Genomic DNA, 288,358 nt, shown 5'->3' with positions numbered 1-288,358 from the left:
GCCAGAGAGATTAGACAAGAGAAAAAAAAAGGAATAAAGATAGGAATGAAAGAAGTCAAATTATCATTATTTGCAGATGATGTTATATTCCACACAGAAGACCCAAAAACTCCACCAAAAGATTTGTAGATTTCATATCTGTCATGATTTATGTCAGTGGCCCCCATGCTTCATGCAATTATGCGTTTGGATTGGTTCATTGCCTAGCACTCAGATTGGTGGTGTGAGTGCTAGACCCACCTAGGAATGGAGCCAGGACATGATGCAAAGGTGGGAAGGTGTGTGTGTGTGTGTCTTTCTCTCTCTTTTGCTGGTTTCTGCCTTGCTGTTTGCAACTGCCATAAATGGCTGCCCTGCCATGCCATGTTGCCTTGGAGCCAACTGAATATGGACTGAAACCTCCAAGAACTGTAAGAAAAAATCTTTCCTTCCCCAACTTTGGGCATTAGGTATTTTGTCCCAGTGATGAGAAAAAAGTAATTAAGACAATATCCAAATTCAGTAGACTAGCAGGATACAAAGTCAGCACTCAAAAATCAATAGTACTCCTGTACATGAGCAACAAACTCACAGAGAAATTAGGAAATGCAAAGTCTTTATAATAGCATCTGAAAAAAATGAAATAAATCTAACAAAGAATGTAAAAGTTCTATACAGTGAAAATTACACTACCCTAAAAAAGGAGATTGAAGAGGATAACATAAAATGGGAAGATATCCCTAGTTCCTGGATAAGAAGAACCAACATAACAAAAGTAGTCCAACTCCCAAAACTTCTATGCAGATGTAAAGCAATCCCAATCAAAATACCATTAGCATGCCTCCCAGATCTAGAGAAAATCTTCCTAAAATTCACTTGGAACCAGAAGAGACCTATGATAACAAAGGCAAGCCAGGACAACAAAGACAATACAGGGGAAATCACAATCCCAGACCTAAAATTATACTACAAAGCTACTGTGATAAAGTCAGTATGGTATTGGGGGGGGGGTCCTGAGGATCAGTGGAACAGATTAGAAGATGAAGACACAACTACAAAGAGTCAACCACCTTATCTTTGACAAATGGGCTAAACATGTTCACTGGAAGAAAAATAGTCTCTTTAACAGATGATACTGGAAAAACTGGCTTTCCACATGTCAAAGACTAAAACTAGACCCATGTTTATCACCGTGCACTAAACTAAAGTCAAAATGGATCAAAAATCTAAATATTAAAACAGAAACACTAAATTTACTAGAAGAAAAAGTAGGTAGAAATTTCAAAAACTTAGGTAGGCAAAAATTTCATGAACAAAACCCAGATTACAAGGGAAATACTAAAAAGAATCAACAGATGGGATCTCACCTTATTAAAAAGCTTTTATAAAACAAAAGAAATCACTAGCAGAATGAAAAAGCCAATCCATAAAGTGGGAAAAATTTATAGCCAGTTATACCTCAGACAAAGGACTTCTTATCTTGAATAAAGAATTGAAAAAATTGGGCCCCCCAAATTCAAAGACCAAATCCAAAAATGGGCATCTGAGATGAATACACAAGTCTCAGATAAAGAAATACAAATGGCAAATAAACACATAAAGAAATGTTGAACATCATTGATCATTTGAGAAATGCAAATCATAATAACACTGAGACTGCATTTCACCCCAGAAAAAATGGCTATCATAAAAAGTTTAACAGAAAACAAATGCCTGCAGGGCTGTGGGGAAAAAATAATGCTTCTCCACTGTCAGTGGGAGTGTAGATTGGTGCAACCACTATGGAAATCTGCATGGAGATTCCTTTAAAAACTAGGATTAGAGAGCTGGGGATTTAGCTCAATGGTACAAGCATCTGCCTGGCAAGTGTGAGGTCATGAGTTTGATCCTTGGTATCAAAAAAACAAAACAAAAAAAAGCTAGAATTATAGGCCTCATTTGACCCAACTATATTCCTTCTGGGTATCTTTCCAGAAGAATTAAAAATATCATACCACTGTGATATATGTGCATCCACATTTATAGCAGCACAATAATAACAGCTAAATCTTGTAAGCAACCCAAATTTCTATCAACTGAGGAATGGATTTTTTAAAGATGTGTTTTGCAATATAGTAGGGTACTATTTATCCATAAAGAAGGATAAACTCAAGATTTTTGTAGGTAAATGGGTAAAACTTGAAACAATTTATGAGCACATAAGTGAAATGGATCAGACTCACAAGTGGCAACATCATATTATTTCACTAGTGTGAGAAACTAAACAAGCAAACAAGACTCAAAATGTACAATTAGGAAGAAAACTGTCCAAAAGACAAGACAAACTGTGATTGGGGAAAAGGGGAAAGAAAGGAGAAAAAGAAAAAAATATATTTATACACAAGATAGTTATGGTTTGTATCTATCTGCCTGGCCCCCTAAGCCTCATGCAATCATGGAGGCAGCTGAGCCTAGCATTTCTGATTGGTTTGTTGTCTAGCACTGGGATTGGCAATGTGAGTGGTGCACCCACCCAGGGGCAGGGAGCCGATATACTATGTAGGGGAGGTAGGAGGTATGCTTTCCTCTTTTGCCCTTTTGCTCTTGCTGCTTGTGGCTGCCATGAACAGTTGCCCCTCATGCACACCACCCTGCCTTGGAGCCAACTGAGTGTGGAATGAAACCTCCAAAACCATAAGACAAGTAAACCTGCCCTTCCCTAATTTGGAGCATCAGGAACTTTGTCTCAATAAAAAGAGAAAAGTAACCAAGACAATAGTTAAGATAGTTAATATATTTATACACATTTAAGATATACAGCTAGTTTCTTAGTTCATTGAAAAGAAAGCTTTGTGCTAATATTGTCTGGACAAGATTTCATGCCTTTGTCTTGTAATGTGAATAACTATTACAAAGATAACAATACCCAATGTACTAATTATTGTTACTCTTCTACTAGCCTGTTTTGAAATTCTGTTTTTTTTTTTTCCTCTTTAAAAGAAAAAAAAGAGATTAGATCACAGACACACAGAGGGATGGAACACGGGCACAGAGCAAGGTGCCCATGGCTAGGGGTGGCTGCAGAGGAAGCCAGCCCTGCCCACACTTTGATGTCCACTCTGGCCTCCAGATTATGAGAAGCAGTGCCTGCTCCCCAAACTTAAGTCTGCAGCAGCGTGGCAGGCTAATTCCCTGGGGAATGACGGCTGCGGCCAAGGGCTCCCATGGGAGGACCCCCTGCTCAGTCAGGGCTCTGCCCTGGCCCTGGACCCTGCAGCAGGTTTGTAATAGCCATTCACCCTTTCCAGAATACACAGCATATTTCACAAAAGGGAACCCTGCTGATTTCACTCAGGTCCCCGATACAGATGGTGGTACAAGGTTGAGGGTCTAACGCATGGACTGGTGTATTTGCTACAGTTTGGACACTGAGAAATGAAGAAAAATGATCCAAGAAATGTAAATGGCTTGACTTTGAAGACAAGGACAATGAAGTGAACTTATTTATCCATCTATCTTTTTGAGACAGGGTTTCATGATGCAGTTTAGACCTTGAACTCACTTTGTAGCCCAGGCTGACCTCAAACTCACAGCCATCTTCCTGCCTCTGCCTCCTGAGTGCTAGGATTACATGCATGTGCCACCACACATAGCTTTGAAATGAATTTTAAAGTCATGTTTATTTTCCATTTTATATAAGGTTATCTAAAAAGCAATCACTCTAAATGTTTTTGTTTCCAACTTTTTTTCACATTCACATTAATACTTCTTATGCTTTAATTTCCAGAAATTATCCCCTTTCAAAACTTCCTCTGGTTAAATTTCAACAAGATTTTTTTAACTTAAAAACTTAAGATTCTGGGACTGGGAGGAGCCAACAAGAAACCAACCAGCCAACCGTTCTGGTAAGCCATGCAAGCTGCTTTGAAGTTCTGTACCAGTTTTGTCACTTTGTTTTGATTGGTTTTGTTCTGTTTTATTTTGTTGGATTCTACTATATTTAAAATTATAAAAAAATTTAAATTAAAATGAGTATGATCTATATAATAACAATCCAAATGACATTTAAAAATTCAAAGAGACGCTGCTTCAAATTTTTAAAAATTTTTGAGATATATAGCTTGGTGCAAAAGCGCTGGGGTCAATCCCCAGTACAGCCACCCCACACCATCGAACGAACAGGGCAGAAGGGAAGAAAGTGAACTAACTATACGCTGTTCTTGACGTTACTCTTATAATATGCCTTGTGCTATGAGCGTCCCAGAATGGCCACTAGGTGGCAGGAAGTGACCGAAGATGCTGAGTCAAAACAGCGCCTCTAGTAGCTTTCTGCAGTTCTCTTCCTCCAAAATTAGGGAATTTAGATCCCCGGCGTTGTGACGCACGCCTGTAATCCCAGGCTACGAAGTGAGTTCAAAACCAGCCTGAACTGCATAGTGAAACTATGTCTCAAAAAGATAAAGCGAGAGAGAGTGGGAGAAAAAGAGAGAACGGAATTTAGGAGAAAAAGACCAGATGTTTCCAGCGTCCCTTCCTGATGTGTCCAAGGTCCTATCTTCCAGCGTTTCCTAAACTGCTCTGTGGTTGTGCTCAGTGGAAAGGACAGGACACCTCACCTTCCCTAGAAACCAAAGTCAGGTGTCAGCAGCCAATGTAGACCTGTCCCCTACACACACACACACACACACACACACACACACACACACACGGTGAAGGGGACAGCAGCAGGGGGCTCCTCTCCTCTCCTGCGGGAGAGACGCATGCCCGCCTTCCTACCAGTGCGCAGGTCAGCTGATTCAAGTCACAGCTCCTGCACTTTGATGCCTTGCACGAGCTGGATTTCTAGATGCTGAACAAACACCTGCGGATGAGGAAGGGAGGAGAGGCTTCCGTCCTCTCGCAGTTCACCGCGTGGACACGCGGACCGGTGAACCGGGACTTTCCCTGCACCTCCCTTTAGCACCAACGTTTCATGACTCTCAATGCTGAGAACAAAAACAATCAGACAAGTAAAAGGAACAAATGTTCAAAGAAGAGAAACAAACATCAAGCTCTCTAACCCCAAAATATTTTTATTCCTATTGATTTTTCCCAAGAAAATATTTTAATAGAAGATAATAGCCCTAAAAAGGCAGAGTTCTAAACCTAAATGTACAATGACTGAGTAATAAAGTATATTTAATGTACTTGATAATTATCTATATTGAAAAGCATTTTGGAGATGAAAAACAGAAAGTCATGCAAAATAAATTTACAGCATTTTAAGACGTGAATAATACTTAGAAGGCAAAGAAACTAAGCAAAATCATGTCTCTCATCGCGGGGTGCCCAGCATTGTCAGCCCTCACCAAGCGCTCAGGTCTCAGCAGAGCGCCACTGCAGGCAGCACCAGGATATACAGGCGCGGCGCTCAGACGATCCCAGATATTTTACTCTGTTTTTCAGCCGCAATAGCAGTGAAATTTATTTCCAATTAGTTATTACAGTTTCCTTTACGTGTTTATTTGTTTTGAAGCCATACCAATGTAAGATACCAAAATAACATTTACACTTTGCTGCTTTTTTTCTCTTTCGTTCTTTCTGAAGGCAAAGTCTCACTAAATAAATCGCCTAGGCTGGACTCTCAACTTTTTTCAATCCTCCTGCCTCAGCCTCCAGATGTGCTGGGATTATAGGCCTGTGCCACCAGCCTAGCTCAAATTTTTAGTCTATAAATACATAAATGTCCTTCTTGAGCAATCCAAAGAAGTCATTTACACACAGGAGGGTCCCGGTTCTCCTGCGTCATGGTGCAGAAAGTGCCCCCCTTCTCAGGATAAAATAAACTATTTATGACAATGTTTACATGGGAGAATGAGTGACATGCTGATTCACACTTGGGAAGAAAAAAAAAAGGAAAAGTGGTCCTCTTCTGGTTGTTATTCACATGAGTTTTGGCAAGGAAACTGGATTTCCTTGGGCTGGGTTCTCAGCCTGCAACCCCAGGACCTCTGTGGAGGCCAAGGGCAGCCAAGGTTGATTACACCTGGCAGAGATCCACTTCCGGTCTGATTCTTGCACGCAGCCCTCTGGGCCAACCGTGCAGAGAGGGACTATGGGGTCCTTCACACACAGACCGCAGGCCAGAGAGGACCATAAGGAGCATCATTCAATCAGGGACTGTGTGAAACCAGGGACCCCCCAGCTGCTTATATCGCTCCATTTCCACCAAAAGCCTTATTCTCCAAATAAAGAAATATTATGGGAAAGGTTCAGTGGGTTCTTTTATGTATAAATCCCATGTGTGTGGTATTTTCTTCAAACATATATGTATATTTGTGTATATGTGCATGCATGTTGTACATTTTAATTTTTAACATATTTCTATAAAAGTAAAAGTTTAAAAAGTAGAACTGTACAGCAGAAGTTTTGTAATTATGAGAATTAAGTCAAATTTTGGTCTTCCAAGATCATGAACTACCATCAATAATCTTAAATTATTAACTTTTCACTCCCACCTGTACCAAAGTAGCGTTCTTAAATCTAATGAAAAAGACAAAACTATAGAAAGTGTATGTACATGTGTGTGTTAAGTACATGCAAACTGGGCAGGAAATTAGAAACACATTTTTTATAGAAAATGTATTAATTTGGAGAAAAGCAAGCTCAAAAATGGTACATTTTATCATCATAATGTGTTTCTTTTTGAAAAATCTTAATAATCAGTTTAGTAAAAGAAACTGTATAAATACATACATAGTGCAGTGACTAAGATATTTGGCACAGAGCTTGAAAGTTTCTCAGAGAGGGCGAAGTCTTTGCCACTGGGAATCAAAAGCCAGGTGCCTGTTCCAGGAAAGATATTTCTCCTCTTTTTTTTGTTAACTCAAAATCCTCCTGCCTCCAGGAAAGAGATTTCTGTATTGAAAAAAACAAAGGGCCTATGTGCAAATAAATAATCACCCAAATTAAATGAAGGGGTCAAAGACCAACTTGGCAACTGGAACAAAGAAAAATTTGTCATCAAAACTGTTTGGCCCTTCTTTCCTAAAGTAAATTTGGAGCTAATTAGCTTTCAAGACTTTTCCGGGGTTTTTGTCCAACAGTGACAAGACAAAGAAACACACTTAAGATAAAAACCAGATGTGGAAGTTTTGCTGGCCACTCAGCCGTGTACTTTCCCTATTTTGTATCAATGTTAGAGCCTCGGTTTGCCCATTCATCGTGGGCAAGTGGATGCGGGAGATGCACTCAACTGTGGTGTGACCTTCCAAGCGCAGGCAGGCCCTCCATTCCCTGCAGCACAGCTCCCCTGAGCCAAAATGCGCTGCATGGTGAAGCCAAGCGCGCCTTACTGCCTTACTTTCTGGCTGCTCCAAGGGTGTATCAGAAACCAGTTCTGTGAAAATCTCCAAAACTCACAGCACCCTAGAAACCCCAGCAGACCCTTTGCACTGGTATGGGTCCCATCCCCATTGACCATGCTACCCCTCTCCTGTCCAGCTGCTCGGTGCTTGGCTTTAGGAACACAATACGACATTTTCTCCCATTTAATGTCAGGGGAAACCCAGCAGATTGAATTATGCATGAAAAATGGGTAACATGATATATAAATTATTCCTCAATAAAGCTACTAAGATATAATTCAATATTTAACACCTACAATTCATGACTAATCAAAATGCAATCTGAAAGCCAGGTTTGTGGCACACACCTGTAGCCCCAGTACCTGGGAGCCTAAAACAGAAGGATCACAGTTTAGAGTCCTCCCTGGATTTAATCCACAGTGAAAAAAGTTACTGAATTATTACATAGAATTAAAGGTTTGATTTTGGGTTTTGTTTTTGTTTTTTCAATACTGTTTTTTTCAAGCCAGGGCCTCACTCATGCTAGGCAAGCTGTCTTCCACCGAACTACATCACCAGCCCTTTTTTGAGACTAAACTGCCCATGTTGGCCTGGGACTTGTGACCCATGGTGGCTCAGCCTCCCAGTGAGCGGGGTTGCAGGCACACTACCCAGCTAAAGGCCCAAACTTAGGTCACAGTGACCATTTCCAGCAGTCAGACCCTAGGATTTTTTTCTTTTTGCTTAAATGTATTGTATATCTTTTCTGCATTGAATATATGATTTTCCTGACAATAAGTGGCATTGCTTTTTTAAAAAAAGCACAGGTGAATTGACTTATGATTTTATAAAACAAGATGCTTCAAAATAAGACAAAAAAGCCACACACCTAAAGGCTTTCTGCCAACAGTATATAAAATGTTAAAACTTCTCTGTTCCAAAAACCAAACAAAAAATTAGCCAAACACAAAGCACACAGTGGAGAAAACATTTGTGATACATAAGAAAGAGAAAAGCTAATTTCCTTCATTTATAAAGCCCAGTGAACTTAATTTAAAAAAAATTTTTTTAAAGTTCAGATCCAAGGAAAATATGAGCAAAGGATAGGAGGTAATTAACTGCTATTGTACTAAAAAAGATGCTTGATCATGTTCACCTTGTGGTAAGAACATAAATTTGAAGTTTTTATAAAGGACAATTTGACAAAATCAATTAATACCTTTTTAAAGTACAGTTTTACATTGCATGACTGGGCATGTGCACACTCTCCAATTTATCCTATGAATTACACAGTCAAAATACCCAGATTCATAAGCATATTTCTTTTGCAATGTTACAATAGTGACATAACTGAGCTGGATGTGGTGGCACAGACTAGTAATCCCAGTGCTTAGAAGACTGAGGCAAGAGGATCGCTGTGTTTGAGGCCAGCCTGGACTGCAAAGTGAGTTCAAGGCCAGTCTGAACGACATAAAAAGACCCTATCTCAAAAAACAAAACAAAACAAAGACATAACTGAAATGTAAATGTCCAATAGTAGGAAACTAAGTAAATTATGGTACGGCAGAAATGGAATCCTCTGCACCCCTAAAAAGTCTTAGATCTAGATATACTAATGTGAAAAGAATTTCTAAGAACTATGAAGTGGAAAAAAAAGCAGAGCAGAAAACAGTAAAAATCCATTTTGCATAAATTTTGTTTTTTTTGTTTTTTTTTTAAATTTTTTTTTTAATTTTATTTAAGAGGAAAAAGAGAAAAACACAAAACAAAACAAAGTGGTGTAAGGGTACATGTAATACAGAACTACAAAAAAAAACATAATAGTAAGAAATCACCTGCTAATAGATTACATATTATCATCTTGGAAATAGTTGCTCAAATCACAGTATCAAAGAATACAAAGTGAACATTCAAACAGAGAGACTGCAAACAGCTGTGTTCAATGATCCAAAAACATTAATATAGTCAGCTATTTAACACCCCTAAACACAATTGCTGTTATATCCATAGAGCTCTTTTTTTTTTCCTTCTCTTTTTTACAACAAAATTTACACATTTTGGATTTTATTACTCCTAGTCCTTATTACTTTTTTTGGAGGGAAGAGAATATAGTCAAATATGGAAAACAAAGCTGCCACTCAAAACCAAGGATAGACATAGCACATGATGTAGAACAGAGTACAAGGTTATCAACAATGGTTATCAAAATTGTCTCTTGTTTCCTTAAAAAGAATAGTCTATCTCATTAGATATTATAAAGTTGGACAAAACAGTAGAGAACAAGACCAATAAAACTTAGGCATTGTAAACATTACAGGACTTCCAAAGGAGACAACAGTCAAACCAGAATGGGCATCTTAGTGAATCTTATTGCCTTCAAAGTAGGTGCTTATACCCTCAAACTTGATACTATCATATAGAATGGAACAGAGTCTAATCAGTCAAAACAAGATCGTGGGAGTATTACAGGACTTCAAAACAAGTTAACAGTAAATCAAAAAGAGTTACTATAATATATGCTAATTAAAAAAATTTTTCCCCTTAATTAAAAAACATAAGAAATAACTAAATAATTTTTTTAAAGAATAAGGGAGAGATTGAGATAAGCTCCAACATGGCGTGGATCTCAGGAGACCCTGCTAGATCTCCCCCTGGAAGGGCTGCAGGCTGCCACCCTGCCTCCACTCACAGGGAGGGGAGATGCTGGCTTGGCTTCCCAGAGACCTTAGCTCCAACAGGGCTAGGATCTCAGGAGACACTGCTAGTTCTCCCCCTGGAAGGGCTGCAGTGGGCTAAACTACTGCCGCTTACCAGGGAGGGGAGGTGCTGGCTTGGCTTCCCAGAGTCCTAAGTTCCAGCATGGCGTGGATCTCAGGAGACACTGCTAGTTCTCCCCCTGGAAGGGCTGCAGGCTGCCACCCTGCCTCCGCTTACAGGGAGGGGAGACGCTGGCTTGGCTTCCCAGAGTCCTAAGCTCCAGCATGGTGTGGATCTCAGGAGACACTGCTAGTTCTCCCCCTGGAAGGACTGCAGGCTGCCACCCTGCCTCCGCTTACAGGGAGGGGAGACGCTGGCTTGGCTTCCCAGAGTCCTAAGTTCCAGCATGGTGTGGATCTCAGGAGACACTGCTAGTTCTCCCCCTGGAAGGGCTGCAGTGGGCTAAACTACCGCCGCTTACCAGGGAGGGGAGGTGCTGGCTTGGCTTCCCAGAGTCCTAAGTTCCAGCATGGCGTGGATCTCAGGAGACACTGCTAGTTCTCCCCCTGGAAGGGCTGCAGGCTGCCACCCTGCCTCTGCTTGCAGGGAGGGGAGGTGCTGGCTTGGCTTCCCAGAGTCCTGAGTTCCAGCATGGCGTGGATCTCAGGAGACACTGCTAGTTTTCCCCCTGGAAGGGCTGCAGGCTGCCACCCTGCCTCCACTTACAGGGAGGGGAGACGCTGGCTTGGCTTCCCAGAGTCCTAAGTTCCAGCATGGCGTGGATCTCAGGAGACACTGCTAGTTCTCCCCCTGGAAGGGCTGCAGGCTGCCACCCTGCCTCCACTTACAGGGAGGGGAGGTGCTGGCTTGGCTTCCCAGAGTCCTAAGCTCCAGCATGGTGTGGATCTCAGGAGACACTGCTAGTTCTCCCCCTGGAAGGACTGCAGGCTGCCACCCTGCCTCCGCTTACAGGGAGGGGAGACGCTGGCTTGGCTTCCCAGAGTCCTAAGTTCCAGCATGGCGTGGATCTCAGGAGACACTGCTAGTTCTCCCCCTGGAAGGGCTGCAGGCTGCCACCCTGCCTTTGCTTGCAGGGAGGGGAGGTGCTGGCTTGGCTTCCCAGAGTCCTGAGTTCCAGCATGGCGTGGATCTCAGGAGACACTGCTAGTTCTCCCCGTGGAAGGGCTGCAGGCTGCCACCCTGCCTCCACTTACAGGGAGGGGAGGTGCTGGCTTGGCTTCCCAGAGTCCTAAGTTCCAGCATGGTGTGGATCTCAGGAGACACTGCTAGTTCTCCCCCTGGAAGGGCTGCAGGCTGCCACCCTGCCTCCACTTACAGGGAGGGGAGGTGCTGGCTTGGCTTCCCAGAGTCCTAAGTTCCAGCATGGTGTGGATCTCAGGAGACACTGCTAGTTCTCCCCCTGGAAGGGCTGAAGTGGGCTAAACTACCACCACTTACAGGGAGGGGAGGTGCTGGCTTGGCTTCCCAGAGTCCTAAGTTCCAGCATGGCGTGGATTTCAGGAGACACTGCTAGTTCTCCCCCTGGAAGGGCTGCAGGCATAAATTTTGAAAAATAAAGTCATTCATATTTGCCAGACATAATAAGCAACACTATTAGGCTGTAAAAAGACAGACTTGCTTTCCCCTGTGACTTCTGTGCTGTTTTATGTATTGCACGGATGGGCCTATAGCTTTTTAATGCCCACAGAGTTTAGCTAGGATGTGAGATCACAAACCGTTGTTGTTGTCTTATTTCTTAGTCATCCATTTCCAAAGTAACTTTCTGGGTCTGTTATTGAAAGGGGTGTTTTCTCCGCTTGACCTCTTCCACAGATGGGCAAGTCAAAGAGGACAGCAGATGCGGCTGAGGTGCTGCAGCAGCACGGAGGGCCCAGCCTGTCCAGCCCACGCCCAGCATCAGTGCAGTCCAATCCTTAGAGCTCAGATCCCAAAGCAGCTGCAGGTCCGAGGCCAAGTGAACTGTGTCACTGCACATGGTGACATAAGATACGTGTGTCTCTAGGAGGAAGGAAGGAAGGAAGAAAGGAAGGAAGGAAAGCCTAGGGGCTTACAGGAGCAGCTTTTAGAAGGTGCCTACAGAGAAGATGCAGCAGGTGCTGGCCCTTTACTGAGTTTGTCCTTCTCTCCACTGATCTGTCTCCCATTCTGAACTTGTACCTGAAGCCACTCCTTGAGAGCAGGAACTACTCACATGTAGAGATAAGAAGCCCTTTACACCCTTCTGTGCATTCCACACAAGCATGCATGGCAGGGCAGGGTATTGAGACAGGTAGCTCAGTCTGTTCTTGAACTCACTCTGTAGCCCAAGTTGATCTCCAATTCCCAGCGATCCTCCTGCCTCAGCCTTCTCAGTGCTGGAATTAAAGGAATGAGCCACCACCACATCCAGCTGCGCATGCCTTGTTTTTATCATTATAGAAATTGTTACTAAAAATGACAAATCACAGGTCTAGTTCGGCCCATATGAAGGTAAGATTTCTTCTGGTGACCATAGGGAATTTCAGTCAAATCTTCTCTGTTCCCAAAATATGACCAAGTTCTCCACTGTGAGAGAAGAACAGAACATAAAGAGGTTCTAGTGGTGGAGTTGAAGCCTGAATTCAAGGAAATGCGAGGTGCAAGCCTTTAGTGTTCCTAAGCAGTTTCCCAATTTTCCCTTCATCAGTCTTTGTGGGATTTTCCACTTATTCTCCTATTCAGCTTCAGTCTGTTGACATTACTTTTTCACACTGAACCAATACTCAAGAAATACTGCACCTCCCGGGCCATCTTTTGAGTCAGCCCCTCACTCTGCAATGTGCCCAGAGAGCTGCCATGCCCGGAGTATACTCTGGAAAGAGAAATAAGCCAGACCAAACAGACAGACATTGCACAACCTCACTCACATGAAGAATCTCAAAACAAAGCTGAACTCACAGTGCCAGAGTAGAATATGGTTCCTAGGAGATGTGGTGGGTAAATGAGGAGAGGTTGGGCAAAGGGCACAAACTTTCCTTCATAAAATGAATAAATTCCAGTGGCCTAACATACAACATGAGGGCTTTAGTCAATAATAGTGTGTTGCATATTTGAAATTTGCTAAGAGAGTAGGTACAAATTGTTTTCAACACAAAAGATAAAGGTGATTTCCAGGAAGATGGTGAAGCAGTAAGCAGCAACAAATCAATGTCTCAAAGATTTGGAATCAAGACACTGAAAAATAGCAACCTGGGGAAGAAAAGAAAGAGGGAGGTGAATCTCTGGGAGCCAGGAAGGATCTGAGGGGAAAATTGCAGATCACAGAGAAAGTGAAGAAGCAAACTTCAATGCAGAAAGAGGAGGAAGTGACCTAAACTTTCTCTCTGGTTCCAGGACTCTGGCGTGGGAGGTTCGCATCTACAGAGACACAGTGAAGGTAGGGGACTCCAGAGGCCTCCAGAGAAAAACACTAATGGAACAGAGCAATGGATTCTGGGTGCTACAACATCGAGTGACTCCCGTCCAAGTGACTTGCACGTCCCCTGGAAAGGATGTTTGATCAGAGCAGCCATGGGTTTGGCTTCATCTCAGGGCTCCCAGTGTTGAAACTCCACAGTGACTGGGTGAAGGACAGTCACAGGCAATGTCTAGGGTCAGAGAGTTGTTGGTCAGGCCATCAAGAGACACCCAGAGTGTGGTAGACTGAATGCCTCAGGCCCCAACCCTCAGTCCAGAGGGCCAGGATCAGCCCAAACTGCTGTGGGTCTGTAAGTACCAGAACCAGCATCTTTCCCTAGTCCTACTGCAGGCTTGCTAGGATTATCCAGCACAGATCTGGGTTCTGACTGCCTTCTTTGTCTATCACCAAAAGCAGAGTCACACCAATTGGACACCACCGCAAGACTGTAGACCCTAGAATATAACTACAGGTTTAAATCACAAAGAAATTTCTCTCTCTCCCTCTCTCTCTCTCTCTCTCTCTCTCTCTCTCTCTCTCTTTCTCTCTCTCTTTCTTTTCTTTGATTTTGGGGTTTTCATTTGTTTGTTTAGTTGGTTGGGGCTTTTTCTAATTATTTTTGTTTTTTCATGAATATGAACATTGTTTTTAGTTTGTTGTTTTTGTTTTTTCCCCTTCCTATCTTCTTCACTAGTTTCACAAGTCTTGCATAATCATCCTTTGTCCTTCAGCCGTGATTCTAATCTCTTACTCTTTTTTCTTTATTTTTTTCTTCTTATCCCTTTTAAAATTTCTCCCCTTAGGGTGGTATCACCTATCTACCCTGAGTAGATAGTTACTGGACAACTGTCTGATTTGTTTTAGATCTTGTATAAGTTCTGTTCCTATAGTTAAAGTTGGCAAATTAACAGTTGTCACAGTTTGTCATTTTCTAATCTGTGCTTGACACAAGCGCTGTTACTACTTTAGCCAACGTGACAATTGTTGTGATCAATTGACTCTTTATATGCCAATACCTAGACTTTCTGGGGGTCATAATCAATACTATAGTCCAGTACCAAAGAACTGGGTGCCAGGCCCAGCAGGCAGCAATTGTTCATCTGTAATAAAATGGGACAGACTCAAAAGCCAAAAGTCAGCTAGACTTAGAAGATATTTCTGAAAAGCAGTCATTTTCAAAAGAGGTCTCAGTGCTAGTAACAAAGCTACCTACCATAAGCAATTTACAAGTCTCAATGCGGAAAACAAATGGACAAAATAAGATAGAAAACATGAAACAAGATGCAGTCCAAAACCCACAACTTGCCCAAGGCAAATCAAGAAGGCATTGAGGTCGAAGAGATAAAAAGCCTCCCAGCTGAATTTTATTAAATAGTGTCAGGAAAGTTCCAAAACATCAATAAGTCTCTGGACAAAAAAAGCACAAATAATTAAAAATAAAATGGCCATAGTAAAGGAAATGATTAGTGAATCTAGAGTACAGATTAAAAAAATAGAGGAGCTTAGGAAAGATATGAAAATCATGAATGCCCAACATATAAAAGAAATTGATTCTGTAAAACATACTCAAACAGAAATCCAGGAGATTAAAAATTCTGCCAAAAGTACACCCACCAGAGTCAGCGTGAAGATAGAATACCAGATCTAGAAGAAAGGATTGTTGGTGATCATCAAATAAAAGACCTGTTAAAAATAGCAAGGGCCAATGAAAAATCAATTCAACAGATACTAGATGGTGTAAAGAAGACCAATATAAGATTAACTGGAATCAGCCAAGAACCCAGAAGATAGCACAAAGAGCATACAAAAGCTATTCACACAAGTTAATAGCAGAAAACTTTCCAAGCATGGAAAAACAACAGGAGATACAGATAAATGAGGCATATAGAACTCCAAACAGTTACAGTCTGAAAAAAAACTACATCAAGGCATATAATAGTAAAGATTACAAAAATTCAATACAAAGAACAGAATATCAAAATCTGTTAGAGAAGAGAAATAAATCACATATAAAGGAAAATCCATCAGAATCACAACTCAGAACCTTTAAGGAGGCTTGGAGTGAAATATTTCAAGCCCTAAAGGAAAACAACCTCCAACTCAGATTTATGTACCCCACATAATTATCTTTCAAAACTGATGGAGAAACAAAATACTTCCACGATAAAGAATACCTGAAGAAATTCAGGACTACCAAATCAGCACTCCAAAATGTTCTGAAGAATATCCTAGTAAAGACAACATTTCTATGAATCTGAATAGAATGAATAAATCCACCAGGCAAGGAAAGCAATTAAACAGAATGAAGAGAAAAAGAACCAACTAGAGAAAAATAAAATGACAAGGATAAGTAACTACTTCATACTTCTAACAATCAGTGTGAATGGTTTCAATTCACCAATCAAAAGAAACAGATTGGCAGAACAGATCAAGAAATAAGACCCAACAATATTCTGTATACAAGAAACACATTTAACTCAAAAAGAAATTCATAACTGAAAGTCAAAGGATGGAAAATACTCCATGAAACAAGAACCCAGAAAAAGCAGGGGTAGCTATTCTATTTTCCAACTAAGTTTAGCAAGTCAAAACTTATCAGAAGAGACAAAAGGTCACTACATACTTGTTAAGAAAACAACCCAAGAGGAAGAGAAAGCACTCACAAATATATATGCACCAAATATCAGTATACCCAACTATATAAAACAAATATTAATGAATATGAAAAATCAGATAAGCACTAATACAATTGTAATGGAGACAGCAACACCCCACTGTCACAAATAGATCAATTAGACAAAAATCCACAAAAAAATCAGAACTGAACTAAACCTTTGAACAAAAGAACTTAATAGATATCTGCAGAATATTTCACCCAGAAACAGAATATGCATTCTCAGCTGCACAAGACTTTCTCCAAAATAGTATCACATACTATCCCATAGAATATGCTTAAGTAACCGCAAAGAAATTGAAATTATCTCATGCAAATTGTCAGGCCATAGTGTAATGATACTGGAAATCAATGGCAAAAAGAAACCACAAAAACTACATAAACATATGGAAATTAAATAATATCTCCTGAGCAACCAATGGATCACAGATAAAATTAAAGAAGAAATTGGAGTTTCTATAATTAAATAATAATACCAATCTGACATACCAGAACTTATGGGACACTATGAAAGCTGTCCTATGAAATTTATAGCAGTGAATTTGCATGTCAGAAAAACAGAAAAAGCTCAACCTAATGTTGAACCTCAAACTTCTAGAAAAATAAAAGCAATAAAACACAAAATGAGTATGATTGAGCAAATTCTAAGATTAGAGCAAAAACTAGTGCAATGGAGACTAAGAAAAACAATTCAAAGAATCAATGGATCAAAGAGGTGATTCTTTAAAAAATTAAATAAAAAATTAAATAAAATATACAAACCACTGAACAACCTTATCAAAAAATGAAAAAAAACTTAAATTCATATAACGAGGAATAAAAAGTGTGAAATCACTACAGATCCTGTGGAAATCAGAAGGTCATCAATATCTGCTTTGAAAATCTTTACTCGCATAGGCTGGAAAACACAGAAGAAATGGACAGAGTCCTAGAAACACAGAAATTACCAAAGCTGAATCAAGAAGATATAAAAATTATGAATAACCCATTATCAGTGAATGACATTGAAAGTGTAATTAAAAGCTTACTAACCAAAAAAGCCCAGGTCCTGATGAATTCACTGCTGAGTTCTACCAGAAATTTAGAGAAGATTTAATGCCAATACTCCTCAAACTCTTCGATGAAATTGAAAGAGAAGCAGTTCTCCCTAACATTCTTGGAAGCAAATATTTATCCTGATACCTAAACCAGAAAAAGAGCCAACTAGAAAACTATGGACCAATCTCCCTGATGGACATAGGAGCAAAAATCCTCAATAAAGTACTAGCAAACAGAACACAGCAAGTCATCAAGAAGATTATACACCATACCCAAGTAGCATTCACTCAAAGAATGCAGGAATGGCTCAACATATGCGAATCAATAAATGTACTGTGCAATATTAATAGAACTGAGGACAAAAATCACGCAATCATTTCAATAGATGCAGAAAAAGTATTGGACAAAACGTAACACCAATTCCTGGTTTAAAAAACTGCAGAAAATTGGAATAGATGGCGTTTATCTCAATCTGATAAAAGCCATCAAATGCAACAGCCAATATCAGACTAAATGGTCAAAACCTGAAAGTTTTCATTCTAAAATAAAAAACAAGGCTAGGATGCCCACTATCAAAGCTCCTGTTCAATATAGTTCTGGAAACATTAGCCAAAGATATTAGACAAGAGAAAGAAATAAAAAGTGTGTGGACAGGAAAGAAAGACATTGAACTATAATTATTTGTGGATAACACAATACTTGTTACTGCTTGTATCTAGATGTCCCCACAAAGCCTCATGTGGTCACAGGTGGGGCTTTTCAGGATGGCTGAGTCTACAGTATGTGATTGATTCATGGTGCAATGCTAAGTTTAAGGTTGCAAGGATTAAGGATGGATGATTACTAAAATAAGCGCATTGATTGGTTTGGTACCACCCTAATCCCAGAAGCCTGAATACAATAAAAGAGACAGAAAAAGGCTTGTCTCATCTCTTGTTTGTTTTTGCTGCCTTCTGCCTGCTGTGAACAGTTTCTCCTTTTTAATGCCCCTCTGCCAAGCCACCCTGCCTTCAGTCCAATGTGGACTGAAATTTCTGCAAGCTGTAAGCCCAATAAACATTTCTTCCCTCAGCTTGTGGATGTCAGATATTTTTTCTCAGTAGCAAGAAAAACAACTAATAGTCTACACAGAAGACCCCAAAAACTCCACCAAAGGACTCCTAGAATGAATAGCCAAATTCAGCAACATAGCAGGATACAAAGTCAACACTCAAAAATCAACAGCATCCCTGCACACAAATAGCAAACTCACTGACACGGAAATTAGGGAAGCATCTTTTACAATACCATCAAGAAAAATGAAACACTTATGAATCAGTCTAACAAAAGAAGTGAAACACCTACATGCTACAATACTCTGAATAAATAAATTGAAGTAGATATCAGAAAGTACAAATATATCTTCTGTTTTCGAAACAGGTCCTCTCTCTCTCTCTCTCTCTCTCTCTCTCTCTCTCTCTCTCTCTCGTCTATTAGTCCAAACTGTCCTTGAACTCCCTGTGTACCACAAGCTGGCCTCAAATTCACAGTGATCCTCCTGCCTCAGCCTTCCAAATGCTGGGATTATAAAGTGTGAACTCTGTTCCTGGATAGGCAGAACCAGCATAGTGAAGTAGGCCATATTTCCAAAAGAGTTAAGTAGATTTAATGCAACCCAATCAAATTATCAATAGCATACCTCACAGAACCAGAGAAAATAATCCTAAAACTCATATGGAATCACAAGAGTCCCAGCACAGCTAAAGCAATTCTGGGCAACAAAGGCAAGACAGGGAGCATCACAGTCCCTGAATTGAAACTGTAATATTAAGCTACTGTGATTAAACTAAAATAAATAAATAAACCTACAGCATGGTACTGGAGAGAAAAAAAGACATAAGGATCAATAAAACAGAACAGAAGATTCAGAAACAACTCTAAGCATGCTCACCTACCTTATCTTTGACAAAGGAGCCAAACACCTTCACCGGAAGAAAGATAACCTCTTCAACAAATGGTGCTGGAAACCTGGCTCTGCAAATGCCAAAGATTAAAATTGTACCCATATCTTTCCCCATGCACTAAACTAAAACTTAAATGTATCAAATACCTAAATATTAAAACAAAAATTTAATCTCCTAGAAGATAGAATAGCTAGCCGGGTATGGTGGCAGGCACCTATAATCCCAGCACTCAGGAGGTTGAGGCAGGAGGATTACCATGAGTTTGAGGTCACCCTGGGCTACATAGCAAGACCCTGTCTCAAAATAAAAAATCGGACTCAGAAGATGTAGGTATGGGCAAAGATTTTATGAACAAAACTCCAAACACACAGGAAATATTACAGAGAATCAGCAACTGAGATCACATCAAATTAAAAAGATTCTGCACAGCAAATCACCAACAGAGTAAAGAAATAACTCACAGAATGGGAGAAAAATTTTACCAGCTCCTCCTCATACAAATGACTAATATCTAGAATATATAAAGAACAAACAAACAAAAAAAAGCAGAGCCCCAAATTTAAACACCTGTTCTAAAAATGTACATCTGAAATGAATAGATGCTTCTCAGGTGAAGACATAAACAGCAAATAAATACATTTAAAAATACACAACATTGTTGGTCAGTTGAGAAATGCAAATTGAAACACTGAGATTACATCTCACTCTAGAAAAAATTGCTATCATCAAAAAATCAACCAATAACTAATGCTGGAGAAGCTGTGGGGGAAAACTGGGTCCTTACCCATTGCTGGTGGGAGTGTAGACCGGCACAGCCACTATGGAAATCAGTATGGAGGTTCCTCAGAAAACTATAACTAGAGATTCCATGTGGCCCAGCCCTTTCCCTTTTAGGTATCTTTCTGAAAGAATTTTTTAAAATATCATATCATAGTGATACACGCACACTCATGTTTATAGACATACAATTTATAGTAGCTAAATCTTGGAAACAGCGCATATGGATATATCAACAGACAAATAGATAAAGAAAATATGGTATTTATATACAATGGACCACTACTCTGTCAAAAAGAATGAAAACTGAGTCATTTGTAAGAAAATGATTGCACTTCAAGACCATAATCTTAGGTGAAATAAATCAGACACACAGTTTAAATGTTTCTTTAGTGTGAGAAACCCAAAGAGTAAATAAGGAGCAAAATGGAAAATAGATATCAGTAAGTAGGACGAACATGTTCAAGGGGGAAGGAGAACAAGTGAGGGAGAAGGCAAGGAAAAGGAGAAGAAAAAAGGATGGAAGGGAAAAATGGAAACAAAGCTTGTGCAAATGGGGAGAGGGGCAATGTTGAAGGGAGGGAAGGGGAGTGGGAAAAAATGAATTAAGATATCTTATGTACAGGTAAAATTTCCTGCAATGAATATGATCACTATATATGACAAATATATACTAATAAGAAAATAAAGTTTAAAACAAAGACGGCTATCAGGCGCTATGATGTATGCCTATAACCTCAACACTCAAGGGACTGAAGCAAGAGGATTGTCAAATTCAAGCCCAGTCTGGACACTCTGGACTACACAGTGAGACCTTATTTGTCAAAAAAAAAAAAAGTGTAACAATAAAACAAAAGATTAGGAATATGACATGGGTGTAAAGTGACAATATATTCATTAGCTTATGGAAGTCATTTTATAACATATGTACATTAATTTATCATGTGACTCATTTTAAACACACAATTTTTCGTTGTCGATCATATCTCTATAGAGCTGGGGGGGGCGCTAATTCTTTAAAGATAGCCTCTGAATGCAAAACTTTTTTTTGGCTTTTTGAGACAGGGTTTCGCTATGTACTTCAGGCTGGGCTCACTTTGTAGCCCAGGCTGTTCTCAAACTTGCAAAGGATTCTTCTACCTTAGCCTCCCAAATAGTGTGCCACCCTACCTGGATTTTGAATGCAAAACTTTTAAGAATATCTTAACAATTAATGTACCTTTTCTTTAAGCACAAGAGTGATGCATGATTTTTAAAAATATGAGTCTAAAACAGCTCCTTCAATACATTTACAACAAAATTTCTATGTGATAATAAGGCATTCAGTAATTGTTTTTATTAAAGTACCTGAGGAGGGAAACACTGCCATTTGCATCCACCATGGCTCAGGGTGTCTAACACCACGTCACGAGCTGCTGCTCTTCGGAAGTTCTCTCTTCCATTTGTACCACGTGGCTGAGGTGATGGGAGACGGTGTAGTTATCTTCTCAGGACTGGATTTCCACGTTGTGTCCCAGGACCTCCTCCACTGTGCCCTCTGAGCTGCGCTGCTCTTTACATCTTGCACAATGCATACCATCCACTTCTCTCCAAGAGCAGGAGTCTGCAGAATGGATATGTACACAAGGAGGGCAATCAGGGCACTAGAAGAGGAAGTAGCTCCATTCTGCAGCATCTCCCACCCCAGGCTTCTGTGGGCACAGAGGCAGGAGCGGTGGGGACCTTCCACTTCCTGGTTCCAGGCTGAGCTCCTCAGCCTGATTAGGATTCCCTGAGTAAGCCACCTCCAACACTCGTCCTTGAGCTAATCCGTACTCTTCCTGGTTGTGAGTCCTCACCTGTAACATCCCTTGTCCTGACAGGGACACACTTTCCAGCTGCATCTGGACCCCCATAGGGCACCACTGCTTACCCATAATGCCAGCAGTTTTTATTCTTTAAGAAAAAGTCTTCCTGGGTAGTCTTGAACTCTCTGTAGCTCAAACTACCTTGAATTTGTAATCCTCCCACTTCAGCCTCCCTGGTGCTAAGTGTGTATCACCATGCCTGGTTGCATTTAGCATTTTGTCATCTGCTCAAATTTACAAAAAGGCTATAGCATCAGTTATATTTCTGAAATGTAATAATTACAGGACTCCTTTTGAGTACCAGCACTGCAACTCTGCAACATACGGTACTGTAAAATCCTCAGCTTATGGTAACAGTAAACCCTGACGTTGGAGCACTGACAGCTGGGGATTCAAAACAAGCCCAGTGCAAGACTTGCCTTCAGAAAGACCAGCCTGTACTTAATACAATCAAAGAAGAGCTCAGAATGGATTTTTTTTTTTTGTCTTTTTGAGACAGGGTCTTGCTATGCAGTTGAGGCTAGAATGAAATTTTAGGACAGTAATTTTAAAAGTATTTTTCAAAATGAATTGTCATTCGATGATCACATATGAAAATAAGATGACTGGCATATCTGAGATAAAACCTGCAAAAGACAAAAAGACATGAGGTGGCTGAGTCTTCAGTTCCATGGATGTATGGCTGTAGCAACATGTGTCTCCAGCCTGAGAATCTCAAACACCAGTGCTGCTCAGGCTGCAGGGTGGCTGTGGTCACACTGTCTGTGGATGGAGCTCAGTGACCCCATGAGGTCACCTGCAGAGCATGAAGATGACAAGCCGTAGCTTTCTTGGGGAGTAAGCACAAAGAAAAGTCAGACAAACACCAGCTCCTGGAGATTTTGAGAAAGTACTCTGTGCAGTGGAGTGTTGGGAGGAGTCACACCCATTCCAGAGCTTTCCTGCTCCGTTCACTCACTTTCCACCTCCACAGAGCATTCCCCCAAGGTGGGCTCTGCAGAACTGCCACACCAGCAGCCCCGGGGTGAACCTGGCACCTCTTCGATGCCATTATGCTTATCAGTCACCTCGAGACCTTGCTAGGGGAAAAGTCAGACTCAGAGGAGCAGCCTGACTCTGCATCTCAGCCAAGTCTCAGGTGCGGTCTGCAGACTGTACTTTGAGTAGGCAAAGTATGCAACTTTATTAATAGACATGTGTTTCAAAGACCTGTAAGCTGTGACCTGTGTTCATGAGCGCTGCAAAGCTCCAATAGCTTTCTGAGTGTCTCTGTTCCTGTGATCTTTCCTTTGTGGAGCACCTCTGAGGGGTCCATTAGGGAAATGCTGGTTGTGAGGATGGATCAAGTTCCCAAATGTGTGCATTGCTTGTATGTAGTTCTGTTCTCAGTCCTTCTGACTCCTAGTCCCTGAGAAAAACCTTGAGATTATAAATTCATATCACAATGATCCTCCTTATAGCACTTACTCTGAAGGTGGCCTTTCTCTTCTGCTTCCTGCAGGACCCACCCCACCCTCAGTGTGGTACCCTGAGCTCCCAAGCTGTGAGAATTTCCTGGAGATCATGGAAAATTCAGGTACCTTGGCCATAGCCAAGAGACACTGATGCCACTTAGCCCAGAATCCACTTCCAGGAGCACTGACTTGGAGGTGGTCCTCATCCCCTCCAAAAGATCTCCTTCCCACTTCTTTTGAATTTTCCAGTACTTACAAGAGGTCTGAATCATTGTTAATATTTTTTAAAAACCTATTTATCTCTGAAATCTCAGATGCTGCCACCCAAATTGGACACTTTTGGGTTATTTTGGCGGGGAGCAACTGGGGGAGGTTGTTTTGTGTTCGTTCTATTTTTTTTTTTTTTTTTTTGAGACAGGGTCATGCTCAGCTTGACCTTAAATGTACTGTGTAGCCTACTCTGGCCTTGAACTCACGGTGATCCTCCTGCCTCAACCTCCTGAGTGCTAGGATCTTAGGTGTGTGCTACCACACCCGGTCAAATGGGCATTTTCAACATATGGGTCTTTTGGAGAATCATTTCCCACAGGTTCTCCCTTTACAAATGAGTCTGGCTTGGATATCACCAGTGCTTCACAGATGTTCCTGACAGACCCATGTGCTCTGGCTTGGCATTGACCAAAGGACAGATTTAAAAGTGACCTTTCCAAAGAGAACACTTTTGGGGCTGGGGATTTAGCTCAGCGGCATAAGCGCCTGCCTGGCAAGTGCAAGGTCATGAGTTCGATCCCCAGTACCACACATACACACACACAAAAAAAACAATAATAATAACAATAACCCTTTCCAAAGAGAACACATTTATGGCATATATTCCAGTGCTCCTCTAGGGAAGTGGTGAAGCCTTCTCCCATCGCAGAAGCTTGAGTAGAAGTGCTAAAAGCCTCTCTGCTTATTTAGGTGCCACGCTGGCACTGGATTGGTGGCTCTCTCTTAGGCAGACCATATGATGTCAGGAGATATGTGTTAGCCCAGTTGTGAAAACTACAGACTAGAGGTCCTGGTAAGTGGTAGGTGTTGTACAAACATTTCTGAGCAGGTGTATGAACACCAAATATTTTAGGTGATATATCGGTTAGCTTTCCTATTTCTAGGACCAAATATCAGAGGATGTAAAACAGAAAAGGTCTATTTGGCTTGTGACTTCAGGAGATTCAGTCTGTAGTTCACTGGTTCTAAGGCAGGAACATCAATACAAAAAGCAAGGCGTAGCAAAGCTGATTAGTTCATGGTGGCCAGGAAGCAGAACAGGGGAACAGCGCCGGTTAAGAGGGGACAAGGGAGAAAATATAGTCCCCAAAGTCAGGCCTCCATGACCCACCCAGACACACCCAGAAGGGCACTTTGTTAACCTCTGAGGCAGCTTGCAGGCCAATAGGCTTGACAAATAGGCTTCACTGTCACATCACAGATGGTTACACACCCAGTAACCATTCGTGCAAAGCTCGAATACCCCTTTTCACCACACTGAAGAAAATGTCAGTGAATACTTAAAGGAAAAAAGAAAACAGAAACAAAAGATGTGACATTGTTAAAATATTAGACATAGCAAAAAGGAACAATACTGAGAATTGAGGCCAGCAGAGGCTGTGTTAACTGGTTTCCAAAAGTCACAGGAGCAAGCCAGAGAGAGGCTGCATCTCCAAAAGCCAAAGTGTGACATCAAACCTCGTCTGCACTCTGCCCAGCCTGCCTGCACTTCAGAGATTGCTCTCCTCCGAAGACTGTATCCTGTTTCAGAGAAGCCAAATGCACTACTTCAAATTACATATTAAAAATGGGAAGTGGGGTGTGGTGGTGCACACCTGTAATCCTAGCACTCAGGAGGATGAGGCAGGAGGATCACTGCAAGTTCAAGGCCAGCCTGGACTGTGGAATAAGACCTTGTCTCAAAGAGGTAGGAGTCCTACTTCTTTAACAGCTTTGCATAACTCCCTAACTGGCCAAATGATTCCCCTTAAGAAATGTAACATGTAGTCTATGAAAAAGTTTCTTAAATCCAATGTCCTATGCAGATGACGTTACTTACTACTTTACAGAGTTTCACTTTTTCGTAAATATATTTTATTTTCTCAAGAACCTATAAATATCATGCAAGCAGGGACAATGACTTTTTTTTTTTTTTTTGGCTAGATGTCCAGTTCAGCTCTTTGAACAAAGGGCCATGAATCTGACAGCTGGCATCTATGAGGCGGCAGGACTCCCAAGCCAGGGTCACAGCCAGCTGCTGTCAGAGTTTGGGCTGGCCACCAACCCCGTCTCCAAGGAAATGGTGAATGGTGTCTACCCCTGGTCTTCCCAGTGGGGCAAGGTCCTATGGACAGGCAGTGCAGGTGGGGGGTTCTGACCAATATTATTTTATTCCAGACTCTCTCCTGGACAATGGCTCCTGGTCTTGCTTCCTGGCTTATTCACTCCCTTCAACTCCCTTAGGACCTCTGTCCTCGAAGCACTCGCTTTCAGCTTTGAAACACTTCTGCCACCCTGGAATCAGTTCTTTTGTGACATCTTTCTGATTTCTGGCAGTATTCAACTTTGTCCTTATGTCTCCTGCTCTCTGAGCCTGCCTCTCTGTCCATCTGTCTGTCTCTCTCCTTTTTCTCTGTCCTTCCTCCCAAAGCCACCTATTATTAAATTATGAAAAATGCCAAATGTCCACAAAATGAGAAACGTACAAATGTTCATGAGCCCAACACAGAAATTTAACCAGCTCTGCAACAATCATTCAACTACCCAGCCTTCCTCTCCTCCTCCCCTCCTCCCATCTCAGCTGGATGTTAAAGAAATCCACAGGCTTCCCGGGCAAACCTGTAAATGTAAAATACCACCACAGTGCGTGCCTCTGTGAACCGTACCAAAGTCAGTAATGTTTTGGAATCTTACGTCTCTTTCCAATGCTTTAAAGCAAGGACAATGGCAATATGTAATCTACAAGTGAACAAAAAGAATTCTTGAATAATGCCCCAAGTCCATGTCATAGAGTCTGGGCGTCCTCGCCTAGCGAACAGCTGGAGGGGAGGTGGGCAGCCGTGTTGGACCCGGGAGGCCAGGCCGAGGCATCTTTTCTCACAGATGTACCCTACCTATCTTGCTTCTGTGCCTCATCCTGGAAAGCCCGGAATGACACTGCTCTCTGGAAATATTCTGTGCAGATTAAAGAAATAGCATCTGTGTATCTCATCAAGTTCAGGAGTTAGATCAGGGCTGGGCGCTGGCAGCGGAGCAGAACTACAGGATCCTTTTCCTTCTCAGGCTGGAAAGCAATCACCGCAGCCTTTCTCCAGGGCGCACCTACGGATGCGGCAGGCACGTGCGGCACGTGGGCTCCGTGAAGGGCGCGGGGTGGAGTTGGCTGCAGCAGCTGGGCCCGACGACCCCTCAGTGACCTTAGGAGAAACTGCAGGGCAGCACCTCAGGCGGGGAAGAGACGCGCAGAAACACACGTACCTGCTGTGTCACGTAGCTGGGGAACGCTTTAGAAAAGGGAGTGTGGCTTGTAACCGTTCCAGAAGAAACCAGCTCACTTTGTGAATAACAAAAACAGTAGCGTGCCCTGCTAATGTTCTTTCCGCAGTTTATACTAGGGAAATAAGCACAGATGCAGGCAAAGATGCATTCGCGAGGACGTTTGTGTCAGTATTGTGTATCATCACATTTTTAAAATAACCTGTAAATATTCAATAACAGATCTGGCTGAGTAAACTGCATTACAGCACCAGCTGGGATACTCTGTAGCCATTTAAAAAGCATCTGGTAGCCAGGCATGGTGTCGCATACCTGCAATACCAGTCCTCTAGGAGGCTGAGGCAGGAGGATCATAAGTTTGAGCCCAGCCTTGGCAACTTAGTGACTGAGAGAACCCGATGTCTAAATAAAAAACAGAATGACTGAGATGTAATACAGTGCTGTAGTCCTTAGCAGCAAACAAACAAATCACCTAGTAGGGGTATTTTAACAACTAAAAATAAGTTAGTGAAACAGCAATCGTTATAAAATAGCACAAAAAGCAGAGTTCATCTTTATAATGTGTGTCTACACTTGTGCATGCACACACAAAGATTAGAAAGATACACCATTGCATAAAACTAATTATCTCCACAAGTAGAACCATAAATGATTTTTCTGCAATGAATATATAAAGCAAATGTAAAATATATTTTTCTTTCAAAAGGAAAGATGTTAGTTGAAGGCCATAGAATTACAGTTAGATAAAAGAATTTTTTTTCTAAGAGGAATATTTTTTAAATGCATCCAGAATAGGTATAGAGAGAGCAAGAAAATACATAAGACATTGCTAGGGCCTGGAGGAAGGGTAACCAAAATACAAAACTGTTAAGAACAGAAGAACAAGTAATGTCTAGAAGCAATCCTAATGGAAAAATTTAAATTATAAAGATATTCATGATTAGATTAAAATTAATTACATGGCCAATGTTCAGTAGTTTCTGCTTGTAAGCATGAAATTTCATGTTGGTAAAACTGGTAGCAGGAGGGAGAAAAATTAGAAGTCATACCACTGAAAACCCATCGGCTTGAGCATTAGAATTAGCTAAGTCACAGGGAGACCTGAACTCTTACGTAACTGCAGAAGTGTAGGTTACTAAGCACATTTTGGCAATGTCATAAAGTTGAGCATGTAAACAGCTTAGGACTCAGTCGCTTCACTCCCATGTAATCTTCCTAGGAAACTCACGCATGCTCATAAAGAGATTAGCTGAATATTCTATCAGTGAAGGGACTCCAGAGACCAAGAATTGATGTGGTGTGTGCGTAGGTATGTGTGATTATAATGATGTGGCTCTCAGAATCACAGCAAATAGGAAGTCAGTGCTAGAGCACTTAATTGTATGGTTAGAGCATGAGCTATTTAACTTAGAGAATAAGCTTCAAATATTCTGATATTTGAAAGAGTGCTATAATGAGTTTTTAAATGCACAGTTTAACAAATTATGGATTTGTTGTTGTTGTTTTGAGACAGAGTCTCACTATGTAGTTCAGGCTGGCCTTGAACTTATCATTTTAGACCCAAGATGGCCTAAAACTAATGGCAAGCCTTCTGCCTCAGTTTCTCAAGTGCTAGGATTATAGGAATATGCCACCACACCAGGCAGTATGAATAAAGTTGATGCATACTTCAAGGTTCCTCTGCAGAGCAGAGTCCAGCATCCATCTCTGGTTCACAACAGCAGCACAAGAGCCCATTCTGTGGATTAACATTATGTTGTTGAATCTCAAACATGAGCCCATCTGATCCACAAGAAGTACAACCTGCCATTTTTACTCCTCGGTTAGGAAAGAGAGGGCATCTTTCCCATACTTGAAACCATCTGTATTTCATATCTGAAAACTCTCTCAGCCACAGGCAGCCAGGAAAACAGAAAGCTCTTTCGGTATTCCAATCAGGAAACGATCCTACACCACAGGTGCTTCCAAAACACTGGCAGGGCTGGAGGAAAGAAAGATTGGGAGCACTGCCAGTGAGCACCGGAAATTGAGGAGCTGCAGGAAACCAGAGATGACCTCAGCTGCATACAGCCCTGAAGCAGGTGAATGACAAAGCCCAGAAGCTCCTGCAAAATCTCACGTCCCCTTTCTGTGCAAACTGTGCCCCGGTCTTGGGCTGAGTTATAATGACTGGCTTCTCTCCTGCCTTGCAAGTAGGAAACCAACCCCATCAGCAGAAGGCAAGTCAAGGTCTCCAGGCAAGAGGCATGGAAATGTGATCTGCAGCTTCCAGCACCTACCATATAGAGATTCGGAGGCGAGTCAAAAATCACATCAACAGTAGGGCTGGGGATTTAGTTCAGTGGCATAAGCGCCTGCCTGGCAAGTGCGACGTGAGTTCGATCCCCAGTACTGCCAAAAAAAAAAAAAAAAAAAATCATGTCAACAGGCAAAGCCAGGCATAGCCCATTCCTTGATGACTCCCATCTACACATGTCCACAGGCTGAAACTTCTAAACATCAGGCTTCCACCTAACCTTCTTTCAATCAAACAAAGGTGGCCCAAGAGGAGCTATGAGAGCTACAACCACCCAAAGTGCCATAGGAGTGGAGCCACCTAAGCCCTTTGGAGTTCACATCTTGTCACAGACTACACTTGACGCTGGACATGGAAATACAAGACTTAATGATTAGCCTACTAGATTTTGGCCTAGCTTTGGTTCCATTTCTTTCTATCTCCCTATTTGCACCTTTTGGAATAGCAGTGTTTATCTTATGACAAATGTTTCAATTTCTTTTCACAACTAAGAGTTTGTGAAACACTATGTGCTAAAATTGTTCTGTTCTGACCTGTGCTGTTGTGTTGTTATGTCCTCTTTTATCTCAATCTCCTTTTTTTAAATTTATTTTTTTAATTAAGGGAAAAAATAAATTTAAAAATAGCAGGATATATTATAATAACCATTTTGATTTCCTATTAACTTGATTTGAAGCCCTGTATTGCTCTCACCATCTTGTTTTGAATGATTTTTACTCTATTCTGTTTTGCTTGATAGTACCAAGTTTAAGGGTATAGGCAACTACTTTGAAGACAATAAGATTCACTATGATGCCCATTCTGGTTTGACTATTATCTTCTTTTGAAGTTTTGTAATGTCTCCAATGTTTTGGTTTTACTGGTTTCGTTCTTTACTGTTTTGTTCAATTTTATTATAACTGATGATATAGGCAATTCTTTTTAAGATAGCAAGAGGCATTATGGTAACCATTGTTGATCACCTTGTATTCTGTTTTTACATCATGTACTATGTCCATCCTTTTGATTTGACTGACTCTGCTTTGTTTTGTCACATTTTGTTTTATTCTCTTCAAAAAAAGTAATAAGAACTGTGGGAGTAATAAAACCCAAAATGTTTAATTGTTATTGTAAAAAAGAAAGGAAAAGAAAGCGCTCTAAAGGATATAACTGCATGTATATTTAAGTGTATAAAATAGATAACCATATTACTGAGTTTTGTTGGATCATTGAACAGAACTGTTTGCAGTCTCACTGTTTGAAGGTCCACTTTGTATGCTTTAATTTTGTAACTTGAACAACTATTTCTAAGATGACACTATGTAGTCTATTAACTAGTGACTTCTTACTGGTCTTTTTTGAAATTCTGTATTACTTGTACCCTTTTTCTGTTTTTTTTTTCTCTTTAAATAAAATTTTAAAAAGAGAGTTTGCCATAAATCTCAGAAACTTCAGACTTAAGACTTTTCAGCAATGCTGAAACTGTTAAGACTTGGGCAACTCTTAGAGATGGACTAAATGCCTTTAGGCACCAGGGTGGAATGTCAGCTTGTGTCTAGATGTCCTCCACAGCCTCATGTGGTTATAGATGGGATTTTTCAGAAGTGACTGGATCTAGAGTGTGCAATACTGGGATTAAGTGTATGATGCTATGATTGAAGGTGTGTGATTACTAAATTAGTCCACTGATTGGTTTAACATAGTTCTGGGTATGGATAATGAGAAGGTCCACCCTGGGTGTGAGTGCTACCTGCCTTCAGGACATGTAGCCTGGGTAGACTATAAGGGAGAGAAAGAGGGTTGCTGGTTCACTTGGTGCTTCTTCAATACTTTGCTGCTTTGCTACCATTCACCATGAACTGTTTGTCTTCTATGATGCCTCTCAGCCACGCCCTCCTGCCTTGGAGCCAGCAAACTATGAACTGAAGCCTCTACAAAGTGTGAGCTACAATGAGCCTTCCTCCTTTAACTTTGGGTGTCAGATATTTTTGTCTTAGCAAAACATTATCTTTAATAACTGCCTATTCAAATCATTTTACAATTTAAAAAATTTTAATGCCCACTCGTAAAAGTTCTTTATGTATTCTAGATTCTAGATCCCTACCCAATACACAATATATGATCAAAATACGTGGTGAATGTTTAAATAAAATTTAGGACAATGAAAGACATGTTGTCATTAGTCCCATTGAAAATATTCCCCCTCATTTCCAACACACTCACATCATCCTTTTTGCCACTCTCTGAGGCTGTTCTGCAAGTCCTCTTTCATGAGTGTCTTTACAAGATGTGACCATTAAATATGATGAATGCTGTTGCCAAGTGTCATCCAATGGAGAGGCAGGGTTGTGAAGACATTGTGGTCCGTCCTCAGCTACCTTGTCCAACAATTTGGCACTGTAAGACTTCTGGCTCCTCCTCAAAGTAAGAAAACTGATCTGGAAAGGCAAACATTTTAAATCACTTCAAGACACTGGGGCAGGCATGACAGTTCAAATAAAGACACTTAATAAGGAAGACTTGGGCCGGGGATTTAGCTTAGTGGTGTAAGCGCCTGGATGGCAAGCACAAGGTCATGAGTTCAACCCCTGATACCAAAAAGAAAAAAGAAGAGGAAAACCATGTGATTTTATGGTTCTTATAAAGCTTTTTGTTTTATTGATACATTTCAGATATACATAATGATAACATTCATCATGGGGAATTTGTACCTGTATATGATATGGCTTCTTTTTTTCCCCATTCCCCTCCCTTCCTCTTAATCCCTCTTCTCCTTTTTGTTTACAAACGCTTTGTTTCCAATTTTTCCTTTATTCTTCTTGTCATTCTTTCTCTTCACCCTCCTCTCCCTTGTTCTTCTTCTCATCTGAACATTTTCTTCCAGTTTCTCAATATCCATTATGCATTTTTCTCCTTATTTACACTTGTTTCCCACATCAGAGAAACAATGCAATATTTAAACTCCTCCAGGGATTTAGCTCAGTGGCATAAGCGCCTGCCTGGCAAGGACAAGGCTGTGAGTTTGATTCCTCAGTACCACCACCAAAAAAAAAAAAGTGTGTATGTGATATTTCACTTAAGAGCATTGCCTTAAGTTTCACCTATTTACCTACAGATAACTATGCTTACCCTTCTTTATGGCAGAGTAGTACACCATTGGATAGAAAACCCCACATTCTCTTTATTCATTTGTTGATGGACATCTGCTTCCAAGATGTGATTACAAATTGTGTCATCATAAACACGAGTGTGCATATATCACTCTGCTATGATGCTTTTAATTCTTTCAGAAAGATACCTAGGAGGGAAACAGCTGGCTCAAATAAAACCTCTAGTTTTAGTTTTTCAAGGACTCTCCATGCTGATTTCAGCAGTGATTGTACCAATTTACATTCCAGCAACATTTATTAAGAAGGCTCTCTTTCCTAAATGTATATTTTTGGCTCCTTTGTTAAAGATCAAATAACTATGTGCCTATGGTTCTTTCTGTTTCCTCTGTTCTGTCCCACTGACTCACATGCATGTTTTGTGCCAGTACTGCATTGTTTTAATTACTGAAGCATTATAGCATAACTTTAAGTCTGGAGTCATGATGCCACCTGCTTTGTTTCTGTTACCCAGGATTGCTTTTGTCTTTCTGAGTCTTTTCTGATTCCATATAAATGTTAGGATTGTTTTTTTTTCTAGCTCCATGAAAAATGGCATTGGTACACAGATTAGGATTGCATTAAATCTGTATATCAGTTTTGAAAGTATAGTCATCTTGATTATGTTGGTTCTGTCTATCCAGGAACAGGGAATATTTTTCTATTTTCTGATGTCCTCCTTGATTTCCTTTTTCAGCCTGATATAATTTTTACTGTAGAAGCATTTCACTGCCGTAGGTTAATATCAGAGTATTTGAATCTTTTTGACGGTATTGTGAGTGGCATTGTTTTCCTAATTGCTTTTTCAGTGAGTTCACTTTTTTCTGAAACAAAATACCCAGCACCCCAAGTTGGGTGTATTGGAAGCATATTGATTTTTGTGTGTTTATTTTGTATCCTGCTACACTGCTGATTTTGGTTGTCAATTCCAGGAGTCTTTTGGTGGAATTTTTTAGGTCTTTAAGAACATCATCTCCCAATATGATTCTTTTACTTCATCTTTTCCTATACATACCCCTTTCATTTTTCTCTTTCCTGATTACTCTAGGTGTTATGCCGTATATCTAGATGTCCTCTCAAAGTCTCATAAGTTTACCAGTAAGGTTTGTCAGAGGTTACTGGATCTAGGTGGTGTATGACACTGGAGTCAAGGATGTGTGATTACTAAATTGGCCCACTGACTGGGTGAGCATAGTTTTGGGTATGGATAATAGGACAGCCCACACTGTGTGTAAATGTTGCCCACCCTCAGAGTGTGCAGCTTGGATCAAAAATAAGGGACAGAAAGAGGACTGCTGTCACTGCTTGCTTCCTGGCCACTTCACTGCTTTGTTGCCTTCCTGCCGTGGAATAACCATGAACTGTTCTTCCTCTGTGATGCCCCTCTGCCATGCCACACTACCTTGGAACTTTTGCCAAAGGGTTCTTCTGTATCCACTGAGATGATCGTGTGATTTTTGTCCTCGCTTCTCTGTTTATCTGATGAATTATTTATTGATTTGCATGTATTGAACCACCCTTGCATCTGTGGGATGAAATCTCTTTGATAATGGTGTTGGTCTTTTTGATGATTGGTTGCATTGTTTGCCATGTCTTGTTAAAAGGTTTTTGCATTTGTATACATTAGAGAAATTGATCCACAGTTCTCTTTTTTGGTTGGATCTTTGTCTGGTTCTGAGATCAAGATATTAACTTCCAGTGATTTTGGATATACTCCTTTTCTCTCAATTTCATTAAAAACTTTGGAGTGCTGGTGTTAGATTTTCCCTTAAGTTCTTTCAGAATTTTCTTGTGAATCCAACAGATCCTGTTTTTTTTCCTTAATTGGTAGTTTTTTGTTTATCTGTTTGGTTTTATTACAGCTTCAGATTATAACCCATTCAAGACTAGATTGTTCAAGATTTTTTAGTCTTCTTTGTTCAGTTTTGGCAGTTCATATGTACTGAGGAATCACTCCATTCTGAGATCTCCAATTGTTTGGCATATATATTTGTGAAGTAGTTACTAGTAATTTTCTGGATTAGGGCAGTGCCCCGTGTGATTTCATCTTCTAATTGCATTGATTTGTGTCTGCCTTTTCCTTTAAGAGACAATTAGTTAAAAGTTGTCTATTTTGTGTATTCTTTCAAAAAGCCACTTGTTTGATGCACTGATTCTTTGAATTTTTTGTCCATCATTTATTTCTGTTCTGATCTCTATCATTTCTTCCTTGTACATGCTCTGGGTTTGGATTTTTTAAAGAACCTTAGATGTACCATTAAATTATTTATTTGTCCTCATTCTGCTTTTCTGATGTTGAGCATTCACTGCTACAAACTTTCCTCACAGAACTACTTTCATTGTGTTCCATACGTTCTGGTTTGTTGACTGGCATTATCATTTTGTTATTTCTTGCTTAATTTTCTCTGTGACCCATAGTGTGTTAATTTTCATGTTTGCATAGTTTGTGATTTCTTTCGCTATTGATTTCTACTTTCATTGCACTGTGACCTTATAATATACATGGTAGTTTCAATTCTTTTGCATTTACTTACACAGTTTAATTAGTATGTGGTCTATTTTGCAGATAGTATCATGCACGGCTATAAAGAATGTGTATTATGCTGTTCAGTGGCACACTTTGTATGTATTAAGTCCATTTGCTCAAAGGTTTGGTTCTACTCTACTTCTTTGTTGGTTTTATTTCTTAGTTTCTTACTTTATTTCTTAGCTGGTTTTGTTATTTCTTTGTTGGTATTGCTATCTCCTAGGACAACCTTGTGAATTTTTTGGATGTTGATTTGTTGGTCATAAGTTTCTTCAGGTTTTATCATGTAAATATCATATTTCTCTATTAATTTTGAAAGATAAAGCCTGGCATGGTGGTGTATGCCTGTGATCCCAGCACTTGAGAGGCTGACGTAGGAGGATTGCTGTGAGTTTGAGACCAGCCTGGGGTACGTAGTGAATTCAAGGCCAGCCTTCACTACATAGTAAGACCCTTTCTCAAAAAAAAAAAAAAAAAAAAAAAAAAAAATATATATATATATATATATATGTATGTATGTTTTTTTTTGAAAGAGTTTTTCAGGATATAACAGTCAGGATGCAAGTTGTTTTAACAGGTTGAAACACTTCATTCCATGTTTTGCCTTTAAGGTTTGTATTAAGAAATCTGATAATTTTAAAAGGTTTTCCTTTATAGCAGCCTTCTCTCTAGCAGCCTTCAAGATTCTGTTCTTGTGTTGTATTTTGGTATGTAAATTACCACATGGCATGGAGTGGTGTTTTCCCCAATAATGGCTTTTAGGGTTCTGTATGCTTCACTTATCTGTAGTCTTTGATATCCTGTGAACATGTTTTTTATGCCCTCTGTGCTGTCTTCTGATTACAGATATTCCTTGTTTAATGATTTAATGACTGTTCAGACTTACAACCAATGCATGCTGTTTGGATTTACAACCCATATTTGATTTACAACAGGAACATGAGCAGTAATGCAACCTTAGAGTGGCTCCTTCTACTTCTGTATTGTAATGTACATAGTATATACAATTCCTCACTTACCAACCAATTCATTTAATGACCTAGTCACAGGAATGGAACTCAGTGATTAAATGAGGAATATCTGTATACTTATATTATCCTCTTTGAGTTATCTAGGAGTTGTCGGATCTTTTTGCCAAGTTCTCTTGTTTTTAAGGTGTCTTTTATTGTTTTTGTTTTTGACACAAGGTCTCACTGTGTAGTCCAGATTGGCCTGAAACTCACTATGTAGCCTAACCTAGCCTCAAACTCAGTGATCCTCCTGCTTCAGCCTTCTGAGTGCTAGGATTACAGATGTGTGCTACCATACCTGGCTTAAGGTATCTTTCAATAATTGATTGATCATAGTCCTGTCCTCTAGGCCTGACACTCTGTCTTCACATTGGTCACTTCTGCTATCCATACTTCCAATCGTTCCAGTTTCTTAAGTTTTTGTTTGGAACTTTCTTATGAACTCGCATTCTTTTTTATGCTGAGTATTTATGCCTTTTATCTCTGGTGCCAGTAGCTGTTTATTAGTGTCTTCTCTAGACTCACAGACTGTTTCTTTACAGTCATTGGGTAATTATTTAAATCTTATTTAAATTTCATCAAGCACCTTGGAGAACTGTTTTATGTCCTCTGATACCCTTTCAGACCTCTTTGTTTTGTAGTTTATGATTTCCTCTCTGTATAACGAGTTTAAGGGACTTAGGAGTTTGGGGAAGCATTTTGTTGCCTTGTATTTTCATGCTTCTGTTTCTCTTTAATGGAGTTTGCAAATTCTTTGACCTACTGCCCTGTACTTCATCCAGTACCTTGAAATCACAAGGGGAGTCACTCTGAGGACAGTGCAGTGATAATGACAAGAACAGAAAGGAAGGGTTCTGAGTCTTCTGCAACATCTCTGAGCTCAAGTTACCACCAATGAAAGCTACTCATCTCTAGACTTACTTTAAGAAACAAATCTCTACATAAAGGTAGTCTCTATTAGGTTTCCTATCTCAACCAGAAATTTTCTACATTTTATCCTTTCTCAATATGATCAAAACAATAAGCTTAACATCTGTATTTTAATATTTTATTCGAGTTGTTTTAAACATCTGTAAAACATCAACCCATTATTACTTTTTTATATTATAAAATTTAACTTCAAGTGGTAGAAGAGACAAAAAATATGTAATAGGACTGTTTATAATTCAGCAATATACTTGTAGGAAAACTAGAAAACGCACCATCATCCAAAAAAAAAAAACAATCAACCAATCTATCAGGCATGTCTATGTTTTATTTTCCTTTAGGTGATATTTCTTGAAAATTTCAAAGAGTCAGCCCTTACAAACAGAGATAATCTTTCAAAAAATAAAATTCAGTATCTGGATTCTCAGGACTCATAAAACCAACCAGATATGTCTGACAGCTAGTCACATCACACTCAAAACGTTTCATACCACCAGTGATGATTCAGGACTAACATCGGTAGGCAAATCCCAATTCTAAGGGTCACTGAAGACTACCATTGTCTTATTGCTGAACTGTACGTAACGCATTTTCTTTGGCAACTTTATCAATTAACACTATGGAATAGTTATAAGGGTTTGGATTAGCCTAGTATGTCAAAATTTCATAATTATTTAAATGTATCCTCTGATAGATGCTATAATAGGAAAGCCCCAAACATGCCTAATGATCAAAAAGATCTACCAAAAAAATTACCACTACTAAAAGCTTTTCAGTTGTATGTACAAATATACAATTCAACTCAATTTTACCAAGTGAAAATATTACACTGTTAGCTCCAATTCCCCATCAGATCTTCTGTGATAAAGGACAAAAAATAACTGTTTAAACTAACATACGTCAATTTTTCCAGAAGGTTGTTTCATATAAATTCAAAATGGCCCAAAATTTGCCAGAATTCTTACTATAATATTTCAAAACCTGTACTTTAAAATATTAATTTTAAGTGCTCCATGGAGTAAACCTATTTTAGAGGCTTAGCACAATAACTAAGAAATTTAAATAGGAAAATTCAAACCTGAAAGTTTAAGAAATCTTTTCTATGTATAACAAAATCACCAACTTCAATGGCTTCCACTAAAAATTATCACTCTAAAACTCACACAAAGTAAATTAAAATAGGCATGGCAGACTGTGCAATCTGAAGCATGTTCACACAACATGATAAATGATAAAGGTTAGCCAGCAAAAATTCAAATAAGCATATATGCAAACAGTTGTATGCAAGTTTTCATGAATAAGAAATTATTCATTTGGATCATTTTATGTACAGCTTGTTTACAATTTAAAACAAGTACAACTGAAAACATTCCTATATAAAAGCCACAATAAAACTAAATAAAACACTAAGTAACAGTCTTACAAGCTGGTCTCTCTCAGGACTTAAGAGAATAGCAGGGTACTACTAGTCTAAGAAATGCCCTCTTCTTGCTCAATCATTTCTGTTTTAACGGAAAACACATCTGCCAGCATGTGTTTTGGAATTTCTGAACCCCGCACTTTCAGGGCGTAACAAGCATTCTCCACTTTGGCCAGGCTCTGTTTCAAGGTGTATAGCTTCTTAGAAACCTCATAAGGCCCTGTATTGCCAATGAATGAGAACCCATCATAAACCTGACGTAAAAACTGGCTGACTTCAAAGGGCGTGTCAATGTCCCCGTTCCCCACACTATTAATACACATCCGCATCAATTCTCCAGTTAAGTCAGCCACTCCCAGGAGGTAGTCAACAGGGGTGACTTTCAGGCTCCAGGTGACCAGCTGCTTGTCCTGCGCATCAGAGGAGGGCTGGTATAGAACAAAGCAAAACAGACAAACACACAAAAGAAAACATATGGTGAAAAGCTGAATAGAGCAGGTATCACACTATGATAAAATATGAAATCAACAGTGGGTCAGTCACACTAATATCCTCAAAGTAAGATAATCTATTTTCCTTATAAACCCGCTGTGATGGTATAAGAGGAACTGGCCCATGTCCTAGGTAGACCTGAAGCAGATGACTCAGTATTTTTTTTTTTTTTTTGATCTTTTTTTTCCGGTACCAGGGATCTAACTCACGACTGCCTGCTTGCAAAGGCAGGCGCTTATGCCGTTGAGCTAAATCCCCAGCCCCCAACTCAGTATTTTTGAATACTGCCATCGTAAAGCTGTTTCCAACTTTGCTTGACAAACTAAATCTTAAGCAAGGCCTAATGATTGCTGCATGAAAACTGCTATTTAAATGACAACTATGAAGCCCTCCAAATTTGTGATCCATTCATGTTTTTTTAAGACCTTTAGTCCCTCTCTGGCCTCTCTTTCTTCACTGCTTGGCAATGACCATCACAATTTATTACTCCCTCTACTACATCCTCAATTCCCTTACAGTTTTCTATTCTTTACTGTACCTACCCTCCAAAAATACCATCTTGCCCAGTGTGGTGGCACATATCTGTAATACCAGTACTCAGGAGGCTGAGGCAGGAGGATCATTGCAAGTTCAAGGCCAGCCTGAACTACATGGTGAGTTCAAGACCAGCCTAGAATACACAGCGAGATCCTGTCTCAGGAAATCAAAACCAACCAAACAAAAAACCCCAAATCCAGAATCCTCAATGAATACTAAAATTAACTTTTTAGTCCTTTATTTAGGTGACTGAATATACTGAGTTAAAGAACAATCACAACTATCTGGAGGTTGTACTGATACAAGCTATTCATGAATCCTTTTAGTGAGTGTTTAATGGTTTTCTTTCCAGCCTCTTGAAACACTATTTCTGAAACATCATCATTTTCCTCAGGCTTTCCCTACCTATTCCAAACATGTTCAGTGTCAGTAGACAATCCTGCCTAACTTCCTGGGACCCAGTCATTCTCTAAACTACCTTTAACACTACCAAGAGAACTGCTTTTGTTTTGTTTTTTGTCTTTTTGAGACAGGGATCACTATGCAGGTCAGACTGGCCTTGAGCTCACTTTGTAGCCCAAACTGGTCTTGAACTTACAAAGACACTTTGGCCTTAGCCTCCCCAGTGCTGGGCTTGGCTTTCAGATATGTACCACCACGCCCAGCTAAGAGAACCTTATTTATATCCACATCTGTCTTTACCATCTATTGTCCATTCCTAGATGGTAAGCTGTTGAAAGGGTTTTGGCCCAGACGGGACACTGTAGCCAGGAAGGCCTAAACCGGAACCTCCCCCACCCCTAGAGATTTACCTGTGACTCTATTCCCCCCACCACCACCCTTAGGAATCGGCCCCTGGCGCCAAACCTGTGCCAATGAGATACCTGTGCTTCTCTAATGGCCCTAGGGCACTACCCTAAGCTTAGGCTACTTATATACACACACACACACACACACACACACACACACACACACACACACACACGCCACACGTCCGCCAGAGAGAAAGCCGGACTCCAGTGGTCGGGGGTGTCGGTTATCTCTCTCCGTGTTCTCAGAATAAAGGCCTCTTTTGTTTTATACTTCACATCTTTTGGAAATAATCCTATCAGCTGTCACACCTCTTCTTGTCTGACACTAACTCTTCCATTTGACCCTGACCCATCTCCTCCCACCTTTTTCAAGACCTTGCTTTATCAGGTACACACCTTTGGGCAAATGATTTCATCTCTCTAAACCTGCTCCTCATCTGTAAAATGGGATAACAGTACTTCTCTCAGGGGTTTATTTATGAATTAAATGACAGCATTTACTAAATGGTTGGGTACAATGCCCAACACAAGTAAACAATAAATCTTAGCTATTATCGATATCATGTAACTCTTATCTCTCTGCATCAATTTCTCTTTCTCCTGGGGTTCCTTTTAGTAAAGAGATACCTAAATTGTCATTATAAACTATGGGACTTAGCAAGGTAAAGTTACCATTAGATCTGAGGATAGTTAAGCAATAAAAATTGCAAAGGTGGGCAAGTAAGAATTGCATATTTGAAGATCTAATGAGGTATTTCTTTTTTTTTTGAGGTATTTCTTTTAATTAAAGGTCAAAGTAAGTTTTAAAGGTTGGAACTAGAAAAGCAGATGGGGCAGAATGTCACAATATGGAATCTGAACTTTAGTTGTCGGTAATGAAGAGTTAAGTAAGGAAATAGTTGTATTAAAGTCATGTTGGTTGCTGTGCATCCAATACATGAATCTTGACATGCTCGGACTCTTCAGAACCATCTGGTCTAGTGCCTTCATCAAGAGCATGAGAAACAAGGTTAAAAAAAACAGAGCAACATCAGTTAAGATAGCTGGGAAAGATCAACAATCAGTGGGAATACAAAGCCTGCTTCCCAATCATTCTGATACTTTTAAAATATAATAATATAAAAGTACTTGCTATGTTGTTTCTATTAATTATCAGAAAACTGGCATTTTTAATAAAAGGTAACACAGTGTTTGGGTGTGGGTTAGGAGAGGTGTGTGTCAGGGGCCATTTATGAAAACAAACTTCAATTAAGCAAGTAGTGTTCACTTGAAAAGAGGTCCACTGTTAGAAGTTTTTAAAGAAGGAAGCATGTCAAAATTAATAAATTTCAACTAATAAATTGTCAAAGAAATAAATTATCTACATCATTAGTAAAGAGTCAAACATAGTGGTACATGCCTGTAATCTTACACTGAGGCAGAAGGACCACCTTTGGTTTGAGGGCAGCCTAGGCTCCACAGAGAGTTCAAGGGCAGCTTCAACTACATAGTGAAACCCTGTCTCAAAAAATTTTTAAAAAGTGCCAGGGATAGAGCTCAGAGCATCAGCGCCTGCCTGCTATGCGCAAGATCCTGAGTTTGATTCCTAGTACCAAAAAAAAAAAAAAAAACAATTTGCTTAAACTAGTTTTTCAAACTTCTTAAAAATAACAAAGAAACAAACAGCAATAATACAAAGACAAGAAGATGATAAGAGGAGCCATAACTTAAGGATTAAGAACATAAAAGAAGAAGTAGGGACACAAACAAGTGAACTACAAAAGCTACTCACAGAAATAATCCAGGAGAATTTTCCTAATTTAGCAAAAGGTAAAGATACTCAGATGTATGAGGCATACAGGACCCCAGCTACCTACAACCCTAACAGAGAAACACCCAGGCATATAATAATAAAAATTCCAGAAATTCAATACAAGAACAGAATATTAAAAGCTGTAAGAGACAAGAAACAGATCACTTACAAGGGAATACCCATCAGAATTACAGCAGATTTCTCTTCACAAACCATCAAATCACGAAGAGCATGGGGAGAAATAATTCAAGCTTTGAAAGATAATAATCTACAGCCAAGATTGAGATATCCTGCACAACTGTCCCTGGAAATTGATGGAAAAACGAGGTGCTTCCAGGATAAAGAGGAACTGGGGGAATTTGCAACCACCAATTCAACCCTACAGAAAGTATTGCAGGATATTCTAAAAAAAGAAAAATACAAAGAACCCAGAAATAGTGGCGGGGAGGCCACAACGAATGGAGCAGAGAACAAAATGAAGAAGACAAACTGACAGCTACTGACAGAAAAAGAGCTCAACAGAAATGAGATAGAGAAGATTGGATGATAGGAACAGCTTTTTTTGGAGAAAATGACATCTTAATAGGTAATGCTGATTTAGTACCATCTTGTTTTGAAGTCTCATCTAGCTTTTGTTCTTCTGTCTCCAATGGTCTAAACAGGTTGTATCTTATTGGATTTTGTTATGTACGATAGTATAAGCAAAAACCTTTTAAAGACAAGGAGATTATACAGAGACCATTGTTCATTTTCTGTTAGTCGATTCTAAATACTCTATAATGCTGTCATTCTCTTAAATGGTTTTACATTGTTTTGATATACTTAATGCTACAGTATATGAAGTTGTACTCAAGGACTTCAGGGAGGGAGTCAATATGGTAACTATTTTTGGGTCAGGATTATCTGGTGGTGAAAACACTATTCTGCTTAAATGGTTATGTTTTGATCTGCCCTGTTTCGCTGTTATGTCCTCTTTTTTCTCAATCTCCACTCCATTATTTACTTTTTTATTTTTATCCATTTAATTAAAGGGAAAAATATAGCAGGATATAATATAGTAACCCACTTTGACTCTCTATTATCTCGATTTGAAGCCCTGTATTACTCTCACCATCTTGTTTTTGACTGAGGTTCCTCTATTCTGTTTTGCTGGATAGTATCAGGTTCGAAAGTTTAGGCATCAGCTGAGAAGATAATGAGATTCATTATAACGCCCATTCTCGTTGACTTTTATCTACTTTTGAAGACCTACAATATCTCCAATGTTTTGGTTTTGTCGGCTTTATTCTTTACGGTTTTGTTCAATTGTATTACAACTAATGATATAGGCAATTCTATTAGAAATAGCGGGAGGCATTATGGTAACCATTGTTGATCACCTTGTATTATGTTTTTATATTATCTATTATGTCCACCCTTTTGACTTGACCGATTCTGTTCTGTTATGTCACATTTGGTTTTACTCTCTTCCAAAAAAGCAATACGAACCGTGGGAGCAATGAAACCCAAAATGTGTAATAGTCACTGTACAAAAGAGAGGAAAAGAAAGTGCTCTAAACTATATAACTGCATGTATATTTAAATGTATAAGATAGAAAATGATATCACAGAGTTTTATTGGATCATTGAACAGAACTGTTTGCAGTACCATTGTTGGAATGTCCACTCTACAAGCTTTAATTTTGTGACTGGAACAATTATTTCTAAGATGGCAATATGTAATCCATTAACTAGTGATTTCCTACTGCACATTTTTTTCTTCTGTAAATCTGTATAACTTGTACCCCTTCACTGTTTTTTTTTCTTTCTTTTCTTTTCTCCTTAAATAAAAATAAAAAAAAAATAAACTAGTTTTTCAATATGGACACTGAAGTTTTTAAGGGTGAAGTATCATGACACTTTAAATTCATGGTTTAGCCTCAAGCAAAACCTTTAAAATGATTTAGCCAAAAATACTTAGACAAAGTAAGGACTCCAAAATTTTAACAATTAGTAAATCTCTGTAGTGGATACAAAAGCATTCATTGTGCTTCTATTCTTTGCTTTTCTGTATGTTTGAAATTTTTCATAATAAAAATTTTTAATTAGCACAAGCACTTGCTTGGCAAGTGCAAGGTCATGAGTTTGATCCCCAGTACCAAAAACAAAAACAAAAAAACAAAAAAATTAGTTAACTTTAATGTTTTTGACAATAATCAAAATAGGCAAGTCAGAAAAAGAAAGTACCTTTTTTCCCTTTCAAAATCCCCAAATTTTCAGCACCAAGAATTGTTAGCACTAAGAGGAATAATTATTTGTGAATATGGTCATAACAATCTGAAAAGCTTGTATGAATATCAAAGCACTATAGTCAGGCATAGGAAGCTGAGGCAGGAGGATTGCCATGAGGTCAAGGCCCGTCTGGATTTTACAGTGAAACCCTGTCTCAAAAAAAAAAAAAAAGAGGCATCATAATCTTAAAATTCAGAACCTGAGTCTCAAAGCCAGGGAGTATATACTCTGTCTGATTTTTCCCTTTATTTTTATTTAGATTTAGAGAGCACTACCTAGAAAGGTATGGTGACTTCCCTAATATTCCTAAGCACAGGATCAAACAGGCTTACCTTAATGCACTACAATGTAATCTTTAATAGAGGAATCAAAACTATGAAGGAATTGTACTTCTCAGAATGAATTTCTTCCTTAATAAATTTCATACAACTTGAAAACTTGAGAAAAATACATGATTTTCTTAAAGTAAGTTGTAACTATCAGGTCAAATTGTTCTAATTTCATAATATACTAATATTTTAGTGATATTGAACACATTTTTATTACTGCAGCTTCTTCCATCTTCTGTTTACCTATCCTGACTTTAAGCAGTATTGAAAACATAATAGTAAGTGGTGGTGCATGCCTGTGAACCCTGCCCTTAGAAGGCCCACAAGCTTAAGGCCAGCCTGGACTACACTGGGCTACACACTGAGACTCTGTCTCAATAACCTCTAATAACAATAATAGTAGTAGAAAAAAGAAAGAAAAATATACATTAATTTGATCTTGAAGTATACTGTATCTTAGAAGATATCAAACATTCAGAATGAGCCAGGCATGGTGGCAGATGCCTGTAATCTCAGCACTTGGGAGGCTGAGGTAGGAGGATTGCTGCAAGTTCAAGACCAGATTGGGCCACACAGTGAGCTCAAGGCCAGCCTGCTCAAGGCCAGCCTGAACTGCATAGCAAGACCCTATCTAAAAAAAAAAAAAAATTAGAATGAGACAGTCATGGTAGCATACTCTGTAATCCCGGCACTGTGGGAACCCAAATAAGCAGGAGGACTATTACATTCAAGCCCAGCCTGCACAACTTAGTAAGACCTTGTCTCAAAATAAAAAATACAAAGAAGGATGGAAGGGCTAGGGATGTAGCACAGTACTCTGGGTTCCATCCCCAGTCTTTAAAAAAAAAAGACCCCACTGTTACTTCAGTGTTATTATCTTCAAATCCAAAAGGGGGGAAAAATATTTGTTTAAAAGTGAAACTGAGGGGCTGGGGATTTAGCTCAGCGGCATAAGTGCCTGTCTTGCAAGTGCGAGGTTGTGAGTTCAATCCCCGGTACCGATAAAAAAAATAAATAAAAATAAAAAAATAAAAAGTGAAATTGCAAGCCAGGTGTAGTAGGCAAGCCTATAATTCCAGCATTTGGGAGGCTGAGGCAGGAGGATTGCCCAGAGTTGTCTTGAAAAGACAAGGAAAAAAAAAAAAGAAATGAAACTGCAAAAGCTTCTCTTTCCTTAATTCAGAAGTGCTTTCAGATATAAGCATGATTTACATAAGTGATTAACAGCTTTCACTATGTAAAATATATTCTGTATTATAAGGGCCCCTAGGCGTCAAGTGTGTATACTGCAGAATTATAAACTGCTATGTCAAATCCTTTCAAATACCCTTGTGAGCTAGAAACTCACTGCAAAGGCTCTCTTCTCTGAGAAGCACTGGCAGGGTAGAAGAGGTCACAGGCTTTGACTCAAAATGCTCAGTTTAAAAGTTTGGCTCTGTACACTGAGTCATGTAGCTTTTGGTCAGTTACCCCACTTGTGTTGTTGTTTCTGAAGAAGATCTTGATTTGTAGTTCAGGCTGGCCTTGAACTTACTTTGTAGCCCCGGCTGGCCTCAAACTCACAGCCATCCTCCTGCCTCAGCCTCCCCGAGTGCTGGCATTACACGTATGGCCCACCACACCCAGCCTTACACACTTTTCTTTCTGTAAAGTAGGACAGTGATTCTTATCACACAAGGTTAATAAAATAAATGATAGTGCTTACAATGCTTTAGGTAAAAGAATACTACTTTCCTCAACATACCTCTAGTTGCTATTGTTCTTTTTCTATCCCTAAATTTTTAAAAGACTGTTCCCCTGGTTGAGAATCTAAAAACACATGTGAAAAAGAACACTGCCAACCCAATCTTCTTAATACTGTAAGAGAGTAAGTTTCCTATAATCATTATGCTGTTATATAAATTACATAATAAATGTGAAATATGATTTTAAACTCTCACAGTCTTGTTTTCTTTTCCACTGTCTTCTGTTGTAAATATCAACTGCTTATTAATTTCATCCATACTGATTAATGATCGTGTTTTGATGAAGTGCTGAAAAGAGACAGCTTCCACATATTCTTGCAGCCCTGAAAAACAAAGAAAAATACTAAGATAAGTACTAAATTCACAAGAATATCATAATAAAAACTTCAAATTGACCTTCACTCAGCCACAAGAGGGGCTTAGACACGTCATCACGCCCCTGCTGCCTCTGTTTGATGGTGTGAGCCGCCAGTGTCAGCGCCTGACTGCACCAGGCCACCCGTCTGTTCACTGCTGCAGCCCTGCACCGGCAGGCACAGAAACATGATCACGTGAGCAACATCAATTTTTTTTGTTTTTTGGAACTGGAGATTGAACTCACAACCAACACACTTGCCAAACAGTTGCTTATGCCACTGAGCTAAATCCCCAGCCCAACATCATTTTTAAAAAAATTTATGTAGTAATTAATACGAAGCACAACAAGCACACGGTTTCACTTTGGGAAGCTGAAAAAGTTCTGTAGGTAGCTGAAGGTGATGACTTCACAACATGAAAGCACACAATGCCAAAGTTTACTTAAAAATGGCTAAAATGGTAAACTATATATGTTGCTATATTTTTATATTGTTCAGCAGCACGTATTGTTTGGTTGCTAATTTAATTTCATTTAAATGGATTAAAAAAATATTCCAGTGGGGCATGGTGTCAGATGCCTGTAATTCCAGCACTCAGGAGACTGAGGCAGGAGGATACTTGTGCATTCAAGGCCAGCTTGTTCTATATAAATGAGTTCCAAGCCATCCGGGATTGCACAACAAGACCCTGACTCCAAAAACTACAAAGAAAAAAAAATCCCAGTAGGAAATGTAGTTTGCCATGTTCCAAATAGGAAAAACTCAGAGAAATCATGGTTTGTAACTAAGGTCCAGACTTGGAAGTTGCTTGTAACAGTTGTTTTTACTAACTCAAATTTAAAATGTATTCACTGTTGGGCATGTAAGCACACACCTGAAATCCCAGCACACCTGCGCTGAGGCAGGAGGATTGCCATGAACTTGAGACCAGCCTGGGCTACATAGTGAGCTCAATGCTAGCCTGAATTACACAGCAAGACCCCATCTGAAGAAACCAAAAAACAAAAGAAAAAAGCTATATTCCATGCTTTGATTTGAATGTGTAGACAAAACAACTTTGTTCAAGGAATGAATTTTGAACAATTTTTTTTACAGGTGCTTCATCACCTGTTCTGTAATTATCATCTTTGTTAAATAACGTCCATTTAGAAATTTGGAGTAGTTTTGGAATTTCTAGTTTGTTTTTTGATTGAATCACTGTTTTTTTTTTTAATTCCTCCACATCTCCCACAGCTGAATCTTGACATTTGTACTGAACCACGGTCCTTGGAATGCTATCCTTACATATCAGAGAAGACCTAGTTAAATAGGAGTTTCAGTTGTGCATTGAACAGCATAAAATTTAGATTTTTTTCTATACTTATTTTTGTAAGCAAAACACTGCAATAAGCAAGCAGTATTAAAATCAATCAGCAAGCAATAAAATCAATTATGTCACTGTGCACAGAAAATAGGTGTGGTTAAAATTCTTTTGATTTTTTTTAAAGTTAGCACAAAAGTTATTTTCTGTATTTTCCCAGTTTTTTTATTATGGTAAAATAAACAAAATTTACTCAACTAATCTTTTTTTCTTTTTTGAGACAGGGTCTCACTATGTAGCTCAGGCTGGACCTGAGCTCACTGCACAGCCCATGCTGGCTTTGAATTTGTGGCAATCCTCCTACTTCAGCCTCTTAAATACTAGGATTACAGGTGTGCACCACCATGCCTGATTTAACTATTTTTAATTGTATGGTTCACTGGTTATAAAATATATTCATAATGTGTACTATCCCCATCATCAACCATCTCCGAAAACATTTTTATCTTGCACAACTGAAATTCTGAACCTTAAACAATAACTCCCCATGTTTTTCTCCCCTAGCTGCTGGCAACTACCATTCTGGCTGTCTCTGATTTCAACTCTCTATAAAGGTCATACTGTGGAATCACACGACACTTAATCTTTTGTGGCTACTTATTTAATTTAGCATGCCTTCAAACTTCATCCACGTTACAGTATGTATCAGAATTTCCTTCCGTTTTAAGGCTGATTAAATATTCCATTGTATGTACGGGCCACATTTTGTTTATCAGTTCATCAGCAGATGGGTACTGGGTCACTTCCACCTTTTGGCTCATGTGAATAACGCTGCTGTGAACATCGATATACAAATAACCATTCAAGTCCCTGCCATTAATTCTTTGGGGTATTTATCCAGAAATACCAAATAAAACTTTTAAAAAGTAGTATAACTAAATCTTGGATGGTAATTGTATATAAAATAATACATATCCATCTTTTTCTCATTATAACTATACAGCTGTATTACTATCCTTAATGAGTAAACAAATTGAGGCACAAAAAAATTTAGGAAATTCACCCAGGTCACATAGTAACAGCGAGAAGTTTTTTCTATAATTCAAAAGCATATACTCTTCCCACTATCTTATCTGTTTGTTTACATTCAAGGCCATATAAGGCAGAACTGTACCTATGCTTTCTCACTTTTATGTCTCTAAATTCCCAACACAGCCTTTTCTCCAATGCTTTATCATCATTCTTAGTCTCTCAGTTTCATGATTTCATGCTGCTCTGTACCTAGGAGGCGCTCTCTCAGACATCTAATAAGTTTAAATGTTCTGATATGCCTCAATCAAGGAAGCACTCACTTCTTATTTCTTATTACATAAAATGTGCACTGTAAGTAAATGTTCCAGGTGGCTGTGCATTATAAACAACTGGCTCATCACCAATATTGTACCCTGAACTCTGAGAGCAAGGACCATGCCTCCATGACGTGGCTCCTTGTCCCACCCCAAAGACAGTAGTACCATTATGTAAAAGAGATAAAGAAGTCTAATAGACTCCTAATAATCTGTTTCTACTTATGAGTTTTACAAAACTCTAAGTCCAATAAAAAATATTTTAAAATTTGGTATTCAAATATTCAAAAGTATCTACTTGTACTTAACTTACATTTGAGTCCAGAAAGAAATATTTGTACAAGATTAGAGTTCAAACCAGGCATCATTAGCACAGCCAGGTCTATGAGAGACTGAGGCAGAAAGACCACATGTTCAAACCCAGCCTTGGCCACTCTGCAACTCAGTGAGACCCTGTTTCAAGATTAACAGGCAGAGGATTAAAGGCCCTGGGTTCTATTCCCAGTGCTGCTCCCACCCCCAGCCCCAGAAAGAGAATTAAAGAGTCAAAATAATAAAGATCATGAGTTCCATCCCTGGTGCAAAAAATAAATAAATAAAAAGATACAGATCAGACAGAGTTCCTGGGTGTTTTGTTTTGTTTTTCTTTTTTCCCAGTACCCGGGATTGAACTCATGACTGCTGCTTGCAGGGCAGGTGCTTATGCCGCTGAGCTAAATCCCCAGCCCCAAATAATTTATTTTTGTCTTTTTTTTTTTTTAACTTTTTATCGGTACTGGAGATCGAACTCACGACCGCTTGCTTACAAGGCAGGTGCTTATGCCACTGAGCTAAATCCCCAGCCCTTGTTTTGTTTATTGTAGGAAAACATGTAATAGAGAATAAGAGCCCTCAAATTTATCTGTAATGTCAGTATCTATCAATATGGTAGTTGCCAGATATTAAACTTCCAAGTGTCTCATATGTAGGCTGCCCTCAGGATGTGTCTGATAAAAGCTACTCTGGAGATAAGGTAGCTAATTCTGCTCCACGGAAAGCAAGTTTCACGCTGCATCACTCAGAATGTTCAAGGACTTGTGGTCAAAACACTGAAAAGCACTTGTGGTCCCATGTAGGTAAAAGGGTTTTTAAACAAGCTGTTTCAACTTGATAAAAAGGACATCCGTTATTTTCAACGTATAATTCCCACGGTGAAAATTTTCAACCTACTGCCATATTCCATCAAACAATGCCTTCCTCTCTGCCATCATCCTGGAGGAAATCCAGTTAGAATTATTTACAGAATCAGCTTCCAGTACAAGAGAAGTTCATAGGTTGCCTTTAGGTAATTTGTTATTCTCCTTTTCCCCTATAGAACACATACAGGGAAACCTGTTTACAGGCTTTTATTTTTACTTATTTTCTAATAATTAAGCAGTATCCATCTAGTCCTAGTCTTCAACAAAAAGCCAATTTTTTAAGTTTGTTTTTTGTCTTTTTCATTTTTATCGGTACCAGAGATCGAAGTCATGACCGCCTGCTTGCAAGGCAGGTGCTTATGCCGCTGAGCTAAATCCCCAGCCCCACAAAAAGCAAATTTAAAGGTAAACAGGTAAGAATGAAGTTTCCTTATAAAGTCAAATCTCACATTTCACACTTCTTTGCATGCTTTTAATGCGTTTTTTAGCAAACTGGTTATCATGTAACTCATCAATCCTACTTTTAGATATATACCCAAGAGAAGTGAAAATATGTGCTGGGTAATCAAAAACTACCCTGATATTTTTTCTTGTTGGCATTATCCCCCTTACTCTGAACATACTACATTGTCCTTGCCATTTTCTGAATCAGTTCTAAAAGTCTTCTTTCATGCCATGGCTACCTCAGTGTCCTGAATCAATTCAAAATGTTTATTACTGAGTCATTTTGACTTTGGGAAAGAGCAGAAAATATACAGTGCCAGATCTCATGAATAAGGTGGAAGAAAACATATCATGTTTTTATGAGCCTGCCATTCCATTAAATCTCACTTGCCAGCAGCACTCAGTGTGTTTTTTATTATATCTCATAAATACACAGAAGACTTCCAGAACTGCTTCAGAAAGTGCCAAGAATGATGGGTGGGATACACGTGTTCCAAGCAAGGAGGAGCCAGGCATGGTGGTGTACACCTATAATCCCAGCACTGGGGAGGCTGAGGCAGGAGGACTGCTATGAGTTTGAGACCAGCCTGGGCCATAGTGAGTTCAAGGCCAGGCCAAACTACAGAGCAAGACCCTATCTCAAAAAAGAAAAAAAAAAAAAAAAAAAAGACAAATCAAGGGGGAGTATTTTAAATGTGGTTAATGACAATGTATTTTACTGTAAAAATTTTTTAAATTTAAACTTTCAGCATATATTTTGATCAAAGATGTAACACTAATGTTAACAGCAGTATTATTCACAATAACAAAAAACTGGGAGAACACTCCAATGTTCATCAATAATGAATGATTAAACAAAATGTGGCTTACCCACACAGCAAGTACAATGCAGCCATAAAAAGGAATGAAGGACCTGCCCATGCTACAGTACCAACGAGCCCTGAGAGAGAATACCCTAAGTCAAAGAAGACAGGAATAAATGTCTACACAGTACGTGAGTCTTTTTATGAGATACCTAAAAGAGACATAAAGTGAATTAGTAGCTGCGAAGAGCTTAATACCCTCTGACTTATTTCACTACACTTATTACTGCTTATTCCAGCAAGTCACAATAAATTATGAGTTTGCAAAGCAATGCGGGGCTGTTTGATTTGGCGCACTATGCCAAAATTGAGTAAGAAGTCTCAGCTTAGCAAATGTGGACCTCAGTTCAATAAAGTGACATTCTGAAACAAGGTTTCAGAAAATCAGTAGAAAGCTGGGAGATGAAGAGAGACACTGGACTAAAGTATCATCACAGACTCACACAGTTGAAGTAGTGCATAGCAGATAGTCAGCTAGAAAAAAGTCCACAAATTGGGTCTGGGTAACCCAGAAAATGCAGAAAGACATTTTCATGATCATGGTAGTTACTACAAAAGTTTGTAGTATGAAATATGCTTTTACTAATTTATAATTTGAATGGTCACCAGCAAAGTATGGTGGTGCAGACCTATTGTCCTAACCCTCCAGAAGCTGAGACATGAAGATTGTTACAAGTTTCAGGCCAGCCTAAAACACAGTAAGTTTAAAATCAGTCTGACTAGACCTTGCCCCAAAAACCCAAAGAACAAAATGATCATGAAAAATGCTTACTAAAACTTCTCACACTTAAATGTAATTCTAAACTGTATGGGGGGAGGGGATATGGTAGTTATCACAGCACTCAGGAGGCTGAGGCAGGTAGAGTGCCCCAAATCTGAGGACAGCCTGGGCTACCTAGTGAGTTCAAGGCCAGCCTGGATTACATAGTGAGACCCTGTCTTAATCAATCAATCCATCAATTAAAAATTAAAATAAAATAAATTGTATCTATTTTACTTTCATGTGTAGGTAGAATTAAAAAGTATGAATCTTTAAATAGACATAGGATCTGACCCCTTCAAGAAAAAGCTTTGGAGAAAACAATAGACGATCACTACCGGAGGGGAAGAGTACTCCAACAGAAAGCTGGACTCCACTACTCTGCCTCACAGAATGGTAAGCTTGAGACACTTCTAGGTAATGGATGCACCCTGAGGCCATACTCTTAAGTGGAATAAATTGGACATGTGTAAATATCGTGTTGTTTCTCTGGTGGGAGAAACTGAAAGTGTAACCAAGGACCACAAATAAATAGCAGACACTGTGAAATAGAAAGGAAACGTTCCAATGAGGAGAACTAGAGAGAAGGGGAAGGGGAGGAAAGAAAGGAAAAGAAAAAAATGATGAGAAAAGAAGGAAAAAATGAAAACAAAACTTCTGTAAATAAGGAGGGGAAGAGGGGCTGAGGGAAGAGGAATGGGGAAAAAATCCAGTTATATCATGCACAGGTACAAATTCCCTATAATGCAGATAATTATTATGGAGGCCTAAAATGTACCAATAAACTTAATTTTTAAAAAAAGACTCCAATTCCAATACCATCATGAATCTCATTTCAAAAGGAGGTCGTGAGACTTGAGGTCATCTAATCACTCTTTTATTTTTTAAAATACTTGGGGCTGGGGATTTAGCTCAGTGGCATAAGTGCCTCCCTGGCAAGTGCAAGGTCATGAGTTTGATTCCTGGTACAAAACAAAACAAAACAAAACAAAAACCACCAACAAAAAAATGCTTACTGAATGTTTTTGAAAAAACCAAACATCTTTTCAGAGAAAATTAAAACTTACCAAATACTATATACCCAGATTTTCCATTAGAAATAAAGTTGCAATACTGAGCAGAGAAAAGTTACTCATCGAACATACTTGTTTTCTTTGGCACATACGAAGTCTGTATTTTCCATCCTCACTTGAAGTCAGGTGTGGCAGTGTGACTGGCCAGTAGAATGTGGGTAGATGTGACCTTTGCCACCCCCAGATAACCCCCCACCCCTGCCTCTGTGCACTCCCACAGCCATGGGGCCAGCCTCCACGCCCTGACTAACTCCAGAGACCACGTACAGCAGAGTGCTGGTGACCATGGTCCCAGGTAAATAAATGACGCCTGTTTCAGCAATCCGCTAAGGTGTCATGGTTTACTCATCCATGTCCATGCACAGCTGTACCTTAACTACTGACCTCTCTGGCACTTCTTAATTACATATATTCACTTTACAGCCACATTTTTGTGTTTACTAAATTCCTCTTCCTATATTATTTCAAAGACTTACAAGGGTTTATGTCCTAGTTCATTTTTCTTGTGAGCCTTCTCAATTGTGCTAATGTACTAAACCTATAACAAACTTCAAATTCCTTTATAGTAATATAACAAACTTGAGAACTTCCCTAGAGCAAAATATTTACATGTTAATGAATAATTACTATATTATTAATAAATTATCAATATTAGTATTAATGATTATAATTGACAATAAAATATTAATAATTGGTACATTTATATTGATCCTAATCCTGTTAGTGTACATCAGAAGCCATCCTAGAAACATTTTCCTTAAGGGGATTAAATAAAATAGTAAAATAAAAACTTACAGAAAGGAAGTCATAAATATTAAACAAAAAAGGAATACCTTTTACAAATAATTGCTCATTATATCAATATTTGAGTACACAGCAGGCACCTGGAGCACATAAAGTGAACAACAAAAATAAAACCTCTGTACAGACCTAGATAGTCTTCATTCCAATAAAGGAGACACAATAAAGAAATATATAAGGAGAGCGCACACAATGCTAGAAGTTAGATGCATGAAAAAAAGAACAATTCAAAATGCCTTGACAGAAACTAAAGACAACCTTCTGAAACTTGAAGAGAGATTTAGGGCTTATGAACGTGAAAGAAAAAGCCTCTTAAAAATAACAAGGAACCAGAAAGAAGCAATTCTAAAACTGGAAGATGATAAAAAGATGCATAACCTAAGAATAAAGAATGTGAGTGAGGAAGCAGGAACATCCAAAAATGAAATACAAAAAATATTCACAGAGATATTAAAGCAAAATTTCCCACGTATAGCAAAAAGAAATGATATCCAGATAAAAGAAGCATACAGAACGCCAGCTACCTACAACCAAAACAGATCTACGCCTAGGCATATAATAATCGAGATCCCAGAAATCCACCAAAAAACCAGAATATTAAAAGCAGCCAGAGAAAAGATGTAGGTTACCTATAATGGGAAATCTATCAAAATAACAGCAGACTTATCAACACAAACTCTTAAGTCAAGAAGGGAGTGGGGAGAAATATTCCAAGTCCTGAAGGAAAAAAATATGCAACCTAAGTTCATATATCCGTCAAAACTCTCTCTAAAAATTAATGAAGAAATAAGATACTTTCAAGACAAGGAGGAACTGTGGGAGTTCGTGGCCACCAATCCAACCCTACAGAGAGCGCTGAAGGACATTACAGAGAAAGAGAGGAAGAGATATCAGGATTACAGCTACAGTGGCAGAGAGGCCTCAGTGTACGGGGCAGACCATGGAATGAGGGAATAAGGTGGACAAATTATAGCAGAAAAGTGGAGTAGCAGACATGAGGCAGAGACGGTAAGCTAGTCTTTGGTAGAGACAGCTCTGAAACTATATTTAAAAAAAAAAAAAAAAGCAGAGGTCATTGCTAATGGTGTATAACGATTTGACACAGTAGTCCTAGTGCCATATTTAGATTGAATTAAATTTGTTCTGGTCTGTCCACTCATATCAGATTTGAGGACACAGACCTCTAGAACCAAAAATAGCAGGTTATACCATGGTAACTATCCTTATTTTCCTATTGACTTAAGCTGAAATCCTGTATTACTTACATTGTCTTACTATGACTGATCTTAATTGTATCTGAATCATAAGACTATTGGTTGTCCTTGACTGATCCTATTTGAAATCGGTATGCGTGTTAGAATCAACCCTAAAAGTAGAGGAAACTACTCTGAGCATGACAGGATGTAAAGGATATCCATACTGGTATGAATCAGTAACAGCTCTCAAATACTACAATGCAGTCAAAGATAAGTTTTTATAAAAATAGGTGATAGTATATTTAACTATAATAAGCCAGTGTTGTCGACAAATCTATTGAAAATAACAAGAGAAAACATAGTAGCTATGGAAGATCATTTATATTATAGTTTTATAAGTCTTATCCATCCATTGCATGTTTATCTAGGAAATTGTTTCGCTGTCTTGTTATGACTTGGTTTTCCCTATAATACAGAGAGGATAGGAACAAATACTCTGAGGAAGAGACCTGAAAAACCCGAGGCTTATTTTGTAGCATTATAATATAAATTCTAGCAATCTATTGCTTGCTGATTAAAATGACTCTGGACTGGTTTCTTCAGCTCAACTTCAGCATATGCAGAGATGGGGACGGCTATCACAAAGAGAATGAGAGATGCGATGGTAGTTGGAAATGTCTTCCCTAATCTGGAACTTGAGGACCTAAAAAGACTCCATCATCCTGTAATGATTTGATTTGTTCTATAATATGCAATAAGTATAGAAAGTGGGTGAAGTTAGGGACAACTATTTGTAAGAAGCTAGAGACAGTTAGATAAGGTAGATCTCCAGTGGACTTGCTTTGAAATCTGTATTTCTTTAAATTGTTTTTTATTTTTTTTTTAATGTTCTGTTCTGTTTTGATATGGTTAACCTTATCCTCTTAGAGATGTAAAACAAATAGGTGGGACTGATAATCATATTACGGAGCTTTTGTTCGGCCATAAAGCAGAATGGTTTGTAGGGTCACTATTTTGAATGTCATTCTAAATACTTTAATTCTATAACCTGAACAGCCATTTCGAAGAAGACAATTTGTAACTCATCAACTGGCAATTTCTTACCTTTTGTTTGTCTGTAATTTAGTATTATTTCTACCCTTTTTTTTTAATCTCCATGTATTTTTTTTTCGTTTCCTTTTCTTTAAATAAATAAATAAATAAATAAATTTAAAAAAAAAAAAGAACAATAATATGCAGTGACTTTATAAAGAAACTTAGTGCGTGGGGTAAGCAAGATAAAGCCTTTAACAAAGGTCACGTTCTATGGCCATGAGTATACTGAATCTACGTTAATGGAGAGAAACCACCACCACTTAGTAATTTAAACCTTAGCTATAACTTCTGTGACTCTCTGTGAATCTCAATTCCCTAACTTGTGGAGTGGCAAAATCAACCCAGGATTACTGCAAAATCAAAAGAAGTCATGAAAAGCTGGGCATGGTGGTGCACACCTATAATCCCCGCACCTGGGAAGCTCAGACAAGAAGATCACCTCAAGTTGAAAGCAAGTTTACACTACATAGTAAATGCAAGGCCAGCCTGGACTACGTAACAAGAACCCTGACTCAAAACAAAAACAAAAACAAAAGTATGAATATAAAGAATGGTGGCAGCCAGGGGTTTAGCTCAGCTGCGCAAGTACCTGCTTGGCAAACTCGAGGTTGTGAGTTCAATCTCCGGTACAAAACAAAAAAAAGAATGGTGGCTTTAGCTGAGCATGATCGTGCATGCCTATAATCTCAGCACTTGGGAGGCTGAGGCAGGAGAATCACTGCAAGTTCGAGACCAGCCTGGGTTACAAAGTGAACTCAAAGCCAGCCTGAACAGCACAGTGAGATCCTGTCTCAAAAAGACCAAAAAAAAAAAGAATGGTGGCTTTAAAAATATTGCTAACACAGTAGTTCGGGCCTATAAGCCCAGCAATCAAGAGGCTCAGGCAGGAGGACTCTAAGTTCAAGGTAAACTTGGACTACACAGGGAGACCTTGTCTCAAAAACAAAAACAAAACAAACACCTAACACACTGGGCACACTGGTACATGGCTGTAGTTCCAGCCACTGGGAAAGGGCAGTCAGGAAGACTACTTGAGTCCCAGAAATCAAGACCAGGCTAAGAAACACAGTGAGACTCTGTCTCTTACATTATTTTAAACTGTAACTCATTCATTTAGGAAACTTCCAGTCCTATGTCCCGGGTTTAGCAGAAGGACTGGACTGTGCATCACCAGGACGGTGTGGCTGGAGAGCGAGCAGGCCTGATTGAGCTGGCCAGGTTCTCCCACAAGTACTGGTTATCAGGCAGCGTGTATACCACCCTGAAAACATTACATATTTTTCACGCAGATGATGGCCAAACTAGATCTATCCCAAACAAGGGTTCTGTGGAGGGCTTTGAGCCTCTGGATAACATGTGTCTGTTGAGAGCTACTCATGGGGAAAAGGTCAGCACTGTAGTGAGCTCCAAAGACATGAGTAAGTTTCAGATGGTTTATTCAGACCTATTGAGAGCTAACATGGATAGGCTGAAGAAGAAAGGCAAAAAGAACAATAAAGACCAAATCAGCATAGCGCAGAGCATTGGATTCTCTGTTTTTACTAGTCAGGCAATGAATTGCTATTTTTCCTTTGGTTTTTACTTTTGACCACAAAGTTAGGTTTTTGGTTCTCCTCAGGCAATTATTTTCATGTGAGATGAGGGTCATTATGGAGAGAAAAAAGTTATAGTTTACAAGGTAGCTGTGGTAACAAACTAGTTGAATTTAGATTTGTGTCATATGGCTATATATTACTGGCTTAGTTTTCAAAGAGCTCCATAATCACTTCCCTGATGAGCAAAGTATCATTAAATGTTTGTTTCCCAGCAAAAATAAAAAATTAATCATTTACACCATAATTCACAGTCTTGGATAAAATAATTAAGCATCATTTACGGTCTAAACATTTGTCATTGTGCACCAAAATGTCTAAAAAAATGTGAATTATTGCCTGGGTATGGTGGCATATGCTAGGACTTGGGAGGCTGAGGCAGGAGAATTGCTGTGAGTTTGAGGCCAGCCTGTGCTACAAAGTGAGTTCAAGGCCAGCCTTATACAGAGAGACACTGTCTCCAAAAAACCATTAATTAATTAAAAATAAAACATGGCAATTCTTGGGGATTTAGCTCTGTGGTATAAGCACCTGCCTGGCAAGCATGAAGTTATGAGTTTCATCCCCGGTACAGAGGAAAAAAAAAACAAAAAGGCAATTCTTGTCATTAGTAATAATATAACAAAAACCAAAAAATACATTTTTTTCCTGTTAAGCATCCCCTGCATCACCTGTTAATGTCTCATTTCGTAGAGAAGGAAAAAAATGATGGGGCACAAAGTTTGAAGTTAGGAATTTCAAGTAACTAATTATTCATTCCTTTGTTTATCCGTGGGGATGATCTGTAACCTACTCTGATAGGCAATGTATAAGACACAGAAATAAGGTCCTGTTGTCCTTCAGTACAGGACACTGAAGTTCAGGCCACACGCATCCCTTAGGGAAATGCTCTGCGTGCCATTAGCACTATTCTTAACAAGCACAGAGCTCCTTTAGTTCGATGCCAGAACTGTTTTACCTTCAAGTCCAAAGAATAACTATTTGGAGTAACACCAAAATAAGCACTTAACAATTACAAGCAGCATGCTATTCATAAGCATTCTATTGTTTATGCTACTCTAATTATAAATAGCCTTATTTTATCAAATAAAATATCTATCCACAAATTTTTAAGTCCCAGATACCTCTTCATTTGACTGTTTTACCTATGAACCTTAAGGGAAATAAAAATCTTTATTGCTTCAATTCCAAGAACTTCATTTTAAAAACGTTTTTATAGAAAAAATATAGGCAATTCTTAACTCTGTAAATCTATGAGTGGGTTACCCTCAGTAAAAACTCACAAATCACAACAAGAACCAAAAACAGACTCTGATTCTTCTAATTCTCCTCAAGAACATGCTGAGGCAGGAGTCTGCAGAGATACCACAACCCATGTCACTCATGCCCCATCCAAACTCCTCCCAAGAGGAGTTTCCTTCCTGAGATGAGAAATGCACAGTATCCAAATCATTAGTCATACTGCTCTGAGGCTTCTATTTTTTTTTTATTTTGAATGTAATACAAGTAGATATTAATAAAGGGAATATTAAAAAGCATTCTTCTTTGAAACAAATAAAATCTCATAACAAAATAGAGAATAACAATAGTTAATATGCTGTGTATCCTAATATTAACAGGAGCCACACGTGGTGGTGTACACTTGTAATCCCACCACTGGGGAGGCTGATGCAGGAGAACTGCTGCAAACTCAAGGCCAGCCACAAGCAAGTTTAATGCCAGCTTGTAATGCATAGTGAGACTCTGTCTTTAAAAAAAAACTAAATAAATAAATATCACACAAGAATGACCAATGTTGCTCAGAATACAAGTCATAAGACAAAAAAGAATCCTTATCAAAAAGAAATAGATAAAAGCATAACCTTATCTTCAACAAACTAAGAGAGCTTACTAGTATAAATCAGAAAAATCAGCATAGATATTAAAATATTATTGAAACAACAGAATAGATAATTTAGGGAATTATTTGGACTTCTCCCTACTTCTTATGTATTTCTCTTCTATTCTGATATACATATATATATAATAGTTTCTCATATAAGAGAAACCATGTGATATTTAAGCTTGTGTGTCCTATTTCACCTAACATGTTCTCAAGTTGCATCTATCTGCCTATAAATGCCTCTAGTTCATCTTTTTTTACAGCGAAGTAGTACTTCATTGTATAAATAAAATTTGTATTCCTTACCCTTTCATATATTGATGGACTATGTACTGTTTCCAAGATTTAGATACTATAAATTGTGCTGCTACAAAAATAGGCATGTATGTCCTTGTAATATGAGGGCTTTAACTCCTTTGGTTTTGCTGTTTCTGTTGCTTTTGAAACAGGGTCTCACTTTGTAGTGCACAATTGCCTCACTCTGCAACAAACTCACTCTGCAACTCAGGCTGACCTTGAACTCATGGTGATCCCTTGCCTCAGCCTCCCAAGTGCTGGGATTATAGGCATGTGCTACCATACCCAGCTATTTTAACTCCTCTGGGAAGATTCCTAGCAGAGGGATAGCTGCTCAAATGGAATTTCTATTTTTAGTTTTTTGAGGAATCTCCACACTGATTTTCAAAGTGATTGTGCTAGTTTATATTTCTATCACCAATGTATAAGAGTTCCTTTTTCCCCATTCTTGCCAGCAATGTTATTAATTTTCTGATGACAGCTATTTTTTCTGGGGTAAGATGGTAGCTTTAATTTGCATTTCTCTAATGGCCCGCAATGTTGAAAATTTTTCATGTATTTATTAGTCATTTGTACTTCTGAGAAGTGCCTATTCACTGCAACTGCCCATTTTTTCAACTGGGCCTTTTATTTTGTAGGGTCTAATTTTTTTTTAGTTCTTTACATAGTCTAGATACAAGTCCTCTATCTGAGGATAGATGGTGAAATTTTTGTCCCTTTCTGTAGGTTGTCTTTCACTCTGTTATTTCCTTTGCTGTGGAGAAACTTTTAATGTGGTACAATCTCATTTTTGGTTTTCAGAACTACTTCCTGTGTCATTGGAGTTCTGTTCAGAAAGTTCTTGCATATGCCTATGCCTACGTCCTCAAGCGTCACACTTATTTTATCAAACAGCTACTGAAGTTTCTTTTGGTGTTATTTTGAACTCTTTCCTTATACTTTCCTGATAAAGGACACAATGAAGGCTCCTGTAGTAGATACAGCAAACAGAGAATGTTCCACTAGATATCTGGGGAACCTAAGTCATCAAAACTATTAGAGCACAACCATAAGCCACAAGGAAATGAAATATCTAACGCAAACACGAAAAATATGTCATTCTTCACACATAAAACACCAACATGGAGGAAAATATGCGTATTTTTATAAAAATGAAAAAAGTCCTAAGTACAGATTAAAATCAAGTGAGAACTGTGATCAGCTTTACTATATTGCCATGAATTTTTGCAAGACAAGCTTAATGATGTGATAGGAAAAAATGACAAAGAATATAAAAGATACTCAATCCCTTGCCTTTAGTGATTCAAGTTAACAGGACAGTATGAAGAAGCTGCAAATGGGATTTCTGTTCATGACAATGTAGTAACACTGTAACTGCTTCTTCCAATCAAGGACTTTCTATAGAAACTGAGAGACCCAGCTTCTCCTTCCCTACTAACCCCACTACCTAGGAGCCCCAAGAGCATGCTGAGACCCCTAACTCATATGGAACAGCACTAGGTAAGAGAGAGGTTTTCCTGCAATTGGTCTATCTTCAGTATAGTTACCATGACTGCTCCAGCTACAAAGGAGGCAACTCAGTTTCCTAACGACGGCACCGTGCCTGTATTGGAAAACTGATAAGTACCACTGCTCCTGAGCTGTACCCATAAAAAGACCTGCATATACCCAGTGAAGCCACTCGCACTAACCCTGAGCAGACAGAGTTTCAGCTTTCCTCCTCCAGCGGCCCTCAACAGGAAAGTACTACACAAACCACAGGAGGTCAAAAAGCACGTACAGATCTTGTCTCCAAGAAAAGATTCACAGTAGGGTCCTTCATGTCTCTAGTCAGTAACTCCTGTTCTCAGTTCTACTTCTAGGTTACCACTCTCGTCTGTCTTCCCAGCTCAGGTCTGTCTGTCCTCAGATGTCACATAGATAGAGTGACAGACTGTGTCTTTTGTGTCCATTTTGTCTAAGATGTCAAGTGAGTCTCCTACTCACCGCTACATTTGTGCCATGGAGTATTACACGGTACATCTTCACCACAATTTACCTACCTACTCCCCACTAATGGACAGTTTGGTCACTGCTTCAACTATTACGATTATAGCTGCTATGTGCTTTCTTGAACATGCTTCTGGTGACATAAGCTTTACCTCTTTTGTATATATGCCTAAAGTAGAACTTCCAGGTCACACAGCATGTATACATTCAGCCAAACTTTTTTTTAAATTTTATTTTGAAGAGAATAAAACCAAACAAAATAAAATAGAATAAAGCCAATCAAAACAAAACAGTGACAGTGATACAGAGCTTCAAAACAGGATAACAGGAAATCAACTATGGCTACCATAATGCCTCTTGTTATCTTCCAAATTCCTGCTCATATCATTAGACATAATAAAACTGATCAGAACAGAATACTGAAGAAAACAAAATAATAAAATGGAACAAAACAGTGAGGACAATATTGGATTTCAAAAACAAGGCAGAAGGAAATTCCCCACAGTTGCTATATTACATACTGTTAGCCTCTAAATAGATGCTCAGATTTCTGGCTTTAGGCCTGCAAAGTCAGTCAAATACAAGCATTAAGTTGTTTTTGTACCTTGGTTGCTATCAACTCAGCCTTTGTTCCTCTGAATAAGCCAGTTGTTTGGGGGAGGTGAGGGGTGTCACTTTGTCTCCCAGCCTGCTGGCCATCTGGCCAGCTGGCTCACAGGAAGGGCAAATTGTTAGTCAACTTTTTTTTCTTTTTTTTTGGTACCAGGGATCAAACTCACAACCTTGTTGTGATCAAACTCACAAGGCAGGTGCTTATGCCACTGAGCTAAATCCCTGGCCTTTTAAGAAGTCAAATTTCTTAAAATGGTACTGCTAGTCATATAATTTAGGTGAATGGTATAACGTTAAACACATTTTCATATGAACCATTAAGATACTCTTTTTTTTTAAAGTCCTTGTTCAAATTTTTGTTCATTTTAAAACTTATGTCTTTTTTGATTTATAGAGATTCCTTACCTGATATATATTTTAACTATCTTCTCTCATAATTCAGCTTGCTTTAAGATAGTCTTTTTTCTCATTACATCTTTTTTTTTTTTTTTTTTGTCTTTTTCGTTTTTACCGGTACCGGGGATCGAACTCTCTTTACATCTTTTTAAGACAGGGTCTCGCTATGCAGTTCAGGCTGGCCTTGGGCTCACTGTGCAGCCCAGACTGGTCTCAAATAATACAGTCTTTTGATAAGCAATTTAATTTTAATGATATTTAAATGATCCATTTTTCCTTTGACAATTAATGTGCTATCATTTTAAACAAATTTTTCTACCACAAGAGAGGATATGAAGGTATTTCCATACATCTTCCAAAGCCTGATTTACCTTTCACCTCAACCCTTTTTTCCACTATACATCTGGTCTTCTCCAGACCCTTGCCAAATATGTCTTATTTGAAGCTGTACCATTTGACAGTACATACTGGGATTCATTAAATCATGTTTGTTATTGTGTGCTATTTTTTCTAAAACATATAAACCTGGGTCAAGGATGTATCTCAGCAGCATAGTGCCTGCATGGCAGACTCGAGGCCCTGAGTTTGATTCCTGGTACCAAAAAACAAAACAAAACAAACCAAGAAGAAAAAATATATAAACCTGAAAATAATAAATTATTGCAAATCTGAAAATAATAAATTACTGCAATGACAACAGAACCGCAAGAGTTACCACCTCAGTTTGTAATAACACAACACCCTTTAACACATATGCAGGTATCTCCTATTACCAATACTGAAAGACATTTCAGTATTCCCAAGAAAACAAATGCTGTTATTTTAAGAATTTAGACTAAAATTGAACATACATATTGAGTAGTAAGCATTTCCACTCTTCCTGCAAGTCTTAAGGCATATCTGAATCACGCAATCTCTCTCTTGCTCATGGGCTCAAGAGGCTGAGGCAAGAGGACACCTGTAAGTTTGAAGCCAGCCAGGGCTACATAGTGAGTTCAAGACTAGCCTGAACTACTTAGTGAAACTCTGCCTCAAAAAAAAAAAAATTAAAACAGAAGAACCCAAAAACTACAATAACCCAAGATCCAGTATTCCTTAAACCTTTTTAAACAAATATATACAACCCAGTACTAACAGATATGGAGTTACACTATGAGCTGTTTGAATTTATCTGGCTAGGTGACACTCTCATTCATGAACCTAGCAAAATGGAAACTTAAATCCACCCACTAAATTTACCTATAGTTAGAAAGGAGATATTTCCTGTCTAAATACATACAACAAACTCAGAAAGAAAGTCCAATCTGTTAGGCCTGTGTTCTTGATTACTGTATTAAAATCAAGCAATAACTATATACATTGTTAGAAAAATAAAGCCAAATTAATATTATGGATTGCCTTCACATTATCTAAAAGTCCTATTTTTTTTAAAGCCAATCGTATTTTACCAGATAACAACTAAAACTCATGCCACTCAGATATGTCATGTAGTGCACTGTTTCTTAAAAATACTCAGTAAACCTAGACTTACCTGTCGTAATGGCTCGGTGGAACTGATGCATGTCTTCTCCTGACAGCTCTTGGGCTACCTGTAATATTTTTTGTCTGACGCCATCCAATTTAATTTCTGATTCGGTCAATATTTCTTCCATATCAGGTGCACTATAATCAAGATATTGGGAAATTTTAGAGCATCAGCCAGATGCTTTGACAATGAAAAATTGAAATAATCTAACTATCAATATCAGACTAAGTACTTGTATTTGGGTATTTCTAACTCATCTCTCCAATCATATTTTATTAACAGTATGTAAAAACATGGAAATGTTACAGTATACTGTTAAGTGAAAAAAAGTAGACAAAAATTATATGCATAGAGTGACCACAATTAAAATACAGTATCTCTAGATGTTTATCTCAAGTCAGGATAAAATAGCATGGACTAGATTTGTCCTCCCACTTTAAACAACTAGACAGATAAAACAGACAAAACAAGGGTTTCAGACCCTGAATGAAAGCTGCAAGAACAGTGATGGGGAAGAGGAGCACAGACTCTGTGATTAGTTCATCTTATTGCTTGGCATTCCCAAGTGAAGGTGTGAGAACAGGAAACTTAGGTGGAGCCTGAAGTTTCCCTGAGTTGAAAAGGACTTAGACGTTTTAAGGTTGACAAGACAGCTAAACTTGCAAGGCAAAGTATCAGTAGGGAGAAAACTACACAAAAAACATGTCAGAGTCCTACAAAAAAGACTCCCTAGGAGATGGGGATTTGGCTCAGCAGCATAAGCGCCTGCCTGGCAAGCACAAGGTCCTAAGTTCGATTTTTAGTCCAAAAATACGTAATAAATAAATATCCCCTCTGGTCTTTGACTGAGTATGATCACTGTAGGATGCATATGAGAAAAGAGGCTGAAAAAGATCCTGCCCCAAGCAGAAAGGCAGAGCAATTCCTATCACCTACAGAACCAAAGAGAGCTAACTCATCACCAACAACGATTGTTTTAAGAAAATGGCAGACAAGCCAAACATGGAGGCAGTCACCAGTTTAGACAGAGATGCAAGAGAAGAATACCTTAGCAACCAAAGAGACCACTGGGCAGGAAAAGCAGAGTGAAAGATCCTAGAGTGTGCCCAAACACCCCATCCATAACATGGAGGAAGAGTCATCTAAAAGAGGGACACTAATCACAAACTACATCCTGTACTCAGGCACTCGTCACAGATGCCACCGGCCTATAGAGCTCTGAGAGATCCCCTAATCGGACTGCCAAATTCCCTGATTTTGTCTGTGATATTACGGAAAATTATTTGTATTTCTATGATACATCAAAAATAGGAAAACATCATCAAACATACATAACATACATACATAACATACATCAAAAATAGGAAAAAATAAATCACATATATACCAGTGAAATAAATATACATCTCAAGAAAATTTAAAAAGAATTCAAAGCATAAAATATGTTCTGTGGCCATAATGAAAATAAATTAGAAATCATTATCAGAAAGATATCTGATAGCGCAAGCCTGAAATCCCAGTACTCAAGAGGCTTAGGCTGGAAGAATGCAAGTTTAAGGCCAGCCTGGGCTATACAGAGGGTTAAAGGTTAGTTTAGACATACAGCAAGACCTCATCTCAAAAGAAAAAGGGAAAGGAACAAAGGAGGGAATGAGGAAGGGAGAAAAAGGAAAAGAAAAAAGGAAACAAATCTCATTTTAGAGAGGTTTAAAAACGAAAAGGTTAAACCAAGAGATGGGGCGAGAGGGGAAGGAGTAGAGAAAAAGGGGGAGCAAAAAAAATTATGATGTATTATGTACATGTACCAACTCCCTATGATGAATGTAATCATTATGTACTACAAATACACCATTAAAATTTTTTAAACTAAAGAAGGCTAGATCAAAAAATTCTACAAAAGGGGCTGGGGATTTAGCTCAGCGGCGTAAGCGCCTGCCTTGCAAGCAGGCAGTCGTGAGTTCGATCCCCGGTACCAATTAAAAGGAAAAAGACAAAAAAAATTCTACAAAAAAAGAAAATGTTATCAAGTATCACATTCTGGTTAATCTATGTATGGCAAATTGCTTCCACTTAAAGAAACAAAATTAAAGCATTAGTGAATTATCTAAAATAGTTTAAGTTACATCTAGAGGTATATAGTGGTACGTACTTCGGTTCACAAACTTAATTCGTTCCATGATTCTGGTTGCAACCCAATTGAATGAGAAGTGAATCAAATTTTCCCCTAAGATCAACATTGATCCTAACCACTGAATTTGATTCCATTCTTGTCCAATTCGGTTTATAATCAGAATCACAGAAAGAATTAAATTCATGAACCAAGGTACCACTGTAATTCATGTTAGAATGCTTGCCTAGACATGTGCAACGCCATAGGTTTCTCAGCACCAAAAAACCCAAGTCTTAGGCCAGAAATGGTGGTACACACTAATAACCCCAGCAATTAGGCAGAGGCAGAATGTTCCATGCAAGTTCAAGGCCAGCCTGAGCTATCTACTGAGTTCAAGGTCAGTCTGAGGCACATTTTAACACCCTGACTTAAAAAAACCAAAAACAAAAAGTTTTAAGTTACTGAATGAATACATGGCACAAAGTCAATCATAGTTACATTTCTAAAGGCATCTAGAATTTGTAATTAGAATCTCTTGGGAACAAGACCTAGACACGTAAGTTAGAGAGTTGTAGGGCAGACACCTATCCCACAGTGCACAGAGAAGCAACAGGAGCTAGTCACATGAAATACAAGTACAAAGCAACAAAAGATGTCACAATAAAATAACAAAAATAGCTCCACTCATGAAATATGCCTGAATCTATATAATCTCTGTAATTCAATTCCCTGTTCTGCTTAGGCAGCTTAACGTAGTTTCTTTTACTTGTAGTCAAAACCTAGATGGACAGCCTACCTGCATGGACAGCCTGCCTAGATAGACAGCCCGCCTGCATGGACAGCCTGCCTAGATAGACAGCCTGCCTGCATGGACAGCCTGCCTAGATGGACAGGCTCCCTAGATGGACAGCCTGCCTGGAAAATCAAGACAGTCTAGTGTGAGTGAGAGAAATAAATGGAAAAAAATGTCAGAGATGAAAGAAGAACAACTTCCAAAGAGGAATTAGGTAGTTAATAATATTTTAAAGTGAAAAAATGTAAATTAAGAAAATAGCACAATGTGTATAAGATTTAAGGATGTGAAAAAGTAACACGACCAATTTCAATAGAGGCAAGCCCAGCATGGTGGCGCACGCCTGTCATCCCAGCACTTAGGAGGCTGAGCAAGGTGAATCCTCGTGAGTTCAAGACCAGTCTAGGCTATCTGGTGAGTTCAAGGTCAGCCTAGACTACACAGCAAGACCTTGTTTCAAAAAGCCAAAAAAAAAAAAAAAAAAAAGAACACAATGAGTTAAAAAATAAGTAAGTTAACTAGATTTTAATATTTATGTAATAGGAGCTGGGGATTTAGCTCAGCGGCATAAGCACCTGCCTTCTTGCATGCAGGCGGTCATGAGTTCAATCCCTGGTATCGATTTAAAAAAAAAAAAAAGAAGAAGAAAAAAAATTTATGTAATATTAAAATTTTCATATATATCACCCAAATAAGACTTTAATGTCATGACACTAATAAATAATCCAAATCTTATTTTTTCAAACAACAGCTGAACCATAATAACACAAAATCCCTAGCTACTTCAAAAATAAGAATTTTTTCCACTTATTTTTATTAAAATATTTGACACAGGTTGAAGATGTATACTCACCTTGTAATCCTATGGAGGAGAAAAATTGTCCTTTTACTTTCAACAGTTATATCCCGGCTGAGCTTCACAAGCCTCTCGTATTTGTCATGCCTCGCATCCAGCTCCTGCTGAAACGCTAAACACACACACAGTCTTCACTCCACACTCCCACATAAGATGCAGACTGTTCAGCTCAAGGAGAACGCTGACAATGGCTGCAGTCAGCTGCCTCCATTTAGGGCAGAACATGCTGCTCATGACACTAATTCTCAAAACACAGAAAACTGAACAGTGTCCTCTAGTAGTTTTCTACAAATACCAATGACATACCCAGAAACACGTAATTCCTGACTCTGTGATGGTTTGTAGAATATTTGCAAATTGCATTTATAGTAGTGCTATTGTATTAAAATGAAATATAAAGGTCTTTAAATAAAAGTGCAGATTTTATTCCAGTTTTTTCCCACTTCTTACATATTCAGTAACACTAATCCATCTAGAGATAATATATAAGTACATGATATTTTACCACTTAGAATACAGTATTGAATACAAACTGTTAAATAGTAGACAAACACTGAACTATTTTAAGACAGTAAAGAGGGAAAACAAATTGAAATTCATAACCATTCTGTAAGCTGGTTTTCTTGTAACTAACTAGATGACTAGATCATAGAATACTCTGTAATCAATACAAAGTTGTAGCAATTCGTCTGAAAATGATCAGTAAAAGATTTCAGTAAGGCCCACTACAGTGTCACATGCCTATAATCCCAGTTACTCAGGAGATTGAGGCAGAAAGGTTTCCAGTTTGAACCTAACACAAGTAATTTATGAAGATCCTGTGTCAAAATTTGAAAATGAAAAGGGCTGGGCATGTGACATGTAGGAAAGGTCCAGAGTTAAATTCCCATACAAGACAATAATGCAAAAGCTTTAATAAGGCTTGGAATAGGTCAGTCAAAAACAGAAAAGTCAGAAATCAAAGAGGAGAAGGGGAATAGGTGAAAACTAGAAAGTGTTTCCAAGAAGGAAAAATTAAACGTAGGCTGTGATATCCACTTAGCTTATACATTATCCTTAATGTTCAGCACGAATGCATAGAAATCTCCAAGCATGGTGGTACATATCTGTAATCCAAGTACTTGGGAGGCTGAGGCGACTGTCAAGAGAGCTAGGCCAACCTGGCTACACAGTGAGTTCAAAGCCAGCCTGCACTACATAGTGACAGCCTGTCTCAAAATTTAACTAAAAAAACAAAAACATAGTGAGTTCAAGACCAGCCTGAAAAAATAATAAAAAAATAAAATACATGATGTGACGTTTCAATATATAGGGTCTATCAAAAAAGAAACTGTACTGCTTTGAGCTTAGACACAAGATTATGGTTTTTGCCTGCTAGGGGAAGCCAGATGCCACACACAAGGAAAATCAAGCAGCACTATGGAGAACAGAGATGGCTGTACGCAAGAAGGTCTAGACTGCCAGTGTCTGGGGTACCTCCTCTTCATTCCAACATTCAGATAACTCCAAGTCAGAACTAATCACGCATCTCCCATATTGCTGAACTACAGATACAGGGGAGTAGAGGTGGAAAGAACCTGTTTTTATGTTTTGGTTTGTGTTGTTTTGTTTTGGTGGTGGTGGTTTTAGTTTGTTGGGGTTTATGGTTTGGGTTTTACGAGAGTCTGCTTATGTATTTCAGGCTGACCTTGAACTGACAAGTGATCCTCCTGCCTCCACTCCCAAGAGTTAGGATTACACTCATGCGCCACCTCGCGGTTTTGAAATGGGAAAAAAGTTACCACCTCAATAGGCTATGAAAATGGAGACTACAGAGATACATGTGCACATCTGTAAGATTTATTGAGTTACCAGTCTGCAAAGTGCTATGTCAAAACATCTTCAAGTCTAGTTAACAAAACTAATACACCTTCAATATAAATATGTATAAGAGTAAATGGTAGACACACAATATCGGGCACAGAACAACACGCCATGTCTAATAGTTAACTTATATTCAAATATTACCTATGTGAAACTAATATTTACCTGTCTACTTTAATGTTAATATTTACTTGAAGAGGATATAAAGGTTAAGGCCTTTGGAAGTCAGACTTTCAGGGAAGATCTAGCACATAATATTCACTTAATATGCAAGAAAGTAAGATTTCTTTCTGAATACCCTAAATTCCTAAGGATTGTTTTCTTAGGAACAGCGTATCTACGAAATTGCTGTTACAGCCTTTAGCTCTCCCCTTAGCTAACTGACAACATGGAGAACTTACATTTGAAGGCCAACATCACGGGAGAAGATGAATTAACATCCTTCCCGTCTCTTCTTTGGTTATGGGGGAAGTTGTCATGCTTCCTCTTCCTGAACCCTCCTGACCCTTATGGAGAAAAAAAGAAAAGCTGGGCAGGTATGTTCCATCATCACTGAGTTTGCACAATCTTCCTTTCCTTGAAAACCTGACACACGCACGCGCGCGCACACACCCCGGGCGGGCCGTAGAGGCCTCCGGCACAGAATGACAGCACAAGCGATCCTGTCTACACTGACCAGCCAGGCTTCTAACGCAGCCGTGACCTACACAGAAGCAGCAGTTACCAAACTGGATGAACGTACAGCTCCGACACTTAAGAAATCAGGGATGCAAAGAAAACCAATCGGACGGGGAAGCCCCAGAGCCGCCCTGAGCGTGCAAGGAGAGAGGGCACCTCTCAAGGATGAGGAGGGGACGCTGCACAAAAAGCTGGAGAGCCCCTAATTGCGCGAACACCGCCCCGCGCCGCCGGGGACGCCACCTTCTTTGCTGCTCATGTCGGGTTGGCCTCCGCTGAAACGCTCGGACAATGAAGGCGCCGGAGCGAAGGGAGCGCGGGGACCAGCCCCCGGCCACCAAGCGTAGGAGGGCCGGCTAGCGGACGACGTCACCACACGCCGGAAGCAAGCGAGCGCTGCGCTGCCCCAACCCGCACACCTCCGGCCGCCTCCGGGCGCCGGACCGACCCCTGGGCTGCGCACACTTCCGGCTCCGCCGCCGGCTCGCTCCCCCAGTGGCGCACACTTCCGGCCCGAACCCGCGTTCCGGCGCGCTCCCTGGGTTGCGCTCACTTCCGGCCTGGGCCGCGCATCCTTCTGTGCAGGTCCCGGCTTCCCCGCGCGCTGGGTCCTTGGCGGTCACTCGGCCTCTGCGGACCCTGTGGCAGGCGACCCAACCCTCGCGGCGCTCTGTGTGACATCCGGCTACCCTGGCGGACTGCGGAGTCTGGAGCTTTTGCGGTCCTAAGTGGCAGGGGTGCGCGGGCAGGGAGGACGAAGCCGTCCCGTGCACCCTTCCTCCTGCGCCACTGTCCTGGCTCTGTCCGGCTCGGGGTTAGGCTACGCGTGGATTCGCCTCCACAGCGTAGCTGACCTGTAGGATGAGAGTAACTAATATCCACCTTGTGGGGTAAGGATTGGTTTATGTTGGGCTCACAGAGAAACTTTGGTCCAAAAGAGAGTTACAGCAGTCATAAGGATAGGTGTGCATTGCTTGTTAGGAGTCTTACTATACACAGGTACCACCTTTCTTTACTAGACCACATACGTGCTAGACCCAGAGACTTGTAGTACTGCGCCCCAACCCCGTACCCATGTGTAAGTGTTTGTAGACCGAATGACAGTCACGTTCTCAGGATGAGCAACTAAGTGACAATTTAGCACCCTTTCGAGACAAACAGAGGCCGAATCTTGGTAAAATTGGGTCACTTCCTTATCTTAGATATGTGTTGTACACAATCTTTCCGCTTTGTTAACTTAGAAACAAAGGGACAGTAAATGAAATCACCTGGCCAGAGTGTGGCAGTAATTTCAGGAGCAGGAGTGTTACAGGAAGGTTTTCTGCTCTGCTTGATGTTTAAAGTGTCTTCCAAACTCCAAAAGGAGGAAAGCAAGCACTACCCATTGCACTTTACAGGCTGTGTCCATATGTGGATTGATTAGCCAAATCCTTGATTATGGTACACTCCTGGAGACTTAGGTTATTGAGCACATAACTCACTTGAGTGCGTGTGACTTCTGACCTTGTTAATATCCAGCAGTATTTCCTTCTGTGTACTTTAATCAAAGATAATATGTCCATGCCAAACAGGACAACACTCATAAATTTTTTTTCCTGTAGCTTCCTCTACATTTCAGGAAGGTGGTAGTTATGAACATTTTTGGTCAGTGCTTATTTTACCAGAATCTTAGAAAAGTGTTTTTCCTGACTCCTGAAATACACAGCAGCTCCCAAGGTATGTAACTTTTCAAAACTTGGATCACATAAACTTTTTTTCAGCCACCTCTTCCTTGGCCTGTACAATTACAGCTTTGTTACCTGAACTACTCATTGCTTCCCATAAATGTAATTAGGATACTAATAATCTAAAATGACCTCTCATTGTAGGGTGAGTAGGTGAATCTCCCATGCTTTCCCAGCACTTATTTGCATATACACTTCCCCGTCCTTTCCTATCCCAGCCATAGCCATGCTTTTGCTGGGAAACATCTTCCAACCTCTGTGACAACCTGCAGGATGAATTTGTACACTATCTCCTTATACTATTGTTTTGGGTAAAAATACATAGTGCTAGTACTTTGTAAAACTTTTGTTTTTAAAAGATCAGAGAGAGGAAATAAATGCTTTTGTAAGACCTTGCCTCTGGAATGCTGTTCCTTCTATTGTGTTCCAATTACCCATATTTGACTCTGATTAAAGCTCTAAGCCTTTCAGTTGCACCTGTTGTTATTCAGTGAATAAATCCTCATTTTGGTCACCTTTATAGGAAAAATATCACATATCAACGTTGGGTTTAGATATTGAAGGGAAAATGTAACCAAATAAGCAAAGAAATGTAGGCCTTCAAGAGACTGTTTCAGCATTTCCCTTACGTAGTAGTTATTACATCAATTGGAGATGGGGGTTATAGAATATTGCCAGAATCTTGAGTGATCTTTTTCATTTTATGATTATGGAAGTACTGGGGATCATGCACATGTTAAGCAGGTGTTGTACCACTGGTCTACATCCCCAGCCTTTGAGTGACCTTTTCTTTTTTTGGTCTTTTTGAGACAGTCTCACCATGGTTCAGGCTGACCTTGGGCTCACCCTGTATAGCCCCGGCTGGTCTTGAAATTGCAGTGATCCTCCTGAGTTCTGGGATTACAGGCATGTGCTACCATGCCTGGGTTGAGTGACCATTTTATAAAGATAACCATAATAGTTAGAAACTACTGATGGGATCCAGAGTGAAGCATGCACATATCAATTCACAAGTTTAGTTTTCAAGCAATGCTAGGATATAGATGAAAAAATATTTCTAAGGATACAATAAGAAGCTGATATTTGAGGAACTAAGTAATGGGCAAAACCTCACTGAAGTATCATTTTATATCCCTTAGGATGCCTGTAATGAAAATATAGTTGGTGAAGATAATGAAAAAGTGAAACTCATCATTGGTAGAAATGTTAAGTGGTGCAATCACTGTAGAAGACAGTTTGGCCCCAGCAGTTATACTCTTACACTTAGAGCTCCTTGAAGAAATGACAGCAGCCACAAAACTAGTATTTAAGCACAGCGTTCTAGACATATGCAGTAAATCAAGTTCACTCACTGTGGTGTTCACATGTGCTGTATCTTTACTGGTCCAGAAAGATTTTTTTGTCTGCTGAATTTTTCAGTTACTCAAGGAAGTATATGGAAATGTATCAGTGTGTATTTTTCTATAATCCTAATACTGAGGAGACTGAGGCAGGAAGATTGCTGTGAGTTCAAGGCCAGCCTGAACTAAACAGTTTTTTTGAGACCCTGGCTCCAAAAGTCATTAAAACAGGAACTTCTTTACCCTTAGTAGCAGTTTTCATTTTAATTTGCTAGGCATAATAGTACATGCTAGCAATCCCAGCTACTCAGGAGGCAAAGGTAGGGAATCTCAGGTTCAAGGCCAGTCTGGGCAATTTAGTAAGACCCTATCTCAAAGAATAAAGGTAGAAAGGGCTGGAAGTGTAGCTCAGTGTTAGAGTGCATGCCTAACGTGAATAAAGCCTGGGTTTAATCTCCAGTACTGCAATCAATCAACACTAGTCAAGTTTATGTATACTGATAGTAGTAATCCACATTCTTTAATGTCAGGGTTTACACCATACACCTACTTAATCTTTTAATCTTCCATACTTTTATAGTCTACATAGATTACTCACAAAAAGTATACAGTTGCTAGGTGCAGTGGTGCACACCTGTAGTCCCACCTACTCAAGAGGCTGAGCAGGAGGATCCCTTGAGCCTAGGGGTTCAAGGCCATCTTGAGGAACATAGAACCTGCCTCTAACAAAAAACATAAATCTGGGATTTCTTCTTGTATTCAGTGCTACAACCAGTCCTCACTGTGTGGTCACGCTTGCAGGCAGAAACCTCATTTTAGAAGTTAAATGCCTGATAAGAGCACAGTCTTTTTGTACCTTGAAGGAAAGTGGGGAAAAAACTACAGTGAACAGAAGAAAAACTCAGTCTATCTGCTGCTTTGCAGGCAGCACCTCCGTCTAAGGATGGAGCGTGGGCTGGCTGGAGGGCATGGCTGGAAGTGTGGAAAATGGGAACTGTTGGACTGGATGGACCACATCACAGACAGTATCAATTAGGCCTGAGTCTGTGAAAAACTAGTGCAAAACCTTCATCATTTTGGACAGGAATTAGCTAGCATGAACAAATTCAGTTCACTCTGCTAATCTTTATACCATTTTCAATGGATTTCTTCATTTTTGTTTTTGTTTTACAGTATTGGGCATCAAATTCAGGGCCTCCCACATGCTAAGCTTTACCACTGAGTGATAGCCCCTATCCCAGATTTTTTTTATTTCTGCATTCAATTATCTTTATCTGAAACATTTCACATGTGAGTATTTCAAAGTGCCATTTTAACTAGGATCATCACTTTGGTTAGTAAATAAAAGTGTTTGTGCTTCTAAAAAAAATAAGAACTATGCCATTGTCTTCAGGTTTCCATTGTGTTGAGTCTAATTTTCAATCGAATTATGACTATTGTCTTTATTGATGCATATTTTTGGAGCTGAGTGTGATGATGCATGCCTGTAATCTCAGCACTTGGAAAACAAGCTGGAGAATTGCTGTGAGTCTGGGGGCAGCCTGGACTACATTGCAAGACCTTTTCTCAAAGCAAAAACAAAAGCATCCAAAAACCAAGGCACGGGGGTGCACACTTGTAATCCCAGGCCAGCCTGGGCTACATAGACTGCCTCAAAACACGCATACACACACCAAAAAAAAAAACACATATTTTTGGAATGCTTTTAGTTTTGTTTTGGCCATTTGAAGTAGGTAATAGAAAAAAATAGAATAGTAAGTACTTTTATTCTTCAGTCCCTCCATAAGTTACTACTCTTTGCTTATAACAGGCTTTCAGGAAAGGAAGACAGGGGAAACACATTTTAAAAATGTCAATTTAAATTACTTAAATGCATTACATGTTTAAAGAGATTACATTATGTCTTGTAATTTGAAATAATTCTCAAATTATATAAAATGAATTAAACAGAAATATCTACTGTTCGTTTTCAAAAACCATAAGTTTCCTGTATTTATAAATTTTTAAAATTGTTTTTACCACAGTGTGGGGTTGTTAACACTTTTTTAAAAAAAACTAGATTGGGAGCTGGGGATTTAGCTCAGTGGCATAAGCGCCTGCCTTGCAAGCAGGCAGTCATGAGTTCCATCCCCAGTACTGATAAAAAAAAGAAAAAAGACAAAAAAAAAAAAAACCAAAAAAAACAGTGGATTGTATTTGTGTAGCAGAGGTCTTTGTAGTCTGAATTTGGTTGAGTTCACTCCCACGTGATTATTTTCTTCAAGCCCTTTCAGTGTATTTTTACACTGAAATTCTCAGAGGGTTTGGTTTGGTGTGATTTGAGTTTTGAGACTGGGTTTCACTAAGTAGTTCAGATTGGCCTTGAATTTGCAGTAATCGGTCTACCTCAACCTTCTGAGTACTGAGATTAAAGGCTTGTGCCACCATGCCCTACCTCATATATATATATAATGGAATTCACCACCTCAAGCTTGCCAGGCAGGTGCTTATGCTGATGAGCTAAATCCCTTGCTGAAATCATATTTTTCCCTTAAACTTTTTTTTTTTTGGTACTGAGAATCGAACTCTTAACCTTGTCCTTGCCAGGCTGGTGCCTGTGCCACTGAGCTAAATCCCCAGCCCCTTCATTTTTAATAAAGTAACATATTTTAGTATTCATCACCTAGCTATACATCTTTTAAACTTGTCTTTTATTTTCTTTCAAGGTTTTTTTAAGCTCTATGCAAATCATTGTTTAGTTACTTGGTGTATTCTATTCCCCATCACCCCCTCCATAAGATTTGAATCCAGCACCTTCTCCCTGAGTGACATCCACACACACCAGAACCACCACCATTTATTTTATTTTTCTTCCCCTGTTATTGTTTTTGAGATAGGCTCTCACAGGCAGGGCTGGAAATTGTGATCTTTCCACCTCAGCCTCCCGCAGTGTTGGGACTACAGGCATGAGTTACCACATTTAGCTTGCGTTCTGTTCTTTATAGGAAGGAATATCCTCCTAGAAGAAAAATGACAAATGAACTAATTCTAAAGAAAGCAGTAACAATCTGAGCACTTCTTGAAAAGCAGACCCCAAGTGTCAATCACATAGCTAATTCACGCCTAACCATACTCCTTGGTTTCCTTAAATCTCGGCAATCCCTTAGGGTAACTCCACTGCTTCTCCTTAGCCAGCTTCACTGACTTCTGAGAGCAGGCAGTGCCTCAGTGGTGTGGTGACATTTGCATCATTGGATAAATCCATACCTTGTGGCCTGCGGGTGGATTTCTAAGGCCTTGGCGTCTCTAGTTCAGTACAGATCCAAAGACCCGAACCTTTCAGCAAAGCCGGGCCAAAGGAGTTTCATTAGGAACCCACTTCATTTTTTCTGTTTTTCCCCTCAGAATTTCTGCTGGGAAACAGTCCGTGCTTGCCCTCTACTTCTGTTCTTTGCCCTAGGAGGCAGTTGCACGGACTCGGGCTGCAGTGGGCAGCGCGGGTGCGCCCCTCCTGGCAGGAGGGCCTTGCCTAGGCCTCTTCATTACACAGCTGTGCCACTGGAAAGAAACCCTGGCTGCTACAGCCAGAGCGTGCAACTTCCACACGTGTAGGACTGATGTGTCCCTTCTGCCCTGCTCGGCTCCACTTGGACTCCACAACTGGGCGCCTGGCTTCCACCTGGAGGATGGGGACAGACCTGAAGTGCTTCCTTTCCTATGGCAAGGAGAAGCTATATGATGACACTGTTCTCTCCAGTCCATTCTGTGGGATCTGGCAGCCACGTTATGTCCAGCTTCCTCAGAGCTGGATTTTTCCCGTGTCCATGCATTTTGGCAATAACACTGGGACAATTCTTCTACCACAAGTTCCTCTTTTTTAATTTCTGTAACATCCCTGCTTCATTAGTCACAACTCCTTAAAAATGTCTTTAAAATGAATGTTTTAATTATTAAGGAACTGTAAGTTAAAGTAGGCTTCAGTCATAAATGACAGAAAACTACAGAACAGTGACTTAAACAAGACACCAATTGGTCTCACACACACATGATCTGAGAAGCTCTGACTTTAATTGGTCAGCTTATCTCAGTTTTACTCGCAATTATTAGTTGCAACTACTTTCTCAATCTGTTCTAAACTTTTCATAAATACATTTTTCCTTTTTCACCTTTCATAGGAAAGCCAATATTCCATTGGCTGGCCCAGATTTTATTGTTACTTAAGAGTCATCCATTCTGTATTTTTTTCTTATGGTAATGGCCCTTTAAAAGCCAGACTGCACTAATTTATTAGGCTTATTGACATCTGTATCTTCACCAATCAAGAAAAGCATTCTAGCACCTTTTCTCATTTCTTTGGTCCCCCTTCTGCCAACTCACATTGATATGGATACAGTTTTAGTTCTGTGGATTAAAAAAATGTTTTATTCTGCCAGGTATGGTGGCACATGCCTGTGACCTTAGCTCTCTGCAAGGCTGAAGTAGGAGGATCATAAGTTGGAGTCCAGCCTGGGCAATTTAGGGACTTAGTGAGAATCTATCTCAAAAACGTTTCAACGTGCTAGGGATGTGGGAATGTAGCTCAGTCCTTATACCTTAGGTTAAATTTCCAGGGAATGGAGAGAGAAAGAGAAAAAATACTGAACCAGGTGTGGCACCTGCTTGTAATCCCAGCACTCAGGAGGCACAGTCAAGAGAACTGACATGAATTCAAAGTCAGCCTGGGCTACATAGTAAGTTCAAAGTCAGCCTGAACTATATAGGGAGACCTTGTCTCAAACAAAACAAAACAAAACACACACACAAGAGAATATATCTATATTTTAAAAGTTTTCCTTTCCAGTTTCACTAAATTGTTTTATCATATTTTCTATATTTGACATTTTCCTATGTTTTATTCACTTTAATACTTCTTTAAATATATATATATATATATATATATATATGTCTTGCTATGTAGGTCAGGCTGGCCTTCAACTCATTATGGCCTTGAACTCATTATGTAGCCCAAACAGGCCTCAAACTCACAGCAATCCTCCTGCCTCAGCCTCCCAAATGCTGGGATTCAGGCATGCACTACCACACCCAGCTTCTAATAATACTTTTAAAGAGAGTTTTTTTCTATAAAATTTAAAAGATATGAATGCCTGAAGGTATCTTTAATGTTGTTGCTACAAACATCTAAATGAATTTAAAACTCTAAGTGCAAAGCACCCCAGGAACACTTCCAAGCCACACCATCGCTTCTCTGTGACTGTGCTCCTGAGCAATGAGTGTCTTAGCGCGTGCCTCTGAAAACGGTTGTCATACACCAGCTTTTGTGCCTCTTGGCATCATCAATTTGGTTTCAACCATTCTCACGTTGCGTCACAGTTTGTCCACCGAAGGCTTTCCTCATCTGCCCTCCTCAGGCTTCTCTGAGCCTTTAAATCTTCCCAGATTTGCCGCCCTTAACTTCTGTTTCACCCTTCCATTTGTTTTTTCCTCTATTCACAGATTCTTTTTTTTTTTTTACCCCACCCCCCATTCACAGATTCTTGCATTCCAGATGTTGGCTACTTTATTTTCCTCAGCTTTATTGTCGCCTTCTATTTGATCTTGTTTGCTAGCTCCTGCTTTGGCTGTATCTATCTGCTGTTTGTTTTATGAAACCAGGATATCTGTGTTTAGATCCTGACTCCAGGGGCTGAGTGTAGCTCAGTGGTGGGGTATTTGCCTAAGTGCTGCAGGACCAAGTTCAATCTCCAGGACTGCAAACAGACAGACAGATAAATAAATAGTCCTAGCCCCATTTCGGAAATTAACTTTATGCTCAATTTTTTCATGTGTAAGGTGAAAATCATAACACAGTGGTACCTCAGTTTATGAACTTAATTCTTTCCACGATTCTGGCTGCAAACTGAATTGGGTGAGAACCAAATCAGATTAAATGGTTGGGCTAAATGTTGACCTGATGGGGAAATCTGATTCGGTTCTCTTCTAATTCAATTTGTGACCAGAATTAAATTCATAAATGGTGGTACCAGTGTAGTGCAATTAGTGGAAACTAAATATAGTCATTTATGATATACACATAGAACATTGCCTGATATGTAGTAAATAATGTGTAGATTCTACATATTATCTATTGTGTTCTTTATATGTTTTCTACCTATGAGTTCCTTTTTTTTTGAGACAAGGTTTCACTGTGTGTCCGGGCCTCGAACTTGCAGCAATTCTCCTACCTCAGACTTCTGAGTGCTGGGATCACAGGTGTGCAATGCTGCTGGCTTACTTAGGCATTCTACTCGTTCTCCTCCCCATCTTGTATCTGCGTCCTCTGATCTCCTATAAAGATACTTGTTACTTATCTTAAATTCACGGTCCATCTGTGCTAATAATTTTGCTTCTGGAATGTGGATGGTGTGTGCAAACCAGTTTTCTTGTTTTTTTCCAATTAGCTCTACTGTATGCATTAAGGAAGGGGCAAAGCCCAGTCTTCATGGGGAAGCTGTGAGTCATAGAGACCATGACCTCAGGGCAGAGAGCTGCAGGGACCGTGGAGGAACTGGCCCCAGCCCAGCTTACTGCTGTCACCCTGGGAAACTTGTCAGGTCAAGGATTTGCTCTTCAAGTCTTAGGAAAGATGCTGGGGGTGGGAAGAGGGCCAACCTCCGTGAACTGCAGGGCGCACGTCCTGCTGCTGGAGGAGAGGTGCGGGGTGTGTCCTCCACCAGAGCCTGTTTCCAGCAGTGCCTCTTACCCAGGGCTCTGGACTGTCCTGGGGCCCAGCTGACCAGGACGGGAGGAGGAGGGGAAGCACTATATGGCCCTTCCCAGCCTTTGCACCTCTCGAGGTCCCACTGGCCTTTGCGGCTGGGCTACTCTGCTCCCAGAAGCTGTCTCCTCACTAACTACGATGACTCCTTTCTTTGAGGTTTTCCACCATTTATTTTTCTGTGGATCCTCTGCTCCTGAGTTTGCTCCCCTTCCTGATTTGGGTCAGTGACCCCAGGAGTTCACCCTGGTTACCTTCTTGTCAAGAACAAGGTAAGGCCTAGGCCTTTCTCTTAATTCGGTTTCTGGGACAGGCACCAGGGACAGGCAACGTGAGTTACAGACAAACGTAATCTGACAGATGCAGACATCTGGGAGCTTAACTCAGAGCCACCCAGTCCTGGAAGAGCACCACGGCTCTGGGCTACTGGGGAAAGATCAGAGGACCTCACAGCCCCTGTCCAGAGGGGTCTTCTTTTCTCTTCTGCTCTGTTCTATTTTAATCACTTAATAGATACACGTTGACTTTATTTGGATTTATGTTTAACTCTTACAGTGAGGTGTTTTCAAAACTACTGATCAAATCATCTGCAGTGAAAATATCCAAAGTTCTTCCCTTTTTACTCACTTTCTTTCATTCTTGTGCACGCATGTGCATATGTCTATACACACACACAATGTGTGAGAGTCTCTGTGTGTGTGTGGTAGTGGGGGTTGAACCTCAGGCCTCTGAACTGAGCTCTCCACAGCCAGTCCTTTTTTTAGTTTTTATTTATATTAGTACATCAGTACATTTTTTAGTACATAGGGCTTGCACATGCGGTATATGTACACGGCACGTGTTCTTTTTACATCTTTCTCTCCTCTTCCAGCCCCTCTCCCTTTGTTTTTTGTTTTGAGATAGGATCTTGTTTAGTCATGAAACTGGCCACAAACTTACATTCTTCCTGCCTCAGCCTCCCAGAGTGTAGGGATTCTTTTTTTCCATCTTCTTCATGGTTTTAAATTGATGAAAGGGCCCAAAATAAGTGGCAGTTCTAAAAAAGGGCATGTGTAAATGCAGAGCACATTCTTTGGGTGCTTAGTCAGGCTCCCTGACTTCAGACACGTTTTATTTTTGCCTCCATTACTGGTAAACTGCAAGGCCTATTTCTGCTGGGATCAGATCAGGTTTGATCAACGTGTTTGGCCAGGATAAGTCAATAAATCCCTAAATAAATCAACTTGTTTGGGCAAAACAAATGAGTCTATTATGACACAAGCCAAGCAGAAACTTTCCCTGCAAGGCTTCTGCGGACCTGAAAGGCTGAACGCCCAAAGGTCCCACCCACAGCTGCAGGGAGCAGCGCTGGACCTGCCTTCCTGCACGTTGACACTGACACACACCTAGGAGCTTCTGTTACACTGGTTCCTTAGCTCAGAGCTGATCGATGGCCAGATTAAAGTCACCTGGAGGACATCGATCTTAATCTCACCCATGTCCCCAGATCTGTGCAACTGTTTAGATCTTGGAAATAGAAAACAGATCTCTTATCTGACATGTGAGAGATAAACAAAATGTGCCCCTTTAATTTTTTTATTTTATTGATATATTTTAGATACATATGTCTAAAATTCATTCATCTAGGGAATTGAATATGCACATGATATATCTTGCTTATTCTTTTTCTCCCATTCCTCTTTCCTCCAATCCTTCTTCCCCTGCTTATTTACAAAAAATTTTGTCCTTAAATTCTCTTTTTGCTGGTCTTCTCCCCTGGACCTTATTTGCTTTTTCATTTAAAGATTTTCTTCTCTTCCCATTTCACAATATCTATTACACATTTTGGTCCTTATTTGCAATTTTGGTTTCTTACACCAGAAAAACAGTGTGATATTTAAACACATGTCTGATTTATTTCACTTAAGAGTATGGTCTCAAGGTGTATCCATTTAGCTAGAAATGTCTTACGTTCATGCTTCTTTATGAATTAATAGTACTCCGTTGTATATAGAAACCACATCTTCTTTATCCATTCATCGGTTGATGGGCATTTGGGCTGTTTCCAAGATACAACTACTATGAAGCGTGCTGTTCTAAATATGGGTTGCACCTTTAATGCTTAACCACAGCACAGTCATAAAAGTACTTAGATAAAATTGTGGACATACGGGCTTCAGCCATGTTTATACTGCCTTCAAACCAACTGATAGTATTTTCTCCAGGATGCTATGTCACAGTGGCTCTTCTTGATGCCCAGTGACCAGTAAATACCTGTATCTATAGTAAGAAAATAGGTGGCTGTTGGCCTCAAAAATTCTATTCTCAGATACAGGTATTAGTAATGACCCTGGCATTCACAATTTGTCTCAGTTTTAGAGTAGGATTTATATTTAAAGGAAATCTGTAGAGTAAAACAGCAGAGCGTGGGGGTCAGATGCTGGTTTATGAGCACTGATTATCCCATAAAGTCAAAGTTTCATGCTTTGGGCATCTACTTCTGTCTCTCTGGGCCTCACCTTCTTTTTTTGTACCATGATGGTAATTATGTGAGATGATACCAAAAAAGTGCTCCTTTGTTCCATAAAGGCGCTCCCAATAACAAATACAGATATGGTAGGAAAAAAAGCCAGGCATGGCAGTGCACACCTGTAATCTCAGCACTAGAGAGGCTGAGGCAGGAGGATTGATGTGAGTTTGAGACCAGTCTGGGCTACAATGTGAATTCAAATCCAGCCTGAACTCTATAGCAAGACCTTGTCTCAAAAAAAAAAAAAAGTTACGGTAGAAAAAGGAACAAAGGAAGTCATTAAGTTTACAACATTGACTTAAGTACTTATTTATTAGGATTGTGTGCTGGTTTGCAGGAAAGGGTAAAACGTGAATGTTTACTCTCTCCACTAAACACATGAGATACGATTGGCAAATATGGCTAATTAATTTTAACACTATTAGAGTAAAATATACATTGACAATAATTCTCTTAAAAATGTACCCTCTCTCTCTCAAAAAAAATAAATAAATAACCTCTCTCTCTCGGAACACACTTACCCCATCATTCTCACCACTTTCTGGAACAGTTCTGGACATCTTCTGCCAAGAGTGTCTTTAGTAGTGCCCTGTGACTGCCTCAGTCTCTTGAATAAATTAAAAATATTTATTTTTCATGGTCATTTGGACTTTGGGGAGCAGCCAGAAATTTCACAATGCCAGATCTGGTGAGTAAGGTAGATAAGGACACACCATGTTTCCATGAGTTAGTCTGTTTCTTGGCACTGAGCAATATTTTTGGTCACAGTATCTTTTGATCTAATCACTGTATCTTTTATCATACCTCACAAAGACACTCCCAAATGAGAACACTTCCAGAACTGCTACAGAAAGTGGCAAGAACAGTGGCATAAGTTTGCTCAAATTCAGGGGGAGTATTTTGAAGGGAATAAATGGCAATATTGTCTATAGTAATAAATTTTTTATTTAAATATTCACTGTAAGGGATATAGCTCAGAGATATAAGTATCTGTCTTGGCAAGTGCAAGTTCATGAGTTTGATTCCCAGTACAAAAAAAAAGCCTCATAAAACAAAAACAAAAAATCTGGGTGTGGTGGTGCAACCTGTAATCCCAGCACTCTGGAGGTTGAAACAGGATGGTCGTTGCAAGTTCAAGTCCAGCCTGGGCTACAAAGTAAACTAAAAAGCAGCCTGAACTGCATATTGAGACCCTGTCTCAAAAAGACAAGGAAAAAAAATATTCACTGTAAACTGGGCATGGTGGCACATGTCTATAATTCCAGCATTTGGGAGGCTGAGACAAGAGGGTCACTTCGAATTCAAAACCAACCTGGGCTACATAGTGAGTCCAAGGCCAATCTGAATTACATAGCAAAACCCTGTTTCAAAAAAAAAAAAAGAAAACAACAAAACATAAAAATTCACTGTATATTTTGATCATCAATGTGTGTACATTTGAATTATGACATATTTATATTACATGTAAGATGTGATTCATGTGTGTGAACAAGCGTGTTACATGCCACCACATAATTCTGCAAGTCCTGCCAGTATTTAAATCACCCCAGATTCCTGAAATGACCAAAATATCAATGGAATATAAATTTAATCATTATATAACCACATTTCTGAATTTATCACATTCATCCACTTGGGAATGCAATAATGTCACTATGACATCTTATTTGATCACGTCTAATCACACTGTTAGTCTCAGTGCTTTTTATTACAATTGCACAGATATCACAATAAATTATTTTAGGCCTTTGATTAAAACGTTTACTTGAAAAGAATATTTTTTACTTTTTTTGAGCCACAGTCTCATTCGGTATGGACTAGTCTTGAACTTGCTGTGTAAACCAGGCCTCAAACTCTCAGCCATCCTCCAGTGTTGGAGGTGTACACCACCACACCCAGCAATATTTAAATAAAATTAAGATAGTTCTGCTGTATCCTATCAAAGGTTTATAAAATAGCTCCAAAAAGAACAAAAAAACAGTTTCTAGTCCAATCTCACTAATAAATGTCACTGTAAAATTATAAATAAAATAAAGCTGGGCGTGGTGATGCACATCTGTAATCTCAGCACTCGGGAACTCGAGGCAGGAGAATTACTGCCAGTTTGAGACCTGGGCTATGTAGTGAGTTCCAGACCAATCTGAAATACAGAGCAAGAACTTACGTCCAAAAGCATATGAGTAAGGTGATATTTAGCAAAATATAGTACTATGTTCATCAGACAATTTGTGTCAGATGCAGTCTGTTTCCGGAAAGGAAGACCGGGGATGTCATGAGAGTCTGTAGCCGGAGTCAGCGCAGTGGCATGCAGAGCTGCTACGGGCTCGGGGTAGCTCTGTCATGTATGAGCTTGGCTGGGCTGAACAACATTCTCCTGATTTCTCTTCCTGGATTCAGCTGTCATGGTGGAAACATTAGCAGCTATGAACACATTCGTGAGTATACCAGTAATGGCAACTGCTTCAGCCGAGCAACTGATGAAATTAAAATATAATTAATCTTAAGACATATTCTGGTCTGAAGGGGGTTTTTCTTTTCTTTTCTTTTTTGTTGCAGAGGAAACAAGGTCTCACTCTGTAGTTCAGATTGGTGTTGAATTCACAGTAATCTTCCTGCCTCATCCTGCTAGGTGCTGGAATTACAGGTGTACACCACCATGCCTATCACAGAAGTTTTTAAATATCAAAAAGATGTATATTTAATAATAATATTTTTGATTATCAAGGGAAATTGAATAATGGGTTAAAATTAATTATTTGGTAGCACTAACATGTTTCTTTCCCATTGTTTTTTGTTTGATTTTTGAGGCAGTGTTGCTGGCTTTGAACTCACTGTTGAGCCCAGGCTGGCCTCAAACTCACAGAGATCCTCTTGCCTCAGCCTCCCAAATGCTGAGATTACAGGTGTGCACCACCATGCTCAGGTTATCTAATTGCTGCTCTAAGTGCATCTCAGGGACTCAGATATTGCATACTATTTTTGTCTATTACTTGTTTAAAATTATGTACTTCCTGCTTATAGTTGTTTATTTGTTTATTTTTGTTTTTTGAGACAAGGTCTCACTACATAACCCAGGCTGGCCTTGAATTTGCAGAGATCCTCCTGCCTCAGCTTCCTGAATGTTGAGATTGTAGGTAGGTACCACTATACCCAGATTGAGTTGTTTGTTGTTGTTTTGTTTGGATTCTATTCCCTTTAGTCTTGTTTTTTTTTAATTTTATTTAAAAGGAAAAAGAGAAAAACACAGAACAAAACAAAGTGGTGTAAGGGTACACGTAATACAGAACTACAAAAAAAAAAAAAGACAGTAAGAAATCACCAGTTAATAGATTACATATTATCATCTTAGAAATAGTTGCTCAAATCACAGTATCAAAGAATACAAAGTGGACATTCAAACAGTGAGACTGCAAACAGTTGTGTTCAATGATCCAACCAAAAACATTAATATGGTCAGCTATTTAACACTCCTAAACATACTTGCTGTTGTATCCTTTAGAGCTCTCTTTTTTACAACAAAATTTACACATTTTGGGTTTTATTACTCCTTAGTTCTTATTACTTTTTTGGGGGGGAGAAAATAAAGTCAAATATGGCAAAACAAAGCTGTCAGTCAAAACCAAGGATAGACATAGCACATGATGTAAAACAGAGTACAAGGTTATCAACAATGGTTATCAACGATGTCTCTTGTTTCCTTAAAAAGAATTGTCTATCTCATTAGATATTATAAAGTTGAACAAAACAGTAGAGAACAAGACCAATAAAACTTAGGCATTGTAAACATTACAGGACTTCCAAAGGAGACAATAGTCAAACCAGCATGGGCATCTTAGTGAATCTTATTGCCTTCAAAGTAGTTGCCTATGTCTTCAAACTTGATTCTATCATATAGAATGGAACAGAGTCTAATCAGTCAAAACAAGATCGTGGGAGTATTACAGGACTTCAAAACAAGTTAATAGGAAATCAAAAAAAGTTACTATTATACCTCCTGCTAATTTTTTAAATTTTTCCCCTTAATTAAAACTAACATAAGAAATAACTAAATAATTTTTTTTTAAAGAATAAGGGAGAGATTGAGATAAAACAGGACATAACAATATAACTTTAGTCTTGTTTTGTTACATTTCCAGATTTGCCTTGTTTGATATCAAGACCTCCACCCGGTACTTTCTCTGCTTCCACTTCCCAGGTGAGCTCTGACCACTGCTCTGTGCCCACTCATTCTGAATCACTTCTCTCCAGCCATGTTTCCTGTATGCAGCATAAGTTGGGCTTTGTTTTGTAAGTCAAATTGAGACTTTCTTTTAACAAATGGTTCAGCCTGTTCTCATTATTAGGACTAACATGTTTGGAATTAATTCTATCATAGCATTTATTATGGTTTGCTGTATTGCTAGGAAAATGTGCATCTTTACTGTTTCATTTGCTTGTTTTCTTTTGTTTGTTTGTTTTTGTTTGTTTGTTTTTGTTTCAAACAAGGTTTCACTATGTAGTTCAGGTTGGCCTCAAATTCAAGTGATCTTCCTGCCTCAGCCTTCCAAATGTTGGGATTACAAGCAAACTCTATCATGCCTCGTTTCTTCTTCTTCTTCTTCTTCTTCTTCTTATTATTATTATTATTATTATTATTATTTGTAGCTCTTTAGGGACGTTTCTAGTTTTGTTTAGAGGTTCCCTTGTACTTCCACTTTTTTTTTTTTTTTTTTTTTTTTTTTTTTTTTGTGGTACCAGGGATTGAACTCACAACCTCGCACTTGCCAGGCAGGCACTTAACCTTGCACTTGCCAGGCAGGCACTTATGCCGCTGAGCCAAATCCCTGGCCATTTCCACTTTTTCTAATGCCCTTTGGTCCCCTGTTTTGTTAACCCAAATTTGGCATCTCAGAGATTCTGGAGCTTTTTTTTTTTTTTTTTTTTTACGGGTACCAGGGATCAAACTCGCGAGCACAGGCTTGCAAGGCAGGCGCTTATGCTGCTGAGCTAAATCCCCAGCCCCAATTCTGGAGCTTTTTAAATGGCTTTTAACATCAACCTGCTACCTAACAATGACCTTTTTCTATTTTCCCTTTTTCCTGTTTCTTGTATTCCCCCTTGTAAGGTGCTTTATTTCTACCTTGCCATAATGTTAACTATTGTGTATTTGTGTTGTGCCCTCACGGTGCTCTTCTATGTAGTTAAGATAATAGAATAGTAAATACTCACCATCAGTCCTTTTAGTCAACTTCCCAGCATTACTTAGTTGGCTGGAGTTTATTCTCTAGTAAATTCCTAAAAGAAAGGATTACTGATACAGGATTTCCTGCATTTTTGTATGTTGAGACTTTTCTTATTTGATATTAGAAGGACATCTTGCCTGAAATCAAACTTTTGAGTCTCACTTTCTTTAAGTGATGACCTTAAAAATGATTTTCAGGATAGCCATGGTGGTACACACCTGTAATTCTGACACTTAGGAGGCTGAGACAGCAAAATTGCCATGAGTTTGAGACCAGTTTGGGTTACACAGTGAATTTAAGGCCAGCCAGAATTACAGAGCAAGATTCTGTCTCTTCCCCCCTCACCGACCCACCCACTCCACACCCAAATATTCACAAACTGGGCAGAGTAGAGTATGTCTGTCATCCAGCCTGTGCTCTGGAAGCTCAGGCAGGGGGATCACTTGAGACCAGGAGTTCAGGGTCAGCCTGGAAAACATAGTAAGACCATGTCTCAAGCAAAAAAAAAAATCCCCATTTGATGTCTTGCTTTGTAAAAAAATATTGGTTTTGGGGCTGGGGATTTAGCTCAGCGGCATAAGTGTCTGCCTTGCAAGCAGGCAGTCGTGAGTTTGATCCCTGGTGCTGAAAAAAAGACAAAAAAATATATATATATATATTGATTTTGAAAAGGCTGGTGCTGGTCTAATGCTTTTCTCCTTGCATATTTATTTGACTTTTATACCTGGAGACTGAGGATTTTATCTGTATCTTTGGATCTAACAGTTTCACTAAGATATGCTTCAGGATAGATCCTCCAGGGTTAATTTTCTCAGGTACCTGCTGAGTAGATTCTTTTTCTGCTTCTGGAAAGTTCTCTTGGATTATCGTTTTAAATCCTAGCTCTGTTCCATTTTTTTGTTTGCTTCTTCAGGGACTCGGATGCTATAACCATTATTTTTTGCCTGCCTTACAGTTCTGTTACCTATTCACCTTCAATTCCTTTCAAGAAAAATTTGCCTTCTGCAAAATTGCGCTGAAATAATAGATTGAGACAGGGAACTTAAAATCCATGCAACTTTAGGAATTAGATTACCAACAATAGTAATTAGATAATAAGTATAATAAATATTTGAATTTAAATTCAAATCCTGAATATCAGAATTTAAAGGATACCTTGACTTCCTAAAAATTAAGAAAGGCGAATGTGAATGGGCATTGCCTTAAACAAAATGTACAGCAGAAATGCTTATGAAGTAGCTGACTGAATGATTTGGGGATGACAATGCTTAATGTATGCACCATTGTTGCCTCCTGATTGACGCGCTTTCAAATTTTCTTGTAGTTTTTTTCTTTTTCTTTCTTTTCTTTCAAGAAATGAAATAGCTGACTTTCTTTTCTTGAAAGAAATGAAATAGCTGACTTTTCATCAGTAGTAGCGTCCTGAGAGATCGATAACATTGAGGAGCTGAGTTAGACTAAAGGATTCAAAACACACAGAAGGGCTTAGGACCGGGGATTTAGCCTAGTGGCCTGCACGCCTGCCTGGCAAGGTGTGAGGTCATGAGTTTGTGGTACACACACACACACACACACACAAAACACAGGCCACAACACGGAGGAGCTGAGGCACACGTTCTGAGAAAAGTCGGTGAGGAAAGGCTATGCCAGGAAGCAAGAAGCAAGAGAGCGCAGGGTGTTTTCAGGGAGTTGAGTACAATCCGGCAGCAGCACATATTTGGTATTATACAATTGTCAGACCCAGAGAATGTGTGACACAAAGCATGAGCCATACTGTAGGTGCCCTGCGCTGTGCTAGTAAAAATGTGTCAATATTGGTCTATCAACTCAAACACACATACCACACCAATAGGAGTCATTCTGTTTGTTTTTCAGTACTGGGGATTGAACCCAGAGTACTTTGAACTCAGCTACAGCGCCAGCTTTTTTTTTCTTTTTGTCTTTGAACAGGGTCTCACTATGCAATTCAGGCTCATCTTGAACTCACTATGTAGAGACTGGGCTACACAGTGAGTTCAAGTTGAGCCTGAAAAAAAAAGCTGTCACCACAGATCCATGCAGGGGGGCTGCGGTCTGTCCCTTTGAGGTTCAGTTCCCATAATAGCTGGAGGGGGTTCAAGGCCATTGTCATCAAGGCCGCTCTGCCACACTGGCCTCCAGCTGCCCCCTTCTGTCAGTGAACAGAAACCACCAACCCCCTAGAGAAAGAGGCCTGAGCCATGAAGTGGTAGAGCAGGATTCTGGGCTGACCCCGGAAGCCACCTGTGTTTGTCCATTTGTCGTTACCATAGCGCATTACCTGAGGCAGGCTAAAGAGGCAGAAAGAAGAGATTTCCCCTGCTCACGGCTATGAAGGCTTAAAGTCCTGAGGGCACTGGGCAGGTTCTGACAAGGGCCCTGTGGTGTGTTACCTCCTGCCAGTGTGGAAGGAGGAGGGCCCACCCCCAGAACAGGACACAGCTTCTCTTCTGAAGGGTCCCACCTTGGTACCACACCCCCTTGGACCAACCTTCCAACACCTGAATCTTCAGGTGAAACCACATTCAATCCACGGCTCCTCCTGTGCAGGAACAAGAAACCTACACACGTGGGACTGGAGATGTACTGCTGTGTGGCCTCCAGGACTCTGAGACTTCCTTGTAACAGCAGTTAATGTTTCACTGCTTTACTAATTGTAGTAGTGAAGACTGAACCCCAGGGCTTTCTCATGGGGCTACATCCACAGCAGCTTGCTGTTGTTGCTGCTGTTGTTTCTGATTTTGAGACAGGGCCTCACTAAATTGTTAAATTGCCCAGGCTGTACTCAAACTTGTGATCCTCCTGCCTCAACTTCCCAGAGTGCTGGCATCAGAAGCATCTCCACTGTGTCCTGTCCTGTTACTTTAAGTAGTAGTCTGTCCCTGGTCCCTGGTGCTATGCAAGACTGATTCAAAGGTCACTATTTGCAGTGTTTTCCTTTCTCAGCAGTAAGAAAGGAAAGGTTTACAGCAAGGAAAACTATCTGCTTTGCTAGTAGGATTCTACAGCAGCAGGTGTCACCTCTCCTAACTACCACACTCCCTCTGGAAGGTGGTGCCTATGTTTCTGTACACTGCTTGTCCGTCATTCTGCATAGGCAGGGGCTGGGAACTGAAGGTCCTTCCCACTTGCCTAAGAAACAGTGGCTTTGCCTGAGCTTCTCGTGCTGACTTTTGGTCATGTGGCCACAGGCTCAAGCCTGACACCTAGATTCATTTCACACCATCAACTCTGAACAGCCCAGGCGGGAGCCCACTAAGGAGGCTGCTCACAGGGTCTCCACCCTGCCTGCAGCCCTCCAGCTGATAATCTGTGGGCATTCTGTGTGCTCACCTTGTTGAGCAGGCTTCGGGGTCAGTTTCTGCAGGCCTGCCTTTTCAGATGTCATAACAGGGGCTGTTCCATTAGGAAAATAAACCTGTGCCATGTATTCTACTCAATAGACCATGGTTATAGCCAGGCATGGTGATACACATCTATAATGCCAGCACTCTGGGAAGCTGAAGCAGGAAGATTACAAGTTCAAGCCCAGCATGGGCAATTTAGTGACTTTCCAAGACTTGGACTCAAAATACACAATCAAAAGAGAATTGGAGAAACAGCTCAGTGTGAAGGCTCTGAGTTCAATTGCCAGGACCACAAAAAAAATTAAACTAAGGCCATGAGATTTTCCTTTTGTACATGCCTCAAACTACTAGAAGCTATACATTCTCAAACTGTGTCCAGTTACTGGGTTCAAATTAAAACTTAAGTCCGTTTTTGTTTCTGTTTTTCTGACAGTATCTGGTTGTATAGTTTCAGGCTGGCCTTGAACTCACTACGTGACCCAAACTGGCCTCAAACTTGTAGCAATACTCTTGTCTCGGCCCCCCTAGCGTTGGTATTACAGGCATGCATTGCCACACCTAAGTCTTGATACTAAAAATTATTGTATATATGATTTCCAGGCAATCAAACTTCTCCCTAATCTTTGGGTTTGTGAAGTTGGATGAACTCTGATGTATTGTGGCTATGTAGAGGCGATGAGAATTCCACTGGGGCCAAAATGGCTGCAATCTAATCTTGCTTCTGCTTTAAACAGCAGTGCGGCCTCGGGCGGATCACGTAAGCTGCAAATTCCTCCTCTGTTAACAGAGAATCTATTAAGTCTCTTTAATATAAGATTGCATGGAAGATCAAACGAGAGAGTCTGGAGAGTCACAAAGTGGGCCCTTTGGGCCTGTGGCTATCACAGAGATATGATCTCTTCTTGCCATGCTCCTTGCTCACTGCACATTACCAATTAGGAAGTATTCGATAAGCAAACCATTCCCAAATTGTTTTAAGAGTTGAGAATTTCTACCTTCCAATTTTTAAAAAATTTGTACAAGGATTGAATCCAGGGCTTTAACAATGTGCTATACTTCCTTTTTAATTTTTTTTCTAAGTCCAAATTGCCCAAACTGAGCTCAAACTTACAATCCTCCTGCCTCAGCCTCCCACAGCGCTGGGATCACAAGTGTGCACCACCACGTCCAGCTCTTTTAAACATGCATGGTTGTTCCTTTGTTGCAGCAGTGCAAGGTGGCCCGGGGCAGCAGAGGCCTGAGCACAGAAAACACACAAGGACTGCATTCAAACACCATTAAATATTTAAAGGTGGTATCAGCAAGTGGAGCGCTCCTCCATGCCTGGCGCTGTCCGGGTCAATACCCAAAAAATTCCTAAGCTTTGGTCAGAAGAATAGGTTTGGGTCTAGGTCACTCAGCTCTATAACCTCCCCCTGGTGAGCCGTGTGCTCAGCCTCAGCATCCTCAGCAGCCCAGAGGGTCATCACAGTGCCCAAGTCCTGAGGTCCCTGCAAGACTAAGTTAGATATTCTCATAAAAGTCACACACAAAGAGCACTCAATACCTGGTAATTGTTACTGCTATCGCAGTGCTTTTCTCTTTGTGCAGAGGCATTGCTGTTCCCCTGGTGAACAGGGACTGTTTGAGGCCACATCCCAGAGTTGAGAACATGAGCTGGTACTTTAATTTGCAGTAGTTTCTCCTCAATGTGATTTTACCTTTTGAGATTTCCTTTTCCTCAGGTCAACTACAGTCTAAAAATATACAACGGAAGTCAGTGGCAGTGGTGCACACCTATTATCCCAACTTTTAGGAGGCAGAGGCAGGAGAATTGCAGTGAGTTGGAGGCCAGTCTTGAGCTTCATAGTGAGACTGTCTTTCTCTCTCTCTCTCTCTCTCTCTCACACACACACACACACACACACACACACACACACACATTATCTTAGTTACTTTTCTCTCATTGCTGAAGCAAAATACCTAACACCCAAAGTTAAGGGAGGAAAAGTTTATTTAGCTCACTAAAGCTTATTTAGTTTATAGAAGTTTCAGTCTGTATTAGGCTGGCTCCAAGGCAGGGTGGCACATAGCAGAGAGGCAACCGTTCATGGCAGGAGAAGACAGCAAAAGCAACAAGGGAGGGATGTTAACAGCATCTTTTGCCCCTTTACTTATTATTATTATCATTATTACTTTTGCAACAGGGTCTTGCTGTGCTGTTCAGGATGACCTTGAACTCACTTTGTAGCCCAGACTGGTCTCCAATTCACAGTGATCCTCCTGCCTTAGCCTCCTCTCCTGAGTGTGAGAATTACAGATATGCCCCACCTTTCTGCACTTTATACTTTATCTAGGGTACTGGGGTAGGGCAATGGCAAAGTAATTAGTGGATGGATTTAATAATCCCACATCCTTAGTCCCAGCATTGCACTATGAATCAATCACACACTCTAGATCCAACAATCCTTGAAAAAGTTCCACCTATGATCACATGAGGCTTTGGGAAACATCTAGACACAAACCACAACACACATACACACACATGTTGAAGAGACATTGTAAAATTCTTCCTTCAAAATGAAAAGATAATAAACTACTTTGAAAGACACTGATCTAGGAGGTAGGGCAAGGCAGTGCTGGCTGGAGAAGTGGGCAAGATCCCAACCAGACATGGTGGCACATACCTATAATCCCAGCAACCTAGGAAACTGAGGCAGGCAAATCACTGTGAGTTTAAGGCCAGTCCAGGCTACAAAGTGAGTTCAAACCAGCCTGAACTACATAGAAAAACTCTATTTCAAAAAGACAAAAAAAAAAAAAAATCCCAGAACAACACCCCACATGCAGAACTTTTCAAGGGATCCCATGAGACGTGGGCAGCATCAAGGAGACCAGACGCCGGGAGGGCCTGCTATCGTGACTTCACAGTAGCCCATCTTGGGCTTCCCAGACTAGAATGCACTTCTACTTTTGCTCTTTTCCTCTTTTGTTTGGCCCAAATTCGCTCCACAGAACTGGTTCTTCCCTTACCCTTCATCCCTCATTTTTCAAGTATACTTTTGGCATTGTTTTTGGCTTGTCTCATCCAGTTCTTTGTTTGAGGCAAGAAGGTTGATTGGTGAACCATTTTTAAAGGAACTACCCAACAACAAGACCAGTTAGGTAAGTTATTATACTACGCATTATAATTGTGCTGTTTTGTTTTTATTGTTGTTATTATCTTATTGCCTTCAAACAGGGTCTCACTAATGTACCTAGCCTGGCCTTGAACTTGTGATTCTCTTACATCAGCCTCTGAGGGGGCTAAGATTACACTTGCTACCTATTTTCTTTTTCATTTCTTGCAATACTAGGGATTAAATCCAGTCTTCTCACCAAACAACATCCACATCCTTGGTCTATTTTCTATTTTGAGACAGGGTCTCACCAAGTCATTAAATTAGGCTCTGGCTTCCATTTTAGTACGTTATTGTTAATCTCTTACTGTGCCAAATGTATACATTAAACTTAGGCATTGGTATTTATGTGTAGGAAAAACAGTAATACGTAGGGCTAATTTTCAGGTATACATCAGGATTCCGGACATTGCCCCAGGTATACAGTCCAGCAGGTGAGGTTCTGGGGCTCACGGTTGCAGCCCCTCATTCCTCTCACACAGACCTTACCCTGGGAGCCAAGGTGAACAGACTGAGGTCCATTCCCCAAGCTGGTGTGCTCTGCTCCTCCCAGGAGCCCATGCTTAAAGAAGAGGTTATGCAAAAAATATTCTAAATCATTTTGGCCAAAAGATGACCCAGCCACAGGCTTTGTATTGAACTGAACTGCACTTGCCCTGGAAGACTAACTCCGAATGCCTCTACCAGTCTCATCTGTCATCCTGTGTCTCTGGACCTGGGAGCTCTGGACACTGGGAAGGAAAAGGGGCTTCACCTACAACCCTTTGGTCACAGCAAAATCCCTCCACTCCAGACAGACTCAGGAAAAGAAAGAATAAAAATGAATACAGTGTAGTCATTTTCCTCATGAAGAAACTAAGGTTTAGGAAGACTAAGCGTCAGAAAGTCACCCAACCAGTGAAAAGTCAAGCCCAGATTTGAACATGGTGTTCTCAGAAGTTTTAACCTTTTTGTTCTGTTACATAGTTGCTCCCTTCAGCTGCTTCTTAGATAATCCCATAGTTTGGATCTGAAATGTCCCTAGAGGTCCATGGTCCAAAGGTTTGCCCCAGGGTGACCTGGGACATGGTAGAACCTCTCTGGCCTTATGGGAGATGATTATTGGCTATGTGCCTTTGATGGGGTACTGGGATCCCTGGATACCACTCTCTAGGCTTCTCTCTCTCTTTCTCTCCCTCTCTCTCTCCCCTGGATGATAAGGTGAGCAGTTTTGCTCTGCCATGCTCTTCCACCACTGGCCCCAAGACAATGAGGACAACCCATTATGATCTTGAACTTCCAAAACTGTCAACCAAAACAAACCTTTTCTCTATAAGTTGATTATCTCAGCAGTTTTGTTACAGTGGTGGAAAGCTGACTAACACAGATAGGCAGAGTTCTTGATTGAACTGCAGCAAAAATACAATTCAGAATCAGTCTCTGGTCTTTCTCTTCCCTAACTCCCATCATCATTAACCCTATCTGACCATTATTAGATACAAAACTTAGATATTCATTTTGCAACATAATTCAGAATAGATAATTAAAACATTGTGCATTGCTTCCTTTTATTTGGAGAGTTCAATTGTTGCAGTAATACTATTTTGGCTGTTCAATGTAATAGTTGATCATTTTACATAGTCACATTAAGAATCAAAGCCTAGTTCCTGAAAGCAGCGATACAATGGGTACAAGTCATCAGCACAGTGGAACTTTCCACAGGGCAGAGCTCTGTTTGAACTTTATTTATATATTGCATGTTCTGGAAACTTCCATGGCCCTCTAACAGAAACAGTGGCTCTCATTGTTTCTACTCTAGGATAATAGCAGCTATGTTCACAGGGCTGGAATTCTGCAGTGACATGTTGCTCTGCTTTTATAAGCAGAGAAAATCAGGGATATCTTATGTCTTACATTTGGATAGTCGCAAATGTAAGTTTGGTTCTGAATTGTTCCCAGAGGTCTGTATTAAATATACAGATGTGTCCCCTAGGTGAATCTACTTGGGACATGGTACAACCGTTAGGAAGTTTCATGATATGATGCAATTTGACAATATAATGAAATTGTTTTAAATTTATTCCTATGAGAGATTACTTCTAATTGACCATCTGACATTGGTAGTCATCAGCAAATCAATACATTTGGTGAAAGTTGTGGGGTGGGACTTATTAGAAAAAGGATATTTTGAAAGATTTTTCTTATTAAAGTGGTGCTGAGCCATGTTTTGGATAATCAAATGGACCTAATGATATCATGAGGCCACAAGTGGTTGGTATGACACACTACCACTCTCAGAAAGTTCTGGAAATACACTCAGAATAGATTTTTATTAACTAACCACTTAAGTATGCGTGAAATCACACCTGCTCAGAAAACATAGTAAATTTAAGATAAGCTTCTCACTCTGAAGGGGTTTTTTTTTAATATGCTGAGGCTGGGTGTGGTGACACATGTCTATAATTGCAGTACTTGGAAGACTTAGGCAGAAGAATTACCATGAGTTCCAGCACAGACTGCATTACATGGTAAGCTCATGGCCAGCCTGAACTACATAGCAAGATCCTGTCTCAATAAATAAATAAATAAATAAATAAATAAATCTGAAAAGATTTTATAATTTTTGATGAAGACATCGTATGTTTTATTGATGGGGAAGGAATCACAGATGATCATCATCATCACAGATACTGTAAAATATTGTGAGTAAATTGAATAGAGGAGCCTACATCCTTTTTTGGTTGCTATAGTCATAATCCATATGTCACACTGATTTTGAATGAAAAGAATATATGATTCTTCTACATAAAGATTTTAGCTAGGTGTGGCAGTGCATGGCTGTAATCCAGCACTCGAAGGCTGAGGCAGGAGGATCACTGCAAGGAGGCCAGCCTGATCTACATAGTGAGTTGAAGGCCAATTTGGGCTACATAGAAAGATCCTATTTTAAGAAAACAATATGAAACAAAAACATTAAAACCTCTGTGCATTAAAGGACACAATCAACAGAGTGAAAAGTAAGCTGGGGAAGGAGGAAATCTTGTGTCATTAAATTGCCCAGGCTGGCCTCAAATATAAGATCCTCCTACTTCAGTCTCCCAAGTACCTGGGGATTTTAGGTATGCACCACCATGCCCAACTTTTTGTACACTTCTTAAAGTTTTATTTTTGACTGAGATGTAATAATTGAACACAGGTATGAAGTTCAATGTGATGCCTTGATACATGTATTGTGAGAAAGATCAGTGTATTAGCACATTGATCATCTTAAATATGATTACTTTGTGGTGAAGGCATTCAAAACAGAAGTGTACTGAATCTGTTAGCTTGAGTCACCTGCTGCATTACAGCACACCAGAAATTGGCCCTCCCTGTTACATAACTGGAACACTGTACTTGCCAGCCAGTGTTTTTCCCACCTCGCCTCTGCCTATGAGTCTACTCTCAATTTCTATGAAATCAATTCTTTTAGCTTTCACATATAACAGATCATGTGGTATTTGTCTTTTCTGTGCCTGGTTTACTTTACTTAATATAGTGTCACACCATAGTCCAACCATGTTATCTCAAATGACAGAATTTCACCCTTTTTATGGCTCCTATGTATTCCATTGTGTATATGTGTAGTGTGATCAAATAAAAAAAATATTTTTGAGACTGGGTCTGACTATGTAGACCAGGATAGCTTCAGACTTGTGGTGATCTTCCTGCCTCAGCCTCTCAAGTGCTGGGATTACAGGCATGCACTATCACATCTGTCTCAAAATATATATGGGCCAGGGGTTTAGCTTAGTGGAATAAGCACCTGCCTGGCAAGCGTGAGGTCATGAGTTTGATCCCTGGTACCAAAAATTAAATAAATAAATAAATATATGTTTAAATTTTTTAAATCCCCTCAAAAGAGTCCTCCTCTCTTGGAGTCTGTGCCTAGATCCCCAATCCCCCAAATGGGTGCACAGCAAAGGCTCAAAGGAGTGAGACAAGTGGCATGATCTTTAGGGCTGCAAGAGGAGTGAAATCCTCCGCAGAGCTCCTAATTCTGCTGGCCGGCTGGCCGACTGGATGCTAGGCGGCTCATATTTAATCAGAACAAGCAAGGAGTTGAGTGGACAACGTAGGAAACCTGAGCAGGATCTTGGGAGGGGTTCAAAGACCTCTCAGAGCAACAGATGATGCTAATTAAGGAAAACTAGGCGGCCTCAGCTGTGGCCTGTCTTGCCCCCTGAGTTGTCTCCTCATTCTCAGTTCAGCCATTCCCAGGCCACACCACAGCCCTGCACATGTATTTAGCTTCAATGCTCTCCAACATCCTGAAAGAGGAAAGGATTGAAGGGAAAAGGGGGAAAAATGCAAGTCATTTATACAATTAGTGTCTCTTAACTCATTGAAAGGAAAGTTTGCACTAATACCGATTACAGAAATTTTGAAGCCCACATGTTATACTCTGAATAACTATTTTAAAGACAACAATATGCAGTGTATTGCTATCATTAGTCTTCTATCATTTTGTTATGAAATTTTGCTTTACTTTTTTCTATAAAATTAAAAAATATTTTAAAACTCCCTCTCCTTTCCAATGCCACTTTGTGAAGCAGTTCTGGAATTCTTCTTTCGGGAGTGTCTTTATAAGGTGTGATCAAAAATACAGTGAATGCTCTGCTGAGTGTCTTCCAATGGAAAAGCAGAAAGCAGGCTCACAAAAGCATTACAGGGCACCCGCATCCTCCTTACTCATAGCATCTGGCACCACCTTCTGGTTCTCCTCTAAGTCAAAATGACCATGAAAAATAAATGTTTGCGACTGATTCAGGACATGGAAACAGCCATGACAACACAACTAAAGACACTAAGAAGAGTATGTGGCCCCGGTACCAATAAAAGGAAAAAAAAAAAAAAGAGTATGTGGGTGCTGGAGGTCGGTTTCATCTCTTAAAAAAAAAAAAGGAGCCAAAAATTCGGGGTGATAGTGGAATACAAGGGTGCCAAAATTTCTTTGTCTTTTGTCTCATTACATTCTTCTCCTCTCCGTTCCTTACTATAAAAACCCTTGTACACAGGAACACAGTGAGATGGAGATTTGGGGCAAGAAAAGGCTCCTTCCTCTCCTTCAAAGTTAGCTTTCTTCTTTCCTTTCCTTTTCTTTCTTTCTTTTTTTTCTTCTTCTCTTTTTTCTCCAGTACTGGGTATTGAACCCAGAGCCTTCATACTGAGCCACATCCCCAACCCTTTATAAATTTAATTTTACTTTTTTGAAACAGGGTCTGAATAAGTTTTGCAGGCTGGGCTTGTACTTGTAATCCTCCTACCTCAGCCTTCCAGTGTCCAAATAACAGGTATGCACCACCACTTTTGGCTGGAATTAGCTTTAAAAAAGCATTTTTTTTACCTTTTCACTGACCATCATCTCAGGTTTTGTGGAGAGCAGCAAGGAGTGCAGAGCTGAGCGCCTAGCAGCACTGTTGTTGTGAATACAAAATGGTACAATTAATGGAAAGTCCTCTGGACTCTCCTGGTAATGTTACACACAGATCCGACAATTCCACTTCTGAATTTAAGCTCCAAACTCCTGAGAGCAGAATCTCAGACATTTGCACATCCATGCACAGAGCAGCATTCTTCATGAGAGCCAAAAAGTAGGAATAACCCAGTGTCTATCTGCAGATGAATTGGTTCCAGCACCCAGGGTGCTCAGAATTTTATGTAGAATGGCAGCACAGTGTTTGCATATAACCCACGCATGTCACCCCCATGGACTCTATGTCATTCCTAAATCACTGATGGCCAGGTGTGGTGATACACAATTGTAATCCCAGCACTCAGGAGGCTGAGGCAGGAGGATCACTGCAAGTTGAAGGCCAGCCTGGGCTACATAATGTGTTCAAGGCCAGGCTGAACTGCTTAGCAAAACTCTGTCTCAAAAGAAAAATTACTGATAAGAATCAATATAGGTCCAAGGATTTAGCTCAGAGGTATAAACACCTGCTTGGCAAGTTCAAGGTCGTGAATTTTATAGGGGAATAAACCTCCCAACCTATTATTTCCACGAGTTTGTGTTCTCTAAAATTGACAAATGAATTTTAGGAACAATGGAGGGTAAGAGTAGAATATATTTATTGAGAGAAAACTGAGAGAGACAGAAGGGGTCTTGAGCGGGTTGCCAAGGACTCTTGTCTTTTCCAGGGACTTTTATAGAGTAAAATCATGGGTTCAATGTTGGGGAAGACTGGGAACTCACAAGGCAGATGGGCATGAGGTGGGATATAACTATAGTTAGCTAATAAGATCAATAGTTCAGATAAAATTGATTACATTAGGGACAAATGGGGAAGCCAGTCATGAGTCAAGTAGAAAGCAGGCATACCTAAGAAGCAGTGACTCTTTCCTGGGGGATGAGAACTATTTAGGGTATCAATCCTCAGGATATGGGTGCATTTGTTTGGTCTTTTGTCTTGAGGCCTGATCCACAGCAGGAGGCGTCAGTTGCCAGGTGTCTGCACTGTTTCTATTGAGGACCCAGCCCTGTCTGACTGCCTATAGTATTTTTAACTAACTCAGCTGCCTGTAATAGTTTGATCCCCAGTACCAAAAAAAAAAAAAAATCAATATAATGCAAATGGTATGTATGTCACATGATACATATTATACCATGTTTGTTTTTCTTTTTTTAAGAGTCAAAGTCTCATTATACAGTGTAGGCTGCTCCTGACTCACTGTGTAGCTCATGTATGGCAATCCTGCCTCAGCCTCCCGAGTGCTGGGATTACAGGTGTGGGCCACCAAGGCAGGCTAAGGCTGCCCTTTATCATCAGCCTTCCAGCTCTAACTTGAGGTGATCATGACCAGGTCAGGCAGAAGGAGGGATAAGGACACTTGGATTTTCTCTACCTCTGGCTCGCTCCCTCCCCCACAATGCCACAGCCAGGAGGCAGGCTTTTTTCCACTTCCACTTTCCCTTCTTCAGCCCCCTACTGCCCTAAGCTCCAGCTCATGGAGGTATGCTAAGGGGGAGATAAAGAAATTTGCAAAATCCTCTGTTTTGACAGGAGTTTGCCTGTCTTACCAGATGACTGCCTTGTATGAAATTTCATTTTAAATGTCACAAGCTAAACGCTAACTCCCTTTTTTCTCTTGGCATGCTTCTGCAAAAATCCATGTGGGGGGGTTCCAAGCTGTTATCCCTTTAATGCTATATTGATATTGCAAGTTAAGGTAGTCCATAAACTGTAAATAAATTGTAGAACTTTTATTTATTTATTTATTTTTGAGACAGGGTCTCTCTATGTACTTTGGGCTGGCTTTGAACTCACTACGTAGCCCACACTGGCTTTGAACGTGCAGTGATCCTCCTGCCTCAGTCTCTTGAGTACAGAGAGTACAGGCATTCACCACCATACCCAGGTGGTAAATATTTTATTGTAAGTAAAATATTATGAAATAAATAGAATTCTAAATCTGAGGCGGGTGGTGCAGGCTGCAGAAGACATTCTACACACTCATCTGTGCTGGGATGGGACCTAAAGTGAAATTCTAGAAAGTGAAAGGAACCGTTTGTTCTCACGGGTCCACTGGGCCATCCAAGGCCAGTTGTATGCATGTATGTGTGCATGCCTTCGTGCGTGCGTGTGTGCATATGTATGTCTCTGTGTGTTTTATTGTTGTTTTTTAGCCAGTTATTTTTAACTGTCAAAAATATGGGCTACCAACCATAAGAACAAGTATGGCCAAAAAAAATAAAAAATAAAAACAAAAAGACAAAACGTAAAACCGTAGATTTTGGTAAAACAAACAAATATGTATATATATTAGTTTACAAAAATGCACAGTTAGTTCTTACTTTGCACTAGTATGTTTTCACTATGAGAGCATCTGAACCAGCTGGGATATGCTGCCCAATGGTGACTTTCTCCCCAACTGGTCTATCCCTTGTCCATGTCCTTTAACCTCTAGGCTGCAGTTCCTAATTGTGGATTACCTAGAATAAGACAAATTAAGTTCCCAGGTTGGGCTCCAACTTGCCGTCCTTTTGACTTGGCCCCCCTAAGTACTGGGATGACGGGTGTACAGTATCACACCCAGAAGTTTACTTATTCTTTATTCAACAAACACTGACAGTCCCTCTTGCCACCTATCTGTCCTCTAAGCAGTCTCCTTCCCTGCTTCTATCTGTGCCATGTGTTACAGTTTAAATGCTTGTGTATAAATTTGGCAAAATCAATCTGAGACGTGGTCAGTATCACCACAAATATTTTTTTCCAGGGAAGCTTTGATAAAAATCATTTATTAAGTGCCTATTCTCTGCCATCTGGGTATGTCACAGAGTTTTAAATAGGATCCAGTTGTCACACACCACATAGGAATAGGGACTTAATTGTGTGTGTGTCCATAGAAATCTCATTTTTAAGAGAGAAAAATTAGGAGCTGGGGATTTAGCTCAGTGGCTCAAGTGCTTGCTTGATAAGCATGAGGTCATGAGTTCAATTCCCTGTACCAAAAAAAAAAAAAAGAGAGAGACAGAGAAATTGGAGATCAACCAAATGTCTATTGAATAAAAGTTTACAACCACAAAAAAATTGTGATTAACTAAAGTTAATAACCTGAGAAAGTATTTAGTTTTGGAGTTAAATTTAAAAAGCAATAGCACCAATTTTGCCTCCTTGATAGGATACAGGAAGTCAGGAGAGAGCATAATTCTCACGCTAGTAACTAGGATGAAATAGCAAGGCAGGTAAACCATAAATTAATATTTTATTAATATCTGCGGTATACTTGTACCGAGTCCCTGCAATGAATGCAACAACTATGTATTACAAATATGCTAATAAAAACGTTTAAAGTGATCAGAAATGTGAGGATGCAAAGAAACCTCAAAGAATTAAGTTTCAGGAAGCAGCACACCTTCACAGAAGACAAAGATTCATTGTTGCTCTCCTCCCTGGTGTCACAGTGGGAAGGGAGGACTCTGCTTTGTCGGGTTGGTGTACAGCATGGAGCAACTGGAGACTTCCACAGCTGGAACATATAGACACGGCTGGACAAGGCAGATTAGAACTTCTTTTTGGTGGTGGTAGTGATGGTGGTGGTACTAGAGGTTGGTTGAATCCAGAGCCTTTATACTGAACTACATCCTCAGGCTTTTTATTCTGCTTTTGACATTTTGAGATAGGATCTCCCTAAGTTTTTCAGTCTGGGTCCCAAGTTGTAATCCTCCTGCCTCAGCCCCCCAGAGTGCTACAATTACAGGTATGCATCACTACATTCAGTCTGTACTTACTTCTTCCTGTAAGTCTCCTCCAGATGTGGCAGGTGCTACTATGCCAATGGCAGAGTGGAAGGACCTATTCTTAGAGACACAGAGTCTCTCTTAAGCACATGGCAGCTGTTTCAGAATGCAGGACAGAGCAGGCAAGTGGCACCTGATGCCCACGGTCTTCAGTTCCAGTGGTGAAGGAAGGGATTGAGAGGTGAAGGAGACCCTTCTAGAGAAGACAATGTCAGGTCCCTAGGTCTGGCAGGTCTCCTGGAGTGGAGAGCTTGAGCCAGTCCTCGGGGACGAGGAAACTCCAACAGTCCTAAAGGTGGGAAGCCACTGTGTGTAGTGACGAGCTCACCATCAGTCAGAAGTCAGAGCCCAGTGAGAAAGGACATTTGGTCTCCGAAACCTTTCCTTTTTCCTTTTTCTCAAGTCTCAAACCTTGCAGGGAGACAGTCCTCATCCATCACCAGCACATTCACAGAAGCGGAGAACAAAGCCAAGCAATAGGGTGCTGAACCCAGGCCTAGCTCAATACTGACCAGAAGCACGCGGATTTATCCCTTGCCCTATAGGCCTGTTCCTTTCTAAAAGAAAGTAATCCTTTCTTTTAATTATTTATTCACGTATTTAGGTTTTTTGAGATAGGGTCTCAATACGTAGTTTCAACTGACCTGAATTTACAGAACTACGTAGCATCACCTGGCTTTGAACTCTCAGAGATCCTCTTGGCTCAGCATCCCCACCCCCAGCGCTGGGATTACAGATCTGTGCCATCACACCCAGCCTCTTCATTCTTTACCAAGACTATTAATTGTGAAATGTTGATCTTCACTGTCTATCATATTGTCTCTTGTTTTCTTCCAAATAGTTTTCCATGTCTTCGCATACAGAGAATTCATACAAAACAACATAGTATAAAACTGATCCAAACTGAATGAGGGAGGTGTTTTAGGTCTTCAAAACTAGGCAATAGGGAAGTCACTAAAGGCTGTTGTAGAGTCTCCCTTTCTCTTCAAAATAGCTGTCCATACCCTCATGTATGTTGAAGTTCAACAAAATAAAACAGGCAAGCGGGGAAGGGTTGCCAGCACTCCAGGTCCCAGTAAATGCCAGTGGCTCCCATCCTGGGCCACCGGATCCTGCCACACTCACAGCTGCTCACAGTGTGTGTGTGTGGGGGGGAGGATTTCAAGCTGTTTCTAATGAATTGACCATTTAACTGCCCAATTTCTAAAATGGCCAACAGACCATAGAAAGACATCTCTTTAGGCTCCTGCTTGAAACCAACAGCATCAGGAAGCTGCAGGTCTTGATTCAGTGCCAGTAATTGTGAAATGTTAACCTGACTGGATTTGGAAACATCTAGCAGATTAGTAAAATACTCTTGGCTGAATCAGTGGGTGTTTTCAGAAATGGCTGGTCTGGAGCCCAGCCTGGGGATGCATGCCTCTAATTCCATCACTTGGGAGACTGAGGTGGGAAGTCAGCCTGGGCCACGTACTGAGATCCTGTCTTTCCCCTCTCCACCAAAAAAAATAATAATAGTAATAGAAATGATTGGCTTATGGGAGTTGTCTGGCCAAGAACTAAGGAGGGAGACCCACCTCGCTTATAGCCTGGATAGAATAAAGAGGAAAGTTGGTGCAAGTTTGAGGAGCTCCAGTCCTCCTGGGCAAGAACATCTCTGGCTCAACAGACCCACACCGCAACTCTCCAGGGCCTTGACATATGGCTGGTCCTGCACCCTTGATCCTGTGGCTCTGAGGCTTCCAGCTCCCTGGGCTGAGCAGCTACTGCAGCCTCCAGCCTTCCAGCGTGCAGGTGGCCACAGTGGGCTCTCCTGCCTAGTAAGCCTCCCTAGTAAGGCTGCCTAGTAAATACCCTGCGTGACTATAAATATTTTTTCTATTGACTCCCTTCCTGCAGAGAACTCTAACCAATACATCTACTGTTTTTATACATTAAAGAAAAAAATTGGAAACCAGTCAAAGGTCTACCAACATAACAATGAGTAATCTGGCAAATGAAATATTTCACAGCTATTAAAAATGATTATTAGCAAGAGTTTATGGTAATATGGAAGAGTATTTATTTTGATGATAAATGAGAAAAGAAGGCTATTAGACTTCATCCTATTAGGCTATGCCTCAAAGAAAATAAAAATAAAAAGGGGAATTGGCCACTTTAAGCTCTTCTAGTGGTTTGGTTTCTGCAGTCTACTTCTTTTCCTACCTTTAATTGGCTCACACTCATTCTGCAGATAATATTTCTTTTCCCACCTTTAATAAATGTGAAACCCTGCTGCCTTTTGCTTGTATCTTGACCAGTTCTTTGTGCAGGAGAGCAGGAACCTGAAAGAATTCACAACACCCCGGAACCCTGGCAATACTTTTAGTTAAGGCAGCTAGGAAGCAGGGTCCTTTGGGCAAAAGTTTTGCTTTGTTTTGTTTTTGTTTTGTTACAGGGTCTCACTATGTAATCCAGGCTGGTCTTGAACTCCCTATGTAGTCCAGACTGGCCTGGACCTTGCTGCAATCCTCCTGCCTCAGCCTCCGAGTGCTGGCATTACAGGTACTACCCACCATGCCCAGCTGTGTAACCAAGCTGAGAAGAAGCTTACTGCTTTACCTTTTTTTTTTTCTTTCTTCCTGTTTCCTCTGGGAGCAGCCCAGTGCCCTTCTCGTTCCTCTTGCCCACTGAGGCTTTCATCTGTCAGAAAACTCAAGTCCTTTTAACTTTTTTTCTGATGTTGGTTGTCAGGGTCAGACAGGGAACTGGAGGGTAGAAAAAAAATGGAAACTGAGGAACTCAGAAAGTTTTGTCATTGCTCCAGGAACACTTCCTTAATGCATCCCACCATTTTGGGGAGAGGGGAAAGCATGTGACCTCTGTAAATACAGAGTCAGTTTTGGTCATTCAGCGTAGTAGATGCAAGTTGGTTGGAGGCTGCTAGGACATCTACCTTTGGCCCAATTGCAGAATGAACCAGTTTAGACTGTGCTGGTGTTACAGGCCACTAAGTTAGATAGAAATATTATAGGCATTCAGACAGGACTAGGTCCTAGAGGGAGCCAGTGCAGAAGACCAGATAACTTCCAACCCCATGGGGGAAACAGACACCTCCCACTGTGGGCCAGACCTCAAGACAAAGATAAAACAAATACACCCAGTACTTCCTAAGGACTAAACATCAGGGGTGATATTCTAAATAGGTATCAATCACCTTGAGAAGGAGCCACTAACCCAGCCCCCTTCAGGAAAAGGCCCTGTTCTGTTTCATGTCGGCTTGCTATGTGGCTTGCTTCCCCATTTGATCCTGATTTAATCAACTTTACCTTACTTATAATCTTATTGATTGACCACAGTTCTGTCCCACCTCATGCCCACATTGTGATTTCCCATTTTCCCTCATTTTAGATCCACCTCACCTTGTGCTTTTTCTCTATAAAGTCCCTAGAAAAAGCAGGGTCCTTGGCGACCCACTTGAGGCCCCTTCTGTCTCTCTTTTGGACAAAAGCTTTCTTTCTCTCAATAAATATTTCTTTCTAACCTCTGTTGGTCCTTAAATTCATTCTTCAATTCTAGAGCACACGAATTCACACCAGATATTCAGTAGGTGGGGGGTTTTGTTTCCCAACTATCAATAGGACCAAGAGAACTTTTGCAAACCATGTACATTACATGTATGTAACCTAGAGTTTAGTGCCTATTGTCCTCCTCTCCCCCTCTTTTTTCCCCCTCCCTTTTTTTTGAGAGAAGGTCTCACTAGGTAGTTCAGGATGGCCTCCCTCAAACTCACTATGTGTTTGTTTGTTTGTTTATTTATTTATTTGTACCAGGGATGATTGAACTCACAATCTTGCACTTGCCAGACAGGTGCTTATGCTCAAACTCACTATGTAGCCCAGGTTGGCCTTGAGCATGTGATTCTTCTGCCTCAGTCTCCTGAGTGTTGAGATTACAGGGGCATGTACCACCACATCTGACTGCTCCTATGTTTTTGTTTTTTTTGTGGTACTGGGGATTGAACTCATGACCTCACACTTGCCAGGCAGGTGCTTATGCTGCTGAGCTAAATCCCCAGCCCTGCTCCTATGTTTTTGTGCTCTCTGATACTTTGTTCAGTTTTCTCACTGTTTGGGGAAAAATAACCTAGTCTCCTGCTCGAGTAACCCTACCTAACCTAGCCTGCCCTTTTTTGAGCTCGAAGTCTCTTCTGATGTTTATCTCTTGTGTGATTTGTGAGTCACATTCTCAGTGCCTTGTTGCTTAAAACCTAAGGAAGCCATTTCAGTCCACCTTCTGCCATGTTTAGCGGCCATTTTAGCTCACTATATGGGATCAGTCATGTGGTTCCACCATGTTTATCTGCTATTTATTTTCCAGCTGATCTCATAGGCACCAGGAAATTCCACTCTGATAGATAAGAGGTAATGTTTACTTTTAGGGAACAAGAGTCTTTTCCCATCATCTCTTCTAAATGGGGTTAGATCCCCTCACTGTTTCTTCTAACAGAACTATAGATAATTTAGAAACTTGTGCTTGGGGGCTGGGGATTTAGCTCAGCGGCATAAGTGCCTGCCTTACAAGCAGGCAGTCGTGAGTTCGATCCCTAGTACCGATAAAAATGAAAAAGAAACTTGTGCTTGAGGGCCTGAGTGTAACAAAGGGAATAATCATAAAGGTTCTGAGTATGCAAAAGTAGAGTTGGAGTCAATAGATAACAAAACCTATCCTTATACTTAGAACTTTCTAAGTTATTTTTCTTTTTCTCTCTTAAATGCATAACAAAAGTTTCTATCTCTATTACCTTGAATGACATAATCACAAAAGTTTTTATCATTGGCATAAATGGGAGGAATACTATTTCTCAAATAGAATAAAGAGGAAATTGATCTCATGATGAGCCTGTCCTCAGACACTCACCTGTCTCAAGGGGATGTGTTCTGTCCCACCTGTTTAATGAAAATAACCACACTGGGAGGTCTCCTCAAACTCCTAACTATAGTTTTCAGGCCAATAAATCAGTCTCCTCCTTGTACTCCTTAGTTTTTAGCCCCATAGAACAACTCATCCTGCCTATAAGACAGGTCCCTAAAGCAGGGGGAACTACTTGAGTTCAGGTTCCCTTTTCAGTGGTAGATACCTCAAAATACAAAGATGGTTAGTCCAGTTTCTAGAGGATCCTGGTAGGTTTGCAGGTGTTTTACAAACTTGGACTCTTGCTTTTGACTTCTTAAGACAAGATGTTCAATTTGTCTTAGCTACTTGCTGTACCTCAGATACTTGTGATCCATAACCTTTACTGTGTTCAACAATCAGGATCTAGATGAGGATGGAAGCAGAAGGGCTAAGAAAAAAGACAGACCAAAATTACGAGTGTCACAAATGGCAATGCTTTAAGCACACCTAAGGCATCCAAGGGAATACCCAGCACAGATTAAGTCAAGGAAACTGAACACTGAGCATACAACTGTACCAAGCCATAGACTTGATTCATGTGTCTGACTCAGGGCACTGGAGGATTGATCACCCCCTCCCCTGAGAAAAGGGCTAGGCCAGCAAAATCCTCACTTCCTATTCTGATGAAGAGGACTGAAAGGATCCTGAGCAATCTGCAATGCCCCTGTCCAGGAACATCTCCAGGCTCCCATGAGAAACTGCAGGTGATAATGGATGTCATGGGTTGGCAAATTCATTTCCTTTATAGATACAAAAGTGGCTTATTCTGTTTTAACTTACTTCTCTGGAAAATCATTCTCTAGATATGTGGCTATAATTGGGATTGAGGGTTACCCAGTTTCTTTACACCTTCTCTTACATGTCAGTAAGAAGATCAAATGTTCAACCATGAATTTTTAATCATTCCATGATGTCCTACTCTCTTATTAAGAAGAAATTTACTAGAAATAAAAGTTGGGGAAAATTCTCCAATTCTGGCAAAAAGCTAAGGTGTATTTTACTTGTTGGGAATATAACAGCCTATCTTGTCTGAGGGCATTGGCAGCTACAGCTATGCTAATAGAAGAAGGTACAAAACTAACTTTAAGACAAAGTCCAGAAGCCTTAACACCCTATCAGGTCAGGGCTATTCTTGACAAAAAGTTACTTATAGTTGACAAGGGAACAGCATTCTACATATCCAGCCATGCTTTTAGGCACCCCTGAGTTTGCCATGAAGACTTGCACTGCTCTTAGTCCTACCTCACTGATGCTACAGGCTTAAATGTTAGCCATTCTTGTGAATCAGTCTATGCAAGCAGTCAGCACATCAGTGACCTGCCTCTCCAAGGCCCTGAGGAAGTATGGGCTTATCAATAGAAATAGCTTTGTCCAAGAAGGACATCAAAAGGCAAACTCCAAATTCGCCTTTCTGATGCTACACATCCATGCAGTGATCTGTTAAGAAAGAGACTAAGAAGCAATTATCTACAAACACAAGCAGGAAATTCTACAATACCTAGAACCAATGTGTCTTCCTAGGTAGGTTGCTCTCATTCTAGATTCACTTTTCTAGGATAAAACCAGCTTCACCTGAACTGTCTGAGGAAAAAGACCACACACAAAAAAACTATTCCTGAAAAATCTCTGGAAGAACTGAGGCTCCTCTTCAAAAAAGCAACACTTCAATTTTGCTTTAGATCCAGGACACATGTACAGAAAAAGTTCCCAATCATACATGTGGGGCCAATCAAAAATGCTGTCTTTAGTTCTTTTAGCATGAGATTAAGCAGGTTTTTGATAGGATAGCTTAGATCTGACGTCTGCCTAAAGACTGGAGGAGATGCAATAGACCTCCACCATTAACCTTATTGCCACTGTAAGCACTTTCAGTGGCCTCCTCTCACTCTGAAGAGTATACTTCTTTTTCAACCTTTAATAAATGTAAAACCTTGTGGGGAACCACAGAGATGACTCTCCTTGAAAAGATCAACTATCTCCATTTTGGATAAACTTGGCTCTGTTCTCCATATATTGATATGTACCGAGCTGGCTAGGTTACTTCTTTGTCCCTTCAATGGGCTTTAAGCAATGTAAACTGGGCTGGCTAAAGAGCTGATGTGTAATCTCTGTATCCCCACCCAGTGACTCCCCAAATATGTGATTGAGTCTGATGGTGTTGCAGGTAGCTGAGTTAGTCAGAAATATTATAGGCAGTAAGACAGGGCTAGGTTCTGAATAGAGACAGTGCAGACACCTGGCAACTGCAGGGGAGACTCATGCCTCCTGCTGTGGGCCAGGCCTCAAGACAAAAGACCAAACAAATGCACCCATATCCTAAGGATTGATACCCTAAATAGTTCCCATCCCCCAGGAAAGAGTCACTGTTCCTAAGAATGCCTGCTTTCTACGTGACTCGCTTCCCCATTTGTTCCTAATATAATCAGTTTTACCTGAACTATTTCTTTTTTTTTTTTTTTTGTCTTTTTCATTTTTATTGGTACCGGGGATCGAACTCATGACCGCCTGCTTGCAAGGCAGGTACTTATGCCACTGAGCTAAATCCCCAGTCCCTTACCTGAACTATTGATCTTATTGGCTAACTATAGTTAGGTTTCACCTTATGCCCATCTGCCTTGTGAGCTCCCAGTCTTCTCCCGCCTTGAACCCATGATTTTACTCTATAAGAGTCCCTGGAAAAGACAGAGTCCTTGGCAACCTGCTCAGGACCCCTTCTGTCTTTCTCAGACAGCTTTCTCTCAATAAATATATTCTACTCTTCACCTCCGTTGTCCCTAAAATTCATTCTTTGATTTTAGAGAACATGAGCTCATACCAGACACAGTAGGTCAGGAGTTTCATTCCCCTGTATCAGTGGGGTGGACAGCCTTGCTCCACACTGCCAGCTGGCACTGAGCCTCGAGAAAGAGGCTATGATTTCCCAGGGCAAACAGGATTGTACATCAGGACTGAAGCACCAGTGCCAAATTATTAGATACTACCTCCGCTGTTATACAGACTGCTCTCTCTGCATTTCTTGCCCTCTGCTTATCGCAGAGGTGTTCTCAGACCTCCTACCTAGCCCAGCTCAGGGTAGTCTTGGCAGCCTCCTACTTCTGGCACTCTCACTATCACGCATCCTCAAGCCACTCCCCTCAAGGAGAATTCATAAAACCCAGGTTGGGCTCTGGGTGAGCCCTTTGTTCTGGCGAACCACCATCTTGGCTAGATTTAGGACTTCTTGGCTCCCCACAACTGTATATACGTCTTAGTGTCTTTCTTCTCTCTATGTGTTGCACTGAAAGTGGTGGATTGGAATTAACTGAACTAAAATTCCAATAACTTCTCCTTGGGATTGCAATTATAAACCTTCCTCGACCGTGAGTAGGATGGGAAAGGGTTCTCTACAAAACACTGCTAAAAAAAAAAAGTGGGGGTGGCTTATAGCTTGGTGGTAGAGTACTTGCCTAGCATGAGCAAGGACCTTAGTTCCACACCACATATAAAAGAAATAAAAAGAATGACATCAGGCTGGAGATTTAGTTTGTGTAAGTGACTGCCTGGCAAGCGCGCGATTGTCAGTTGGATCCCGGGTACCGAAAAAAGAAAAAGTATGACATCAAAAAGAATTCATTAGATAGGTTTAACTACAAACCAGACAAAGCAGAAAAAAGAGTCAATGAACTTGCTTACAGAAAACAGAAAGAAAAACGTTAGTACATCACAACCAAAGAGCTAAAAAACAAAGAAAAAGCCAGGTGTGGTGGTGCGTCCTGTAATGCCAGCACCGTGAGAGTCTGAGATAGGAGGATCACAGTTTGGAGCCCAGCCTGGGAAATTTAGTAATTTGTACACCCTGTCTCAACATAAAAAATAAATAATAAGCACTGGGAGGAAAACAGAAGACACTAAGTATAGGAAACAATGAGTAATTTTCCTAAGAAACAATGGGAAATAGATGAAAATAGAAGATAAAATGCTGAAAGAAAAAAATTTAATGTAGAGTTTTATTTGCAGTGAAAATAGCCTTTCCTAGGCATGATGGTACATGCCTGTGATCCTAGCTACTCAGTAGGCTGAAGCAGGAAGATGAAGTTCGAGCCCAGCCTGAGCAACATAGTCACTTAATGAGACCCTGTCTTGACATTTTAAGCTGGGCATAGTGACACAAGCCTGTAACCCCAGCCCTCAGAAGGCTGAAGCAGGAGAATCACAATAAATTTAAGGCCAGCCTGGACTATATAGCAAGATCCTGTCTCCAAAAAGGGCTGGGGATGTAACTCAGTGCAAAGGACTTGTGTTCAATTCCCAGTACAGGAAAAACATTCTTCAAAAATCAAGGCAAAATAAAGACGTTTTTAGGATTTTCAGGTAGATACTAGCTGGTAGTCAGGCAAGACGGCACACACTTGTAATCCCTACATTCAGGAGGCAGAAACAGGAAGACTGCTGTGAGTTCAAGGCCAACCTGAAATACATAATGAGATTCTGTCCAAAAACAAAAAGCTGATACAAGTTATCTCCACCAGACCTGTCTTACAAGTTTTTCAGGCTGATGGAAGTGATGCCAACTGAAACCTGATACACAGAGGAAGGAACAGAGCTAAAAAAGGTAAAGTGTTTGTTAAAGAAACTTTAAAACAGTCTTCACTTAAAAACATTTAAATTTTTAGTTTTCAAGTTTTCTTGAGGAATTATAGCCCATGCCTGTAACCCTGGCTACTCAGGTGCCTGAGCCCAGCAAGTGAAAACTTCTCTCAAAATAAAAATAAAATTGGCTGGGAATATAGCTCAGCTATATAGTGAGCGTTTGCCTAGCATGAGGGAGCCCTTAAATGTCAACCCTTCATACTGAATAAAAGATTGATGTTTGATATTTTTAAACAAAAATCATGCCAGGCACAGCGGTACACACCTGTAATCTCAGCACGTGGGAGACTGAGGCAGGAGAATCTAAGGCTAGCCTGAACTATATAGTGAGACCCTATCTTCTCAAAAAAAAAAAAAAAAACAAACAAACAAACAAAAAAAAAAAAACAAAAAACAAGACAGGGTGGTGGTGCATACCTGTAATTCCAGCACTCAAGAGGCTGAGGCAGGAGGCTCACCATCACCATGAGTTCAAGGCCAGCCAGGACTACTACACAGAGAGACCTTGTCTTAAAAAATAAATCTACAAACTTAACACATTTAGGTTTTATAGCAGATGTAGAGGGGAAATATAGTAGAATATAAAGGATAGAAGTAGGTAATAAAACTAGATTGTTGAGAGGTTTTTATACTGTTTACAAAGTAGAATGCTATTTGAAGATTGACTATGGTATTTGAGAAAGACTAAAATATGTAGAGGAACTTTTAAAACCAACACAGAAATTGTTAAAAAGTGAATAACTAGGTAAAACAAAAATATTAAAAATACTATATGAGCCATACAAAAGAAGGAAGGACAAAAAGAACTAATGTTTATATTAAAAAGCAAGATGGGATTCATAAACACAACCATATCAATAATCACATTAGATATAAATGGAATAAATACTTCTTTAAAAGCCAGTGGTTATAAAATGGACAAAAAACAAGACTTCAGGCCTATAGGTTAGCTGATAGTTATGTCAACCAACGCTCACTATATAGCTGAGCTATATTCCCAGCCAGTTTTATTTTTATTTTGAGAGAAGTTTTCACTTGCTGGGCTCAGACACCTGAGTAGCCAGGGTTACAGGCATGGGCTATAATTCCTCAAGAAAAGATTCATCTCTAAGTCCTGTTCTCTTAACATAGATCTTTGCCTAAAAGTGATTTCTTGATTTTAATATTCTGTTTCTCTGTTTTTTTTTTGGTCTTTTCCCTTTTTATCGGTGCCAGGGATTGAACCCACGACTGCCTGCTTGCAAGGCAGACGCTTATGTCGCTGAGCTAAATCCCCAGCCCCCAAAAATATTGTATTTGAATGAGAAGGTCCGGGGTGTTTAATTTTTATTTTATTTTATTTTATTTTTTGAGACAGAGTCTCCTGTGCCATTCAGGTTAGACTTGGACTCACTATTTAGTCCTAGGCCAGGCTGGTCTCAACCCCACTGTGATCCTCCTGCCTCAGCCTCCTGAGTGCTGAGATTACAGGCATGTACCACTTCTTCTGCTTCAGCATTTTTTATTGTGGCAAAAAGCTGCACACTATATTTCACCCTCCTGATGGTTTCCCAGTGCACAGCACAATACTGTCAACTATACACACCTTATTTTACACGAGATGCAGAGCTGCCTACACTGCATGACTGAAACTCCACACTCTTTCCCCAAATAACAGCTCCCCACCCCGACTCCCACTGGCCTGGTAACCAATACTCTACTTTCCATTTCTGTTGCTGGGAGTACATACTTTAGATCCCTCATATAAGTGGCATTATATAGCCACTTACGTAATGCCGATTCCAATTACTATAACGTCCTCAAGGTTTATTAATGTTGTAATGCAGTAGAACTTCTTTCCTTTTAGAGGCTGAATAACATTGTCCTGTGTGTACATGTCACATTTTGTTTATGTACTCATCTATTGAGAGCATTCAGTCGCTTCCACCTCTTGACTATTGTGAACAATGCTCTGAAGAATACAAGTGTGCAAACATCTTCTTGAGATGCCTTTTTTATTCTTTTTTCAAGACGAGATCTCACTATGCCTAGAACTCATGGAGCTCTTCCTGCCTCAGCCTTGTGAGTACAGGGATTACAGTTGAGCACCACTGTGCCTGGCCCATTTTCAGCCCTTTTGGACGTATACCCAGAAGCAGGATTGCTGAATTGTATGATGGTTCTATTTTTAATTTTGCTAATCCTTAGTAGGTAGCAATTCTTTCTTGTGCTTGTCTCTGTCTGTGCCTAATGATAAGCAGCTTAAAGGAACTAGGTGACACTTGTGACAGCTGTCTGGAAATCTCCTTAGTTAGATCTTCCTGTTCATTCGATACACTATCTGTTTCCATGATACTGCAGGTAAAACTCTGCCAAATTTTCCATGACCATATACAAGTTTTCCTTTCATTCAGCTTCTGACAACATTCCACTCGTTTTCTCTCAGCACCCACAATAGCCACCTTGAGGGTCATGGGACTCAGGTAAAGTATGTTAGGGTTCATACCTAGATGTCCCCCAAAGCCTTGTGCAATTATAATGTAGGCTTTAGGGGGTCACTGGGTCATGGGATGTGACACTGAGCAGTGGATTAGTCCACTGATCCTTCCCTTGATTTTTCTCTGCTTCCTGCTGCCATCCCATAAGATCTTTCTGTCTGCCACACCACCCTGCCTTGGAGCCAACAGACTACAGACTGAAACCTCTATAAACTGTGAGCTAAGCAAACCTGTCCTTTTTTTTTGAGACAAGGTCTCACTGTGTAGTTCAGACCAACCTTGAACTCACGATGTAGCACAGGCTTGCCTCCAATTAGCAGCAATCCTCCTGCCTCAGCCTCCCAGGTGCTGGGGTATAGCTTGGTATGAAGAGTCTGGGTTCAACCTAGTATTGCAATAAGTAAATAAATTTGAAAAACAAAAAGAAAAACCCAGCCATCTCTCTTCTGGGTATATATGCAAAAGAGATAAAATAACCATATTATAAAAGTTTCTACTTTTCCATATTCATTACAGTGTATTCACAATAGCTGAGATACTGAAACAGATCCAACTCATGGTGATCCTCTTGCCTCAGCCTGCCAAGTGCTGGGATTATAAACATGTGCCACAGGCTGGGCTTTTTATTGAATTATAGATGGGAATCTCACATTTTTCAACTAATATTCATACAGTTTCTGCCTGCCAGACATGGTCTCCTTTCTGATCTTTTAGCTCCTCATTCCAACACACTATCAGTTATCTATTAACAATATTGTCACTGATAGGTGAGTGGATAAAGAAAATGCAGCGTGTGTGTACACCATGAAGTATTGTGCATCTTTAAAGGAGCCCCTGCTGCTTGCCACAATTGAGATAAACTTGGAAGATATTATGCTAAATGAAATAAGCCAAATGCAGAGTGAAAAATGTATAATCTCACATGCATGTGAAATCAAAAAACAAAACAATTTTTAAAGGAGGCCTAATGGGGATAGAGAATAAAACAGTAGCTATCAAGCTTCAGGAATGGGCAGCTGTCAGTCTCAGGATACAAAGTAGCAATATGTAGGACCCACAAATCTGGAGACTCCCTCACAATGCAGATGCTGGTGTGGGGAGGATTTTTTTTTTTTTTTTAGACAAGGTCTCACTATGTAGTTCAGGCTGGTCTTGAACTAACTTTGTAGCCCAGACTGTCCACCAAGCTATATCTCCAGTCCTTTTTTATTTCTTGTTTTGTGACAGGGCCTCACTAAGTTGCTAAATTGCCTTTGTGGTCTCAGATTTTCAATTCTCCTGCCCAGAGTGCTAGTATTACAGGTGTGCCAGCTCAGTTGATAGTTCTATTTTTATAAGAAGCAAAAGTCTAAGCTTTGCCTGGGTATCATAGTGCAGGCCTACAATCTCAGCACTTTGGAAGATCACTATGAGCTTGAGGCCAGCCTGGGCTACACAGTGAGTTTAAGAACAGCCTGTTCTACCTTGTTTCAAAAAACAAAATAATAATAACAACAACAACAATAAACAACTTTACCTTCCCTTCACTGCTTCTCTTTTCATTAGTTTTTTGTTTGTTTGTTTTTTGAGACAAGGTCTAACTATGTTGTTCAGACTGGTCTTGAAGTCATTATGCAAACCAAACCAGCTATAAACTTGTGGCAATCTTGCCTCAGCCTCCAAAACACTAGTATTATAGGCATGCCCCACCAACCCTGGCTCATTAGGGATATTTTTCTACTTGAGATTTCTGTAGAATCCTACTTCTAGCATCGATATACATTTCTCCGTTTTCAAACTCTTATCCCATTTGTTTGTATAATGGTCTTTCTTACCTGGTTCCCACATGAGAAGCAGATATCACAACACCTTTTGGCTAACTTCTGTTTTTTTAAATTGGTACCAGGTATCGAACGGCGCTTATGTTTTTTTTTTTTTTTTTTGTCTTTTTTCATTTTTATCGGTACTGGGGATCGAACTCACTGCCTGCTTGCAAGGCAGGCGCTTATGCCGCTGAGCTAAATCCCCAGCCCCTTGACTAACTTCTTTAAGCCAATGATTCCCTTCAGCAGAGATATTTGTGTTTTCATTTATCCCTTTCTTAAAATGTTTAATAATATTTCCTCTGTTTTTTCAAAAATTCTTTTGTCTTCCAATATGTTAAATAAATCCCAGATCTTGACATTCAGATATTCTACCGTGTGAACTTTTCTTCACTGCATGCACGTATTTAAAGGGAAACTTCCAGGTCATTGGCCTGACTGCCAGGCAACTTAATACTTGCTCTAAGGCATGTAGATGGGTTTAACCAAAAGGAACATGAGGACCAGTGTGCTTCTGGAACAGCACAGTTGCCAAAGTTAGGCCTTTCTTACCAGCAATTATTTTGTGGGATTTACTTTTTCTTAGCCCTAAGGAATGGGATAGCCAGGCATGGTGGTGCACACACCTGCTGTCATATCACTTTGCAGGAGAGGCAGGAGGACTCCTATGAGGTCCTTCGAGGTCACCCTGGACTAAGTAATGTGTTCAAGGCCAGCCTGAAGACCCTGTCTCAAAAAACAAAGAAAGAACAATAAATAAAGAGAGTAGCTGGAAACTTCCTGTCTGTCATCCTCCTTGAGGGTGTAGGGTCTGTATGTAGGTAGATTATAGCCCTCATCCATTGCACTACACATAATAGACCACAGAGACACACCACATACATATACACGAGGCCACGCATCATGCATGCACAATACATCTAACTTACACACACACACAAACACACGTACCCCACACCCTGCCCCTACATAAGGCACCACAGCCTGCAGTGATGGTCAGAGAGTGCCTCAGCTGTGGGGTGTACACAGCCACAGAACCCACTGAGGTCCAAGTGCGATGTAGCACCAAGGCACTTTAACAACTGGCCTGTGATTCATCCTAGGGAAATCTCTATCCGTGACCACAACCTCGACCACAGTGCTGCAATGTGGCTGTGGCTGCCCTCAGGCAATGACTCGCCCCAGCTCCCGGCCCCGCCTTTCCTGCATCCTAACTTCCAGGAAAACCACGGTTGCTGGTCATTTGATAAGGTTTCCCAGCCCGCCAACAGACACACACATACCCTTTCTCTCATCTTTCAGAAGCTGCTTGCGTGGCCAGGACATATATTTATAGTCCCAGCACTCCGGAGACACAGGCAGGATTGCTGTGTGTTCGAGACCAGCCTAGGCTACCTTGTAAGACCCTGTCTCAAAAAGAACAGCAAAATGAAAGCCCTGTGATACCCTATTTCTTTCCTCTGCTGAGTCAACTCCTACATGCATTGTTGCCAGATCTCTCCTCCCATTCTGTCTCTTAAATCTTATTTTTAATTGACAATAATTGTATGTATTTATGAGGTACAATGTGATATTGTAATACATGCATACATTATGGAATGAGCAGATAAGGCTAATTAGTATATTTATCACCTCAAACATTTATCATTCCTCAGTGCTGAAAACATTTAAAATTCTCTTTTTGCTCTTTTAACAATAGACAATATGTTGTTATTAATCCTAGTCATGGGCTGCACAATAGATTCCCGTCACTTATTCCTTCCATAGAATGGAAACTGCACCCAGCAATCAACAAACTCTACCATCCCATCTACCCTCCTGCAGCCCTGGGCAACCACCGCTCCGCTCTGTGAATCTATATGGGAGTGGGAGCATACATTATTTGTCTTTCTTCCACTGCTTCATTTCACTTAACATCATGCTCAGGTTATTTATTTAGTTATTTATTTTTGCAGACAAAGTCTGGCTATGTAGCTCAGACTGGGCTCAAATTTACTGTATAGCCCAAGTCTTAAACTCACAGAAATCCTCTTGCCTCAGCTTCCTGAATGATGAGATATGTCCAGATGTTCTCCAAAGGCCTTAGATGATCATAGGTGGGGATTTCAGGGTCTCAGTGGATGATACAGGCACTACAGCTGACTTGCTGTTAGGAGTTGGGGACTGCTTGAAGGAGGCAGGTGGCTGGGAACATTGGCCTACAAGTGTTTATGTCTCCTCCTAAATCTCTTAGTGTCTGCTTTACATATTTTGGTGCTCTGATGCTGGGTGTATATGTATTTACAATTGTCGGGCCAGGGATATAGCTGGGATATAGTTCAGTGGTACAGTTCCTGTCTAGTAAGTACAAGGCCCTGAGTTCAACTTTTGATGCCGAAAAAGAAAAAAAATACATTAAAGAGAAATCCTTATATCCTCTTACGGAATCATCTCCTTTGTCACGAAATAATAATCTGGTTTGGGTCTGTTTTTATACTTTTTGACCAAAGTCTATTTTGTTTGAAATAAGTACTGCTTAGCCCTGATCCCTTTTTGTACCTTTTTACTTTTGGTCTCTGAGTCTTCTTTGAGGTAAAATAAGTCTCTTGTGGGGAGCCTAGAGTTAAGTCTTGATTTTTATTACTTTTTAAATTCATTCAGCCACTGTATGCCTTGTGATTGGAGACCCAAATCCACTTATATTTGAAGTAATTATTGATAGAGGTATTATGTATATAATCAAAGTTAAATTGTTAGCAGCTGAGAATAGCCAGTTATTGCTTTTATCTATTTATTTATTTTTGCCTTTTTTGAAACAGGGTTTCATTACGCAGTTCAGGCTGGCCTCGAACTCACTTTGTAGCCCAGGCTGGCTTCGAACTCACAGTGATCCTTCTGCCTCAGTCTCGTGAGTGCTGGGATTACAAGCGTGAGCTACCACACCTGGCTTTAGTTATTGCTTTTAAAATGAATATACAATTTATTTAACATCAGAACTTCATTAAGACATCCACTGTGGCAATTTTACTGGAAGTTTAACCCTATGTAGGATACAATCATTTGCCGGGGTTCAGCAACAGGGGCCAGTTCCCACTTAGCACTAGTTAGATATTTTATTGAATAAATACAATACTCAAACAAAATGCATTCCAAAGTTTTCTTAAGAAATCAATTTTAAAAGTCTTTCCATTCAGGCTACAGACAAACACAATAAAGGCAGATACACTAGTTTCGATAATTGGCTGATTTTATATAGCGTTTACATCTTTTAGCCCACAAATATATTATTAAATGGCAAAGAACATCTAATACAACATTTCTACAGAATTAAAGAAATAAATCTCTAAGCCAGGAAGATTCTACAGACCCCCATCTTTTATACCCACCCCAACAGTTAACTCTACAGAGGATAAAGACAATGACTTCCCTCACAAGAACTCATAGTTACTGTTGCTTTGCTATCAGAATCTGTATTTCTGATCTGTTATGAGCATTGAGAAAAGATTCAAAAATTCCCACAGAAGCACAGTGCACATTGTGATTTTCTATTCAGCAACAGTGAGCACTGCTTTCAAAACTATCTCATCCCAGCAATGAAATGAGATCAACTGAATTCACAGGCGTTTCTTCCACTATAATATTGCAGAGTCTCAGTATCATGAAGAATCGTCTTGTCTTCTTCAGGAACAAAGTTCATAGCTACACCTTTTCCTCCCCAGTTGACCCCCTCTGCCAATTCTGTAAATATAGTTTTCATGATTGGAAGATAGATCTAGTTTATAACCAAAGACGCTTGTTGCACATCAACCCCACAAGTCAAGAAGTGATCAGAACCCAGCTTGACCCTGACCGGAATTCCCTCATGATAACATCTCTCTCCTTCTGATCCATGTCACTGCGCAAAGCAGAAACTGTGAAGTTCCTGGCATGCATTTTCTCAATGAGTCAATCCACCTTGCCCCTGGTATTGAGAAAAATAAGGCTGCATGATGGTGAGTATCTCACACAACTCACAAATTATATTCTGTTCCTCTTTTTCAATGTTAAAGTCAAATTGTTTGATTCTTTCAAGGGTCACTTTTTCTCTCTTCTCCAGAATCTCAACTGGATCGCTCATGAATCTTTTGGTCATTTCTAACACGTCAGCTGACCTTGTGCCAGAAAGCAACACAACCTGAATATTTGTATTTAGTTTTTGGAAACTTTCATAGATTTGATGCTTATACCCTTGGCTCAATATTTCATCTGCTTCATCAAAACAAACATTTTCTTTTTTTTTTTTTTTCTTTTTTATCGGTACTTGGGATCGAACTCACGACTGCCTGCTTGCAAGGCAGACGCTTATGCTGCCGAGCTAAATCCCCAGCCCAAAACAAACATTTTCATCCATTTTGGAGAAAGATACTTCTGTTCAGCACATCATACACTTTCCCTGATGTACCAAAAACTATGCGTGGTACTTCAGCCCACAGTATTTGCCTTTCATTTTGAACATTTGTTTTACCAATGTAGACATGGCAAATTGCTCCCATATCATCTCCAAAGGCAAGAACTACCTTTTAGATCTTTGATACAAGAAATAATAGTTTTTTGCTGAATAGCTGAAGGCTTCTCAAAACTGTAAGCGTAGATGCCCCGAAGAAGAGATTCCTTGAAATTCATATCATCAAAGCCATCAACGACCTCATTCCAGTTGCTCTCGATGACACCATCAGGGTCTATTTCCTCTGGGCCTCCATGTTCTCTTATAACCCACAGAATCACCAGACTTGATCCGAAGAACGACTCAGTGCCTGACTGAAAAGCAGAATGACCAGGTTTAAGTAGCACCATTTTGTTGCTTTATGGACCCTTCTTCCTTTTTTTTTTTTAAACAAGGTGTCACTAGGTAGTGCAGACTGGCCTTCAGTTTGCTAATGTAGCCCCAGCTGGCCTCAGACTCACAGCGATCCTCCTGCTCCAGCCTCCCAAGTGCCACGGTTACAGGCATGTGTCACTATACCTAGTTCTTCTCTTCTTTCTCTGATTTTTTTCCTTTGTGGTTTGGCAGCTTCTAATGGCATACTTTGGGCCTTTTATTTTTATTGTTTTAGTATCTATCATAGACTTTTTCCTTTGTGATTGTACTGAGGCTTATATAAATATCTTATCTGATTTAAATATTACACAATGTATGCACATATCTAAATGTTCCAAGGTACCTATAAATAGGTACAGTTTTTATGTCTTCATGAATCAGTTAAAAGTAAATCTCATTTAAATTTAGAAAAGAAAAAACTGATTTTTTGGAATGTTTACTATGTACAGGGCTAAAGAAATGTCCTTTAGAAGTTTAAGAAGCATGTTGTCTATGGCAAGGAGGTTTCGCTGTCTTCACTGCTCAGCACACTCAGTGAGTGCTGTTAACATGCCTGCTTCTTTCTGCATCTTCACCTTGAACACTGGTTGGAATCTGTTCAGCTCAGAAATCAGCTTAATTTTCATTGTGGACGCACAAGCTCTGTGCATTTCCAATACAGAAAGGAGTAGCTTCAGCTACTATAAAAGAAGGGTGTTTGCTGGAACTTAAAGAAGAGAGCTTACAGTGTCATTAATCACTTTCATAATTGTTTCATAATTGCTGGTGGTTCTTAGGATGTAACGCTGAACATTGGTTCACCGAGATGTCAAAAAGAGGGAGCTATTCTTAGTCGCCATTATCTGCAAAAGATGGCTCCTGTGGTTTCTGGGGATGCCGTGGCTTTCAGGTTTTGTCTTTTTTTTTTTTTTTTTTTTTTTTTTGTCTTTTTCTTTTTTTATCGGTACCGGGATTGAACTCACGACCGCCTACTTACAAGGCAGGTGCTTATGCCGCTGAGCTAAATCCCCAGCCCCTTTGCAGTTCATTTTTGCTGCTGTCATAGAATGCTCAAGCCTGGGTAATTTATAAAGAGTGGAAATCTATTTGGCTCACAGTTTTGGAGCTTCAGAAGCCCCAGTCAAACCTCTGTGTCCTACTGAGGGTGTTCTTTCTACATCATCTCAGGGTAGAGGGGAGAAGGGTCAGACTAGGCAAGAGATGGATCTGCCTTCTAACTTTAGAAGCTCCATGGCCCCTGATCTCTAAGCATGAGCTCTGTGACCCATGGCTAACTCACCTTTTAAAAGTCTCACATCTTTGGGTGGGTGGGTGTGGTTCTGGGGACTGAACCCAAATCCTTCCTGCAGTGCAGCAGCATCTCCACTGCTGCTCATTTAACAAAGCCGCTCTGCAGCAGCTGGGTCCAATGGCATAGGCTTGTTAACCCCAGCACTCAACAGGTTGAAATAGGAGGACCATAGGTTCAAGGCCAGCCAGGGCTAGAGGAAGAGCCCAAGGCTTTTTTAGACTGCATAATAAGATCTTGTCTCAAACCAACCCCTATTCTAAAAAAAGAAAAAAGAAATCCAAGAAACTCCATTTCTGTATTCTGGCTAAACTAGGCCTTTACCATGCCCCCAAAAAGGCTGGGCAAAACCAAACCCAACCCATTCCACATGAGGGAAATAGAGGACCAACTCAAGAAACTAGGAATCATACTTGTAGGTGATGGAAGTTCTGCCTCCACACCAACTATGAAGCAGAACAGTGTATCACAAATTCTATTTTAGTTTATACATTCTCTGATAAGCATGCAAAGTTTTGTTTTTTTGAGACCGAGTCTTGCTATGTTGTCCAGCCTGGCCTTGAATTTGCAGTGATCTTCCTGTCCTAGCCTCCCAAGAGCTGGAATTACAGGTATGTGCCGCCATGCTCAAATTAAAGATAATTTTTAAGGCTGTAAATGCGAAGACTAAGAAGATGTTTTGTTCTTTTCTACCTTGCTTCCACCAAACAAAACAAAACAAGCCAAGAAGACTCTCAACAATAGTTGATGAAACTCAAGAAAGTATATGAAGAAAAAGGAATAGGCATCTAAAAAGCTGAAGGTAAACTGTAAGAGGCTCTCCAAAGAAGAGTCCAAATAAAAATCTACACAAAACAAAACAAAAAATCATGGAAGAAAGTTAGCAAAACCATCAAGAGAATGGAACTTGAATAAAGACAGTGAAAAACAGATTACAGAGAATGTGATAGGAATAGAAAACAACACACAATCAGGCATGGTGATACATGCTTATAATCCCAGCACTCACAGAGGCTGAAGCAGGAGGACTGCAAATTTGAGCTCAGCCTGGGGAATGCAGTGACTATCTCAAAATAAAACATAGAAAAAGGACTGGGCATGTAGCTCAGTATGGAGACCCTGAATTCAATTCCAACTGCAACAAACAAATGAACAACATAAAAAAAAAAAAAAAACATAACATACTTATCATTGGAGTCTCTGAAGAAGGAAATGAAACAAATGAAAAAGAACTTTGCATTTGAATTCCAAAAATCTTTCAAAAACTGAGGAAGCTTAAATATAAATATTGAGCAGGCCCATGGTATTCATGGGGAAAATGACCTATTGTGATCTCAAGTCTAAGACACAGCTTTGGGAAAAAACATGAGACTTTAAAGACAAAGGAAACATCTTCAGGTTCCAGGCATAAAGATGAAGTTACTTACAACAGTAAATTAGACTGGCACTAGACTTGTCAAGGACAGAGCACAAAGCCTTTTTCTTTCTGTTTGTTTGAGACAGGATCTCTTGGTGTAGTCCAGGTTGCTCTTGAACTCACTATGTATTCCAGGTTGACCTCAAACTCCTGGCAATCTTCTGTATCAGCTTCCTAAGTGTTGGGATTACAGGTATGTTCCAAAACACCTGGTTCTCAAAACTTTAAAAGAGTTTCTAAAAAGGATTATTACTTCCTGCCAGAATAAATCCAACCCTCTTTAAGGAAAGATAAAATTCAGTAACAAAGCATTCATTATGTCTATTGTCCAAGTAAAAATTAATGAACATGAATGAACAAAATTGATGAAAAAGCATGATGGCACACATATAATCAAAGCACTCAGGAGCCTGAGGTAGGAAGATTACACATTCCTGGATAGCTTGGACTTCATAGAGGGTTCAAGGGCAGCCTGAATCACATAATTAGACCTTGTCTCAGAACAAACAAACAAACCCCAACCAGACAAAAATTAAACATGGGGAAAAACCCCCATGATTCATAAGGAAAAGAAATTGATCTAATTGCCACAGACTCAGAAACAGTATGGAATTAGCAGCAAATTCTTTAAACCATTTTTTGTAAGGGCAAGGAGTGTGGCTCAGTGGGACAATATTTGCCTAACCTGCTGGGTTTGACCTCCCAACACTGCAAAAAAAAATCAAAAATTAAATATCTTTATAAATATGGTCATGGATATAAAAGAAAATGTAGGCATAATGAGGTGAGAAAAGGAAGACATAAAGACACATCTGAGGCTGGTGTGGTGGTTCATGCCTGTAACCCTAGCACTTAGGAAATTGATCAGAAGAATGGATGCAAATTTGAGGCCAACTGGGGCTACATAGCAAGATCTTGACCAAAAAAAATTTAAAAAACAAATCTATTCATGACTTGGCCTTTTGTGATCACCAAATGCTTCTACAAAACACTGGATCTGGTGACCAATATCACTGAACTTCAGTCTTCTTTTTTATTAAGAACCCTGAAGAAATTCATGCTTTCATTGTAGAGTGTATAAACTGAGGTAAAAGAAAAACAAACGGATTTTTTGACTAATTTCAAATTGAATATACCTGACTCCATTTGAATTCTAAAACACTTTCCTTGTCCATTTTCCGTTGCTACTACAAAATACCTGAGGCTGGGCCATTTGTCAAGAAAGAGATTTACTTATTTCATGGATTGGGAAGCTAACAGCCTGTGTAGCATGAGGCTGTCTCTAGCAAGGGCTCTGGCTACACCACATGGTGGTGATATCATAGCAAGAGGAGACTGAGAGGTGACACAGGAAGCCAGAGAGTGGGATAGCCATGCTCTTGTTTATATAAATGAAACAAGCTTCACTTAAAAATTTTAGCTTTCGTGCAAATAAGGACAAAAATGTATAAAACATATTGGGAAATGGGAAGAAAATGTTCAAGTGAGATGGAGAACAAGGAAAGGGGGAAGGTGCAAAGAAAGAAGAACACAGAGAAAAAACAGAAACAAAGCTTTTGTGCAAAAGGAGGGAAGGCAAGGTTGAAGGGAGGGGAGGAAGAATGGACAATAAAAGGAGAAACAAGACATATCACGTACAGATTCCCGATGGTGGAGCCACATCATGTCCTTGGGCTGTCCACTGTACATGCAAGTGTCCAGCAGTACCCAGGACACACAGCAGGTGCGGCTTCCCAGTGACACCTACTGTATGTGCACAATCCAAAACTATAGTTAGAAAATGGCTCAGATTTTCAGCTGCTTTTCCCAGAACTCCAAGATCGCTTTCCTGTTTATCTTGGTGGAATGCCTATGTTGTACTTGTGATTTTTCTGTTCTCTGCAACGCATTCAAACAAGATTGTCACTGATGAGGAGACAAGAAGTCATTCTTTACAATCAGATGTTTGACTTCCTATGCAGAAAAGATACTTGGATGTGAATTTTTAACATTTTTAAAGGAGAAATAGAGCTAGTCTTGTGAAGGTAAATTCCTTTCACTGCTTCCCAACAGAGTCATTTCTAAATTTATCTCCTCTTCAGTTCTGCCCTGGCACTTACTCTCTGCATTTTATCGGTATTTATTGAGTCTCTGGTCAGTGGTCAGTCGCAGCTGCTTTATAGTTTAAGGAAACAGTCCTAGAAGAACAAAGGGAAGCAAGAGCAACGCCAAATAGTGTTAGGAGATGAGGATACTTTTAATTTTCATTTCATAATTTTTTTTGCAGGGGTAGGGACTGGGGATTAAATCCAGGGTCTTCACGCTGAGCTACACCATCAGTTTTTTCTCATGCTTTGTTTTGAAATAGTGTCTCAATTGTGAAAAGTGGGGCTTCAACTTGCAATTCTCCTGTCTTAGCCTCCTGGGTGCTGAGGTTACAGGAATGCACCACCACACATGGCCTCATCCTTCAGTATCTATGACTGTGTTCTTGCTTAGGGTGCAGTATTCAAATCAAACCCAGAATAATTCCTGGTATTGAGGAATATGAGCCTATGCTCACGCCAGAGTAAATCTAGGCAGCAAGTGCTACTGATCATGTCATTTTAATAAGCGGGACACGCACTGCTTCACTTTCTTTGTGTCATTTCCTGTTAAATGGACTGGATAATAATTCCCACCTGGTAGTATTAAAGACAGATAAGTTAGGTAAAAATAGTAGAGGCAGTCAGACAGGGCTAGGCCCTTCAAGGAGTCAGTACAGAAGATGGTGAACACATTACACCTGTAGCAGGAGACACATTCATTGAAGGCCAGGTCTCAAGACAAAAATGAAATTACATCTACTTCAGGAGTAAACAGCAATGATTGATATTTTAAATACACATCAGTCACCTGCATGGAGGACCAAGACCCTGACCCATCCATTCCAGGAAAGGTCTTGTTCTTTCTGTGCATGGTTGCTATGTGACTTGCTTCCCCATTGGATCAATATTACCTAAGCAACTATATTAGTAATCTTATTGGTTGATCATAGTTTTGTTCTACCTTATACTTGCTTCTTGATTCTGCTCTATAAAACTTCCTTTGAGAACTGGGCTCATGGGCAACCTACTTTCTCTTTGGCAGAAGCTACCTTCCCTCAGTAAGTATTTTCTGCTCTTAACCTCTGTTGTTTCTTGGAATTCATTCTTTGAGCCAGGTGTGGTGGTGCATGTTTGTAATTCCAGCACTCAGGAGGCTGAGGCAGGAGAATTGATGAGAATTTGAAGTTAGCCTGGGCTATACCATGAGTTCAAGCCCAGCTCCTGAACTGCAAATTGAGACCCTGTTTCAGAGAGAGAGAGAGAGAGAGAGAGAGAGAGAGAGAGAGAGAAGAGAGAGAGAGAGAAAGAGAGAGAGAGAGAGAGAGAGAATTCATTCTTCGATTTTGGGGAACATAAATTCAAGTACTAGACATCTAGCAAGTTGAGTTATATTTCCCTTATATTATTTGGATTACTTGAGGTTAGATGATATAGATATCATCTCTATATCAATAACATTGTTTGAAGATTAAATTAGTATTTGTAAAATGCTTAGAACTGAGTTGTTTATAAGCACCCTGTGTTTATAAAATGAATTCCTGCAGCAGTGTGAATCTTCGCTGTACACATAAATGGTGACTGCTACAATGCAGACCTACAACTGCCTCAGTAGTTACTGAGGTCTACAACCTCCTTGGTGGACTTACAGATGGCAATTACTATATATTCTGCCATCAAATAGGATGGTGAAACTTCACACAATAGGAACTAGCTCACAAATTACTAAGCCTGCAAAATGGGAATGCTGTGTAGCACCTGCCTGGCAAGCTCCAGGCCCTGAGTTCAATTTCCAGTACGAAAAAAAGAAAAATGCAGAAATGCTGAAATTGTCAATCTTTGGAAACACATATACACATATGTATATATGATTTTTTTTTTTTTTTGTAGGTAGTCTCACTATGTAGTTTCAGCTGGTCTTGAATTCAGTAAAATAGCCCAGGTTGGCCTCCTACTGGTAGGGATCCTCTTGCATCAGCCTCCTGAGGGCTGAGATTATAGTATATATATATATATATATATATGTGTATGTATGTATATATACTTGCTATGCAGTTCAGGCTGTTCTTGAACTCATTATGTAGCACAGGCTGGCCCTGAACTCAAAATACTTCTGCCTCAGCCTCCCAAGTGCTAGATCAAAGGTGTTTGCCACCACACCTGGCTGGAGATACTTGAAATAAATATTGTATAGTTGTTCTACTGACGAAAATCTTTAGTAGTGGTATGGTATTTGACTAAGGGTGTTTAAGATATACGTTCAATTTGTGGTATTTGCATACTTACTGGTACAAAGTAGCTAATAGATTTTGTATGTTTTCATTTTTATTTCCTTGTCCGGGGGATCAAATTTGTGATATTTTTGGTTTTTGAGACAGAGTGTGGCTATGCCCTTCAGGCTGGCTTTGAACTGTTTACCCTCTAGCCATTCTCCTGCCTCAGTCTCTCTCTCCAGAGTGATGGAATCAGGCCTATGCTGCCACACTCAGCTAGATACAAACATCTATTAAATAGATTTAAAGACTATAAACATATGTCACAGGCCTATTTTCAATACAAATGGCAGGTGGAAAGCCCCCCTGGAATAATTTTGGGATCCACACTCCCCTTCTTGTGGTACTGAGGTTTGGATCAAACTCACAACGTCTTGCTTGCCAGGCAGGTGCTTGTGCCAGAGCTATATTCCTGACCCCTGTGGCCTTTTCACTGAGCTCCATCAAGACCTTTTATAATTTTTTCTATTTTGCTAAATTCCACAGTCTGGGCTTGAATTTACAATCCTCCTGCTTCAGCCTCACACTCTGGGGTTGGGGGTGTTTGTATTTTGTAAAACAAATAATGGTATATATTCGTGTAGCACAGATTCTATTAAAGAGATCATTTGAAAAATAAAAAATGTAAATCCTTAAGGCCAAAAAAAAAAATCATTAATGTACCATCATGACCCACTTCTCGAAAAGAGCGCTAGTTTCTACCTTAGACTCTGACTGAAAGGAGCATTGGTCTTCATCGGGGTTTGACCCCAGCGGGTTAGCAAGGTTTAGGGTTTTGAGCAGTAAAAATTAAAATAAAAAGCAAAACGGAGAAAAGCCCTTGCTTTTCGAGCTCATACTGGGGTCCCGAGGTGACACTGGTGCCCTGCGATCCCACTGGGAAGCCCCCGAAGGCCGCCCACGGCGCCGCGGCTTGACCCAGAGCCCGCTGCTTCCCTCCCTTAGATTTCCGTTTCCTCCGCCGCGGAAGCAAAGCCGGCCGGCCTTGAGCGCGCCCCGCGGGCTCGGCCTGGAGCGCGCCCGGCAGGTGGAGGCCGCGCGGCCGGCGCAGGCCCGGGCGGAGCCGCAAAATGCGGGGCGGCACAGGATTGAGGGCCCAAGACGGACGCCCGCGGCGCGCGCAGCCTGTGCTCGGCCCCCGCCCCTCCCCGCCCCGCCCTCTCCCCGCCCCCTCCCCGCCCGCGCCCCGCCCGCGCCGCGCGCCCGGGTCGCCGGGCCGTGGTGTACGTGCGGCGCGCGCGGAGCGAGTGGCGGCGGCCCGCGCCCTGCCCCCGTGCGCCCTGCCCGCCGTGCGCGCTGCCGGAGCCCGGGCGGCGGCCAGCCGGGTCCCGCCGGCCGCGATGCGGCGCTGAGGGCCTCCGGAGCGCGGGGCCCGGCATGACGCGCTGACGGCCCCTCTGCCGCCCCGGGCTGGCCGCCCGGCCTGCTCCGCCATGGCGAGTGACAGCGGCGGGCTCAGCGGGCTCAGCGGGCCGAGCGCCAGCGAGCGCGAGCGCCAGTACTGTGAGCTGTGCGGGAAGATGGAGAACCTGCTGCGCTGCGGCCGCTGCCGAAGCTCCTTCTACTGCTCCAAGGAGCACCAGCGCCGGGACTGGAAGAAGCACAAGCTCGTGTGCCAGAGCGGCGAGGCCGGGCCCAAAGGGGTTCCCGGGGCGGGGGGAGCGGCCCGGACAACGGCGGGGCCGCGCGGAGACGGCGCCGATCCCGCGTCCGCGCCCACCCCCGGGGACGCCGCCGGAGGCCCCCGCGGAGGCCGCCGCGACCCCGAGGCGCCCCCGGCCCGGCGCTCGCCGCGCCCGGAGCGCACTCTGCTGAGCCCCGGGGTGGCGCTGAGCCCTGGCGGCGGAGCCGGGGGACCGCGGCCCAACGGGCAGACGAAGCCGCTGCCCGCTCTGAAGCTGGCGCTGGAGTACATCGTGCCGTGCATGAACAAGCACGGCATCTGCGTGGTGGATGACTTCCTGGGCCGCGAGACCGGGCAGTTGATCAGCGACGAGGTGCGAGCGCTGCATGACACCGGCAAGTTCACGGATGGGCAGCTGGTCAGCCAAAAGAGCGACTCGTCCAAGGACATCCGAGGCGACCAGATCACCTGGGTAGAGGGCAAGGAGCCCGGCTGCGAAACTATCGGGCTGCTTATGAGCAACATGGACGACCTCATCCGCCACTGCAATGGGAAGCTGGGCAGCTACATGATCAACGGGCGCACGAAGGTGAGTCGGGGGCGGTCGGGAGGGAATGGTGACTAGGGCTTGAGGACCGGTCGGGCCGTGTCCGCGCGCTCTGCTCTATGGAGCGCCAGCCTACCCCAGGCGCCCTGCTCTGCAATATCAGTCGCGCTGTAAATCTAGCTGTAGTACCCGTAGCTACTAGGCGTGTGCTTATCCCACTCTGACCGATCGTCGGACGCTCAGCGTTCAGTTGTGAACGGGTGGGCGGAACTCAAAGGAGCACCCTGAGCATATCAGGGGTAAAGATTCCAGCATCCAGGAAGAAAGAGGTTGGCTGCATCCCTTACAGCTCGGTCATGCTTCTAATCCCTAATGTTTTGTAACACGCTACCTAGCAGGAAAAGAGATATTTCCGTTTGCACGTGTGGGTGGAGGCAGGTTGCATTTGTAGCACTAGGTTACCTCGTTTTGCTTTGTTAATGTGATCGCTGTGTTCAAAAAGAGCTATTCAGTAGCTTCTTGGGAAACTTGCAGTACGGAATTGGGGCAGGAGGGGATTCGCTAGGTTTTGCTTTGGCAAAATCTTGTTGCTTTCATCTTTGCTTTTGCAGTCCACTCACCTCAGTGGGCAGCGTTTGCCCTGCCAGACCCTCCTCCCGCCCGGCGAGGTAAACACCAGAGCTGCTGCTACTCCTGCAGCTCTTTGGCATCTTACTTTCCAGAACTAAATATTTTCTTTGTATCCCGCTCCAGGGCCACCCCACTGTACCTCGTCCACCGTCAGTCGCAGATGTGAGTTTTGAGAGATTGTCTCCTGGGAAGTTATCACAAGCACTTGTTCATACACAGCCCGTTTCTTCCCCATCCTGCGCGTTGTGCGTGTGCGTGCGCGCGTGTGTGTGTATGTGTGTGTGTGAAACTGCCTTGACAGTGTGTAACTTTCAAGCTGTCCAAAAGGCTGAGAGACCACAAGTACAGTTCTGAAGGGGAAAGTTTTGTGGGGAAAAACAGTGTGAGATCTGACTTAAACGTTTTTCAGATGTGTTACAGCATGGAAGCACACTAAGTAGTTTTGGAGAAAAGTGATAATCATTTAAAATTAAGCTAAAAAGGAAAAAGAGTTCAATTAAGCCTCAGGCTTGGTCGTGCACAAGGTTTTCATTTACATTTAAAAAGAAAGGTTACCATGGATCAGGAGTCTCAGCATAATCCTGAACTCAAGAGCAGGAAGGGAATGAGAGTGGGAAATAGGGTTGAGCATGTGGACATTGAGCACATCCTGTGGTGGGGGCCTGAGTTTAAATTGGAGCCATGCAAAGCGTGGTGTCCTAGATCTTTCCTGATCTGCTTTCCACAGGTAACTCACTTTGTAGTCAGGCTGAGACCTCTTCTCTCCTATCTTCTTCCTCGCTGGTCCTCTGGACAAGTCTGGCCTCTTTAGGGAAGCTGTTAGGAAATGTCATCCTTCTTCCTCATGGTCGGGGGTGGGGTGGGGGGCTGGGATCTAAAGTAAAAAATAGGGCTTTAAGTCACTGACTGGGCTCTTACTGAATAAGCAACTAGATAAAGGAGGTATGGGCTTTTTAATACTGTTTGGGTTTGGTTTTATGTCTACCTTAAAGTTGGGGACTGGATTTCAGGATCTGCAAATGGTTTTAGGGAATTCTTTTCCTTGTACTTCTTGGCTGAAGGAGATTTAGTAATTACATTTAAACGTGCATATATGTATTCCTTAAAAAACAAGGGTAAATGCCTGCCTGACAAGCATGAGGTCGTGAGTTTGATTCCTAATTCAAAAAAACAAAAAAATAACAACAACAAAAAAACAAGGGTGCTTGCTTTGGGGGAATGAGAAGTAATCAGCACTCCCTACAGCCATTGAGCAACCATAAGTTACTAGGAACCAGATTAGGTGCGGTGCAGACCAGTCACAGTAATCTTAATCCTGTGAAGTGGATAGTGTTACTCCTAATTTACATTCGGGGAAGTTTCAGCCCAGACTTGGCCAAAGCTTACTGCTTTCCAAAACCTGGCTGAGAGTCCAGCTCAGGTGAGTTAGAGGTGGAGCCCATGCTTTTCCTATTATCCTGAGTGCAGGTGAGATGTTGGATGAGCAGGTGTTCATTACTTTACACACGGCTGGAGTTGAAGTTTGGTTTACATTTTTGTTGATAGCAGGCAAATAAGATTAGCTTTGTATGTGAATAATCACCTTCCTTGCTCGGGCTGTGTACACTTTTTATTAAGACACTAAACAATGTTTGTTTCATGCAGTGACTTGAAAGCCACTTTATATTTAACTACCTAAATCACACTCACTTAATTATAACTCTTAAGGCATGTCAGAATATAGTTATTATGTGTGATTGCAGAGGGGGCTTCAGTAAAGAATCTTATTATCCTTCATAATATTATACCCAACTTTAAAAATTCTTTTCTTAATGTGTACTGCTGTTCACAGAGGCAGGTGGGTGGTTTCGGTGTCATGGCTGGCTGTGGATGAGGAAAGGGGACTAAGAAGCTTGTTTGCTTGTTGGAGACCTAAGTTGTGCTTCTGACCAAGCATCTAGTGTTTTTTTTTTCACTGACCTGGTCTCTACTGCAAGCTCTGTGTGTGTGTCAGGGCCTGGCAGTCTGGGGGCGTGTGTTGGCTGTTGGCTCACACAGTTCGGGCTTTGGTTTCTGCTTCTGACTTCTTGCCTGCTTATCTGGCCACTGTTTATCCAGCTAGTTTAAAAGAGGAACCACAAGGAAGGGTGAAGTAATACAGGAGAAAAACAAACCCACTTTTGCCACTGCTGTGACTGGGTTCTGCAGTCCACTTTCTCTCTCTTTGGGATTTCCCCTTTTACCCTTACACTGCCCTTTGATTCTTCACCCTCTCTCCTGCCAGGAGTCCTGCAGGGGTGTCCAGTAGAAAAGAGTGCAGTCTGCTGTTCATTGCAGAGGTCTTGAGGGCTTCTAGAAATTCACAGGAGCCTTGACTGAGTGCAGGCAAAAGGACTGCGGATAGTCCTGGGGAAACAGAACTTTATCATTGCATTTCTCTGAAGAAATCATGTGTATACCATTTAACCCAAACTTCATCTGGTCAGTTTGATATATGTAGGAAAAGTAACAAAATAGCTTGAGATCAACTGCAACAGTTTTCTTTAGTACTGCAGTTAATTAGTCAGTTCTGGCTGATAGCCATGTTTTAGAGTAAAGAATAGAATGAGGCACATCTGCTGCTTTATTGTTGGTACCATTGAGATGTGGTGACAGCCTTCCTAGAGGTGAAAACAGGGAGGACCAGAGAGGAGACCAAACCTGACCATGCGCCTTTGAGCTTAGCTTCTAGCCCTCAAACTGTGAGAAATGAACTTAGGGTATTGAAGTCTAAATAAATACAAAATTTCTTCTCTATTTCTGCTACCCTTGTTCTCCTCTTGGAATCTTGAGCATTATGGATTGAAGTAGCCTGCTGATGGTTAACAGCTGCATCAGAATTCAAGGTCAGTTCAGTTATCCTGCATGCAGACAGACTGGGAATGCTGCACCTGCAGCCATCCTGGCCGCTGCTGAGCTGGTGCTCCCTGCAAGGGTAGACTTGCTATGCAGTGAGCCAGGTTCAACTCTATGGGAACATACTTCCAAATAACGAGTTAGTTTACCTGTAAGTGAACACCTTGAGTCCTAAAGATGTTTTATTTCAAATTAAAAGCTTTTTGGGGGACATGATTACAGCTTTTTGTTGTTTTTTTTTTAAGTAAGTATCTACATTTATTAAAGATCATGGGACAGTAGCAGGAAGAAGGGTGCAGAGAAAAAGAGGGTGAGGGGAAAAAAAGGGCTCTACATGTTTTTTATCTTTTACCTGATAAGTCTAAGAAACATCCTGAACACCTGTAGTTACCTGAGGAAGGAGAGAAGAGCTATTAGTTATCAATATAGAAGGATAAAGGTGGTGTTTGTTTGTTTGTGTGTTTGTTTTGGCACCAGGAATACAAACTCCGGGACTTGTGCTTGCCAGGCAGGCACTGTGCTGATCTGAGCTATATCCCTGGCCCCAAGGATAAAAAATTCTGCGCTCCTTTTAGATCTAAGTTGGACCTTGGGTCTGTTGTTAGAGTGCACTCTGAGTCAGTTATTGGATCTCTGAGTCTCACTTCTACCATTTATGAAATGGTTTTGTGTTTGTTTTTATTGTTTTGTTCTTTTTTGGGAGATTTCAACCTGGTTTTGAACTCACTTTGTAGCCTAGGCTGGCCTTGAACTCTCAACAGTCCTCCTCCCTCAGCCTATTCAATGTTGGGATTGCAAGTATATGCTACCGTACCCAGTGGAAATTAAATGATAACTTTTTCTGCCTCTCAGTCTTGGAGTGAGGAGTACATATAACCCATCTTGTAAAGTACTTTCTGAATTGTGAAGCATTACAAAGAACTGTGTTAACTATTACTCTTCTCATTTTATTAATTAATTTATTTCTGAGGTGAAGTCTTTCTGTGTAGTTCAGGCTTGCTTTCATCTCATTATATAGCCTTGACTGGCCTCGAACTCTTGGCAATCCTCCTGCCTCAGCCTCCTGAGTATTATAATTACGGGTGTGCAGCACCACGGCCAGCTTCTCATTTTAAAAGTCTTTTTTTTTTTTTTTTTTCTGATTCTTTAAGAGTTTTTTATTCCTTCATTAAGAAACTGTAGAAAAGGGGCTTCCCTGCCCCTGCCTCCCACCCACATTTTTTTAAAAATAGGAAACACTGTGAGTCCCAGAGACATTGAGTGAATTGTTCAGGGACCCAGAGCTGCTTAGAACAAAACTGGCCGGTGTTTGGTTCCACTCAATCTTCCATCAGCATCTCGTATAGAAGTCACATATTCCTGCTTAGCTGAGTTGACCTGTTTCTTGCCATTTGGGGTGTTTGTGACTTCCTTTACCTTCCCTGCCCCACTTTGTCATTCTGTACTTGGCTGATCTGACCCCAGTGGAGCTTTTCCTCTGGTAGAGGATCGCAGTGGCCTGCTTCCTCGCTGGAGAGACATGCGTCTCCACAGCTGGCTTTCCTCTCCATTGTGTCAGCCGCTCCCTGGGGCAGCCTTCCTTCTTCCTTCCTCCCTCAGAGCTTTCCCTTCCCTGGTTTCCCCTCTCAGACTTGACGCTGTCTCTGCCTTTCTCCCGTGGTTTTTGAAGTTCAAGCCTTTCTGTTATATCTTCGGATTGATGTTAGCAGTTTCTCTTTTTTTTAAATTTAATTTTTCTTAATTTTCCCCTTTAATCTATCAGATTCGCGAGACACAATGGCAGAGCCATGTGCCCTCATTGCTCATGCCCACCTCCATTCCACAGCACTCTGTTGCACACCTACTTGTCTGCAGTGCGTGTTGGCGTCAGCTAACTTACTGGGCATTCAGCCCACAGCCTACCCTTGACTCTTAATTCCAGCAGCAACTCTGCTGTTGTAAAAACCCAATAGATGGTTAACCAGAATCTTCCCTTGTAACTCTTTAGTTCCCGCCACATTTTCTAGTCTAGACTCTGAACTCTGGCCACCTGTAGCAATGGTCAGTGCTCTATACTCACACTTTCCATAAGAAGCTCACAGCCAGCTTGATCTCTGAAGTGCTTAGGCAGTAGCCACAGCCCACTGAAATTGCCACAGTGTCCTTGAGCTTGGAATTCTCGTGGTTCTTATTTAACATCCCAGATCCCACTTTTTTACTGAATACCCTTGGATCCTGGTGTTCTAAGTCGTGTTTTGATAATTTTTTTGTTAGCAAATATTGAATGAATACTCTTCATAGACAGGTACTAGCTGTGAAGCCTGGGTTTTCCTGCATGGTCCTAGGGCATTGGCATCAGGAAGCCCCCATGTGGGAGGAACACCTGGCATGGGTGGTGGCAAACACAGGGACAAAAATGAACAAGATAAGGATGAGATGAAATGGACCCAGAAAGATGGTAATTTGAATACAGATGTAAATAAAGGGAGAGGCGATCCTTGTGGATAGGTAGTGATGGGCGTTTCACGGAGAGATGGTAAACAGCAAACACTGACATTAAATTGTGCCTGGTGTGATGAGAAAACAGGAAGCCACCAGGGCATGGGACTGGTGAGGCCCTGGGCCAGAAAAGAGAGCAGTTTGTGTAGGGTTTTGCCGTAAGCCCTGGCAGGGACTCCAGGTTTTAGTGTTGGTGATGGGGAGGCCACTGGACAGTTGGTTTCTAAAGAGCTTTGTAGTTGGGTGCAGTGGCACACGCCTGTCATCCCGGTGCTCAGGAGGCTGAAACAGGAAGATGGCCATAAGTTTGAAGCTGGCCTGGGCTACATAGTTCAAGGCCAGCCTGAACTACATAGTAAGATGCTTTCTAAAAACAAATTAATAAAAATTTTAAAACCCAGAAATAAAAATAAAAGAGCTCCATAAGCCAGGCATAGTGACTTATACCTTCTGGTCTCCACTTCTCAAAAACCCAGTATTTGGAGACCAGCCTGGGCAACATAGTAAGGCCTCATTTCTTTCAAAAAGGGAGAGAGAGAGAGTGAGAGAGAGAGAGAGAGAGAGAGAGAGAGATATCTTCGTGGCTGCTGTGTAGGTGGACATGAGGAAGAAGGAAGGAAGCAGGAATACCAATTAGGAAACTCTTGGCTTTGTCTGGGTGCCAGGTGACATAGGCACTGTGGACACAATGAAAATTAATAGAATTCTGAATGTGTTTTGGATGTGGGTGTGTGGGTTCTGTTGAATGGGTTAGACATGAGGCGGAGGAGGAAGAGTCAGGGATAACTTCAAAGTTTTGGCTTGGGTGATTGGGAAGAAATAATTATTTCGTCTTGCCTTGGCCCTTCTGCTTTTTTTCACTTGCTTCACTGCTCAGTTTCCATTTATAGCAGCCCCTGTAAATGCTGACACTTCCCAGCCATAGCCACAGGAAGAACTTCTTTTCCACATTCCTCAGCTTGGCTGTGCCTGTTGTGGCCTCTTGGGACCCCATAGCTTGTGTCCTCGCACAAGGTGCCGTTTTGGGTGAACTGCTCACTTACAGGAGCTGGAAAAAAGTGCAAAAAGACGTATGCACAGTTACAGAAAATTCACAGAAACTTGGGAGAAGATCGACTGGTTTAGTGTCATGCCAGCACAGATTTAGATTCAAAGTCCGAAATAAATATCTTCATTTCAGTATGCTGTTCATAATCAAAGTGCCAGCTGGGCGTGGTGGCACACACCTATAAATAATCCCAGGACTTACAAGGCTGAGGCCTGAGTTAACGAGAGCAAGGGCCACACAAGTGAGTTCAAGGATAGCCTGAGCCACACAGCGAGACCTGTGTCAGAGCAACAACAAAACTCCAACAGGAAAAAAGAATCAGGCTGGGCATGATGATGCTTATAATCCTAGCACTCTGTGAGGCTGAGATAGGAAGATAGAAAGTTTGAAAGCAGCCAGACCCACTTAGCAGTTTAAACCTTGTGGAGGAAAAAAGATGACCCTGGATTCAATCCCCAGTACTTTAAAAAAAAAAAAAAAATAGACCAGGAATGGGTAGAGTAACTGTGAACTATCTGAAGTAGCTCACAGAACTGCAAAATACAAAGGACCATGTGCTGGCACCCTAATGTAGTCAGAACAGGAGGAGAAAATAAACATAGTTTAGGGACTGTACTGGGTAACTTGGGAACGCAGCAGATATGGGTGACATTCCTGCTGCTTTGACACAGAGTTTGGCATGGGAGTTGCAGGTAAAATTCAACAACCAAATCCTGCTGCTATTAAAATTAGAGTATGGCACCCAAGACTTCTAACCATTGAAAGTGTTGCTGATAACTCTAAGGTGGGGAGGAGTCAGAAAAGTATTAGGTTATTATGTAGGAACAGCTTTTAAAATACTAAAACCTGAAAGGTCAAACCCTATGCCGTGGAACCCAGAAACCTGTAATCTCAATTCAAGCAACTTCAATTTAAGGCTAGTTTTTTGGTTTCTTTGAGATAGGGTATAATTGTGGAGGCTTTGTGGGCCTTAAACTCAAGATCCTCCTGCTTCAGCCTCGTAAGTACTAGGCTTATAGGTCTATGCTGCCATATAGGGCACGACTAGTTTTTGAATAAAACCTGAATTGAATCTGGCATGGTAGTCCATGCCTATAATTCCAGCATTCTTGGAGACAGAAATCACAAGTTCAAGCTCACCCTGGGCAATTTAATGAGACTGTGCCTCAAAATGAAAAATAAAATGGGCTGGGGATGTAGTTCTGTGTAAAGGCCCTGAGTTTAATCCCCAGCACAGCAATAAAATAAGCCAAACTGAATAAGAAACATCAAATGTAACCAGTAAATTGAAAAGTATCAGTCAGGAATTTGGGGAGTTAATTTTTTCATTTCACCTGAAATATTTTCATTCATGTTGACACTTTCAGTTCTCATAAGGGGTGACTAGAGGCTCTGATTTTACTTTTATGTAACTATCATGTATTCTGTCTCTAGACATTTCTTTACCAATACTTTGTCTTCTACTGACTGTTAGCATTGTTTTGTTTTGAAGACAGGGTCTTGATGTGTAGCCCAGGCTGACCTTGAATTCACATGTGATCCTCCCTCAGCCTCTTGAGTGCTGGGATGACAGGTGTGTGCCTCCATGCCTGACCTGCAGTAGGTTTGTCAGAAATTAGGTTTTAGGGCTGGTGATTTAGCTCAGTGGTAAAAGTGCCTGCCTGGGAAGTGCAAGGTCATGAGTTTGGTCCCCGGTACCAAAAGAAAAGAAAAAGAAATTGCTTTTTAGTTAGAAAACCCAGCAGTTTCTCTCCCCTACTTAGGCCAAGTCTTCTTGTGGCTTCCACAGCATTGTTAGCCACCCCACCCTGAAAATCTTTGCTATTCAGTTATTGCCCTGAGTCTTAGCCTTTCGGTTTTTTTCATCATTATATCTTTTCAATGTTTCCTTCTTTTCCTCCTGTCTAATTGTAGCTTTTTTTGAAAACTTAGTTCTTAGCTTTCTACTCATCCCTATAAGAGGACAATGCCTGTGGGAGGATTTGAAACATCTGTATTTCTAGACATTTCTTCTCAGAATGTGTTAACTGTCATTGCTATGTAACATGTCACCCGAAACATAATGGCTGAAACTGATGAAGGTTACCATGCATTGGTTTCTGGCAGCTGGGCTGTGTGCTCTGAGAGGGAAGGAGCCAGTTCCAGGCTTCTTGCTCTTCCCTGAGGACTGTGGGGATGAGACTCAGCTCTTCGCCATGTGGGCCTCTCTGACATGCAGCATGTTACGGTATGCGTGCAGGCCACAGAGGCAGCAGAGCCTGACAGCAAGATGGAGGCTCCAGTCACAGAAGAGCGGCCGGCCCCCTGGGCCGTGTTTGAGTGGGTGGAACAAGTAAGTCACCCAGGCTTTCTATTCCTGGTGCCTCCTGTTCCTCATCAGTTGGGCCACTTTGCTTCACATTATGCCCCGGCCACAGTGCTGTGCTTTACGACAGGCCCAAAAGCAATGGAATCAACACCCAGGGAATAAAATCACTGAAATCTTTTCATTACCTGGCTGAGTCAGATAATTAGCAAGTTAGAGCCAACTGCATAGGAGATTTTTCTGATAACAAAAATTGTACTTTCAAGAACTGCAGCCTTGAATGTCTGTCAGGCTGATGACAGTCTTCTGAGTTTGTATGGAACATTGTAAGGTTTCACACACCTATACCCCTACTCTCGCCACCATCGTTTTCTGAACTGGAAAGGGCATAAGACTTAATCCCCTTACCAGGAGAGGTCATTATTCAATGGAAAAGGAAAAAGAAATGTAAATCTGTTTTGTAACAGCTGTCAAACCTGTGGATGTTTATGTGTTACTCTTGATTATATCCCGGCTTTTCACATTTTTTTCATGTCCTAAACAGTCTAACAGTATGATTGAATGTTACATTTTGAGAATACATCACTGGCCCATGGCAGTAAGAAATGTATTTATAAGCTGGGCGTGGTGATACACACTGTAATTCCAGCACTTGGAAGGCTGAGGCAGGAAGATCACCTCATAAGGCCAGCCTGAACTACATAGCTAGATCTTGTCTCAAAAAAAAAAAAAAAAGATATGTATTTGGATGACATCAGGTCTTTCTCTACAGTGACTAATCTGCAGGCTTGTGAAGATCAAACCTTCATCGTTGGCAGCAGGAGACTCCTGCACCAGGAGCCCTGTCTTGTCCACAGGCTCATCACCTTCTGTGATGCCAGTAATTCTGCTCTCCCTTCCCAGGAATAAAAAGGAGTTGAACCCAGAGCTTTAACACTGAGCTACAGCACCAGGTCGTTTTAGTATTTTATTTTTGAGATCAGATTCTGTTAAGTTGCTAACTTGCTCAGGCTTGGCTCAAACTTTCAGTCCTCCTGCTCAGCCTCCCAGAGTGCTGGGACTGCCAGTATTGCAACACAGCAATGGAATCCATTTTTGGTTGTTTTGTTTTGCCTAAGGCTGTGCAAGAGCTGAGAATCTCAGCGGCAGAATCATGCATGCTTGCCTTGTGGTTCCTGGAGGGTCGGAGGATCCCCAGAGTGGGAAAGGAATGTGTTCTTGGTGCCTGTGACTCCTCCTCTGCAGAAGTTTAAGGAGCAGCCTTCACATTCATGGGCACCTATTGCTTTTCACCTTTGGATCCCAGATCAACAAGTTCAGTTTGTTTGCTAGTGGAAGACCAGCTGGTTTATTACCATTCTTCTTAGTGACAGTCTGGATTTAACCTATGCTTTCCATTCTGCCTGAATCCAGGCTCTCTTGTAAGTGGAAAGGAATCCAGTGAATCTGCTAAAGTTCCTCCCTCAGGGGCTTGAGATCTAGCGGTGCAAGTCATTTGTTCCTTTTATCTGCCCTTCTCCTCCTCAATTTCTTTTCTGCAGGCTCCTTCCCATACTCTTTCCCAGTAGTGTTTAAAGACTTTTTTGACATTTCCTAGTGGCCACATGTGGCCCTGTGCTGCTAATAATGTGGCTTCCACATGTTGTAAACTTTTAACATTATTTTGTGATTTTTTTTTTTTTTAGTCACATTTTTCATGACTGCTTGGTAGTGTTCAGTATGGACCACATAAGGGACAGTAGGCCACTGTAGGGGAGGCCATGGTGCAGTGCTAGCTCCATTCCTGCCCTTGCCACACACAGTCCAGTGAAATAGTGAGTGTCAGGCGTTGCACGCACTGGCACAACTTGGTGAGTAGACACAGCAGCTACGGATAATAGTATTCCAGCCCACCTACATGAAAAGTAAAGTTAGATAGAACATTTCTAATGAGCATCCTGAGAACTAAGAATCTCAGCCACTTCCAACCAGTGAAGCATTAGTTTCACAAGAATAAGGTCAGGTATCTCACTAGTTTTATGGGGATTTTTTTGTTTTTATGTTGCCTTTTTTGATGTTACATAAAATATTTAAAAATAAGGAAGCTTTGTTACATGGATGACCTACATTATATACTTTTTAAAATTTTGTGTTTTATTATTATTACTATTATTATTTTGGTTGAATTTTGAGAGAATCTTTCTAAGTTCAGGCCAGCCTTGAACTCATCATGTAGCCCAGGCTGGCCTCAAGCTTATGGCAGTTCTCCTGCATCAGTCTCCAGAGTGCTGGCATTTCAGGCATGTGCCAGCATATCTTGTGCTACATTATATATTTTACATTATATATTTTCAGTGTGACTCAAAACAATTCCTCTTCATTCAGTGCACCCAGCCAAGGCAAAAGCTCTTTGGATACCCATGATGTAGACTATGCAGAAGCCAAAGGCTAGAAGTGGAAATGGAGAGGAAAGTTACAGAAATACTGAGAGAATGATAAAATGATACCATGAGCAAAGGAATTTGGTAAATTTAAGGTCAGAGGATGAAAATGAACTAAAGGGCAAAAGGGTCAATATAAATTGTCCAGGGACAATATAAAGCAGAAGCAAGAGCCACACATTTTGAGAATATAAAACACTGGCCTAAGAAGTACTGAAAAGGATCATTTGGTCAGCACGTATCTGCAGGTGTCCTGCATGGAAGGACAGACGACAACCTTGAGCACACTTTGCAGCTGCCCCCGTTGTGGGCTGCTTGCCTGAAAAAGCATATTAGATAATTTGGCATCTTGGTGAAGGTAACAGATAGCTGATATCTTGCTTTTTTACCCTACATACTTAAAAAAAAAAATGCAATGCAGCACATGTGGCTGCCAGCCATGCGGCTTATCATGCAGCTCATAAAATAAAGGACAGCTCATTTTGAGAAGTAAAACGTACACTGAGCAACTTGGAACACCTGAAACGCTATAGCAGTCTGCTGTTGGATTTATAAGAAAGGAGGATGACTTCACAGGTTTTTAGTAAAATTTGGGGATAAAAGCCTTGATGTGCTGCTGCTGCTTTGCATATGGGGAAGATGATTCCACAAGTTTATTTATCAAAATGATGTGAATGGAATAGCTAGTTCAATTTTCCTGGGAAACAAATGGATAACTCTTAAAGATCCTGTGAAATAAAACATTAAAATGCCATTGTATGACAAGGATGATAATCTGGGAAGTCTTAAGTAATCTAATAGCCATAGATTGCTAGATAGGGTCTGGATTGGCTTCAGAGCCCCAGTGAAATAATATATTTGAAAATACTTTATAATATATAAAAGCTTGCAGTTATTGTATTATTAAAGTCTACCCATTGGAACACTTAAGAAAAAGAAGAAGAAAAAAGCAAACTTCCAGGTCTATTCTTTATTCAGTGGCAAAGAATCAAATGAAACTGTGAATGCTGGTTCTTGAGTTGGTTTGTTTAGAAATGGGTGTTCTCAGTTACCCAGACTGGGTTTGAACTGGGATCCCATGTCTAGCCTTCCTCAGTGCTAAGATAACAGGTGCGCAGTGCTGTGCTGAATGAAGTTGGTTCTTGACTGTTTGCCCTTAAGGGTTTCTGTCTCCATGATCTGTTTGTTCTGGTGTATGTCTCTCCTGGGACGATCTCATGCACTGTGAATGCTCTGGATCCTGTCAGTTTGCCTCTTTCAAACTTGTTCTCTTTAATTGCTGCCTGATTTTAAGCATGTTCTCTAATATTCGAGCATTGGTTGCCATGTCCGTGCTGTAGGAGCTTGTGGGAGTAGCCAGGTTACAAAGGAGGGACGAGGAATGCTCCACATATGGCCAGTGGCCAGCTGCTGTCACATCAGTGAGGAACAAGACCCAGCCAGCTGGGTTATTGCTGGAGTTAGAATTGTCTCCAGCTCTCAGGACATGTTGGCTTCACTCCTGCTGGGCTCTGTGCAGGCTGACAGACACCCACCTGTACCTGTCTGTAAGGATTGCAAACTTGTGATTAGTGCTATCACTGGTGTTGAAGGGTGAGCTTGGTGGAACGCTAAGAGGGGACAGGGGTGAAGTTGATCTTGTCCTTGAACTCTGGCTGCTTCTTCAGCAAGTGCTCACAGAGCAACCACTCAGTACTGGGCATCGCAGGTGCCACACTGCCTGGATGACTGGGTTGTCCGTGCCCTTGGGGGCTTGCTTCTGAGTAAAGGCAGCACAGAATTGTGGCCTAATTGGGGTGGCTGTTCACAGGATGTGAAGTACCCTGTGCAGATGCCAGGATGACCCCGACATTTTTTGGCTGGGTCTGGTTCTCTGGAAAGGCCAGGGAGAAGATGGGCGGGAGTTCCACCCTCGTCTGGAAAACCAGTGTCTCAGAGGAATATGCTTTCCTCTATCAGTGACAGTTTTACTTACTTAAAAATTATTTCCTGGCTGGCTGTTCTTGTTCCCATTTACACTTTCCACTTGAAAGCCACCTCTTCCTCTGTTCAAAGGTCTAACCTTTTTTGTTTCCGTTTTGTATCTTTCTAGTTCAGTCTGCCCATTGCTGCCCTTTTAAGAGACCATTTTCCTTCCTGGCTGCGTATTTTCTGGGCTGGTCCAGAAGTTTGTGGCCCATAGACCTGCCCACATTTCCTCCTGTCTGTCCCCAGCTCTTTCCATGAGCAGGGAGGCGATATTCAGAGTTTGCACCTCACCTGCAGTCCCCATGGGTGCTGCTCCTGGAGACTGTGAACAGAGATCCTCGGTGTTCTGTTTCTTGCACTGGGACTTGGGAAGTTTTACAATTGAATTTCCCCTGTCCACTGGAATTGAGATTTTAATCTGTTCACGTCCTGCGCATCTCCATCCTGTGAAAATTTACCAAGATTTGTACTGCGGTGTGGGCTGCCTGTAATTCCAGCACTCTGGGAGGAGGCAAAAGCAGGAGGAGTGCAAGACTGAGCTCAGCTGGGGCAGTTTATCAGCTTACCAAGAGCTGGTCTCAAAATAAAAAAGGGCTGTGGATGTAGCTCAGTGAGAAGACTATGGGTTTAATTCAGTACTGCCACAAAAACGAAACAAAAAAGACCAGGTGTGGTTTGATTCATGTGCGTTTGTTGCCTTCCAGCTGCACCACACTCTCAGGCAGCCTCAGCGTCTTTGTGCTGCTCTCAGCTCCCCTGGGATCCCTGGTACATTGCCCACCACCACACCCCTGCCCAGCGGTTCAAATCTTACACTTCCTTTGGGGTCTGGATGAGGTTTCCTTCCCCAAGATCTTGAGCCTGGAGTCTCCATTGGTCTCACTCTTCTCAAAAAATAATGTCTGCCTTTTATTCTCACACTGTCTTCTCCAGGAAGGGGGCAGGTTGGGGTGCACTGCCCTCCCTGATCTTGTGAATGGTACATGGGCGATGCTTGGTGAGTCGCCTGCGCACCCTGTGCCCTGTAGCTCACCTCCACCCACCACCTTCCCACCCAGGTCTAAAACCACAGATGTTTTTAAAGTCTGTAAGAGTTTTTGTCTTGTTTTGAACAACTCCTTTCTGTGATTACTGGGCTGTTTCTAGGCCCTAATTTTCCTGATAAAAATAGCCCAGGCTGGCCTGGCCTTCAGCAGTTTTTAGCTCCAAGGACTAGGAGGAGAGTCTGCTTGAAGGTAAAGTCCTGTGTCCGGGTGCCGGAGGCCAGCAGTGGGTTACAGATTGAGTCCCAAGGGAAGAAGCCTACTCCTTCTGTCTGCTTGTTCTACATTTCACCCCCCAAGCTAGAGAAGCCCCAGGACATACCTGTGTATCGCCTAAACCTGCAGCTTGATAGAATTGATGTTGAAAATAAACTTTGTTATCTGCCCCCCTCAGTGACCTGGAAGGGAAAGGCTTGTAGGCAGCAAGGAGGCACAAGGTTAACATTGATCCCACGAGATTGATGTGTAAAACAAAACCTTCAAAATAAAAATTTAAACTTCTAAAATTATTTTGGTATACTATTCTTTATTGAGAATGCCAGATGTGTTACAGGAAGTTTTACAGTTGTGTTTTTAAAAGAGTATGTGATTTAGACAAGATGAGAAATGCTTCTTCCTTATCAGAAAACCTTCTGGGTTTAACCACATTTCTAGATTCAGACATTTAATCAGCTTGGGGACTAGGCCATGTTAAAGGAAGGTGGCGGCAGCTGGGTGTGGTGGCGCATGCCTGTAATTCCAACATGTGAGAGGGTGAGGCAGGAGGAGTATGGCAATTTTGAGGCCAGTGTGGAAGACGTAGGGAGTTCATGGCCAGCCTGAACTTTATGAAGACACTGTCTCAAATAAATAAATAAGGAAGACAGCAGCTGAGTACAGACCATAGGAGCCTGGCTATGTAAAGGTCATTTCAGTTTGACCTTGGAACACATTCAGACATTTTTATCCTTAAAAACTATTTTGCTTTCCAATTTTGCTTAATTCTGACACTTAAAATGTATGTCCAGACCAGGACTTTAACTGGGTAGCATAGCACCTGCCTGGCAAGCAGGTCCTGGGTTCAATTGCTGGTACCAAAAAAAAGAAGAATGTATGTACTTTGTCTTCAATTCAGAGTTGCTAAGGAATGTAGCCTCAGAGTGAATTGTCACCACAATTTATGTACAAGAAATAGTGCTTGTCTGAGATAGTTAAAAACCAAAGCGTTGTCAAATAAAACTTTTTTTTTTCTTTTCTTTCTCTTTTTTTTTGCACTGGGAATCAAACTCACAACCTCATGCTTGCTGGGCGGGCACTTTGTCACTGAGCTATATCTTTGGCCCTTTGTTTCTTTTCGAGACAGGAGTTCAGGCTGGCCTTGCACTCACTGTGTAGCCCAGGATGGCTTTGAACTCAGCAATCTTTCTGCCTCAGCCTCCCGGAGTGATGGGATTACAGGCTATTTTCAGCTAGAAAGCAGGCATGGTGATAAATAACACCTCTCCATACAGTTTACAAGTATTTCCAGAGCCGTGATCTAGGCAGGTGTTTTATAGCTTTATTTGCCTGTGTGCCAACTCCTTAGGAAGAATGGAACCTATTACCTCTCACGCGAACATGCGTACACATGCACAGTTTAGTCTATCTGCAGACCCCCATAGGAAGACAGCTCCATGGAGCCAGAACAAAACCTCCTTTCCAGAGCTCCAGGTCAGGCTTCAGTAGACCAGGGCTTATGTTGTATTTCATTGCTTTCATAGCTCCATGACTTAGAACTGTCCCTGAGGTTCCCTGAGAGAGTAGCCAATTAAGTGACAGAAAGAAGGAGACTGATTGGTCTTGTGACAGGGGTGTGTGTGTGAAGACTTCTGGAAGACGTTTGCCTTTTGGGCTTCAGTTGCAGAAGGAAACAGTTAACTAGTGTGCACTAGGATGGCACTAAGCCTGGATTGCTGCCTTCCCTGTAGAAGACTGAGCACCTTTATCACTAATAACTAACTCTGGGCTGTCCTGGTCTTGTCCTCTGTGCTGTCCCCTGCTCCTGGGGCAAGCGTTTAGATGTGGTTGACTTTTGTTTTGGTTTGTTCTTTAAAGCGGCATTTCAGTAAGATTAGCCTGAAGTTTTAAAAATAAAAGCTTTAGTCATAATTCTGCACCAGGGCCCTTTCTAGGCTGTCAAAACTTGGCCCTGGGTTCCCTTAACTGCAAATGTTTGCTGTGGTTTAAGGTGCTGGCTAACACTGGCATCATGAGTTAACATTTAAGATTCACTTTTGGATTAAGAATGTCTGACTTGCTTACATTGGGATAACAACCTTATTTTCAGTTAAAGCCAGTCCATTGTGCAGGTGGTTGGCATGCACCTGTGGCCAGTTGGGAAGGACATCTTGTGTCGTCTCTGATAACAAAATACTGCAAGTGGCAAGGTAACTTGACCGGGAAAGGTTGTCTCTCTCCAGGTCTCCCCTTAACAGAAGGAAGTCAAGAGATTATAAATATTTTATTTATAGTTATAAATTTAATTATATGAGTTATATTTCAAAATTGAACCCCTGAAGATATTAATGAATTTAAAAGCTAGTCATGTATACACGTATGCTAGAATGAATGGGTCAAATCTCATGAGTTTATGGTTCCTACCCAGGTGAGCATAGATTTTATTGCTTTTTATTTGTTAGTAATTTTTTTTTTTAAACCATGTGATCTATCGTATAATAGGAAACTTTCTTTTCTTTTCCTCCCTCTCCCAACCCCCCACAGAGTCTTGCTATGTAGTTCAGGCTGGCCTTGAGTTCACTTTGTAGGCCATACTGGCCTTGAACTCAAGGCAGTCCTCTTACCTCAGCCTCCCAAGTGCTGGGATTACAGGTTTGCACTATTTCCCTGGCATAGGAAATTTTAAAAAGAAAAATCCTGAGAATTGTTCCTTCCCTAAAATAATAGGGTTTCTGGTATTGTTTGTACTATCAAAGCCAGGTGTCTTGCGCTCTGGGTGAATGATTTAGGGATGACAATGCACAATGTATGTACCATAGTTACCCCTTGATTGACGTGCTTTGAAATTTTATTGTAGTTTTTTTTCTCCTCCTTCTCTTCCTCCTCATCCTTTTTTTCTATTTATCTGTGAATAAAATGGATTTGAAAAAAAAAAAGTAGGAAGAGAAAAACAATTTTAAAAATAATGGTCATTAGACGTTTTCCTATTTTTCAGTCTTGCTTAATGGCCTTTTTATTATTAACCATATCTTCAACTGGCTGTTACCAACTTCATAGGATGTGATGTCTGTGTTGTTGAATTTGACTTGCATGTATTTTGGTTATAGAAATGCAGACTGTTTAAGTATATATAGGAGTTACTGCTTTGAGTTATACTTTGAATAATATAGCTTAAATATTTTGTAATTATCTTTTGAGTTTGAAAACTGTAAATATATATTTCATCTGAAAAAAATTTGACATATTAAGCTGGGCATGGTGGCCCACACTTGTAAACCCAGCACTCAGGATGGTGAAACAGAAGGATTGCTTTGAGTTTGATGCCAGCCTGGCTACACAGTGAGTTCAAGGCCAGGCTGAACTACTTAATGAGTCCCTGTCTCAAAAAAAAAAAAAAAAGGTATCTTACCTACTGTGGGAAACAGCTTGCTCCCTTGTTTGTGAGTTTAGATGTTTTTAATTGTAAAAATACTACAGTACTCTAAAAAGATGAAGCAAAACGAGTAAAAAGGAGCAGAAGGCAAATTAATGGTTAATTTGGAGACTTCAATACTTCTTTTTCAGTAATTGTCAGATCAAGTAGAAAATCAGGAAGGATGTAAAAGAGTCAAACTCTGCCAGCCCCGTGACCTGGTAGACATTATGGAAATCGTCTTACATTAACAGCACAGGACACATTCTTTTAAGTTCACCAGAGCACATTACATGCTGGGCCAGGAAACAAGTCTCAGTAAATTTTAAAGGATTGAAATCATACAGAGTATGTTCCTCAGCCATAGTATAATTAAATTAGAAATCAGTAATAAAAGCCAGGCATGATGGTGCATGCTGGTAAGCTCAGCACTCTGAGAGAATGAGGTAGGAAGATCACAAGTTCAAGCCCAGCCTGACAGGGCTGAATAGCTGGGCATGGTGGCACGAGCCTGTAAGCCCAGCACTCAGGAGGCTGAGGCAGGAGGATGGCTGTGAGTTTGAGGCCAGCCTGGGCTACAAAGTGAGTTCAAGGCCAGTCTGAACTGCATAGTGAAAGCCTGTTTCAAAAAGACAAAGCAGGGACAGGGAGTGGGGTGGGCCTGCAGAAGCATGCAGCTTAGTCCAAAGGTCCTGGCTGGTTCAATCTCCAGTACCTCTAAAAGGAGTGGAGAGGCAGTGCTGGGGATGCAGTTTGGTGGCAGAATAGTTGCCTAATATATGCAAGGACCTGGGTTCCACCCCCTTGTACAGAAAAATAGCCAGAACCACCACCAAAAAAGAAGAAAAACCTTGAAAAATCCCTTAAATTAAACAACGTACTCTTAAGTAGCATATAGATACAGATTGATGGAATAGAATTAAAATTCTACAGTAGAGCCACACTCACAAGATCAATTGATTTCTCCCATATACATGTTCTAGGTAAGCACTGTTCCACCACCACAGAGCATACCCCTACCCCTGATTTTTTGAAAAATGAATATACCAAAATAATTTAGATTTAGGCAAGAACTTCTCCCCACAAATGGTGTATTGGGATGCTTCAATGTTTGTATGGAAAAAATAAGCCTTGACTTTTATATCACACAGTTATTAAAAATTAACTCAGAGTGGATCACTGACCTAAAAGTGAGATCTAAGTCCATGCAACTTAGAGGACAAACACAACAGAAAATTCTTATAACCTCAAGATAGGCAAAGGTTTCCTGGAATTCAAAAGATGAACTATAAGAGAAAAAAAGTGATAAATTGAACTTTATCAGCATTCACGTCATTTGCTTACTGAAAAACACTGTTAAGAAACACTGTTGATCTTAGTTTATACAACATAGATCTGATAAAAGACTTGTATTCAGAATATATCACTTTTATTACTCAACCCAACAGAGAAGTAGGCAATATACTGGGATAGATATTTCAAAAAAGAAGATCTGCGAATGACTACTGTTTAAAAAGATTCGCAGCACCTCAAGTTAGTGTGGAGATGAAACCACAAGGTACACATATACTAAGAACATTGATAGCACCAAGTTTTATCAGGAAGAGGAACAACTGAAATCCTTATAAACTGATAATGCATTCATTTCTTCAAGGAGTGCAAAATAATATGGCCTCTTTGGAAAACACACTCCCTATTTCTCAAAGTTAAGTAGGAAATTATCATATCACCCAGGAATTCCACTGTATGGTATTTATCTATCAAGAAAAAAAGAAGGCCTGTCCATACAAAGACCTGAGCATTTCATTGCTGAAAATGGTAAAGAACACAAGTGTCCAGCATTTAGTGACGAGACAGCAGGATGTGAGGTGCTGCTCTGTGTTAAAACATGATCTTCTGTGTAGTAGTGTAGAGTCTCAGAAACACCAGCTAATGAAAGGTGGTACTGTGGGTTATCCAGCTAGTTCCTCATTATTGAAGTTCAGGTTATTTTTCTAGCAAATAATTACATATTAGTTGTTTCTTAGTCTTGCTGTCTAATCTAGGCTGGCCATGAATTCATGGTAATCCTTAGCCTCCTGAGTGCTGGGACTGCAGGTATATGCCATCGTGCCCAGCTCAGATGTTTTTGAAGATAACATTTCTTGTGCCTGTGTGCAAGGCTTTTGTAAGAAAAATTTTTTTAGAAGTATCATTGACAGGTTACTGAACATTTTTGTATAAATCTGTTGCCAGTGTTAATTGGGTGCTTCTTGTGTACCAAGCACTATTTTCCTCATTTTGCAGTTGAAAAAAACTGAGGCCTAGGGGGACTAAAATTTTATCCCAAATCATGCAGCCAATAAATTATACAATCCAGAGCAGTCTGAATCTAGAAAATGACGTCTTAGTTGCATCACATGAAGCATAGTTCTATTTATGCATGTTTTGAGGGTGTCGTATTTATCTTCAGATCACCTGTTTGATCTTGCTCTGTGCAGTACAGAAATTCTTAATTTTAAACAGTTAAGATAAGGCAAATACTTTTCAAATGAGTCTTTATTTAAATACTTTGGCTTTTATTTTTCTTTCTTCTCTTGAGACAGATTTGCTATGTAGTTCAGGCTGGTCCTGAACTCATTGTGTAGCCCAAACTGGCTTTGAATTCATAGCAGTCCTCCTGCCTCAGCCTCCCAAGTTCTGGGATCACAGACATGTGCCACCATGCCTGGCCTGAAATACATTTGGACAACATTAAGACAATCCATTCAGGACCACTCCTGTCTCTCAGGAGCTATTCCTGTTCCCTATCCCTATTTCCCATATCTTTTTTCCAATGAATTTTTCTGTCCTAAAAAAAAAAGAAGAAAAAGAAGAAAAAATACACCATCAGAAATCTAACTTTAGTAGGATAAAATCACACTCAAAAAATATTTTGCTTTTAGGGACATCGTTTTGATAGTATATTAGAGCAGGGTCATTTTTCTTTTTCTTTCTTTCTTTTTTTTTTTTTTTTTTTTGTCTTTTTGAGACAGGGTCTGTCTATGTAGTTCAGGCTGGCCTTGAGCTCACTTTGTAGCCCAGGCTGGTCTCGAACTTGCAACGATCCAAGTGCTGGGATTACAAGCGTGAGCCACCATGCCCAGCTGCAGGTTCATTTTTCATATAGTATCAGTATTGGTCAGTAGTAAAGTTCCTGTTGGCCTTAAACACTTAAGTTTTTTCCCAAGTAGCATATGCAGAGGTGAGGTAGCTCTTTGAAGCTGTGTAAGCTTTAAGCCTGCTGCTGATCTCCTGAATCAAGAGTCAGAATCCAGATGAGGCTGACAGATCCTAACTCAAATTTGGGTCTAAGAAAACTGGGGTTTTGGGCCGGGGGTCATCTGCCTGGCAAGTGTGAGGTCGTGAGTTCGATCCCTGGTACCACCAAAAAAAAAAAAGAAAGAAAACGGGTTTTTGGTTATATTCCCAATTGATAAGGGCATACAAATGTACTTTCAGTATCTCAGATACCCAGAACACATTGATAACTATCACAATCAGCAAGTTTGCAAAGAAAACCCCAAACAGTTGGCTTCATATTATTGATTGTATGAATCTCATAAACATTTTCTCAACTTTTCTAAGGCTTCTAAAGCAAATAATACTCTGCTTTATCTCAGGCTGCTCAAGGCAACTCGAGCAAGGTTCCACCTTCCCTTGACTTTAGACTCTGACTTCCAGAACTGCAAGACAACAAATTTGTTACATAAGTCATTTGAGTTTGTGATAGTTTGTTACAGCAGCCATAGAAACAAATACAGCATTCATTTCCTTTTTCGATAAGCCAAGGTTTATGGGGAATATGAAGAAATAGGATATGTAGATTTTGGAATGTGGGGAATGCTTTGTAGCAGGGCGTAGCAGTCCTAGAGGAGGGCAGGAGTTAAGACACAGTGATACTCATCCAAGTAGAAAATAAGGAGGCACTGAGGGTGGAGAGATGCACACATGTGGACGGCATAGGGCTGGGGATGTGGCTCAGTGATAGAGTGCTTGCCTGGCATGCATGAGGCCAGATTTCAGACTCTAGTACTGTCCCTACCAAAACAGCAACAACAACAAAAGCTATGGAGACATAGCAAGCATTTCTGATGTGACTGATGATATAGAACAAGAGAAGGGAGAAGAATGAGCCACGCTAGTTTCTCAGTTTCTCTGAGGAAATTGACTGAAGAAGTATGCCATTCAGTAAATGAAAGAAGAACCATGGAAGAGTGAGACAAAAAGCAGATAGATAAACTGTTCGAACTGTTGGGTTTTCTGTGCCTGTACACATCCGCCTGGTTGGTCTTGTAAGTCTGAGGCTTTGGAGAATAACGTGGACCACAGTGTCAGCCTGAGAGTGAGAAGCTGTCCCCTGGGAACTGAACAGTAGCAAGAACAGTGCTGGTGGCAGAAACTGACAGGAGGAACAAAACTCAGTACACCTGCAGGGGGACAGGCAGAAGAAATGCAAGGAGAAAGAAAGAGGAGGAAGGTAACCAGAGGATAGTGAGAGTTCAGAGACAAAGAAAAACAGAGCTTCAAGATGAGTGATATCTGACACTGTGGAGAGGCTTTATTAGGATCAGACCTGAAGGACATGTATCATTTTTATTTTAAAAGGAGAGGAGCAGTTGGAGACTTTGGGATCACCTCAGTGGGATTGTGAGACCAGATGTCTGAAGGCAGCGAGCTGAGTATAAGTGGAGGTTGTAGTCAGCGAGCAGGCACCGGGACTTTTGGTCTCTGTTAACTTGTGAGACCCTTGGACATCTTATTCAAGTGGAGATTCGGAATCAGCGGATCCCAGATCCCTCTGATTGCCAGCAGTCTCCTAATCAGGGAGTGCTGCTATACTGCGTGATACTATACTTATCCAGGTTGTATATCTAGGTACCCCAGAGCACTGTAGCAAACTCACAAGGGTGCTGTAGAATGTTTTGAAGTTTCAAGGGCAATATGTCAACACTTGTTGGAGGTTACAACATTTGATCACTATGTTCCTCTGGTGCTGTCATGTCTGTGAAGCTGAATTTATAGTACTTTGTCTGACAGAAAGTTTTTCCCACCTGAAAATCAGTGTGGAACAGGAAATGAGGCTGTTGGTGTTCAGGATTTTTCCAAGGTTTGGAAAGTTGAGCAGTGTCCAGGAGGCACTAAATTATAAGGGCTTAAAAATGAAGTGATTAGGCCTCAGTTTGTTAATGAAAGTAACTATTAGATATTTCTTCTGGCTTGAGAGTGCCATGGAAAAACTGTAGACTATGAGCCACAGAGATTTGGAACTGTGGACAAATTCTTCACAGAATCCTGTCTGTGGAGGTAAGCAGAGCAGGAAAGACTGAGGGGTAGCTGAAAGCAAAAAACATGAGAGTTGATTTGAAAATAGATAGCCCAGTATCTATTATGGAAAGAGGCCATCCATGGAGCCATTAATGTGGAAGATAGAGGAAGTAACCGTATGGACTTAAAGAGTATGATTTGGGAAGAGATGACACTAGATGTGATAAAGAACCTGCTGTTCTAAATACTGCCCTCAGACTAGTGGTATTGTTTTATTGGGAAAAAAGCAAACCTTGAGCCAGCTACAGACTTTCTGAATCTGAATATGCCTTTTTAATAGTGTCTCTGGATGATTCATATGTATATACTATTCCAGTGGCCTTGTGAGAGACAAGATTAGCCTTCCCTAGAAGAGCAAGCAGCTCTTTTTATCTGGTGCAGCCCTCTACTGGGTCTCTCTTACTCCAGCCATTTGACTGAGGGAGTTGGGTGATGAAGGTCGTGGGTTTAGTTAGCCACAGCAAAAAATCTAGGGGTAAGAAGATGAGGAAATTTCATCTGGTTGTTTTTAGTATCTAAGGTGGATTGAAGACATCTCAAGCTAGTGAATTAGAAAGTTGAGTCAGCCAATGGAAAAAAAAAAGCTGGGAATGTAGCTCAGTGGAAGGTCCTGTGTTAAACTAGCAGTTCTGGAGGGGAAACAGGTAAGTTGGAGCTAAAATCTTGGCTGGGAGAGGTGAGTCATAGAAGTTTTGAAATAGCCATTTTGAAGAATATCAACAAATCTGACGAGGAACATGGAAATTGCCAAGAAGTTCTGAAGATTACACTGAGGTCAGGGACAATGTTCAGGCTGGTCACTTTTTCCAGTGTTGCTGAGTAGTGTGGGGAGGGGAGTTGCAATGGATTCATCTGAAATTGTGAGTTTGCAGGATGAGGTTAAGGAGTAAAAAAGTTAGCAATTATGTGTCCTGGATGTGGAAACAGCCACAGGTGGGCAAGATGAGGAGGATGGGCGCCCCCCTGGGGCTCATGAAAGGCTGCCCTTGCTTTTATGTGCCAGGGGCAGGAAAATTTCTTTCCTGTCCAGCTGTAAGGTGGTGAACAGCAGCTGTACATAGAATTACTTAGATAACAGCAGTGAAGTTTCAGTCTGAGATGACTCTTAGGATTCTAGAGTGAGACACTGCAGGGCATGTGTATTATATATTACCCGGAAATTGGCTTCCACCAGATGTTCTTTAAGAGGAGCTCTGCTATATTCTGAGGCTCAGATTTAGGACTATGGTTGTGGTTATGTTATGGTTGGGCAGCTCTTCTGAGCCATCAGATACCAGATCTTCTCACTTGGAAATGGCTGAAATAAAACAGAAGGTCCTGCAAATGGGTCTGTGCAAACCATAGCATTCACCAGTAAAGTGCATTCCTAATTCCAGCTATTAGAGGTTTAGATCCACCAATAGACTCAGACGAAATTAGAACCAAAAGCTTTTCCTTTCATTGCTGGCTACAGTCTGGTGTGCCCTGCTCATACAGCAGCACTTTGGCCACGATGGTTTCAGGGTTGCATTCTGCAAACATACAAGAAAGCGAGTGTCTCTTCCCAGGGCTTCCACAGAAATCCTGAGTTGAGCCCATTGCTCTGATGGGCTTGGCCAAGTGCTCTTCCTCTCTTTTTCTTTTCCTTCTTTTTCCCTTTTTTTGAGGCAGGGGGCGGTTCAGGGGATTGAACCCAGGGCATTCTCACTGACCTATATTCCCTATAGTCCCTCTACTTTTTACAATATTTTTAAGACAGAGCTTCACTAAGTTGCTAAGTCTGCCCAGGCTGAACTTGATTTAGTAATCTGCCTACTGCAGCCTCTCAGAGTGCTGCTATTACAGGGGTTTACCACCATATCCAGCTTACATGAGGCATTTTGCTGAGCATGTGCTTAGTGCAGAGATGTATAAATACGAAAGGCCATGTAGAGAGGAGACCTAGGACAGGACCAGAGATCCCGGTAGTCCTGGACTCTCAAGCTGGCTTCCAAGCCCCTTGTCCTTCAGTGTAGGGGGAGGGTGGTGGTTGTAGGCTGTGAAGATTCAGTGAGATCATAGAGATTACAGTTGCCAAGGTGCCGACACTCTCAAGACACTGTGGTGATGTTTGAGAAGGAAGAAGGAAATTAGATTTGTTGCTGCAAAAAGGTACTTTCCTGTACCTTTTTATTTTTATTTATTTATTTTTACTTTTTGAGACGGTCTTGCTATGTAGCCCAGGCTGGCCTTGAACTTGGAGCGATCCTCCTGCTTTAGCCTTCCAAGTGCTGGGATTACAGGTGTGCTCCACCACTTCTGGCTCACCTTCCTGTGCTTCTTGTTGGTCACTCCCTGTAGAGTGAGTGGTGATTTCCTAGTTTTTCAAATGAGGAAACAGTTCAAGGGACTCCTCTGTGGTCCTTTGTGGTTGGATCCAGCTGGTGTTAGTGTCACTGGGCACTGTGCTCAGCACTCACCCATGCTAATATGTCAGCTTTGTAGGTGGCAGACCATCTCTGTTTTCACTGGTCTGGGGTTGGGCACAGAGAGTTAAGTCACTTTCGAAAGTGCTGTGGCCTGGAAATGGCACAGTCAGAGATCACATGCGGAGAACCTGGCTCCTGAGTCCCTGCAATTACTCCCTGTGTTCCTCCTTTTCCTTTGCAGTCCTTTCAGTGACAGGACAGCAGTTTTGCAAATTGGAAAACATACATGCGACCTGGTGTTCCATGTAGCTGACGTGGTCCCGTGAGCCAGGAAGCACAGTCCCAGGACTGTGTCTTCCCCTGCCCAGCCTGCTGCTCCTGGCCCTGACTGCTCCTTGCTCCCACCACTGGGGCGACTCTTGTTTTTTAAACATTTGACTCCAGTTTGTCAGCATTATTCTTCCCTTGTATCCCCAGAAATGGATGCAGGCTCCAGATGTGGCCTGAGTTTACAGAACCTGGTAGAGTAACTGTGGAGTCTCTTCCTGTTGCAGTAGCTTTTAGCATAGCACCTGTTCTAGTTCATGGCCCACCGAAATCCCTGGGTCTTGTTTTTTCCCCCTTAAAGATATCTGTTCTGTCATATTGCCTTAACTGCTGTTCTGTAGTTGGCTCTGTAAAATGAGAATAATGCTGCCTGTCGGGGATTGTAAAGATTTAAATGAGAGAATGGATGTAACATCCCTAACACAGTGACCCACACATAGAAGTATCTCAGTAAATGGTGATTGTTGTTTATGACCTTTGTATGGTTAGTTCTTGCCTCTTTAAAAGTAGGATTTACTTTAGTTGCATTGGTGTTCATGGTGCTGATTCTAGCTCAGGTCAGAGTCTCCTTTTTTTTGCGATACTGGCTGGCTTTGTGAGAGGTGTGTACATGGCACTACTCAGAAAAGTTAAATTGGTTAATTCCTTCATTTGCATGATTTTAAATCATTGAGAAAATTGAGGTTACTGGGCACCAGTACAGCTGTGCGAATAGGAAAGGGTCTGTACTATGACTCCCCCTTCCCCAAGCTCTCTGCATGTTCATGCTGAGAACCTCCACAGCTTTCCTCTGGCCCCCAGTGTCCTCCATGATCTCTGCCCTACCCTCACCTACCTGGCTGCCTCCTACCCTGTGGTCAGCCTGGTGCCCTTCTCTATTCCACACTGCCCCCTGCCCCCCTGCTGCCATTGCTTTCGTCTGGAGCACCCCTTTCTCCAGCTGTCAGATTTGCTCACATGTCTTGCCGTCCTTCCGCAGATCCACCTGAAATCTCTAATCCCCAGCACCGCATTCCTCTTCCTGTTCTCCCTAGCACACGATGTGTTACGCTGTGCATGGCCTTTGCTGCTTTGCCCCTCCTCCTGCTGGGGTATGTGTCCCTGAAGGGAGTTAACTCCTTCCTGTTCATCCTATGTCCTGTTGGTGCCTGACATGTGGTAGGTGTTCAGTCAGTGTTGCACGAGTGACTGTGCTGTGGATGTTTTTAAGGTTTATGTTTTCAGAGTGAATGTTTCCTCCTTACTTATACACCAGGCCCTATTTGCTTTATGTTCTTCTGTCACGCTAGAGGACCCTGTGTTTTCCATTCATATTGCCTTTTACTCTGACTCTCATCTCTTGCTACTGTGTCTGTAATCTCTTCCAAGTCGTCCTCCATCCTCAGTAAGTAGCCTGAGTGATGTTTATCAACCAAGACACTATTTTATCACGATGCCCAGCCCTTTATTATTGGCCCTCATCAGTCAGCATGGTGCGCTCCTTTAAAAGTGTAGGATCCCAGGCCTCATCTACACACAAATTCGTCGTTTCTAGTGGAGGGGCTAGGGGTCACTGTTTGTGGGAAGCAGCCCAGGTGATTCATTCTGTGCACATCTTGCCAGTTCTGGCCTGTAGGTTGACAGTGTTCAGCAACTGTGTGATCACTTCCCCAGCTGCCTGCCTGCTCTGCCTCGTCCCTACTACACATCTGCCATGGTGCTTCCTATTTGGATCTTTTCCTCTAGTCTCCTTTTATGCGAATACCGAATACCGTAGTCCCTCTAGGTCTTGGAATTTTCCCCTCTGCTAGCAGACTTCTGTTTTTCTCCTTCAAGGTCCTGCTCACTTGTTACTGTTTCTATCTCAAGTCTCCTGCGAGTTAGTCATCTCTTTGTATCTGGGCCCTTGAATGCCCTCTTGTGGTGCCTATCACCCTCAGCCATATGCTTTCCTTAGCTGTGCTGTTTGTGTCCTGCTTGAGACTACGCATGGTTACGGTGTTGGGCTCTTTTCCAGGCACCTGCTAACATTGGAGCTACAGGTAAGCTATCATCAGATTTTAGTTCTCTTAGCTGTGAATATCTGTTTTTAAATAATTCACTTCAAAAAGGAAAATTTTAAAAACAACAGTTCACTGGTTCACCTTCTTATAAAGCCTTCTAATGCTTGAAATAAACACCTTCAGACTCCAAAGAGGTATCGCAAGCCTCTTCCTTCCTTTTATTCTCATAGGGAAAAACACATTTATGGTGTTTCCTATCTTAAGAACATCCTTGAGCATGTATATTTTCACATGAGAAAGGAAGAAAGGTAGTATTCAGTTGTTTTGCTTATGTTGAATAGGTTTTCCCCATGGGAAGTCGAAGTATTTAAAGTTGGGGTCTCTTTGAGATGGCAGATTAGAAGCATGGCCTCTGAGTTACATGTGGAAATTGTGTTGTCTTCTTTTCAGGATTTCCAGTTTGCTAGGGTTTATTGCTATTCATTTTTATCCTTTTACAACTGAAATTGAGGATTGCCCCCTTTTCTGGCGCTGGCATTGGTGAGTTCATTGAGTGGAAGGGTAAATGCAGGCTGTGTGACACACACGTCTCCTTTCCTCCTCACTAATCTCAAGTGTCCTGAGTCCCCATGCAGAAGAGAGAGAGCCCTAGGCAAGGCCAGCCTGGTGCTGGCCACCATGTTAGTTGCATGGTGCTGGGACACAGTACCTCATGGCATCTGGAAGCAGAAAGCTAGGAGGAGGCAGAGTGTGGCCCTACTTCCTCCAGCCAGACTCCGCCTCTTAGCAGCACTTTCAGCTATGAACTCAGCAGTGCACTAACGGCTATAGCATCCCATGCTCCAGTCACCTTCCAAGGTGAACACATGAGGCTTCTGAGGGCCATTCCAAACCTACACCGTAACACTGTCCTTACAAACCTGTATAGATGCAGGGAACTGAGCTGTGTCAGCATGGGTGTAATCCCATCAGTCAGGGGAAGCTGAGACAAGAAGATCATCCAGGGCTCAAGGCCACCTACCAGTGAGATACTGTCTGAAAAAAGAAAAAGAAAAAGAGGCTTGTTATATAGCTCAGTGGCATAGCGCCTGCCTGACAAGTGTAAGATATTGAGTTCAGTTCCCTGTACTGAAAAAAAACCATAATGCAATTTAATGAATTTTATTAAATTAAACCTTTCTTTGAAACTTTGAAAATGTGAAACTTTCACTGCATCCTTTAAAAAAAAAATCTCACTTGGAGTTCTACTGTACCAGCATCCATGCTTCCTTCCGTTCTGTTCTGGGTACCTGGGCTCCTCTTGGCCGTGCTGGGATGCCCTTCCTACCTGACACGTGCATCAGCACTGCTCCTTTTTGTTCCACGCAGTCAGCATCTCTCCTTTTCGTTTCCTCCAGGGCTGGCTTGGTTAATGGCAAACACATCACTTATTATATAGAAGGCTTCATGCTTCTTTCTCTCTGCCTCCCACCTGCCGATGAGCTGCGGTGGTCTTCTGCCATAGTCCTTCCTCCCAGAGGTCTAGCTGGGGCATGGACTGTCAACCAGATTCCCAGCATCCACCTGCCCAGTCTTTGAGACACTCTTTAGCCTTTCTGGCCTTCGTTTCTTGAACAATTAAGCGAAGATGAGAATAAAGGTGTTTACCTCACCAGGTGTCAGGTGAGTTATTACATGGGAATCATGAGAAAAGTGCTTAGCAAATAGTAAACACCCAATAAATGTCAGTGGTGAGTGATACTCAGATTATTGCTGTTGTTAGCTTTCGTTCATAGAGAATAGGAACTGTTCTTCCTAAAGCATCAATCAGATGTATTTCCTACCTTAGCTTCGCACCTCCAGCCACCCAGTGTAGCTCTCTTCTCTCTGGATGGACGACCCTACTTACTTGGCTCCCTTGCCAATCCTTGTCTTCCACGCTGGCCAGCTGCAGCAGGTACCACCCCCTAAGCGGCACCTCTGGCCACCCCCCCTTGGGTGTGGCCTGTTTGCTCAAATGGCAGCACCTTGGAACTGACTTCTGCCCTCATGGTGTCTTAGAGTATCATGCTGCCATTGTCTGTAACCTTATTCAGTTTTCTTTCGTGGCTCATGAAAAGGTGACTTCCTGCTACTGAACATTGTAGTACATGTGTTTATTGAACTACATTTTGTAATAAGTGAAAGCAAGCAACTTTGTCTGTTTTCACCATTCTCACCCACATCCCAACCTGGACATAGTAGGTCTCAAGACGGATTTGCTAAGTGGGTAGATGGAATGGATAGGGAGAACTGGAGAAGGGTTTCCCTTTCTTCTCAGCACCAGCTGTGCCAGTATCAGGTCATCAGAAGAGCCACTGTACCTTGTGAGGTGAGACGATGTAGGGAGAAATTCGAAGTCTGGGAGTTTTCCTCTCCTCCTTAACTTGCCATGCTTTCCCTGGGTCAGGCACCTGAGTTAACTCTGACAAATTGGTTGCCCCTTGTGGTTTTTATCCAAGCCCTACTCTGTGCACCTTTCTTTGGCAGCTGATGATGGAATCACTTGGGATATCATTCATGAAATATGTTATACTACTCCATGTCTGCCATCTCCTGGCCTTGCCGTACCCCAGTGTTAGAAGAAGCAGCAGCCTGTTAGGCTACCTTGAGTTAGAAAAAAATACATCCTGGAAGGTCACCAAGAAGTCTGTTTTTCTAAAAAGCAAGTCAGGGTGCCTAAGGCAACCAGATTCTTTTCTTTTTAGGGATACAGCTATAAACCGGGTGTGGAGTACACACCTAGAATCTTAGCACTGTGGGAGACTTAGGTAAGAGGACTGAAAGTTTAAGCCTAGCCCAAGCAACTTAGGCTCTGTATCAAGGAAAAAGGTTGAAGTTGTGGCTTAGGATGCAGGTCCTGAGTTCAATCCCCAGTACCACAAAGGAAAAAAGAATGAAAGTTTAAAATGCTTCCTCGTGCCTGATATGGAACCACAGAGTCACTGTTTTTCTGATCAATTGAACGTGAATTTTAAAAGTTAGCATTAGTCACTTATCTTAATATATTATGGAAAAGTAATTTAATGTTTGATAGATTTATGTGGATTCGTTGACTTTAATACATGGAGAAGCAAAGGATTTCAAGAGTAATTGGCAGTGTTGAACATCTTTGTTGTTGTTTTCTTCCCTGGGAGGTTTCATTTTTGTTTCTGTTTTGGAAACAGGGTCTTGTTATGTGTCTCAGGCTGGCCTTGAACTCTCTATGTAGCCTGGACTGGCCTCAGTAGTGATCCCCTGCCTCTCAAGTGCTGAGATTATGGGCTTGGGAATGTTTTAAATCAGCCCTGCCATTTCAGTTGATCACAAAGCACACAAGCCTATATGCTGTAAATGACTTTGTGCTTTGAATTGGGGTTCCCTCATCCTCTCCATGCTTAATATCTAGCAGTCTTTTGAACCCTGTCTTACAGGTTGACCAAAAGCATGTTTTTCTCCCCTAATTTAAAGAGGGGTTCACACACCTGTAATCCTCGCACTCAGGAGGCTGAGAAAGGATTGCTGAGAGTTTGAAGCCAGCCTGCACTACAGAATAAGACCCTGTGTCCAAAAGTGGGGAGGGGGGATTGTCACATACTCATTTTTTAGTCTTTTTAAAAATCACAAACAGTCAAAGAGTTGATTTGGAGTTATCCATCTAAACTATGCTGATCCTCACTGGGGGTAGAGCTCAGTGGTAGAGCACTTGGATAGCATGATAGCCCTGGGTTCCATCCCCTGTACTGCAGATAGCTGATGAAAGATGTTCATCCTCGACGATGGCTTTTAGAAGGCATCAGGTGGTGTCTGGGGCTGCTCCATTCTCCAGCATGGGCCATTGATGTCCTGAATAGGGAGAGAGATTCTCTGTGGAGCAGGATAGAAATTCTCCTGACCTTGACCTTCAGAGAATGTGAAGATCCAGTGATCCAGCTGATCCAAATCTTTGCTGTTTCAAAGCAAGGTGCTGACTTGTGGCCACCCAGGGCCCACAGCTGTGCTGCTTCCTTAGTCACTGCTCAGCTGAAGTCCCAGGCCCTGCGCTGTCTCTCACTGTCCTGCTTCCTTACACATGTCAGCACAGAATAGCTTTCCAGCTTCCCGCCTGCCATGTGATTCTGTTAGAGAGAAGAATGTGAGCGAGTACGTCAGAGTAGCCAAAGTCCACAGCTGTTTTTATACACTGCTGTTCTCCCTTCCTCCACACACAGACTTTAAAAATCCTTGTTGTTGTTGCAGGCCATGGTTGCTTGTTACCCAGGCAATGGAACAGGTTATGTTCGTCACGTGGATAATCCAAATGGAGATGGAAGATGTGTGACATGTATATATTATCTAAATAAAGACTGGGATGCCAAGGTAGGCAGCTCAATCGAGCATTTATGTCTTTTTCTCATGGGTTTTGTATTCTCACAAATACTAAGATTCATACTTCCAATGTAAGACGAGACTATCTTTAACACTTGGAAAAATTTAAATTCTCTCAGATGTTTTTAGGGGTATTGGGGTAGGTCTTTATAAAATAAATAAACACTGAGCCAGGCATGGTGGTTCACACCCGCCATCTCAGCACTTGGGAGACGGAAGGAGATGGGAGGATCACAGGTAGTTTGAGGCCAACCTGAGCTATACAAGAGTTGCCAGCCTGAACTCACAGCAAGACCCAGTCTCATAAATAAATAAATGCATACATAGTAATATACTTGAAAACAAATACAGTACCAACATACTGAAACAAATAACTAATGTATCATGTACAGCAGTGTGAGATACCAGCGGGTAACAGGATGGTGTTGTGCACTTGAAAATTTAAGGGGGTAGATCTTGTGTTCAGCATTCTAACCATCAAGAAAAGGAGAGGGGCTCGAGGATGTAGGGATCTCTGGAAGGTGACAATGTGCTTTTCATCTTGATTGTGGTGATTAGTGGTTTCACAAGCTTGTGCATAATACTGCCTAAGCACATTATTACAATCAGTTTTTAATTTTTAACTAAAATCATACTAATCTGTTATGTGCATTGGGTTCAAGGTGAATTACCAGATTTCTCTACATTCTGAAAGCTCTAGAATCCGAAAAATCCTGCTTGTTGGCATAAAGCTTGAGGATCTACCCAAGAGTCAACTGTCTTGTTATGGTTGATACATTGTGTCAACTTGAGAAGTTTAATAGATTCAGGGAGCCAGAGTGTTTACTTTGTCAGTCTCCTCATGGTGTACAAGAGGAGAGCACAGATTTTATATATCATCAGCAGGCAGAAGTAAAATGTGTTTTCAGAACTCTCAAGCATCATTTTTGAACTTTTTGAATTCAGACAATATTTATTCATTATGTATTTACAGAAATCTCTGAAGCAAAATAAATGATTTTTTCGTTGCATCGGAGCATGTAATTGGGTTATTTTTTTTTTTTAAGTTTTGTTTTTTGTTTTTTTGAAGCAGGGATCTCACTATGTAGTCCATGCCATGGACTACAGGGATCTCACTATGTAGTCCATGCCTTGAATTCACTGTATGGTCCAGGATGGCTTCAAACTCAAGATGATACTCCTGCCTCAGTCTCCTGTGTGCTGGGATTACAGGCATGTACCGCCATGTTCAGCCCAGAATACTTAAAATAACAACTCACAGAGAGGCTGGGGCAGGTGGTTCGCAAGTTCAAACCCAGGCTGAGCAATTTGATTTAGTGAGACCCTATCTCAGAATTAAAAAGGAGGAGGATGTAGCTCAGTGCAAAGGCTCTGAGTTCCATTCCCATATTGCAAAAAAAGAAAAATATCAACTCATCATAATACTGTGTTGAGATATTAATACTCCAATTAAGAATTTTCATTCATTGAAATAGTGTTTTCCTCTTTAACTTGAACCTTGTAGCAGTTTTGCTTGCTTGTGCGTACATATTTGGCTCTTTTCCTAGGTAAGTGGAGGTATACTTCGAATATTTCCAGAAGGCAAAGCCCAGTTTGCTGACATTGAACCCAAATTTGATAGACTGCTGTTTTTCTGGTCTGACCGTCGCAACCCTCATGAAGTACAACCAGCATATGCCACAAGGTAGTATTCGTTTATGTAAATTTGGTTAAGTGGATGGTGGGATGGGAATGTAGATTGTAGGTGGTGTAGGAGGCACTTTCCTGCTACTGGGACAAAGTAGCAAATGCTGCCGACTTCGGGAGGAGACGTTTATTTGGCTCACAGTTTCAGTGTTTAGTCCATTGTGGTTGGTTAGCTGGCTGCAAGGCAGAAGCAGCATGGTGCAAGGGCCTGGCAGAGAAAAACCACCCACTTCATGGTGGCCAAGAAGCAGAGAGAAGGGAGAACTGGGGACAAGAACGCACCCTTCCAGGTCACAGCCACAGTGACCACCTCCAACCAGGGCCCCATCCTAACAGTACATTCAGCTGTGAATCGATGGATTGATCCACTGATACGCATGGCAACCCCATGATCCAGTCTCCTTTCCAGAACCCAGCCTCTGGAGGCATGAAATCAGAGGATAGTCTAGGATCCAAAGCACACACCTGCCTGATGTGCTAGGGTGGCAGAGATTGCGGATGGACTGACAGCTTCACAGTTGTCTGCATTTGGGCGAGTTGTCAGTCCCTCTCGCCACCAGTGCTTCCTCCCAGCCCCTGCCCCTTGTGCCGTGTATCTGTTAGCTCTTTCCCAGTCCATGGATTTTCCTTGGAAGTAGAAAGGTAAAGAAAGAGGACCAGGAATATAGCTCACGAGCACAGTACCTGCCTGGCAAATATGAGGTTGTCAGTTCGATCCCTGGTACCAAAAAAAAGGTAAAGAAGGATCCTTAAAAGGTAGTAAGGATTGGTACTGTGGAAAAATGGATGCAGAGTAGAAAATAAAGGATAACCAGGGGCAGCAGTGAGGAGAAATAGAGGAAGGAAGAGGAGGATAGGCTGCCAAGGATGAGGGGTGTTGGGAAAATCACCTTGTTCCTGGGCTCAGCCTCAGTTTCATTAAACTTCGGTTCAAGATGTAATAGTGCAAACAGTTATGATACTACTTGCTTTTGAATTTTGCTTTTACCATTTATGATGACTTGAGATTAAAATGTTTAGGCAGAAGGTATTGCAGACGTTGTTAGGAACATAAGTACTTGTCAGAAACAGCCCCGTTTTCTAGGCACCAATCTGTGTTTAGAAGAAAGCTTGGGGTGCTAAGTGTGTGCTGCAGCACTGGCTGCTGTACCTGGTGGAGGGGCCATGGGGGCACAGGCTGAGCAGAGCTGCAGGAGTTCCCACTGGCATCTGAGGCAGCAGGTGGGGACCAGGCTCCCAGGCGACACTGTCCGCTCTCCACCTTTTCCCTGCCTTCTGAGCCACCACCCTAACGCACAAAGTGGTAGCACACTGAGCTGTCTGTGGCTAGAGCACTTAGGATCCCTCAAATGCACATCAGGTGACCAGGTCAAGTCATGCCCTGGGCCATTTGGGGTCCCCTCTCACCTCAGGGGTTCCCTTGCTACTTCTGACCCAGAAACTACTGCACAGCTTTCCTTTGGATGCTGGCCTGAGCCTGGCTTGGTTGTAGCCTTCTAGATGAAGATGTGCTGGTCATCTTGGGGTGATGAACTCAGGCCAGTGGGTTGTGGTGAAGAGAGGACAACGGTAGATAGCGGAGTCACGGTGAGGGTGTTGGTGAGAAAGGACTCTGGAAGCCAGGCTGCAGGAGATGGGCTGGAAAGCTGGACCTTCCAGGAGCTATGGCGCATGCCCTGACTGCCTTGGGTTCAGAGGAGCCATCTGTGTATCTGACTCTTCCGCCTATAAAGTGAGGGTTTGTGACATGGCGAGGAAATAAAGTGCAATGCACCTTAACCCTTTCCTGCTAGTGAGAAAAGAATTGGCTCAGTGGCAGGAAAGGTGGGGGCACCTTGAGAAGCACAGTGTGGCTGTCAGGGCGCCTGCCAGGCCCTGTGCTCCTCAGCGCCCTCGAGGTGTGCTGGGTCTGCTGTGCCCTTGACGCCTCAGCACAGCTCACCTGGGGCCACTTGCCGCCTCACTTGGCCTGCGTTGCTTTTTCCTGTAAACACTGACTGGAGCCCACAAGATACTTAATGAACTGCTGCAGTCTTGCAGAACTGGGCCAGGAAGTTCACTTCCCCTTTTGTTCTGGACACTTTTCCTCCTGCTGCATCAGGGCTCACTGTGCTTTATGGCACCTAATAAAGCAGGTCACCTCATAGGTTTGTGGAATAAGGTGGTCCAGCTAAGTGAAATGATTCAGAGAAGTGAAGCTTAGACCAACTCTAAGCTAGTATCGCCATCTTAATAAAAACTCTGAAAACTACTTAGTATAGTGCAACTCTTCCTTGATGACTCTGGCTTATTCTACACTGTTACCCTTCCCTCTGACTTGGGGCATCCTCAGAAGCTACAGGATGCTGGCCTCCCCTGCCTGCAGCTCGTCACCTGTTGCTTCTCTGCTGCTTTGCCGTTGTTGATATGGTCCTTTCTCCTCTACTGCCCGTTTCTGCACGAGGAAGACCTAGGCTGGCTAGGTGTTCAGAAAGGCATAAAGACTGGTCCCCTGGCTAGCGTCAGTGTGGGCCTCTCCCAGGCCTCTGCTGTGTGTGTCACTCTGAGGCTGTGGGTGAGTGAGTTCTTCCCGGGCTCATTTGCCCTCTGATATGTTTCCAGTCTAGCCATGTTGGGGACATTTACAGGTTTAACATACCATCATGACACCAAGCCACTCTCTCCCCAGCATGATCGTTCTTATGCTATTCTAAATTTTCTTTTAGGTACGCAATAACTGTTTGGTATTTTGATGCAGATGAGCGAGCACGAGCTAAAGTAAAATATCTAACAGGTAAACACCGTTTGGGGCCAGGGCAGACTGGAACAAAGATACCCTGCCATCTTGAGGTGCTTTCAGAAAACCTAGTACAGAGAGACTTGTCAACATAGGGTCACAAGCTGGGCATGGTGGTGCACACCTATAATCCCAGCACTGGGAAGGCTGAGGAGGCTGAGGCAGGAGGATCGCCTTGCGTTTGAGGCCAGCTTGGGCTACAAAATGAGTTCAAGTCCAGACTGAACTACAGTATGAGGCCCCGTCTTAAAACAAAGCAAAACAAAACAAAGCATCAAGTCATTCCATATTTCATCAGATTCCTTAATTACTGTGTTTAGAAAAGAATTTTTCTTAAGTCATCTTCACTATTAATGTTTCACGGAGGAAACTGTCCAAAGGTTAGAAAAGTTGGAGGCAAAGAGGCCTGAATACATTACTCAAATACAAGCTGAGTTGTTCTGTGATTGTCCCTACCAACCTTGGCTCCTCGACTCCCAGGTAAACCTGAGAAGAAAGTAACTGTCCTTTCCTTTCTAACCACACACCCTCCAGGGACACGTTGATATGGAGAAAATTCATGCACAAGAGGTGACTTGAAACACCCCAGGCAGTGCCTCACACGGGCACCTTGAGTCCTCTGGTATGCGTAGGCTCATGCGCTTGGACTGACCCTGTGTGTCCCTCAGCTGATGGACCAGTCACCTGGCTTTCCTTTCCCCTTGCCTTATCTCTAGATGACTGCTCAGTGTTCATGTTACTGATTGACTCTATTTTCCTAAGCCATTGGTAATCCAGTGTCAGCCTTTCATAGAAATACAAAGTATGCATACATTTTCTGTGTATAGTCAGCCATTAGGTGTGGGCTTCCAGTGACACTGAACACTGTTACTTTAAAGAAGCCCAGATTGCTTTTCCAAGAGGCAAAATCATTATCTCTTTGTAGAGAGCCTAGTTCTGAGGAAAGCACCTGTCACAGGCCTAGTTCAAGGGTGGTGTGGGCAGGGCCCATGGGACAGGCTGTGATGCTGTCTCCAGTGCTGGGAACACTACGGGACACGGTGGCTGTGTGGGGCTTAGCAAATGAATGCATGCTTTCCCTTGCAGGTGAAAAAGGTGTGAGGGTGGAGCTCAACAAGCCTTCAGACTCGGTCAGTAAGGATGCCTAGTGTGGCTCGTGGCCCAGCAACACTCCTCATGGACTCTGGGCGCTGCCTGTTAGCATGTGGACATGAAGGAAGGGGCGAGGCGGCGCGGGTCGGACAGCACTCCACCAGGGACAGAGCCAGCTTGCCCGGCTCAGCGCGCAGAAGACCGCCGCTCGGCCGGCCGGCTGCGATCTGGGATGGCTGACAGGAAGAGGAGACGTATCGAGGGAAAATGGCTTTTCTATCTGGACCTGAAATAAGTGCCCTACATAGAATTTTTTCATTCTTATATTTTGCCAGATCTGTCATCTAGCTGAGTTCATTTCATGTCTTTTTTATATCAAATTTGAATTTGGGATAATTTTTGTACGATTAGGTACAGTTTATCAAAAACTGAATTGAGAAAAAAATTACAGTATTATTCCTCAAAATAACATCTATCTATTTTTGTAAACCTCTTCGTACTATTAAATTTTGCCCTAAAAGACATCTTACAATGATTGTTGCCAGTAACTGACGACTGATTTTCTTCTGACTTAAAGGAGCACTTTAAGAACCAACTGAAAACTCAGATTGTTTTGTTGTCCTGTCTTACACTAATTGAACTCTTTAAAGATTGCTGCTGTCATGTTTTTGGCATTGTTAAAAATGAAACCTAATAGTAAAACAAGAAAAAATACACAGAAGGGTTTAATCTTTTAAGTTAAAAAACCAAAAAAACTAAAATGACTGTAGTAAATGAGTTTGAGGTTGCCCTTGGCATCAAGTTCCTAAAATTAAGGGCTTTCTTCCGTTTTCAGTTGTCTCCCCTAGTTGTAGACATAATGTCCCAATTGAAGGCATTTCCTTTTGCTTCTCCTCAATGAACTGTATACTTCCAAATTTATTGCTGCATTTTTTCCCTTGGTCCTGGGCTCCATCTGATCTGCAGATCAGAACCTTATTTCTGCTACAGAGTGTCCAGGGGAGAGGGCAGAGCAGTGAAACAGACACAGAGGTGTAGACTCGCATCCCTGGCTCCTCAGACAGCTGCGCAGCGTCTCCTCACGTGACGCGGCCTTCTGACCAGTGCTGAAAGATGTATGTTTAGCTTAGAAAAACAAAGTGTAAAACCAGATATTTTATTTTTATGTTCTTTGGATCTTCTTTTTTACTTTTTAGAAAAGAGGGACTATTACACAATCACATAGGCCTCCCAGACTTCTGATATTTAAAAAACAAATCAGAGCTGGGAATAGTGGTACATGCCTACAATCTCAGCATTATGGGAAGATTGCAAGTTCAAGCCCAGTGTGGACAACTTAGTGATTCAGCAAGATCATGTCTCAAAAAATATAAAGGGCTGGGAGGTAGCTCAGTGTGAAGGCCCGGAGTTCTGTCCCCAGTACTGCAAAAAACACAAACCTGAGTCGGGATGGACATCATACGCTTCATTTCTGTAGGCTTTGCAGCAAGGCCTGAGGGTGGTCCCCATATTTTGTATGAATTATGGGTGTAAGACCTGCCCCCTTGGGTTTTCTGTCTCTGTCCTGATCTTCTTTGCCAAAATGTGAGTATATAGTTATTTCTGTATACTTCAACTTAGGACAGTTTCAGCATCTGTATAGTTTTTATTCAATTAGAGACCTTTTCTATGGAAAGCTCAGTAATTTTTATTAAAAGATTGCTATTGTTCATGTAAAACATGAAAAAAAATTGAGCCTGATAATGAACTTAGGGGTGGATATTCAGTACTGGGATCTCACTTAGGGGACTTGCAGAAAGCTCAGTTGTCTTCCTTGCCCATGTTCAGGTCTGCTGTGTGTCCTCTCTTTCTCTCCAGATGCTCAGCGACACCTCGCCAGTAAGTGCCTCTGCTGCCTGACCTGGGAGCACAAGGCTTTGCCACCTGGTCTGCAGCGCGGTGTGCTGCATCAGGCCACAGCTCGAAAGCACTATCGTTTCTAGGGTTTGTAGGAATCGTTTTGTGTTGGTGGGAGGTTTGTTTGATTGTCAGGATGTACAGCAACAACCCTTCACTTTGGGAGCTCCTGTGCCACCCAGATGTTTACCTCTGCAGGTGCACAAAGTATCTCTCCATACTGTCCCTGGTTGTGACAGGTCTTACTTACATTGTGTATTTTTTGGAGTTTGTGTATCTTCTTGGAAGTCATTGTGAAAAGATCCAGAAATCAGGACAGCCATTTCTTTAATATCCATTTAAAATCTATTCATTTCATGTTAGTGGGACCGTTAACTTGTCACCAAGCAAGACTATTTAAAACAAAATTTAAAACTATTTGTGGCCTATACGTGTTAATCCTGGTTAAAGATGAAGCTTCATAATACTGTTTTTATTCAACACATTAACCAGCTATAAAACACAGACTTTATCAGTAGCAGGCAAAGAATTTCAAGACAGACTAAAGTCATGTAATTTGAAAAGCAGTGTTTCCTTATGAAAGAGCTCAAGTTGCTTGTAAAGCTAATCTAATTAAAAAGATGTATAATTGTTCTTGAAACATTATGGTTATGGTTATTTCCAGCTGTCGTTTTTTGTTTGTTTTTTAACCTGCTGTCATGCACTGATTGTCATCATAGGCCCTTTGACCAGTTGCTGTGCTTGTGTCACACATCTCTGGCTTAATCCAGACATGCGGTATTGCTTTTTGTAAATGACAACAGGTGGGAGAGAGAGAACAGTTAGACATAGGCGTCCCCGGGGGAATGTCCTCTGGGTACACCTGTGGACACTCCCACGGGGACTTTTAGCATTTGCCATCTTGTCCTTATAGTAAAGTTATTTAATGCGCAGAGCTATTGTGTGTGTACCACATGTGCTGCGGAAGGGGCACGGCACTTGTTTTTGGGGTAACAGGCGTGTGCAGGAAAGTTTCATGTAAAAGTTCCTATTGTAAGATTAATATGCATGTTTCTGTATCTTTAAAATATTTTTAATGTAGTGTTTGAATGTTTTGGCCTATTTAAGGCATTTGGAGAACTGTACTGAAACACTGCTATGGACTGAAGGAGGACAAATAAGCTAGAAATGAAGACTAAATTAGGTGATAAAATAAAGAGAGCACAGAACTGACAAATCTGTTGAGTTGTGGCTCAGCCCCTTTAATTGTGTGACCTTCTGAGCCTTTTCTGAAAATAAGCAACCCTAAAGATATCTATGAACCCTACATGGCCTGGTATGTGGGGTCCCTGACTGTGTGTGAAACAGGCAGGTGTTGGACAGGTGCGCCCCCCGTTCTCTGGCAGCGTGACTGCAGGGGAAGCTGAGCCGGTAGTCCTGCAGAGCTCATGGTTTTATCGGGTGTTTGCTTACCAGTGATAGGTCTTTATATCTTGGATTTAATCATGGAGACAAGGTGCTCTTCTCAAAATGCATGTGGTCCAAAATGAGAGTTATATTCTGGGTTACACTGCACTGGTCTGTATTTATACCTCATACCTAATAATTACATACTTTTTAAATTTATAAACGTGCAGAAGTACTTATCCAGTCTCAGTTGCTTCAAGGATGTTTTGGGACATCCTTGAAGAGGTGTTTTGTACCTCTTAGGTTATGGGTGCAGCCCTTGGGTTTTGCGTGATCTGATGCACATTCAGTTTGTGATCACCCGAAATAGTGTGTCACCTGAAATAGTGATGGCCCTGATACCCACTAGGCCATGAGATGTCAGAGGGTGCATGCATGAGCTGGGGATGGCATCCTAGCAGAGCCCATGGGTAGAAGCCTCCGCATCAGGTAGAGACAGCCATGCAGCTGCAGGGTGTCCCCCATGGGGTTGTCAACTTGGGCAAGATGTCATAGGGTCAGAGACTGGAGGAGGCCTCAACTCACAGAGACTGGGACTTGGGTGAAGGTGCGCCATTCCTGTGATGTATGGAAAACCCATACATATCTTTATTCCAAATATACAGAACAGGAAGAGCAGATTTCATCTCCTTTCACAATTAGGGTCAGAAAGTAACTTGCAGCTTGGTGGTGGCAGGTGCCAGGATGGGAACCTCCAGATTTAAAGAAAAGTGCCAAAAGACAAATACTTCCACATTCTTCTCAAAAGAAAACAAGTTTCAGCTCCTCAACAGTTCCTTGGGTCCTGGATTTCCAGGACTAGGCTTTATCTGCTAACTTGCTACCCAGGCCAGGAGGGTGTAGGGTTCCCTTCCCTCCCAGTGTTGGGTCTCCATTTTCTTGACCATGTGTCCTCTCTTGGCTTACTTCTTCATGGGGTGGCACATGCCTCTTAATACTTCCTGCCAGTGTGAGTGGCTGGTAAACGTTGGCACACTAGTATCTGTTTTGCCATCACATTTAGTTGGTAACTTGGCTGAGTATAGAACTTGAGTTTACATCTCACCGTCCTCTGATTTTGAAAGCATTGCCTCACTGGTGGTTCCTGTGTGTGGATGCCAAGAAATCACCCTGATTCTTTACATGTGACCTGCTTTTTTCTCTGAGGAAGGTTTCAGAATATCCCCATCGCCGGAGCTGTAGTTTCCCAGCGGGCTGTAATGTATGCGTATTCTCAGCTGCAGCAAAGCCACGCCCCGTTTGGGGGCATCTCTTGGTTTACTTATCACTTCCGTCCTCCATTCTTTGCTCTTTGTGGGGCTCCTGTTACTCAGCTCTGTGGACAGCCTGTCTACTAGTTTAAACCTGACCCGACTGACCAGTCACTGTGGATCTCGGTCTTTGCTTTGGGGACATTAATTTTCCCGTAGCAGTTAGAGCTTCAGGTCTGCTAAAATGAGTTTAATTCTCAAGAGCTTTTGTTTTCTACTTTTTAAAAAAGCAAACTGTTCGTCTTAATAGTAGGAAAATTTATTAGGGAATAGGAATAGCACCTAAGAGACAGGAGAGTCCTGAACGCGTTGCCCTCACCATTTTAACTTGTCTTTTCGTGTGAGTTTCCCTTATTGCCTGGTGTCCCTGCCTGTGTGTTCCTGTGTAGGAGAGAAGCTCCGGGGCTCCTGGCTGTCCTGAGGGTCTGTGCTGCTACCTCAATTTAAGTCTCTGTTCTCATCTTCCAAAACCATACGGAGAACAAGGTCACCCATTGCCTGTGCCTGTGCCAGAACTGAGAGCCACAGGGAAGCCAGCCTCTTAGACACAGCAGGGAGTGACACTAACTCGAGCCGGTCAGGGCCTGTGTGTCCCGACACCAGGCTGAGGTGTGGCTCAGCAGCAAGAGTGTGCGCCCAGTTCACACCAGGTTCCATACCCAACACCTGGAGGAAGAGTAGTGTGAAGGTGGGAGAGAGCATATGGCAAAGAGTGGCAGGAGGGACTTAGCAGTGGCAATACACAGGGAAGAAGACGCGCCCCTCTGTGCATGATGCCAGTCCTGGGGCCTCTGACACCAGTGTGTAGAGTGCTGGGTGCCACAAGGACACCCAGAGGCAGATCGAAGTTCACCAAGTTAGAGATGGCCGCCTGGAGAAGGTGCTGGTCTTGGAGAGGATATGCTATCTCTCTTTGATGGCAAAGTGAAAGAAGGAAGCAAGGGTCTTACAGAGGGAAAAGTACAGAATTAGAGGAGATTGCACCCTCCATTTATCAAAATAGCTCACTTGCAGAAACAGTGCCACCTCTGGAAACACTCTTGTGTCCATCAGCAGAACACACTGACTTGGGTCCAGTGTACTACGAAGCCACCTTGCCACACTTGTAAACATCTGGCTGCTTGTGCAAGACAAGGAAATCATCTTCACAAAATGAGCAAAAAAAAAGGAAGAAAACATCTGTAAATACAAAATGAGGATCAGTTATAGTTGATGAAAATTCTGAACTATAAAGCAGAACATAATATTCAGTCTCAGTTCAGCAAACAAATTGAAAATGGCAAAATTACTTCAAATGGAAATTAAGCTACAAGATGCCCAAGAAAGAATAATCTTTTTCTTTTTTAATAGGTTCTCAATGTATAGTTCAGGCTGGACTTAAACTTGCTGTGTAACCCATCCTGCCCTTGAACTTATGACAACCTTCCTGCCTCAGCCTCCTGAGGGATGGAACTAAGGGTATGTGCCATCACACTCGGCCAAAGGTTCAATTTTAAATACAATGAATAGCATGGAAAAAGAAGCAATGAAGAGAACAAAATAGTTGGGCAGGGTTAGGAAGCAGAGCAGACACATGTGCACTGTGACATGCCTCCACGGCAGTGTAGGCATGCAGAGATGTGGACACTTCCCATCAGGTTAAGACACTGAATGGACCCTTGACAGCAGACCCATCATGGGGACCGTGTATGTGCTTGGTGCCAAGACTGTAACTACGGTCAGTCCCGGCTTATCTTTATAAATGAAACCACTGAGATGTTTGTATGTATGCACGTGAATTTATGGAGCTATTTTACACATAAAAAAACTCCTGGAATCTCATTTGAAAAAAACTTTTTTTCATGTAAATCCAGATTTCCATATAGTTTGAAGGAATACTTGTAACCCAAACAAGATTTTGCTTTTAGGGTCTCCTAGCTTGAAATACACCTCCACTCTTCCAAGAGGTACACAGAACTGTCAGTGTTTTGTTTTTGCAGTTGGGTAGGGAACTGGAACTTAAGAAACACTTGCATTTCATTCATTCTCACCAGGAATCCAGAAGGCCACTGTTGCTCTCTCAGGCCTCTGAAGAAGGGCAAGGGACACTTATGTCCTTCAGATTACCAGGACTGGCCAGAGCAAGGAGAGTGTTACAGCCGGGCAGAGAGGGCAGTGTGATTTAAGGAACAGATGAGCACACTCATATTGAGTCACACTTGTTCAGCCACATTGTGGGGTGAGTTTTCCCTACACAGGCTGTGATGCTGGTAATGGAGTGAAGGGTGGCATGTGCAAGCCGGGGGGGGGGCGGGGGGAGGAGGTGACAGTGCCTAGACCTTCTTGACCTCTGCTGCCTCGCACAGGGCTGAGATGCTGGTCCAGTCTAGTCTCTTTTAAGCTTGCTTCCCCTTCAGTTTTTCAGATTTCCCCCACCAGGTGCGCCACCTGGTGGCAGTAAGTATGAGGCAAGTGGGGTAGGCATAGCGGCCCTTAAACTGCATTCTGGCCACTGAAGGTCCTCATGTTTCTTACTTTGCGTCCCAAAAGGTACATGATGAAGTGTGACCATATAACTCCTAATGCTAGTGATAAATTAGAAAAAATAAATCAGAGCTAACATCCACATTGCATCCTGTCCTAATTTCAGCTGTCAATGTTAAGAATTTCACTTCATCTGATGGATGTGTGGGTGATCGGTGACAACCTACCATGAAGGCGACAAGTCTCAAGGACAAAAATGTTGAGAGTAAGAAAAAGATCAAACCACTGGCTCTTGGTAAGCACCAGGATCCATACACAGTAATAGAAACCAACACTGTACATGGTCTTCCATCAACTTTCACATTGAAACATTTTATTTAAAAATCCCTTAGGCTTTGGAACAAATAGTTTCTGCTGTGATACAACAGGAGGTTATGAGGGTTTTGTCCTATTTTGCCATCTAACTTGGAATTTCTAGTTAGGATATGTACTTATAGTCTACAAAAGCAAAACAAGGTTTTTTGAAGTTTTGCTAGGGAGTGTAAAACCCTGACTTAAAACACTGGGTTTCCATAGAAACAGTCTCCCTGTCATCTCAAAAGGAGGGGCTAGAATCACCAGCTCTGCCATTAAAGTCAGTAAGTTTGCTCTAAAGGGGAAAAATGCAAGAAAAACAGAACTACAGTGTGATTCAGATTTTGGAGGAGTAACCATTCTTAGGGTAAAAATTTTCCACACATCATTTCCCTTTTCCTGCCAGCTACCAGGAGTCCCTCTCATCCCAACTGCACCTTTATGCTTCCCCCACCGTCTGCCCTGGAACTTGGCGGCAGGGTGGCTGCCATGTGAGCCTTGCCCAGCGGGACCTGAGTCACCAGGTGCTCTCCATCAGGACTCCCTCAAACCCCGGCAGGCCAGGTCGGTCCTGCTGCAGCCTTTCTCCCTCTGCCCATCATGCCTTGCGTCTTATCCACACTTCCTTACAGCTTCTAGTCCCTTGCCTGTGTGTGCTTTGGTAGGTCCTCCCCACCCTTTGCCACCTAACTGCACTCCCCAATGATTTGAGGCAGGGTCTCCTCCAGGTCCATCCCCTGATGTCATTGTCTGTCCTCAGCATCACATAGAAACCCTGTCACAGTGCTCACCAACCCACTCTGAGGTTCATCAGCTTGCCTCTCCAGCGAGGCTGGCTGTCACTCTCCCTACAGATGATATACTTCACAGGTGGTTTTACTAAAAATACGCTTTATTGCACTCATTAAACTGATGAACATTAACAGTATATATTCAAAAATACATGTATTTTAATAGCCATTTATAAATAGTGTACTTTTTTTAACTATGCTTCAAGAAGTATCAAAACTTAATATCCAACCTGACAGGCTAAAACTGTTAAAAATGCTGAGGTACTGGAAATGCTCACACACTGCTATCATTGAGTGTAAACTAGCAGTGTTTACTAAGGATAAGATACACTCTGTGAGTCAGCAAACAACCCCTGAGTACACCCAACAGAAGGGCGGAGGGACGTTCCTAACAGCATTATTCCTAGTAGCCCCAATTGAGAACAATTTAAATGTTCACTAATATTACAACGGATAGAAACATTCTCTACGCACACAAATAACTACAGAGCAATGAAAGTGAACTACTACATACATCAACAAAGATACTTCATCAAGTTTTGGTAACAGATGAAAATAGTGGCATCCTTGGGGATGGTGAGTATGGTGGGCACTGGCCCAAAAAGGCAACACCGGAAATCTCCCAGAGCAAAAGAAAGGTAAATGTTACGCAATTTTACTCTGACCTATACTTAAAAAAAAGAGCTGTACACCTTACTACATATAAATTATATTTCAACAAAAACAACAAAGGGAAAATTGAACAACTAATGCCCTGGTGAATAGTACAGCTATGGGGAAGGAAGTAAGTGGCTACAAATACCTTTGTGCCTTTACTGGAACATCTGCATTTGTAAAAAGAGTAAATTTTTAAGTGCACAAATGGTATTCCTTTTATTATAATGGTTGGCTGAAAGTCTAAAACTGGCAGATATTTTAACTCCTATGAAATAGGCAACTTTACATTACACATACCAGTTAGTTGCCAGCACTGAGCTTTAACCACTCACTTTGCTAAATATAGTACTGAGTAGAAAATTAAACACAAAATGTGGCCTACAGAATTGTAACGGCTGCCTGTCATTAGAAATACAACAAAAGAAATGCACTTATTTTACTAATGTACATTCCTTATGTATTTTACCCTAAAATTTGCTGCCATCTCAAAGTTGGAACAAAGAAAATTCTTTTAAAAATTGACAATTTATTCCTTAAATAAATGTGGGGGAAAAAATCAGAAAAACAAAAACTTTGCATACTCTTAAAAGAACTGCTCCATTTTGTACTGCAAATTGCTTTTGCTAAGTGTTACCGTGAAGATAAACATCAGTCCAGGGAATGTGTTTTAATAAAGACATATTCAACTTAATCAAATACCTGACAAGATTCCTGATAAAAATTACACAAATAAAAAGATTAATGGTTTTAAAGACTTTCAAGAGCAAGAAAGAATAAAAGTACCTAAAATTATCCATGCAGAATCCTGGCCTACAGTGAAAGTAAGCCAAGAGGGAATATAGCACCCTGAGATGTTAAAAAGAAATTTTTTTTAATGGGGTTTATGTTGCTCAGGCTGACCCCAAAATCATGAGCTTAAGCAATCCTCCCACCGCAGCCTCCTTGGTAACTAGGACCTCCGGAGTGCCACCATGCCCAGCTGGAGATGTAAACACTGTCAACTATAATCTCCCGTATGTATAAATAAAATCTTGTGCTCACTGTGTGAACTACATCCGGACCCTCGGACTTAGAGTCAACCAGAACTTCTCTACCAGTTGGCCATTTGTTTGATTTCCTTGTGAGAAAATACAGGCAGCTGGTGAGATTTGTTTGTTTTTCAGACTCCTCAGCTTTTGCCACCGACAGTACTACCTTCTAGGCACTGGTCCAGGTGCTCGTTAATCTGTGACTCTGCCACTTCACTCTGACACACCGGACAGCTGACCCACTGGCTCTGACTGCACGAGCTGCTGGAACTCTCGGCTGCAGCTGCAGAGTGTGAAGTACTGTCTGGCTCTCTGCCATCACTTGGTACTTGCTCCTTCATCAAAAAGGTGTCAAACGTGCTCTTGTCTTCTAACCGGGGTCGTTTGCCTGGGAACTTGTCTTTGGACCCACTCCCACACTGGGAGGCAGTTATGGATGCTGACGCCATCACTTTGGAGGGGTTTCTCAGTGATGTCTTAGAAGAGGGAACCCTCCTTTGAGAACCAGGAGAGACTGAGTGTTTGGTGCTGTCACCAACCGTCCCATTTTTCGACAGGGATTCACTCACACTTCTGAAAGCCTTTTGGTTGGCAACTGAGACTCTGGGAAAGTAACTGCTTAGGACACTTTGGTGCACAGGAGGGAATAGATGAGATTTTTTACTTGAACTACTCTGTTTGAATTTTGCCTCTGTGCTACAATCAGGTCTTACAGCATCTGAATGGTCCTGACTTAAAAAGCCTTGGGATTCACTGATGGCATGTGAACCAATCGACTTTCCAGATGAAGATGGACTCCTCACTTCTCCCAGAACGTACCCTTTCCCACTGAAAGGGATTATCGGCTGAGCGTCACCTCTGCTGGGGTTATCTGCAAAAAAGCAAATAAGACTTTCCTAGACTCAACATTAATGCAGTAACAAACACAAAGTAATGTACAGTCATCTCAAAAATATTTCTGTTTTAGACCCATGTAATAATTACCTATCAATGGGAAGTCATCTTGGGAAGTAAGATCTCGAAGAAAGAATTTATTTGAAAGAAAATAGAGTTCTCTCAGATTAAAAAAAAAAAAAAAATCTATCATGCCAAAGGACAATGACCCCTAAAAGGGCTTCTTTCGCTCTATGTTTAACTCCAGAAGGGAAAAACCTGCTGCTCTGCTGTCTTTCCTCCTCTTCACAGGACAGAAGTTTTCCAGCTGCCCGCAGGGGCTGTTCTGGATTTGGGAAACAGCTTGTGCTCCTGGGTCCTACCCTACCAATCCATACTTCCCAAGGGAGGGAACATCAACTTCATCGACCTGTTACGGCCTCATAAGACGTGACTCTGAGCTCCACAGGAGGGCGAAGACCCTAAAGATGAAACACTATAAAATGTGTGCCACACCTCTTCCCATTCTCCTCCCAGTGAACACATGGACAGAATCCAACTGATTGGAAGGGGTGCACTTAGGACTTACATTCTAGGCATTATGTGAACTGCTGTTATTATGCTGACAATCTCTTCGCTATTTCCTAACTACTCAATGAAGTCAAGACAGTGAAAAGAATTCCACATAAATATTGTGAGGGAAACTTTCTACATCTACTTGTACATAAAGCAAAGTGTATTTCCCCAGCACCACTTCATGGATGACAGAATTTCCTGTTAAAGCTACGCTTGAGTATTTCTACACTAAACACAGCTCTCAGGCTTACCTTGACACCAGTTCTCTAAAGAGCAGGACTGTTTACATTGGCTATGGGCATGGAGAAGGGAGATGAGTGTGTGTACCTTTATTCTCCACTGTTGATAGGGGCTGCTTTTGCGGTTTTGTCTTTCCTTTTCCTTTTCTTGAGTAATTCTCTGGTTCCTTGATTTTTATGAAAGTGCCTCCACAGGTTTTCTGGTGCTCAGCCCACCAGTAGTCATGTGCAGAGGGTACCCGGTTGGTGGCGCGTTTGACATAGCCGTAATACGGCTGTTTATACTGACACGGCCCATTGCAGCGCCACCAGTGTCGGCGGTACTCTTCCACTTCATCGTGAAACGTGTGATACACCTGGGTACGAAGGCAAGTTTCAGCATTCAGTACGCAAGTTAGCAATTTTAAGGGAAACACTTCACATAAGCAGTCTGTGTGTGTGTGTTGGGGGTGGGTAACTTTCTATTTCCTAGAGATTTCTGGAAAGCTCTATTTTGGGGAAAGAAAGCTAATATATTTAGAAGTTCAGAAGTCCATTTAAATGGGAGGCAGTAGTAGTTAATTTAATACTTCCTAAATAGTGTAATGCTAGAATATGAGATAAAACTTTTTAGAAAAAGCCACAAAGACAACTATCAATGCTAAATGCTTCAGAAATGAAATATTAAAATGACCAAGAACTAAGATAGACACAAAGTTTAATATAACACTCTAAGGACCAGTCCCCAGTTTGGGATGTAGCTCAGTGATCGAGTGACTGCTTCCTGTATGTGAAGCCCTAGGTTTGATCCCAGCACTGAAAATACAAATAAAAGAAGAAAATGAAAAGAACCATTCCTATTGCTAAACTGAAAACTTCCCAGCAGGACCAATACCAATAGCTCTGAGGGACCAAACTCCTCCCGTCAATGCCTGGCCTTCACCAGTGAATCCTCTACTGCGCTCTCTCCCCATAATATCAAAGCTCTGCCTGTGTCTCCACAGTGAGCTTTATGTGGTAATACTGCACCTGTGCATGGCTGTTTCTCTTAACAGAATTTAGTGTTTTCATCTGGTCACCAGTAATCAATCAGTGGTTGGCATGGCGAATGTACCTGCTGAGTGACTAAAAACCACTACTCAAGTGAATCAGTTGTCTGTAAACAAGCTTTCCAATTTTTATCTGACTTGATTTCTTTTGCCTTCTAGGTCTAGATGTCTTACTTAGAATCTTAGCAAAAACCAAGAAAGAAAAGTTCTGGCCGGAGATAGTCAGCACCCTCAAGCACTTTAGCAGTGAGGGCTGCAGAGGTCTCTTGAAAATTATTGCTGTTGGGCTGCAGCACAGTGACGAGCTGTGTTCAGCACGGATGGGGGCCAGGGTTCAACCTCCAGCATTAGAATCAATTACAAAACCTGCTACTCCTACCTGCCTGTGTGGACTTCTTATCTTCTCAGTGGAATCTTACTATTGGTATAAAAATAAGGAGCACCTACGTATGTAGTTTTTCTAACCAAAAAATTTTAAATTTCTAATAAATTATCCTTTTAAGAATGTTAAGCTTTCTTCCATAATACTAGACAGTTTTATGCTGTCTCTCCATCATAAACAAAAACTTCTATTCCTTGCAAACATTATTTAATGCACATCATATGAGAGATACCAAAGAGTGGATGACATTAAGTTTTGGAACAGAGGCAAATGCTGTAATGCTGCCCTGTCTATTGTATTGAAACTCTTCACGTGGCAATTCATTAGCAAAAAAGGACAGGGAATGGAACCTGTTTTGTTTCCAACTTCTACAACTCTCACAACTTGGTCATAAGGCTTTTAATGACGTGTGACTACAATGTAAATATTCTAGGTAGCTTGATATAACTGGAAGTAAGCTACACTAGCAAGGGCTGCTCAGTCCACACACACCCCAATAAAAACACACAGGCAAGCTGGGCGTGGTGGCTCATGCCTGGAATCTCAGCACTTGGGAGGCTGAGGCAGGAGAATTGCTGCAAGTTCAAGGCCAGTCTGGGCTACATAGTGAGTTCAAGGCCAGCCTGAACTGCAGAGTGAAACCCTGTATCCAAAAGAAAAACGACAAAACAAAACACAGATGCCCAAATCAAAAGACTATATCCTCTCCCAACTGAGCAGTGGGAATTGTACGAGGGTGTGCTTCAGTGAAATTTTATTACTGGTCAAGCTGTACAAAAATGTTTCACATGTTTCTCCTTTAATCCTATCTCAAGGATCATGCAGGTAGATACTGTTATTACCTCCAGGTGCAGGTGAGTAAGGTAAGGCAGAGATGCACTGGGTAGATCCAGAATAATCATCAGCAGAACAAGGTAGCATACGAACCCAAGCAACTTGTCACCTCAGCTTTGTGGCCTCAGTGCTGTGCTTTGTGACCTCTCATGACCAGGCAGAGATAGGAATCAAAGACTTCTGGAATCAATGATACAGGAAATGGTAGCAGATACAGAAAAGATTCAAGGAGATTACAGTAAGAAAACCAAGTGGAGAAGGTGTCATGAGAGCCCAGTACTGTAGGCCTGAATCAACTATGCCTAAAATGTTAACCTAGAGGTTGGAGGCCTCAGAGATACTGCTGAATCTACTGTTCTAATGTGTGAGCCTGAAAAGCAAATTACCTTCCTCAGACTTCTTGCTCACTGCTGAAAATTCTCTAAGGTGTTTTTACATTCCTCCCCCACACCCCTAGTACTGGGATCAAAGCTAGAGTTCTACCACTGAGCTACACCCCCAACCAGTTTTATTTTATTTATTTTATTTACTTATTTATAACTGGGGATGCAATTTTGGGACCTTCACACTGAGCTACAATCCTAGTCCTTTGTTTGAGACAGGGTTTTGCATTGCCCAGGATGGGCTTAAACTTGCAATCTTCTTGCACTAGCCTCTGAAATAGGATTACAGGTATGAGCCACTGTGCCCAGCAAGTTCACTATTTTTAATTAAATTTCAGAAGTTACTGAATAAATAACTAGTAAATACCATAAACGTCTACGACTTTATATACCGTAATATTAGCTCCAGTCAGGCGGTTGATGCGATGCATATGTTTACAAAATTCTGGACCATGTCCTTCCCGGTCTTTGTCATTGTTAGTGATAAATAAATAGGCATGTATCATTTCATGTAAGAGGGTCTGAAACACAAAACAATTTTGTTATAGCACTTCTGAAAATAAGACTGCATTTTATTGCTCTACCTAGTCTATAAGTATATATTCACAAAACCTTGCAAATATATGAAGCTCTGAAGATCCTAAACAACTTCTCGTTCTTAGAAAACGTTATTGAGTACAAAGCAAAATCCAGAAGAAACTACCAGGGCCAGGGATTTAGCTCAGTGGTGCAGTACATGCCTGGTGATTGTGAGGTCCTGAATTCCATTCCCAGTACCCCAAAAAGATCAATAAATCCAACTACATAAAAAAGTTTATAATTCTGATAGAAAAAAACACTAAGTAAAAAAGACAAACTCAGGCCAGTATGTGGGCAACACATATCACAGGCAATTAATTCTGAATGTACTATAAAAAGCTCCAAATGTTAACAGGAAAATAATAAACAGTTTTAAAGTAGGGAATAGGTCGGTGCCATGGCATATACCTGTACTGTCAGCTAATTGGGAGGCTGAGATAGGAAGATGACTTGGGCCCAGGAGTTCATAAACAGCCTAGAAAACATAGAAAGACCCTGTCTCTTACAAAAAGATAAGCCAGACATGGTGGGTCACACCTATCACCCCAGCACTCTGGGAGGCAAAAGTAGGAAGATCACAAATTCAAATTTAGCTTGGGGAAGTCTGTGATTTACCAAAATCCTGTTTCAAAAACAAACAAAAAAATAAACAACAACAACAAAAAACCTCTGAGATACAGCTCAGTAGATTCAATCCTTTGTAGCACAAAAATAAAAACAGTTTAAAATGTCCTGGAGTTCGAAGAAAAAGAAGTGTAAACTGTGAGAGACCAGAGGAACATAGAGCTGAATTGGTTTCCTCTGTGAGCACAAGAGAAAGTTCATATAGCTGAATTTAAATTGTTTCCCTGAACAAAAAGGACATTGGAAGACAGATGAACCTTGTGTTACGGGTACTGCTTGTACCCAAGTCTGAGTGAATAAAAGGGGCACGTGGCTCCTCTACCCTAGAGAGGAGCCTCTATGTTAAACTGGCAGCCTCTATGTTAAACTGACTCTGTCATTCATCCTCATTCACACTCTGGTCAGGGGAACAGACTAGCATTAGCAGGACTAGGTCCCTGCAAGCAGTACCTGGGTAGGGAAGGCTCACAGCAGTGGGCTGGTTCGCCACAGGTGGTGCCTGGGAAAGGGACTTGAGGACCAGTGGCGCAGGCCAGTCTCCAACAATAAATGACCCAAAAGTATATTAAAATGCTCAGTGTCATTTGTAAAAAAGAGAAAGACATGTTCACCAAGATTGGTAAAACTGGACTGTTGACATTGCTAGTAAAACTAGGGGGAAATATTTGCATGTAAAATGGTACAACCCATACAGAGAACTTCATATCACTTAACAAATTACAGATGTATTTACCACTTTATGCTTGCACCCCCTACACAAGCATGAAAGACTTAGGTACTGATAGGTGCATTCACTGCAGCATTGTTTGAAAAAGATAAAAACTTAGAAACACCCTGAGTCTTTACCAATACGACCCTGGCTATATGTATACCCACAAAACAGAATTCAACATAGCCATACAAAGAATAAAAAAGATCTCTAGGAGCTGGCCCTGGTGGTGCACATCTGCAATCCCAGCACTCAGGAGGTTGAGACAAAAGGATCACCATGAGTTTAAGGCCAGCCTGTCGTACATAGCAAGATCAAGACAAGCGTAGGCTACATACTAAGATCTGTCTCAATTCCCCACCATCCCCCAAAAAAAGATCTCTAGGAAAGCATATGGAGCAAGCTACAGAGTATACTGTAAAGCACATAGCATTCTATTTAAGAAATGTATAGGAAATGGCAATAAAAGCAGATGTAAATACTTGTAAAGCAGAAAAATCAAAGAATAAGAAACTAATAATTCTTTTAATAGGCAGAGAGAACAGAGAAAGACAAGTATAGAAAAAAAAACTTCCCTATTTTCCTTCTATAGTTTTAGAGCTCTGAATCACATATAATAAAAACCATCAGTCCACATAGTGTAATAAAAACAATCAGTCCACAACAAGTATATCAAAGTTTATGTGAGAAACTAACAAGTGCTCAAAGTTGCTACAGTTTCTTGTTCTAAAAATGTATGAATAGTGTCTTTTTAAGAAATGAAAACTGGGCTGAAGGTGTGGCTCAGTGGCAGAGTGCTTGGCTAGCATTCCCAAAGCTCTGGATTCCATCTCCAACACAAATGAACAAACCATAAAGATCTTCAAAAGTATGTATTTTCTTTAATTCTCAATGATATGTGTGTGCACGTGCAGGCAGTACTGAGGACTGAACCCAGGTCCACACACATGCTAAGCAAAGCACTGTATTATTGAGCTATGCCCCTGACCCTCTTTTTAAAAATTTATTATCATTATTATTTTGTAAACAGGGTCTCGCTTTGCAATACTGGCTGCCCTTGAACTTGTTTATGTAGCCCAGACTGTGTCTCAAACTCAAGTGTTCCCCCTGCCTCAGCCTCCTGAGTACTGGAATTATGGCCTGCGCCACTACACCCAGCTCATCCCTGACCTTTTTAATTGAAATAGAGTCTCATTAAGTTGCCTGGATGCCTTCACATTTGTAATTCTACCTCAGCCTCTCTAGTAGCTAGCATTACAGACATGCACCATCATACCAGGCTCCTAATACTGCTACTGTCAACAATAATGTTTTAAAAAAGAATTTCTGGAGCTAAAGATGTAGCTCAGTGGACAAGCACTTGCCTAGCTTGGCTGAGGTCCTGGGTTCAATCCTCAGCAGTAGCCAAAAAATTTAAAAAATAAAGGGATTTCCATCAGAGGAACAAGACTGGCAGACTGGAATTAATAAATTTAGCTTTATAGCCGGGAATTTAGCTCAGCCTCATAAGCGCCTGCCTGGCAAGTGCGAGATCATGAGTTCGATCCTGGGTACCAAAAAAAAAAAAATTTAGCCTTACAAAATTATGCTGAAAAAAACCATGACAAACATTTTAAACTGGTCCCCAAGAAAATAACCATTTTAAAATTATCAGTTGCACCTTTGAAAAGAAACATTATTTGCTGAGCAAATGTCACTCTAGTCAAAAAACTAAAATTCAAGGAAAACTTGTCTATACTTCAAAAATTTCTCAATAATCTAAGATGATAATAAATATCCATTCTCACAAAGGATTGTGAGAAGGAGAAACCTATTTAGGTTAATTTTTGGTTCAATTTAAACATCTTGCAAATAGCACAAGGCAGTATTTTCATATCTACCAGTGTCCACAATGAAGCTACATTCAAGGCTCTGGAGAGCATATCTCTGTTTCCCATTATGCTTGTATCCGTCAAAAGTAATGACTTCCGGACCAGGAACATAGCTCAGTGGCATAAGCACCTACCAGGCAAGTGCAAGGTCCTGAGTTCAATTACTGGTACCAAAAAGTACTGACTTCTGGCCCTAAACATGCTACAAGTTTTCTGACCCTGCCCCCATTCGCATTACTCTTATTCCTCTGGTCAACAGTAATCTCCCCATGCAGCTCTACTTGTCAGAAGTCCAATGAGTCTCTGGGCCTCAACTCTCTTGATTCAGCTGGAAGGAGCAATAGTTACTGGGCAACATGACTAAGCTGAGTAGCAGGAAGTTAGGGAACCTAAAAAGCAAGGGCTACTAATTAAGCATAAAACCTGGGACAGGTTACAACTTGCTCATCACTCCTGAAGTAGGATGTCCTACTTTTCAGGGCTACGGCAAAGGTTACAGCACAGCTGGTCCAAAGTCTGGCACAGAAAAGGTGCTCCACAAAGAATGAGTGGTAGAAATGGTGGTGGAGTCATCATAAAATCTAAATTTATAAAGCTTGACTTCCTAAACCAGAGAAAAAGTCTTTTCCTTTCATAAATCTTTTTTATGATTCAGTTAATACTTTATGGACCACAGTTCCCTCCTGTTCTTGCCTAATTTGATACTGCAACTTCCTGCCAAGAGGAAACCCTCACTTGAAACCACTACCACACACTTCCATTCTCTCAATCACTACTTTAAAAAACAAAAAAGACTGGGTGTGATGGTGCACACGCCTGTAATCCCAGAACACAGAACTGAAGCAGGGGCATGGCCACAAGTTTGAGGCCTACACTACATAATGAGACCCTTTTTCAAAAAAAAATTGTTCACATGCTTAATCAGTATATATTCATCCTTTGGCAGATGCTGCACCACTGAGCTGTAACCCTGGCCTCTCAATATATTATTATATTCAATAGGTTAATATTATTAAAAAATTCTACTTTTTTATCTAGTAAAATTTCTTTCCTTGAAGTTATTTGGTCTGATACAAATAAAAATGCAATAGCTTTCTGCTGTATTTGGATGATATGCATTTTTCTATCTCTTCAAATCTAACATGTCTTTGTTGTGAAGTACAGCTCTTTTTTTTTTTTTTTTGGTCTTTTTCGTTTTTATCGGTACCAGGGATCGAACTCACAACTGCTTGCTTGCAAGGCAAGTGCTTATGCCGCTGAACTAAATCCTCAGCCCCCGGCTCTTTTAATCTAGTATATCAAATGTGTCTCTAACAAAATAGCCACTCATATTTGATACAATTAATGGTTATGCCTTTTTCTTTAGGTCACGTCGGCTTTGTTTTTTATTCCTTTTTTTCTCACTAATCAAATGTTTCTATTGTACCATTTTACATTTTTAAGTATTTTTACTCTTTTTAAATTGTAGTATAAACCATGCAACATAAAATTACCATCATACTCACTTCTTTTTCTCATGGGATGGGGTGCATTATTCTTGAAGGTATTGTAATACCAAGTGAACACATGGAGTGGACAGAGCAAGCTCTTATTCCACCTTTCTGCTTCAAAATTCCATTTAACATACTGCTTTCTTTCTTTCTTTTCTTTTTTTTTTTTTTTTGTCTTTTTCGTTTTTATCGGTACCAGGGATCGAACTCACGACTGCCTGCTTGCAAGGCAGGCACTTATGCCGCTGAGCTAAATCTCCAGCCCCTAACATACTGCTTTCAGACACAGTACATATCAAGACATTCAACTGATCAGAACAGATACAACAGCTGATTTTAACCAAAGGCTAATCACCCTTTTATGTGTACAGTTGAACAGTATTAACTAAGTCACTGCTGTGAAATCCATTACTTATTATTATTATCCTTTAAGGTTCTACTACTCATACTTCCCAGCATGTTTTAAGATATTTCCCATCCCATGCAGACAATCTCTACCACCCCTATGCTGTCCTGTGCAGATTTTTCAGTGACAGAAATGAGGCAGGATAAGTCATACGGTTGCATTTAAGGGACTTTCAGGTATCTACTAAACCCGATCTGAAGCAGACCAATTCTTTCTTTCTGACTCCTGTGCTATCAAGAGTGACCACAGTTCTACAATGAAGTGTAATTCCAGGCCAACTGTGCTACCACTCAGGTAGGTGTCCTGGGAGGACAGCCATGTGGTGGTCAAATAGTGGATAATTCAAATTTGTCTGTGTCAATGGAAACACTCAGATAATAAGTTTTTCTCTAAATATGTAACTTAAGCAAATTACTTAACCATTCTAAATTGTAATTTCCTCATTGGCAAAAAATGAAGATAACCCACACTGAACATAAATATGGCTGATGTAAAGACCAAATGAGATAATATACCTGACAGTCTTAACTACCCAGCACTATAAATATACAAGGCATTATTTGCTTCACAATTCAAGTTTACATTAAGGGAAAAGTAATTTTTAAAAAACATATAGGTTAGTTCACTACAGACTGTAAATTACTGAGCTAGGAATCAGGCTTGTACAAAGAATACCTCTACAAGATCTTTCCTTGGTCTGAACTTTAAAAGGGGTTCACTGATACGGATGGAACACATTCCACCACTGCCTTCATAGCAGCAAATCCCAGCACACCTGGAAAACAATTTCAACCATGTTATATTTTCCAAATACACGTGAAAAGGAAACATAAACCAGCAAATCCTCACTCCTTCTTTGGCAATTCACATTAAGAGGATCCTGCCGGCGTATAGCTTTTTTCTCAGTATTGGGGATTGAACCCAGGGCCTATGGCTGAGTTACATCCTCACATTTTTATTTTTGTTTTTTTTTGAGAGAGAGAGTCTAGATAAGTCTCTAAATTGCCCGACTGTGATCCTCCTGCCTAAATCTCCCATTGTACTGGGATTACAGGAGTGCACTACCAAAATCAGCTCAAACAGCTTTCTTAAGAATTCATCCAAGCGTGGTGGTGCACTCCTGTAATCCCAGCACTCAGGAAGCCTGAGGCAGGCGGATCCTTGCAAATTCGAGACCAGCCTGCGCCAGAAAGTGAGCCCAAGATCAGCCTGAACTGCGTAGTGAGACCCTGTCTCAAAAAGACAAAAAAAAAAAAAAAGAAAGAAAGCAAGAAAGAATTCATCCTCTTGGGAGCAGAACTTGCACTGCACCCAGTTAGGGGACTATTCCCACTACTGTGGCTTCCCCTACCCTAACAACTGCAAAGCCTATAAAAGAAAGTCACCTCAGGGACTCACTGTCCTCCCCTGCCAGTCAGCAAGTGACAGCAAACATCAGAGCTGTGGTAGCACACTCGTATGAAAAGCTGTGGCCCCTGGGACCTGGACCTCTTGGGACAGGGTCCCAGGAATCAGGTTCACACGCCCTGAGGAATCCTGGGTCCTGGCACCCTCCGGGCCATGTCTTAAGAGTCAGTCTACACGTCCTGAGGGACACTGGATCTTGGCACTCTTGGGGCTGGATCCTAGGGAATAGGTCCACTCATTCTGAGGGACGCTGGGTTCAGCGCACTCCTCGCTGCGGTGTTCCGGCGGGGTCAGCTTCTCAAGGCCCTGGGGGTTCCTCCCTCCCCAAGCCCCAGAGAAAAAGAGGCGGGGCACCAACGGCAGGCTTTCTGGCCGTTCGCGGCGGCGTGAAGGCACACTCACAACGTCATGCGCGCGCTCCACTTCACCTCCACCGCTTCCAGCTGGCCCCAGAAAAAGCTGTCGTTGAATTGGACGAATAGGGCCTGTAGGTCTGGGGTGGGGTCCACCAGCTCCCAGGACGCGTCCACCAGCGACAGGGTCTCCTGCGCTGCACGCATGGCGGCCCGCGCGTCCCACTCCTCCTGCAGTCGCAGCGCGACCATCAGATCCTCCTCCATCACTTTGTGCAGTTACCCTCGTACCCTTGAAGACACTGGTTTCACGAGAACGTGGGCCCGTCTTCACAACGAGCGCGGGCTCGTCCGGAACACTGCTGCCAAGATGCGGAAGCCTGGCAGCAAAAGGCACTGCAACTCCGTTCGCAGACAAGGACCAAGTAAGCTCTCAGAAAGTCGGTTACCGCCTTTTACCCCTCCCTCTCTGGTCACGCCCCGCCTATGCGCAGGTCCCAGTTCGCCCCTACTTCCGCAGTGGTGCACACGCGCCTTAGGCCGTTAGTGTTTCTGCGCAGGCGTCATAACCGCGTTCAACCACAGCGCAGGCGCATGTGCGACGCTTGTCTCCAGTGCAGGCGCAGCGGGCGACGTGTAGCGTTGGCGCAGGCGCAGTGCCCGACGCCCGTTCCTGGCGCTGGCGACCTCATCTTGCTCACACCCCGCTCCCTCAACTCCGGGTTCCGCAGGGTTCGGGTGGGGTCAGACGGCGGCGACTGACAGCGACTGTGGGAGGCCGGCGCTGCGAGGGCGATGACCATGTCGGACAGCGGGGCAAGCCGCTTGCGGCGACAGCTGGAATCCGGGGGATTCGAGGCACGTCTGTACGTGAAGCAGCTGTCGCAGCAGTCGGACGGGGACCGTGACCTGCAAGAGCACCGACAGCGTGTGCAGGCGCTGGCGGAGGAGACGGCGCAGAACTTGAAGCGCAATGTCTACCAGAACTACCGGCAGTTCATCGAAACGGCGCGAGAGATCTCCTACCTGGAGAGCGAAATGTACCAGCTTAGCCATCTGCTGACAGAGCAGAAAAGTAGTCTAGAGAGCATCCCGTTGGCTCTGCTACCCGCCGCTGCTGCGGGGGCCGCCTCCGGCGAGGACGCAGCAAGCTCGGGGCCCCGGGACCGCCGCCGAGGCCAGGCCGGCTTCCTGCCTGGCCCAGCGGGTGCCCCGCGTGACAGCCCCACCACAGGTGAGGAGGGCAAGCAGCGCACCTTGACCACACTGCTGGAGAAGGTGGAGGGCTGCAGGCACCTGCTAGAGTCGCCTGGGCAGTACCTAGTGTACAACGGGGACCTGGTGGAGTATGAGGCAGATCACATGGCGCAACTGCAGCGCGTGCACGGATTCCTCATGAATGACTGTCTGCTGGTGGCTACCTGGCTGCCCCAGCGACGGGGCATGTACCGCTACAACGCCTTGTACCAACTAGACGGCCTGGCTGTGGTCAATGTCAAGGACAACCCACCCATGAAAGACATGTTTAAGTTGCTTATGTTCCCCGAAAGCCGAATTTTTCAGGCAGAAAATGCCAAGATCAAACGAGAGTGGCTGGAAGTACTGGAGGAAACCAAGAGGGCACTTAGTGAGAAGAAAAGGAGGGAACAGGAGGAGGCAGCAACCCCGCGAGGGTCCTCACAAGTGACTGCCAAGGCCAGCAACCCATTTGAGGATGATGACGACGAAGAGCCAGCTGTTCCTGAGGTAGAGGAAGAGAAGGTGGACCTCTCAGTAGAGTGGATCCAGGAGTTGCCAGAAGACCTGGATGTCTGCATTGCCCAGAGGGACTTTGAGGGCGCTGTTGATCTTCTGGATAAACTGAACCACTACCTAGAAGACAAGCCCAGCTCGCCACCTGTGAAGGAACTCAGGGCCAAAGTGGATGAGCGGGTGAGGCAGCTCACTGAGGTGCTAGTGTTTGAACTCTCCCCAGATCGATCACTGAGAGGTGGCCCCAAGGCCACTCGCAGGGCAGTTTCTCAGCTTATCCGACTGGGCCAGTGCACCAAGGCATGTGAGCTGTTTCTGAGAAACAGGGCAGCAGCTGTGCACACTGCAATACGGCAGCTCCGAATCGAAGGAGCCACTCTCCTTTACATTCACAAGCTCTGCCATGTCTTCTTCACTAGTCTACTAGAGACTGCAAGAGAGTTCGAGATAGACTTTGCAGGCACTGACAGTGGCTGCTACTCTGCCTTTGTGGTCTGGGCAAGGTCAGCTATGGGCATGTTTGTGGATGCTTTCAGCAAGCAAGTGTTTGACAGCAAGGAGAGCCTCTCAACAGCCGCAGAGTGTGTGAAGGTGGCCAAAGAGCACTGCCAACAGCTGGGGGAGATTGGCTTAGACCTCACCTTCATCATCCACGCACTACTGGTGAAAGACATCCAGGGGGCCTTGCACAGTTACAAAGAGATCATCATTGAAGCCACCAAACACCGCAACTCAGAAGAGATGTGGAGGCGGATGAATCTGATGACTCCTGAGGCCCTGAGCAAGCTCAAGGAAGAGATGAGGAGTTGTGGGGTCAGTAACTTTGAGCAGTACACAGGTGATGACTGCTGGGTGAACTTGAGCTACACGGTGGTTGCCTTCACCAAGCAAACCATGGGCTTTCTGGAAGAGGCACTGAAGCTGTATTTCCCGGAGCTGCACATGGTGCTTCTGGAGAGCCTGGTGGAAATCATCCTGGTTGCTGTTCAGCATGTGGATTACAGTCTGCGGTGTGAGCAGGATCCAGAGAAAAAGGCTTTTATCAGGCAGAATGCATCCTTTCTGTACGAAACAGTCCTCCCTGTGGTGGAGAAGAGATTTGAGGAAGGTGTGGGAAAACCTGCTAAGCAGCTCCAGGACCTGAGAAACACCTCTAGACTCATGCGCGTGAACCCTGAGAGTACAACTTCAGTGGTCTAATGGTTTGAGTCTGCTTGTGTGTATATACATATTGCTTATGTTATTTATGTTGTTACATTAGCATACCCGTGATAGTTTGAAACAGCTTAAAAATTTTAAATTGCCTTTTTAAAAATGCAAAATCAAAAGGAGAAAAAAACATTAATTTAAGTTCAAGTAAGGAAGATATAGGAATTATTGAAACATACTATCTAAGCTTTCCTGTTAAATTATGCTAATTCTTTAATTAAAATATGATCCCACTGTAGTATTAGTTTATTTTTGAGTCAAACCATACTTTCTCATGCAAAAAAAGTCCATAAATGTACATATTATGTTGTGAAGTTTCCCAGTTCACCAAAATGTTGCTTTTCTTAAAGGGTACAGTGCCATCTCAGAGCCTGCCTCATATATTTGTTCTCCTCAAGCTGTAATTGAATAATTTGGGAAAAAGAAAGGAGTTAGGAAAATGTGTTTGAGGATAAGTTTTATTTTAAAGAATTATTTCTTGAAACTGTGTGTGGATGTCACATATTCCCATCCTTACAGAATACAAGAGGAAGCTTTCATGAAAACCAGGAGCTAGGACCAACATGTAATCCCAGTTACTGGAAAGGCTAAGACTAGTCAGGCAATTTTGTGAGACCTTATTTCAAAAGAAAACGGCTGGACATATGGTTCAGTAATAGAGCACCCCTGAGTTCTATCCCCAGTGCTAAGGAGTAAACAAAAACAGAAAAGTCTCCTCAACAAACATTTCCATAATTTGAATGACTGATTATTTTCAGTTGCTCATTAGCAGCTTGATACTGTTTGACTTGGAAGCATCTACTTGGAAATTGGAAATGGTAAAGTGTTCCTTTCCACCCCAGCATATTTCTGAAATGTATAAATTTCCAGCTGGAGCATTCATCCTTGTAATATTAAATTTTTTAAAAAGTAATAAAAACGGGACACATTGAGGAACCTTGGCAGTGGCCAGTGACTTTCAGCCCTCCAGCCCTTCAGTGTAGCTTGTACAGTAGCTCAGTTTGCAGACAAATAAAAAAATTTCTATGGAAATCTATATGGATTTCAGGGTCTGAATGCCTGAGAAGTTGGGAAAAAATGCAGATGTTGGTGTTCTCAAGAATGACTACTGGAGCAGAGATTTTTTGGGGGTTCTTTCTGTAACAAAGTATAAGAATAGAGGTGAGACCAGTATACCCAAATCATAGGGAAGAAGATACTTTTCTGAATCTCTAATTGCTCCATGCTGCATTTCTTTCATGAGACAGGATCTTACTATGTAATTCTTGGTGGCCTTAAACTCATTATATAGCCTTCTTGTCACAGTGATCCTCTTCAGCCTCCTGAGTGCTGGGATTATAGGCAAGTGCCATCATGCCTGGCCCATTTTCTTGTTTTATTTTTAACTTTTATTGCTTTGTGTTAAAAAGGACTTCAGATTATAATGCTTAATTCATATTGCTTAGTAAAACAGAAATAAATGTGAGCATCCTGGGGTTTCTAAACTATGCTTCCACTGTGTATTAACATGCTTCATTATTTGAAAGAATTGTTTTTGCTGAGATTTTTTTTCATAGCATCTTGTGATTCTTTTCCTTAAGTGCCATTTATAATGTCCATGATTTCTAAAGGTCCTTTATATTTATTTCTAAAGGTCATAGTATTAAGACTGAAAATTACATGAAGCCTGAAATGGATTCTGAACAGTGACTCTGGGTTATAAAGCTCTTTAATTACTCAGATGCCAGACTGACACTCTTCTTTTACCTGTCTTTCCCTCCCTACCCCGTAACTGGGATTGAACCATACTGGCATGTACTTAACTACATCCCTATTTCTTAAAATCTTGAGACAGGGTCTTACGGATATGCTAATAATCTCAGTTCTCTGGGAGGCTGAGGCAGGAAGACTGCAAGTGAAGGCCCAGCCTGGGCAAAAGTAGTGACTTAGTGAGATCTTGTCTCAGAAAATAAAAGGGCTGGGGATGTAGCTCAGTACCAAAGCTCTTCATTTAATTCCCAGTACCACAAAAAATATATATAAAATGTTGAAAGGTATTAGGAATTTGACTTTTTTTTCACATATCTAGGATTTTCTGTATGTCATAACTGGATAGCTTAGCTGAACAAAAACAGTTATGCTTTTTAAAGAATCACTGGATACTTGAATTTTATAAAATTTTGTTATTATTTTGTGCCATTTACAGTTCCTAATATATTGTAGAAAATATGAACTTTGTAAATATGGCACAGGGTCTGTAAAATGATAGTTCTGAAAGTTGCTCTTAAGGCATGAAGTTGCAAAACCTTAAACATGTTTTATTCTCGGATATATAAATGGTTTTTTGTAAAACTGCCTGCTTTTTAAAACTGGAAGTACAGAATTTTCCACTGTTAGCATTTGTGTATTCCTTAATAAGAATCGTAACGGAAGGAAGTATGCTTTGGTGAATCGAGCAGTGTAGGAAGCTGATTAAATCTGCCAGTTTTATAATGTACCTCTGTGCTGGACATAAAAAGTTAACTCTGGATTCCTGCATGTGGGATCAGAGCTCTTCTCTCTAGAACCTTGTCTCATTAGGCTCCACAACAAGTTCTTAAATTGAATCCAGAAATGTAGTACATGCTGAATACCACTTAGCATTGATTGTTTTCTTGTTTGCTTCAAGCATACCTATCACTTGAGCTTGGATCACAGGCTTGATTGGATTAATTACTGCTTGGAAAAAAGACACTGTGGAATTAAAAAGTCTTTTTTGATTAAAGCCTCATTTCACTTACGTGCTAAAAACTTGATTATTTTTTGTTTAAAATACTACCTGTGGTTTAATTTTCAGTCTTATATCTCACAACTTGATCTTTTTATCTGTGATTGGGAATTTGGGACTTAATATGCAGTATAAAATCAGTATGTACATTTCACTTTTGATATCCTGTTAAAGGAACTCTGAAATGTTTTATAAAATAAAGCTTGAAAATGTTCTTACACTGGATAAAAGTGATACATGAATCTTCGTTAATCAGGATTTAATATTCTCATGTTTTTGTTACTGTTTTTTATTGTATTTATGTGGGAAGAATAGAAAGCTGATGGCTAATTTCAGCATTCTGGTTACTGTCAGAATTGTGAATAAATCAGATTTGTTTGCTTAGGATTCCCTTGAGTGAGAAATTCTACATGTACATAATGTGTTTACCCTAAAAAAAATAAATTTTATGCCATTTGTATATCCCTAAATAAAGGAAACAATTCAGGATGAAGGCCTCAATACCAAGGAGTTAGGTGGTGGTGCACACTTGTAAACCCAGTACTGAGGAGGCTGAGGCAGAGGATCGCCATGAGTTTGAGGTCAGCTTGAACTGCAATTAAACCTTCCCTCAAAAACACGAAGAAAAAAACAAAAAACCCAAGGAGCTAAATGACAAGAATCTGCATTTTTTAAAGTAACGTGTATATACAGAGGAAAGGAAGCAGTAACATATACAGGTATTGAGCATTGTGCTTCACAATGAGGGCAGGGAGGACAAAATAAAACTAAGCTTGTTTTCTCTTAAAGTGCTTGAATATTGGGAAAAGTCAAATAAAAACTATAACTACTCAGCTATGTATAGCAAGAACACTGAGGAAGAGTAGGATAATTTGAGGAGTTTATGACATTCTCGTTAAAGTACTGGTCTGAAGTAGTGGTCCTTGAAGAATGGACAAAACAGACCTACAAAGAGAGAGAAGAGAGTGCAGGAGCAAAGACTGCGGGTGATGCAGGTGTCACATGAAGAAACCTGCTGGAGGGGCCAGCAGAGCACACAGGAAAGGGGTACAGCGCATGTTGCCTGAGAGGGCCTCAGTCTGTCCAGAGGTGTGAAGAGCCAAAGTCCCCACCTGCGCCAAACCTGCCGACAGTCCCTCCCAGAGGAAAGGCTCACTAAGAGTTTCATGTGCATTTCCCCCTAGAAACTGGGCTATACCATACATGCAGTTCAAGATCTTATTACTCAGCAATTTAGGATTTTCATGACTACATCTCACATCAATACTATACCTCACCTGTGCTTTTTCTGTGAGGATTATCTTCACAGTTGATGGATAAGTTATAATTTCTCATTTTACAACTATTTTGTTGACTAGGTTTTTGTGATTACAAAAAATTCCTGAAGCAGCTCCATGCATACAGGTAAGTGTGTGTACATACGTATGTCAAGTGAATATACATGAAAGATACATGGCTACACATTGTCCTGCCAAACTGTACTTTTAAAATTCAGGTCAAATTAAAGATCAGAAGAGTTGTGCCATTTTATATTCTCCCCAACAGTATAAGGAAATACTACTGTTACTTGTTTCTATGAATCAAAAATATTCACAATAAAGGTAGCCCTATTTTTACTAATTCTTTTCTGTGACAGTGTCTCATTTGTAATATTTTTTGAATGTGGTCAAGCAACTTTGTATTTATATTTCTATTAAAAACTTTATATCTATTGCCATTTTATTATTTTTATTATGACTTGGGAATTTGTTGTATACTTAAGAAATTTTTTGGGTTTTTGAGACATGGTCTCACTGTTTAGTTCTGGCTGGCCATTAACTCTTTTTGTAGTCCAGGTTGGCCCCGAACCTGTGGTGACGCCCCTGCCTCAGCCTCCTGGGTGCTGAGATTACAGGTGTGTGCCACCACACTTGGCTCTATAGTTAGGAAACTAATGTGTTACGGTTATTGATTTTTCTTAGTTTGTCTTTTGTATTTTAGTGTATGTGCTACCAAAGTGTGCACTGTCATTTTGTTTATATATTCACTTCTTTTCTTTTCTTTTTTTTTTTTTGTCTTTTTCGTTTTTATCGGTACCGGGGATCGAACTCACGACTGCCTGCTTGCAAGGCAGGCGCTTATGCCGCTGAGCTAAATCCCCAGCCCCATATTCACTTATTTTCAAGGTGGTAAATTTTAATCACAAAGCCAAACTTGTCTGGAGTTTTTTCTTTATGCATTGTTTTGTGTCTGACTTAGGTCTTGTTTTCTGGGCATGGTGGTTTGATGGTTAAGAAACTGAGGCTTTGCAAGGGTATGTACATCATAGGAGACCATGTAAGGCTGGTATGGATGGCCCTATCTTACAATGATTCTTTTTTCAGTATTTTTTTCTTTAGGGTAGTGCTGTATTTCGGACTAGCTTTCTTTCCCCAGGCTAGCAGTACACAGAAGGATCCTCTCCCATGATGCTGGGCAGCCCCAGCAGCTGTAGCTCCAACAGCCACACAGTCACTGCACTGTGTGACTAAGATGTGCCAAAGGTTAGGCCCATTGAGGACATCTGTATGGCAGAGCTGGGTTTCAAACCAAGCACAATTCCAGATGCTGCTTTGTATCATATTATGCCTGCATGAAAGATGGCTGTAGAAAATCAGATGACATAGGCCTTTCTTTTTATTTCACAGTGCTAGCAGCTCTATAATGTATGGGCAGGAGACAGCGAAGGAGCCTAAGGTCAGCAATGTGGTTTAAAGCTACGGGTGGTGGAGGAGGTGTGCAGTGGGCGCTGCTGTGAAGCCACTATTAGGAAGCAGCTCTGCCTTCATGAAGAGTTCAGGGTTACTCAGACTGTTGTGGAACTGTGGCTGGGGAACAGACTGAGAAGGCAGTAACCTCTGCACCATCTCCTGGAGCTCAGTCTCATTCACTCTTCCCTGCACCCCTGTTCCTCCCGATGTACTTGCTTGCTTGACTCTTAACACCCACGCTGGCCCGGAGACAACTCTAGCATTTACACCCAAACTCTAGTCTTTGTTTAAACCTGAAATTTGTTACAAGTGAGTCAAAAACTAAACATCATCTTAGTCCTCCTTCCATACTCACAAGTACAGCACATGTCATGGGAGAGAAAAGCAACCAAATTAGGTGTCTGGAGACTCTTTCAAAAGCACATGTAAACCAGGTGTGGTGGTGCAAACCTAAGCAATCGGAAGGCTTGAAGCAAGAGGATAGTGGTGAGTTGGAGGCCAGCCTGAACAATATAGCAAAACCTTGTCCGCCCACAAAAGCACACCTGAAAGCAACTGTGGTGGCCTCACAGCCTGCTCTGCATGACAGGCAGCAGCTGAGTGCGTTTGGCAGCACTCCATGCAGGAACCACTGTTCAAGTCCCTCAGCTTTTGCTTACTCTACACACATAGGAAGCCTGGCTTCCCAAAACAGCAGGTCCCACCATCAAGCAAGCCCCTAAGGGAGGCAGTTCCCAATGTGTGGCCTAATACACAGGCTCTTCAATCTGTGTGTGCAGAACAGAGGGATGGCCCGGCTCCAGCACACACACACATTTCAGAGAATTCGGAAGTAGGCATTCTAGAACCAGTTTGTGCTTTTCAGTGACTTTCTTCGGCATTTAGATTCCAATTCTAATGTCTCACCAGGATTGACCTTAGCTGCTGGTGACTGATTTGATGCCCTCCCCGTTAGTATGCTGAATCTCGTTTCATTAGCCATGATTCTTGTTTCAGTCATTTGACCTTTTCTTTTACGAATTAGATTTTTAGTGTTTACGATGTCTATGAAGCTCATCTTGGGGAACTGGTACATACACATACTGCGTCTTTATCATTTCTATTTCCCTTTCCCCATCCCTACCCTCTGCCCTCCCTCCTTCCCCAGAGCCTCATCCATTTCTAGTCCACTTCCCTGCTTTCTACCATTTCTATTTTAGCTTTTAAATTACATATAGTTTGGGTTTCTCCTGGGCCACCAAAACCATGTGATAGTTAACTTTCTATTTCTGATTAACTTTATTATGGTCTCAGGAGCTATCTATTTTCCTACAGATGATTCAATTTTATCGTTCTTCATGGCTAAGTGGTACTCCATTGTGTATAGATAGTACTGCGCTCCCCACCCCAGTTCAGGCTGGACTCAGATTCATAGTGAATCTTCTTGCCTCAGCCTCCCAAGTACTGGGATCACAGGTGTGTACCACCACACCAGTCTACGCGGCACGTTTTTTAATCCATTCATCCTGTGGAACATATAAGCTACTTCCATAATTTAACTATTATGAACTGTGCTGCTATAAACATAGGTATCCTGTATCATTGTAATGCAATGACTTTTAACTCTCAGGAAGATACCCAAAGAGATACGGCTGGGTTGAATGGACTTTGTATTTGCAGATTTTGAGGACTCGCTCAGGTTTTCCAGGACCTAGGACCTCTAACCATTATTTTCTTTGCATACCCCACACTCTACCGTCCCTTCTTCCAGGCCCTAAACCCACCCTGGTAAAAGCACCTGCTCAACCCAGTGCTTGGTTTCCACATCAAGCAGCTCCCCGTCCAGTCCCAGCGCTTTCTCCCCAAGTGCTTTAGCATATTCACACTGTGTCACGGCATTTCCCGTGCACATTTTTTGACTGATTCAATTTTGTTAACTAAGGCCATTGGATGGCAAAATTTAAAGCTAATTTATTACAGATGTGGGTCTGTCTTGTTCTTGAGATAACTTTAATGAAAAGCGATAAAAACATAACACAAGTTGAGAGTTCCTTATCTAAAATGCTTGGTTTGAAAGATCTCCATATCCATAATGAGATATCATCAAGATCTGCTTACCCAAGTATGAATGTAAAATTCATTTATGCTCTATATGCCTTGCACACATACCCTAAAGAGGAGTTTATACAGTACTCTTAGTGCAGCTCACTTGTAATCCTCTTACTTCAGTGCTGGGATTACAGACATGCACCACTGTGCCAGCTTACTTTTCTTTGAATAGCAGGAGCTCGAGTGATGATGTGCTTTGTCATAGAAGTCAACACAAAAGTTAAAAACATGTAGGAAGTCAAAAAATATTAGTGGAATGGAAGCTGCTTTTCCAAACATTTTCAAAAGACTGTTTTATTTTAAAAGATACACACACAGAGTGGGACACAAACGCTGAGAACTCTCATGGCTGGAAGATTACCCTGATGGCTCACACTGATCAATTCCTCTGCTCGTCCACAATTCAAGAAGTCTTGCAGAGCACAAGATGTGTCTCTTCCATTATGTCCTTGTTTGCAGCAGGGAGTCTTTTGTAACAATAATTATGTACCCTAACTTTCCGTAACTGCTTGGTGATTTTTAAAGTTTTGCAGTGACCAGTTTTCCTATTGGTGTTTTACAACCTAAGACAAACAAAGAAATAGCTCAAGAAATGGTGCTGATTTTGTTCTTCTTTGTGCAATTCCCTTAAGCATGCTTCACAGAACTTTGTAGGCTGATCAGCACCAGTGGGCACGCTGGTCCACCACCCGGGAACAGCCAATGTGCAGAGACACAGGCGTAGCCACCACAGGACCGGCAGTGCAGAACCAGGAGCCAACTGCTGCTGTGCTTCTGCACCTGAAGTCCAGTGTGTTCTAGTAAATTCATACCCTCATCTGCTCGCCACCATGAATAAGCTAATTCTGTCACTCTTGGTGAATTAACGGTGGTGAGCCATGTACCCCTAACTACCAAATCCGAAGTTGGCTTTTAGATTTCATACTCAGACTTCAGGCATGATATAAATGGAAAGCTGGGATTTTGACCTACATTTTCTTTCACAAGGTCTCATACTCCACGCCCACATCAGTGATACGACTGCCCCCCTTGCCTTCCTCTTTGACCATTCTCTTTCCTCCATATTCCGAGTCCTGGTTTTCCCACTCTTATGGACACCTACCCAAAGCTGCTTTGACAAATGTCCTGAATTAAGTTTAGGTGCAAAAATATTAATTGTACAAATATCCAGATAATCATTTGTTTTAAGTAGTAACATCTTCCCCTCCTAAAATAATCCAATCATTCCTACAGGAAGTGTTCTTCACTTCCTCTGACCATTCATCTCTCTGTTCATGTCAAGGACTTCACTCCCATGTACACAAAACAAATGGCTTGCCTTTCTGGGACTGAGTGATTTCTTATAGGCTGACAGGGTCTAGGTAAAACTATTCCCCCAAAGATGTGCTATAAGCCTAATAAATTCTGAGTTCAGAAGGGCTGTGTGACACAACTCTGATCCCAATTCCTCACACAGAAGACAGGAGACCCAAAAATGGAGACAGAAGGGCAGGAATCAGCAGCAGAATGATAGCAACCTCACCATGACCAGAGGAAAGGTCCTGGCTCCCACCAGTGATGTCAAGAACTGAGTCTGTTTTGCACCACACTCCTTGCTTTGGGCTTGTTGGTTAATTTTCCTTGAAGTTTCTATCTGGCTCATTCTGGAAATTCTAGACTATCTTAACAGCCTTGTTTCTATCAGAATTCTACTGCTTGTTTTGATAAAGTATTTGGAGCTAGGGTTTTCTTTCCCATTTTAATACACACTCATAAACATAGGTGAAAAGTCTTCACATTTTATTAAACCACACACTTACCAAGCATCTCTTCTAATTTTCTCAATGCAGGCTCATTCACACTGTATATATTGTCATTATTTCTGGAGGAAAGAACAAGCTTTGTTAACGCATAAACCAGAGCAGAAAGATAGCTTTTCAACATTACTTTTTGTTCCTGACTGCATGTACCTTCACGAGCTCCCTGCAGTCTTTTCCCAGCAGTCCACAGTGGGTGAAAAGTCTTGTATCCCTATTACTACACAAGGCCTATGACTGCAAAAGTCTACACAGTAAGCTTTATCATGGCTACATTAACTCATTTAGGAGAACATTTGTCTGTTTATCCATCTATCACCCATACACACACACACACACACGCAATGTTCCTCAAAAAGCTTCCTCATGATTAATCTATATATTTCAGTATTAGATAAAAGCCAAGCCACTGGCCTATTGTACTTTCTTCCTTGTTTTGGTTTCATTTTCACTCATAAGTGGGCAAGGATTCCAGGGTGATGAGATGAACACACCAGGGCAGACATGGAAGGCACAGCATGACCTGTCCCAAGTGTCTGTCCCCACATGCCTCTGGATCTTATGCTCCAGTGGCACTGGCTGGCCTTGCCTGGTGGGCACCTGTGAGTCCAACACAGTACTTACACTTTTTTCTTCTCTACTACACCAAGTCTCACGCAAGCAGCTAAGGCATTTTTCTGCACATCTGAAGATAAAACGTCATAACACTGAGAGACACCTGAGTGGGGAAGGAAGAATTAACGCATCATTTTTGGTTCTCAACTGAAAGGAATCACCAGCAACAGAGGCATGACTAACCTTGATCAAGAAGCACATTTGTGAATTTTCTAACTGCAGCCAAGTAGTGTTTCTCAGTGAAGTGGTCCTCTTCTTCATACAAGAGGTATTTGCAAATTATCTGATTTTAAAAAGAAGTATGAGAGGAGCAGAGAGGAAGAAAAGGTAGCCAAATGTAAGAGAACAGCAAATAACTCTACTCTGCCCTCTGAAAAAAATGACGTATCACAAAGGAGCAGAATGCAGACCCTGTAACACTCAAGCACAGAAAAGCTGCAGAATTTTAAAGATCTCTTTTTTTGAGTTTATATTAATTTTTAAACTAGGAAAAAAAGTTTTAAATAATAGCAACATTTATTAAAGTGCAATTGTTCATCTTTGTCAGGTACAAGCTAATTACTAGTAGCTGCGCACATCTCGTGCTACTTCAGAAGAGAGGAGCTAATCTGTAACTTGGTCTTTTTCTCCAAATGTACCTAATTAAGTGCTCACCCCTGAAATACTGGGCAATTTCCACTGTGCAAAGATGATGAAACACAGAACTAATGGAGGAAGTGAGAATCACAGAGCTCTTTACCAGCAAATGTACACGGCCCCCAGAGTTCACAATCAAATTCCCACGCTCCCTCGGAGACCTGGCATTAAGTCCTGCTGGGCACATACACTGTCCCCTTTCCATACCTATTCCCTAAAGCTCTGCAAGCTCTTATGATACTCACATTTGAACCTTTTCTTTCTCTTTCAACATCAGAACTTAGTAACACAAATGACTGACTTTATGTGTCAAGTGTTGCTTTCACTGAATGCCTACTTAGTATCAATAACCTTGCTACACAGGAAGAGCAAGAGACCTAAGACAGTACAACTGCAGTGTATTGGGTAGTTGTGTGTTATCCTCTTGGGTCTGTGAGAGATCACACCTCTTCCTGTGTACACTTACTAGGTGAAATCTTTCATGGTATTCACCAATCTAGTTCCACCACTCCCCTAGGATAAACCCTTCCCCTTTAGAGTGGAAACAAATACAGTGTGGAAAGTCTTATCTTTGATATAGAGGGCACAAAAGATAAGTGGCCAAGTTTTCATACCTGATAACACTCCACAAAAGGTTGAAAGAGTCCTACTAGAAATTCTAACACAGTATTTCCTTTCTCTGTAACAAGGATGTCCTTCGTGGTCACCTGTATGGTCTCACTTTTACAAAGCAGGTAACAGCCTTCTTCAAAGTCCTGGAAGGGGAGAAGGAAGCCATGGTACACCCACAAATTTGGGTTCATAGGCACATGCTGATCTTAATGCATGCTGCCCCCAACAGACAACACCAGCTAATCTCATGAATGCTGAGCCTCAAACCCATAAAACATTTATGAAACCACAACATGGGTGATGGACTTTCACTCTGCACTGACATGCACCTTAAATTTAAATAGGAAGTGTATCCAACGGTCCTAAAGACACTTAGGATTATGTTTATGCTCTAGAACCTCACTCTCCATGAGGTAAAACAAAACCTGCTTTCCCTAACACAGTACACAAAAGCCCTCCACCACTTTCTATTCTGCCACTGCCCACTCCAGCAGCCCAGGAGCCCCGGCCAGGAGCCTGTGTACCCCTCAGCAGTTCACAACGCAGGCAGGACCACCCCTCATTGCTCTCTAGGCAAAGGCTGCCTGACTGACATGTTCCAATGTGCTATTACTAAGAAAGTGCTGGTTTTTACTGAAACAGGCATTTCTTCACAGTAGCTACACTAGTGGTTTGAAGAGTGACTTCCCTCTCACCAAATAATCCCTAAATTACTAATTAAACTTGAGCAGGAATCAAGTTAGGTTCTGCTGCACTGTGAGTGTCCAAGTCCCCACTGTGCCTGGAGTGCCTGTGAACCCTGCCTGACCCTTCTGGAACGCACAGGTGGGACACTCCCCTCTGTAGTCAGCACTCACCCTCAGTGTGTTTCCTGGAAGGAAGATGAACTCATCCGACAAGACGCTGCACAGGAAGCAGAAGCAATTGTAGACATCCTCTGAAAATAGATTCAGTACCTAACATTACAATACAGCTTTTTAAACTTTTAAGGGGTACCAGGACATTCTTGAAACCTAAAATGTAGTCTTTAAAATCTTCTGTCTTTTTTAAATGATAGTGGGGATTGAACGCAGGGCCTTTTCACTGAACTATATCCCCAGCCCTTTTTTTTGTCTGCTTTGAGACAGGGTTTTACTAATTCACCCAGGTTGGGCTCAAACTTGTGATTCTTTGCCTCACTATTGGGATAACTAAAATCAATTCAAGCTGGGGAAAGTAATGCATGCCTATAATGCATCTGAGGCAGGAAGATCATTCCAAGTTTGAGGCCATCCTCAGCTACACAGTGGGTTCAAGGCCAGCCTGGTCTACACAGTGAAACCCTGTCAAAAAAAAAAACAAAAAATCAATTCAGATACAACCTACAGAGCAAACTGCAACCTAGCATTGTTTAAAGATTAAATCTACATTACAAGAAACTTCCTCTTCCCCTACATCAAGGCTCCTGGAAGAAAAGGAAAGGAACTGATTTCCTAGTTTCCCTCTATATTCACATTTCCTGTGGCTTCAAATATATTTTTAGTGCTTGTTCCCTTACAGTCATCTGTGCAGCTTTGAAAAACAAAACTCAAAACACCAAAGTATGGCCCCAGTCTAGTCTAACTGAAGGAGAACTCTGAAGTGGGGCCCGCCAGCGACTGTCGTGCAGGCCTGGGTAGGAACTCCCGGCCTTGACTACAGGCCCTGTTGGCCAGAACTGTGCTTCACTTATTCCTGCTGCTCCATGGGATCAAAATGCCACCACACACCCGGGAAGTACTCATGTGCCACTGCGTGCAGGTCCTGGGCTGTATCTGTGGATGAGCTGCTGTCACAGCAGAAAGCGTCTGACTGAGCAGGGGACAACTGTGCTCCCAGCTGGGTCCTTCTCTGAGAACCACGCAACTCTGCACCCTTCTTTGTAAAATGAGAGGTTTAGACTAGAAAGTTTCTAGGTCCTTCCAATTCTAAAATTGTTCTTTTTCTTTTTTTTTTCTTAAATTTGAGATGGGATCTTGTTATGTTGCCCAGGCTGGCCTTGCACTTGGTATCCAGAGATTCTCCCACCTTAGCCTTCAAATAGGTGGGACTACAGGTATGTGCCACAGCACTCTCCCATTCTAAAACTCTAAGCGGATGGCCATGTATCTAGGCAACAAACCTAACTTCTTCTGAGTGTAAGGGTTCCGTTCTCGGCTGGTATGTTGGTGCACATTATGGGACTTCAAACACTGCTCCCTTCACGGACCTGAAAGGCCAGACTTCTTCTGAAATTCAAGGTCACACTCCGGAAAGTTACCTTTCCTGAACCCAGGTGTCATCTGCAAGGCTACAGCTACTAAGGAAGGACGGACAAAGATGTTGAGCAACTGGTTCCTATAAGCTGAGCACATAAGGAGAGTGATGTGCTGGAAAATAAGTCCGTTGACCACTTCTGAGTCTCCAGAGTCCACTTTCAGAATCACCTGGTCTTTGACAAGGCTGGCAAGATTGGAATGCAGAAGAATGCTGGACTGGACAACTTCTTCTGCGGATTCATTATCTGCATACAAAGACAGGGCATTTGAATGAATTGGGTCTCTGTAGCATTCTGGTTGCTACCAACTGCATCACGATACTGTACATGAAGAACATTTTATTTTTTTCTTTTCACTTTTGGCAATACTAGGGATTGAGCCCAGGACCTCATCATGCTAGGTAAGTGCTGTACCACTAAGTTACACTCCCAGCCACATAAAGGCTTTTTAAAGGCATCATTTCACATATTAATTTTGTAAGGACGTATAACATAGTTTCCTCTTATCTATTCCAAATCCTTCAGTCATTCTAAAATAAACACCAGTTATCATTCTAAAAATCAATACTTCCTGTCTAAATCAAAAGCATGGTATTCAAAGTTTTGGAATAGCAAATTACTTGTCTGGAATATCACATCTATGTGATTTAACAAGACAGAAGTCCATGATTAGCACATAAGTACATTAAAACAAAGTCCACACTCAGACACATTTTACACACACATCCACATGCACACACCTTGCTTAGACTCACGTCATGATGCAACACTATTGCTTTGCAGGTGGACCAAAAAGGCACCCATGGTCCTAGTGTCAGGTCTCCGTGAACACAGGAATGACAAGATCCATTTTCCCACATCAAAGATTATCAAGGCAGCAGACCCACAGTTGTGTCTGAAGCTTATCACCTGATGCTACTTAGGCCTGGACATCACCAAGCAGACAGTCATAAAAGCCAAAGGAGCAGGCGGTGATATTCAACAAATGTGTTCAGCAAAGGGAGCCATTTTCCTGTCAACCAGAGCCAAGGAGATGGCTCGCTGCTTACACTGGCGAGGTCTGCTGATTCTCACTGGAAGGACAAATCAGAGGGATGCCTGGCCTCCCAGGTGTGATCAACATCCATTCTTGACTACTTTGCTTTGTATCAGCTTGCTCAGGCTAATGATGTAGTATATGAAATGATAGGAAAAGCCCTAGATGCGAGAATGCTCAGAATACTTTATGGAATGTGGGATAATTTGAGCAACAACAACAAACAGGGAACTGAATAGATATAATGTGTTCTAAATTAGGAATTATACTCAATTACTCACCTCATTACTGTCATCTGGACATCAACTAACTCTATAGCAGTGATGGTGAAACCTTTTAGAGTCGAAAAGTCCAGAGTGCAACCTGAAACCCATTTATTTATTGCAAAGTATCAAAAGTGCAATTAAACCTGAATATGAAGTTTTAGTTTAGAAAGAACATACATTAACATGCATGCCATAGGTTCACCACCACTGCTCTAGAGAAACCAGAGTTGCTCGTAGCTATGGCTAGTTATTTTATATATATCCATCCATCTTGACAAAGCGAAACACTATGTTTTCCCATGCTCCTGGGGAACAGATATTCTGGTTTCCACTTTATCTAATTCTTTTTCACCACCTCTAACACTTGCTACACTGTATCATAATGACTCCAATACTGAGAACCAAAGTTGTATCCCTTTCCTTCCTCATCAGTGACACTCAATGGTCTGGCCCCTCTGTTAGTAATTCCTTCTACATATCACTTTGCAGTGTCCAGTCAGTCAACCATCATGGGGCCAGCATCCTTCTTTCCCATTTATGGATAGTGCCTCCTAACTTGCCCCTTACCTGTCATCTTTCTCCACCATGGTCCTTTAGGGATGGTGGAAGGTTGTAAAGATCACACTGTTTTACACCTCCCTGCTTAAAATCCAACACCACTTTGATAAACCAAGCTTTCAGTCCAGACCAAGGCCTGTGCAATTCAGCCGATGCCCACATCGTTTGGTTCTATCCTTCTGAGCCCCCATACTACCTGCAAGTCACAGAATACCTAGTGCTACCCTATTCCTACTTGCTAATCCCTGCATGAGACAAAATCTACACCATCTTCCTAAAGAGTTTCTTTCCCACTGAGATGGGGTCAAAGTCACTTCTGAAATCTTTCTGTGCATAGGCCCTTAGCTCACAATATTCTCAGGAGACCCCCAGATAGTTTCTTGTCACTATTTCAGTGACCTTGTCACTAGTCTACTCATGACCCACCTATTCTATCCTTCATGAGCACCTGGGAACAGGAATCCCATGTGTATCTCTGCATCCTGGCAAGACCTAGCTCAGAGGTGCTTGTGTAGGCTTGATGAACAACAGTCGGTGCTGGACTATAAGTCATTATCTAGTCTTTTATTTTTTTGTGTGTGGAGACAGGGTCTCAGTATGTAGCCCAGACTGGCCCTGAACTCACAACAATCCTCCTGCCTCTGCCTCACAAGTGCTAGGATTACAAGTGTGTGCCACCACACCCAGCTCATTCATTATCTAGTTCTTAAAAAGGTACATTTCTGGGCTGGGGATTTAGCTCAGGGGCATAAGTGCCTGCCTGACAAGCATGAGGTCGTGAGTTCAATCCCAAGTACCCCCCCCCAAAGTACATTTCCAACTACCTGTATGGTTTTAAATCAATTTAAATTAACAATTGTCATATTCCAAGCCAAAACTCCAAGCTCAGTATTGACAGCTCTGATAAGGTTTTTACCAAATTATTCTTATCAAAGTGCATAGATATATTAATGCAAATCCTTTAATTCTTACTTCTCAGTGAAACAAATGGGCTACAAACACAACATGGCTTAAAGAGGTGGGCATGCCAGCAAGGATTCATGTGTTATTCCTCAGTCTGCTAGGTGCCCAGGAGATGGCAGCCCCTCCTCAGGGTGTTTAGCTTTGGATGACAAATGACTTATGAACAATTTTTCTCAACTCACAAGCACAAAGGGTTCCATGCCTACTAGTGGTAAAAGCAGACGAATGTCCTTCTGTGACAATACTTTGCTCAAGTTTAAGGTTTTGCATAATGTCCCAAGATGCAGTGGTAAAAAGACAGCCTTTGTGTCGCCTCTCTACCTACATACCCGGCCACTGCAGGAACCCGCCAAATGCCTGTGTCAAGGCCTTCAGCCACACAGTCTTCTCCACGAGGGTGTCGAAGTCCATGGATGGGCGGTTCTGGAGCAGAACAGCTACTACCAGAACCCACGGGCTCAGGACCAGGTTCTCAATTTGCAAAAGCTCCATTTTGTAGGCAACTTCAGTGACAAAGGCATGCATTTCCTGAGATGGTTTCTGCGGGATGTATCTGGAAAGAAGAGCACAGAAGCACATGTGACTCTCCAGCCACCTACCTGTTGGGCAGGAAATAAACCCTAGAAAGTTTTTCATGTCTCTGCCAATAAAAAGCTCTCAGGCCACATGCAGAGGTTGTCTTGCCTCAGTGCTCTGAAATCTGTCCATATCCTTCCAGGGAATGTTCTGGAGGTGTGGTAAGAAATACTAGTAATTCCCATCTCCAAATAAAAACTTCTGTCACTTTATAAGTTGGCCAAATCACTTCTGTGAAACAGATGCCTTCCCCAAGAGAATGAATGACTGCCCCGAATTCTAGCGTGGAACACGTCTCCACTTCAGGCTGCACTTTACAGAGTGATGCCACAGTTGACAGGCTGCCTGGCTGCTCACATGTGGTCCCCTTCAGAAAATCTTCAGAGCACCTACCAAAGACTAGCCCACCCACCTGAGGGCATCTCGTGAATGGGTCATCAGCTCGAAAACACACAAGGCCTACACAGAGCTGAGAAAATCAAGGAGACACAAAGGACCACAGCAGCTATCCAAGAAGGTAGCTTGATGAGAAAACTGCTGATGTAAGTGCCCCATGCTAGGGTGCTTTGCCAAGGCGAGGTGAGAGTCAGAGACAGCCTGTGGCAGGGGAAAGTGAACCCCTGCCTCTGAGAGTGGGAAGGTGGCTGCCAGTGAGGCGCGTTCCTGTCAGACAGTCATGGAGCTCCAGTGAATCAGGACAACACCATGACAAGAGAGCCCTGGCCACGCTAATGGTTTTTCTCCCTGACTTCCCCAGTGTGCCTCTCTAAAACAAGAAAACTCAAAATGCATCTGTGCATCTGTACCCTGCATCCTGAACAGTCCTAACACATTTTCTCCTGAGCAGGGACTCACTCCCATTCATTAGCATTACATACCATTTTGCATGATCAAAAACAGTACTCAGAGCTGGGTATGGTGGCACACACCTGTAATTCTAGCACTTGGGAGGCTAAGGCAGGAAGAGCATCACAAGTTTAAGGCCAGCCTGGCTACACAGTGAGTTCAAGACCAGCCTGAACTATACAGTAAAAAAAAGAGACAGAAAATGAAAAGAAAAAAAGAAAGAAAGAAAGACCTCAACAGATAGTACTCAGGATACCAGCTGGCCTAAAGCGTACCCAACCATTTCTATTTGTTGTTAATAATAACGGTGTTATTTCTTTCCACTGTTAAGTTTCCCCAAGAAGGAAATGACCACATTATCTGAGTTTGCTTATTGACAAACATAACCTATAGCTAATCAATTTGTTTTTTGCAAACATACAGTTCCTCTATTTTTTTTTTTGTGTGTGTGTGTTTTGGTTTGGTTTCTATTATTTTTTTGAGATAATATCTCACTATATGTAGCCTACACTGGCCTCCAACTCATGATCCTCCTGCCTCAGCCTCCTGAGTGCTGGGATTACAGGTATGTACCACCACAATTGGCTCACATAGTTCTTTCGCTGAAGCTTTCCACTGCTGCAAATGAAATGACACAGCTTCCCTGAAAACGTGCTGTGTGATCTTAAGAAAGGAAGGTTTGGGTTTCAATCTGTCAACAGTCACAATTCACACTTGCAGGATTTAATCCATTTCTGTGTTGGGTATTATAACATAGCCTTGCACCTTGGAACCAAATTATACGGGCTCCTACTCATCCTCCCAGCTGCCAGAGATCGAAGTGATATAGGGTCTCCAAAGTATACATGGATGCTTCCAAAGTTTTCAGAGAGAATTCTTCTGGCTTTCAACAATCCCTAATAGTATCACAACATGGGGAAAGAATACAAAAAGGAGTACATTTGTAAGTTAATTGAAGTGTAAAATGGATATTCTTTACACTCAAAGAGAATCAATTGAGTCTGTGGCTATCCTCACGTACAGTCGTGGACTCTTTTGGCTTAGGAACTCCTAGAAGCTCATAGGCATAAAGTGTTTCTTCCAATATTTTATCATAACTGATGCTAATTGGGACAAGGTAGGTGTCAAAAACTTCTCTTTTAAAAAATGGTTCCATCACAACATTCAAGAGACCTGTGAACACAGGAAGAAATGCTTTATCAATGCATATCAAAGAGCAAAGTACACAAGGGCACATTAGTAGAATGCTATCAAAAGTATGTACATCATACTCTTCACCCACAAAGTCAACCTTACAGCAGCAGCTACACTCATAAAGAAAAGAATATCTTACTAAAAAACAAAGTATCAAGTTCTATCTAGCAGCTGGAATAATACCACACCCAAAGTCTTCAGGTTTCTATTTTTCTAATTTGAAAGTAACCTACCAAATTTAGGAGTCAACGTCTTGGCAGAGCGGCTCCTTGTCCCTTCGAGGAAAAATTCGATAGGAGCGTAACCATTCTTTAAAGAGAAAACAGACACAGAACATAACACATTGCCTCTGTCATCAGGGCACATGCTCTTTCCTTCCCAGGGCCAGGGCTGCAGCCTGGAGCCTGGAGCCTGGTGCATGCTAGGCGAGTGATCCGCAGCGGAGCTGCAGCCCCACAAACGGCTTCTTTTGATCCCTATTTCCAACCACCCTCCCAGCAATCTGAAAAGATACGGCTCACAGTGAGACATAATAAACCAAAGAGTCACCTAGCTCCCTGGAAGGCAAAATCGAAACAGTCTATTCAGAAGTTCAGAATTTAAATAGGCAAACATCACTGGAAAACAAATAATAACTTCAAAGTACTTGGTAATTACCCGCAAAATAGTCTTCACATATTCAGAGAACACGGCCCAGTAGAGTTTATTGCCCCCAAAGGTACGACGCATGAAAAAGGCGCCTGACATCCTCAGTAGCTCCCCAATAATCTTCATCCCCAGGAAGTCTAAAACAAAACCAGGCTTAATGTTTATTTGCAGATACTGAAACACCCTACGCAGATGGACATGCAGACACTATTAAGAAAATTTCATGTAGGTGAGACCCTCTACGTTTTTAACAGTTAAACTTTCTCAGACTGAATCCATAAAAGGAGCCTTACAACAGAATTATGGAACAGAGGGATTCTGTGGGCCAAGAGCCTGCTGGGATTCTGTGGGCCAGGAGCCTTGCTCTCCTCCCTGTACCTGTTCAACACCAGGCCAAAGAGGCAACAGCAAGGCAAGTGACAACAATGTCACAAGGCCAATGTTCTCAGGCTTGTTCCAAACTTGATGACAGATGTGCGACCTCACATTCCCACCTCTTTCCCAGCAGTAAAAATATCATCCATGTTAGTGAAGCAGACTAAAGTAAACCTGCAAAGAAATGCAGAGTTCTACCAACGATCTTCCTTGCCAGGCACGGTGGCACACAACCATAATCCCAGTACTCAGGAGGTTCAGGCAAGAGGATCACTGAATTCAAAGATCACTGAGTTCAAATTTGTTATGCCTGTGCTGCATAACAAATTCAAAACCAGTTTGAACTACCCAGTAAGACCCCCTCTCAAAAAACAAGACAAAACAAAACAAAAAAAAACAACAACTAAAATTCCAGCTTTCCTAGTGACTTTGAAAGGGAGGTGATAAACTATTTACTTTAGCAAGCCAACTTTTAGGAATAAATCCTATAGATATAAAAAATTCAAACTATACTGTAACACTGTAATAGAAAATTATTCAAACTACATATACACACTGCTGAATTTATACAGCATCAAAGGTAATACGGACATGGAAGTTGGACTCTTATCTTACACAAGTAAATATTAATTCAATGGCTCAAAGACCTAAACATAAGACCTGAGACTATAAAACTCAGGAAGGGCTAAGGATACAGGTTAGTGGAAAAATACTTGTCCAGAATGTGAAAGGCCTAGATTCAATCCCCTGTACTGGGGGGTGGTAGGGGGCGGGGGGAGAGGAAGAAAGAAAGAAAAAAGGAAAAAAGGCAGGAGTAGGGGATAGGGGAAAAATATACAAGAAAATCTTCATAATAGAATTTAATAATAATTTCCTTTCTGACGCCAAAGACATGGAGAAAAATTTAAAAGTTGAACTACATTAAAATGAGTAACTTCTGCTGAGTGTGGTGGCACTTGGTGGTGGCACTATAATCCCAGCTCCGTAGGAGGCTGCGGTAGGAAAATCACAAGTTCAGGTTCCACTGGGGCAACTCAGTGACCCTGTCTCAAAATAAAAAATGGGAAGGCTTTTGGATGTAGCTTAGGGATAGACCATTCCTGGATTCAATTTCCAGTAGCACAAAAAAGGGCTAAGCGAAAAGGTAACACATGGGATGGGAGGCAATACTTGCAAACTATTTATCTGGTAAGAGGCAAATATCCACAAAGTATAAAGAAATCTACAACTCAACAATAAAAATACCAAACAACATAACTTAAAAATGGACAATGGAACTGAATAGACACTTACCCAAGGAAGATGCATGAATAGCCAAACACACTGAAATGATGCTCAGTATCACAAATCATCAGGGAAATACAAATCAAAAGTACAACGATATAACATGTCATGTATATTAGAATGGCTTTATTTTTACAAGAAAAATATAAAGAAACACATGTAAGCAAAGAGGTAAAGGAATTCAAACACTAGTGAATTGTTCATAGAATGTAAAATTGTAGCTGCTGTGGGAAAGTAAAATGGTTTTTCCAAAAAAGCAAAAAATCTACCATGAGATCCAACAGTTTTGTTCTTTTGTGTTTACCTATTAAAAGTAGGGCCTGAACAGGTATGTGAACTTCCATTGTCACAGCACCGAGATCTGCTATAACCAAAATCCAGGTGCAATGGTAGTATCCAAAGGATGGCTGGATGCATACAATGTGATCCTTCTATGCAATGGGAAGGGATTCTGACACACACTATGTGGATGAACCTTAAAGACATTCTACCCGGTGAAATACAACAGTCACAAAAGGACAAATACTGGTGATTTCATAGAAACTTATATGAAGCATGTTATTAAGTTAAATTCAGAGACAGATACAATAGTGGTTGTCTGGGGCAAGGGGAAGAACTGAATGGGAAGACACTGCTTAATAGGAGGAATTCCAGTTTTGCAAGATGAACAGTTTGGGGATAGAAAGTGATGGCTGCAAAAACAATGTGAATGTACTTAGTAACAATGAAATACACATACACTTAACGATAAGACGGTAATACTTAAGCAGTGGTACACATAGGTGATCTCCATATTCTAGAAGGATAAGACAGGAAGACTGTAGGTTTGAGCCTCACCTAGGTAACTTAGTGACTTAGTAAGCCTCATGTCCAAAAATAAACAAACAAAAAAATTAAAAGGCCTGGGGATGTAGCTCAGTGAGAAGGCACAATGCCTAGTATTGTGGTGATGGTGGGGTATAGGGGATAAATTATAGTATAGTATTTCATCACAATAAAAGTATATTGAAAAATTTAATTAACTAGCGTGATAGCTGTGTTCTTGCCTAAATCAAAAGGCAGGAAATATAATGGGCAGCAGTCTCATTTTTCAAACCTATTGCTGTATGCCTGTCTCCGTCTAAACATGGGAAGTAAGGCACTGAAGGGCACCCCCAGAACACTGTGGAAGAGGAGGGGCTGCTTCTACTATCATCTTCAAGCACCCCAGCAGAGTCTGAGCCACAGCAGTGAGGATTTCAATGCATACACTCAGAAAAGTGCAAGAGCAGTACATACCCATTCCTGCTGCTATCACAGGCACAGGCAGGTCATAGCTGTACATAAGGAAGGACAGCATCAGGAAATCAATGTAACTGCGATGGCTGGGCAGCAAGATGACAGGGTACTCCTGGATAGCACGCTGCAGCTTCAAACAGATGTTGCATTTTTTTTATCATTTCAGTTGTCATGTTATTAAGATCATCTCTCATATCAGAAGCTAGGAAAACGGTCTTGGTTCTGAAGGAACATTCATCATATGTTCTGCCTTCCCTACCATGCACACACATTTAATTTGCTCTGACAAGGTATAAGTCTTATTTCAGAATTGTTAAATAATTTCACTAAGTTCGAGGATATTAAAAATGTGAATTTTTATGGATCAAAATAATATTAATGCTGATCACTGATATATATACACACTCTTAGCATTTCACATGCCAGTCATCTTAAGTGTATTAATACCACAAGTTTCTAAAAAGGCAACAGCCTTAGTTTCTTTAGCAAATTGTTGTGTACCCATTGAGCGGTACAGTTGAGGGCAGTGTCTAAGTCAGTTCAACTCAGAAAGCCAATTATTAACCACTGCCTGGCCCAAATTCTTGTAATAGATGAGAACAAAGTTTCTCTATGGGAGATTTTTTAATAAAGGATAAATTAATAGACAAAATGGGAGGGCTGGTACATGCTGAAATTCCGGCCAGGGAAAATGGATGTCACAGAGTTGGGAGAGACATACTGGAAATTCTAGATATATTCTTTAGGACATCAGATATAGTTATTGATACCAGGTATTCTACCTGTCTTTCTAAGATCTAAGCTAAATTGTGATCAGTTAACACAGAGATAGCTAATACTCTCTGGTCTCAAACACTATACTGAATATTCTTTGACAAATCCTAAGAGTGAGTAAGATCAAAAGAGTCACAGGAGAAAGAAGAAATACTTGATAGGAAAGTAGATGACTGATGACTGAATAAAAGCAAAATCTTAAACATTATAAGGAGCTCAGCATGGTGGCACTTGTAAGGCCAGCAGGCTTGAATGCTGGACCACGAGTTTCAAGAAATCAAGGCCAAACTGAGCAATTTAGTGACTTAGCAAGAATCAGCCTCAAAATAAAATGAAAAAAAAAAAAAGGCTGGTATCTAGCTCAGGACAAAGACCTTGGATTCAATCCCCAGTACTGCCAAAAAAAAAAAAAAAAAAAAAAAAGAGGAGGTGAGAAGAAGAAGAAGAAGAAGAGGAGGAGGAGCAGGAGAAAGAGGCAGAGGAGGAAGAAGAGGAAGAGGAGAAAGAGGAGGAGGAGAGAGAAGAGGAAAAAGGCATGAGGAAGAAAGAACTATCTTCAAATAAATGAAGATAGAAACTTTCCTAGGAGAAAACAAGAATTAAAATAGAAATAAATACTGTTTATAGAGAAAGCTTTTCCTTACAGGAAAAACCAAGCTAGTGAACAACAAGAATAGGGGGGTGGCAAGAGGGGGAGGGGATTAAAAAGTTAAGATGTGTTACGTACATGTACTGACTCCTTAAGAAGAATGTAATCATCACATACTACAAACATGCAAAAAAAAAAAACCACTAAGAGTGAAAGAATCTTTTTTTTTTTTTTTTTGTCTTTTTGAGACAGGGTCTCTCTATGCAGTTTAGGCTGGCGTTGAGCTCACTTTGTAGCCCAGGCTAGTCTCTGCCTCAGCCTCCGAGTGCTGGGATTACAAGCGTGAGCCACCTCGCCCGGCTTGAAAGAATCATCTTTAGGCAATCCTTAAAAGAGTAATGGCTGATCTGGGCAAAAATCTACAGGAGAGAAAACTAGTTGAGGAGGTGGGATGAAAAACAGGACACTAAACAATTTTCAAAGTATCTCTCCACGAGATAATTAATTAGGGAGGAAAAATAGTAACATTACAATGGAGAAGCCCAGCAGATAGCACCATAGATAAACATCTCTTTCCTGCTAAAGCAGAGACAGACCCACAAGCTCCTGACGCCTGCAGCCTGCAGGAGACCACAGCATCCTCAGGCACTCCTGCTAAAGGGCACCAAGCCTAACACTGAGACAGGATGGTTCAACTTTGACTCAAGGGCTGCTGGCTAGGAAAGGAGTCTAAGCCCACCCAAGTCTAACACTGAGACAGCAGCATCCTTCAACCTCGACTCCAAGGGATGCTAGGAAAGGACTGGCCTACTATTCAAAAAATCACCAGGAAACACAACAAAAAGAGTGGGGCCTAATGTTTACTGCCAAATGAGACAGATGTCCTTCATTCACTTAACTATCCATAGGGAGGCTGAATAAATACTTACTTTCTGAATACCTTCTTCATTCACACACACTTTTGAGAAAATCTGTTTAAATATTTTGCTCAAGACAAAGGCAAAAAACCGAATGGCTCCTACACGAAGTTTATGACTCATTTCTTCTAAGATATCCGAAGCTTCCTCTCGGAGGACATCGACAGATTGAGAGGACTCTTGGGAAAGCTGAAAAGAAAGCGAAGCAGGGATAAATCTGAAGACCAGAGATCAGAACATTTTTTATTCAGATCTGACTAGTTCCAAATGGACTACAGAACTGAAAGATGGTATTCTTCTTGATTTAAAATGGCATAATTTTCCAGTGCAACAGTTAAAGGATCCTACATAAGCAATTTTAAAGGCCAGAAATTAATTTTAATTTTAGAGTTAAGAAAACATCTGTCCCTTCTATTTCCATTAGTAATTTTACATCCAACTCTAAAATTGGCTGCTGCTCATGCTCTGGTACCCTAAACTTGGCAGCTCCTGCCTGCAGACTGGCACATCTCACCTCCTTGTCTGATGTCGTTACAAGGTAACCCCTGCATCAAAAATAAAGGTCATGAGAAGTAACCAACTCTACATTTTATCAGATGTACAAGTCACTGGCATAGAATTCCCAAATCCAAAAGGTAATCAGTGATCGGCAATCTCACAATGGAACTTTTTTTGGGGGGGAACAGGGGATGGGGGTTGAGACAAGGTCTTGCTACATAGTTCAAACTGGCCTTGAACTCACTATATTGTCTTCGAACCTCAGGTGATCCTCCTGCCTCAGCCTTCAGAGTGCTGGGGTTACAGGGTGTGGCACCACCAACTTGGCAGGAACTCTGCTTATTCACATGGCATACCACATCTTTTGAGATGAGAATAAACATGTGCTCTGTGCTAGGACTATGAGGGACCCAGGGAGGATCGAATCACAGCTTATATCCTCTGAGAAGCCTAATTTGACCTTTTTCGTTATCTTCTAAAAGAGCACACAGGAAAGCAGTGGCAATTCTGTGAAAAACAGCACAGTATATGTGCTTTCCAAAGAATGCTCTACATTAGGATGAGCACAAAGATCAAAGGAGAGGATGCTGGTGCCCAGTAATATACAGTGAACAAGGAGGTGATCTTTCTTCCTTTGGCAACTATGAACTGAAACCTCTACAAATTGAACTACAATAAACCTTTCCTCCTTTAAAAAAAAAATTAAAGTGAATGGTATGGGTGCGGTGGCACACATATAATCCCAGCATTTGAGAGCCTGGGACAGGAGAATTGCCCAAGAATTTGAGGCCAGCAGGGGCTATACAGTGATCACAAAGCCAGCCTAAAACTACAGAGACCTACCCCATACACACACAAAATAATAATAATAATCCTATGGCATCTAGTACATTCTCAGATGTTGTACAACCACTTCTCCAGTTTAACTTCTTATCTTTCAAGGCTCAAACTGGAGAGCTTGGAACAAACTATTTCCTTTTATTGGTGTTCCTTCACTTGCCTTGAAGATTAAATCAGGGATGGTGGCAGTGCCAGGGAAAGGTTTCCTAGCATGGTCAGAAGAGGACCCATAGCCAATTTACATGTTCTCAAGAGTCACTGAACAAGAAGTGGGAAGACAAGACCACGGCCACAGAAGAACTAGAAGTCTGAATGAGAAGGAAAATATCTGTTAAAGTCCAAAGACTTGCCTAAGTAGGAAGTCTTGGACTTGTTTTTGTTATTATTAACATCCCATTTTTTAAAAACTATGCTAAAATATATCCAGCATAAAATTTACCATTTTAACCTTTTTTGTTTGTTTTTTGGCATAGAGTTCAGTAGCACTAAAGCACTGAGTCTGTTTATAGAGTCTAAAGAAGTGAATGAAGTACTAATTTTTTTTCAAAGGTTACTATAAAGTCGTATGCAAGGGCTGGGGGTACAGCTGAGTGGTTGAGCACTTGCTCAGCAAGTGAGGAGTTGGGCTCTATTCCCAGCACCACAAAAAATCCCCCAAAACAAACAAAAACCAACGAGTACACTGGCTGGCACACTACTCATATACCTCATGATTAATTGGGTCTCTTATCATTTCCTGTTTTTTGGTTTAATCTCATGTTATTTTATTCATCATGGGCCTAGGGGTAATATGTTGCAATGTATCTGTACCATACAGTCCAGTAGCAGGCTGTACCATCCATGTGGATGTAAGTACATCCTACTCTGTTCCGACAATGATGAAACTGCCTAACAATTCATCTTTCAGTACACAGGCCAAGTTCTTAAGCAATACATGACATAGTTAACCTTTTAAGGATTTCTTTATTTGCAGTGCTGGGGGTTGAACCTAGTACTGTGTTCACACTAGGCAAGCACTATACTATTGAGCTATACTCCCAGCTCCATAGTTAATGTTTTGCAGAAACTCTCCTGGTGATTGCAATGAAGAGGAAACTTAACTTCACTTACAAGTAAGCCTAATCAGAAAAAACAGATAGCTTTTCCATGATAGGCCAATCATGGCCAATCATGAAAGGCCAATCAAAACAAAAGGGTCAGGAGTACAGGGCAGCATCCAAATCAGGAGAGAAATCAGAAGGCAAGAGATAAGAGAATTGTCCTAAGGCCATAAACTGTATTAAATGCAATAAAAAGTTTAAAAAGCAAAGCCTCTACACACATACCTCAGGGTACACACATCAAACAGAGAACACTGCACTCTTGTCCTCCTCTGCATTAGCCAGAAGCCAATGGATTCCGTAAGGTCAGAAATAGGCGGCAAAATGAGTATGGCACAAGTGGATACCTACAGCACTGTGCTGGGCACACGGGGACCCACTAGAGATGGGAGCAATTCACAGGTGAGGCTGGGAGCTGCAGCTCTGTCTATAGGGAAGGTGAAGAAGGACTGCATCTGTGTGGCCAACCAAAGCAGCAAGGACGCTGCATTTCTCATTGTGTTCCTTCTTTCCTTTACAAAAACACACAAATTCCATGTATGTCTTCCTAATGCATTCACAGAGGAACAAAAACAAACAGCAAGAAAAAGAGGAGCATGTGTATTTCTTAGAGGAGAGTGTTAAGAGTATGCTTTCTTCTGTCCAGTAAGGAAACAGTGCTGGGGGAACAAGGCAGTCCATGGCTAGGAAAGTGAGGCCAGGCATTCTGAGCCACTACAGCCAGGCATGTGGGTACCTGGGAGGGACCAAGTATCAGGCCAGGTGGCTAAGGCCCACCACCTGGGGACTATGGTTGTATAAACACCTGGACATGGAGGGCTGCCCATCAGGAAGCTCTAATCCTATCTATCGAACCTGCCTTCTGAGGTCTTGCAATCCTACAGTCTGGAGACTTTGCTTCCCTCCCGAACCTGCTCACCCAAATTCCTACCTCAGAGAATGGCTCCATCATTTTTAGTTCTTCCCTTCCCTTTCTACACCTATTCCATCACCAGGTAAAACTGATTCCACCTCTCAAAGTAGGGAAGCCTGTCAATTTCTCTGTGTTCCTATGATCATACCTGACTCCAGTCTAACATGATGGTACCTAGAGGCAACTGCAAGACCACTGCAGGCAGCCCTTCCACCTGATAGTGTCACCCATCGCCTTCAAAGCTCTTGGTGGTTCTGCACAGTAGGCAGGAGAAAATCCAGTTTCTCCATGTGGCTTACAGAGCCTTTCATGAATGGCCCTGCCCACCTCTCCAGCCTCCCTGCATACTGCAACGCTTGCTTTGTGCTCTGGACTGGTCACACTAACTGCTTTCAGAACTGTGAAAAGGCAAGCTCTTGCTTAGCTCCAGCCTGGAAACAAGCCAGTGGCTCCCAGATGTTAGTATACTTTGGAATTGAAACTGGGCAGGCTCCCCCTGACATTTAATTTAACCCATAGGGATGAGATGCAGATGCAGGAATTTTAAAAGCTCCCAAGTAATTCTTAAATGGAAAATTTGAAACTGTGGGAATAAGTGACTTGCCATGCTGTGAACCCTTCACCCATTTCACCTGCAAAACCCAGAATATCATTTCTCTGGCCTCAATTAAAAATAAAATTACTCCTCTGACTCTTACACCATATTAACTTCTGTTGTAAATACTGAATACCCCTTGCATCTTGGGCCCTCATTAGCCTGTCTTGTAACATATATCACAGTAATTTCCCTACTGGATTACATGCTATGACCAGCTATTCAAGGTTAGTTCTCTGGTGCCGAGCAAGGGAATGAACGCGCATCATGGGTATGGCACGTGTTTGATCGAAGTGCTGAATGTAACAACCTAAAAAGGTATATTCAAGGTTACAAAATAAATTCAGAGAACAAGAAGGAACTGGTGAGACAATGAAAAAGCTGGCTGTGGCTAAAGAAGGACTCACCTGTTTAATGACATAATGAATCTCTTCAGAATTGAGAACACTATATTTAATATCACTTGGTTTGCAAGGAATAATTCCCTTATAGACAAGAGGTGTGTAGCATTTCATTGCAAATTTCAAGTCACTGACATGCTTCCTCTCCTCTAAAATATCTTCAAACTCATCCCATTTTTTGAGCTCTTTCTGTGGATAAGGCAAAATAAAAGTAATGAGCATGTATTATAAAATAAATAAGGGCAGGTTGGGGAATACAATGGTAAGATTTCACCTTTGCCAACTTTTATTCTGTAACAGGATGGCGAACCTTTTAAAGACTGAGTGCCCAAACTGCAACCCAAACCTGAATGGTGAGGTTTTACGTTAGAAAAAACAACTTACACATTACCATCTTTTGTCTTAAAAGAAAAACACTGTTCTACATCTAAACAAGAGCTGGGTATTGTTAGATTTAGTTTTAGATGTTAGATTTTTATATACCGAGAAAAAGGAATGTTATAATTATTAGAACCAATATAATATTGAATTAGCATCACATTTCGATTGCTATCTTTGTAAAAACTTAGAAACAGCAGAGAACAGGATGTTAAGTTCTAGAGTAATCTAATCAGTTTTAAAAGGTTCAATGTACTTCACTGACAAACTGGTTTTGTCTTCCTCTACTCAATTTTAAAAATTAAGTCAAAGCTGGGCGTGGCAGTTCATACCTGTAATCCCAGCACTCAGGAGGCTGAGGCAGGAGGATCATTGTGAGTTCGAGACCAGCCTGGGCTACAAAGTGAGCTCAAGGCCATCCTGAACTACACAGTAAGACCCTGTCTCAAAAATACAAAAAAAAAAAAAAAGTCAAAACACAGATTAGACACCCCTTAGCACATCAAATAAAGCCAGCCCATAGGAAGCAGAGAGAAACCCACGCCAGCTCCTTTGAGAAGTCCACAGTGATCCTCCTGCCTCAGCTTCTCAGAGTGCTGGAAATACAGGTCTGTACTATCTGGCCTGGCCCTGGTCTGCTGGTTTCTTCACCTACCTGTTTGTCCCATTTGAATTAATCCTGCACACTGCTATCCTGCTTTTTGCAAATCATAATTTTGATCAAATTATTCCCTGCTTAAAATACTCGAATGACTCCTATTTCCTTCAAAATAGGAGTTGGGCTATTTATGGTATCAGGGAAAGGCACCATGACAAGTGACACACGGGCAGGTAGGTGGCACTATCCCAGTCTGCTTCCTTGCTATCATTCCCCCTAAGCCTTCCCACATCTGCCTGGAAACCCCACCCTCCTTCATTCCCATGTGCCTGCTTAGGCAGCACTCTCTGTGAAGGTTCTCCTGAGCTCCACAGGAGCTCACCCCTTCTTCACTGGGCTTCTCTACTTGCCACCACACTTGTTACTCTACATATCCTGTGCAGAGTCACTGTCTACATGTCTGTCTCTCTACTAATATGCAACTGTCCAGCCAGGTGTGGTGGTGCTCACTTATAATTCCAGCCTCTGGGAGGCTGGGCAGGAGGACTTCAAGTTCAAGCCTAGCCTGAGCAACTCAACAAGACCTTGTCTCAAAATAAAACATAAACATGCACAGGGATGTAGCTCGATGTGAAGGCCCTGCATTCACTCCCCCCTACCACACACACACACAAAAAAAGCAATCATCTTGAGGAGACAGTCTGCTTCTTATCTTTCCAACATCTGGCCATGTTGCTGCAATTCTGGTATAATACTGCAGTTGTTATAACCTATTACATCTTCTTGCTTATAAGCCCAGAGAATCTTCTCAAAGTTCACAAGTCTCATTAAGAAAGTAATACCACATATACTTACATCATCTTAAATTTGAACAGCAAATAATACTATATACTTTGAAAGCTAAAAGATCTTAAAAATCCCCCCTTAGTGACCCTAAGAATGAAAGGAGAAAAGGATCAGAATCAACAGGGAATACATAGAGGGAAGTCCTCAGGACAAGTAAGAACCTGTAAGGGAGAGTAGCAGATGTGTGTTTTGAGAAAGCTTGCCAGATACAATCGTCAGCAATCCTTCCATGGTTTGCTGTTCCCTGTTCCCTGCTTACGTGCAAAATTCACACCTCTTAGCCACAAATCCAGGCTTTTCAAGATCTCCCACTACCAGATCCTCCTCCTATGCAAACACCTGCAGCTCCCTAAACAAGTTATTCCATTCCTGGGCTCCCAGATCTCTGGCAAGCTGCTTCTTCTGAGAAGAGCATTCATTCACAAACATTTGAGCACTGTTTTATGTGCAGCACTGCAATTTGTGCCAGGGATATAGTGGCCATCAAGACAGACAGTCTCTTTTATGAATTACCAGTGCATGGTGGTACCAGCTATTGAGAGACAGCATTTATAAATGTCTCTCTCAACAGTTCACCTGGAAAATCCTCAGCCATCACTCATCAGTGGTATTACCTCTTCTGTGCACCATTCCCTGGCTTTCCCCTTTACCTACACTGAACTGGCATCCTCTCCTCTGAGTCTTTACTGAACCCTCAGTAACGGGATTTTCAAGACAATAATCTAAAACACTTCATTAAACTTGTATTTGGTGTCTCCTATGAATGACTGGGTAATATGTCCTACACATTTTTTAACCTGTTGTTCCAAGTAGGAAGTCAGTCACTGTAGAATAAAAAAAATCAATTACTGCATGAAGCTTCTTTTGAATCCCATTGATGACAGCTCTCCAACATTCACAAGATAAAACACAAAACTTCCCCATTGTGGCTCTAACCCAATATTCAATCTATGTTGCACATTAAAATAACTGTGGGTACTTTTCAAAAATACTGATGCCTAGATCCCACCTCTACAGATTAAATCAGGTCTATGAGCAGTGCCTGGGCATCAGAATTTTTTAAAAAAATTCTTTAAGTGGATCAGGCCAGGCTGAGTTAACTGCTCATTAACTGGCCCCCTCATACATGCTGGAAAAATACTTGCTGTCACGAAGTACGTACACTTGCGTGGCAACTCATCCAGGAACACAACACAAGGGACAGCACAAACAGAAAGACATAGCTAGCTGAAATATCTCTATCCATCTCAATTTGTACAGCAGGCCTCTCCCCACTGATAGCCAGACAAGGTCCTCCTTGAGCCTGTCTCTTAAATGAAATTTTCCTATCCACAGAGTCACTATAAATATGAGTAGTGTGCTGACTGGTCTTCAACCTTCAGAGCTGCCACAACACAGCCCTACTGTCTTGGTTATTTTTCTCTCATTGCTAGGACAAAATACCCAACACCCAAAATGAAGGATGAAAAGGTTTAGTTAGCTCAGTTTGTGCAGGTTTCAGTTCATAATCACTTGGCTCCAAGGCAGGGTGGCATGGCACTGGAATAACTCTTCAAGGCAGCAGCCAGAGCTCTTCTCCCTTATATTGTAAGCAAGCTGCCTCCTCCTCAGGGTAGATGTAGCACTCACACTATCTCTGTACCCAGCTTTTACACAGGCTAAGGATATTTACAAAGTAAGAACCCTGATTCCCCGGGGAGTCTCTTAGCTAAACTTCTATACTTTTCAAGTTGACACAATGTATCAAGTATAACACCTGCCTTACAGCAATATGCCACTTTCTGTGGAATATGTACTTCCACATGGCAACATCAAGTACAGCAGGACCTCACCCCACAGAGTTGGGAAAGTTGCACCACTGCACAAGGTTACATAGGAGTTCCATCCTTTAACAAGATACTTAACCTCCCAGGGCAGAGATAATGGTAAAATTTAGCAAAATAATTAGGAAATTGTAAATTTTGGGTACTTATTACCTGTTTTTAATACAATTTAAAATTTACGTATCCTAATCTTTGATGAGGGAGGGCAATACTAGTCGATTAACCCAAGGTTTTTGAGCGAGCCACCTGCCTAGCCCTTTTTATTTTTTAATTTTGAGACAGAGTCCTACTAAGTCACTAAGTAACCAAGCCTGGGCTTGAATTTGTGATCTTGCCCCAGCTTCCCAAAGTCCTGGGATTACAGGCAGCCACCAGCTTAAACTTTGGTTTTCAATAATGATTGCACTTTAACAATGTGCTTGCAACCTTCATGAATATTTATTAATAATCAGCTCCAGCAAGTCAGTACAAGACTGATGCAGCACACCACTGGAAAGCTAACATAAACAAAATGGGGCACCTCTGGGGGATGTGACTGAAACTATTTTAGATCGAATAGCTGTTGACAAGACGACATGTGAGTTGGGATATCATTAACAGAAACAGGCAGCAGTGTGGTATTCTGGGAAAACATACCATGCCACCCAGGAAACAATGAATACTCTGGGGTTTGCTCTGAGAAGTAGAAGGTCAGGCTGATAGACGAGCAGCAAGATGAGCAGTCAGAGTGGCAACAACTCACAGATCCTGTGCAGTCTTATAAGAAACTGTAAGGTATTAGACCTATCATTTGGACTGTAACAGGGGTCCAGCTTCTGGGTTACTGGGCCATTCCATGTCTCACTGGAAAATTTCAAGCACATCTATGGCTTCAGATGAAACTTACTTGCTGATGTTTGCCAAATGTACTCAGGCCATGCCTTCTTCTTTTGTTCTGGCGCCTACCTGGATGACTCCCAAACATTTATGATGTAACTAATGAATTACATGATAACCTACAATCAAAAATTTCACATCTCAATCTGAACACATCTCCAACAGATAGTGTATATTACCTGACTAAACCTGCTCTTCTCTTTCCTATCAACAGGCATCATCTGTCCAGGTGGCAAATTACAGAAACTCAGTAGTCAACTTCAGAAAACTTTCCTGAGCCACTATATCAAACTATTTCCAAGGGCTGATAATTTACTGTCCTAGGTATCACAGAAATAATCACTGACCTCCCTTTTTCCCACTCTCACCTCTCACAGCCTTATTTTAGCCTTATGTCATTTTCTGGACTTCTGCAACAGTGTCCTACTTGATCTTCATGTTTATCTATCAGATTTCCTCTCCACTCTGACTTGTCTTTCAAAAATCTCTACTTAAGTAACAAAGGTTACATAGACACATAATCATGAGAGACATCAAGTAGTCTTAGCCTTTCTAAGTACGAATGGTTTGCTATAAAGCTAAAATTGTATCCTTAACGGTATGCAAAGGTGTTACATAAAATTTTAGGATATATCTTTCGCCTACTTTCTTAGTTTTTCCTCTCATGTCCTCTTAGTTAAGCGCTTCTTGCACAAGTATGGTCTTAATTTAAAGTCTAAAACAGTCTCTCCCTCTTTCATCTGCCATTCACACTTCAAAAGTTCAGGTTAGGTAGCACCTTTTCTTAGAACTTCTTCTTTGACCCCAAACAAACCAGGTACCACTTTTCTTTATTCCCACAACATGTTGTGCAGCTTCAGCCATTGCCCTTGTCCCACTAAGTTCTTTCTTTCTTCCTTCCTCTATTTATTTCTTTTTTGAGACAGTCTCACTATATGGTTCAGGCTGACCTTGAACTTACTATGTAGCACAGGCTGATCAGGAACTCTTGCCTCAGACTCCTAATGCCCACTAACTTTAATTATTTGTCTACTTTTATGACTTCTGTGTCCTTAAAAGTAAGAGTTGGATCGGTAACTCCTGTAAGTATCTTAGCCATTGAGAATAATACCTATGAGACCTAGGCACTCCCTAGTATTTGTCACAATCAGTGGTATCCTAAGTATTTCTAAAGTACTACTTTCAGATTAGACAGAAAGTATTGCACAATAACAGTATGGCTGAGGATGTAAGTGCAGCTTTAAGTGGCAAGAAAAAGTTCAGGTTATCATAAGGTAAGGCTACACAGTCAGAAAGAGCAGCAAGAACTACTGGAAAAGAGAGGGCTCCCATACCATTGCATTAGGCTTCCACATGAAAAAGTAGACAAAGTCTTATTCCAGAACCACTAAAGGAGAAAGCATAAAAAAATTTTTTTTTTTTTTTTTTTTTGTCTTTTTCCTTTTCATCGGTACCAGGGATCGAACTCACGACTACCTGCTTGCAAGGCAGGTGCTTATGCCGTTGAGCTAAATCCCCAGCCCCGAGAAAGCAAAATTTAACTGCTTTTTAAAATATACAAGAAAATTCCAGTCAATTCATAAACCAGTTTAGGAACCAAAAAGCAATTTAATGTGAGTGGTATCTGTACAGCCTCCTTCCTCCCATGCCTTCTCTGGAGTAGCAGAGTTAGAAAATAAAGGTGTAATCTTTCCATCAAAGAATTGTGTGTGATGGGATCAATAAGGAGAAAAGCTTTGAAGATACTAACAGCCAGATCATGGAAACATACCTTTAAACTACATTTTAAGATTTCCTTATAAAGTAGATAAAAATTAATCTAGTTAAAAACAATAAAAACCTGATTCATTGCCCCAGGACTGTACAATCCCAAGGGATACAAACCTTCCACATTGCAATTTCTTCATGAAAACTTTGACCAATGTTCTCTTGGGTGAGGGAAAGGGCCATTAAAACCAAAAGAGGAAGAAGGGCTTCGGGGAGAGAAAGCAAGCTGGAAGGAGGTTGAATAGCATTGGTTGTTTGTTCTCCAAAATGACTTGCGTAAAATGTGCAATGATGAACTGAAGACAGAGGCAGGCAATATAAGCTTTCAAAAATCTCTACTCCCACTCATAAAAACTGAACTTTTCTCCCAGGAACTGCAGCGAAAGAAGGATGTGAAGCCGCGGGCCATCCTGGCGGGGTGTGACCCACAGTTTCCCCGCAAGGCTAACACGCCCTCGCCAAACGCCAGGGCGTCCAACTGTCATCCTATAAGCCTGTGTCCAGGGGCCTAAGGGTCTAAAGGGGAAAAATGGAACAAACAGGTGGAAAAGAGCCGAAGAACTTTACCGCAGGAAACGTGTAAAAACCAACGCGCGTTTCCAGAGAATCCTTGCCGCACAGCGTTGCCGTGGAAACCAAGCCACGCACCTAACACCTCCAAGGAGAAGGACCACTCTTCTGGGCCAGGGGCAGTAAGCCCCGGGAAGCTAGGGACGAAAAAGGGAGTCCTTTCCCAATGCTCCCCTCCGGGGCTCGATCTCCTAGGAGCCTACCGCGTAGTGGAGCACGACAGAGCCGGGACCAGTGGAACTGCCGGAGAAATGGGAGTTAGCGGGGCGCTGAGAGTCCATGATGCGGTTACTGTCCCGGGCGGGGCCTGAGATCGTCTGCTACGCGGCGGTGGTGCAGCCGCTGGGGGCGGTTCTTCCGCGCGGGGCGGCCTGACCTCGCCCAGGGCGGCGGCACCCTTTACAGCCGCCGCTCGGGACCCCAGGCGCCGCCATCTTAACCAGGACGGAAGCCGCGCGGGGCCTGAAGCGCCAGTGCGCACCCGGAACCGGAAACAGAAGTGGCTTGACGGGCCACACTGCTAGTCCTATGGCGCCCGAGAGGGGTTCGGAGCCAGGTTGTTCGGTGCATGAGAGCACCGAGAAGCTCTTGGACACCCTACTGCAGACTCTCTACGACGTGGGTGAGTGATATCCCTTGTCCTGGACTGTATCCATGGCCACCTGCGGAGGTGCTGGAAACGCGCCGAGGACCTTGGGCTCATATATCCTACCCACACCCTCCCGCGGCTGGGTCCGGTCGGCCCGGTACCCGTGATCACCTGGCTACCTCGACCAATACGATGGCCTCGCCATTCGCCCCACCCCCGCACCTTCAGCTAAGTTGGCCGACCTTTTAGTCTCCTTTGCTTATCTTAATGAGGAGAAAAGAAAGCTAAAAAGCTTATTATCAAAGATTGGAAACTACCTGGCCCTTCAGCAGGACTATCTTTCACACTCCGAAGAGTTTACATGGACGTTCTCATTTGTAGGACCGAGCTCGCGTCTTAGATTTACAGAAATGCTGCGCATACTACTTTGTTTTTATCTTGGAGTGATTGCTCAAAGTTTTAAGCTTTACCTACACAGTAAAAATAACAGTTTAAAGGAGGAAGATCTTATAATACACTACATGCTTTTCATGTATCCACTCCGTGAGTCTCAGAACAGCCTTCTGATTGTTCGTATAGCACTGTCACTAACCTGTCACTGCAAATATAGAAATAAACACTAGCGTTTTTATTTGAAAGGTTGCTACAGATTACCTCGATGGTAACTTGGAAAAATTGGGTTCCAGCCCTCACAGTCGAGCCCTATGTCCTGTGCTGTATTGACTTGTTTTGACTTTCTGTATTGACGGAACATCTCAGAGCTCTTGAAATACTGGAGAATAGAAAAGACCTCATCAGGGCACTGACCTTGAGGAACTTAAAATCTAGAGAAAAAGACTATTCTCCAAAATCTTTCTTTTTTTGCCTTTTTCCTTTTTATCGGTACCGGGAATCGAACTCACGACTGCCTGCTTGCAAGGCAGGCGCTTATGCCGCTGAGCTAAATCCCCAGCCCCATCTCCAAAATCTTATACAGTTTATGTCCACACAGGCTGGCAGTTATTATCCTAAGAGCTCTAAAGGCCTGGACTAGATCTACTCATTTTAATCTTTCTAGTGCCAAAGTTTTTATTTGCTCTTAATAGGTGTTCATTGGTAAAAGACCACTGTTTAGGGAACTCTTATATTTGTGCTGTAGGTGAATAATGACAAAGAGTTTTGGTTAGCGCTTTCGAGTGATTGATCAGATTTTGGGTAAATGAAACACAAGGGTGATTGTAATTTTTAGTAGAAAAATACAAGTATTCATACGAGGCCAGTTGTCTTAGAAGCTCTTTAACTCATAACTGAAGAAAAATTGGAAGACCATTATACATACCTGGAACCTTAGGAAGTGTTGAAAAGGGACACTGGCTTCTGTGGCAGTTGTTTTTAGTACAAAGAATGAGGCAAATGTCCCCATCCTGGGACTGCTGCTGTGGTGAAACTTTGAGGAAAGACCTAAGGTGTGAATTGGAGTAGTTGTGCTAATAAAAGGTCAAAGATATAAACGTTAACTAGGAGAAAATGCTTATATTTTGGATAAGTTGTGGAAATACACCTTACTTGAAAAAAGCCAAATACGTAATTTATTTCTTTGTGTGTACTTCTGGGTGCTTATAGCTGTGGCATATACACAGTGCATTCATATGATTTGATGGTAGTATTAAAACTGAAAATATCTGTTTTTTCCTTTTTGTGTTTGAACAAACAGGAGAGAAAGAAGGTGAAACAGGACAGAAGAAAATCAGAAAGAAGAGAGAAAATAGGAAGACAGAAGGGGTTGCAGTAGCTGTGGCAGAGGACAAAACTCCACATGGTTCTTTCACAAAAAAACAGAAGAAAAGTGTTTCCAGCTTTTTCAGGGAACTCAGAGAAGAGTTGAACCATGCCTCTGTGATCACCTCACACAATCCACCTTCAGGAGCAAAAGTTCCTACTGCTGCAGGATCACCTTCTCCCCTGCAAAACCACAAGGAGCAAGTGGAAGTGGTAGAATTTCACAGCAGAAATAAAAAAAGAAAACCAAAGCCAGATCAAGATGAGTGCATAAAGGTAATGCATTGATTGATTTATATATGTATGTTGATGTTGTGGTATTAGCTGACTGCGCTTATAGGCTACATCAGGGCTGCCTGAGGATTTAAGAAATACACAATCCTTAGTACATAGTTCTTATCACCCACATAGGCAGATCAACTGATACTTCTTACCAAGCTCAGACCCAAAGAGAAAAGCTGATGTTCATTGTAAATCTCATTGGTGTAACTACCAGGTAGATTTGATGTAGCAGTGACTCAAGACCTTGTGGGTACAGAAATACTGGTCAGCAGAACAGTTTACTTCAGGAACCAGTGATCAGCAAATTGTAAAAACAGGACTGTTTGGGGAGTTTAAGGGTTTGAAAAACCCAGGCCTTCTCTGCTAACACTTTCCTACCCCCGAACCTTACGCATGCATGTTTGTCTGTGGAGAGAGACATTCTTAATATATACTGGCCATTTTTCTAGGTACTGGGATATAGTAGTGAATAAAATGTACAGTAATCTTTGCTCTGAAGGAATGTAAGTTCAGGTGGAGAAGCAGTTTGATTTTCCTGATCAGAAGTCTACTTCAGATTGAATGTATAAATCTGACCAAAAACTCAGTTCACAAAGAAAGCATGGCTCCTTCAAACTGTTTGTCCCCTACGAGGGCATCCTGGTGGTTTTGTCACATTCATTGCTAAAATCTACATGTCTCATTTCTTTAGTTTTTCCCTAAGTTTTATAAACTTCTATTTAAAAAAAAAAATGAGAATTCTATTTTAGTACTACCTTGGTTCTTGAATGCCTCTGTTTGCACACAATTCGGTCCTCAAACTTATTGAACAAAGTTCTGTTTACTTTCACAAACTCTGAATCGGCTGATATACTCAACTGCTGCCATCTTCTTTAAACTCATAAAACAAATTAAGTTTGAATCAAGCTACCACTGTGTGTTGTAAGGCTTCTGTGACAGATTATTGCAAACATGCTAACTTAACACAATGGAGATTTATTGTCTGATAGTCCTAGAGACCAGAAGTCAAAGTTCAGGTGTTGGTAAAATTGATTCCTCCTGAGGGCTCTACAAGAGAATCCTACCTTGCCTCTTGACAGGAGGTAATTCCAGGCATCCCTTGGCTTGTGGCTACATAACTACTGTCTCTGCCTTATCATTGTGTGGGGTTTATCCCTGTAAGTCTGAGTCTTCTATTTCTGTCTTCCTCTTTCTGATAAGGACACTTGTCATTGGATTTAGGGCTCACTCAAAATCCAAGGTGAGCTCAGCTAGAGAGCCTTAATGTACATGCACACTAGAGATGTTTTTTTAAAATGGTACATTCACAAGTTTTAGAGATTAGGATATGGTCATATCTTTTGGAGGCTAGACTGCCACCCACTACAAAGGTAGTTTGGCTTGCCTGTAAATGTATGAGTGTGTGTTAGTGCCCAGTGTGTTTTGCCACATCCTTGTTCTTAGAAACATTTATGAAATCCTCTAGAATGCGGGTTATACTTCATGTCTAACTCACTAACATCACTTCCTTGAAGATCATTAGAGCAATCTATTCTGTCTGCCTTTATTTTAGGATTCTAGGTCAGCTTTCCAGCTCTTCTGCTACAAATACTGGGGCATTGGGGTCTGTTACACAGGGGCCAAAAAGTAGTCCTTGGGACAGCCAGAGCCTTCAAGCTGGCCAACTCCTGTTACTCCCTAGTATGCTGCAAATATTAGCATTTTCCATGTGTGCTGTGATGTGAAAAAGACTGCTTTGCAGTGTAATTCTGGAGTGTTGCACCAGTAGGAAGCATCTGGACATTCTCCCTTGTCTCACTGACTCTCGGGCTTTGGTTCCCTCTTACACTCACTTGGGCTCCCCTTTCGGGAAAGGTAAGTTTTCTTACTAATGGAAAGGGTGAAAATAAGGTTAGTGTTGAATGAGTCTGCCTTTGCCTGTGTCTTGGTAATAGATCATCTAGGGCGGTCTATCAAGTTGTATTTTGTTCTTCCTGTTCCAAGTGAGCACTTTCATTCTAGTTGGGTTTTCTCAGGAACCTCAGCTTTTTCTGCATTTTGAACTTCTGAGCCTACAGAAATTTTCCATTCTTGATGCTCTGCCCTTTTTAAACAATTTATCCTTTGAAAATGTACGTATGTCTGGTTATAGAGACAGAATATAGAACCAGTAAAAATGCATTAGCCCATAAGAAGACTTTGAGGTGTTGGCATTGCAGCAAATGAATGTAGTGCTGGCTACTGTGGCACCTCCAGGCATAGCCACGCCAGATAAAGGGGAGTCAGTAGGGCTGATGAGAATATAGCACTATGCTAAGAGTTTGGATAATGTAGGACACTGTAATTGGTCCTTGTTCTCTAAAAATACATAAGCCATCGTAGGATAGTTCAGACAGACCTGGTGCTGGCAGAAATGTGTGATAACAGTGAGTGGTCTCTGAATAATGTGGGAGTCAGCTAGTCATCTTTAGAGAGGATCTGTAAAAGGAGGAGACGGTGACGAATTGGACAGCAGTCCAGCTAACTGGGTCCTGCCTAAACACAAAAAATGACTTTGTTTTCTCAGTGCTTAGTTGAGCCGTAAGTGCCGTGATGACATGGGGTTGTGCATTCTAACAGGTTGTTACAAGCTTGTATGAGAAGGCAGCTACCATTTATTTACGTAATATTTTACTTTTTCGAAATGTTTAGCCTACAGATGAACTTCCCAGTCATGTCTCAATTTAACGCAGTGTCTACAGACATAGTTTCACAAGAAATACTAGGTAAAGGGTCACCTGTTTATTCATTTACTTCTCCAATAATTGGGTGCCTACGGTTTACCAGTCCTTGGAGACAACTGTAGTGAACAACAGTGTAGTTCTCATCCTTGCAGAGTGTACATTTTCATCAACTATGGAGACAAGCAAAGTACCAGACAAATTATAATTTTAAAGAGTTATAAACACCCTAGAGGAAGCAGATGGGCTTCTGAGAGTAACAGCAAAACCTCTGCTCTGTCAACTGGTCAGGAGGTCTCTGAGGAGACCTCAGGCAAATGCCGGTTAAATAGTACTTGAAAGATGCAGGGAAGGGTAACACAGGCAGGGGCAAACAGTGTCCCCACAGGGTGTTCAGGGAGCTGGAAAACCAGCATGAGGGGACAAGAGTATGAGATGATGCAGGCAAAGGCAGCCCTCATCAGATCTGAAACACAGTATGAGGCTTTCCAGCTGTAAAGTATACGAAAGCCACCAGAGAGTATTCAGTGAGGGCAGGAAATGGTCTGATTTATCTTTTTGAAAGAAGTAGGTTGTAGGTGAGCAATGGCATGAGGCATGAGGGGGCCTGGCATGGTAGTACATTCCTGTAACCCCAGCACTCAAGAAGCTGAGGCAGGATGATTGCCACAGTTTGAGTCCAGTGTGGACTACACAGTGAATTCAAGGCTAGCCTGAACTACGTGGTGAGATCGTATCTCAAGAAAAGAGAGGCACAAGGGGGCTGAGTGAGGGCTTGGTGCAGTGGTCCAGATGTGAAATGGGGTGGCATGGCCTTGAGGAAGGAATGTATAACTCACTCTTTAATAGGTGTAGGATTGCTGGAAGAAAGAACATTCTTATGTGCACTCTCCCCCCTCCCGTTACAGTACTGGGAATTGAACTGAGTTACAACCCTTCCTTTTTAGCTTTATTTTGAGACAGGGTCTCACCAAGTTGTCCAGGCTGGGCTTGAACTCAAGCCTGGCTCATTCTTAAGTTCTTTAATAGAAGTGTCAGTTGTAGCTTGAGTTGATCCAAGTGTTTTCTGGCCCTCCTGGCTTGGGTTAGTGCCCCCCCTACCCTCAGCATTACTCTATCATAGCACAGCTCATTCACCTTGCTTTTCTGCTCCTTCATGGCCTAAATTAAAAGGGACAGGAAGGATGTACTGTAATGGGAAGAACAGATCTGAAGGGACTCCTGTGTCTGTGATCTGGACCAAGCATGAAGGTGGCTTCTGGTGCAGGAGCTACTGCTTTGGGGGTGCCTGCTGTGTGCCCAGTGTGGTTATCCATATCCAGTAACCGACCCAGCATCTCACTTAAGCCCCACCATTCCGAGGATCTGACCTCATTCCACAGAGGAGCTGCGTACAAGATAGTTTCTTGCTTGCAGCTAAACATCAGCCCCACAGTATACTGGCTATTCAAAACACTCAGAGTGCTTGCTACAAACCACACTGGTGGTTTTCTTTTTTAAGATTGTGCAAATTTATTTGGCAGAAAAACCTGACGAGGCTTTTTGTTCATCAACTAAGAGGTGAATATTCATGGAGATTACTGCAGAAATATCTGTGTATGTGTTGATGGGTTACTGGCTTAGACCCTACCAAAAGTGGCATATAATATTCACTCTACTCAGTACTGCCATTCTAAAACTGTAAAGGCATTTAAAAAGCCAGAAGACGGAACCTGATCCTAGGCATCCAGATAAAGGATTGAGGGGCTGCCAAAGTTTAGGTTCACCCTCAGGCATTCTGGCCTCAAGGCTGTGTACTTAACTGCTCCATGGAAATCATATATATATAGACTCTTTGTGCTTTTAACTAAGAAACTGCATGGAACCAGAATCATCACCAGATAAGACACCTGTCCCACATTATTGTCAGGTAGCACTGACCATGTTTTAGGTACTTGGCCGTCCTGGTGCTGTCTTCACCCTGCGGTGCCCCAGGGTCACCTCTCTCTATCACACTGCCTGGTTGGGGGTAGAGCGAGTATCAAATCAATGTTAGGAAGAAAGTACAGTGGTTGAGGCAATTTGTACTCAGTAAGCTGGGGACAAACTTTGTAGTATATTCCTCAAATTGCCTGCGGTTTTTAAAAAAAGGTGTTTAACTTGGCTACTTTCATTGCAGACAGATTTGACATTGTAATTAATAAGTTAAAGAAAAATCCACGCTGGAGAAAAAAAAAAAGATGCTCTTGATCAGCAAGTCAGCCCATAAACAAATTTGCTGATTCCGAAGGTTATCTGCTTTCATCCCTGCCCCTTAGCTTTCGCCAAACTCCCTTTTTATAACTTTTCTCCTTTTTCTTTGCCTAACACACAAGTTGTCCAGATCTCTCAGCATTTCCCTCTCCCTCGTATGGGACGGAATGGCTAAAGAAGTTGTGGTAAGTTAGGACAGTGACAGCAAACCTTTTAGAGACAAAGTGCCAGACTGCAGCCCTAAACCCACTTATTTACCACAAAGTGACAACACTATAGTTAATCTGAATGCTGAGGTTTTAGGTTAGAAAAAGCAACTGATACATTAATATCTTTTGTCTTAAAACACAGTAACACATGAACCATAAACTTGCTGCTGGGTTAGGCTGTGGCTTACATCTCAGTGGTTTAAAAGTAAAGAGTTTTTTCTGGGCTACATGTTTGCCCCTTCTCTTTCCCTGGGGACCATGCTGATGGGGACAACATCAGGCACCACTGCTCCTTTTCTTCACTAAATACTGAATGGCTTTTTAGAGTTCCATTTGAAGGAGACAGGTGCCCTCACTGCCCACATTTCTTGCTCAGAGGACACATAGGCCTAGCTAATATCAAGCCACAAGTAAGCCACTTCCCAGCATTGACAATAATGCCTCTTGCCATGGTTTCTAAAGTGAGGAGTGCCTTATGAATAACAGACTGCAATGGTGTTAAAAGTGTTAGTTACAGCCCTGGATAATCTCAGGACTCTGGGAAGCAGAACAGGAGGATTGCCTTGTTTGAGTCCAGTCCAGGCAACTTAGCAAGACCCAGTCTGGAGGCTGGGTATGTAATTCAGTGTGAAGGCCCTGTTTTAATCCCCAGGGCAATGAAAGGAAAAGAGGAAAAAAAAAAAAAAAAAAAAAAGACAGTTGTGTTTATATTTCTTATATACAGAGAAGTAGACTTCAGACTCTTTCACAAAAACATGTTAGCAGCTACAAAACTTAGGATTTTTATGGCAAAATGTCAAGGGATATGGACATTGAGGTATCTGTTGTCCAGGCCAGATATGCTGCCCAGGGTCCTGCCCTGTGTTAGGCCTAACAGCCCCACCTCCAAAACCCTGTCCCTGCAGCCTGGATATGCTGTGGGGCTTCTGTTGGGGAAAACAGGGACTCCCAGACTGGCCACTGCCCCTCTTCTGAGAGCCAGTAACTCCTTAGAGATCAGAGGTCCCTAGCTGTCACAAGAATTTTACTGCAGTGATTATCGCTTTATAAATGGCTCCATTCTCATGCCAGTCTTCCGGCAACACACCATCCAGAGCATCTGTGACACCCCCAGTATTGCTGGAAATGGAATGTGCTTAAAAGGAAGTTCAGCTCTGGAGGGAGGAGTTCGGCAGTCTCACAGGATTTTGGAGATCTGCTAACAGTATCCAAGGATTTTGTTCTGATTTCTTTCTTTTTTTTTTTTTTTGGTCCCGGGGATTGAACTCACAACCTCATGCTTGGCAGGTGCTTATGCTGCTGAGCTAAATCCCTGGCCTTGATTTGTTTTTTATATATTAAATTTGTATTTTGAAGGTTTAGATACGTGATCCTGATATTAGTAAAGATTTAATCCTTCAAAAATGTCTTCTCAGCATTCTAGGAAGCTGAAGCAAGAGGATTGAAAGTTTGACCCCAACCTGGGTACCTTAGCAAGACCTTGCCTTAAGAGAAAAAGGGCTGGTAATATAGGTTAGTACAGGCTTCAACTACCAGTACTGCCAAAAAAGGAGAAAATGTCTTACTGTTTATCATCTTTAGTAACTTAGATGTGCATGCCAATGGAAAATACATCTTACATTCAATGGAAATTTAAGATGTTTTTTTCTAGTCATGGGATGGAAGACTTTCTGGGGTAGATAAAAAGGACATGCCCCCCCCCCCAGCTTTCCTTGTGCTGTGCCTGTGGTTCTAAGGAAGGCATTTGATGCTGTCAATCTGAGGAAAGTCATAAGCATAATAAAAGCCAGCAGCTTGATACAGAGAGATGGGGGAATGTGTTTACTTTGGTTGATAGAGAACCAGGCCATGGACTTGGACATACTAACTGCCAGCACCCAAGCCCCGTAGTGTGACAGTGGGCCTGCAGGGATGCAGTACTGTCATGCTGTGACTGCGAGCCACACATACGTTGGTAAGAAGAGTACTGACCATGTCTTCAGGCTTATTGCATGCTGAGCTGCCTGGTCACCAGATGGTATCCTGTTTCATTGTAATAGCAGCCCATGCAGTAAATGAAGGGTCTTCAGCACCCAAATAGTCATCTCACTGGGTGACAGGAGAAGCCATCAACTGTGAAAATAATCCCTGACTGACCCACACACCTGCTGAGGCAAGGTCCCAGGAAGAGCCGGAGCACAGCTCTCTGGAGGAGAGAGCAGGACACGGGGACTGTGCTGTGGTGGGCACCTTCCAGCAGTGTGGGAGGGAGCAGCTCTGGCAGGCCAGGGCTGACTGGCTCCTTCACTGTCCTTGGAGGAGACGCTGTCTTTCCTAGAGGCTGTGCAGTGTTCAGTGCTCACTTTCTGTCAGGACACAATGGGGCCTGGGGTTGACAGTGGCTCCCATAAAGTATGGGATGTCTGGTCCCTTCTGGGGCTTGCGACTATGGCTGAGTGTTGGTGTGAGAGATCATAGATTGGAGAGGTGTTTACTATCAGCAATTACAAGCAGATCTCCATCACTGCATAATTTCAGGAAGAATATTCAACCTAAGAGAATATCATCCTGATACATGGGAGGGAGGAAGAGAATGATGAAAAGCAGCAGTTTTGTCTGCTCAGCCAGGGGCCCTGTTCAGAGCCCTGTACTAGGCAAAATTTTCCGTCTGGTCCAGGACACCAAACGTTGCTCTCTCTCGTGTACTTTCCTTTTTTTCCCTTAATTTTGTTATTCCTTTGTAACACTTGGAGATCTCAAAAAATACTTTCTCTATTTCCTTAACTGTTAATTAGGATTTTAAGCAATATGTGTATATAATCATTTGATATTTCAAGGCTTGTTCTTTTTTTCCGTATTTTTTTTTTTTATTAGTACCGGGGATCGAACTCACGACCGCCTGCTTGCAAGGCAGGTGCTTATGCTGCTGAGCTAAATCCCCAGCCCCATTTTTCCATAATTTTTATTATGGTAAATTGTACAAAACAAAATTTATCATCTTAGCTATTTTTATACTTGATGTTAGCCAAAAGGCCAAGAAACAATCATCTTGTAATTCAGTGGTATTAGATACCTGCCTACTGTCTAACCATTGTCATCACCACCATCCACCCAGAACTCTTTTCATCATGTTAGACTAAAACTGTATCCCATTAAACAGTAATTCCCCATTCCTTCCCAACCCCTGGGAGCTTTCTGTCTCTATGAATATGCCTACACTTGGCACCTTGCGCAAGTAGGTTTGTAACAGTATTTGCCCTTTGGTTTTCTTTATAGACTAAAACCAGTGTCCATGAGAAAGATGCAGATATTCAAGAATTTAATCTAGAAAAGGTATGTATTTTGAGATTGTTGTGTTATTTATAATTAATTTAGAAGTTTATTATAGTTATACTAAGTTTATGCCCATAAAATTTATAATACATTAGCAGATTTATTCATAATACAAAAAATCCTACGTATTTTACATGTCTAATGGCTCGAGAAATGGTTAAGTGAATTCTCACCACATCCTTCATTAACTGTCGCACTTACTTAATACATGACAGTTTTCCAGTAACAATAGCAGTGATAAGATGGTAAGTTAAAAAGGCAGGGATGTCTTCTGCATTTGTAACAGGTTTTAAAAATACGTTAAAAAAAAATAGGAGAAAGTAATTTAGCCAACTAAAAGTGTGGGATTTGGTAATGTGCTGTCTTCCTTCTGACAACTCAGTCTGCATGTGAACTGCCGTGACTCAGACTGAAGTGTAGGTGGGTGTGTCTTCAATGAACTGTTCAGCTGAAGCCATTGCCATTCTGGGTGACAACTTGTTGGGTGGAGCATCTTAGGATATGGCAGAGCTCTGCCTTGTGTCCTAGCTCTGTCTACATTATGCAGAGACAGTTCTTGGCTTTGGCTGTTAACAAGGGAGGATGATGTCACGAGGCGGTAATGATGTGGAAGAGAGTCTACTGTGATCTTTCAGCCACAGCCCAGCGGATCCATTACCCTCCCTTTTGGGCTGGCACTGTATGTCTGGGCTGTGTCACCTGGGGATGCACCTCTTTTGGGATGCACTGGGGTTGGATTCTGTTTGGTATTCTCAGGCTCGGTTGGAAGTGCACCGATTTGGGATCACGGGCTACGGGAAAGGAAAGGAAAGAGTCCTGGAACGGGAACGTGCCATCATGCTCGGTGCCAAGGTGAGGGGGTACCTTCATTGGCAGGCAGATGCAGAAAGGAAAATCTAGGGTGACACATGGACATAGGGACATTTCTGCAGAACAAAATCTGATGATATATATTCTTATTCTTTCATTTTAGCCTCCCAAAAATAGTTACGTAAATTACAAAGTTTTACAGAACCAGCTCAAAGAAAAAAAGGCAGCACAGGAAGAAGAGAAGAGAGTGGTAGGTATAATATACTGTGGTCTATTCTTCACTCTAGTCTATAGATCAGGGTGGTGAATGCAGCCAGCCACAGTGACGTGCAAGAGGCTGCTGCCCACAACAAAGTCAGGACACAGAGTTGCATGGCAAATTCCCTGCACTTCGCGTCTTCTGCATCTTGTAAGACTAGCTGAGGGACGAGCATATTGGCAGGAAAGGGTAACTCTGAGGAGCAGTCTCCTCACAGGAAACGCTGGCTACTTTCCAATGCCTCCTCATTTTGTACGTTAAACACTGAAAGCGCACAGACGCTTGTGAAAAGCCACAAGAAATAGATGTGATGCTCCCTTCTTCCCACCCAAATTGGAAGTGACCTGATTTTTCAGCATAAGACTGTCAGTCTACCCAGAATAGCTTCTGCATTCTTGAAAGGGTTTCAAGATGAGACTTTGAGTCTGTATGTTTAATATACCCACTTGAAAAAATTGTTAAAAATAAGAGGTATGTTGGTGGCTTTGGTCACAAGCCTCTTGCCCTGCTTTGAATCTGCAGTATCCATCACTGACACATTTATTATCTTAACTTCTGAAATCAGGCCCGGGATGCAGATATTTTCAAGAAGAGGAGGAGAGGACAGGAAGATAGGTGAGTAATGCCTGCCGGTGCCAGGGCTGGGTGAGCCTCTTAGATCTGACACAGCATCTCACGTGTGTCATTCCAGCCATTAGAGGGCTTCTCTGCCTCAGATATCCTGATCGAACCTATAGGGAAGGTAGCTTTTAGTAAATTTCCAAAGACCAGATGGCCTCAGAACTGAACTTGTGACCCTCTGCAGTCTCCCACTGTCAAGGACCAGACGTGTTGGGTGACTGGTGGAGAAGCTGAGTGTGATGTCGTTGGTGTACCACACCATCTTTGCCTTTCATGGAGGGCTGAGTGCCATGAGATTCAGGAAGGAGCACTGACCACTGCCTCATGCCTGTTTCTTAGCTTCCATTCAGGTATTCCATTCCTTCTCTCGGTGCCTGCTTCAGAATGGACTGCCTTGGCCCTTTCCTTGAACTCCTTGTGTGCTTTTACATGCCAGAAATTGATCATTTCTTATGGCCATAGTGACAGGTGTTTGTCTGTTGAGTGCCTGCAGTGTGCTGGACACATGGGTGATGTCACCGAGGTGTTGGTACAGCTGCAGTCACACTGAGGGCACCTCTGTCCTCCAAGGCTGGCTTTAGGAAAGCACCAGACACATAACCGCAGTGACCTTTTAGGTACTGGCAAGCCTTGTGATGAGGCTGTTGTGAGAGAAGATCACCGGTGGAAAGAGAGAAAGGGACAGCCTAGAAAAATCATTCCCTCCTGCAGGGGCCTGAGGCAGGAAGACCAGTAGACCTGGGCCGGCTATACATGGGAAGGGACAGGTTTATAAGCAGCCTGGGGTGGCCTGCAGTGCTTTTTCCTATGCCTAACTGCGTGGCTCCTTTTTCTCACCTTGAACATAGGAAATCCAAGAAGAAGAGGACGGCTCCTAGTATTTTGTCAAGCGGAAGAGTTGGGCAGGTTGGAAAATTCAAAAATGGGACATTGATCCTGAGCCCATTTGATATCAAGAAAATAAACTCTTCCAGAGTACCTAAATGAAGGACTTCATCAGATAAAGAGAACAAATGACCATCCAACCTTGGACCTGACCAGACTTCCAGACAGCTCATGTGCCACGTGCTGCCTCTTCACTTGAGGAAGGCAGAGCCTTTATGGGTTCCGCCGTATCTGTGTGGAGCTACACCACGGGCCGAGGGAGCAGGCCTCACTTCCGTTCCTGTGCATTGGTGCTGGGCCACTCTGCTTGCGACACCATTTTTTATCTTACTGTCTTATAAATGCTAGTAATTAATATTAAGTTGCCTTTTAATATTTTTAATGACAGTGTTACTGGATCATGAAATAAACACAGCTTTTATAGTACACAAGATTGCTCTAACACTGAAGCACATCCCCAGTCTTTTTTTTTTTTTTTTTTAAGTTGAGGTAGTCTCTGCTAAATTGCGCAGGGTGGCTTTGGGCCTATAATCCTTTTGCTCCAGCCTTCTGAGTAATTGAGATTACCAGCATGTACCACAGTGCCTACTTTGACTGTTTTATTGCCATAAGTATCAGATCCCAGCCTAGCAAACAAATTTTGTCAAAAAAACCCCAAAGAGCTGTACATGATAGACTGTGTTACGTTACTTTGAGTTGACTCTGAAAGCATTGCCAAATAAGAAACACAAAATTGAATAATGCCAGCAGAATTGGAATGAGAATCCAGGCTTACTATGAAAGGCAGTGTTCACTAGAGAATATATTTGGCATTTTATAAGAATGTTTTTTAAATGTATTAGCTGTGGTGTGGTACTATATGTAATCACAGCACTCAGGAGGCTGAGACAGGAGAATCTATGAATTCAAGGCCAGCATGGGCAACATAGCAGGTTTAAATATAGTTGCTATCTCAAAATATTAGAAGATCTTAAACATGACAGAAAATGCTAGGAAAAAAAAAAAAATCTTAGGAACTAGAAGGTCCCTTCTAGTTCTTCCAAAGTGCACTGGACTGACATTCTAGTCCAGTGTGGCCAAGTACTCAGTTGTCCAAACCGTCAAAGCTCATTGGAGAGGGATAGGGCAGGGCTAGGCAAGGTGGGGTCCCTTTCAACCCCAGTCTCTGCTGGCAAGACGAAGGTCAGTCATCTAGTATCCAGTGCACTTTGGAAGAACCATGCAAATTTGAGTTCAGAACCACTGAACTTCTTTTTGTTTCTTGTGTTTTGTTTCTACTTTTTATTATGTAAATATTTAAAAAGCAGTCTTGGGAAAACTGGGTGCTCCAGAAACCCTTAGAGGCTTAAAGACAAAAATAATAAACACAACTAAGAACTAAAGGTCAAGCTTAAGCCAGTGCTTTTTATTTTCTGCTGGTGAGTTTTCCTCCAGTAAGGTCAGAAGTGATTGTTGAGAGAGAAGTGATTATTAAAAAGCCATCAGGAAGAAGATGGAGTTACCTCTGAAGTCTGGTCATTGGCACAAAGGGAGGGCACCACGGCCTCGGTCCCCAGCTCAGATGCACTCTGACCATTTGTGTATCACCATCTGCCCTTGGCAGTAATTGTTATCCGGTCTTCACACACTGCACCATTCAGTCCACACAGCTCTGTAGGACATGTGTGGGTGAGGTGACCGACCAGGGCTGAGCAGCCAGAGGGCTGGACAAAAGGCCTCTAGAACTGTGGCCTTTGGACACAGTGAACAGGCCAGGAAATGGCTGCGCAGTCAACTTGGTAGGCAGCTGGCAGAAAGCAAAGCATGATTGTGTAACTCCAAGGCCTCTCATTGTCACCGATTGCTTCACTGGATTGATGGTGCAAGGAAGCATGTGCGGTCATGGAATCAGCCTGAAGGACAAATAAACTCCTCACCATGATGCCCCTGTTTGGAGTTCCCAGCATCCCCTACCTGTCACCAGCTGCTATCCTGGCTGCCCCCCTACACTGGTACCACTACACTGGTGTGGCTGACTTCCTCCAGGAAGGAGCTCATTCTTTTCTGTGCATCCCACAGGGACAAGTGAGAATGAGTGCCAAGGTATTTCATGAACATTGCTTACTCTGCCCTTCCTGACACAACTGCAACTCGGAGGTCATGCCGAGTCTTATGAAAGCAGGTCTCTCCCCACCAGAACTATGTACCAAAGGGTCATCAACATCTTGAAAGACACAACAGCTCAGCAGATCTGGGGAAATTTCCTGGAAACACAATTTGGGCTGGGTCTTGCAGGGTGAACTAACTGACTGGTTTTCTTACCTGTATCTGTACTGTGAGTCTTGTGCTGGCCCCAAATCCCCAAGAGTGAACAGAGGACAGTGGGAGAAGACATGTCAGCCACAGGCAGCTGGGGATCCAGCATATGCTACCCAGCCATCCTCTTATGTGACCAAAGGCTTGCAGGGAAGAATATGTTAGAGGCAAGTGTGACCCAGAGAGAGGGATCTTCAGGGACTGTTCCAACCCCTTCCTTGTGTCCTTGTAACTGATGGGAGGACTCAAAGTTTGGTCCTCTCACCCCAGCTCAGAGGAACTCCAAAGATGAGTTGGCCAAGGGCTTCACTGGGTCTTGATGTTACCCTCTGTCCTATCCCTCCTCCTCCTCTTGACTCCTATGGGTGCTGATCCCAAGAGCACCCCTAAGAGACACCCACACTCTAGTCTCAGCTTTTCCTGGAATCCTAACCTGCAGCTTCCATAGCTAAGCTCCCCAGTGGTCAGTGGGTAGATGGTCTTGGGCTATGGAGATGTCATGAAGACCATGGTGTGAGGAGCCAGTGAAGCACTAAGTTTCCGGGTCAGACACATCTGGTTTCAGTCCCTGGGGCCGAAGGGCCAGTGAGTCTCTTGGAGGCCCGTAATTTACAGTGTTTCCCTACAGCTCAGTTTCTGTTTGGAGCACAGATAAATTTTTCACTTGTGGATCTATGTTGCATGTGTTGACTGTCCCACATCTCCAATTTCTTTGTTTTTTTTTGTGTTTTTTGGGGGGGTTTTATACCAGGAATCAAACTCAGGACCTTGCACTTACCAGGCAGGTGTTTATGCCACTGAACTATATCCCGGCTCCAGCTTCTTTACCTTCTGTAGACATGAATTCCATGACCTCCCCCCTGTTGAGGGTGTGCCTTTCCATTTAAAGCCACATATATCACCACTTCAAGATTTCCTGGGTCCACAAAGCAAAACCGCACTGGCCCACTATCCATAGCACCCATCTAATGGCCCTCCTAGGTAAGAGCCCAGCCTCCTCTGCTTGTCCAGCAGAAAGGCACAAGGTTGCCCTGAGCTACCATCACAGACCACACAGGTCTCCAGTTGCTGGCAGTGTCAAAAGAATTTATTTCAAATTTGCTTAAGACTGTGGTAAAACTCAAGTTTTTCAAAAGATAATACAGAAAGTGCTGCCAACTGCCAAAGACCACAAAACACAGTGTTTGCAATTAAAAAAATACAAACGCTTGGGGATACCAATACAAAAATTAGAAAAAATTACTTTTCTTACCACTGCCCACCCCTCAGTGTTTTGTTTTTTTTTTTTTTTTCCGTGGAACAGGAACAGCCACAGGACCGAGATCTGCCACCAAATACTAACCACTAGGGACAAAGTGATGTGATGGGAAGAGGAGGGAAAAGGGACAGAGAAAGACAAGAAAATGGAAAGTCTGTCAACAGCCAAAACAAGGACACAGCTTTTTTCTTGTTAAATTCCTTTGCCAACGTTAAACAAACACCTCTCATGCTTAATACAACAGCATAGTGCGAAGGCAGCAATTCTACATCATGCATTTACATTTCTGCTTTGCCACTTACCCTTCCTCCCAGTGCTGAGACCCTGCGGGGCTCAAGAAGTCCAGGCTCCAGCGGGAGGGATTGGAATGGCTGTCCCAAGCCTGTCTCATGAAGCATGCATCCCTAAGTCCTGCTTTCATAGCTACCACCAGCCCCTTTCTAGTCCCGAAGCCTTGCTCGGGGGTCTGATCTGGTGCTCAGTGCCCACTTTACTGGCCCACAAGCTCCAGGGCCATTCCAAGGACTAGGTTGGAGGCTGTGGCCACCATGAGCTGTGCCTCTTGAGAGAAGAACATTGAGTCAACTCCCAACTCCATCCAGTTGAAGTTAACATCATCCGTTGAGACTTCCCCCTTAATAGCTCAGAAAGTGAAGTCCCAGAAGTCATCAGCTCTCTGCTCACTGCAGAGAACTTGTCGGTGACACCAGGCCTTAGTGACCAAGTGGACAGAATGCCAGATTAATGTCTCCTTGGCGTGGTGGAGCTTCTGCTTGAAATTACGAGATTGCTGACAGGAAGCTTCTTCCCTGCACTTGAATGGAGCACCAGACCTCCCTGGGAATGGAACACTTGGAGTGTTACTGTCTTTGTTCAAATGCACCTGTTTTAAATGCCTCTTCTATCTCCTCCTGATAGCTGAGTAATCAATACTTGTCCTAGTCACAAGGAGGCTTTAGATGGAAGACATTGTGGTCAGAGGAGTCTGGAAAATTCCCCGCATAGCATTGATTGCTCAGATGTGAGCCACTGATCTAGACTTGAGATACGTTTTTTCTTTAAAAACCATTATTCCATAATCCTCACAAGACAAAAGAGGAGGTAGGTTATTGTGACTAGTCCCATTTACAGGTGGGGATATTGAGGCACAGAAAGATTCAGAGATTTGCCCCCATCCATTCCCATGACCCAGAGTCAAAGCCAGGTTAACAGCAAGGAACATCTGAGGGCTGCACGTGGTGTCTGGTGAGTGCATCCCACGCCAAGCCCACCCGCATCTTTCTGCTGCATTTCCCTAAGCTGCCGGGATTCCGTCAGGGAAGAGCTGCTGAGGAAGATGGTCAATGACAACAGCTATGGACCCACTTCAAAAAAAAAAAAAAGTCCTGAGAGTTCCCAGGATTGGTACAGACTTGAGTATCTTGTAGAAATATCTGATTAGATTTTGCAACCTGCTAAAGGCTACAAACTCATTAAAAATTCCCTGTTGCATCTAGTGACCAAAGAAAACAAAAGCGAGGAGTTTTTCCTTCCTGACGAAGGAGGGTGGTGCCGAGCATTGTCCAGGAGCAAAGATGTGACACCTGGCAGCATGGCATATGCTTGTGGCTCGTCCCTTTCCCCAACTGAAGGGCCCACTGAAGGCTTGTGGAAAATCCTGATCTTGAGCTGACATAATCGCTGGCAGCTCTGTGATACAGGGTTTCAGTGCAGCACAGAATTGGCTGCCACCATCACTCTGAATATTGACGCATGACAGACCAATAGCATGACTAGATGGTGCTCACAGTGGGAAAGTCCCAGGAATATCTGGCAACCTCTCTAGATACTTGTGATTGTCACAACTAACTGGAGGTTGCCCCAAAGTGTCCATAGAAGTGAGATACTTTGGCTTCACCTCCAGATTTGTTATGGTGTTCTTCAACATTCCCATGTTGAGGTCCCAAAAGGCTCACCCACCTTCCCGGCTGCAGGTAGTGGTGGGACTGGGCAACCACCTGCCACTAGCATAGAAACAAGCCTTAGCAGGAAGTCAGCCTTTCACTCGAGTGAGGCAGGAATCCCCGGAAAGTCAGAGCGATGTTGCACCTGAGTCTTCCTGAGGGTGCTCTAGCAGGGCAGGGACACTATAAGTAGAGAAAAGGCTCAGAGAGGAGGGCTTCTTTCCTCTCTTAGGGAGCACCACAGTGTCACATAGGCTTGCTCTGGGATGCATGTCCCCACCCCACCCCGGGGGCCACAGGGCATCAGGGTGCTGTTGCAGCTATGGAGCACATAGAGGCTGACAATCAGCCTGGGTCACAGTGCTTAGGCCAGGAACCCATGTTCACTAAAACTGGGATCATCATGTCCCAAAGAGGAGAGAAGGAAAAACGGCCTGTTGTGGCCATTGCCCTCCTGTCTTGGAGCAAGAGATGGATGCTCAGAGTGAGGGAAGATTCTCATGAGTTCTTCTAAAAGAGATGAACTTTGATCAAAGTGGCTCACTAGCAAAGAAAGAACTGTGGGGCTATGTACAGAGGCATCAGTGTGACAATGGAACTCCACATCTTAAGCTACTTTGAGTCCCTTTTTCACGGAAACTGTTAGCAGACTGACACCAAGGTGCCCCTCAGCCAGCCCAGCCGAAACCTCATCCTGATCTTGTTTATGTACAAGCATCTGGCCACACTGCAAAGTGGTAGGGGATTTGGGTGATGAGAATCCCATGACCTGTCTGTCCCTTCTACTACTTCAGCCTTGGTAAGTTCCTTCTTTTCTTTTTGAACCCCACAAAAGCACAAATGTGTAGCCAGCCTGCCCTTCTCTCTGTGGCTCATGGTTGCCCTGAGAAAAGCTTTGTCTGTGGTGGCCTGGAAGGAGTCCCCAACACTGCCCCTGGCCTTAGCTTTATTGCTTTTGGGCTCTGGTGCGGATAAGAGGGGAAATGCCCTCACCTCAATGCGCTGTCCTGGCTGCTGCTCTTAGAATGTCAGACAACTTTGTTCTTAAAGAGGCCCACCGAGAGAAGCCTGGGTATGGCTCAGTGGTAGGTGCTTGCCTAGTATGTGTGAGGCCCTGGGTTTGATTTCCAGCACTGCTTTAAAAAACAAAACACCTGAAATTGTGGGCACTTTGATTTGTACTTCTGCCTTTCCTTGATTTGACTGCTGGCTCCCCAGCATTCCTGAACTGCTCCTGCTCCAAGATGGGTGATTTTAGGTGTCCTTGTGACCCTTCTGACTGAGACCTCTTTGACTTCACAGCATTGCCAGCACAGGCTTCATGCCCAGAGCACAGCCTGTCTTCTCCAGGACAGCAAGACACTCCCAAAGCCACAGGCATCTGGACCTGTGGACCTCACCATGGCTTCCTTGATGCAAGAAGGCTGTGGCCTCTGTGTTCTTCAGGCTTTGGGTATCTACCTCATGGGGAGTCAGGGTCCTGGAGCGGAGGCCAGGGCCGAGGCTATAGGAAAGTGGGTGGGGGAGGCAGCCGAGCAGAGGAGGACAGCATGTCAGGTCTTGTATGCGACAGAGAGCTCTGGACATGGCTCTGGCACAGGGTAAACAGAAACAGAAACCAGTAGGCAAGGAAGAAGCGCTGGAGTCAAGCCCTGGACCTCCACAGAGCAGGTGGCTCCAGGGCCTAGTGTGGAGGCCGGAATACAGCACCAAGCTGCTCCTGGTGATACTAGGCAGCTGCCCCACCTGGGCACATCTGAGGAGATGGCGGGCCGTGAGTGAAGTCCGAGGTAGGATGGCTGGCCCTGCACAGCCTGGCAGCGGATCCTAAGAAACAGTTGGGATCTGCACGAGAAAGTGGCTGAGGAAGCACAGTTGGTGCCGGTCTTACAAAAACCCACCCCAACAAGTGGACAAGCCAGTCCCCAACATCAAAATCAAATAACTTATAAAAAAGAGTCTTAAAAAGGAAAGAGCACGGTGACTTCCAGGTGGAGATAGAGGAGTAGAACACAGGGAACAAGGCAGGAGCCCAAGGTCAAGTCCAAGAAGTGGGAGGACAATGTGAACCTCCTCCCAGTTCTGTTTCCAGGAGGGGGAGGACTCACCCCAGCACTCCCTGGCCCACGGGACACAGTGCACCTCGGGTTGGCCTGGAGACGAACAAGTGCAGGCCATTGCTATTAAGTTCCTGTCTTTCTCACGGTCCTGCCCACCCTGTCACAGCAGAGCCACCCTCTTGCCATCGGGGTACTTCTCGTGTCTAATGCTTTCCTGACAGCAGTGTGTGGTTAGAGGCCACAAAGCAAAAGGCGGACAGATATGAGAGGCCTTCCCAGGTCTCCAGCCCCTCTGTTTCTAAGTATGTGGGTGGCCTGGCTCAGAAGAATAGCTTGGACACATTTCCAGTTAGCTTCTAGGGCAGCCAATTCCAGAAAAGTCACCTCTAGGTGAAGACATGTCACAGGCATTAAAATTCCAATATTTCCATCTATGGCTAAGAATTAAGAACTCAGGGAATGATATGTAACTGACTTTTGGACAAACGTGTGTGTGTTATGTGTGTGTGTATATGTGTGACAGTGAGAGAGATAGAGAAAGAGAGAAAGAGACAGAGAGAGACAGAAAGACAGCATACAACTGGCTGATTAATAAAGACCCTAAGGAAGCCCTTTAAAAGGTTCTCAGTAAGAGAGAGGCAAAAATCAAGCATTAACGATTAATGTCCCTGTTGATCAGTCCTGAATTAGGCCTGCAGGTGACATGTCATGTACTGAAGGCCCCAGAGCCGAAATGCTGAAGGATGACTTCTCCCAGAAAAGATGAGAACCTGCCAGCAGGGGTAACACTTATGCATGGGGTGACATCACAGCCCCTGGCTCCATCTCAGGGTGCCAACCTTAAAGTCTGCCTTCCTGTCTCCTCCAACAAAAGATCAGCTTTGCAATCAGACAGCAGGAAGCATACCCGTGACCCAAAGGCCTTGCTCCCTGGGTGAGCCCCACGTGGTGAGTCTCCATAGCATTTGGGTGGGAGAAAGTGAAGGGCACACCTGTGTCCTCCACTGGTGTGGGAGCTACAGCATGACCTGCAACACGTCCCATAGAAACCATCTCCAGATATTTGGTGGCTGCTGAGCTGTGCCAGGACTTGTTTGTTGTTTGCCTGCCCCCTTGGATGACTGGAGCTTCTTGAGGACTTGTGGCTCCTTCCAAAGAGGCCCCAGTCACAGGCCAGCTGGACAGTGGGAGCTGCCAGGCTAGTTGCCTGTCAGCTTTGGCCTCCCCAGGCTTGTTGGCACTTCCAGTCCTGTGTGCAGGGTGACCTGGAAGAGAGGACCAGACAGCTGAGGCTGCAGCCTGCTTCCCTTTCCTGTTTCTGGGCTGCTCACCCCAGGGACTTACTACTAATAGCCTTGTAAATGATCAAGAAGTAATTGTCATTTGCAGGAAAATGAATGGTATTGGAGGTCATCACATTAAGCAAAATATAGCAGACTCAGAAAGGCAAGATTACATTTTCCCTAATATATGAAATCTTAAAAAAAGTTAGCTAGTTATTGTGGCACATTCCCTAATCTCAAGGATGGGGATGAGGCAGGAGGATCAGTGTGTTTGGGACCAGCCTGGACCACATAGAGTTCAAGGAAGTTCACAAGGGGCAGTGGAGAGGTATGAGGAAGGGCAGGAGGGCAAATAGATATACTCAAAATACATTCTACGCATGTATGAAAATACATTGAAACCCAACACTTTGTAAAACTAATAGGCAGTAATAAAATATATTTTTTAAAAAGGAAATGATTGCTATAGATGCATCAGTATGTAGGGCCGGTGAGCAGCCCAAGGCAGGTCTCCACCCTCTAGGTGACACTCCTTTAGAGGATAAGGATGCCATCCTTGGGTCTCTCTTCCCACCATCCTCAGGCCTCTCTTTTTTTTTTTTCCAAAGCTTCCTTAAGATGGAGAGGCCTCTCATTTTGTCTCTGGCCAGGACTCTCTGCCTGGGCCCAGCGCTGTGCTTTGCTTCTCTAAAGTCAGCCCCACTTGGTCCAAGAGAACAAGGGGGAACTGATCCTCACAAAGAGACCCCACCCTGGGCATGCTGGGGCAGTGGTAGCCAGGTTCTCTGCTCTGTCTGGTGGGCTAGTGACCAGCTTCCTGAGACTCTGACTTGCTCTAGGGAGGGCAGCAGCCCATGGCTAGCAGGGGGAGCGCACAGACCACCCCTGGCAGCAGGCAAACAGTACCTGCACGTTGCGGTTGAGGCTGAGGGCCGGCATGAAGACCCCATCCACATGGCTGAAGGCTGTGGGGCCCTGCTGCTGCCCGTTGATGAAGAAGGTCAGAGTGCGCTTATTCAGGTCCAAAAGCACACCGACAGTGGCCCCCTTGCACACGCCACCTTCCGTCCTAGAGAGATGGAAGGAAAACCCATCACCACACTCAGCCTGGGGTACAGGCCATGACTCAGGAGAATCCTCTGAAGTATGTCAGGGATACCCTCACCCCAGGGTTGGCGCAAGGCATATTCTGTGGTTTTTCAAGCATCTGGTGAGGCACATCCATTACCGGACCGCACAGCAAGTCTTTTAACCTGGGAGACCAAGTTGCTCAGCTCTGCCCAGCACTAAGTGAAACCTGCACACCAGAGAAAGGGATCCCTCTGAATTTAGAAGAGGCAGAATGAATGTAAAAGTTGCCTTTGCCTGCCAAAGAGAGGAACTAACTTGGTCCCCCTTTTAGTTTTAAGCTATGCCGATGCAGAGCTGGATTGAGATGTGGACACAAAGGTTGCAGAACATACATACCATCTTGGGGACAAAGCTATGGCAAGTGGAAGGGCACAAGTTGAAAATCAAACCCTGTGTCTGAGTCTCCATCCCCAGGTGGCCAGCGGTGGGGCCTTGAGCACCTCAGTGATGGAGCTACGGGAACCTGTATCACGTGCTTGGGGAGGAACACCCTCAGAGAACGGCCTGGGTCTGGCTGACCTTCATCACACCCATGGGCCAACTCACCCCATAGGAAAAGCACGTCGGTGCTTCCTCTTAGGACTGAGCTGGGTAGCCCAGGCCCAGAGAAGGTGAGCAGTGGAAGGGCTTACAACAAGAAGCCTGGAGGAGAGGTTGTGGGTGGGCCTGGAGGGTGTTCCTGGAGAGGGCAGGTCTTCTGGAAGGTGTGGAAGGCTAATTGGGTCAGGACCCACAATCAGAAAGGGGACTTGAACTTGGCTGGTGGTGTTCTTCTGAGGTTGACCACAGGGTGGCGGTAGTAACCGTCCTGAAGCGCCGGGCCTTGACTCCTACCGTGGAGCTCAGCACTCTGCCCCTTGTGGGCCCTGGTACCACTCAGCCTGCACAGCCGGGCCAGCCAGCAAGAAAACAGCCAGGGCAGAAAGTGCAGAGAGAGAAAAAGCTGCTGGCCTGTCCTCAGGCTCTGGAAGGAAGGACATTAGCAGAAAACAGCTAGCAGGCGGGATCCCCAGGGACTTCAGGCCAGTTCTTGCCAGACCAAGATTGCCTGGGAGAGAAGCCTGCTCTCTGGCTGTGGGGAAAGTGGCTGCCTGTAGGAGCAGCAGGTAGACCCAGAGCAGAGATCTGTGAGGACGGACTGTCAAGAGTTGGGGCCTACTGAACTTGGCGTTTTGAGACTCCCTCACCCTTGAGGACAGTGGTGGAAGTCACTCCAGGTGAGTGACCAGAAATGGCAACATCTGCTCCCTGTGGACAGCCAGGGCCCACTCACAGCCCGAAGTGACTCAAGCTTGGCTTGATGGCTGCAAAGGAAAGGGGAGCAAAACCCGAAAGAAAACCATGAGCTCGGTACCCAGAATACCCATCATGTACCAGGTGCGGACTGTGGACCTAGTGTGCGAGTGCTGTGCTAGCCATTGTCACACACTCTCATTTGGGCTGCAGACCAGGGGTCACTTCCCTGGTAATTGTCAAACCACCTGGAACTGGAGAACCAAGTGCCTAAAAACACCACCACGCGGCCCCTGCGCACTTGGCATTGAGGGTGGAGATGGAATGGGCACATCAGGAAGGGCAGCGCAGCACGCACCTGTTGGTGTGAGAGTTGCAGTGCATGAACCAGCTGCGGTTGTTGTCCACGTACATGGCCCAGGCCTTGTCATCCTTGCCCAACATCATGTCCTTGGCCACGCTGGCCCTGGCCACCCCAAAGGCAGGATCTGGGTGGTTGTCGTACCGGTCCACGTGCAATTCCCAGTAGTGCACACCCTTGGAGAACGCGGCTGTGCCCAGCACTACCCGGTCATCGTAGCTGCTGCAAGTGGCTGTCTGGTTGTCATTGGATAAAATGATGTCCCGGTGCCCAGAGTTGGGGTCAAAGGTGAACCAGGCCACTGGGAAGGGAAGACATAAGAAGAGCGGGGTCAGGCGATGGAATTCTCCCACGGTTTCTAATGTGCTGAGACCCAGACGCATTGGTTTTCACTGGAGAGTGGGCACCCAGTGTCCAGTGGTCCTTTGTCTGGGAAGTGTCCACACACCACACACACACATGCACACACGCACACACAGCAATGCACATGTTCCTTGCTCTGTGTTCCTCCACATTCCCATCCCCAGAACCCAGCATGCCAAGGAGCACAGGTGTTCAGGCCTCCCAGTCCCACATGCAGATGCATCGTGCAGTCCTGCCTTCTGGGACGCTTACAAACACACGCACTGTTAGGAGAGAAGGAAGGGGACCTTGATGGCCCACCTCGTGGTGGGAGACTGAGACACAGAGGAGCAAAGTGATGTGGCCAAGGTCACATAGCTTAGTTCTCTGTTCTGCAGCCCATGGAGGGGGACACCCCTTTGACTTCCCACCACCCCAGGATGTGAGACACGAGTCCCTTTCTCTAAAATCCTCACCATAGCACTCAAGGCAAGACTGGATGTGTCTGTGTGCCCCCTCTGAGATGTGGTGCTTACCATCAGATGTCTGCAGGACAACTGTCTTACTGTACGGCCCGACACCTGAGGAGTTGAAGGCCTTGACCCTGGCATTGTAGGTGCTGTTGAAGTGCAGCCCGTCTATGGTGCACAGAGTCTCCTTGCCAACATACACCTCCTGGAAGAGCCAAGGCTGCCCATTAGTGCTCCAGAAAAATCCCTCACAGCAAATTGACACTCAGAGTGCTATTGCCCAGCAGGACTGACAGAAAGTGCCAGAGCCCAGCAGTGCACGGCAGGGCCTGAGCCATGGTCAAGAGGGCAGGTATTCATACTGCTGGTTGGGTGGCCTCTGCCTGGGAGGCTGGGGGAGGCGGGGAACCTAGAGAGACAGAGCAGCAGGTCTGCAGCTGGATGCCACACTACCAGATAATGTCCTGCCTCTACCGAGGTTGACCCTGCCAGAATAAGATGGAGCCTGGGGGACAGGACTGCCACATCCTTTCCTGATATTGAGGTGGAATCTTTTGCTTCTGGCTTCTTAGGGCTGCTGTTTTCCAGGTGTCTCTGGGGGTAAGATGTTCCTGCCCATATCCCAATTTTTCCCTTCTATGGATTTGTTTACCCTTGGCTTCCAAGTTCTGCTGGTTCTGCTAGCTCCCAGCACGTATGACCACGGCAGCTGTCACCATGCCGTGCTGCTCATTTGGCCTGCAGCCTCCACCTGCCTAGTGAAGGCTCACTTTTCACTTTTTGTCCCATTGCAAATTAATAGTCATCATTGTGCATTGCATGAAGTATCCTAATGGCCACACACCCCAGGGACACACACAAGATGACGGAAGCTCCTCCCAGAACCCCACTAATCTTCGTAGGGGCTGCTCTTCAAATCCAGCTATGTCTGAAAGCCTCGCCTTTCCCTGCACCCCTGCTGCCCACGAGCCCTGGCCTTGGCCTGTACTCAAGGAGGGGCTGTCTCTGAGTTTTGTGGGTGCTTCTCTTAGTATTTCCAGTCTTCCTCTGTTCTCCTTTCTGGTTTCCAGGAGAGGAGCGCCTCCCCCTCTTGCTTTACCTGCACCACAGGAGAGACAGAGATCTGCACTCACTTAAGGTCTGCTGTCCCTGACCCAAGCTGCATCACCTCACTTTCCCCATAACCCATACCCATACAAGATTCAGTGATTCCCAAAGGACACACTTCCTCTAAAAGTTGAGTATATAAGCACATATATAAAAATTTTTTTGGCATGTGGTTATGAGGATTAAACTCAGTGACTTCACGCTGAGCTGCATCTTCAGCCTTTTTTAGTTTGAGACAGGATCTCACTAAATTGCACCCCTGGGTCCCTGTGGCCAGGCCCTGTTCTCAGGTGGCACTGTGGTTAAGAGAAGCCTCATGGACTAACCCACTCCCTGGCCACCCACCATGCATCAGGGCCCCCCAGGACCCATGGGACTCACCCGGAACTGCCCCCCATCGCCATCATCCAGCTCCAGGACGTAGCCATCAGCAGGGCTGGGGGTGAAGGGTGGTGTCCTCCAGGCCAGTGTGACACTGTTGTTGCGGGTGCAACACTTCTCCAGCTGCAGCAGGGGTGCAGGCGGCACTGGGACAGGGACCGTGGGGTCAGCTTGCAGTGTCCTGCTCCCACAAGCCCCTGAGGGCCATGTGACTGAGCTCTCTCTCTCTTGCCACCAACAGCCACTGCCAGTGGACAGGGAAGCACAGGGAGCCCTAGAGGAAGTCCCACATCCCAGGGGTTGTGCCCGTGGCCCAGTGCTCAGAGCCAATGTCCTGAGAAGGAGCTCCTCTTCCCCACCTGCACACTGAGAGACTGCAGAATACAGCAGAGTCCACACTCTGCCTGCTGCCCTCTCTTGGAGAGGCTGGGACCAAGTGAGATGGCCTCAGGCTTACCCTTGGGTCAGGGCATAGGATACTGTGCTACGGATCATAACTGCCCACCAAAGGCCCCTGTGTTAGTGTTAGAATTGGTTTCCAGTATGGTATTATTTGGGGTATTGGCAACTTTAAAGGATAGGCACTAGTGGGAGGTCATCAGGTCACTACCACCATGCCCTCAAAGTGGGGTGTGGGACCTCAGCCCCTTCCCTTCTCTGTTTTGCTTCCTGGCTATGAGAGGAGTGGGTTTGCTATATCATACTGTGGCTGTGATATACTGCCTCACCACCAATTAACAGGTCAACCAACCATGGGCTGGAACCTCCATAACTGTGAGCCAACATAAACCTTTTTCTTCAAAGACTATCTCACAGATTTGTTACAGTGATGTAGAACTGACTGACACAAAGTACACTGATTCATCTTCCTTTGGGAGGAAGATTTAAGAAGTCAGGGGAGTAGATCTAGACAGAGGAAACATCTTGGAGGATCCTATAGCCAATCCAAGCAATAGGGCTTGAGTCAGGTGTACCTTGAGCTCTCCTAGGCTGACAGTGGGAGAATCTGCATGCTCTAACTCTATTTATCAAGCTCAAGAGAGTTCTGAAACTGACATAGTTCACTCTGACCTTTTTAAAAAGGGAAAATGATAAGATTGGTTCTGGAAAAAATGCCTATTTCCATTTAGCTCCAAGAGTGAGGTCATTGGACCAGGGATTTAGCTCAGTGGCGTAAGCGCCTGCTTGGCAAGCTCAAGGTTGTGAGTCTGATTCACAGTACAAAAAGAAAAAAAAAATGAGGTCGCTGGCAGCCCAGCTGGATGACATCTGACTTGCATGTCCTCAGCACAGTTAGACTCTTGCCCACTGGTCCCCTTCCATCCCCTCCTGCTCTCATCTCAACCCCGCAACCCACAAAGTAGGAGCAGTACCCAGTTTCCTAAGCTCCTCCCATGGCACCTCCACTTTCTGGGATAACCGTCCCTCCATGCAGCTCCTGCACCCCACCAGGCCACCCAGACTCCTCACACTGTCTCATTTGCACCTGGGGCAAGTGGCACTTCTGAACCTCACAGGGTACAAAACATGGGAATGAGACAAAAATGTGCAAGAGACTTGCTTTTCTGTGAGGTTAAAAATGGCCACATCACACATCCTGCAGTCAGGACTCCTGCTTCCCAGATCTGCAGGTACGGCCTCCAGTCTGCAGAAGATGGAAGAGCTGTGCTTTCCTCACTAAATGCCCGCGGCAGCTCTGAGAGGCAGCGTGGAGGACAGGACTCTTGCCTGGCCATCGCTTGCTAATTTCGTTAACAGTCCAGGTTGGGGAACCTTTGCTTAGCTTTTCATTGTGTGTCCCCTCAGACCTCTGAAGCCGGCTCCCTGCTCATTCTGCTCTCACGTCTGACTTCCTTGCTCTTTTTTGGGATATAGAAACTTTGTTCCTGCCTCAGAGCCCTGGCACTTGCTATCCCTCTGCCTCCCTGGGTGCTCTACTCTTAGGTTGCTTCTCTCTAGTTCCTTTCCTCCTTCCTTCCCCCTCCTCGCCTCAAAATATACCCCCCAATATCTACTGCTGCTTCTCTCTCTGCCCTCTATTTATAGTGCTTACCAGTATCTGACACTATGTTCTGATTTGTTTGCATGTGATGTATAGCCTTATCTGGACCAGAAGCTCAGTCAATGAGGGGTTGGTTGCAGACTTGATTTTTCTTGCACCTAGGTGAACTGGCATGGTCAGCATGGCCTGGATGGACACTGTTTTTTTGTTTTGTTTTGTTTTTGTTTTATGGCACTAGGGTTGAACTCTTTGCACTGAGCTACATCCCCAGCCCTGTTTTATTTTCAGACAAGGTCTCTCTGAATTGCCATGTTACTCAGGCTGGGCTCAAACTTGGAAATTTTCTGTCTCAGCTTCCTAGAGATTACAGATTCATGTCACCAGCCCCAGCTAGTGTTTCTGAATGACAAACAGAGCTTACTTTACAAGGAGGAAGCTCATCTCTGGCTGAGGCCAGAACCCAACCTCCACAGCCAGGTCTGTCGCTTGGCATCCCACCCCTCACTCTGCTAGCCTGGGCATCACAGGCTCCCACCAGCACCAACTGCCCCTCAGACTGGGTGCTCTCTGGGAAGAAGCACCCACTGAACTGGGGCCAACCGCGGCTCACCCCTACATTTCATCTGAAGAAAGTCCAGCTGGTGGATGGCCTGCAACAGCGGCTCACTGTCCAAGGTCAGGTCAAACTCTGCAGACACTTTCGGCTCCAGGGCACCTTTGACCCACTGCTCCTGAGACACCTGCACACGCTTGATCAGCGCATCGGAGATCTTGGGGAGGGGAAGCACAAGGTTGAGGGTCTGAATTGCAGGAAAAAAATTGTACACAGTTGTTGAGGAAGGGCTGGAGCTCTGTGCTTGCGGTTTGGGAAGCAGAGGACCTGTGCCTTCTAACCATGGCAGAGATGAAGAGACCCAGCCTGAAGAGAACTGGCCAGAACTAGCTGTATAAAGATGCAGTGCACTGTTTCAATTATAGCTCAGAAGACTGATCATGTAAAACTTTAAAGAAGCACTGGCTATTTAAAAAAAAAAAGTCGGCCACATCCTTTTGTGAAGTAAGTGATGTTCTTAAAAAATATGCAAAAGCATCCTTGAAAATCTAGTAGTTTGCAAAGTGAAACATACTAGTCACTTGTTCCAGGGTGTGAAGAAAGTGTCTCTCACTTCCCCCTCATGTCTCTTACAAGTTATTCTGTAACTTCTGCTGTAAACTCTAACTATGTCCCACCCATGGCTCTGCTTACCATACAGCTCATGCACCCTTCCTGGGGGATAATCAAGGTGCTCATCATTTTCCCCACAGACTGAATCACTGCCCTGTTTCTGAGCTCCTCCTGTCCCTGAGCCAGCTTGAGGCTGTCTCAATGGTCGCTGGAAGACTGCACAGTCTCTGTGGGTGACTGGTCACCAGCCAGGCTTGCAGGATTCTGCACCCTGAAGTATGGGCTGTATGAATTCTGCAAACTCACTTCTTGTGAAGTCTGGCCAGCCACCTTGGCAAAGACTATCATTTCCCATTTGTGAGGAAAATGCTGAAGCATGGCATTTGGTCCCTAAGATGATACCATTTCACCTTTTTGCTTAATGGATGATGCAAAAATAGGATTGCAGCCAGCGAGCTTCTGGAATTACTGAGCAAATTCCTGGCTCCAAGCCAGGAAAAGATCTTGCCTCAAATTTGGGCTGGTTTTGGGGTGTGGTGTTGGAGGAGCTGGAAGAAGCCCACCTGTAGTCCTCCAGTGGTGCCTCACCTGTAGGAAGCCCGAGGGGTCGTTCTCCTTGATCACCTCCAGACAGTACTCCATTAGCCCTGTGGACTGGCGCAGCTTCAGTGTGCAGTGGTTGATCTGGTCCCAGACCATCTACAATGGGGAGACTCTGGGTGATCGTGGCTCAGGGCAAGAGCAGCCAGCCTCGGAGAGTCAGAGCTGGTGCAATGATGAGGGGAGGCAGTGCTGGTCTGGGTCACTTCCCACCTGCCTCTCCCCGTTTCACTCGTGAACCTCTAGTGTCCTCTTTAGTGGAGAGTAAAAAGACTCATTCTCCAGCACTGTAAATTTCTACATTCTGGACAGGGTTGCAGAGAAAGGGTTTCATCTGAACTCCCATGTGAGGGGCTAGCTCCTCCCCTTCCTTTGCCCTTCTGGAGCTCACAGATGGGTCCTCTGGCTCAGCAGCTTCATTGTGCACACATGATTGGGAAAAGTCTCTCTAACAGTGGGACAGTGACCTAGACAGTAAGAACCATTCCCCATTTCAGAATTGGGAGCATCTTGTTGGAGCCAGAAACTGTGTAAGGGAAAGGGCAAGTTTTGCTGCCCTCTGGTGGAAACGGGCCCCATGTGTTAGTACGTGAGACTGGACAGAGCTGGAGGCCTGAGCAGAACTAAGTCTGGTCACTGCCACAGGTCACTCCTGCTGTGCAAGATGAGATTAAGAGGGTTCCTTTGACAGACACAGGAGCCAGGGAAGGTGGGAGTGTGGCTGATGAGTTGACTACAGCAGGACACTTGGGGACAGAGCCAGGGTAGTGACTGGCCTCTGGTGCAATGGGACCAGCCAGCTCAGCCAGCCTCACTGCACTCGCCCAGCCCTCAGCAGAGAGCACGCAGTTGCCTACCTTCAGCTTGTGCTCCCTCTCCTTCGTCACCTTGGTGAGCAGCTTGGCCTTCTGCCGGGTCAGCGCGTCCACCAGGGCATCACATTGAGCCACCAAGCAGGCCTCATAGTCCAGGCCATTTTCCTTGGGGAAGCAGAGAGTGTTAAGAAAAGAGTTCCTAAGTCCTGTAGATAGAAGAGTGGTTTGCTTTTCTTACTGAAAAAATAAAACAAAATTTTGTAACAAATAATACGAGAGTAACAATAGTTAATACACTGAATATCACTATGGAAGAGTGTTTGGGGAGTGTTTGGCTCAAAGACACAGATACTGGTGTGTGGGCGTTTAGAAATATGAATTGGGAGGGTCCTAACCTGTTGTCATGCACACCTGCTCATGGAGCATTGTTAGCACCATGAGATGTGCTCACGACAGAGTGCCAAGAAGGAAAAAGAGCCCTGAGCATGCGTGAAGCCCTGGGATCCATGCTTAGTACTGAAAAAAGAAGAAGGAACTGGGTGTGCATGGTGGTGCATGCTGTAATCCTAGCACTTGGAAGACTGAGGTAGGAGGATTACTGTGTGTTTGAGGCCAGCCTGGGCTGCATAGTGATTTCAAGGCCAGCCTGGAATACATGGCAAGACCCTGCCTCAAAGAACCAAAAAGAATAAGAAGGAGAAGAAAGACAAAGAGGAAGAAGAGGAGGAGGAGGAGGAAATCAGACAGGATGCATCATAATTTCATGCACAAAGTAATGGAAGAACTCACATCAACATGGTGACATGTGCAGCAAACTTTTTCTTAGTTCTGTCTGTTTTTGCTCTACTTTCCAAAACTTTTCTTTTTTGAGACAGGGTCTCACTCTGTAATTCAGGACTCAACATGGAGCCCAGATTGGCCTCAAACTCATAGTAATCCTCTGTCTCAGCCTCCCACGTGCTGGGATTATAGGTGTGTGCCACCACATTCATCGTCCAAGCATCTATGATCTATTCTTTTGCTTTTTATAATCAGGAATGAGCAAACAAAGAAAACAATTATGTTCTTGATGTAGGTCTTTCCTCCAGGTCCAAAATCATCATGGATTCAGACCTCAGGCTATGGGCTGATCAGTGTGGAAGTCTCAACCCCAGGACCTCAGAATGTGACTGTACTGCAATTTGTGAAGTAGGTCATGAAATGAAAATGAGGCCACGACAGCGGGCCTGGACCCAGTCTGACTGAGGTGCCCTTAGGAAAGGGATGAGGGATGTACATGAGGGCAGGGATAGAGATCCCATCTGCAAGCCAAGGAGGGGGCCTCAGGGGAAACAGTCCTGTCGACACCTTGACCTTGAACTTCCAACTCCCACAACTGAAAGAATAAATTTTTGCTCTATAAGTTTCCCCATCTCTGCTAGTGTGTGATGCAGCCTAAGCAAACTAATGTATCTCATGTTTGTGAAACAGAGGAAACCTTGGGACTTAAAATGCTCGTCGCCAAGTGACTACGGACTGGAACTGCCAAAATAAACCTCCTCATCCTTATAATTGGTACCTTGTCAGAAGAATGAAAAGCTGGTTAACACAATTTTTATGGGCTAATTAAGAATTTGGGGGCCCTAAGACTCTTTTTTTCCAGCTGGATACATGGAGGGTTAACAGGCTCCTGATCTCTATGGGCAGCCTCTGTGTGTCCACACACATGAGCACTCCCCCCACCCCCACAAGCTCCCTGAAGCAAGACTGCTGGTCTTTGTGTCTTTGGTAGACTCAGTTCAGGACAGAGCATAGGCACTCCACAAACACACTTGTTTAGGAAATGAGGCACTTATGTTTGGATGCATTGGTTACACGGGCATGTTTGGCTTTAACAAGCACCCCATTTAGATATCACTACAGAGGACTACACAGCCACGTGGTGATGGATCACATCTGTCCAGACATCTTTTGCAGGACTTTTCTAATTGGCTTCATGTGAATTCCCTTCCACAGCAGGTGTCACCTTCCATGTCCATGGATGGAGAGTAGCACCTTCAGCAACCAAGCACATCCAACAGGCCACACTAACCTTCTAAAGTCCTCTGCTGGAAACACCTGTCCCCTTCCTTCTGTGTATTTGTGGGTTCTGCATATTAAGCACACAGAGCACACCCAGTGCCGTCACACACTCACCTGGATCTGCTGCAGGATGTTCTTGAGCTGAACCAGGAACTCCTTTGCTTCTTTGGCCTTGTCTGAAACTCCATTTAAGGCCTGAGAGAGTTGGGCCTGAAAAAGATATCTCATGTTGGTGAAGGAATTGGCATGAAAGGCACACATTTGCATTCTCTCATGAAAGCCTGTGTTCATGAGGGGGTGAACTAGCCCCATAGGGGAGCTGTCTTCACTTATGAAGGTGCTTGGTGGATATGAATTGGCTCTTCTGGCTGACCCCAAAGCTCCAAAAAGGTAAGTATTACAAGGTCCACCTCTGATGCTCACAGAGCCATTGACCTGGCTGGCCCTGCTCTTCTTGCCACAGGTTTATGCTTCATCAACTGGTGCTTAAGAATATCTTAGATCCTGAGCCAAGCTCAGTCCACCCAGCTCCACACAGTCCTCTGTGCACATCAGTAGAATGGACAGGAAGAAGCCTGTAGGTCTGGAAAGGGGACTGAGTTGCATGGACTGGAGTCCTGTGGGATCCTCTGGAAGGGTGTGTATGCTCTATGTGTTGGGCTTTAGCCTGCCAACTCCTCACCCCACAGAGAGGGAGGGGTATGGCCAGAGGAGCTCAGGGGGAACTTAAGACATATGGGATCAGATGCTGCAGCAAGGGTGGAGCTGTAGGCTGAGCTCGGGTCTTTGGCCTTAACATCCTGCTTCTACACAGTGACACTCACACACACATATGCACATGCAAACACACACTGAGTAGCTGGTTTTAATATTGTTTAGTTTAAGTTTCAACTGCCACCAGTGGCCCATGGCTCCCATCAGGAATGCAGGTCTTCTGTCCATCCAGGGTGGGTCTAGGGCCCAGGGCACTGGTATGTAGAAAGCTCAGGTGGCAGCATCCTCAGTGACAGCAGTAACAGAGGTTTTCAAAATAAAGCCTCTCAGCGTCCAGAACAGAACAGTTACTCTTCTCCAAAGCAGCCAAGGGTCCACTGAGGCAGCAGAACAATCCAGCCAGGGCTGCAACAGCCCCATTTGCTCCTCACAGTCCTGAGGCAGAAGCCCCAGATCAGGAAACCTATGTGGTTGGGTTCTTGGTGAGGGCCCCGCTCCTAGGCCAGTCCTCACACAGCCATTTGTGGTGTGTGTGTGTAGTGGAGCCCTGGTTTTCTACATTTTCTTAGCAGGCCCCAATTCCATCACAGGGCTCCACTGACTGTCATCTTCTGGACCCCACCACCTCCCAAAGGCCCCACTTTCTACCATGGTAACTGGGAGGATTAGGGTCCACCTCCCCTAACCTCTAAGGCTTGATGGGGGCACTCTCTTTTGTCTTAACATTTCTAGTCAGAAGCCTGCATGAAGCAGGACTCAGGAACCACTCCCTGGCAAATAATATGCAAAATGACTGGAACATTTCAGGCACATGCTAGGTGGGGCAGATCAGCAGATTCTCACCACCACCTGGAGGGCCAGGCCTACGGGCTCTGCCTGAGAGTCAGGGAGAGGGAAGGCCAGGCTCTGCTACCTGTCACCAGGCCAGCATTGTTCTGCCGCAGCTCTCCTTGGGGCCTGCTGACCTCTTCCCACTTGGCAAGGAGACCTCAACCTTGGGCAGTGCCTGGTTGAGGGCCATTTCAGCTCAGTGGATACAGCATCCACCCAGCAACCTCTCTGCCTGGCTTTCCCTCTGCTGCTTTGTGTACTATCTGGAGCCAGCAGCCTTATGCAGAGCACCCCAAGGACTATCGTGTGCTCATCAGATGAAGACCTTGTGTTGTGATCTGCTGGCCACAGAGGGCTCTTGGTGGGCAGTGTGAAGCTAACTGTGTGCAAGGATGTCCCACAGGCACACGTTTACCTCTTTCTCAACCCTGGAGAGGAAGGTCCTTCCTAGGCAGAGGGTGAAATTTGCTTTAAGGTTGAATGGATTTTAACCTGAATCACCAACCCACAGTTAGTAGCAACTTGGTCTCCCCCACCAGAGTCTGGGTTCAGGTAGTCTTCTCACTTGGCACAACCAACCCCTGACTGCTGGCTCACCATCTTCACCAGTAGCTTGCCAGCAGGCTAGGAATCCTGCTAGGTTCCTTCTGGATGGGGCCAAAAAAGTGTGTTCTGGGTGAGAACCAAGCCAGGGTGCTCAAATCAAGGCTTTGTGTGTCCTGGGAAGACACTTCATCCTGGGGTGACTGCCTTGTGCTCAGATTTGGGGATGACAATAGTAATTCCTCACAAGCTGCTGCTATTATGCCTAGTTATCTAACCAAGCATTCCCTAATTCCTCTTGAATTGTCCAATCCAGATCTATCATCGGTGAATTTCCCTAAAGCACCCACTGGGAAGCCACCTCTATTTTCAGGTTCTAAACTTCATAGATGATTCTCATAGGCTTGCCACTGCCTTAAATCACCTCCTTTTAAGTTTGGTCCCTGATTGCTCACATTAGGACACCTCATGGCAATAGAGGGTTTTAGAGACAAAGGACCTTAAGTCTGACTTCTCACTTACATCCGAGAAACTGGTCTACTAATGAAATGCATAAACTATAAAAGAGCACATAAATTATTATTATATGTCATTGGATGTCCTAATGCCCAGAAGTGTTCTGTTTCTGGCCTGTGGGAAGCTGGCACTCTTAAGTGTAGACACTCATCTTTCCACCTAAACGTAGCTAACATCATAAAGCCAACTTAAGGACAGTTCTTAGTTGAGTGTTAAAGAGCTAGCTATGAGCAAACTATGGTCCATGGTCATGAAAGGCACAGAGAATAGGATCCATGTTAATGCAGTGTCTTAGTTGTGTGACCGCAGTGAACACTGACATTTGGGAGACACAACACAGGTCATCTAAGAAACCCCACCTTTTATCACCAAAAGACTCCTGCTGGATGAGTTAAGCCCCCTTCCCAACCATCTGCCCTGCAACTGAAACAAAGGAGGGTCCTGGGCTCCCACTACCCATGAGTGCTGGCCAGAATGCCTAGTCACTTGACAAAGGTCTCTGCGGGTAGGTCCTCTGTGGACCTGAGTCTCACACATCCTAGAAACCTCCTGACTCCCCATCTTTCCATCAGCTCTCCTCACCTCACTTCTCCTCATAGTAAAGTCCTCCACTGCCCAGCCAAGCCCAGCCTCTGAGCTCAGCACCCAGGCTTCTCCCTGCCGCTGCCCATGTGGTCTCCACTCTCAGCTCCTCCTGTCCACCTTGGCTGGGGCAGTCTTCTGTCCTTGAAGGCTCTGTCTTTGGCTTCACCTATAGCTGCCTGTCAGCATCCATCCACCTGGGAAGACCTCCCCTCCTGGACCTCTTCCTGAAGACTGGCTATCCTCACCCCACACAGAATGTGCCCTTTGAACTCCCAGAGTAGAGCCTGGCCTGCAGGGTGCATGGGCACCAGCCCTCCCCTATGGCCTGACTGCCCCAAGGGCTCTGTCCTGAGTAGCTCCATCTGCACACAGCGGGCAGCACAATGCCTGCCACACAGACTGTGCCCATTTGTGTGGTGAACTGATTTTGCTCTAGACTGTTTCTCCTTCCCTTGAGCTACTCACATCTCAGTCCCTCCACACTGGAAGGCCATCAGGTCACCTCTCACTATTTCTAGGGCACGCAAACCTACCTTGCACATGGACCTTCTTTGCATGGCTTCTGAGTCCAGCTGTCTGTAGGATAGCTGCCACCACTGATCTGGCCCAAGTGTCCCACTATACAGACTTTCTGATGTCCCCACTCCCTGCTCTGCCTGCAGACCGGCAGGTTTCTCCCCACCCTGCTGAGCCACCTTGCCTGCAGTAGCCCTGTCCACGCCCCGCCTACAGAGAGCAGCTTTGTTTTCTCATTTTCTCAGAACTACCAGCCCTAGGCTCTAAGTGCATGTGACCAAAATAAACACAGCAGCCAGCAGAAATCACAGTGGTGAGCCTTGATGGCCCTTGTTGTGAAAGAAAAGAGCAGTAGGCCTGAACCTGAAAGAGAGTGGGAGGCCCAGGGTCTTTGGAGACACTCACAGGGCTGGAGGCAGGGTGAGAGGGACAGGAGAAGCCCTAGTGAAGGCGGGACCAAGACTCTGCACTGTCTCCTAGGTCCGCCAAGCCCAAAGGCTACTTTCCCTCATAGCTCTGGTTCCAGCCCACTCTGAGGTCCCCGGTCTTGGAGGCAGCTGAGTCTACATATTCACCCAGCAGAGATCAGCTCACAGCTGATGCTTGGGGAGCAATGTTGGGGAACATCATTGAGTGAGCCCTGCCACATTAAGCTATGGACCATAGGCCAAGTGGATCCCTTTGGTGAGGGTCTCATCTAGGCCACTGGGACTGAGTCCTGGGAAAATGAGGCACCTTTTCCTCTGGTTCCCTGGCAAGACTGTCATGGGCCCTGCAGACTGCTGCTTTGCCTCCAGCCTGTGGAGCCAGGAGCCTGTGTTCAAATCCTGGCTCACTGACTCTGTGATGTTAGTGGTGGTGATAGTGTCACTTGCTTTGCTTGCTTCTGTATCCCTCAGCCATGAAAAGGGTGTCATGGCAGGGGGTACCCGTGGGGCTGCTGTGGGGTTTAGTGAGTTTCTGTAAAGTGCTCACAATGGGACCAGCACACAATCAGTGCTTTCCACAGGCTTGCTCCCCTTACTACCTCAAACCTGGTTCTCAACGCTCCCCTAGGTTCTAAACTGTTTACCACAAAAGCATCATTTTTCTGATAAACTCCCTTTGCTTTAGAGGAGGTCAATAATGGCTCCTTTTGCTTGTCACAAAAAACAGTAGCTGCTCTAGTAAGAAAGCCACGCAAACCCTGCCAGTCATGTGGTCCAAGGCTAATGATGCTTGCAGAAGTAGACGTGTGCGATCCCCACGGGGTTGGCAGTGGAGAGCCCCTCCCCCTTTCCTGCTGCAGTGTGGCTTCACCCCTAACTCCCAAATGCCATCCACACAGGCATCCTGATGAGTTTCTGCCCCCAGGCTGCCAAGGGCAGCGGCCTGGCTTGTCAGCCACGATATTCAGGCTGCCAATATTGATATGTCATCACCACCAACAGACTAAGTGCTTGGCTAGGACTTGGTGCTGAGGTCAGAAATAAGAAGAGGCAGAATTGATGGGAGCTGGCTCCCTATGGCTAGAGGCCCTCGGGCACTGGCCTGCTTCTTAGTTAGTGTTCAGTGACCCTCAGAACTTACCAGGCAAAGCCAGGTCAAGAGTCACTGGGAAACCCATGCCCTCACCCCATCTGGGATTTGGGCTTTTCAGTTCCATTCAAGTCGACGGAAAGGTCAGCAGCTGGTCCTACCCTCAAGACATAAATCTGATGCATGCTAACTATCTCAAACCATCACTTTTAAACTTGCTCAAGAAATGTTAGATTTATCTTTTCACTACTTTGCATCATGACAGAAGAAATGGATTTTAAACTAGGAAAATTCTAGGACACAGAAAAAAAGCCTGCATAGATATGTGCCCAGCAGTTGGATGTGTGCCTGGTAATGTCTATTTCTCTGTGATTCGGAGGTCAAAGAAAAAAGTAAAAAATAAAACATGTCTACAAATAAATCTAAATATTGCCCTAGCAAAGGACATTGCTAGGTTTAAAAAATATTTCTTCATTCTTCTGCAGCCAAATGCAAAGCCAGAAATACTTGACCACTCCCCAGAACATGGCTCAGATGGATTGGGCTGGCAGTGGGGAGATGGAAGAGCAGGGTACACGGCAGAAGCCACCGCAACCCCAGCAGCAGCTTCCAGCAACACAGAGTGGCTTCTTGCTCACACTGAATGCTTACTGTGGGTCACCTGCTGCTCTCTTTCATGCCATCTGCCTTTCTGAGTGTGGGCTGAAGTGGCACCTATTCGAGAGATCCTGGGCCCACAGCAGAGAAGACTCCCAGCCAAACATCAGCCACAGAGCTTCACCAGGACAGCAGCATCACCCTGCTCACAGCTCACTACCCAGCATACTGCAGGCGCAGCCTTGCCTAGATGGGGCAAGAAATGCAGAGGATGGTACCATATAAACAATGAAATCTAGCGCTGTGGTCTCGGCAGCCCAGCAGCCTCTGGCTCCACTCAAAATCATGTGCTCTTGAGAAAATCTTCAGTCTCTTGGTCTAGGGTCAATCTTCTGCAGTTATGACACCTACTTATTGTTCAGTGGAAAGAAAAACATCCTACTAGGGGCAGGGATATAGCTCATCAGCGTAAGTACCTACCTGGCAAGCACAAGGTCATGAGTTCAATTTCTGGTTAAAAAAAAAAACTAGAAGAGCATCCTACCAGAAAGCATATATAAGATCACATCAAAATTTTTTATATCAGAACCGAGCATGATAGTGTGTATATACATGTAATCCCAGCACTCAGGAGGCTGAGGCAGCAGGACCAGGAGTTCAAGCCCAGCCTGGGCATCTTGGCAAACCCAAGGTGAGCCTAGATTACATAGTGAGTCCCTGTCTTAAAAAACAACTGAAAACTTGTATCTTAGAAAACAGATATATACATATATCTTCACATTAATTATATTTTCTGGGGTGTAAGATACAGGTTTTTTTTTTCTTTGAATTGTTTTTATGTTTTTTTTAAAAAGTACTATGTTTTATGATCAGGAAAAAACAATAAAACTATGTTCATTTAATAAAAATTCAAACATTAATAAGATCTGAGTGGAAATCACCACCCTTGAGGAGAAGCATAGCTACTCTACAGCTGGAAATGGCTCTTCCCGGTATCTTCTGGCTCAGGGCCTTTCATTTCGTAAAAGTGTCTTGATACAATGACAGTGCTTCTTCTTGTAAATCTGTTTTCACCATCTTTGCTTTTGGTGACTGTCCCAAAGGCTCAGAGGAAAGTCTAGTGGATGAAAAGACACATTTTGAAGCCTCCATCTCTCTTCCATCTCGCCCGTGCCGCTCAGGCCAAGGGTTAGCACCTCCCTGTCCCCACCCCTTAGCACCTCGCTGTCCCCACCCCATCTCCATTCTCCCCAACCCACACCTGGAGTTTCCGCTTCAGACTCCTTGCTGGGCTCCAGCAGGGGCTGGATGAGTATTCCTAAGGGGCTGGGGGAACCTCTTCTCTCTTTACTGCATTCATTTTCTCTACCCAAATGAACTATCAATCAGCTTTAATGTCCTTGTATGTTACAAGTTAACTGCGCCCCACAGACGTTCACATGTTGATAACCGCACCCCTGTTACTTCAGAAGGGGCTTCATACTGGAGGAGAATGAGCTCTAAACTGTTATGATTGGTGTCCCTGTAAAAAGGGAGGCTTAGACACATGACAGAATGCCACAGGAAGACTGGAGTGATGCCGCTGTCACTCAACAGAGGCCTGAACTGGGTTCTTTGACAGCCCCCCAGGGAGTGGGGCTGGCAATACCTGGATCTCAGACCTCAGATCTCCAGCCCAGAATTCCGAGAGAAAATTTCTGTTGTTGAAGCTTCCCAGTTGGTGATCATTTGCTCTGACAGCTCTAGCAAACTAATAATTAGGTTTAGTCTTTTTTCTACAGTACACGTGGTTTCACACGTTGCTACAAAACCAAACTGAGTTGCCTGCTCTCTTCCTCCTCACAGACACAGCGAGCACGTTGGTGTGTGTACACAGGTAATCCCAGCACTCCGGAGGCTGAGGCAGGCAGAGGGCTCCAGAGAGGGGAGCAGGCAGAAGCTGCAGAGGTGGAACATGTACCTCGCTAACTGACTTGTCCCCAGATGAGCCTTTCCCATGTCAGGAAACTGAGGCTGAGGAAGATTATAAGCTTTACCCAAAGGTATCTGACTCCAAATCAAAGTGAGATCTTTTTTATTCCAGTTCAAATCCAGACTCCACCATATCAGTCAACAGCAGACCAGGAATCTGACCCAGGCCGTCCCAGAACCACTCACACTAGGCATTCACTCCTTGTGACTTGGGACAAGGGCCCCTGCAACAACATCAAGTCAGCTCTACCACAAATGGCCCCGTGGTACGCCTGGACCCAGAACTACTTCCCTTCGGTCCTACCTCACAGACTTGACCCTCACAGCAGTAACCATGATAAAAAACAGTAACGGTGATTTTCCTTTATTGAGTGCTTCATATACGGGAAGCACTGTGTTAAATCCTTAAAACACATCACCTCATTTAACACAATGTCATTCCATGGCAAAGAGTAGTGTTTGAGGACCTTTGTCCCCACAGCTAGCATTTCTCTGCACAGCAGCTCCTACCACACTGAGGAGTCCTCAATGTTGACCTAGTACATTAGACTCAGCACAGTCTCTGGACAACAGGAGGCCGTGCCAGCCAACATCTGGGAGAGTCCACCACCACACACGAACCATTTCCCAGCCTGCTGCTGCTGACACACCACCACCTAGAATGGAGGGGAGACCCGTGCTAACAGGCATGGGTTGCGCTCCTCCACAGGGCCCAGAGAAATATGGAATTCTTCCCCGCCTCCTTTCCACACTCCTTTGCCCTGGAATGACCCTTCCTTTGTGAGTCACTCGGTTCCATGAGTCAACGGGTATTTAGCAGGGTCTGCACTGGGCTAATAATTTATGGCATTGACACATTTCAGTGTTATGTCTTATTAGTTTATTCAATAAATGTTGCTTGGGGCCTCCTGGGTGCTGGCTGCTCTGCTGGATACTGGAAACACAAAGAAAAAAGACACAATCCTTGCTCTCCAGACCTTTAAAGTACAGTGCTATTTATGTTTATGATATACAAAGATTGATTACAAATAAGGACAGCCCACTGGTCTCTTTTAGCTTTGGACACTATTGATGAGTCTGAACAATTGGAGTCTAATAAAAATGAGATTTATTTATTTGTTTTTAAAATCCTGATGATTGAACCCAATGCCTTCCCACTGAGCTACATACTAGTCCTTTTAAATTATTTTATTTTATTTTATTTTATTTTATTTTATTCTGAGGCAGGTTCTCGCTAAGTTTCCCACGCTGGGTTTGGAAATTTCTATCCTTCTGCCTCAGCCTCCCAGAGTGCTGAGATTACAGGAGGACTATACCCAGCTGGAATTTTATTTTTAAAAACTGCTTGTAGTATTAGAATAAGTACTCATGAAGACCTCAGAGTATCCAACTTGCAGAAAAGTAAAATCAGGCAAAGCAAGTTACACTTGCACAAACAGAGGCCAAAAACCAGAGACTCCAATGGCATCAGGAACAGGCCTGGAGTGGCACACAGGCCTGGACCCAAATCCTGACATTGCCAGTATACATGGCAAGAAAGCCAGGTGAGATCCCCATCACCCCTAACTAAAACTGCTTCTCCTCCAAATTCAGGTCCTTGCCATTCTGGGGTCTGTAAGACTGTTTCCAAGGCAATTGTATCTGATAGAGATTTGTCTCAGAATTTTCTGTGGTCAGATTACTGTTCTTTTCTTTTTCTCTTTCTTTCTTTTTTGTACTGGGGCTTGAACTCATGACCATGTGCTTGCAAGGCAGGTGCTTATGCCACTGAGCTAAATCCCCAGCTGTGGTCAGATTACCAAAACAGAGCATCTGTATTTCATTTTGCATAGTCCTTTCTTTCACCTGTCCAGCTTTCTAATCTGAAGAGGCCCAGCTCAGCACTTGTCTCCTCTACTCCTTGCTCATCCAGGCTGCTTCCCTCCCAGCTCAGCACCCGTCTTGTGCTTGGTTTCTTGTACGTAGGCAGAGGAGTTCAACTGATCATTTAAATGAACAGAACTAATACAGAATCGACGTTTCCCCCCCAGCACTGGGGACTGAAACCAGCACCTCCCTACTGAATTACATCCCCAGACCTTTTTATTTTTTTGAGACAGAATCTTACTAAATTGCTAAGTTTCTCAGGCTAGGCCTATAGTTGCAATCCTTCTGTCTCAGCCTCCCAGAATGCTGGAATTCCTGTTTTACCAACAATTGCGTCACGCACTTCATAAGGCCCCTTGTCCTGCCTTTTTCTCCTGGCAGTCTCTTTTCTTATCCATCTCTTTACTTCCTTTTGTCCCCTTTGTCTCCACCTACAATTTAGCAAAGCAGATGCAGACATTTAAAAGAGTATATTTTCCTGCCAGTTTTTATTGGCAAACAGAGTAAGATGATGAAATTTTACAAGAATCTTCAAAAAAATGATAGCCTGTCTCTTCCTGTTCTTTACTGAAATTGAAATGAAGATAAAGATTTCTCTTTCTTGCCAGGTGTAGTGGTACATGCCTGTAATCCCAGGACTTGGGAGGCCAAGGTAGGAGGATTGCTATGAGTTGGAGGACAGCCTGGGCGATATAGTCAGTTCAAGACTGGTCCAAACTATATTGTGAGACCCTATCTCAAAAAACAAAAACAAAACAAAAAAAATCAGTCTGTCTTTGCCTTCCAGCTAGATGTCCCCTTCCAGGTGGTACCCAGACCTCCTTGTCTCATCATTCTTCCCAGCAAGCTAAAAGAATGGGCAACCCAGGTCCCCTCACATATACTAGGTAGACATGGTGTCATAGATATCAGCACCCCTTAGCTACCTGTGAATATATGTCAGCTCTGGCACTCAGATAGCTACAGTCAGCTACAGGTGCAGTCCCTGCAGAGTAAGCAAGGCCATGCTGGGGACTCACTCTCATTGGTGATGGTTGTGAGAGCTGCAGTAAAGGAGTGCAGGGAACCAAACTTGAGGTGAAAGAAATCACACCCTCAGACAAGCTACATGGGATGTGGTGACAGATAAGAGCTGAAATGGGTGACTTCTGTGTGTACCAGGCACAGAGGTTACTTTTGTGAGGGCTGTTTGAGGGCAGCAGCATATTTCCACAACCAGGAAGACCCACGTTCCTTGATCCAACATTTCTAGCAGCATTTGGTTTTTGTGATACTGTCTGGGGCACTGGGAAGCTTTAATGCTGTTTTACAAAAGACTACTTCTGCATGGCTTTATCCAAGTAGACAAATTGTTTGTTTAGTGAGTCATCTATTTATTTCAAGGGACTTAAGACAGCTGGCAAAAGTCTATAAAATTCAAGATAGCATAAGACCTCTTATTGCTTAAAGGAAAGAGAAAAAAATCCCTTGTCCTAGAGAGAGAAGCAGGAACTGCCCTGGGAGGGACTGCGCTGCTGGGGGAAGAGGATGGAAAAGAGGAGGACCCAGGAAGACAGAGGGCTGACCTGGATCTTGACACAGCTTGGAAAGAATAGCTGACCTTGACAACAATCCAACAAAAGTTATCCAGACTGTAACACAAGACACAGAGCATGTAAAAATCCTGATTCCAAATATCAATCTAACATACCCACTGGAATCTCAAAAGGGTTAGAGGGAGTAGGGAAGGAGAGAAAGAGGCAGAGACAAAGAGAGAGAAATAGTACAATTATTGGAGGAGATAGTAGACAAAATAAATGCATAAATAAATAAAAGATATCAAACTACAAGTGCAAGCAGCTGAGCGGCTCCTGGCAGGATAGGAATACACATGTTTCTCTCTATTTCTGCAGCCTTTCTTTTCATTGAAGTTCCCTTATTTATAGTCTACCTGCTGCAATAGCCTCACTTAGTCTCCCTTGACTCCAGCCTTGTCTCCCACCATTCCTATCAAACCAATGTCAGAATGACCTAAGAAACCAGGACTACTCCCCAGCTTCAAGGCCTGCAGTAGATCCCATGCGTTCACCTTACAATCTAACTCATTTCCACGCCTGCCAGCCTTGAGTCTCTGGTCCCTGTGTCTCTCTGTTCTTGTCCTTTATTTCCCCACATATGTCCATTTCTGCTCTTCAAACATGCCAGGCATCTGCCACCTCTGGTTTTCATTTCCTGCTTTCCTGAGAGTTTGAGCCCTGGAGCCCACAAAGCCATTCCCTCCTCCTCCTCCTTGTCCAGCTTCAAATGAAATCATGGTCCCCATAGCTGCTTTTCAATCACCCCGCTAAAGTCTGCCTAAGTGTTTTTATTCCATTGTTTTTACTTCCATTTAGTAATCATCATTACAGAAATAATTCATTTAGCTATTTGTTTATTTTGTTTTTCCCGGGGCTAGATTTTTGCCTCTCAAAGTCTAATAATGGTTCTCCTGTGGCTTGGCGCCTGGCAGGACGCTCACTAGGTACTCAGGTGGATTAGAGAGCAGATATCCATGAGAGGTGTAAGCTCAGAAAGAGGATCCGATGGCAGGCGGCATCATCAGCCTTGGTTATACCAGTAAGCTGTGATGAGGCTGCTTTTCCTTTCATAAGCGTGTGGCCCAGCTGATAGGTAACATCAACACAAATGCAACAAATAATCTATTGAATGATGGCAGATTTTTGGTTCTCCATTTTTGGAGGCTTGTCATTTCTGGTTGTTCATATTTCATTGGTTTCCTGGCTTTGTATATCACCTAAAAATCAAAGTATAAACAAATACTGGAGATCTGGTAAGTATAAGTGTTGTATTTGCGTAAATTTCCTAACACGGCCTTGACCTACTTTTTTAAAATGGCACACCATCTGGACAAGTTTTTAGATGTCATGACCAGGGCCAAGCCCTTCCTTCTGGAATGAATTCTGATTTAATATGTCTGCCCAGATCTTGTCCTCACTGCTGGATTCCCTTGCCAAGTATTTCCTCGCCTGTCCTTGTGGATCCTGACCTCTCCTCTCACTCCTCCAGACCCTGTCCCCCCATTGGTGGCCTTGTGTACAATGGAGTGGCAGTGCTGCTTGACCTCTTAGCCCCAACAGGCCTCAGGTACCTCTGTCCGTTTGTTTTAAATAGGACATTGGCTCTGTTCCTGCTGCCCCATTCCAGTTGGATGAAAGAGGTTGCACCCCCAGGCCAGTCCCTTTGGAGTAGCTGTCAGTGAACCCTTTATTTCTCAGAAATATTATGCACACAATTGCGGAGGAGGGGTTTCAGATATATACACAGCATTCTGGGGTGTGTGTGTGTGTGTGTGTGTGTGTGTGTGTGTTACTAGGGATTGAGCCCAGGGCCTCACACTTGCAAGTCTTTACTACTGAGGTACATTCTAGCTTTTCTATTTGTTTGTCTTTTGAGACAGGTCCTTGTTTTGTATCCCCATTTGACCTCAGTCTTCAGTGCTTCTGCCTCAGTCTCCCAAGTAACTGGGATGACAGGTATGCAGCCCTGTATCTGCATGTTGAATTTTTAGTTATTCAAAATGTCCAATGAAGAACAGTAAAGGCCATTTTCTACACAATTATTTTACAACTTGCTATGCAAGATGAACATTCCCCTTCACCTCAAGTTTCCTCAACTGCAAAATGAAGAGGCTGCAATTTGTCATCTCTGCTGAGAAACAGCCTAACCTAGAAAATAAACAGGAGGATTCTCTCACAGTCAGTGCTGTAAACGCCTCACAAAGGGAAATGCCAATCAACGCAGGTGGATTTGCTACAGCGTCCTCCCTTCTTTTGCTTCCCAGGAATCTCTTACTCCTTAGATCCTCTGACTTTGAGGCAATGACCTCTGCCATGACTCGCGATGGCCCTGAGGGAATGGATAAGGTATACTTTTTGCTGCTTTCTAGAACATCAGAGACACAAACTAAAAGAAAATCCAAATGAAAACAGCAGACAGATCCCTTTAGTTATACTCTTGTGGTTGCCTTGGTGTCCTGAATTGATTCAAAACATTTTCCTTCTGTGGTCATTTTGACTTTGTGGAAGAGCCAGAAGTCACACAGTATCAGGTCCAGGAATAAAGTGGATGAGAACACAGAATTATGTTTTTATGAGCCCGCATTTCCACTGGGCAGCACTTGGCAGCAGCATTCAGCATTATTACTTTTTAATCACCCCTTATAAAGACACTCAGGTGGCGCACTCCTATGACCCCAGCACTTGGGAGGCTGAGCCAGGAGGATCACTGCAAGTTTGAGACCAGCCTGGGCTACAAAGTGAGCCCAAGGCCAGCCTGAATTGCATAGAGAGACCCTGTCTCAAAAAGATGAGGGAGAGAGAGAGAGAGAGAGAGAGAGACTCAGGAAAAAGGACTGCTCAGAAAGTGGCAAGAACAATGGGATAAATATGTTTGAAGTGAGGGCGTGTTCTGAGGGAGATTCATGGCAATATGTCCTGTATCATAATGAATTTTTAATCATTCACCATATATGTCAATCACATCTCATACATTATGAGATATATTCATATATATTCACAGTCTTTGAAGTGAACTTTAATTCTAACCTCTGTGTCTCTACAAAGAGTCTTCAAAGTCAAAGAGAATCAATTCAAATGTAGGGAGTCTGGCCTTTTTTTCTTGTCCCACTTTTTGATTCTCAGTTGTGCACAGTGATAAGGACAGGTGTTTCCTAAAAAGGCATTTCAAAGGTTGTCATTTAAGGTGCTTTCCAAGTAGCTGTTCCTGAATGACTGACCTGCTGAGGCTAAATCCAAGCTTAGGGCAGGTCATACTCAAGGTGGCCTGAAGATGCTGGCCTTGTTGACATGGCTGAGATGGGGCACACTGCACCTTTGTCATCTCAGCAGGCTTGGCCCCCAGGACCTGGGAAGCCTTGTCACGGGGTCCTAGCCAGTTTGGGGTTATTGGACAGAAGCCAGCCTGGCACTTCTTTTCCCAGAATGTCAGCATTGGTGAAAGATTTAGTTTCTTGAAAAGCCAGGCTCTTTCTTGGAACAGATTTCCAAGGAGTGTAAGAAGGTGCTGCCCAGTGTCCTAAGCTGTGGCTCTCAGCGCTCTGCTATGGGTCAGCACCTAGCACAGGGCACTGAGGTTGAGGCCAGACCTCCTGTGAGAACCTGCTGTGAGAACAAGTTCTTTCCTCTCTTCAAGTCTTTTACGGCCATCCGACTCCATCCCCAAATGCATTATATGGACCCTGAAGCCTTTGTCTTTTCATGGGCCCTGAAATCCAAGAGAGGAAATGTGGCCACAGAAATGTACAAGTTAAATCATTTTTCAGAGGAAGGCACTGCCTCATTAGTAGTTAAGAATGTGAACATCTAGATACAGGTGATCCTCTTAAAAAGTTCTAACAACAATGTAACAAAAATAGCAAACGATAATTACAAGCAAGATAGTCTATTGTTTCCCCTTTGGTTCTTATCCACATGAAGTTTTTATTATTGACATAATTTTCTGTTGGGAGGGAAAAACAGGTAACTAGAGGAAAGGTACTTTGAAAACATTTATTAGATGCCTGAAAGTCAAGTGTCCTTTGATATTACAATTCCACATCGAGAAATTTAACTTAAGGAAATAATTAAAAGTGTAAAGCAAAGATTTAAATAGAAAAATGTTTGTAGCAGTGAAAGGTGAAAATAATCTGACTGCATAATTAGGGGGTAAAATGAATCCTTATGAAATAATGCAACTAAACATAATACATACTAATTCTCAATAAAGACATTCATATTGTATTCATAAAGAAAAAAAAGGCAGTGTCCAAAGTATAGCAGAATTGTAGATAAAAAAACGCTCAAGTGTTAGAATTTCTCTGTAAATTAGAGTTTAGGGATGATAGTTAAGTCTGCATTTCTGTCTGCAGTTGTAATTTTTAACAATGAGTACTTATCAGTTGGGTGATAAGGGCCACCTAAGTACTGGTAAACTAAGTAGCCGGGTGATAACACAGATACATTCCATGATCTTCCTTTGTCACTTGTGTGAAGTCCTGTAAATGGCAGAGGACTTTCCTCTGAGGCTTGGAAGCCAAAATACCTCCTTCACAAAATAGGTCAGACCAGGTGCAGAGAAACCACGTGCCCTTGGCAGAGCCTTGAGCCCCACAGAGAGCAGATGTCCCCTCCTTCCCGAGTCTCCCAGTCCATGCCCTCCAACACTCTTACTGAGAGGGACAGGGATCACTGGGAATGGTCACCTAGGGCACCTGAGATGTTCTTGCAAGCTCTTCTGCTCTCCATGGATCTCAAGGAACCCAAGAGGCCGGGGCAGCACTCCACAGCCTCAGCTGGGTAATAAACATCCACACTTCAACACAGGGCCTGCCACCTGCACGGGGCAGCTCAGGTCTCCGTGCAGCAAGAGTTTCAGATGCCATTCAGTGATATGCTAGCCAGTGTTACGGCCTACAATGACCTTGCCCAGCAACTTGGCTTTGGGACAATCAGTAGAAAAAAAGGCAAAAACTGTCCTAGAAAATTGCCCTTCCTGCCTGTCTTTCAAAACACACATGATTTTTTTCATTCAGAAGTTAGAGCTAATTGTCTCCTAAAAGAGTCATACAAAAATGTGTCTAATCAAGACAGATTTCTACACTGTTTTAAAAGGTGATAATCAACAGACTTCAGTGTCACATACAGTACAGGTCTCCTCCTTGAAGAATCACTAATCAGATGGCAGGCTCTAGCCCTCCAGAGAGGAATTAGAGCCAGCTGTGCTGAAGGCCGCTTGGATCCTGAAACCTCAGGGAGGTGAAGCCGGTAGCAATAGGGCTTTGTCACGGTTTCTGAGAGTTGTATACAACAACTTCAAGGACAATAATCCAAAGACTAGAAGAAGGTTTACTATAGAACTTCCTGCCACAGTGGGTGTCTGAAAGAGTGTTCTCATTTATCTTCCCATGGTAACCACTCTAGCACCTTGAGTGGTGGTCTCAGTCCCCACCCGAACCTCCCCAAATGAAGCTAAACTGTGCACCTCCTCCTCCAACTTTCCTTCCCATCACCAGGTCCTAGCGAGATGCTTGCGACAAGCACTAAGCTATGTTTTTGTAGAAAACCAGCTACTGCTGCTGCTGCTAAAGAACAGCAGAACCTGCATCCATTCTTAAGGATGAATTTCCCGGAACTAACTCTGTGCTCCTGTTGGCTGCAGGAGGAGATAACAGTTCCTGAACAGCAGCACTAGACAGGAAATCCTACACAGTCACATTCCCCCAAGTGGCACTGCTCACAGGTGCCCCTGCCCACCCTGCTAAGTAGTCATCTACAAGCTTCCCATAACTGTATGTTCTTGGCTGAGGTAGTGATTATATAAAACTGCTTTCAATACCAGACTGGGAAAGACCACTGATTTTCCCTGCCCAATCTTGGTCCCTGAAATCATACCTCATTATCCAATTCACTTTTCCAGGAAAGACACTCAGACTCTTACAATTGCAAAATCTCATCTGAGCCCTCTTTGCTTTGTACTCCTCACTATTCTGAATGTTCAAGTGGCACTATCCAAAATTAGCTTTGGCCCTCTAGATTGTGAACATTTAACAACTTGTGAAATCTGAGTGTGAGTTTCAGAACCCACGCTTCTTGTCTTGCTAATTAATCTTTTTATAAGTGATTTCCTTACTTGTAAATGATGTCTAGACACTTAATGAAACAACAAAGAGGCTACAATTCCTGCAAAGCTATACACCACAAAAATGTTCAAAAAGTGGTAGTGAATTCAGTGCAAGCATCCCCATTCTGCTCGAAGCTGTTTTAGAGCTCAATAGGAGCAATACCAAGTTACCAGCTGGTGTTTCCTCGAGGCAACCAAGTCAGTGAGGCCAAAAGGGCACTCATGCTGCTACCCTGCAGCTTTCTGCAAGCCCACTGGTTTTAAGTAATAAGACCAAAAAAGTAATAGGCACTGAGGTAGAGACTAAACATAAAGAATTATACCCTCCTTTCCACAAGGATCTGACTTTGATGTTACCCTCAATGAGTTTAAAATTAAAATTGCTTCCACTCACACAGCTAGCTAGTAAACTGCAATCCTTAAGATTTGGACTAGGGCTGTGCAACTGAAGGGCAGGATTTGTTTTGCTTTTGTTTTATTATTTTTGTTTTTTGAGATAGGGTTTCACTATGCAGTTCAGGCTGGTCTTGAATTCATTATGTAGTCAAGGATGGCCTCAAACTCAAGGAGATCTTTTTGCTTCAACCACCCTAGTGCTGGCATTAAGCATGTGCCACCATGCCCAGCAGGGCAAGGTTTCTTACCAGAGACACTGCTGACCTTTGGATAACTGTCAGGGAGTTTTCCTTTGCACTGTAAGATGTTTAGTAGCCCTCATGCTTCTGCTCACTAGATACTAACAGCATTCCCTAGGTGAGATAACCAAAAATGAGATCTCTAGACATTGTGAACTATCGGGACTTCTAAAGTGTTTGCTTGTTTGCTTGTTTTGAGATAGGCTCTCACTATGCAGTCCAGGCAGGCCCTATTTGGCCTCAAACTCACAGCTGTTCTCCTGTCTCAGCCTCCCAAGAGTTAGCCCCCCCACTATGGTTTTACTGGAAGAGCTACAGTAATAACACATGTTCACTGTAGTAGAGAAATTTATACATAGTAACTAAACATATCTATATCTGCAGGAATAACAAAGAGGCAGTTAGTTTCTTCTGTGCTTCCCTCTCTGCCTGTTTGCAGTTTTTTGACAAGGTAGCCTTAGCAAATGGCTTTATTTTTCTGTGGCTCCTCTCCTCTATCCAAGTACTCACACTGTTTACTATTGGGCCATCTGGAGACCTCTGTCTCTTCTCTGCTAGAGTTTACTGAAAAGAATGCATTGAATGATAGGTGTCTGGGATACAGATGCAGTAGTGTCCTTACCAAGGCATTGTAACCGGCCAGGCCTAGCTCATCAGCCTCCACAGGGAGGAGTGTATGTGCCCAGCTCACTGCTTTGCCTGGGAAATTGGGTGAAGCTTAGTTAGAAGAGCCCAGCTTGCCTCTTAGGCTTGATGATGGCCTAATCAAATTTTGAAGGCTTATCCTGTTTCTCCCCAGTCAGATAGGAGTTTGCATTGTCAGCCATAATTTGTTGAGGGTAACACTCCCTAGGCACCTGGTCCTGTAACTGTGAATCTCCTCCACCCAGCTCCAGCCAGGAGAGGTCTCTGGCAAAAAGGATGCTTCCTTCTTAAATGGCAAATGCCCCAATGCTGCAACAGGGCTCAGGAGGCATTGTATCTCCCTCTAGGCTGCGGGCATTTGGGAGACAGAATGCCTTTAAAGAGGAGTTGAGAATTTCTGCTCTGGAAAGGAACAGGATTCTGGCTGAACAGAAAATACTTCGGCCCTTCTTGAGGACTGGAGAGCAACCTCTCACCTCCGCAGCAGATTTACCTGCTTATAAAAGCACAGTTGTATGTAGCCAGATAGTAACACTTGCACTTTAAAAAGTAAGTTTTTAAAAACATTTCCCCTAGAAGGAGGAAGGAGGTCCTGCCTGCCTTAATCAAGAAGCACTATCAGTGTGACTTATTCAGACTTTAGGATTGCGGCCACTTTGTGTACAGTCACAAAATTTTAAGAAGAAACTCGGTAAGTCACTTACCTCACACCTATCCTGTCTACCCGTAGTACCCATTTCAGGGGGCCTGACTGGTTGAATGCTGGTCAAAAATCACTGATGCCGGTTTGAGTGAACGAACAACGGAATGAGCGAATGATGAGGGTTCCCGCTCCGCCCTTGCAGAGCTGGGGTATCCCGAACTCGCCACAGCTCTCACCTTGTGCTGCTTCCAGGCTGCGCCCAGCGGCTTCACCTCGTGCTGGGCGTGCCGGCCGTCCTCCAGGCACACGTAGCACACCGGGCTCCGGCAGCTGGCGCAGTACATGCTGTAGTTCTCCAGCTCATGCTCAGGGCACGTGGGGAACTTGCGCGCCGCGCCCCCGCTAGCGCCTCCAGGGCTCTTACAGCCGCCGCCTGCGCCGGTGGCGACCGGGGCCGGCTCGGGGGGTGCGGGTGGCGGCGGTGGCTGGACCAGGCGATGCTTGGCGAAGGGGCCCCGGGACGGATGGCACTTGAGCTGGCAGGCGGCGCAGTAGAGCACGTCGCACTGCTCGCAGAGCGCTGCCGCGGGCTCTGGCGGGGTGCGGTCGCACAGCTGGCAGACAGCCACCGCCGCGGCCGCAGACGCCCCTGGCGCCGCCCCGCGGCCCTGCTGGAAGCGCTGCACGATGGCCTCCAGCAGCCGGTTGCGCTGAAAGCCGCGCAGGCCGCGGTGGTCCAGGGAAGCGCTGCGGTGGCATTGCGGGCAGGTGATGGAGCTGGAAGAGCACGCGGCCAGAGAAGAGCAGGCGGCGCCCCGGGCTGCGGCCGCCGAAGATCCTGGGGGTGCGGGCACCGTGGGCAGCACGCGGACCCCGTTGGGGGACTTGAGGCTCGGCGTGTAGGAGCCGTAGCCGCTGTCGGTCTCACTATGCAGGCTCAGCTTGTCGGCGTGGTCCCCGCCGCCTGCAGCCGCGCCCCCCGCCGCGCCCCCGGGGGCCCCCGCTCCACCAGAGGCCACAGGGTCCGAGTCTGGACCCCGGGGCAGCAGGAGCGGCGGAGGCAGGTGCTGCTCGCCGTCCGGGGTCTGCACCGCGATGGTGCGCGCGCACGGCAGGCAGACATTGTGCGAGCAGGGCAGGATGATCGGCTCGCGGAACAGGGCGCCGCACACCGGACACTTCAGCTCCTCCTCCATAGCCGCGGTCGGAGCTGCCTGGGGCCGGTGGGCAGCGCGCAAGACTCTAGAGACCGGCAGGGACCGGCCGGCGGTGTCCGCGCCTCGGGGCGGGAAGCCGGGGGCATTCCCCGCGCGCCTGCTGCGAGCCTCCTCTCGGGGTCCTGAGGCCGCCTCCCGGGACGACTAGGGCGGGCGAAGGGCGCGTGCTCACCTCCTGCGATCGCGGGGCTCGCGTGGCACCGGGGCTGAGTCCTCTCAGCTGCCGCTTCTGTCCTCGCCCCGCCCCGTCCGGCGCGGGCCGCGGCTGGCCCAGCACCACCAGGCGGCGGACAGCGCCCCCCGCGTACGCCCCGCCGCCTCTGCTAGGGACCGGCCCGTGCGCCCAGCAGTGACCTCTTCCCTGTCTCGGCGCTGCTCCTGCGGCGCCCCTGACCTTGGCCGCACGACGCTGCAGCGGGGAGCGGGGGGCGGGAGCCGCCGGCTCGGGGACCCCCTCCCTGCCCGCGCCGAGCGCCCAGAGTTGTAATTTCTAGCTCAGAGAGGAATGGGGCGGGGAGGCGTCCGCGCAGCGAATAGGGGCTCGCCTCCTACTGCCGGGGACCAGGGGTGATCCCGAGGATTTCGCGGGGAGGGTCCTGCTTAATAACTGCGCACCGCGCGGTGTGGATGGAGGGGGTGGAGACCCTGCCCCGCCCGGGTCTGCCATCACGTCTCCAGCCGGCTCCCGCCCTCCGCACTCGCCTCATAAAAGGCTAAAACCCGGTCCTACATGGCCAGTCTTTTAGAAATGGATAGGCGGCACGGCGGAACAGTCGCCTCCTAAATCTATGATAAAGCAAAATAACGCGAGTCACAAAATGTCGGACAGCCTGGAGCCAAAGGGCGAGATTTTATTTATGAATCGAGCCGCAGGCCATTTTGTCCTGGTGTTTGCACCCGGAGATGTTCGGCCGGGTGGAGGGCGGATCGGAGTCTGCACTCGGACGGGGACCCGGCGGGGGAGGGGTGGACGCGCGCCTGGCGACCCGCGAGCACGCGCGCAGGGCCCGGTGGGGAGCGGCGAGCGGCGAGCAGGTGTGCGCTTGTGAATGGAGGCCACCTCGCCCGCCGCGCCCCCAGCAGCCGTCTGTCTGCAGCAGGGCTCTTCCCTCGCCGCAAGAGGTGGTGCGGGAGCGCGTGCAAAGGTTCGCAGCGCGGCAGCTCGGCGGCACACACGGCGGGACCGTGGCTTTAAGACCGATATGCCTGCGGAATTCGCGCCTTCCCGCTCCCCGGTCTCTGTGCTCCAGACAAAGAGGAAACCTGGCGCCCACGCGGCAGGCGCGGGGCCGAGCGTGCTCCAGTGTGGGTCCCTGCAGCCCTGCCTGGCCCGCGCGACAGGGGCCACCGGGGAGGGGCGCGCTCACGTCCTCCAGTGACACAGTGTACCTTGGGGTCAGGAGACCCTCCCGCGCCCCACCCGGCATTCCGCCTGCAGAAGCTTGCCGATACTTTCCTTGCTCAGCATCCTGATCTGTTAGAGTAGTATTATAATAACATGTGTGAGAACCGAGTGTGATTATCGTAAATACGGACGGGCGCCCTACTTTCCGTGCATCCTCAGTTCAGCTTCGCCCCTGCTGAGCAGCTTGCTCCGGACTTCAAAAGGAAGAGGGGGCCAAGCTGACATCAGACAGAGACCACATGGGGCTAAGAGGCCTGGTTCTCCTTGCCTCCATAAAGGGAGCAAGGAATGCACCCAGCCTCAACGTCTCCGGTGGGGAATGGTGGCTCCTGGTCTAATCTCCCTTCCAAAGCTGAGGCTCAAGAGTTGAGTTGAGTGCATGCAACACTCCTAGGAGCCCTGGAGAAGGTGGCCATGGGGGTGCCCGTGCAGAGGCAAGCAATCATAGGATACACCCCCCCCCCAACAGGAGCAGGTCTCACCGGCTCAGCCCTGTTTTCTGGTGACTGGAGCGGTCATAACCTCTACTAGGACAGATGACCCTTGATTTCCAGTCATCATATACCTGACACTTGTTTTGCTTTGTGATTTTCATCAGGATTCCACACCTATGCCTCTTTCATATGCCTCCTGCCACACTGCCCCAATGCCATGGCCTAAGTCAGCCTGGCCTTGTACTCTCCTGGGGCCCAGGCTTTGCCATCTGGAGGACTGGTAACCTGACATTGCTTCGCTGGAGCTGTCGCAGCCAGCCTCATGCTTCTCCATACTTACAGCAATTGTCAAAATCTTCATTCTGTCCCAACTGTGCCATGAACCATATGTATAGAAAAGTCATTTTATCCCTCTGAACCTCAGTTTTTCTCTATTACAAAATTTAGGGATAGAATTCATTGAGTTTTAAATTGCCTTCTGGCTCTAGATCTCTGCATATTAGTAGTTGTTAAGAAGGCTATATCTCACTCTTTAAAAAATTACTTTCATAAATTTAATCCCAGCACAGAATAACACATCCACTTTTCCAAGTCACCTGTATATTATTAAAAGCTGGCCTGAGCAGCTGGTGACCCAAGTAATAATATTTGCATTGTAAATCTTAACAGCATGAAATTATATTCTCCTATGTAATCTTATTTAATCCTAACAACCCAGGAAATAGGCATTACATTTTCCTAAGTTTGAAATGTGCATATCTTACATTTTAATGCTGTTGAAATCAAGAAATATGCTACA

General features: G+C 42.8%; 7 protein-coding genes, 1 non-coding gene and 2 pseudogenes across 16 annotated transcripts; 3 read left to right on the top strand and 7 right to left on the bottom strand.

Annotated features, from left to right (window-relative positions):
• Positions 1-36,867: 36,867 nt before the first annotated feature.
• Tsnax (translin associated factor X) lies at positions 36,868-71,434 on the bottom strand. The gene is made up of 6 exons (XM_003473510.5): positions 71,206-71,434; positions 70,686-70,790; positions 68,419-68,533; positions 64,669-64,799; positions 46,153-46,280; positions 36,868-38,407 (listed from the first exon to the last, which is right to left on the bottom strand). Exons 1-6 carry the CDS (start codon positions 71,219-71,221, stop codon positions 38,030-38,032), a joined length of 873 nt encoding a protein of 290 aa, XP_003473558.1. The 5' UTR covers positions 71,222-71,434; the 3' UTR covers positions 36,868-38,029.
• A 33,998-nt stretch (positions 71,435-105,432) lies between these two features.
• On the bottom strand, positions 105,433-105,569 carry LOC111757883 (small nucleolar RNA SNORA2/SNORA34 family). The gene has a single exon (XR_002792140.1). It is a non-coding gene; the product is annotated as a small nucleolar RNA SNORA2/SNORA34 family (small nucleolar RNA).
• A 15,638-nt stretch (positions 105,570-121,207) lies between these two features.
• LOC100726856 (eukaryotic initiation factor 4A-II-like) lies at positions 121,208-122,641 on the bottom strand (annotated as a pseudogene).
• Positions 122,642-131,274: 8,633 nt separating this feature from the next.
• Positions 131,275-173,034, top strand: Egln1 (egl-9 family hypoxia inducible factor 1). 2 transcript variants are annotated; one of them, XM_013156271.3, is made up of 5 exons: positions 131,275-132,206; positions 164,816-164,935; positions 166,492-166,628; positions 169,336-169,403; positions 170,493-173,034. In XM_013156271.3, exons 1-5 carry the CDS (start codon positions 131,427-131,429, stop codon positions 170,552-170,554), a joined length of 1,167 nt encoding a protein of 388 aa, XP_013011725.3. In that variant the 5' UTR covers positions 131,275-131,426; the 3' UTR covers positions 170,555-173,034. The 2 variants fall into 2 exon arrangements, with proteins under 2 accessions (XP_013011725.3, XP_063116113.1); XM_063260043.1 differs by lacking the exon at positions 169,336-169,403.
• Positions 173,035-179,569: 6,535 nt separating this feature from the next.
• Positions 179,570-192,611, bottom strand: Sprtn (SprT-like N-terminal domain). Of its 2 annotated transcripts, none has more exons than XM_003473493.5 (5): positions 192,187-192,611; positions 191,053-191,152; positions 185,091-185,219; positions 182,160-182,427; positions 179,570-181,254 (listed from the first exon to the last, which is right to left on the bottom strand). In XM_003473493.5, the coding sequence occupies exons 1-5, from the start codon at positions 192,402-192,404 to the stop codon at positions 180,524-180,526; spliced, it is 1,446 nt and encodes a 481-aa protein (XP_003473541.1). In that variant the 5' UTR covers positions 192,405-192,611; the 3' UTR covers positions 179,570-180,523. The 2 variants fall into 2 exon arrangements, with proteins under 2 accessions (XP_003473541.1, XP_063116112.1); XM_063260042.1 differs by lacking the exon at positions 192,187-192,611 and adding an exon at positions 191,763-192,106.
• LOC111757896 (U2 spliceosomal RNA) lies at positions 190,003-190,322 on the bottom strand (annotated as a pseudogene).
• Positions 192,612-192,789: 178 nt separating the features above from the next.
• Exoc8 (exocyst complex component 8) lies at positions 192,790-199,464 on the top strand. Its single transcript, XM_003473503.5, has one exon. The coding sequence runs from the start codon at positions 192,933-192,935 to the stop codon at positions 195,087-195,089; it is 2,157 nt and encodes a 718-aa protein (XP_003473551.1). The 5' UTR covers positions 192,790-192,932; the 3' UTR covers positions 195,090-199,464.
• Positions 199,465-202,928: 3,464 nt separating this feature from the next.
• Gnpat (glyceronephosphate O-acyltransferase) lies at positions 202,929-231,496 on the bottom strand. Of its 4 annotated transcripts, none has more exons than XM_003473501.5 (16): positions 231,308-231,496; positions 224,253-224,435; positions 219,912-220,088; positions 217,620-217,749; positions 214,692-214,819; positions 214,268-214,343; positions 213,862-214,013; positions 213,606-213,736; positions 211,748-211,971; positions 208,599-208,841; positions 207,178-207,257; positions 206,323-206,463; positions 205,256-205,355; positions 205,082-205,175; positions 204,461-204,522; positions 202,929-203,224 (listed from the first exon to the last, which is right to left on the bottom strand). In XM_003473501.5, exons 1-16 carry the CDS (start codon positions 231,383-231,385, stop codon positions 203,181-203,183), a joined length of 2,043 nt encoding a protein of 680 aa, XP_003473549.1. In that variant the 5' UTR covers positions 231,386-231,496; the 3' UTR covers positions 202,929-203,180. The 4 variants fall into 4 exon arrangements, with proteins under 4 accessions (XP_003473549.1, XP_063116111.1, XP_013011879.1 ...); XM_063260041.1 differs by lacking the exon at positions 231,308-231,496 and adding an exon at positions 231,102-231,119; XM_013156425.3 differs by lacking the exon at positions 231,308-231,496 and adding an exon at positions 230,652-230,872.
• Positions 231,497-231,549: 53 nt separating this feature from the next.
• On the top strand, positions 231,550-246,142 carry CUNH1orf131 (chromosome unknown C1orf131 homolog). Of its 3 annotated transcripts, XR_010051225.1 has the most exons (8): positions 231,550-231,726; positions 233,387-233,727; positions 242,129-242,185; positions 242,942-243,037; positions 243,159-243,245; positions 243,820-243,869; positions 244,060-244,225; positions 244,724-246,142. XR_010051225.1 is itself a non-coding variant. In XM_003473492.5 (7 exons), the coding sequence occupies exons 1-7, from the start codon at positions 231,633-231,635 to the stop codon at positions 244,860-244,862; spliced, it is 864 nt and encodes a 287-aa protein (XP_003473540.1). In that variant the 5' UTR covers positions 231,550-231,632; the 3' UTR covers positions 244,863-246,142. The 3 variants fall into 3 exon arrangements, 2 of the variants coding, with proteins under 2 accessions (XP_003473540.1, XP_063116114.1); XM_003473492.5 differs by lacking the exon at positions 244,060-244,225; XM_063260044.1 differs by lacking the exons at positions 242,942-243,037; positions 244,060-244,225.
• A 1,982-nt stretch (positions 246,143-248,124) lies between these two features.
• Trim67 (tripartite motif containing 67) lies at positions 248,125-286,276 on the bottom strand. Of its 2 annotated transcripts, none has more exons than XM_063260040.1 (10): positions 284,740-286,276; positions 265,382-265,477; positions 263,249-263,371; positions 262,380-262,490; positions 261,237-261,396; positions 258,625-258,770; positions 257,203-257,341; positions 256,322-256,625; positions 254,506-254,668; positions 248,125-253,581 (listed from the first exon to the last, which is right to left on the bottom strand). In XM_063260040.1, the coding sequence occupies exons 1-10, from the start codon at positions 285,697-285,699 to the stop codon at positions 253,516-253,518; spliced, it is 2,268 nt and encodes a 755-aa protein (XP_063116110.1). In that variant the 5' UTR covers positions 285,700-286,276; the 3' UTR covers positions 248,125-253,515. The 2 variants fall into 2 exon arrangements, with proteins under 2 accessions (XP_063116110.1, XP_003473543.1); XM_003473495.5 differs by having other exon boundaries at positions 261,243-261,396; positions 284,740-286,275.
• Between the last annotated feature and the right edge of the window lie 2,082 nt (positions 286,277-288,358).

This window comes from Cavia porcellus, unplaced genomic scaffold, assembly GCF_034190915.1.
Source record: "Cavia porcellus strain 051 isolate PalLab524CR breed Dunkin Hartley unplaced genomic scaffold, mCavPor4.1 scaffold_13, whole genome shotgun sequence".
Taxonomy (NCBI): Eukaryota; Metazoa; Chordata; class Mammalia; order Rodentia; family Caviidae; genus Cavia; species Cavia porcellus.
This window is presented reverse-complemented; position numbering and strand designations above follow the sequence as displayed.

Coding starts and splice junctions, on each gene's coding strand:
- Tsnax (XM_003473510.5), bottom strand. Junction 64,800..68,418: donor CTCCTCCATAGGATTACAAG/GTGAGTATACAT, acceptor TCTTGATTATAG/TGCACCTGATATGGAAGAAA. Junction 46,281..64,668: donor CCACCGAGCCATTACGACAG/GTAAGTCTAGGT, acceptor TTTGTTTTTCAG/GGCTGCAAGAATATGTGGAA.
- Trim67 (XM_063260040.1), bottom strand. CDS start 285,699: ATGGAGGAGGAGCTGAAGTGTCCGGTGTGCGGCGCCCTGTTCCGCGAG. Junction 263,372..265,381: donor ACATCCTGCAGCAGATCCAG/GTGAGTGTGTGA, acceptor TGCTTCCCCAAG/GAAAATGGCCTGGACTATGA. Junction 262,491..263,248: donor AGAGGGAGCACAAGCTGAAG/GTAGGCAACTGC, acceptor TCCCCATTGTAG/ATGGTCTGGGACCAGATCAA.
- Sprtn (XM_003473493.5), bottom strand. CDS start 192,404: ATGGAGGAGGATCTGATGGTCGCGCTGCGACTGCAGGAGGAGTGGGAC. Junction 182,428..185,090: donor TGACTGGAGCTAATATTACG/GTATATAAAGTC, acceptor CTTCGTACCCAG/GTGTATCACACGTTTCACGA. Junction 181,255..182,159: donor ATCAACAGTGGAGAATAAAG/GTACACACACTC, acceptor GCTTTTTTGCAG/ATAACCCCAGCAGAGGTGAC.
- Exoc8 (XM_003473503.5), top strand. CDS start 192,933: ATGACCATGTCGGACAGCGGGGCAAGCCGCTTGCGGCGACAGCTGGAA.
- CUNH1orf131 (XM_003473492.5), top strand. CDS start 231,633: ATGGCGCCCGAGAGGGGTTCGGAGCCAGGTTGTTCGGTGCATGAGAGC. Junction 233,728..242,128: donor ATCAAGATGAGTGCATAAAG/GTAATGCATTGA, acceptor TTTTCTTTATAG/ACTAAAACCAGTGTCCATGA. Junction 243,246..243,819: donor AGGAAGAAGAGAAGAGAGTG/GTAGGTATAATA, acceptor TTCTGAAATCAG/GCCCGGGATGCAGATATTTT.
- Gnpat (XM_003473501.5), bottom strand. CDS start 231,385: ATGGACTCTCAGCGCCCCGCTAACTCCCATTTCTCCGGCAGTTCCACT. Junction 208,842..211,747: donor CGGGTTCCTGCAGTGGCCGG/GTATGTAGGTAG, acceptor CTTTGTATGCAG/ATAATGAATCCGCAGAAGAA. Junction 204,523..205,081: donor GTAGTAGAGAAGAAAAAAGT/GTAAGTACTGTG, acceptor TCTTTCCTCCAG/AAATAATGACAATATATACA.
- Egln1 (XM_013156271.3), top strand. CDS start 131,427: ATGGCGAGTGACAGCGGCGGGCTCAGCGGGCTCAGCGGGCCGAGCGCC. Junction 164,936..166,491: donor ATAAAGACTGGGATGCCAAG/GTAGGCAGCTCA, acceptor CTCTTTTCCTAG/GTAAGTGGAGGTATACTTCG. Junction 166,629..169,335: donor CAACCAGCATATGCCACAAG/GTAGTATTCGTT, acceptor ATTTTCTTTTAG/GTACGCAATAACTGTTTGGT.